Source organism: Linepithema humile, chromosome 6, assembly GCF_040581485.1.
Source record: "Linepithema humile isolate Giens D197 chromosome 6, Lhum_UNIL_v1.0, whole genome shotgun sequence".
Lineage (NCBI taxonomy): Eukaryota > Metazoa > Arthropoda > Insecta > Hymenoptera > Formicidae > Linepithema > Linepithema humile.
In genome coordinates this window covers 24,717,109-24,970,269 of record NC_090133.1, presented here as the reverse complement: position 1 = coordinate 24,970,269, position 253,161 = coordinate 24,717,109, and the positions used below count along the sequence as shown (strand labels likewise).

Here is a 253,161-nt window from a genome sequence, read left to right as displayed (position 1 = left end):
AATTTACACACATAACATTGTGTTATATAACATTGGAATTATCGTTTATAAAGTCAGAATAAAAATCAATGTGTGTAAATCAAACAATTGTGCCGAAATTTCAGAATATTATTCAATATGACGAATGATCGAATAATTTCTTATGTAATTTTTAGTGCGCAATCTAATATTTTTACTACCCGTAGTTGGCGATGGCTTTTTTATAAAAACAAATTCGCGTAAATTGACGGGAAGTTGTTGTCGTAAAAGTTTGCCGATAATAACGTTACAGTTTCTTCACCATTAACCCTTAAGTATAAACTAGATAGTTATATTGTATTTAAAAAAAAAAAAAGATTTATTTGCAATTGATTGTTATATTTTGCATGACATGGATATTCTACAATATATTTATATCATATAAATAAAGCTATTTTTTAATAATAATGCACAAGACAGCAACATTTAATTTAATAACTGAGTTAAATTTTTTAAATGGGAAAAAAATAAAATTTTCTCAATAAAAAGAGTGTATTGCTGAATTTAGCAAACAATATTGTAGAATTACATTCACAATAAATATAATTAAAGAAGCATATCCTTCGGCGTGTTTAAAATATAATTCTAGAATATCCGTGTATTTTGGGCAATGTCAGTTTTATCTTTTTGCCTCAGAATTTTAATTTGTAAACATAACTTTTTCCGAAAATTTTTTAATTATAAAGGGAATGATAAAAACTGTTAAAATATTTAATACTGCAAAGCCTTCTAATTAGTTAACTAATTAGTTTAACGCTTGAGAACCTTCCACAGCGGTGCGAAATAGCATTCTGTAAAAAATTCGACTAAGATATCAGATTATAAAAAAATTTAAATTATAAAGCTGTACTATTTACATTTTTAAGTGCTACATTTTTTTAAAAATAAACAAATTGCACAAAAAGAAGTTGTATATTAATGTGATGTAATGCAATGTAATATAATCAGCTTATATAGCAGAAAATGTTACGAAGAGCTAATTCGTGAGACAAGTGGTCTATCCCCGCGTACGATATGTACGTAAGTACCTTAAGAGTTAACGGCAATAATCACACTCCCCGATCGTGCACGAGGAAAGCTCTCTCTCAAAGTGCACTCGAAAAATGCAGCCCACGCAAATTTGAACAGCGCAGGGAACGGGCGTGCGTGTATGCGTGTGCACGATGTGACACGACGCCCGAACGCATGTTAGCATTTCGCATGAAGTTTGCATTCGAGGCACCGTTGTGTATCCGGAGCTTACGCGGAAGTTCCTGCATATAAACCATCGGCAGAGTAAATATCCAGGCTCGGCATCACGATACGATTTACAACGATCAACACGACACGCTTTCGCGCGCACGCATGCAACGAACACTGATTAACCTTATTATTTAGTGACGAAGTTAAGTGATATCGAATTACAAAGCCTGCCGTACGCGCGCAATAAAAAGACGGTGGAAAAATAAACGAACGGCCATCGGCGGAATATTTCACATAAACGTTTTACGTAGACGACTCGCTTATAAAATTGACGAAATTGAAATCAATTTTGTCTGTGCACAAACTTATACAGCGCAATATCGTATTAATATTACACGAATATTTTAATTCATCAAAAATTGAAAGATTCAGACGCGTTAGATTCGATATTGTAAATAGATGGGTAAAGCTTAATTTTTCATTAATTTCAAGATAATTTCAGTTATCAAAAATATTATTTCAGATTTATTTGTTAAAATATTTAATACAAATGCAGAATAAATTGTAGGAGTAATAGACAGATCTAGATTTTTAAGGAAAAATTGACTCCAACTTCGTCAAGTTAACAATTATTACTAATCAAACAACTTTATTCGATAATAATAGAACATCCTGTGTATTAACGACTAGCGCGAAATTCGCGTGTCATTAAACTTTATCTCGTATCACTAAAAATCTTATAACTTTCACGGAACCGCGTTTCATTTACGGCTGCACATGGTATAGCGACGGATCCTTCTTTCTCTGCATGCTATACAATCATAAGACTACCGAGAACGGACACTCGATGACTACTTAGAACATACGATTAACCTTACTCGTAAAACCAGTAAATATATATATATATGTATGTATATATATGTATATCTATACAGTACAAATCACATTCTGCGTTCCCTTCCGCTTACCTGACAGTCGCGATGACATACTAACGCACATTTTACGTAATTACTATATCAACATTAATGATGCGCGGAAACTATCGATTCGATTGCGTTTGGAGTTGGAGTTTGCGAAACTTTCTGATTATATCATGTATTTCGATGTTCCAAATTGGCAAGAGATAATGTATAAAACAAATAAGTAAGATAACGAGGCTGCACAAAACAACGATGTACAATACATCGGAATAAAAAGATCTCTTATCGTTTCCTACTGCCTCATTTTTTAATAATGACAGTTCAAAAAGGTAGTTTAGAGATCGATAAATCGATCTTTCAATGAGCAAATCGTCAATGTTAGCAGTAGCTGAAACACATTACGGGAACGTGTATCTTCTTTTTACAATTTTTAATTTATTCACTCTTAATTGCTATTATCTGCTTCACATTTGTGTCTTGTTCACTTGAATATTTATATCGTCTTTGACGTTCGGATCAGATGTTTTATATAATTCTTATTAATACTTTCTCAATTGACAGTAAATAACAAAAAATAAATAACAAATATTTATCAATCATCATCCATTCATATGATCAATTTCCGATGTAGTTACAAATGTAGGAAGAAACAGCTTTTTGATTGAGACCAGATTAAAAGTTCGCATTTACATGCATAGCAATGCAAAATAGAAAATTGCAATATAAAAATTGCATTATATGCATTTTACATATGTGCATCATATATGAGTAATTTTCGAAAATCAAATATAAAGTATGACAGACAAGTTTCAACTTTTCTAAGTCCTTTATGCACTTTAACAATTATAAATTTCATAAAATATCAATAAAAGATCAACAAAAATTATTGTAATTCTTTAAATATATTGTGAAAAAACGTGCATTGCGCGCTTTTGGCTTCGTTTAATAATTCAATACATTCTTTTTAAAAGAGAAAAATGGTTGTCTAAACCAAAATTTGTGCAAATTTAACATTCTTTACATTTTATAATTACTAAGCTTAAACTTTCAATCATTAACTTTTGCATTATGTCAAAATTGCATTTTTCTTTTGAGTCGCAGTTGCATTACGCAACCATCAACATTATTCTCGACGGTATTGCTTCTTTTTTTACAATCACGTGATTTTTACAAATATAATTGCGAGAAACGGCAAAGTCACTAATATAGACATGCGTATTACAACAATATTTGCCTTATTCAGAAACAATCTATATTTTTCTGAATGGCATTTTTCTAACGGAACGCAACGAATACACTCCATGTCTCTAGAATCATATACACATGAAAGAAAAATATTTGGAGTGAGCTCGACGCCGGAATACTTTTCAGCGGCGCGTCGCACGCGTCGAGGATGTGAAAAAGTCTTGCAGGAAATGACAAGATGAAAGGTTTGGAAGAAAAAAAAAAAAAAATCGGCGACAATTCTCGAAGAGGAAAATCTTCTGATCGGCGGTGCAGTGTGCAACAGTCAGCAGGCAGGACCGAGCGCGAGTAGACAACGAGAGTTTCAAAGCACAATCGATAGGTCCGTCCGCCGATCTTCTTGCCGGGAACAACTCTACCCGTTCTCTACTTCCTGCGAGACTGCTCGTCTAGCAGTCTAGCAGCAGTGACCCCGCTGGCTGACAGGAATCTTCCGAACGAACGATCAATAATCTAAAGCGACGGGGGAGAAAGAGAGAGGGGGGGGGGGAAGGGAAGAGAGAGAGAGAGAAAGAAAGAGGGAGAGAACATCGACAACGGCATTTCCGTGTGAAGCGAGCAAAAACACCGTCAAGTACAGAAAACAAAGGGCTTAGAGAACGTGGGAAAAAAATGGCGGGCTGCACGCTGTCAGCCGGAAGTATTACGCGAAGGAGCTCTCGTGCTGCGTTCGACATTCCGAGTTTCGTTTCGATGTCTGTGCTGTCGATACGGTGCTGTCGAGAACTCGATGGTAACGGAATTGCTGCAATGCTGCGCCGACTTGGGTCATAAATTAAAGTAACTTTCGGAAGAAAGAAGGTAGCTTGATCTATCGTTGAGATAAAACGGGTTTGTTAAATTAAACGTGTTTAAAAATAATGTCAAGATATCGCGAATATTTGTTCGGACAAGTATGGAAAAAGTAGAGTCTCTCCGCGCGCTCGTTTTTCGCTACTTATAAAATTGCATCTATCATATCTGCGGATGCTCGTGCTTGATAAATCATGTATAAACTTTAGAAATCAATCTTAAGACAGTTGGCTGCGTTTTCTTGAACGTCCAAAATATTTCTACAAACGATAACTGGGTCGTACGTGACTCTCACGATACAAAACTTCATTTCTATCGATGAAGAATACCGAAGCGCATATATATGCTCGCATGTGTGCTTCGTGAAAAAAGAATTTTTTTCTTTTGTAAAGAAAAAAATAAAATTCTATCAAAAAAACTGTCACGATGTCATAGCAATGGATCAGTACAATATTTAATATATAACGTTTGAATTAATTTCTTATAAGATGTCTATTTATTTGACAAACAATTATTGACACCCTGAGAGAACTGAAGCAGAATATGTTGGAATAATTTATTGCGCTCCAGTTATGATACTTCTGCAAATAAATCTATATATTCCCAAAGAACATGCAATAATAAACGAAATTTTATTCGTCCGCACATGCGAGAAATGATCATTATATAAACTTTTAAACATTAAAACGAGAACAAAGATAAAATGCCAAGTTAGTAGAGCGCTTAAGGCGGTATGATGGTTGGTATATAAGTGACGGTAATAAGTGACGTCAGAAGCGAGAAAACTACTGAAATATCCGCGACAAACTACGTTGTTATGAAAGAACATATAAGTGTAAAAAAAGGATTTTAAATAAAGATCCGCAAGAATAAACTTGCGTTATTATTAGGCTAAAATTTCCACGTTCATAAATGAGGAAAATCGCTGAGTGCTATGTTGGCCTGTCATATTTGATGATCAAAACGAAGCATTTTTTTAAGTCCATCCAATATTATCGATAGCCGAAGGATATATCAAATGATCAAATTAAGTATCTTGTATAAAACACGACAAATAAAAATTTTAAAATTCTAACTATTATATAAATATGAATTTAAGAAAATACATTGTAAAAATCTCGATGTTTTAAAAATCGCGATTCTGTGTAGTATTGAAAAGGAAAAAGAAATATAATGTAATTTTTGCTATTTCTTACGAACATCTCATCGAGATTAAGCGCTCCTAGCGCAAACGGTTCTCCGACACGACGTCGTCCACGGACGCAGCCGCATGTTTTGTAGGTGATATTTATGTAGGTACCGGCGCTGCGCCAAACTACATCGACGTATAAATACGTGAGGAAGGTGTTATCGGCCGTGTGGCGCGGGCCAGGGTTCTTGACACCACTGAAAGATAACCGCCAGCCCGGATAGCCCCATAGTGCATCCGTGGGGTCTGACTTCTCGCCGGCTCCGGATGAAACTTAGATCACTTCCCCGGCGCGCGTGTGCGCCAGCTCGCGCGCGCTAGAGAGGAGCGTACCCGAAGATAAACTCCCGGAGATAAACTCGAGGATCTTGGAAAACCGCGGCAAGACCGATGGCTATGCTGTCTCCGCAGTGCATCGAGCCTCGATTTCCAACTTCGGCCCCGATCCCAGGCGCCCATCTCTCCCCCCCCCCCCTTCCATGTGCTTGTCTCCTATTCAGACGGCAGCCGTATCTCCCGAAATGCATCGGGCCGAAGTATTTGCAGTATATCGCTCTCGCGCGCGCGCCCGCCCTTCGCCGTCGCCGTCAGTCTTGTTTGGCAACGACGGCCGCGCGGGAGAAATCGCCGCGTCGGGATTTTTAGACTACCACCCGCCAGATATCTCGCACACTTGCATAATGTCGCCTATCCTTTACAGTCGATCGCTCGCCCTTTTGTAGCGGCGTAACGTAACGCGCAATGTATACTCGCCCCTTCACGCCCTTTTCCCGATGCCGATTTCGGAGTCGACGTCCGTATTTCACGTCACACTCCGTCATGCCCGATCGACGGCAATTGTACGGATTATGCTGGTACCATCATGATATCGCGGGCATATCTGTATTGCTGTTGACTGCAGTCCCATTACCGCTAATTGCTATTCTCTATGATATCTCGATCGTATATGATACAAACCATTACTGCTCGTTCGCAGGCCGTAAGGTCGTTATGAGTAAATTCTTTGAAAGTAGATTTTTACAGCGTTTTATGTGCATTGCCGCTATTAGATCACTTCGGTTGTAAAGTCGGGCGGTTAAGTTAACCGTGGATGATGTAGCTTGTTTAATGGACAGTTAGCGTATAAAAGCCATGTTACGCTGATAGTTCGCTACATTTTGATATTTTTTTTTTGCGGTGTTTGGAAAATTAATTTTTCAATGCACTCTACAGTATTTTTTAATCGCGATCGGTATACGAAAAATTCCGTTAATTATTTTAAAAGCACCATATCAACGGAATTTTTAATACTCATTTTTTTACATATCAATATTAAACGCCAGTGGCAAATTTTAAATATGCTGATAATTTTATATGAGATAACAATAGCGATTGCTTTCACATTCTTATTGAGCCAGTTCGTTTTCAATGACTTTTCCGAAAAGCTTGTGACAAAAAAAAATTGGTTTCCAATTTAAATTTATTTCTCACGCGTAGTGTTCAACATCCAAAAATATTTATAAAAACAAGTACAAATGTTGGACAGTTAATGCACGATATGAAATATGTCAAATGTATTTCCACATTCTTAATTTTGCAACGACAAAACTTTTGCGGTTTTAAGAAGTCATCAGACCATTACGATCGTATGTTGGCAAACAACTATGATCGCCTATCACAGCGCCCATTGTAATATCCCACGTAACTTCGCTGCGGACCATTGCAGCACGTTCTATCGGCTATAAATCGGAAATGGTTTCGTCAAACCACGTAGTAAGCACGTTCGATCCCTACATATCGCCTTTCAGGATCCGCGTATCGCACACGAAAGTATTCATTCAGTCCGATGCGAACTAACCAAGATAAATTTGCACAACTTTTTACAGAGTGGGATTGTGTTGCACGTACTCGTATATCTCTGCAAATCGCGGAAATCTGATGTTTCAGATATTGCAAATACAGAATGATATTGGCAACCCAAAATACATAGTTTTCGTGAAAATCGATATTGTATGCTTTTATCTAGAAGAAATAAACCATTGATCAAAAATTTTTAATTTTTAAGAGCACATCAGTATCACAACAATGTATTGAATCTATTAGAAAGTAATTCCTATTAATTTAAATTGTATTGATTATACATAATAATGCACCGGTAAATTGTACAATAGCACAATGATGATAATTTTAAATAATTTCCATAGTGCGCACTCGCGTTGTTTCAATTAATGTTTTTTGAATTCAAAAAATAAAAAATATTGCTCAAATTTAAGATTTAGTATCATTAAAAATACAAATTAATATATTAAATAAGAAATGTTTGTTAATTTTTATTAGTTCCAGCTCTTGTACAACAAATTTTGGTCATTTTTATCTTATCTTTCACCTTTCTGAAGATAATGTTTTTTCACGATAGCGTGTCAAGTTACTTGACAAATTAATACTCGAAAAGAGCCGGCTATTGATTGATGCTTGATAAAGTATGATTAATTGTTCTCTTTTATACTTTGATGTCTTGGACCATCGGTATCTTTCTTCGCTACATCGCTATCAATCTCTCGCAATGTGTGAAAATGATTATCATAAATGTCATTTAGTGTATAACTAAAAAGGACATTGATGCGGTTAGTGGTCGTGTTACCTTGCATAATGATTCTGGCTTTAATTATTCGACGCATCCGCCTGGATACAGAGATATCAAAGTTAAATGAGACAGGATTTTGATATTCGTAGCCCATTATGAGATCAAAGTAGTTAATTGTACTGCGTACCAGTTTTGATAATCAATGAATTGTGACATATTAATTATCACTAATATTAACAAGCTATCTGCTAAATGGAAATTTTGTAACTTCATACGCGAGAAGCGTAACAAAGCCATTTTAAGGGTTTAAAATTTAATCGAGCGATTAATTTGAATACCTAAATACATATTATATTATTCCGAATATCTAATCAATAAACTTATTTTATAAAATCAAAATTCTCTACTTTCGTTAAAATATTTTTATAACTTGTTTTTAAATTTATATAATATTTGTAAAAGACAATTTATAAAAATAAAATACTGATTGTCTCCATTTTTGAGTATTAATTTGTCCCAATTTTTCTATAACGTTAATTAAGTTTAAAAAATAAATTAATAGTAATTGATAAAATAAAATTCTAAAATCTCTGATTATCGTATCTCGCATGAATTGCTTATCTTTAATTATAATAAAAACGATACAGATATAAAATAAATGTCAAACTTTACAAACGTTATTATTCATTGTATTGGTTCATTAATCATCGTGTCATCTCTCATTATTCGTTCCATCATCTATATTGCTTTTAATTCAAATTTGTGCTATCGATAACATGCTTACGCAACATTATTCATCTAAATAAACACAATCTGCAGCATGTGCGTGAATACTCTCACGATGAGATCTCAGGCAGAAGCAGATGCGTGTCCACGGATCTTAGCGATAGTTGCGTATCGAGCCGTAGCACGGAATCCGCACGATGTTTGGCTTTTGTCTCGATAGTAAACGTTAAACATCGATTACCGTAATTGGCAGGCCACGTTGGGTGTAGCCATTATACCGTCGGCAACCGCAGCCGCATAAGCGGTGCAAATTCATGGTTATGCGTACGCTAAATAATCCGTTTAACGATCGATGGTTGCCGGGCGATCGCCCGGGCCGCGTAAAAGCCCGATGACGGTAGTCGCTTTTTTACACCGCAAGTTTTGCAAATGTCGCGAAACGCAATAAAACATGCGCAATGCAAACGATTGTTTTGTGCTAACAACGATATTTTCACGTCAAAAGATGCAAATAGTCGTCAAATAAAAGTAGAATAATGATTTGTGATTATCACTATAGATAGTTAATAATTGAGCGATTGATTTATTTCTTTCGGAAACAGCTTCATATTATAATCTTTGCAATCAAAATTTAATGCACGTGCAACCAATTGCTAATATTGTACAAGGTAGATGTACATGATAAATTATTATTTATATAAATAAATAATAGAAACATTATTAAACGTTCATATATATTAATAACAGCATGTTTCATATCGTTTCATTTATTTAGCAGTTCATATCCATATATATATATTTTATACTTTCCAAAAGTTATAATTACAAATCAGAACAAATCAAACATGTTGAATCCGCTAGATTCTCTCCTTCATTTTAAACGATTGCAGAGTAAGTTAAAATTTTTTTTTATTTTTCGAACATCTTCTTTTTGTATTACTTAAAAAAAAAAAAAAAAAAAAAAAAAAGAACATTACACGCAACCCAAAATTGAGAAAAAATTGGAAATAGGAACTTCTCGGGATTTAATCGAAAAAATATGACTATTAATCCAGACACAGTTCTCGCATGTCCAACATTCGCGGTGCATTACGTGCGAATGGTCGAACAGTTCGAGAGCGCAGCTCGCAATCGTGTCGTCATGCGGGCAGGTGCGCTTCCGTCTCGGATTTCACTGGAATTTAACGTCGCGACACATGGCCACGGTATGTACGAGAAAAAGGGGCGCGGATGGGCGTAAGAGGACGCTCGCATGTAGAACGTGTCAAAGGCGAAAAAAGGACGAGCACGCGGGCGAAGGGGGTGGCGGGAAGAGAGAGGGAGAGAGGGAGAGAGAGAGTGAGAGTGAGAGAGAGGAAAGCGCGAACGGAAAAACGGCGCGGCGAGTAAAGGGAGATTTGCGCGAAGGAACGTGTTTTGCGATTGGGCGCTCCGCTGCCTGCCGCCGCTGGGATTATTGGAAATGTAATTTCGTATACGATACGCGACCGACAGAGGCGGGAATTACGTGTGCACGCGGACGTATTTAATGCCTAGCTATCGGTTCGAACGCGTCTCGATGACGCTCCGATGCTGGGCTTAAAGGTGATGGACCGTGTTAAATGGGTGTATTTTCCGCGCTTTCTGACAAAGCTGATTTACGGGATGCATATAACGGCAGCGGCGTGCGATCCCGCCGCGCTTCACGCTAGGGCTGTAAGCACGAGGCTATTATAGCGCCGTAGACTGCGACGTAATACTTTTCTCCCATAATCGACTTAGGAAGTATCCTGAAATCTCGCCTAAATAGATACCCATAGAGTAGCGTAGTTTAAAGCTCCCGCGAGTTTCCGAAACTGTGGCATTTTATCGTAATAAACGCAGAACGTTACGTACACTTCGAACGAGCGGAATCGTATCACGCGGTGGCGCGTTCAGACCGCGGAAATTATGCGCTCAAGTTAAAAGTTAATTCTGAAAATTAAAAGAAAACAAGCCGTAATTCAAACGTATGAATACTTAAGCGCAAATCTCTCTCCCCCTTAGAGCGGAATGCTGGATGCGCATGATTCCGAGTCCGGAACGAAATCCACGGACCAGATCCTTCAATTAAAGCTAGCCTAGGGATCACATCCGAAGCCATAGACACGATCCCGTGGGCCAGTTGCACGAATCAGATCCCTCTGTAGCCATTAATGTGGGGCCAACCACACTGGATTAACGGTCTTAGATTTACTACGCCGAACAGTTTGATAATTAAACCTAATGATCAATTAGCAATAAAATTTGTCATCAATTAAGAAATATACAATTTTGCTCGTCTCAATAACGATTCACGTAGCAAAATCACAAGTTCTAAGAAATAACGAGACGCAATTTAAAAAAATGCAGCATCAAATACATTAAAAAATTAGGCATTTTTTTCTGAAATAAATCGCCATAAATTTTTGCTGAACTGTAATTTTATCGGCGATTTAATTATCACGCTGTTTAACATGTGGAAGATTAAAAAAACTCCGAGTAAGCAAAGGGAGAAGTTGCAAGCTGCCCGAATGAGCTTCGATAATGGGGCAACGTCCAAGCCCTCGGATAAAGGGTCACCGGAAGGAAGGAGGGGTGTTCATTACACGTTAAATTTGTTTACGCAGGCGATGCGAAATTGCTGTGTTGTCAAACACGCTCGATCAATCAGCGCACGTCCGCAGTTATTGATGCCGGCGATTAAGAACCGAAATGCACGATTCAACCGCAATCATCCTCTCTTCGTGCCGCGCAACTTCGGAAATTATAAATTCCGTCTTAATTGCGAATTCTGCTTGTGCGAGTACTTTTCGCAGTAACGGCGCGCGGAAATCCCGACTTTAACCTGTTAATTTGGCCGCGTTATCAATTATCAGTCGTTGATTGCGGAACAAGCGCCAGTGGCTTAATACGAGCCTCCGAGATTTAATTCATATCGCGCCGGAAATATAGATCAATCGTGAATGCGCTTCGCGGATGAATGGCTCGCGAAACAAATTACACGCGTCGTACACGTAGCTCCGACAAAGAGAATTGAATTCCGATATCGCGCCGAGGAAATGGCCAGCACGGGAAAATCGCTTGAGATTCCCGGGAAGCCGGATGTACCCTCTCTCATACCGTACATGTCGCGCGACGTCCTACTTGAAGGTGGACGCGGCTAAGGAATTTCCCCATCGCGACAAAAGCGGTACAGCGGAAACGGTTGTCTGTTGTCCGATTTTTACCGTTCGGCTGCGCCGGCCACTTCACCCTACTTCAGCAACTTTTCCCGGAATATCTCGATATCTCGCCGTGTCATTTGGTAACGTTGCGATGCACATAGCCGGTGAGCACAAGTCAAACGAGATCGATGCGTTCAATTCGCGCGCGCAGCCCATTTTTAAGCATACCGCAACCGTGTCAATGCGCCTTCGTATTTCCTCCGCTTTTTCGGATAAATGATCATCGAGATTACATCGCAGTTCAGGCGCAATGAGGTTGAAAAGAGATAGAAAATAAAAGATATTTGTTTGTGTAAAAGCTACTCAATAATGTTCCATTCATGCAACCTATTTAATAGCGGCTTATGTTTGTAACACATTATCTACGAAAAAAAAACTTTTATTTTACAGAATTGTGTAAAAAGTGTTGAACTTTTTTTAATAAAAAGGTAATCTCTTCTCATGTTTGCGTAAATACAATATTACGACTTTATGCAGTATTTTCAACGTGTTTGTAATTAATCGCGTGCTGTAATATGAGTTGGATTAACAATTATTATTTTATTCATCACTGAAAGTTACGGTCGTACAAGTAGTCAAATTATTTCTGAAAATTCACTCGCCTGTATCATCGTCATTCACTTTATAGATCTATTTTATTGTTTACATTGCAATTTTCTTTTCCAATAACGGCAACGATAGAGACCGAAATTAGATTTTGTTTTTAACCGTTCGCTGCATTCATAAAACTCGATAAAACTAATCAAACTTTTTTGTAAACGATGGTACACACCGCGAAATACGTTTCACAAATGTTCAGTTGATTGCACTGTTTCAGTAATTCGAGTAAACTTCTTGCGCAACGGGGGAGAAAAAGAAACAAACAATTTCAACATTTTCTTAAACCATTAAGTTTTATATTACTGGTTAAAGATTATTCGTATCACGTTACGTGGAACAACTGTATCATTTAAAATCAAGAGAAATTTTTCTCTATATGCTTTTCAATGAGAAACAAAAGCAATATATTCTGTCAAATTCATAACTATTTTCGGACCATCAGATTTTGAAGAATCGATCTGTTAATCGTTGTTTTCGTTAGTACGTGTATTTATTTAACGAGCGATATACGCAGCCGTAATAGTTTCTATAATAACACTGCAAAATGATCATACGAAACGAGTTTCGAAACAAATACGAAAGGACTGCTATTGAAATTACATTTAAAAAATCGCACCGGCAGATGCGAGCGTAAACAGCCAAGTTCGACATATTGAAAAACAGCGCTCGAAGTTTATGAGAGTATAATAAATGAAGTCGGTGAAAAACCGCGGGAGCGAAATTGCGTATAAAGATATGCATATAAATTTCATACTGATAAATGGCCTGAAATGTTTAACGTCCGATGAAACGCGAACGTACGCTAGCTGCACATGATCGCAACAAATGTCTGCGTTGCCGCAAACGTGGCAATCATAAAAAAGTAATCGAGCGGGCGATAGATGCTGCCGTGTAAATAGGTAATTTGGAGTTAACGGAAATATTGCAAGAGCGACTAACGATACTTTACGGTTATCCGATGCTCACGTTACCGCGTTCGGCGTCTCGTAAAATAATGCACTCGCGCTGCGATGGATAAAACAAGAGTCGCTTAACATTATCCAGCGCGCGCGCGCGCGCGCGGTAACGATAAAATGATGCAACGTTGACCAAACCACGGCCTGCCTGCGGCCTTACATTTAAAATGCGAGCCGCAACTCGCCAGTTGTACCTGGTCTTTCTCCCCCTCCCCCCCCCTCTCTTTTTTTATTTTACGCATTTTTATGCTACACTCGTGCTACACCCGACGGTTCTTACTCATGGAAAAAAATAGTAACACCGCGCTGATTTACGTCACCAACACCGCGCGCCCAGAGTGCGGTCCAGAGCTCTTCGTCAATTTCGTATGAGCGAGACGAGTTAAAAGTTGCGCAGTTACCGCCGATAAATGCGATATACTGCAGCGGGAATTAAATCTAAACGGCAGAACTTTTATACAAGTTCCCCCGCTAATAGCTGCAATTTCTTTGAAAGAAATTGCACTTTCTGAGATTGCTTCTAAGTTTTAAATCAGAACGAAATTTTCCTTATCTTGTCTCTCGCGAGAGAAACCGCGGAAAAAGTAAATGCCTAAATACGTGAGCTCGTTTGCCACCATCTCCATTATTCTCCGCAGATTACTGTAGATTACCGCGTTTTGATTTATCACGCAGAGTATTGCGTGAAATTTTCACGACACTCCAATTGTTACGCAAAGAAAAATTTCTAGAAAAAAAAAATACTACGAATTTTGAGTAAGCAAAATTGTCACATAAAGTCTAAACGATCTGATAAGTGTATGAAGTTGAAATCTATTTCGTTGCGTTTTTCGTTCGTTCGAGCACGTCGGGGGTTCTTTAGATCGTTAAATCCACTGGCACAAGACAGTTCTGTCACGCTTCGAGATATAATGCATCCGTAACGCTGCATAAAACATCAGCTTGTTTACTCGGAATCCGCTGTGATCGTGCATGACTAAAAGTGCCGCTCGTCGCTCTTATTTTCGCGTGTCAGCCGCAACGCCGCTTCCCATTGTGCGTTTTAAGTCTTCATCATTATCCGTACTTGTCTCGCGGCGCGCGGTCCCAGAATTAATAACATCCCTCTCGTCTGTCTCTCGCGCCGTTTCGAAAACGGCGCCGTATCAGACTTCGCGTGGCTGGGTGTAGCCGTCACTTTTTTTCCATCGCGTTCCATTACAAGCATTTCGCGTGGATCCCCATCCTCGCTCGTTCGTTCGTTCGCGCGGGAGGATGAGCGATTTTGCGGATAGTAGATGAGGATCGGTGATGGTGGTGGTGGGCACGCGCTTATGCGGCGAACATCAGTCAGCATCACTTGTCATCGTTTGAGCGATGAAGAACGGCGCGGGAGACTGCTCGGAGTCTATAGAGTAGCGCGAGCTATGCGAGACGGGCGGTAAAGCGGAACCTCCTGCGAACGTCTTCGTTCCGGGGCCGATCGTCCCTGCCGCCGCTTGCTACTTTCCCTCTTTCTCCGTCTGCCTCGGCCTTTCTCTCTCCCTCTTCCTCTCTCGAAGCGTTGTAAATTCATTCGACGAACGGGCAAAAGGGAGGGAGGGAGAGCCGCGGGAGAATCCGGGAGACGGGACTCGAAGGGAGAGGGGGGGGGGGGGGGAGCGAGATATGCGAGGGAATTCGCTGAGTAATTTGCCGCATTAATAATAACCGGGCGGCTCCTCGCGGATATAGCACTTAATCCAGAAGCCGGCGCGCCGGAATAGATGACGAGGAAGCGCGGCGGCGGCAGCGACGGCGGCGGCGGGATAGAGTCGCCAGGCAGAACGAGACTCGGGTGTATAATCCATGACGAATGACGTTGCAAAATAAAATCCCGGTCGTAGCGTACGTCCTCCCCCCCCCCCCCCCCGTCGCTGCGTCACCCTCGGTGCCGCGTGCACCTACTTATTCGACGTTCCATTATGCTCTACGACCGAGGAAGAGTATATATTGTTGACCTGGATGCTACACAATGTGATTCCATAACGTACCGACATCCCCCTTTCTCGTCTTCCGCTATATTTCGGGTGACGAAAGGGGCGCGCGTAGGGTGATGAAGAGAGACGGAACACGGCGGGTGGAGGGGGAGAGAGGAAGCACAGTTGCAACTGCGCTATTATTCCGGGAATCACTTTATTCCGATTATTTCCAAGCTGCCGGCGATAGGTCGCGTTTTATGCGCCAACCGGCCACCAACCCCCGATTGGTCGGCCCTGTCGGACTCGCTGGCTTGATATTAACTGAGGGGGGAGTGAAAGGAGGGGAAGCGAAAAGGCTTATGTGGCCGAAAAAAGGAGGAAACGGACGGTAAAAAATTATCGGAAGAGGTAAAACTTTTTCAATACTTTACCTCCCCCGGCAACCTGTCACCTGAGGAAGGAGACGCGACGCTTTCCAAGAAGAGTGTCGCGTCAGGAATGAAGGGGAGAGGGCGAGGAGGCGAGGAATGCATGCTGAAAAGTATGCGAGAGCCAACTTCGTACATCGGAGAGGGGCTTTTCGTTAAAATTTCCGTCACGCGCTTCTTCCGCGTTTAATCGACTCCACGCGGGAAATGCAGCGGCAACGAGCGTGTCGTGCGCGCGGTTTGCGGTTGAAACGATGTGTTTAATTTGGCGCGTTTTTCGGCGCGTCCGTGTCACTTTCGCCGGATCGGCTGCATTATGGAAATGGTGAACCGACGAGACCGACGAGAGATTCCTGAAGAAATGGATGGTGGCACGGATGAATGAGTACGGCGACGTAAACGCGCGGGTTAATGCTGAGAAATGCACGGGGAATGACAGCGTGTGGCAGGACGCATTCGCGCGATTCACGTTCTTCCGCTGCAGAGAGCGTAAGGAAGACGGATGTTGATGACGACGTCGCGACCATGGTCAATTTTTCACATCGGCGTGTCGGAAGTCGCAGCGACCGAAGATAAAGGCGCTCGAAACACACACTTCAAAAAACAAAAAAAAAAAAAACAAAAAAAAAGAGAAAAACGAAACCTCACGACAAGATGCGCGTTTCATAAATAACTACGCTATTCGAGACGCGAAATGGATATCACGCGAGGAATATACGAGCGAATATATCGAATCGTATTTCCTCGCGTTAACGGGAACTCGCGCCATATCCGGCATAAATCTATTCCTTTTCGATCATTGCGCGGCCGATGCGCGGAGCAGGCGCGGAGTTAAAGTCTCTCGTGTAACGTGGCATTGGTAGTCGCTTAACGTATCATAAAGATAAAATAGCTTTCGATGGTGATAAACGAGCGTGTGAATATCTCGATACGCGTTCTGCAACTCGAGTCGATCTATTACTATTCATCCGCCACAACCGCCGGTTCCCGGTCTTGTTTTATGCGTTTCTACGCTCGCGACGGGCGAGACGGACGGACGGGCGGGCGCGCGAGTTCGAGCGGAGAGAAACTCTACCAGGCGTTTCTTCAAGTCGCAAGCTGATCCAGCGGTAAAGTTTCAAGTCGTGAAAGAAGTACACAAGTAATACCGCGTCTTCGGTGATGGCCGACGGTCTGCGAAAAAGGATCTCGGAGACGAGATCTCACAAAACGAGGATCTTACAATTCTGACGCGGTGTCACCCTCGTGCCGTTTTACGGCCCGTGAAAAACAATTCGTTCCCGTATAAAATGGCGATCGGTTGCCAAAGTGGAAGAATGTGAGTGGCTGCACGAACGTATTCGGTGGGAATTCGATGGTCGCTTCCTTGCGTTATGGCGTAAGGATAGAGTTATGGCCAATCACAGAACATACGTCCGAGCGAATGATATTCATGAGGTTTTCCAATATTCACTGTCAGATCGATCTGTGATATTATTAGAGTATTGCGAGAATACCTGATTTCATATTAAAGCCGAGATATTAATGTTTCTCGAAACGTTGAGAGGAAAGTAATAAAAAATCTCGGCCAATTTCAGTGAAATTAATTGACCGGTGTCAATTAATTTCAAATACAAACTATTCTTTTCATTTGTTCCCGATTATAATTGTGACGTGCAAAATCGTAATAATTATAGATAACTATCGCGCATGTCGCAATTGAATGCCAACTTATAATTAACAGGAAAAGTTTTGACATTGCGAATAATAATGTTATTAAAAACACATCTAATCGACTTTGAGAAAGGCATATGACAATTTTCCATTCAATTTCATTTTCAAAAAAGCAGGAGATGCACGGCGGAGTGTTAAAGCACAGGATATTGCTAAAAATTCAACACAAACCCATCGAGTATATTACGCCTGTTCATATCAGCGAAGAACTCTCGATGGTTTTGCACAACGGTTTTGAATGAACGATCTCAACCGGATTTGCAAGCCGCGCGAGCTTGTTTGATCGTATCGGATCACACGTCGACACACGCGAATATTTAAAGCCCGTTGCTTCAGGCGCACATAACCGTGATATGCGTCGCCACACGTCCTTCCGTCCGCTTCTCTTTTTTACTTTTCACATCCGCTCATCCGCTAGAAATCGCAGAATTCGTGCGCGAACACGCGGCGAGGCTCCTCGACAATTCAGGAGTCAGTCGGCCGAAAAGTCATACGCGCGCGTACGAGTTTTTCAAACGACACGCTTCCCTCTGACTCCCGCCGACTCTGCTTTTGATTCCTTTTCTCGAGGTCTGCCCTGTGCGCCCGGATATCGTTGGCTTCCATTAAGCGCGGCTTTGATCCATGGTTAATTAAAGCGCAGCTCATCGCTCGTAACGACGAAGCCTCCCAAGACCTGATTCCCTCTCTCTCTCTCTCTCTCTCTCTTTCGCTCTTTCGCTTTCCCTTTGCTCATCTCCCTCGCGACCTTTGCAATATACGCGGGAAGCAAAGCCACCTGAAGATACGAGTACCGTTGTGAATAAGTACACCTTAAGTAAATAATAAGCGAATGAACGAGTAAAGCGTCTTTCACCGATGCGATAACCCCTGGTTATAAGATCACCGCAGTGTATGTACCGAATTACTGTATTTCGCCGCGGCTCTTTCTCTCTCTCTCTCTCTTTCTTTCTCGGTAAATCTAGACGCGGGCGTCCGCGCGGGGTAAGGAGTCGGCGATTTATGCCGTACTCCGGCGGCGAAGCGTGGCGTCGGTCGGAGGCCATTGAGGAAAGCTCTCGAAGTGATCGAAGCTCGTTGTAGCGACGATATATCCTCGCCACCTCGATGCCGCCGCCCTATCCTCCGACCCCTGACGTCGCCGAAATACGATCGTTACGATCCCGGAATCGAGGGTGAAGAGCGACTTCGCCTCTGCCTTCTATGCGGCGGCACTGCGCGGATGTGGCCGCGGCGCCGTGCGGTTGTGTGTAATAGATTATGTGTGTGTATAGATGTGTGTGCGCGCGGGCGCCTGCACCGAGTCAGGAGTATCAGGATCGCCTGTCGCACCCGGGGAGGCTCTTCTTGCGGAATTACGTGATTTCGCGAATCTCGCTATCGCCAAATCGATTGCGGATATAAGATACTGGAGGTTGAAATGGAATCAATTTAGGATACGGCGCGGTACACCGGCTTCGCCGGCTATCACTTGTGTGCGGCAGTGCGGCTAACTGAAATTTCAAAGATCGAGAGGGGGGGAGGGGGGGGGGGTCTTAGCTCCTTCTCTACCGCGGGGAGTCTTCTAATTTTCCAGTCGCAACCGGAGATTGGCATGCTCGAGTCTACCGGCGGTTTGAGCTTTGCTGAGGTATTCGAGCGAATCTACACATGTACTCTCTTCATTTCGCTTTCGAATGATATTGATTGTGCTCAGTGGAAAGAGAGAATTAGAACTGAGAACTGAAATATCTTATTCAGCTGCGATCTTATAGATTTTCCTCGCAAACCTAAAATAATGATAATTATACAAAATTTCTGTTTTCTAGATTATAACGTGACAATATATAAATGTAAAATAGGTATATTACATATGACTTCTTGTCCGATATATCTTTGTCAATTTAATATTATGTTAAGTTTAATGTAGATCCTGCAGGCAACGTTAATTTGAACCAAAGTTGCAAACTTACTTGTCATCTTATTCGCATGGTAGACTCGAAACTGAGTTATTACTCTCAGCTTGAAGGGATACGTTAAAATTTAAAGGACTTTCGTACTTGCAAAAGTTTTGAATCGTTAAGTTTTAATACAGAAGTATGTTGGGATAAATTTATCAAGCAGCTGTTCAAATTATTACATGTATCCTCTAATCTTTTCAAATATTTGAATAAAATATTTCGCCACATTATATGTATACGACACGTAAGGTATACCATTATAATCGATGAGGAATGCGTCTTTTGTATGAGAATAATGCAAAAATAATATGCAATAGTATATTATAAAATTTCCTTATCTAATTAAAAGATTCATCAATTTCTATAATTTAACCATTTAATTTTCGTAACGTGTACATTTTTCTCAATGTGTATTGTTGATTTCGTTACTAATCTATTCATGTCGAATCGGTCACTTTACGTCTTAAAAATAAATCCGACAGATCGAGAAAGGACAAAGAACTGCGTTAAACTTATCGACCTCACGTCTCGTCGCTTGATGTTTTTTTCAATGTAAAGCGGTTATATAAGTCTCTCAGAGGCCAAATTGATTAACTCCATTTTTTGCAATTTTTCCAATTTTACAATCAAAGCACTTGATTGATGCTTAACTTTTCATATAAAAAATTGATGGAGTTTTGTTTGATAGTCAATTTGGCTTTTGAGCAATTCATATGTTGACGTCGATTACATTTAAACCCGCGCAATCAAATCAACATATCGGGAATTAACATGTTGCCAGATGCTATCCATGTTTGACCATCTATGGGGAAATCCTCACTTACGCCAATCTTGCCCCTTTCCTTGATTTCGATCATTCATGCCAGCTTAATGTCGACGGAATATCCACGGGCGAATTGCGTGTTGAATGCCACGTAATCGACGCCACGACATCAGACGTCCCGTTTAATTAGCAGGGAAATAGAATGATCACTCAGCGCCTATTTAATGCAGCCTGACTGTACGCAGTTGTATTAACGTGTTTCGGATCTCTAAGCCAGGGAATCGTATTATGCAGACCATAATCAGCATTAATTATGACGTCGCAACGAGATTTCTGCTGCTAACTGCATGAACTCTCCCGTGGAGATAAGCTTAGCGGGCATCTTTCTGTTTGATCAGCGTGTAACAGATGTCGGCCTGCAAATGGCAGGCACACCGTTGCGATTAATTTAGTCGTCGTGTACACGTGCACGACTGGCCGAACTGGATTATATTGTACGTATTTTATTTTAAGGCTACGCGAACACGATAGTAAAATAAGTAAAATAATAGAACATATTTTTAATTTAGTTTTGTGACATTACAAAATGATTTTAATTAACGTTAAGAAAAAAAAATGGAGCTAATTTGCACAAAATCTGTTTTAATATAATATTTCTCGATTTTAAATTTAACTAAACTAAACTTTTGCTCATCCAAAGTCATTAGCAATTACAACTGTTTTATTTTAATCGTATAAAATTAGCGGAACTTTATCAATTTCGTAAATGAACAAAATTTTAGAAACAGTTTAATTGCAAAATTTACGCTTGCAAATGTGATATTTAAATGTATTATTGAATGCATTGTTACAAGAAAGCCTCTCTGTATTTGTACTCGAAATATTTTAATAATACATTGTGTCCCTTTTATTATACACACATCTCTAATCGCTATAATGAAGCAAACAAATCAAGCCATAAAATACCACTAGATATGTAAATGATATTATGCAGGTGGCTCTAATTACAATTTGCGCAAATGCAGGAGAAAATGACAATAGAACACAATAATGGAATACAAAAGCGCTGGTCTTCAGTGCCATTAGATGGCAGTAACCGCAAGGTAACGTTAATGGTTACAAGTTAACGTCGTTCCCTCTATAAATGGGTGAGTTTCGCTAAAACGCCCGGACGACGAGCGATAAGCGCACCGAATGGTGCTAGACGGAAGAGTGTTAAGTTCGCTCGTAAATTTGAGTGTGGCCCGGGTTTTTTTTTTCTTTTTTTTTCGACGTCTCAACGAGAGCGCCGCCTTCAAGCGGTCTAACTAGAGGGAATTCGTTTCAATTACGGACGGGCCATCCGATATCTCCGGGAGATACTGGCTGGCCGACGAGCTCCCGTTCGTCGTACGTGCTCCGAAAATCGCGGGAATCGAATCGGCGTGGAAACGCCGAACGAGTATGAGCACACGGCGGAGATTTTTCGAAACGGGAGGTAAACTTCGGAATGCGATGTTCGTGCAGCGCGGCAGTTCGTGTTCGTTTCAGCCGCGGAACGCGAAGAGGGAGAGAGAGGGAGGGAGAAAGAAAGAGAGAGATCCCTCAGAATTCGTCGAAGGAAAAGTGGGCGCACACAATCGCGCGGGAAACGTGTGGACGGTCGACGAGTAACTGCGAGCATGTGCAAATTTACATAGGGGACCCGGAGGAAGACCTATTACGTTCCTTCCCGCGTACGCCAGGCATAGGTGCGGGAATGTGTGTATACGGTACGTGTGCGTGTGTGTGTGCATACGCGCGCGCGAGAACGCAAACGTAAGTGTGTGCGTACAACAAACGCATACATTCGGTACACCGAACAAATTACGAATAGAGAGCGAGATGGAACGCGAAAAAAATGGTAGAGGAGGCAACAGAATAGCGGCGAGGGGTGATGCGATGAGAGATGGAGATGTATCTCGAAATATACATACGGGAGAGTAATGAACGAACGAGAGGTAACGAGAATAGGTAACGTGTAATCGCCGGCGCTTATCGCAAAAAATACCGTTCATATTCATATATACTTAATTTCGATGTTACTCCTCGTGCGATAATCCGATTGCTATTAAATACCAAAACCGATATAAGCCGCATTGTATTTTACACAGCGTTATTAATATCTCCACGCTCACGAATAAATATTTGAGTAATATCTTCCGAAATTAATGATATAATCGACGTAAAAGATGCAAAAATGTCGAAAAAATGCCTTAATTTAATCATTAAAAAATACGATCTTTCCTATTCCAGAGACACTCTACGATATAGTTAAAGAGAAAGCCAAGAGACAGCTTATCAATATCCAAGAGAGTCATGCGAAAGTTAGGCTTGTAACATTACAAATTCAATTAGCAGTCGTCATTAAAATTTCCAGGATGCTAAACGTGATAAATAAGCGAGTAACAATGGCAAGTTTATCGGATGCACCTGCGATCTGCGATGTTTCATATATCAGAGTTGCGATAGGAAACTAGGATCCGGAATCCCCGCCTCGAAGATCGCCTGTTTTGCAATCAATATCAATTCATTCCATTACACGGCGCGTATGTCGAAGCTGTCTGTAACACGCGGCGGCTCGATGAATTACGAATGTAACACGCCGGCAAAGTGCCGTGTTAAATTTCCATAGGCAGGTACTTAGCTCGAGCGTGTCGGGTCGCCGTCCTGCAGCTGCCAGCTCGTTCGACTTCGCTATTTCGTTATCGAAACGTGGCTACGTGCCCCTTGGTGCGAGGCCACGCTGAAACGCGCGCGCTCCGATTTACGATCCCGAAAAGAACAGAAAACCTTTCCAACTGCGGATCCGAGAGCACCACCGGTGCTTTAAGCCGCGACGTGCGAGCGAGTTCGGGGAGATAATTTCGGGACGAATCAATTCGCCGATATCAGCGATAATGTCGGGACGAGGCAATTTTCATTGAGCGCCACTTACGCTCGTATCATTTAACGGCAAGAAAGAGGAAGATCGTGTGATAGTCTCATTTCGAGTTCGAGCTTTTGGCCGTGCGAGCGTCGGCACGTTTAGTTCTTAGATAATCGAGTAAAGAGTTTTTGAAACTATGGGGATAATGAGAGAAACTTAGCAGCAATTCTTAGAAAATAGAATCGCACTAAAATCGTGTAAATGTCATATCCATCTTTACGTCTGCGCTTGTATCCTTTATTGTGAACGAAAGTAAAAATTATTATTAGTAAAGTAAAAAGAAATAAGAATTACAAAACACTGAAATATCACGCTGCGAAAAATCAATTTAAGCACCATTAAATCCACTCCATTTTGCTATAATGGCGCGGTTGGGTTAAATTATTCGTAAACGTGACAATTAACACACGACAGGTGACGTAAGGATCAGTTTACGAGACACGTTAATGGCATCGTTACGAGGAGAACGACATGTAGGTCAGCCTCTATAGGGTGTCCTTAAGAAACATGTCGTCTTGATTCTCTTTTTCATCGAAAGAAGTAAATTATGTCTTCTAAAAATGACGAAATGATTAACTTAATTTATAAACAGAACAGTTTCGTTAAATATTTTTTGTACAGATTTTCAAGTATTTTTATATTCTGCAAAAATTCAGAATTGATAAATATAATTAACATAATTGATATAATTCGAGCACCGTGCACGTTTAAACGGAAAATTTCATAAGCAAAGGGATAAGCAGTGCGCATTTAATGACAATAGCTTTCACGTGTACTGTCCGTGGTAAGTATAGTCTATTGTACCAACAACCCAAGAGCCATTCTCGCATATCATTGCATTAAGCCCCTATTCAAATTCTATGTAAGATATCATACATTACCGAGAGACTCCCTCGCGTAGTTCTTAACATTAAATACACTGTCAAATACTCCCCTCGTCAGCAATATCTCGATACGATGTTTAAGCACAATTGTAATAAACGAGAACACAGTTACGAAATTTCCAAGTCTCTTGTTAATTAGCATCGTAAAAGAACAAATCTAATCAGTATTCCCGTTTTTCGATGTTTCTCATTTCCTTCTCCTTTTACGCAGCAACGCGTTTGATTGCACATTACGTTTGTCCAAAGCAAATTCCTCGAGTGAATCTCGAAATCGGATTGACTCACCTAGTTAAAATGAGAGGTAGCGTAGCGCACGAACACGGCTCTCCGTAGCTGCGAATGGGGTTTCTCATTAAATCGTACGAAGTACAGCGTTTCACAGCAGCGGGAAGGCTTCACGGGTCGACTTCTTCTCCTGTAGATATCGCGAGCAAACATTTGCTCTCCGTAGTATCAATCCGCGGTAAGAATGCGTTGGCGGGAAGATCGTTGCGCGAGAAGTATCTGCAGGATCGTTTCTGGTGCGGATCGACCGGCGTAAAGAGGGCATAAAGCACCCGGGCTCCATTACTTTGCCTTAGTAAATCGGTACCAACGCTGAAGATCGCGCGCGCGACCCAATTCCGGCCCGTTCCTGTTATACCTAATACCGTATTTTATCAAAGATAATGCGCGCCCCTACCGTTGAATAGACACCCGTATTGTCACCCGTGGCTGTGCGAAAATGTCCGCCAAAGCGCACGAAAGCGGCTTATAAATTGTTTCCCGGCTATTGCGAGGAGATCAGAAAAGTTTTGAAAAATGGATTTTCGATAAACGAAAGCAATTTGTCCTCTTAAACAAGCGTGTTATACGTATTAATATCGATTGTTGTTGGAAATGCATCTCTTTTTACTCTTGTTTCATGAAAATAGGAAAATTTTTTAATCCTCTTTGTTTCCTTAATATCTTACGATTTTATAATGTGACGCAAATAATCAACTAATAAAGCTTCAAAATATTAATAAAAACGGATATTATTTCATTCTTAATAATAAAGTTTATTAAAATTCTTTAAAATGGAAAAATATATCTTGTTTTTATAATTTCTCCAAAAAGTGAGAAGAAAAACGTTGCAAAACGAGATAGTTCAGAAAATATACATACGTATATGTACCTTGAAGCCGAGGCAACAGTAAGACCTACGAATAAAGCGGAGTATAAATGCTTTTATTTGTCAAAGAAAATACCGTGAAAAATGTGCATAAAAAAATATTAGAGTGTTTGTCTGTGTTCAAAGTCAAAGCAGTCGCTTCAATGAAAAAGAGGTCTGAAGCAAATACTACAATCTATAAAATATATCAACAAAAAAGCACTCACCATCTGCGAAAATAAATCCTTCCAAATGTAATGAAATTTATTTGTTTTTTTTTCTCGCAATATGATGTGAAATTGCATTATGCGTATATGAATTGGAAATTATGATTTTCTATACGCTTGTACGGTTCTACCTTATGAATACGTATCGATGAGAAAAGATGCTTTGTGGTATCAGTGAAAGATTATTCATGAGAAACATAGGATCTGCTTCTGGTCTTTATTTCTGCCACGGGCATTCGATTTCCTCTTTACTCGTACGTTATCATGTTGCCGGAGTTAATATAAGTCGATATAAAATACCATTACACGATTGAGTCGCGTATATAAAATCGATGGAATTCGTCTGTCGCTGCTAATTGGGCCTCGATGAAAAGATTACACGTGCTTCCCGTTTCATATTAAGATTACAAGTTTCTGCGTGTGGGTGAAAAGCGCCGATTGAATATCGAAGCTTCCAGGGAGAATTTAGACAACGACAGCGTCCGAAAGCGTATACAACATTGGCTCGATCACTTGAATGAAATGCGCTCCCAATCGATTCGTCGTAGCCTCACACAGCAACGAGCGCATATTGACGCTGCTCAGACGTATCAATACGACGACCCGCGGAAGTACCCGGCGGCGTAAACGTGTACATCTAATTTGGGAACGAAGCACTGCGCCGAGCACTATCGAAGCATTAATAACGAGCGGGGAAAGAGGGGGGGGGGGTGGATCGAGTTACAGTAGTCGCGTTGCTTCCAGGCGCGCAAAGCGAGGGAGAAGTTGCCTTAGTCAGCAACGAGCGTGATCACGTACGCAGTAATCGGACGAAGCCAACCAGCCAGCCAGCCAGCAAGCCCAGGTAGGTGGGTAGTACCGGTGAGTGGTGAAACAAAGTTTATTTTGAATCAACCACGGCAACCGAGTCGCACTATGCCGGCGAATAGCATCGCGAGCACCGCAGCAGTCGCGCGCGGTGCCGCGCAGGGTTCGCCGCTCCTACCGCAGTTCGGCTCTCAACATTCGACTCAACAGATACAGACAGAGACGACACGGGAGAAGGAGGGGTGGGTGGGACACAAACAGAGAAGCGGAGCGAAATGCGAGACGAGAACGGTGAAAACGTGGGAGAAGCGGGGGTGAAATAGTCTAGCCGACGATGGTGATTGTTACGGCGACGACGTTTCAGTTAGCTGAAACGTCGTTTCCTTTGTCGCGTCTGTGTGGGGAAGGAACTGTCCGCGATGAGGTGTACAGACGTTACACGCACACGAGAGAGAGAAAGAGAGAGAGAGAGAGAGAGAGAGAGAGAGAGAGAGAGAGAGAAAGAGAGAGAGAGGACGCCGCACACCGCATCACTGTACTCGGCAATATCCCGCACACGTGCGCGCCACGGCTACGTACGGGGATGCACAAACACCGTAAACGCGCTTCCCGTTGCGGTGCATGCTATCTCACGGAGGAGCTCGAGCTGTATCTGCTTGCCTGCGCGCGGTATTCCTCGTGCAAACTTCGTGCTTGCACGGGCGCCGTGTTCCTTGTAAGACTTCGCCCGTAGTCTGGGCTGTATAGAGGAAGAACGTAGAGATCTCGATTCGGGTTAATTGTGGGCTCCGTCTATAGACTCCAGTGCTCGGGCAATGAATTTTCGGAGTCGCGCGCGCGCGCGCGCACGCGCGCCGAGAGATCGGACGGGCGAATACTGCCAGACGGATATATTTATGCGCGTTCGTGGAAATTCTTCGATCTGATTGCGAGCGCAATTGCAGGGGGAATGAAAACGTCTGCATTAGCGAGATACTGTTTTCACAACGCTTCGGAGATAACGCTGCAGAGAGTTGTTAAAAGAACAGTTACGCTTTCTAAAAATAAACATATTTAAGTAATTAAAAGTGGAGAATATCGAAAAACGATAAAAGTTTAAAGGTCTTACAATTAAGGGAATTTGTAGAGAACCAAAATGCGAGCGTACATAATATTTTTCACATTTTCACCCAAACAAATAATTTAAATTTTTTCTGGAAAAAACAATGTTATGAAAATTTTGGAAATGTCTGCAAACCACCTGCAACGAATCAGATTTTATCGCAGTTTCGTGTTTACATAAATGAGCTTTACTTAAAACGCAAATGTTGGTTTCTGCAAGAGAATTATTCCGTTTTTGCCAAATTTTACAAACTTCTTTGAGCTAAAGTTTGTACCAATTTACGTAATGAAAAAATTTGCAAACTCTGCAAAATATTTATTTTTTCATGTTTTAAACATATAGCTCGAGAAAAAAAATTATCGCAAATTTGTATTAATAAAATGCTAATAATATGCCGGAGAGGAGAAACATTTGCATCTGCGAGATATTTTTCTCTTGTCAAAGAGAAAACCGATGAGATTTGTGTTCATGCAAGTTTATTATATCTGTTAAAAATAAGTATTTACATTAACAAAAGTATAATGCCCAAAAATAATAATAATTTATAGAATATCTTAAATCTAAAAAAATTAAAATCTGGCTTAACGAAATATTCCTATTTATCCTATTTCTAGTATACATATGTTACATCATGTTGAGATAAGTTTTGACGTCGCTTCGGGGATGTTCTAACTTTCTCGGGAATAATAGTAAACTTATCGGTAAATAATCAGTAATAACTCGAGCTTTTATCTTACTTACCCATTTACAAAAACGAGCTTCATACTTTAGGCGCAAAGATTAACTGCTCTCAAGAGAATCGTCCTGTCTCCGCCACATTTCATCCGATCCTCGCAAATGAAACTTTCGCGAAATTACCCAGTAGTGTAATTCACACGTTCGTTCACAAAATAATAATTCTGCACGCTTTTAGCTCCATAAATTAAAATAACTTATTAAAAAACAAAATAACTTCCTCGTCTCAAAAACAATGTTAATAAAATTATTATAAAAATGCATCCATTGTATATCTCTATTTTTAAATTAAAAACTCAACTATTCGTGATTATCGCTACAAATTAATCCTACGACTTTCAAATTTGTCTGAGATTATTGAGAATCAATCTTCGTTTCGAGCATCGCTCGGAATATTAGCACGCTCGAAACCGATTTCGGCGATTTGGCGCGATTTTACTACACCAGTCGGGGAATCGGCGAATCTGCTTGTATGAAAAATAAGGGTCGCGGTTCGCATGGTGCCTTCCGCCTAGTTCCACGCCGATACGCATTACTTCGCGAAGAGATTTGTGAGCGGTCGCGAGCGTGCCAAATGCTATCATATGCGCGTCGGGGGCGAAAGCGAAGGAAAGAGAAGAAGAGACGCATTCTGTTTGAGAGAGGAGGGGAGATGGGAGTTAATACAAACGATTTCTGTGTTCAGGATGAAGAAACAAGCTGTAACGTGCGGCCGGTTTATAGACGCGCGGGATCGTCCACGGAGTTTATCGTCCGTTTAATAAAGCGGAGGTGGATGGAGAATGAAAAACGCAACGTTCGTGCCGTTCTTTCCAACGCGTCGGTCTCCCCTCTATCTCCTTCGATAAATCGATTCTCGAAACGAGCCCTTCCACAGATTACACGCCCAACGACGTCGTATACCTGCAGAAAGCTTTGACACTCGTCCTGGAGCTCGACAGCGCGAGGACGTCGGAGATCGGTAAAATGTGTCGTCCAGCTTAAACGTTACATTTCAAAGTCTACGAGGGGTGATAAAGCAGCGAAATAGGTAAAAACGTATATATCACAAACGTACATACCGCGTTAAAAGAGAAAGGACGAAATACAGAGGAAAGAACAGCTAGATCGAATTTTATCTTCTCTTGTACGTCATTAAAAAAATAATTGGGCAATAAATTTGTTAGAGCGAATCGCGCACGATTAATCAATAATAATCGACGTAAGTACATACCTTGCTTATCTATGACCGCATTTGTCCACAACAGCGGCAGCAACAGCGGCAGCAATAGCAGCAGCGCAGCAACCACGTCGCTCTCTCGCACGTGATACGCGAAAAACGAGAACTTAGAAAAAAAAAGAAAAAAAAAAGGAAAAATAAAAAAGGTACGATCCGATACCGCGCGCGATCCGAACTCCTCCGCTTCGAAACTCGCGACATTGATCCGCCTACACAAGCGAGCCCGGGAGCGTTTGGACAATGGACAAATGGACTCGAATCGCACGTCTTTGGCGAGTGTATTGGAGAGATATTCGAGTGCACGTCGAGTGCGTTGTTACCGGGAGAGAGTACGAGAGAGAAAGAGAGAGAGAGAGAGAGAGAGAGATACGATTTCGCGAAACGAGAGTTCGGCGGCGATTTCCTCTCTCCCGGTATGCGAAAACTTTTCGCACCGCTTTTATCCTCTTCCTTTGTGCGATCACGCTGGTTCGGATCTCTTCTTGTCAGCGGTGTAGCGAAAGAGAACGTCTCTCACCCTCTTTCTCGCTCGCTGCTCTTTTCTTTCTTTCTCTTTCACACACATATACTCTCTTTCTCTCATTCTTTCTCTCTCGCGACAAAGATCGCAAATCCCTCGGAGGCGAGCTATACAAGCACCTACAGACGTATGTATACGTGCAATCGACGTCGGAAACCTATCCTTCTTTCTCGCTGTCGTTCTATATCCTTGGATGAACCCCTTTTGTTCATTATTCATCGCGAACGTCAAATTGAGCGCCATGGCAGTAATCGAACGCGACTAATTGGCTACGCTTCCCTTGTTTTCGATTCCCCGCGCCGCGTAAAACGCATCGCAGCGAGTTTCCCGACGGATTTAGCTGCGGCGATCCTTTATCCGATTATCTATTTCTCCACCGGTCAGGGTCCAATCCGGGATCCACGTTAACCCTTGACTGGCAATGCGCGTTTGCCGTCCTTTCTTTTCTGTCTATATATATATATATATATATATATATATATATATATATATATTGTATATATACATATATATATATATACACGACCGAAAAGATAAACAAGAAACAATCGCGTACGCGCGCGGGCGCGTTTTTTTTTGTACAAAGTAACAGGCTATATAAAAGACGCGGTTGTAAAATATATAACGGTAACAATTTGCGATCTCATGCGATCGCGCAAGATATCAAATGTTGAACGTCGCGTTTCTTTTTGATTCTAATTACAATGGCAGTGTTCAGGTCGAGAACAGTTTCACCAGTCGAAGGTTAACACAGCGCGCTACTGTCAACAGTCGTGACAAAAACGGGAAACATGCAGAATTCACGATCCCTAATCCCGTCCCAAAAAACGTAAATCAATGCACTATACAATAGAGAGAAAGAGAGAGAGAGAAAAAAAAGTAAAAGAAAAATACTTAGGTAATCATATCGGTTTAACAATATTTGTTTCTGCGCCCTCCATACGCGATCCTTAAATTCTCGTTCCATCGTCTCCTTCTCCAGCCCCTTCTCCTGTTGACTAGTGTGCTATTTATCATGCGACGCCCGTGAGCTCCCTTCTCGTGATCTCAGGCGTGCCGTGACTATCTCAGAAGCAGATGGAGCATGCCCAGGCAGAGTATTGTCACAAATGTCATCGTGTGCGTGCCGCTTCCGTTTTCTGAGGTTACTGCAACACATGTTAGAGAGAAAGGACGTTACTATTTCCCGTCATTCTGACAATTGGGCGAGTGTCGCTTCTGGAATGTTAACTATCATGCCGCGTAGTTTGTGACAACGAGTGAAAGTGTAACGGAATCATTTCCATATTATACCAAAATATACGATCCGCATGTAGAAATGCTTGGGATACTTGTATAATATATTGAAAAATAAATAAAAAATATCTGTTTGAAGTAATTTTTATATCGCATCAGTTTTCTTTTAATATTTCAGCTTTTCAAATATTTTGCATGTTAGAAGCTATTCTACTTTATTAAACTACATCTTGAACAAAAGTGTCACAAGCTGCGCAACGTACTGCGAATATGAAAGAAATATTTTCTGTAATATTATAGTACCTTTTTGCAAAAAAAAAAAAAAAAAAGTTGAGAAATAATGTTTAATACGGTAAAGTTATCGCCTTAAGATTTTACTGGAGTTTTCCCATAATAATCTAAAATTAAAACTATGCACCTGAAAATAGATTATGATTTTTATTATTCATCATGTAAAATAAAAAATCCAGTAAAAAAAAAGCGAAAGCTTTTCCAAGTTGAACATTTCGCTGTAAACTGTACGCTGCATTCAAATTTCTAGTATCTTTGCAGTGCAGAATTTATATGCGCTACGTGATCTCTATTTGCACAAAACGATGGCACGTATCGACGTATCGTCCTCGTTGAAACTTTATTTTTTTTTGGCAAAGAGATTTTTTACGTTAAATGATTTACATGAAAATCGACGGAGTATATTGCAAAAAAAAAAGAAAAATAAATAAAACGCATCAGTCGAATAACAGTACCTCAAGCGTCATTGGACATTGATTAGTACACATTTGGTACACATTTTGCGTGCATTTCGTATCATTAAAACGTCATTATTATGCTGCGTGATGTTCAAAATCGACACGCTTATAATCAATAACAGCGGTGATAACGACACAACATATCCCCGTCGAACTGAGCATGCAGGAAATCTGGCGAATAGATATCAAATCCATCGAGAAATGCGTCGACGATAATCAGTTGATTTTAGCTCGGTTTGTAAACTCTGCACATTATCGGCCGTGAATATAACACACCTCAAAACTAAGCATTTACAGGCACCGGGCGCGATTCTAATGTTGACATGTTGACATGTGTGTCACATGAATATTATTGTAGTCCAAAACGCGTAGTTTTGACCGAGATACATCCCACATAGCGATACCTACAGCAATACGTAATCCACTTACGTTTTGCAGAAAATTCAGAGAGAAGACTGCATCGTTTCTAGTTTTACGTTATAAGCGAAGATTAAATTATGAATAACAATTTAAAAAAAATTAAATTAAAAAAAAGAAAAAAAAAAGAAATCTAATTTGTAATATTTTTTAATATATCTCGTAATTGCGAGATAATTAATTAGAACCACAATTTTCTTCTCTAAACCTGCGAGAAATCCAAATAAATTTTTATTTTAACCTATTCCGAAGAAAACGTAAAAACGCGGAAGAGGAAATCACATTTCTGTTCCCTTGTTAAGTCACCAGACAGATAAAGAATACATTTAAATGAGATGATAGATTATTGGGGAGCGATTTCGCGTAAAACGACATTTTTCTCTCTGCCCAAGATTAAATCTCACTGGCAGGGCGAAGCGTGTCAACTGTTGAAATCCCTTTCGGAATGGAAACTGGCGCGCGAGGGGGAGCGCCATTAAGTGGAACGTCACTGGATTTTCCTCCGCGGGGCATTGTTCCTTCTGTCGGGTGGAAAAGTCAATTTCCTAAAAACAATTCTGTCGACCACGGCCCAGGGAGTAATACGTACGAATCAAGCAAGCAGCCGCCCGCGGAAAACCGGGTGTGAACGAAATGAAATTACTACGGGCGCAGAAGAGAACGAATTTCAGTAACGGCGGCAGCGTCGGAGTGTGCGGGAACGGTAAAAGGGACTAAAGTGGAATAAGCTCCGACAGGTTTGAAAATTGAGGAGGGCCGAAATCCTTTGGTCGCTTATCAATCGTTGGGGTTTACGATGTACGTTCCCCCCAGTCTGCTGCCATCAAATTTATCCCGAAACGTACGGGGAGTTTTGCGAACGATGGCGAAATCGCGAACACTCGGAATCCAGATAGCTGCTCGATAGCGATCGTTGATATTACTTTTGGAATATTCCACTTGCACATAAAAAACGACGAGTAATCTGATTATCTTTAACGTTTGATAACGCATACTGTGCCGTACATGCAATTTTTTTTTTATGCATATCAAAGTACTCTACGAAATATTGATGTACAGTATACATATATGCCATCGAAAACTTTTTCTCACTTAGAGATTTGACCGTGTTAAAGTTGTTCCCGTCCCGAAAATATACAAAAAATAATATAATTGAGTATTCGGTAAAAATAATTAATTTTATGCAAATATGCAACAAATTGATTGCTAAATAAAACAAATAAAAGTTAATTGTTCAAGGCATGTTAATACTTGTACGAAATGAATTCGCAAAGTGAATTATTTGCGAAGAACTTTTATAAAGTTCGTAAAGTTCGCGCAGTCAGATTTTTACGGTGCGTATAAATGGCAATGTATAAATATGCGTATAAATGTGCGTAAGACAGCTTATGAGGTAGCGTTTCATGGATTTTCGGTAAGAGCCTTTGAGAGGGATTGAAGCGTCCGCCTGAAAAGTGCGCTAGGCCGCGACGAAATCCGGAGAGTTCTTGATGTAAAAACTCTTCAGCAAAGTTCACGAGCTGGTGCTCGTAAGTTCGTGACACGAGTTTTCGGAAAGTTTCGGAGAAACGATTTACTTAGAGTACAACCGTAGTGCGTTTCTGTTGCACGTATACTTTGTCACTCGTATGTATAAAGATCTCAGCGCAATACAGCGTGAAAATTGTCAAAAGTTATTCTTGTAAGATACATTAACTAAAATTTCTATCCTGGTGCTCACAAGTTTGCAGACCAACCAAAAGTTCTCTAGAGAAATTGAGATGTTCTTGCATACAGTGAGATGTATCTTCAAATTATTCATGTATCGAAGCAATCAATGATATTTGTTTAAAATCATTATAAATAATTGCAAATTAGAGCAGAATTAAAATTGTAACATGTGTATCTACTTATATCGATAAAAATATAATATACAGAGAGAGAGAGAAACGTGTTGTAAAGAATAATATGTCAAAACTAGAATTTAACAGTACGCAGTAATTGAAAGAAATTCCGGTTTTAACGTGAACATCCCTCGTACATGATATGTAGAAAATATCTAGAAAATTAAAAATGATTATATTTTTGAGAAAAAGCAAGAGCCAACATTGGACACTTACAACGTGTTATATACGGCATAAAATTTTGAATATAAATATCACTTCAAGAACTTATTTAAGTGACGGATAAGCTCAAATCGAAAAGCCCTCATTTTCCATGTCTTGCGGTAATCCATTTATTTCCTGGCGCTCGAAACTAATCGGATATTCACAAGTAATCAGAAACTCAGTAAAGTTCGACATAAACCAATAAATTTCAGGCACCTGAAGATGAGTTCGTATACAACTTGAGAACAGAATCCCGATCTGACATAACTTGAAAATTCCCTGATCCCATCTAAAACAAGCATGTTGTTTTAATTTCGGCACTATATCCATTCTGCAAAGTTTACTTGTGGTATCGTTCATTGATTGAAACTTAATTATTTTGATTACAGATTTGTATAAATTTCCTAAATCGATTTAGAGAAAGAAGTTTCATTTATTAAACCACGAATCTTCGAAATAGAATTTAGCTTTGAAAATTTTTCTGCAAATTTTTTCGATATTTAAAGAAGCGGCGTTTGAATTAAAATGTTGCGAAAAAAATAATTTAAAGTAAAAAAGGCTTATCTCGAATCGGAACCATATGATTACCTACATGACACTTTCAATAATAACGGTACAGAATGTCAGTGATCAATCACCTGCTTTCGTGCAGATGTCGGCCGCAGAAGCGAGCGCGCGTGTCGTCACGCAGCGCGAGATATTTCCCTAACTGACTGACAGGGGGTGGCTGTGTCTACTGTGCGCGAAGCCGAGCAGCCGATAAGCGCTGCCTTCCACGAGGGTGTTAGTCAATCGGAGAGCACCGCGCGTTTTCTCCGCCCGGTAGTTTACACGGGAACAAGAAGGACCGAATAATCGGGTATGCAAAGCTTTGATAACAGGCACTCTTAAAAGCGCGTCAGGATATCTGCGCTACCTTGATCCGCGCTTCCGGACCCGTCCGCCACGAAATTACACATACGACATGTATAGAAGATGGTTCAAGGATCGGAATACTTGACCTGAATATCAGACATTAGAAAATAACGAGAGTGGCTTTAAAACTGCGCTGATCGAAGCTTAAAAGATTTCGACGTATTCAGCTTTGCAGAAGAAAAAATTTTGTATAAATTGCAGGTGATGTTTGCGAAGATAAACTTGATAATAAAATTAATTACGTGTCAAATAGCTACAGCGGTGTTAAGATATGAAACAGATAATCTAAATAAAAAAAAAAAAATTTCACGACGCTAATGAGACTTTAATTACATGACCAAATTAATTAAATATCCGACGTGAAATTAATTAGCAGCAAGAATTATCGCAGTGCGGAATTATTTCTGACTGCAGCCGCGCTGTTACGAGTCACCCTATGTACTTTCGCGTGTGTGCTCAAACGCAAAATATACACGTATACCGCAGCGGTAACCTTTGACTGCAGACGAGATGGCGTCCCCCAGGCCCAAAGACGTTCAAATCCCTTTCTTCTTGCCTCGCTCGTCGTCCTACATGTGAGATTAGCGTCCCGGGACTCGGGTAATTCGTGAAGCCGGTGGATGAGGAAGGGAAGAGAGGAGGGGGAGGGGGGCGGAGAGCAAAGGGAGGGCTCAGAAGGATGTCGAGAGAAAGCAAGGACGGCGAAGCGACAAGGAGACGGAAGAGCCGAAGTTCCCGTTTCGGGCAAGTTTCCCCAGCGAGGCACCGAATCTTTCGTGTCTCGTACCATCGGCGCGTATGTAGGACAGAGGCGGGGGCGAATGAACGTATATCAAAATCCAGCGAGAATTCCGCAGCAGTCCGCGTCGCGTCATTAAACTTCACGCGGTACATGACGTGAGTTTTTTTGCGCGGAAACAAACTCACACACCGGTGGGAAGACAATCGCTCGTAACGCACGCGGAAATGTTATATGACGTCATTTTGCGGCGCACGCTGCAATGTAAGTATAATACCGAAAAATTGCGTAATTTCTGAATGAATGAATATAAATTGAATCATATGAAAATTCACATGTAAATATTCTTTGTGATAGCTATAAAGAGTACATCGAAGCGTGGACAAAAAATATTTCGAACTGCCAATAACAGTCGTTAGCTTCCTGATATTAACTAAAATAGCTGGATCAAGCAGCGCGTTCACCGTGGGATGAAGCCATATCGAATTGGCGACAGAGTTTAGCGTCATTTCACCATTGTGTATTGTTAGATCAATGCTACATATGAATCGGATTTTCTACAAAAGGCACGACCATTGAGATGAAAAAACGATCGTAGCGGAAAATACCATTTTTGTGGTCGCTTTTATTTTCTGTAAACGCCACAGTCTTTTATAAAATGCTGCATGCGACCGACGCTTATTAAATGTTATCGGGCAAACGTCATTGAAAATAAAATGAACGTCCCGCTTTCGTGGGCATATAGACCACCGGCGGTCCTTTCAAAACAAACAAATATGAGGTAAACCGAACTCCAGTAGCTTAACAATACAGGGTCGACAGAATGCGAATAAAGTTTAACAAAAAAAAAACAACAAAAAAAAACCATCAAAGAGGCTGTAGCCGAAAAGTGATTACGCAACGTCGTCGAACTAAGCGTGTGTACGACTTTTGATAAATGCCGTTACGCGCTAAAAATTTTTGTACATTTCGTAATCCATTGCGCTCCGCTGCGATTTATTATATTCAACGATTGCTGGCAACCGGTCAAACCGTATACAGGATTGAACGCGCGCGTTAATTTCGTTTCGCGTACAAATGGCTTTCCTTTATTTTCACAAATTGCGAATGTATGTACACGTACTCCGACAGTCGGGAAAGGGATTACTCCGCATTGTGTGTCGAAATGTTTTATTGATATCGGCGATGGAATTTATCAGCGCGCGATGACTAATGGATCTGCGTCTCGTTTGGAATTGAACTCACGCGAAATGTTTGCGGAAACGACTAAGAATATCGCAACTTACAGATGTACATTATGTTGTTAACAATGGATGCACGTAATATCCGTGCACTTTAGCTTCGTATTACGTGTGATATTTCGGTTCACCGCAGCATAGTTGATTACCTATCTCGGAATAACTCTGGTTTACCACTGCATAGTTGATTGGCTATATCGAAATAACGCGAGTTTATCAGTTCAACGCATTAAAGCGGCACACATGTGCTACATATCAAGCGCGGCCGGCATTGTTCGATGTGATGATAAGAAGTTTTCTAGGACGCCGCTATGTCGGCAAATTCATGAACATTCTTCGCACCGGTCCACGACAACACCTGCCAACCATTTCTTCGAGTCATCCATCTACTTTGCGCCCGTTTCACATATTAAACTTCAGTTCACGTCGGCGGAAGAAAATCACTAAAAAGTCTACGGCAATATTCCTTTTCCATATTACATCAAGCGCAAATATTCTATATTTCTTCGCGTATGAAAGCTCGCATCCCCGCAACGTAGAAGTGAGATCTTTGAAATTTTTATACGGTGTTTCCAAGTTTCCTGTATTATGTTTTATATCTACAGTTTCTTTGATCATTTTAGTACTGAATTTTGCTTGATATTTTGAATGCTACCTGCATTTCCTATTGGCAGTTCTTTAAGCTGATCATTTATTTCAATTTTCCAACATTCTTCCTACAAATACAAGCAATTTGGTTTTTGTTTTGCCATATGAGATATAAAAATAAAAGTTACATCACATGCCATAAAATAAACTGTCAATAACAAAAAGATAAAAGATTAAAATTAAACAAAAGGAATGCTGCAGAACAACATAAAATATAAAATAAATAACTTCGTTTTCATACCAAAAATTGTACTTTTCAGCAACTGCAATTTAAAAAATATAATTAAAATGTTCGATTGTGCAATGTTGAAAAATGAAGATATCATTTATTAACCAATAAATCACACACAATATGATACGCAACGGTAAACAATAAAACTTGTGTACAACGCGTTTTCCTGAAAATAGGGAATACTGTATTATAAGCAAGATGTAAAACAGACAAAAAGGGCACAATGGCGTTTATGCGTTCGTTGTTTTCCCAGGACGAATTGCACAATACGCAAAACCCACTGGTTATTTTCCCGACCGTCGGGCAAACGGAAGTATCCAATCACCCGTATTTCGAACAGAAATCCATTGGAGAGCCAGATTCAAAACACCAGGATATAGATTATCGGTGGACGATACTTTTCGATTCCGCAGTGTACGAACACGATCATAAAATTGGGGTTGCCAACGGAGACACTAGTTGTGTAGAGGCATTGCATCAATGTAATCTATTGATACGTACGCAATCTCTCTTCTCTATTGGCTGCAATCTTCCAAGCTAGATTTTCGATTCGATTAACAAGATAGTGCGATAGTGAAATAATACTTGTCTAAATTATATAATATTACAATTAAATTAAATGGATTAAGTGCGAAAGATTATTAATCTAGTAACTATTTTCTAAGCGTCGAGAGAACATCTTTAATAATACCAAAATTTAGAATAATCTCATTGAAATAATTATTACTTAATCTTTCTTAAAGAATTATTAAATAATTAAAAAAATGCGGGACAAGCGACATCAAATTACATCAGCGCGTATAATCTGTTAAATTAACGACGGAAAAATGTCTAGAACAAAGAATAATTTTCATAGAAAATTTAATAATTTCTAAAATTATACAACAAATAGGAAATTATACATATATTGTTGTAGGAGTAAAGAATTCGATATGCTAATTACTGTTTGAATATCTTTCACACAAAGCAAGAATGCGATAAATTAGTTTTAAACAATTTTCAAGCAGGTTTATAACTTCACTAATCTGCGTTTCAAAGCGAAACTATCGTGAATTATTTCGCATCCACTCAGCATCCACCCGCAGAGAGAACATAGAAATCATTGGCGCACTACCGACTCCGTACGTACACGAGGCGACGAAAGTTGTGGAACGCCGGCGGGTGCATCGGGCAAAGGGTAAAAGGACGGGTCGGCCGGTCGGAAGGTAATGGGAGCGTAGGTTATACCCGTGGCCGCTCAATTAAATCTCGTCGACGTCGCGTGCAGGAAGCAGGCGCAGCGTGCACCGGAGGCTTCCTTACCGATTTCGAGTGGGTGGACCCCGCTCTCGAAATTTATTAGTCCGTGCGACCAACCGACTAATCTCGACTCGGAACGGTACGTGTGCGACTATTACCCGCAGAACGTCCACTATTTGAGATCGCAGACGAGAGCATTGAATAAACAGGTGCGCGCAGATCGAGATGCCGCGTCGCGATGTGCGAAAAGACGATATATAGTTACCATTGTTTACTCTCGAAATTCCTTTCGTTGAATGTTATAGAATATGATACAGATAATTACTGATATACCACAAAGGATATCGCACAAATTCGTTAGTGGGCTTGCGTACAATGGTATTGGATACTGAGAAACTTGATCTGATTCCATGGAAACATAATCTAACTTGGCCTAACCAGACTTGATCTAATTTGCACTGACCTTAGACATCTGTTCGGTTATATTCACGTTGAAAGCTAAACTCGAATTACCATTCAAATTGGCCGAAGAGATGTGATGTAATGTAAATGTTAAGTGTGGCCCATTAAAATTACGAATTAAATGCAAAATTTTCGAGTTTTGTTTGTTTTTAATCTAACGACGTTTAAGCGGCGTCATCTTGGCTAATCGTAAACAGTTTTAAATATCTAACGAGTTGTGAAAAGCTTGTAGACTTTAGAAAATCTCAGATTTACAGGACATTACTGGGCAAGTAGAAATGAGATTTTTATACTCACCTCTTTCTGGTACGGGCTCGCGTATTCCCGTGCCGAGCTGGAGCTCGCTCGTCGTCGAGTATATGCCAGGTATCTGTGCGGTGCAACGTAGATTCAACTGGCCGTTCGTGTAATGGAACGGCTGAAGGGTGAGGCTCATCTCGCTCCACTGCGCCCCGTCCTCGTCTTTCGCACGGAGCTGCCTCGCGGTCGCCTCCACCTGCGACAAATCAAGCGTGATCCCATCGTCAGATGAATCGTCGTACGAACGTCGCGAGAAAAAGGGCTCGCGGATACTGAGAGGTGGGGTAGAACGTTGGAGAGAACGCCGGGGAAATGTAAATCTGCTTTCAGCGAAATCCGTTCATCCGGAATCAGAGGGCGAACTCCCGTTGCCTTGCACCACCGCGCCCGCCCGCCGTCCTCCTCTCGTCGTCATCCCGCGCACTCAACGGCGTCCCGCGCCAAGTACAAAGACAAGGGTTTCCAGCTCGATAGAAAGTTAGAGGACTCGCTCGCGTTCCCGGCGCCGTGCCCGCCCCGATTAATGTCCCTCCTTCTTTTTTTCTCTTCCTGCGTGAAATCGGTTCCGTCGAGTCGCGACGGCAACGAGCACGCCTGTCGAGAGTATTGGTCGGAATGACCGAGTTCCGGCTTTCTTAATGGATCATTATCGTTCCGAGAGAGATCGTGATGGCGTCGAAAGTGAGTTATTCGAGTAAATCGTACGATGGCGCGATTTGTAAGTAAATCGTAAAAAGTTTACATAAACTTTCGTCGACGGAGACGCTTCGCTTCATAAATCAATAGAATTTCTGCATATTATCTTCGATAAGCAGTTTTATTCTCTCGAAAAGCGAGACGTAATCTTTACACGAAATATATTAATGGCGGAGAAAGAACTTTTTTCTCGGCTCGGTATAAAAAATTAATATCGTTAAAAATAAAAATATCTTCGACTTTTCAAAGTGATTCAGCAATAAAAGCTAAAACAGTTATCGAGTCATTCAAATATCAATAACTCGTACTAATCTTATACTTAATAGTTTAAGTGATAATAATCTCAGTAATAACATAATTTCAGATTCATAGCATTACGTACACCTGATGCGCGCTTCAAGAAGATACTTGTTACGAAGTTTAACAGCACTTGCATCGGACAAACGTTAAATTACAAGGAACATTTTCGTATTATGTAGGTTAACTAAAAGCAGGTTACTGAATTAGTACACCAATAGATTGCATATCAAATTGTCTTTCTCGAATATTCGAAATTTCTTGAACACAAATCAATTAGCATTAGACTTTGAGTTTGTTATTAGTTTCCTATAGGTGTCCTTACCTTATAAGAGAATACTTTTGTGAAGGGAATAAATAGATAAGAATACTTGTAAGCACAGACATCGGAAATAATTACGAGAGAAACGCAACAAAATCTTCCCGAGTTAATTTTCACGAATAGCAATCAACAGTAAAATTGGATCTTAGAGAATGATTTTTGATTGCGTCAGTCAATCAAATGAAGCCAAACGAAACTAATAAAAGGACTTCGCAGCGAGGGAAGCCACTGTGGTGTTGTACAAAATGTTACACGACAATATAGCTTCTATAATCCATGAACTCTTTGAACTTCAAATTTCAGGTTTGCGAAGCATGAAAGAAGAGTTTTCGGTTGTTCCATTATCATGTTATAAAATTCATTTTTCCACTAAATGTGTACAAGACGTTTATGTTTTTTATACTTTTCGCTGGAATTCGCGTAATAATGTAATAAATAATGAATAAATCGAATAAAAAATATTATTGGCTAAAAATTGATGGACATCTTCATTCATTGTGCCGTAATTGAGACGTGTCAAGCTTAATGTTAACTGTGGAACAAACAATGTCCGGCGGAAGCATGCGAGCAAAAGAGAGCACTTGCTGACTTGACGTTTTCTCAGCTGAGGAATTATGCAATTCGCGCGATCCAGCGTGATATACGGCGGCACGCGCAAAAAAGTTTCTTGCCCAATGATTAATGACCGAGTAGCATTGATGCTTATCCCCTGACGCGGTAAATGCGCCCAGCCGAATATAAATTCCGCCTTTTAAACAGCTACCCGCGAAATTCAATCTCGGTGGGAAGTGAGCGAAAGTGATTACAGCGGTTGAATACAGATTATGAGAAAGCGGTCGCTACGTCATATTTAAGCGCCCCGGATTTTCTTTGTAAGCGTCCAAAGGAAGGCTATATCTCTTTTCCCACCGGCACACTTTCGTGTTCCGTACGACGGAAAATTAAAAAAAGAAAAAAAATGCTTGAGTTTACCTAACGGATCGTGAAATTTTCTATTATGAGATTAAATGTGCTAGTCTTATCGAAGAAAAAAAACCACTCTAATATTACTTTGCACGGGTATAAAGAAAGCTTTGATGTAGATGCATTTCTGAAAAGATAATACTCAATGTATTTATGCAACAATAAATTCTGAAAAGGCAATTCGACTGATTTTGCACAACGTTGCACATATAAAATAGTAAACCGGGAGATGTAATTTGTTCCTCGATCGAAGTGCATGATTCGACAAACAAAAGGTTAAAGTTTGTAAGATCTCGTAAAACTTTCTTTTCGATCTTTTAATTGCCTGCTCTCGTCAGAAGTTTCGGATGAACTTCTAAGCCCACGTATCTCGATCTTTACTTCAAAATTCCTTAGCGAATTCGTAATTGATTTTTTATTGATGAAGATTTTATTGTCATTTTTTTTAGTTACGATAATTCTTACGTGCTTGTCTTCGTAAGTACTTTACGCAAAAATATCCAAAGTCGCAAAGTACCATCTGCATTTTGAAAAACGTTTAACGTGGATGTACGAAAGTTATATACACATCAAGAATGCAGAGGTAGAAACGCTAACGATGTTTGCTTCGCATGCCCAACCACATTCTCTAGAATTCCCGCATTCCCGCAAAGCCTACACAGGTTAAGATAGATGCAACTATCGCCACGTGTAATCTAAGTTAATTAATCACGCTGGAAATTTGAGATCGAGTTAAAGTGGATTTATCTGAAATAATTTCAATAAGTCTATGGAAGAATTTATATTATTATAATAATACAAGAGTGTTGAGCGGCACACACTATACATATCCTTCATTCCAAAACAGAATGGACAAATAAAACGCTTTCGAATATATTTAATTTAAGCTGTAGCGCTCTTTTATGATTCTAATAATAAAATATTTTTACATCATCGACAAACTGAACAAAAGGTGACGCATATAAAATTTTTCGAATTACAACTTTGTTCAAATAAAATTACTTCAAACGAATTAAATAATAAATTAGTTTGGAACCCTTTGTATCTCTTTGTACTGTGGCTTAATCATATGTTAAGATTCTTCATCTTTTTAATTTTTAATGTCAACTTTTAAATTAGATCGCACTTTTTAATTTCCAACTGGAGGAAAAATATCTTCGCATTCATTGAAAAATATTACCACACTGTTGATTTATGCTTTTTGCGGTGCAGCCAGCATTTTCTAATTTTATTATTCGTCATTTGAAAATGGAATTCTTTCTTTCCGTGCTATTCAAGGCGCAGATTACCAGAAATGCAGCAGGAAACCCGCAGGCCATTACAGAGCTATGTACCGTGTGAACGCGAGCGCGATATGAAATCTCGCAGTAATGCACATTTAATTGCACGTACAGTACTTGTTGAATCGATGCGCGCATATATCTGAAAACCAATATATTCGATTGATATCGCGAACGTGGAATCCGATTGGTATCGAGAAAATACGACCATCTCCATGGGGACCGAAGTAGCGCGAAAATAGATAAAAAAAACTGTCTTCGATACGAGACAAACGAGACTTGCAAAAAAATTATCTTTAATAGAATTACTTTATCCGCTGTGCGGATAGTAGGCTGTTTTCGTGCTTTTCTTTTCAATCATAAATGCATTGTAATACATTTCGTCGTGAAAAGCAACGCACAGCTTTATTATTCGACGAAGGCGATCAAAATACTGGATATACGCATCGAATCTACCGTGTGTACAATTTAATTAGAAAAAAATCGGGAAAAACATTTCGCAATCTGGGACGTCAAACAGCGCTCGAAAAGATTCAGCGGGAAATGTTAGGGAACGGACAGGTCGCGGAAATGACGACGAGGGGTTTGTTGTAAAACTATTTTGCAGTAGATCCCTCGTCGTCGGAGTTACCCTGCTCGCCATGGAAACGTCAAGGATGATGACGCAATTGTGTCGTCATGGGACGGCGATTCCTGACGAACGACGCGGTTTATGACCCTCCATAAACGACAAAACGCAAGAGTGTACGTATACTTATTGGCGCAACCACCGTCGGGGCGCTATGCACACGGCCGTATGTATTTACCGTCGCGGTGGATGGTTTACCCAGGGTATCGCGCACAACACCCCGCGCACACCCTACGTACACCGTGTCACCGTGCCGCGGGCTCGCGCCTCGAAATGCATTGCAGTTCGGGGTGTGCATTGCACCTAAGGGCGTAGCCATGCGAAACCTCCGCAATGACAGTTTGCCCCACGAATTTATGCAGACGGCCGTGCCGGCGCGGCAACGGGATACTTTCGACCTCGGTTATTCTACGCGAGCCTCGACTCTCACCCCGGCGCCTTTGAAGTGTCGCGCGGCTTTCGGTGTAACCGCTCACTCATGAAATATAATCCACGGCCGACTCATATAGGGTTGACTCATTTACGCCGGAACTTTAACGTCATCGCGAAATAGGGTATTGCACAGGAATCTCTCTCTCGCTCGCTAACGCCAGCTGCGCACTACTTCCCCTTTTCTTGTCCGCAACAATGGTCCGTGATCTTTTGTATCTCGTATTCGTTCTAATTAGTAGCATTTTCTGAATGGAATATCCTGAAATAATTTCCGCTCGAGGTATCAGTGTGCTCTTGTTAAATCTGAACTTGGAATGCATAAAACATTCGTCATTTTTGCATGCGGATCGGAAAATACTTAATTATGGTGTATTGTTTTCAACATTTCGCCAATAAATTAGAATCCAAGAGAGTCCAGAATTTACATAATAGAATATAATGAAAAATATAGAACAATATAATCTTTGTTCTTGCATGTTTATGCGTTCCAAAAAAAGCTAGTAATATTTTTCACGGACGTTTAGACATTATTTTAATTGCAACTTTTTTTACATTACTAAATTTTAATAAAATATCGAAAAGATTTAACAATTTCCATGCGAGAAAATGAACGACGAGTGTCTATTCGTCCTTGCGATCACGAATAAGCGCTGACATGCTGCAATGCTTTCTACAGAAATTTCAGTAAGTGATCCCCGATCTTGCCGGTATCTAGCAAATTTTCGTACCTTAGTGCTGCTATCTTCTTCCTCTCAAGTAAGTAAGAGGCAGAGAGATACCCACCCGATGGGCCGAGTTCCCTAGAAAGATCTTGGCGCAGCATGCATGCAAATCCTGACCGCGATGGTGGTGCGGATAGCTGCACACCGATCCAGGTACGCATATATGTATGCATTCCTGTACATGCACGTATCCATGGATACCAAGAGCAACCCAATTTCTTCCCGGTCGCCCCCGGCCGTTTTCTTTTGCGACCGTTCCTCAAGCGACTTCCACATTACACCGAGATTCTGCCGGTATTTAAGCCCCGTTTATCGCCGACGGAGGTACTCGGATTGCATGAGGTGGTATCGAGTGAACCAAACGACGAATGAAAGAGAGACGATCATTCGAGACGGCTCAAGAGAGACGACTCTCGTGCGGCGAAACGTGCGGCGGAAGAAAGAAGCCAAAAGCCAATGCTCGAAAGCCGAATCGATCTTATAAAGGATTCCCTTGGTATCCTTTTACAAGCTTGCTTGTCCACGGTGGAGGCAGACGTGTCTGGACTGTGGACCGTTCGTAACGAGCCGCACAAATCCGGTGTATGTTCGGCGAAGCGAGTCTCTTTTCTGCTTTCCCGGGACACACGATTGAATTAGATGCAGATACCGGAGACACTGCACACGGTATGATAGGACGGCGAATCGATTCGGCAACATAAAGATATCAGGAAAGAGATACTATCCCATCCAGCTATAGTTTTGTCCTTTTTCGCGCTCGTTATTGCTATCGAATGTGCGATGCGAGAGCTTAAGGAGGAGCCACCGAAAAAGGAGAGCAATCGTTTCCACGATCGGCAGGAACAAAAAAGAAATCGCAGTCTTCCGGCAGAACGGAGAAATCAAAAGGCACAACTCAAACGTCGACGATCGGCTTGGGAGAAATCTCTTTCCTCTCGTGCGGAGTTCATCCGAGCATACTTCGGGAATCAATCGACTGTCCACGGAAGCTGCGACATTAATTTTCTTGTGATTCAATAAATTTCCCGAATGTATCTCATTTTTTTACATTGTTTTCGTTGGATACAATCGATCCTCAATCTGCAGAAAGAAATCAAGTGCACGTTACATTTACTTTATTGCAGCTTGCAGAACGCGTTTAATGTTTCAATGTAACGGCTGCAGTAACTGACGACTTAATACGTTAACTTGACTGACGTCAAAGTGGTACGGCTAAAATGGTTTGCAATAATAATTAATGGAGCATGACTGACAATGTCATTCACCGGCGTATTTACTGGCGTAAGGGTATAACGGGAGTTAAAGCTCTAGTTGTATAGCCGACAACATGTGCGCCACTCAATATGTTAAAGTAGATTCGCAGGTTACACGTAGTATATGTTTAAGATATATATTTTCTTCGCGCATACTTTGCATTACATGCATTTCATGTTTGCCGCTACGGTTCAGTTTTCCGCGTTTGATCTCGTAAACGTTGCTTTTCATTCAGCCTTAAAGTTTGCGCAAAGATTTTTGCACTTTGCAGAGTTTCTACACACGCTGCGCACAGATATGTCAAGTGTTTTCGAAGACGCGCACTTTCTATCTACTGCAAACCCTTTGAAGAAAAAGAAAAGAAGGGAATTAAACATTCCCCCTCATTTTTTTTTAAATGGATTTCGACAAGTTTTTAAATTTTAGTGTCAGATATTTCGGCAATTAAATTAGGTGAAAATTGTGATATAGAGCAAAATTCGTTCGAAATTAAATGGAAAATTAAGTTACATCATTGAATTATCTACCATTTGCAACGCCGAAATTTAATTTAGTTAAAGTTTCCTTTCGCTCCATTATAACAATGAAAATGCTATTGCCTCAATATCGGAAAAGGTTATTTTTCATATTTTTATCTATGATTCGGAGCAAATTTACAATTTCCATAACATTTTGTGCACTAAACTTGATGTGTCTTGCTATAAAACTTTTCCCAGCGTTGCCCTCGTTCCATCGAAAACTTCTTGAAGTTGAAATACCCAAAAACAAATGCGTGTTTCACTGCATTCGGGGAAAAAATAAATCGAAATATTGCAGCCATACCCGGCTGCATTAACTACAACAATACGCGCGCTTTTAGCTGCACATATCAACCGACCAGAATGAATCCTCCGTTTTCCTCCAATTCGATGGCCCTTTTTTTAGTCATTCAGAGAGCTAGTGAGCCTCTCTGTTTTATTTCACTTCCGTGTTATTCGGCGCACATACGGTCGGCGAATGATCTATGAGACAGATCTGATCCACCGACTGCGCGGAGTGACGCGCCTACATGCGGTTGCACATGCGAATACGATAAATCACGGCGAATATGAGCTCGGAGCGCGCACACGGGGTGCCATTCGAAACAGGCCGAAACGTCCACGGCAAACGTTTGCAGTTTCTCTCGGACGTCGCGTCTCTCTTGTATACTCTGATCGATGATTCTGCAATGACAGTCGCTGCTTGCTGTTAACAGATGCGACGTCGTGCTTCAATTGCGAAATGAAGAATCGACCTGATGAGCGTGATTGACATATTCTTATTGATCCTGAGAAGTATAAGCAGTGCCGGATCTACACATAAGCTAGATAAGCTACAGCTTAGGGGCCTCACATTATAAGGGGGCCTCTTTAGTATAGAAAAAATTTAAAAAAATGTATTTTTTGTTAATAAGAGGGGGCCTCCTTAAGATCATAGCTTAGGGGCCACAAAATTGTACATCCGGCCCTGAGTATAAGGTCGACACAATCACGCTTTATCGTTTGTTAAGTGTATTAATAATATAAAAAAATATGTACATTGTAAGATGAGTACATTGTAGAATATAAATTGGATTTTAATCACAAAATTCTCTTACTTCCGCTTGTCTAAACTTACTTTACTTGCTAATGAACTTAGTTTTCAGGAAGCACTTACTCTTATAGCCAGGCGGCATTGTACCTTCTCGGGATCACGAGTTTTTAACTTTAATCCGGATTACCATCTAATAGTAATGGTACAATAGGATTTCACTTGACATTTCTTAACACAATGGAAAATACGGAGAACCGAATTCGAAAGATAAGTAATGGAAATTGCGACACGTCACGGAGATACTATGATTTCGAGTGTGATATCATGTTACATTCGTGGTAATATCCGCTCTTCGGACTCCGCTTGTTCATGCAATTTAGCAGAGTATACAGAATGTCCGAGACCTACCGGATGTCCTTTCAACAACAGATACTACAGATCAAACAAGGAGAGAACGATTGCCGCAGTTTCGAGAAATCAGTGATAAAATTACATAAAATTGAAAAATAGACTCTTGCTCAACGAATTAAAAAGAGTAAAAATAAATAATGAAACTCTTAATCAAACTTTTCCATAAATATTTAATTAAATATTTTATAAATATTTAATATACAAATATTTAATACTAAAAATTACGACAAATAGAATAATTTATATGATATTTTTACTAAGAAAAAGATTAAAAATGTTAAAATATAGTTACAACATATATTAAGATATGAAAATATAAAAAGAAATTAAAATATAAAAACGTGAACTGAGATATTCATCTCGCATAATTTCTAAGATTATTTCATTTTTAAGAAGAAAATTTAGGTGGATGCGTTTAGATGCTGAAGAGAAAAGTGCACGTCTAAGATATCTTGCGCATTACCCGTAAGAGGTACGTCGTGACGGTAGGCGCAATGCGCACAAACTACCTAAGTGTTTATCGCTCGATATGTGTACAGACGACGTGACATGCCGCCGAATCGCGGGAAGCTCGATCTCGTACGAGGCGAGAATACTAACGGCGTAACGAAAGCTGTGGGAATTATATATGCGAGCGTACAGGAAGCAACCGTAAAGAGCCGGGTGTGTACCGAGCGAAAGGATAGAAGGAAAGGAAGTATGTGCTTTCGGGTCGGCCGGTGGAGTGCCGGCACTCCTCGTTTCCGAGTTGCGAGCCACTCGAGTGCTCTCCGCGCTCTGCCTCCTTTTCGCGAAAATTGCGCTGCGTAAGAGCGTCGTACGAGTGCGGAAGACTAACGGATTTAAGTAGATATCGCATCTGTATCCTCGCGTCTCATTCAAACGAACGAATACCCTTGCGAAAAGCGGTTTATAACGCCTCGCTATCTAAAGATCTATCTGCGATGTATTATTTGGCGTCTATCTGGCGTCCGTATTTAAATCCCAGCAAAGTTACAGTATTATCAAAAATCTCGTTAAAAATTTTTCTTCTGTTCGATAACATTTTCCTTTTTCGATTCAACCGAGATTAAATCGATCATTAAACGAAAATTTCTATTCTTCCACTGTTTTTATAAATTTTGCTGTAAAAAACTCTCCAGAGCAGCATTTTCAACTTGCAATAGATGGCATTCTAAACGAATATATAAATATTTTCAACATAGATGAATTATTATATATTAAAGCACAGGGAGACAATATATGAATCACTGCAAAAGGAAAGCATTTTCCTTGCCAGTTAATCATAATCCTGTGTTTATAACGCGAACGCAATCCATGTACGTCCTATTTACTGACGGGAATACTACATCCGAATGGTCACCGGCGTTCGGAATATACGCAGCTATATACGCAGTGCTATCGGGCGTACTAATCCGTAACAAGGGAGCATTATGCGCGTCGCTGTTGATTACTTACGCGACGCCGAAGTTACTGACACCGTATCCCACAGGTCCAAGAGCATGGGCATATCGTGTCACAAAGGTCAACAACTCGGAGGATAAGGTCCTTCTGATACCTCAAAGGATTTAGCTCACGGTTAGCACTGATCTCGGTATACGATTTCGTGCTAGTAATAGATGTTTCCGTGCCAATGCAATCAACTACAGTTCGCATTACTAGATTTCGATTAAGATAAAGTGCGCCATTCCGCCCTTCATGGTCATTTCAGATTTATAATTATCATGCTCGCCTATTTTATCTAAACATTTTTGTTCGTTATGGACGAATATGTAAAGCTGTTTATGTTTTATGATCGATAAAAATGTCAAAAAATAAATAGCCTCTTTGAATATTCAATAAATACGAAAATATAAAAAAAGCTTTTGTATCATTATATATTATTTTCAACATTTTGAAAATAAATGAGCTTGAACAAATTGCGTGATTAATATTTCATTTTTTTTTGTATAAAACGCTTTAATCACCTTATCGTCACTTCGTTATTATATACAACTTTTTACATAAAAAAAAATACGAAAAAGCTTTTTGAATATCCTATACTCTTTCAGAGATATTTGCGTAGTTTTATATTTCGTACATTCGAACGCATTTGCTATTCTCTTTGAATATATCTAAAAAATTTTACCATTCAATGCCTTTGCTTTTGGTTGATTTCAAAATTATTATCAAAGAGAAGTCTTTGAAAATTCGATGCTGTAACTCAAACGATTTATGCTGTCGCGTCGCAAAATTTGCGTTTCAATATTGAAACAGCTCGTATCCATTATGAATCGCCGATCTCCTTTTTACAGCTCCAGAGCCGTAGCGTACTTTACAGTTGGTCGATAAAACACGATTTTTGCGAGCTATAATCAGCCTGACGGCGCTACGCAGTCCGCGTCGCGCATTAGATCGCGCGGCAGTAAAGAGAATACGCGAATACGTTGGCGCGCATAATTGCGTTAGCCGCGGCAGCGGGAGTTCCAAGCACCCCAACCTGTTTTGAATTCATGGGCGCCGTTCAGTCGTATCCCACTATGTATTCGAAGCCACCTCGTAAAGCTTTCTCCCTATTACGCATGTACTTGTCACGGGCAAAATCTCCCCCGCGTTCGTCGGATTCGCGCGAGTTACAGGAGATTTATACGAATCAAGATACTTCGGCGTGATTGCGAGTTCGGAATCTCGCAAGATCTATCTGAGGTGCGAAGAAGAAGTACGTTCGCAGGAAGAACGAGGGGGAATTCTTCCTCCGCGACGAGCGGAGGCGAAAACGAACTCCCCGCCTTGATCCCCTGTCAGGTTATACTCGAACGATTGGCTCGCAATTCGCATTTTCTGACGGACAGAGTTCGGGCCGGGGGCGCGTGTAAAAACCCTTAAGTGCACTCCGACAAATGGCCGCTTGATATGCACGGCCGCTCGAAAGCTGGATTCGCGAGAGGTAAATGTATACGAAAATTTCAGCCGGGAAATCAGTTTCTCAACGGCACGGAGATTACAGCGATATGCGGGATGTACGATACACTAATTTACGGTAGCGTTAATACTTAAACGAAGTAGTTCTAAACTGGAGTTTACAGCGTAACATCTTTGGTACACTTTGATCAAGCAGCTGTTTACTCGCACTGCAGTATTGTGCATGTAAAGCTAAGAAACGTTTCGGTGTCGCGTTGCTTTGTGCTCTTCATATTGGAAAACACACAAAAAAAGATAAAAGATGTTAATTATAAAAGAAAAGAATTTATCGAAGAAATTCATATTCTTTGAAGTTCCGAGTAATTCTTCATTTTTAAAAAGAAGAATTTCTTTTGATAAAAGAGTAAAAATAAAGATCTTGAAAAAGTTTACTTTTTAAATATTAATATTCTACTTAAATGCAAAAGAAATGTGTAGAAGTAATTTACACGTTTCTTTTGCGTCAATAAATATTCTCATAAATGTTTTTTATAATTATTCCAGATATTACTGACGTATAGAATTATTTTCAACGAAAAGTCAGTGTTCTAGAAATATGTGTTATAATTATATAAGGTGCTTATATAATTTTAATGAATAAAATAAACTATCGCAGAGTATAAATAATGTCCTAGATACCTTGCGTTATGTATATCAACCACAAAAGTCCGAGGACATGCTGAATATATATAATTAGATAGGTACTTTTAAGCTATAAGCAGCTGAAATTTAAAAACTTATGTCACATAAACATTAATATTTTGTTCTTCAATAAATTTCAAATAAGCTACTTTAAAATTAGAAATTCATTTAAAATTTAATTGCTACTTAATGTTGAAATTCGATAAATTGCCGGTCTTACATCATATTCTCCTTAAGTTCAGACTGACTCAAAATCTATCAAAGAATCTATGGTTGAAAGATGGAACATCTAAGTATATATTTTAACGACGACTTCTGTTTCAGATCTTTTGGAATAAAAAATTCCTTAACGAAAATTTGATGAAGAACTTATGACCGCTTGTCGCAGAATTTTTAATCTCAAATATCTTACAACTAAATTTCAAATTTAAACTTTGTTAAATGTAAACTTCAAATAATGAAAAAAATTGCATATAATACATTATCAATATCAAATAATATCACGTCAATTTCTCTAAAATGTCGTAAGTATATTTATGCTTGCATCAAGTTTCTTTGGATTAATACAGATACTGCAGAAGCTACTTTAAGTGATATAAATCGCATTTAAGAAGAACAGTGCATGTTGCACGCAATTTGTCTACTTGCACGAACCACATTCAAACATTTGTAAGAATAACCTTAGTCCGCTAGTAGCTTCTGTCGAGAGTTGTCGAGTAAATAGCCCGAATGGGACTCGTCTCAGTAAATATGTCTCCCGATACGTCACAGAGCTTTCGCGTTATACGGCATCATTTATAAGACGTAGAAGACGGTTATGGCACAGCGGCGGAGTAGCGATAAATAATACGTAGTCTGAAACGTCTCGTTGTGTGAGTTGCAGCTCAAGGAATAAAATCAGACTGACGTACATAACGAACACTTGTGCGCTCACAACAGTACGTATCGACGTTGTTTACACGATCAGAAGAACCTGCGAATTGCGCTGGATTGTCTGCGCAATTGAAAGAAAATCGTCTCACGCATAGCGATAAACAACATGTCGAAATAAGCACACCCTTTTATTCTTTGAGCATCGATAAATCACCAGCTACGAGACAACGTCGAACGCCCGCTTTTCCCCCCGCTACTTCCCACGAAGATATCTTACGAACTGTAATACGACGAGAGTATAAAGCGGCAATAAAAACGGAGACGTCACGTCAATGGACAAATGATCGCCGTTATTACCATTGGCCTGTCGTAAGCGCGCGAGGCGAATGCACATCCGCGGTTATATTAATGCATTTCGCCGCTCTATTTATGATCCACTTCCGCCCAGGAGTCGTTTACTTTCAATTCTCGGGTGTTCGATTAATTTTCGTATCGATGGTGCTCCCCGGTGCTCGCCGACGTCGCGCATTGCCGTGAAATTTATCGTTCACGGATTTCGCGAACTTCGCCTCGGGTTGCAGCGGCCATTGCAATCGCGAAAAATCGGTATATGTTGTGCCGGACAGAGAAGATATTTAAAAGCGCCTATAGTTCATGAGTTATTTGTACAGAGTCGTACGTGGATGCCCAGAGGCGCGATACATATTCCCTGCGAAATAACAGCGATTAAATTTTATGGGACCGGATCGAGCGTCTCTCTTTTCTGGTTGATCGGCGGAGACAGAAACCGAGGCTGATTGCGGAATGTGGATCTGGCAGTTCGATCGTTTTATACCATGAACCATTCCTGTTCTCTGAAATACGACTTGGGCGCAGACACTCATTCGCGCGCGCAGAGCGACAGCGAATCGATGCACGGCGGATCGCAATAAAATAAGGGAAACGAGAACATATGTAGTTTGATACGTCGATATTTCGTACGCCGATGAAGTACGAGTATTTAAATGCGACGTGTAGGGTTAAATTTGCTTTTGCATTCTACGAAAATGCTAAAAAACGTTTACTACGAATTTATTACGATTAAAAGTAAGAAAGGTGTTACCCCGATTTCGATAAAAAGTACACAGAGAAAGTCTGTTACTAATAATGCTTAGAAAAATAACAATTTTTTATGAAGAATATTGCAGTAATAAATTCTCCTTAATCTTTGCGACATCGTGAAAGATACTTTTTTTTACGCACACGTCAAAAGTCTCGTGAGACTTGATCTACGGTTATCCGCTCTGCTTTTCGCATCCATCGATCTGCGTATCGGCAGTCGTCGTCGTTTTGGGCGGACACATTCCCCGCCGCCGTCGTATTATAGCTCCGTCATAGATATATGGATACGCGTGCCGTGGTATGCGAGCGTATTCCAGTGCATCATCCCCAGGATATAGCCCAACTGTCGCCTGCGAATCATACACGCTGGCTGTCATCGCGTTCCATCCGCCGCGGCAACCCACTTTTCCAGCCGGAATTCTTTCCGCCACGAAAGGCGGAAAGCGTTCGTAAAGTATTAACCGATGACCTACGAGCTTGGCTCCGGTGCCGGCGGAAGGTGGATCCGGAGAAATACCAAGAAGATGGAGGTAATAGCTAAAGAGGACGATGGGAAAATCGAGGACACACATATAAAACTAACACACATCCATAAAACTAACGATTTAGAAAGATTATATAATAGCGCGGCGTTTATCATTTTGCATCAATAATCTCTCGATGCCTGTGCAATTATTTCTCTCAAAATTAGATGAGAGTTTATGCTGAATAATTTTCTTTTATCTGGCAAAGCTGAAAATGCGCGTATATAAAATAGTTATATTTGCGCATATAAAGTAGTTAATATTAGAAAACAAAAATTGATTTTTGAAAACCAACAGGAAACAGTTATATTCAATCAACGAACATACGTTATATAACACGTTCTCAATAATAGTATTGAATTGAAATTTGAGTTTCATGATACATGGTAGATGTAAAATTTGTTATCCGAATGCGCCATCTTGGAATTACGTAAGGTGCACGCTGTATTGGGAACAAGTCGAAAGGTCTGAACTTATATTAAAACAATAAAAACGAAGGACACGTCGCGTCATCAGGGACTCGGTGCCGAAGATATTCCTATACGTGACCACGTCGCGATTTAGCGTGTGACCTAGAATGACGCCGAACAGTCGCGCAGATGTTACGTAGCTCTCCGATATACGTTCATGACATTCCGATGTGTGGAGAAACAGCGAGATCGATCTGATCGGTATAGCGGTGTCCTGTCGCGAACGAAGGAAGAGTAGCGAACAAACAACGCGCGCGGCCTTCCTGTTTCTTTCTCCTCCCGTCGGCATCTTCCCGGACCGCGTATTCTTCTTGCATCCCTCCCCTCCCTCCCTCTCCCCCTCCCCCTTCCGCGCCGTGACCCTTCGTCGAAAAATTACGAGTACGTGTAACTCGGCTGTGACGTGTAACGCGTCGTTGGCCCGATACCGGAAAAGGCATTCCAGGCCATTGGTCACGACGGCGCTTAAGCGACGTTCTATCTTTCGTCGGTGTGTGTCGTCGGTGCTTTATGCTCCACGGCGATTGAACCCCCGAGGGGGCCCTTGTCTCTCTTCTCTCCGCCTTCTCCTTTTCCGCGCGCTATCTCGCACCGAGCTCGGGGGGGGGGAGGCTGCGCCGCTGCTCTCCTTTTCTTCTTCATTGCCTTTCGTCCTGCACCGCCGCGCGGCAGTCCTCGCAAGTTTCAGTTTCCGTCCTCGTCTCTCGTGCGCGACTTCAAAGCCGCCGGTCTCCCTCGCAATAAGATCGTCGGTTTACGGTAGACACTGCGAGACAAAAGCGCTCGCTCCTTACGGGGGTTCTTCTCTTTTAACTCACTCCCTATTCCACCGTTTCATTCGATTGCCATTTGATTGCGGCGTGAGAGAGATATCGGGGGACGGGCGAAAATAAGGCTTGATTCAAAGGCGAAGCGCAACGGGAGACAATGCACGAGAGAGGCTCCCCTTTCGAGACATGACGAATGAGTCGGACGGGATGCGCGCGTAGCGCACTGACACGACGGCGAGATACGGCGGTCCTCGTGAATGTCGAGTGGATGTCAGATTCCTCGGAGCCACTCCGGCGGGCCGGGCGTGTTACACCGGCATGGTCTTTCGCCGCAATTAGCCACGCGCCCGTGCATTAACGTTCAGATTTATGGAGGTAATTAATGCTCCCGTATGCGAGTTATTGCATCCTATTTGATACCTGATTGCCGGCGCCGCCGTTTAATTTCTATATGACGTTGCGCTTTTAAGAGACTTGGAAAAGTGTTCAACTATTCGCGCCCATTTATTTCCGTGCTATTGGAAACGCCGAGCATGGAGCGCAGTAGTAAAGTTAGTTATTGTGCCAATCATTACTCGGGCGCGAAGGCTATTTCAGTTTATTTGCCGCGGTCGGCTCGCGTGAGGTTCATTGAAACATTACAATTATCCCCCGTTTAATTGAAAACATATGCTTCGTACGTGTATCAATAACAAGTGGTTAATTGTAATAATTCTGCGGTAATAATAATGCATTGTAGAAACGAGGTTACATTAATGCGTGACTTCTCTATTAGTTTCTTCAGTTCTTTGTCATAATGCGGATAAAGGAGAATAATACATTTGGCAGAAGCATTAAACCGCGTGTCAGTGAACTTTTAAAAGCGTTTACGGAAGTTACACAAGGATACACAAAACTGAACTGCGGGCGCAAGTTGATCGAGTCGCGTAACTGTACTAACGTGATGATCGTGATGTAATTTGCATGCGCTACATGCAGTGGTATAATGACCAGTATGTAACAGGCGGAGACAATCTGTAGTTACCGCATCACGTCAACCTGATGTATTTCACAGATTCTAACTAACAATTGTCATCTGCGGTACAAAACGCGGTGGAAAAACATTTTTTTTTTTTTTTCAAATAATGTTTGAAGTACGACGAAAGAAAGAGCGCGTCTGCGCGCGCGACGAATCGACTTGGCCTCAAAGAATCGGTAACTGCAAGAAAGCGCTGCGAGAAAGTACGTAACTTTCGACACGTCTCGCGTACAAGACTCATTAGCGAAGAAATAATTTATCATTCGACGCGGAAAATTAAAGAAGTCCGTACTGTAGCGCGCTTTGAGAGTGCGGGGGCGCCAGCTGCGAGCTTTCTTTAGCAACGGATAAACCGGCGGGATTACGTTATGCCGAGGACGACGCAAGGGTCGGTATTAGTCCGCCGACTGCAACTCGCAGTAAATTCAGCATGTTTCTGCTGAGCTTGGAAAATCTGCGAAATGGCAACCCCCGCCGTCCCCGTCTTGGAAAATTACACGACGGTCGAAAATCTTCGCTGAATTCAACTTTGCGAAATATTATCCTTTCAGCGCTCGCATCGTTCAGACACGTTTACGCTCGCGTCGCGGCCTTGGCTCCATCGGGCGACAATCTATATTCATAACAATCAAAACGTATTCCCCCGTCGCGTAACGGCGAACGCTTCGCGTCGGGAAGTTGCAGGTGCGGCGGTTTAGTATTCTGATCCTCGTCTTTAACCCCGGATAAATCCGCGCTATTTCAGGCGAGCTCGGGTGTTCGATGTAATTCTGACGACTTTCGCGGACTTTCTTTGGACTTTTTAACGCGAAAGCAGCGGGCGAGATTTATGCGGCAGTTAAAAATCCGCCGCATAAATATATTACCGCCGGAGCAAATTTCCCGAGTGTACATTAATCTGAATTTTTGTCTGCGTCATCGTGACCTTCCTATAATACATAATCTACAGACGTACTTCATCATATAATACTCCGCTCGCGCGGAGAATGCTGATGAATGTAGCACCGATGAATGAACTTTGCGCATCGAGTGGACAATAATTCCGAGTGACAGTTCCTACGCGAACGTGCGATTGCGATTGAGCAGGTAATATTTCGCGCATCGCGTTTCGGCTACCAGTTCGCAATCTATTGATAAAAGTGATTTATTTCATTTTGTACAAAGGTAGCTTCGGCAACTGTAACCGCTTAAGCCTTCCCGGACGTTATGCTCGGAGACTCCGGTCGACGAACTGGTATTAGCCGCCTGTCCCTAACCCGTAGATAGATCCGGTGCATTTGGGTTAAACTCGGCAGTACCCAGCGACCAGCTAAGCTTCCCGATAAACTCGTCAGCCGTTTGAATCGACTGTACGGTATCAGCTTCAATTTACCGGCCGGCTGTAACGCAGAGTTCCTTTCAGCAAAGGTGGACAAGCGCCTCGTGTGCGCGCAGCTATCGGAGAAACGAAACCGAGCGGTTCGTTTCGATGTGTGCGCGCGTATATAAGCGCACGTCCGTGTGTCTATGCGCATTGATGTGCACGCGTCAAGTGTACCTGTGTTACGAAGGGACGCTTTATTAGACCGCGCAGGGCCTGCAGCTCGGTCGTCGGTTGACGAGGGACGAAGTGGATGCGGAAACACGGACCAGAGAGAAAGAGCGTGTGCACGAGCGGATGGAAACGAGAGATTGTGAAAGGGAGTGAAACGTGCGCGGAACACAGGCGACCGCCGGAAACAGGTTAGGGAATGGAGAACGATGAGAGCGAGCCGGGAATTGATGAAGCGGCGAAGAACAGAGCGCGCGCAGGGCTAGTGGTTTTAGAGAAGCCGTTAGACGGGACAAGCCGAGAGACGACGTCCAGGGTCGACGTCTCTTCGAAAGGACCTTCCTAGATGAAAACAATGGGCACCGTGTGCATCTATTGGCTCCCATTACGACGATGGCGATGTGACGCCGAGAGTTCGCGCTTATTTATCGATGATTCGTTAAGTGGCCCATTCCACCTCTTTTTGCGCCGTTCTCCACCCCTCAGCCTCGCTCTTATTATCCGCCTCTCAACCCCGATAACCTCGTCTCCATCTTCTCCCTCCCTCCCTCTCTCTCTCTCTCTCTCTCTCTCTCTCTCTCCACTTCTCTTCACCTCATCGTGATCGCTTAATGGAAGCCGACGAGGCCGAAGCCTCGAGGGCAGGCCGCACTGATGCTGGATATGGTTTTCCTCGGTGTTATTGGCCGATAATCCGCTGGTATCGACGGACGTAGAATTATACGCGCGTATACGTATACACAGTATGTAGCTCACAGTGATGTAGAGCCGTATATATGTCGGATACACTGGCTCGCTACAGCACAGCCGCAACGGCACTGGCAGCGCAGCGGCGCACGTCAAACGGCAGCGAGCGCAGGCCATTCTCCGGCGGCCGTGTGTCCCGCCAGGCCTCCACGTCCGCGCGAATTAAACTTAACCACAATTAGCAAGACCCCAGTGCTTCGTTCGGCTGCGCATATAACCGCGTGTAAATTGTAATAGCTACCCGACACTGCCAGAGCCCACCGGCGGGCGCGCGGTGCGGTGCGAGCGTTAATGCGCGTGTGATGGCCGCGTACACGCGCGCGTGTGTACGTCGCGGTTATGCGTATCTCCCTACGCGGGAGAACGCGCGTACGATGGGATCGCGAATGTTGAATACAAGATCGCGATTCCATCGATTTACATTCAGTTAAGCCTTGTCGTCGGGAGAGGAGCACGGCTGGGAAGTCGATAAGCCGAACAGCCTGAAATAATGTACAAAGGACGATAACTCGCTCGATAATTTGTGTGCGAATCCTCTTTAATCCACGTCAATCGAGACTTAACCTTTCTTTTTTTTTTCTTTCTATTTTCCACCTGTACATAAAAAGTCTAGATCACGGTTGAGCACGCCGCATCCCTTTGTTAATTGTATATACTTCTGAGAGATATATTTAGTCCTTCGCACATAAATGGAACTAAACATGTAACGTGAGTTTATAAGAAATAAATTATAAAAATTTTCTTATTTTTAAATTAATTATCATTTTTAAAAAATTGGTATGCCTCATAGATGTATTACAACAGTTTCGATCCACATTGATAATAGCACACATCGAAAGATGTATTATATATCGAATGTATATCTACATACAACCTGTTTAGAGAGTCAATATCTTAGATATACACGCTGGCTGTCGTTGCGCGATGTGTGCGAAACGTAGTTTCAATATGGATATACTATCAATATTAGTGTGTACACATGTAAAAGAGGCGAAGCTGCTTTATCTGAACATATAAACGACGTTTCTTGTGCGGAGGAACAAAAGATGTTAAACTGCGTAGCCCGCTTTCCATGCATGGAACCAGAAAATATTAGCTCTTTGAAACGCGATGTTTACGATATGTAAGTACCTTTTTAATCCCTTTCTGTTCCCAATCTGGTTGATGGTTTTGTTTGACTACCGCTTGGCTTATAGTCGCTAGCTACTAACAATTGCAAAGGAGTTAATCTCATTGTACTTGTGCGTACTGCGAAAGATAACAATTGTTTGCATTACTTTGATGACACACGATTCAAAGTGTATGCATCAAAGATTTTAATTAAGTGGACTCGCTGGACTATACATTCATTTATTTGGGTACATTAAATACCGAGCATATTATGCAATATTTTTCTTATTTATTATGAATTATTAAGCACATTTTCGGAATTGTAACTTAAAGCAATTTAGCTATCGAAAGTTTTCAAAGTAAATTTACTTCAATCTATTATACTATACGTAATATACGATAAAACAAATAAAAACTGATCGATTTTCCGCTGTATTTTTTCCTGTAACATTGTAGAAAATATTATACTACGAAAGTTTACCAAAAGTCTAGAAAATTGTGATTACCTAAAAATTATTATCATCACCAAATACATTTTTTTTATCTTATATCTTTCATGATGTATTTTTACATATCCTTTACTTTGCAATTATAAAAATATAAACAATTATCATAATAATATTTCGGGTTTTATCTTATTTTTAGTATCAGCATAATCAAATAAAGCTTTCCTTCATTGTACGAATGGCACATATCGCGAGGGAAATTACTCGGTAGAGATTTGATTATTTTATCGTCGAATTTACACAAATCCCTTTCGCTTTTTCTGATTTTTTTGTAATTTTCCACGTTTTTTAATAATCAAACTCGCAAAAGAAAATATATGTAAGTGTCAATTATGCTGGTCGTAATTAAAAGGATATATGAAATGCCAATTTGCATGAAAATAACATATGCAATCTAAACTTCTAGCCGATATCTCCGTTCCGTCAATATTTGCGATACATACTGATCACAATTCCAGTGTCCACTGGATATCTAATTTCCGTTATATATTCGTAGCCCGTGGCAATAACATTCGCGTGATATCTATGTTACGCAGCCGTTGCGCTGCAGAGGCATTTGAAAAACATTAATTGGTCGGTAGCAGGTCGTAAATCTCACACTAATGATTTCCAGAGCGCATTTCATTAAAGTATTCTATTCCATTGCATATAATATTACAGATATACGAGCACAACAAAATTTATAGCATTGTTTGCGCAAAAATATTAAATACTGAACTAGGATTAAATTAACGGCATATGACAGCAAATAATATACTCTGAAATTACTTTCTAAAATGTTATTTCATACAAAAAGTATCTATTTACAGTAAAATTGCTCTTCAAAATGTCATTTCATATCAAAATGTTTGTTTAGTTACCGTATGTGTGCGACTTGCTTCGACAAAAAAGAATAAACAATTAATATTTTGTCCAAACGATAAATAACAATCACAATTTGTTTCTTAATTAGATTGCATTGATTATTGCAATTATCGCAGATAAATTAACGCAGAATTATATTGTTTTATTTTTTATAAATAAATTTTTAAAATTTTAGTTATTTCTGAATAACCGATACTGTTTAATACTCCGCTCAGATCACGTTTATATAGCTTTCGAATATTAAAGGCTTCTATCGATTTAATACACAAATACTGGAGAATTATTTCAAAAAGCTATCTGCAGCTATTTTTATGATAATATTATTTAATTCTATGCACTCCGCATTTGCACCTGGCTTAAATAATTCAAGGGAAGCAAACGTGTGTTTATTTTTATTTATTGATAAAAATTTGAGAAAACATAAATAGAAATTTTTAAATATTTATTTACTTACTACTGAAGTATTTGCTATTGACAGTAAAAGCTTATGGTAAATATTATAAAAATATACAAATAAAAGAAGCACTTGCTATCTGCAAAAACAGCTTTCGTAAAAAAAACATAGTTAGCTCCATTCCGCGTGTTAATGACTTCATTTCGTGTGTTTCAAACATAATAGTGTTTATCTCTTTTCTATTTAGTTAGTTTGTTGTATAGTACAAAAATATCTGCAGTAACAGTCAATAGAATAAATTCTAAGCGCATTGCTTGTATGCACATCTCCATTAAAACTTTTTTCTAATCCGACACAATAATTATCCAAATGAAAACAATTAATGTATTCAAACTAGTTTATGTGCGCACATTGCATAATATTCTATTATAATTCCAAATTGATGAAAGAATAGATAAAAAATAGCTGCGCAGTAGCCTGAATAAAAATCGAAAATTATGCGTAGTCATTCTGCATTTGCTTCATTTGTATTCATATCGTTCGTTACTTTTTTAATCGTTCCAAATTTTTCAAGAGTTTCACGTGAATGAGTAATTTTTAGGTAACGAAATAAAAAGATACCAATCGGAATTTTAGATTTAGTTTTTTGCGTGTGAGCTTTCCAGTCTTCCACCCGAGAATAAGAAAAGGAACATCTTGTAAAAAGAGGAAAAAAAAAAATTATTCCGTAGCCGTCGCGCCGGGTCAAGGCCCGCCGCAATCGTTCGTCTCGTTCATAGTCGTAGGTCGCGAATGTAAGCTTTCATTATCTCTCAAGCCGGCGACTCTATCCCCCTCATGTAGTGATCGTCGCGAGTGTGCGCGTACCTGGTATATACTTGTGTGTATGTGTTAGCCATCACGGTCTCGCCATGTTATCCGAGGAGGACATCTCGAGTTTCAGAGGAGAACAAACGGCACGTCGTGTACACGTCTACTGACGACCCTATAGAGATCGCGAGGACGTTCTCGAGACTTAATGAATGGGCCGATGTGGGGGAAAGAGCAACGATGAGTGCGAGAGGGGGTGTGATAGCAGTACGAGAGCACAGGGAAGAAGTTAATGGCCTGGCCGGGAGACTGAGGTTGGATCGTCATTCAATTTCTCTTCTTTTGCTATCGTATGTTACGAGTTTATTCGTAAAAACCGACAATGCACCACCCGCGCGCGAAATGTTTCATCCCTTCGTTGAAAATTCATAAGTACGTAGTAGCGCGACAAGATTTAATTCAACTTGGCATTCGTAAAAATTTCATTTCAAATCGAATACAAATGTATACATAAATCACGCATAAAAATGAAGCGGAAGCTGTTATATATTGGCGCTGTCGATATTAATCCCCTTAAAACTGAATTCACAATAAGTCAACTCAACGTCGAGCGTGGAATAATAAGACTCGACGTCCGACCGCGCTGAGGGTTAAAAGTGCAGCTTCGACGAGCTTCGGATTGTTCTCATCGAGGACGACTTCGTTTATTCCCCGGCACAAAGCCGTGACGAGCCTCGCGTCGGATTAGCTCCGACGCCCTCGTCTCTTCCCGCGGCGTTGCACTGCAATTTGTTTCACGGCGGTGGGACGAAGGAACGGGCCGGGGTTTTAATCTGCATCGGATTATACCCTCAAAGCGCGATGCATTTCATTACGCCGAAGCCATGCGAGAAAGTGGGCCAGTGTTTGTAGACAGCGCTGGCCGTAGTGGAAATAAAGGACGAACTCCGTCGTGGCAAATCCTTTCTCGTTATCATTTTAGACACCTGTCTATTTACCGCACAACAGAGTAGGAAGGTACGGAAGGTCGGAATGCCACGCTTCGTGCTTACGTGTAATACCGCGCTGCCCGCGCTATGAAATTTCGAAGGAATGTTGCCCCGTGCTATTTTAATGACGCGCCGGATAAAATAGTTGCGCAAAGTATCGGCGTATCGGCCGTATCAGCATCATCGCTGAATAATTTTATTGTATTCCGCGTAAACACTAGTTACGTATTTATGCATTTATCGAGCGAGAGAAGACTATTTAGTTAGCGTATCGATTATAGAAAATGGATAATTCCGCAACGGAACTAATACTCTTCGAAAACTACTATGATAAAAATTTATCGTTCTGCGCGGCGGATACCTACAGATTTTTGACGCCTCGTACATCGAGCCACGGTAATTCCATTCGGACGCAGGTGTTATGTTGGAAAATGGTAACAAAGTGTCGACTTTGAACGAAGCTTTTGATGCATCGTGCAGCAATTGCAAGCGATACATGGAGTCATAGTTTATGATGCAGTAAATTCAATGGCGTCGCGTGCGAAACTTGCGCCGGCAATCCTTTGATCGATTTGCGCAAAATGCATGAAGTATATTTTTTCATTCCTACTCGTTACGTAGGTTTTTGATACTCGTTACGTTGGTTTTAATACGAGAAAAGATTTACGGATAAAAAGATTGTAAATATACAAATACATTGAAATTATAATGACATCCGTGCCGTGTTTGTACGTATTTTACGAAGATATTCAAGATATTCAAATTGTCTATAAGCTTACGGAAAAATCAAGCTGGTAAGAAGATATTGTTACTTTTTAATGTTCCGCCGTTGCCACAGCGCCAGACTTGCATTCAAATATATGCAAAAGTAATGCCGCGTTGGCCAACAACCAAGTCGAACGTACGAAATGTGCGGTGTTAAGGCGGGCGGAGACATGCTTAATGCGCGAACAATCATCTGCATATGTTTCCATACGAGCTCTTGGAAAGCATTCAACCATATTGCCATTCATAGAGAAAAGCTTTAATGATAAGCACTCGCAGACTATTATATATGCATGTATTCATTAATAAAACATTTGTTTATAATTGTCGATAAAGCTTAACATGTTACATTATTTAAATATTAAAATAACGAAGAAAAATACAAACTTATTTTCGTTGTTATTTCTGTTGTCAAATTTCTTCCAAAAAAAAAACGAGAAAAATATATTTTATAAAACACATTTAATCAAAATTTATCACTTATAGAATAATGTCAATTGTCCGGCAAGTAGCGTGTACAACTGCTTTATCCATTCCCGAGAACATCGCCTGTCATCTTCAGAGCAGTAATCTTGCTTTCAAAGATTCTACGGCGCGATTCTAAGACCGAAATAGAAACAGTATGCGCAGCGAAACGACTGAACATTCTTTTCGCCAACTTGGAGATAGCTACATAGTTCGCTGGAGCTTGAATATCATGCTTCGTGGTAAACTAAGCGGTCAGTATGACAGTATCGTTCGCGACTGAAAAGAGAGCGAGCTTCGCCGACAATTTAAAAGAATGTTTTCACTACTACACCATCGGAGGGTTATTTTATCATGTGTTCTTAAGTTCTCCATTGTTCCTGTTTTGCAATATCTGCCGGATACCTCACGCGATTACAAAAGCAACACGGTCGCGCTTCCGTCCCGCTAGAACAAGAGAAAGAAAATACTCGCCACCCCGAAGAAGTCGTAAGTGCACGGACAACGGTCGGCGACTTCAGGTAGCGACTTACGATCCAATAAAGTTTTTGCCCCTCTCCCCTAGCACAGCTGCGATCCCGATCTTCTTTCCCGCGGGATGTGTTTCTGATTGGCAAAAGTTATCATGGGTTATAAGTTGATTAAGGACACAACTAGAGGAGACGTTGCCGAAGACTCTGTTTGCACAAGTAACCTCGAACTCGGTTTCGCCGCGGTGAAATAAATTCAGCGCTACTTCCGATAAGAAGCGAACAAGTCACGACTTTTCCTAACTGAGGAGGGAACAAAAACGGTGATGTACAAAAATAATAGAAAAGGAACGTTTGCACTATACGTCGCGATATCCAAGCTACATATTTATCTCTCAATCCAATTGAAATTAAATAAATTGTAATTGAGATTATATAAAATTGATAAAATAATTTTTTTAAATATCCGCAATATTAACAGTGAAATTTTTAGATAATGAAATAGTTACTCCAAAACTCTTTAAAATAGTAAGTATTTTTTTAACTAACGATAAATTTCACCATATAATCATTCCGTCGTTAAAATAATCTCCAATCGAAATTTTTTATTATATTTTATCTTAAACGCCATCAATGTTTGCCATTTTATTTCAGTTGTAAACATGAAAAACACAAATAAACATACCAAATAAAAGCTGGATCTAAGCTGAAAGCTGAAGTAGAAACTATAAAATTGTAAAGAGAACGGATATTAATCCTCCTGCAAAAATACTCAACAACAAATTTGTTAAAAACATCATTACAAGCTCGAGCAAAAAATATAATACACGAACAGATATTTCAGAGAGATTGTAATTTGCCAAGCTTGCCTGTGCGGTTATATACGCGACGCATAAAACCATAATAAATCTCACTCATCGGATAATACATACTATTCCGATAGGTTGTTCTTCGTGGGCGTGAGAATCTCGTATAAGCAATACGAAAAATATGAGTGATAGCGGAAGAAGAGAAAGATATAATAGAGATAATATCTCGAACAAAAGTCACGCGAATGTCTTCAATCGGTTCTACTTTAGATTGGAATCGCTCGAGATATGATCGCTACAATTGATACAATCGTCAATATCTTCGCACAGAAAAATCGCAGCAAACTGATAAATAAGTTTCATTTGAAAGCTCTCGGAATTGAGCTCGGAATCATTTATCTGATATTTATTTTTTACAAAAGAAATAATTAGACACGTCTATGAATCAGTGACTTACAAAAGTACACTGTTTATAAAAAAAAAAAAAACCAAATAAAATAATTCTAAAAATCCGTGACATTTGACTTTACAAAATATTAACAATTAAAAACAGATTTTCTTAAATAAATTGTTCTCTCTCTTATAATATGATATTGTTATCACTTCATTAGCGCATCAACATAGCATATGCAAAGTTCCATTGGATGGGAAGTTTGTTTTAAAGTGCGTCAATTTTTTTGATAAACAGCGTATGTACGTTATTATATCGACATTAACATTACGGCACTGTTCATCACTAGCGTTCATATCTCGGCGTGTATGTCGGTAAGACGGTGCGCTCCTTGCACCTCTTTTCTCTTCCGGGACGATACCAGTTTATGCGCAAGACGAGAATGCCTAAACAGCCTAGTTCTCGTCGCTTCATACGTGCGCATCGCGGATGTAGGATAAGCGGGGTCGCGCGTGACCTAGCGCCGCTTACGACATCGGGCTATGGGAGCATTAAAGGATAACGACTGCATATTGATATCTGCGTAAGAGCGCCGCGCGTCAGTAGCATAAAATTTATTCATATTTGTAACAGCGATATTGCAGATTACAAATATCAGGCTGCAAATGTACGATGTAAATGCTAACTATAATAATATTGAATAACGTTACTGTACAAAATGTGAACGCGTTGCGCGGACAATTGTAATTGAAAGCTTATTTTTTGACGCGCTTAGAATTGCTAGAGTTAAGGGAGATTTATTATATACGATATATACGAATATATAAGAGAGTATGTTTCAATGTTCCATTTTGATGATAATAATATTCGCAATTTTAGATCAGAATTTAATCGTTTGTCTCTTTTACAGCGTGCTGTGTCATTTAAAATGCAATTTATCAATTTAACAATATTATTGAAGATATCCTGGCGCGATATACATGTTTGTATGATGTCCTATACGCAAAATATGGAAATTGATAAGCACAAAGCATATTAATTGCAGTCGCTTATCAATTTAAATTTATCTAAAATCCTAATTTGGAATGCGCTTATCGGCAGGAAGAGCCGTATCGTCATTTTATTACTTCCGTGACTGCGATATTTTGTTGATAATATGTCCTTTAATGTCCGCGTATTCGATGTCGCAAATATACATTCTGCGTTGCAAATATACATTATTTATATTAAATGTATCACGGTAATTATTAACGATTCTGATATGCGCATTTTAATGTACATTTAATTTTTGATTGTGTATAACGCTACAAAATTATGAAACAAGATTGTGGATAATTTTCAATATTAACAAACATTATTTTATGCTTCAATTTTTCAGTCCAAGTTATTTGTTAGGATAAGTTAATATAAATTATATGCGTGTCGAGAAATGAGCAAATCGTATTTTTATTCCGCGGTCTTAAAATTATTAATTAGTGAAGCTGCATGATAATTTACAATTAAAAAGATTCTAGAGGCGAATAAATCTTCTCAGAAAGAGATCAACCGCCTGGATGTAGTTTTTTCTGAAAGTAAACTACTTTTTCCGGCGCGAGTAAACTTGTACTGGCAACGCCCTCGTCGTAAGAAACCGTTGTTTCCGCGACAAGATATCTTCCACGCTCTCAGAAACGTTCCCTGCAAATTCGACGAGTTTCTCGACAAGACGTTAGCCGTAAGAAGCTAGCAGACCGACCCGCTTGTTCCTGACCTGGGCAATTCGTTACTACCCCTCGCCACCCCCTCCCGCCGACACCGCTCCTTCGTTACTCGCACTTACGTATATATGCGATACTAATTTTCCAGATCCCACGGAGAAAGAAAGCGCGCGCTTGATCACCGTCGAATTCGTATTTTCCCGGCTTCTTACTATCACGTCGTCGGATGGGAGATAATATCGTTACAACTTTGCGGGAAAATTTACGATTCGCTATCAACGATTATCTGGAGCAAAATTGCTTAAGGTTAATATATTAGACGAGCAAATGTTTAAATGGACGGGAAAATGGCATTAAAATTGAAGCAAGTTAAAGATAGAAATTCTAACAATTTGCAGAGAGTTTACTTTCAAATTATCGAATTTGCCCGATAGAATAATCCTTCTAAAAACTAACTCGATATATTTGATATTGGTTAATAGTATTCATAATGAACGTCAAGTCAATTTGATCAGTAATTTCATGAAAACGCTGGAAAAGAAACTAAAATGGTTTTCTATTATCCACAATATTTCAAGTTAAACATTACAAATTCAACAATCTTAATGCAACCAGTCAAGAGTAAAATGATACGGTGATAGAATAAAGGTGCTACTGCACTGTTGTGGAAATAGCATCGCTGACACCAGGACGAGACACGTCGCGCACTTGGCGCGGCGCTCCTGCTCGATCAAAGTCGGTGACGAATTCGGGATTCACGCGAACGATCGAGTATGAACCACTCTTGCATTTTGCATTTAGCCGTATCGGCTAATGAGATCCCGCGACGTCATCCCCGGGGATTATGGGTAATGCATCGCCAGAGGCTACGTGCTTCCGCCGGCATGTCTAGCTCGGCAAAAGTTACTCGACAACATTTTTGCTCGTATCACGGTTATTAGTATTTCGTTCGGTGCTGCTGGCGGCTTTTGCTCGGATTATCCGATTATTCAAATTTCCTTATCCCACGGACGCGCTTGATAAAACCTCTTACTTCGGAGACGACGCCACGCAGCGTCCGGGTAAGGTTTAATCATCCGTGTTCTAATTCCGCGCGCGAAATTAGATTCAATTCGGTATAAGAACTGAAATAGTCCAGAAAGCAAACAGTCGACACGCACATTACTACACACTTTCGCGAGAACAAAGGATTCGTTTAATCTCTTTAAGGTCTGTCAATTCGCTCCTCGCGGATCCCGCCAACGTTTTCCGACGCTATTATGACGGAATTAATTCAAACTGAATTTAGCACTAGAATGTGCCTGTAGTAGGACCGCGCAAATTTTGTGCTCGTCAGTTGAAAGCTGACCATAAATGGAGCGCGTTCCGAGCGCGTGATTCGGTGATAAAGGAAAAACAGTAACTCGCGGAAGCGATCTTCTTTCCGAACGGTTAGAGGAGTTTTCTGCTACAATAAACATTGGCGGCGATGATAATAGCGTAGCAATGTAGATACATATATTCGGTAAATTGAAAATCGATATCGAAATCCGTGCACTTTCAATGAGGCTTACAAGTTTCATGGGGTGGTAAGAGCAAATAGTCCGCGATTTAACAATTTTTATAAAACGACTCATTTCAAGCGAGAAAATGTGAGAAAAGCGGATTCCGATTGAGTAGTATGAGGCTAAAAGGGTGCAGCTGTTAAATGGACCGTTTGATAAAAAGAAGGTAGAGCATCTACGACACGAAGTTTTTATAACACGTACATTTCAACACTTTTACGTTTTGGCCACATTTGGCGCTAATCTGCTGTCAGATGAATGTATCGCCGACCGTAATATGCAAATGTAAAAGATAACGTAAAACTGACATCGACAGAAAAATTTTATCTTATAAATTACCACCGGCTGATAATGCATAAAATTATGTATGAAATATTCGCTTAAAAAGTTCTCACAATATTTTCAAGCTGTATCTATCTATTATAATATAGATTAAATTAATTAACAAATTAATAAAGTTTAGTTTTTTTTGTTTTAAGAGATTTTACGCGTGTTTCAATCTCGCTCGCGCAAATATAATAATACTTTACGAGAAAAGGGTCAGATATGTAGGAGTGAAGTGTCCCGCATACAACCGCAAATATTGCCAGAATTTAATTGCTAATACCTTCCCCTATACATATCTCTCATTCTCTTTCTCTCTCACTCTCTCTTTGATTCGATAATACGACAATCGTGTCGATAGGCATCACTTACCGGTATGTTGTTGAGCGTGAATGAGAGGTGAACTGGCGGCTTCGATGGTGGCAGGCTGCAATTTGCCCTCAACATGTCTCCCGGGTCGTAGCGATCGCGTTCTGATGCGATAACGGGTCTTCCGCCAGGCAGAGCTGAAACATAATAATTTCTCTCTTATAGTCATTGTCGACGAAACTGAAGCTCCCGGCGGTACGGGGCGGACGTAGTAATCGCGCCGTTTCCTCGCGCTCGCCGCCGAACTTATCCAATATTCAAGCGCCAATGAGGAGCCTGTTATGTCGCCAGCTTTATGCGCTTCTACGGAATACAATAGGGTACGTGTGTTGCGTAATCCCGGCGCCATCCTCAGAAGGCAGTTACGGACGCGTAACCGTGGAAAAATATTAAGCGCAATACGAGGATATTGATTTTGTCGCGGTAACGCGCGAATCGGGTAAACGCGGGGCGCGTTTCAATACAAAGACAATAGCTGCAAACTGAAACTGTGATTAAAAGCTTGTTTGTTCTGCTGCAAAATGAAGTGTCTGTGAACAGTAGCGGCTATTGCCGTCGCGGATAGCGGACCTGTGTGAAGTAATAAAGTAAACTTTGTATTGGAAATTCACTAATCGTCGCGATACTTCAAACGTGAAATAGAACATGTTGAAGTAATCCAATTTTCGAAGAATTCTAAACGTGAATCGAATCTATCTCCGATAGAATGGAGCTGACAAATCCGATAGTTAATAAAATCATTATTTGTGAATACCTATTAGAAATCATTTTTTTTTGGAACATAACATTATTTTTGAAACCTATACATGCTACATGCTAAATGTTATACTCAAATATTATAATGCATAAAAAATATTTTTATAATATTACTTGGTTTTAATTTGCTGCTAGTCTGATATTTATAGCAGTGATACATATTACTGTGCATATATATTACATGCATAATATTTCAAGTCGCGTTCGTTGCACAAATACTTCTAGAAAAATTGGATGCGCTGGAAACGGATCGTCAATTTACAAAGCACTCCAACTTTATCACTAAACTATCAGAGTCTGTCGAAGATATTAAATGTTCACTGTATGCTTCACTCAGAAAAATTAAAAAAAAAAAAAAAAACCTTCTATAAATTTTACGTGTTTGAACGAAAAATATCCTTGCTTACTCACGTCATTATACATACATACGTTGCATACAATAACAGCAAATTATGAGAGTCGTTGATCACATTAAAAATGTCGCGTCGTTCGTGTTTATTTAATTAAAATATGGCAATTCGAAGTGGATCGTTTGAAACTATGCGTGTAATGACTTCCGCGGTTAATTTCCAAGTATCAAAAGTTGGAAAATTATCGCAGCGCATTTTGTCGCATGCTAATTGGCAGGTCGTGGTTCATTGTATTTAGACTAGCTTGTGCCAAAATTAAAATAATTAGAGTTTGTTATCATATTCAATGTTACATTTAGTTCGACATTTATCGAGAAATTATTCGATATGTTTAAACAGCGAAAAGTTAAATTAAGTAGATTTTTGCATTATTTTAATCTCAATTCTGATATTCTTTAGGCACATACAGATAAATTAATTGTATTCATTAAAAGAAAATTAAAAAACGCGTAAAATCCACACGTACATCGTGTGTTATCTATTTAAAATACATTTAGCCTAGTAAAATTACCAATCCAATTTTTAATAATGATTTGTATCAATATTAATATTGTAATGCTACGATATAAATATATCAAATGTTCTGAGATTTTTGATTAATTCATTTCAACGATGTGTTGTAGTACCCTTCTCAACTTGAACTTTCCGATTATTCTCACGTTCTTAACTACAACGTTTCGTATGTGTACTTTATACAGCAAAGCACTTGAAGCCAACGTACTTCAGATGAAACCGGAAGCTATTGCTAGTAAGTCAAGCGAAGAGAATAACCGTGGAGTCTCCTAAGCTCCGCTCGAGGCGACGATAAACCGACGACTCGTGAAACGATAGAACGATTAATCGAATCCCAGTTACGTTGCCACATTCCATTTATGAATAGTATCAAACAAGATGCACAAATTGATAGAACTACGCGCCGTTTCCGAAGGAACACCATTTCTGGCTCAATGCGAGTACGAATTTATGAACTGATATTTAATATTAGAGATATTTTATAAAACAGAAAAAAAAAATTTTATACTAAAAATTTGAATTTGAGAAAAAAGTGATTTAAAACTGTTAAATATAATTAAAAATTTAATTCAATAAATCAAATATATTATTCAAAATAATATTAAACATTTTTGAATCACTTTTACGATATAAGTAAAATTACGCGATATCGCATCTTTCCGCGTACAGAATATTTTCAATTTTATTTTCTTCCAGCTAATGAAAGCTTTGTTAACGTTTATTGTTGTAAAATTTATAATTTATGATTTGTACCTTTTTCTCGAACTTTTTCTGAAAATGGAATGGACTTTTAATGAGAGTAGAGTAAAAAGTAACACGACGCGCAACCGTCCGATCGCAAAAGAATTACGCGATAAAACTTTTACTGTGACGTAAACGATATCTACCTGTTTGTATCGAGTTTCTTTTGTCCATGATTTCGATTACACAAGTACATATTTGGATATCAATTTATCAATTCGGTTCTATTGGTACAAATTTTAACGCGGTGCTGCTGTATAGGAAACTTGATATAAACGACCAAGGGAAATAACGTTCAGGAAAATTCAAGTGCAGATACGATTTCCCATGAGCATGTGGAAACTGCACCGGAGCGAGATTCGTTTACCCTACGAACATCCCGCGATATTATCGTAAAATATGAAATTCATATCCCGTCCGGGGTGCGGATAGCTTCGCCTTACTATGAAAGATTCTCCGCCTGGATTCGAGTGCTGCTAATAAAGAAGGCGATCCGTAGATATTATGTCTCTGCCAATCGTAACGAATCTCCAGCATGATCGATGGAAGACTACGTGGTAGAAATGGAACCTTCACAGATCATCCGTGCAAATACTTTTTGCAGACGTTTTGCGCAAAATTCGTTAATAATATACGTGAATTCAAAAAATACTGATCGGAATCGTGCAGGAAAACAATAAAACGCAATTAGAGCAAAGAATAAGAGAAAACAATAGTAGCAAGTTTTCTACGCTGGCTGTCTGTTGAAAAATAGATGTGATACATTTACAGCAACTCGGTGAAAAAGAGGAAACCTTTAAATATTTGACGGAGGAGCGCTGGGAATAGACGGAAGAGAAAAGTTAAAGCACCAGCGGAGAGAAAGAAAAGATAGAAACGCAATAAGACTGGCAATGGTTATGAAACGAGAACAAAAGGACTTACAACACGAATAGGACATCTATACGAAGAGTAAATCAATTGATAAACTCTCATAAAATTATTCCGACTCAGCTGTAAGAAAGCAATATAAACGCGTTCGCAATATGTGGACAAAGATTTGATGCGTGGAAATGGACAATAAAAACCATTTTGCTCACTATGTTTTCTTCGAAATATAAAAACAGGTTGATTTCGAAATAAAAGAACCTTTAAAAATACAAGGAATTATTTTTTTCACAAATGATTGCGAACAAACCACGCGCAATTAATTTAATTGTAAAGATTTTGGTTTTATTTTCACTGCGAAACATTTTTAAAGAATTTAATATCCACGCATTCACCTACAATTGATGGCTGGAATATTGGGCGATATAACTTGATCCTTGAATTTTGCAGATTGAAATGGCCAACAGTTGCCAGAAATTTCGACAGCCATCGCGCATCATTCAATCATCAATCTTGTTCTCCGCTTATCGGAAGTCAATTTTAAAGTTGGAATGATATACTACCACGTATACAAATTTTTGATGGCTATCTTCCATATGTCCCAAAAATTGCAAGAATTGTACCAATTAACTATAATGCGTTTCTACAGTTAAAAAAAAGAAAGTAATAATTCATACGTATTTATCATTTAATTCGGGCATAGATTTCACTTTAATAAACAACAAACGCATCTGTTAAAAAAAATCTCTTCTCTTAAAGAGATACATATAGATATAAAAGATTTATTTATATAGAATTAAATATGTTAAAAAAATTAATTTTTGATTAAAATTTGTATTTGAATTGTACTTGTATTTGACTTAATTTTACGAAAAACATTATTGTAGAATTTAATTAAACGCATATAAATAGAAATATTGTGCATGACGTGACTGAATGACATCACGTTATAACAATGCAAGCTACTAATAAATATTTTATTCAATGTTACGATGAAAAGAATTTAATACAGAAACTTTATGTATATCATAACCAAATATTTTCCAACAATAATATATTTTAATATCGCGTATTTTTACTCGTAATATACATATGTATATTTAAATCTGTAAATGACAAAAGAGAGAAATGTTAAAATATCCTGCAAGAACAAAACCTAATGAAAATTCAGGAGCGAATTGGTGGAAGATGATTCAGATCGTTACGCATTTGTCGGCGCATTGAGAGAAACGTGCTTAAGCAGAATTACAAGCGATTTTGATATAGTATGTTCACTCCCGAGCGTTGTATTAAGGTCTGAATCTATTTTACATTCATGAGAACATTAGAACGCGAATACGTAGAAATTTCGAAATTAACATATACGTACAATCTTCTTGATAGGCAACCTCACTTGTATAAAATGGAATTATACAAGATTTTCCAAAAATCGCGCAATTTTACGTTGAGTGGAATATTAAGTTTTATGGTATATTTTATGTGTTGCATTTCTCATCACCGAGAAGTTATTATCGCTACACATTATATCGGAAATTAAAATTTCTATATATTTTTGCTGGGAAAAATTATTAATTTTAAATTGATCGAAAACTCCCTGAACAAAAATTAACTCGCTATATTTGGAGCGGATCTAAGTACGCGGAGAATAGTAGAAATAAAATTATTTATCGATTTCTATGGTAGTAATTTTTTTATAATGTTCTATTTTTTACTAAATATTGTCTTTCTATTTTTATCAAAAATTTATCATATTTTCCTGCAACTTTTAAGTTTTTGGCGACCTTTGATATCTAGGTGTCCTACAATGCTGAAGAATTAATCGTTCAAATATAAGGTACCAAAATTTAGTTTCTAAAATTGATTATGTCTTCAAATATTTACCGCTTTGAAATACTCGCGAAAGCTACAAACATATAAATGTACCAACGGCCATCAGTCAACAAGCGACTAAATGTCAATAAACCATAACTTTTGCATGTGCAACGGTGTATTAGTTTACGAACTCTGAGTAATGTTAATTACGCAATTACACACTTAGCAACGCATACATATCAAAATTAATTTAAAGAAAGCCAAATATAAACGTAATATGCAGTTTTACTTAATCACTCAAATATTTAATTTATTTAAAAAGTTTTATGTGATAATTCTTTTTCGATAAATCTTATCGCATTAATAATTAATATCTATGCAATCATTGGCAATAAAAGAAATTAATTATCAAATTTACGTAGCAACTTAAAAGATTTCTTTGTAATAATCAATTTTTCGATATCAGCTGATTAACATTCTACACTATTTCTTTGTTTAAAATATAAGATTTCAATGCATAGATATATGCCGTAAGTTAATTTTCTTAAATATTTAGCGTATCGAAAACAATGTAGATTGTTTTGGTTGGAAATATTAGGGATCAAAGTAGAACAGCGATTATTTTAGACTCAAGACGTGAATAATTAGGAAGCTATTTAACATCGAAAATTAAAGATGCTTGGCGAATTAAGTTTCAAGAGTGCAAGTACTCTTGTTCCGCAATTAATTTTAGGTAAATTTTACTTTAATAGAAGTTTAACATGCAGCTTAATTGCCACGATATTAAACCTTAAAAATTCACGGGAGAAATGCTGTTTTCTCAGGCAATCCTTAAGAAAAAATTGCCTTGGGATTCGTTATGAAATCAAATAAATACTAAAAAAGCCATAATCCGAAAAAGATACGCGAGGTCTAGAACAACCTGCACATCGTATATCTAACTGTCACATAACGCGATTATAAAAAAAGACATTGAGTTACTTTACTGGACAGCGTTGTGCAATTTCAAAGGATCCAGCGTTTCATTCCTAACGAGGTTTCCTGAGAATTTTCTTTCTAATGGAATGCTTTCTAGAAATAGTATAGCTTGTCGGACATAAAATAATGAAGTGATGGAGGAGTACATTGTGTTACTCGCGATTCCGTGTATGTTCATGTGCAATGCACACGTAGTTAGGTAATTCAATAATTACGTTCACGAGTTATGCGACTTTGCTGTTACTACATATACAAATCTGTCAAGGGACAATGTACTTGCACTAATTCAAATTTACACAAGTTCCTCTGTATACAAATAATACGGTCGCCCTCGCTAAATGTGCGACGCAAATTATTTTTAATTTTGATTTATTGAGTGCAATTGACGTATTCGCGTTGTGGAATGCTGAATGATCGCCAGACTCAGCATTTCTGTTTTCCTATTTTGTGCGAGAGATGCAACAAAGATATGAAACGGGAGGGAGAACAGCATTTCTGATATTCAAGCATTTTTCCAGTACCTTATGTAGAATCGTGCCGTCGCACTTTAAGGCGTTATAGACCGTTCATTGAATCTCCTCGATACGGAGTTGCGAAATAAACTCTTTTCCTTTCGAAGCAAGAGATGATAATACGTATTCCAAGAATAGCTGTCGCGACACGTAGGTTTTGTAATTTCAAAATATGAATTCTATTGAAATAGTTTTCCCTTAAATTCTTAGCACGCTCGCGCGGCTGCAATAAGAAAAAAAAAATACGTCAATTTAATCGCCCAATGTCATCGCATATTGGAATAATAATAATGAAATTGTTTCTCATAAAACATAAAAACATAAAATATATTTTTGAAAAATTAAATAAATTTTAATTGTATATGCATGCATGATACACATATGTGTAAAATATAATAATACTTCCGCACACTAAAAATTTATAAATGTTATTTTGTTTTGTTTTACATTGTAAAAAAGGCTAAAATTATGACTGCAATGTTTATTACGCTATTAGATGTACAAAAGGATAAAATAAATGTGTTATGTACGTATAATAAAATTCACATCATATCGAAAAATAGGGAAAATTTTTCGCTAAACAAAACAGAATATACGCTAACGTAAAAATATGGCAAAATGTAATTTTGAGATTATTAAATACTGTAGCGCGCGATACAAGAAAATATTTCCAATTACTAGGTGCGCAACTAAGTTTCCGGGTTTCACACATGAATGGCGCTAACGATACATGTAGTCGATATACATGTCTAAAGTTGTGTTTTTTTATTAACTTGGACATCTGTCAACAATAACCAGTCATAATACCAACACATATTGCAACGCAAAAATATTTTTTCTAACAATAAAGATGTCGAGTTTTGTGCCAAATAAACAGCATTTGCGGGAAGCTTTGCTTTTCTGCTTCAACTTGAAAGAAAATGCAGCTGAAGCACGCCGTTTGCTTGAGAAAGCCTACGGCGAACATGCACAATCGAAAACTACTTGTGAAGATTGGTTTAAACGCTTTAGAAATGGCGATTTCGACACTGAGGACAAGGAGCGCTCCGGAAGACCAAAAACATTTGAGGACGCCGATCTGCAAGCGTTATTGGATGAAAATGATACGCAAACACAAGACAACAACAACTGATAAATTTGAACCATGCATTGCTCGAAAAACGGCCAGAATGGGACACGAGACACGAACGAGTGATATTGCAGCACGACAACGTTCCGTGCCATCGCACTTCCATCGTCCAGGACACCATCAAAACGCTGAAATGGGATCTGCTACCGCACCCGCTGTATTCACCAGACCTGGCCCCTTCCAATTATCACTTGTTCCGGTCGATGGCACATGGCTTAGCTGGGCTACACTTGGCCAATTTCGAAGAAGTGCAAAACTGATTGGATAAATGGTTTCGATGCAAAGACGCGTCGTTTTATCGTCGCGGTATTCATGTATTGCCAGAGAGATGGCAAAAATGTGTAGCTAGCGAGGGACGATACTTTGAATAAACCGTTTTTTGTATTTCTCTTGAAATTTTCCATTTTGCATTGATAAAAAAAAACCCGGAAACTTAATTGCGCACCTAGTAAATCTTTATGTATGCGATAAATAAAGTCCTGGTTTAAAGCATATTCTTTAATCAATAATTTAATAAAAATAAAAAGGTACATTTCAACAGAAAAATATCTAGCGTCCAACGGTTCTTCAAACCACAATGAAGGTAACCTGTCACCAGTCGCATCAGTTGTCCATACCATCGATTGTATTTTATGACATAAAGTATTCTTTTGCGGTTTTTGACGCGTGTTATTTTTTTAAAAAAGGCAAAAGTTGTTATCGAAGCGTGTCAATTTTCCAAATATTTAAAAAAGAGAAACAAAAATAATTTAAATAAATATCAAATTTTTCCGAATTTCACACATTTCCGAATTTCTTTTGGTAAAAATTTATTAAAGTTCTATAAAACGCGAAGGAAAGATTTACCAACATATATATTTTTATATTTGATTTTCGTTTTTATAATAATGTCTTGATATGCAACAGTGTGTAATGAGCGCCGCAGCGAACGGTGCACGCACAGTACAAAGAATCCAACTAAGATAATACGCTCTGTGCGTTGCGAACTTTATGCGTACAAGTATGCAAACAAGTATGCGTGCAAGCTCTTTAACTATGTTCTGAGAATTTTGATTTGCAAATAGTGCAAATAGTCCTGTAATGCACAACTCGCGCAAACTTAATGCCACATAGCACTGCAAAGTCTTTGATTTCCCGCAGTTTACAGGAAAGGCATTGTAGAAATCTCGAAAGAATCTACTAGACCCGACAATACATTTAGTAACTTGTAGCAAGAAAATTTAAAGAGCTCAACGGACAGATATATGGCGAAATTACTATCTCGCCGTCGGTCGTCTTTGAATAAATCGCGAGTTCTCCATCCAATAGCATAAATGCCAAAGTGGAAACCTCCAGGTGCTCGTAAATCTAATTGGTTATTCTGGACTAGATTCACCCGACCAATAATGTAAATTTAAAAATATATCGTAAAGATAAGAAAACGATTGATCGCCGCAATAAAATAAAAGTGGAAGAGAAGATTTGGAAACAAAGATTGCTTTTCCAAATGTCGTTATAAACAAAAATATCATATTCAAGAACTTCGAGATAGTATTTTGTTTTATATCGTAAATTTAATAAAAAAACATCAGGCATTATCTTATATTAATGAAAAATGTACTGTAGTAAAAGTGATGTTTAATTTATAAGAAATTATTTTAATAAATATTTAACATGTACAATTACATTTTTACTGAATAAATGATTAATAAATATATAATATTTGTAATATTTACATACATGTATGATAAACAATTTGATTAATATTCGTTGTGGAATCCATCAGTTATGCGTATTAAATGAGTGATTTGCAATTCACTTTATCGAATTTGTTTGTGACGCAATTATCTATGGAATGCAAAACGACACACTTTTAATTACACGAATTTAACTTTAAATTTTGCGCGATAAATTATATCCGTTGATGATGCCGGGATGATAAACTAATTTCCGTAATGAACGACGCGCAACTTCTAATTCTGCGCAACGTATATAAATCTCCCACATGGAGTTTTGCCAACTATAGTTTGGCCTCATAGTCTTCAATTCATATTTTTTTAAATATCCCAAATTTACATCATTGTATAAATAAATTTATCGAAATAGTTTAGACAAATACTTGAATACTTTAGATATATTATCATTCATAATTGTACAGAGAGTTATGAGCTCTTGCACAACATCTACGCATGCAAATCAAGATGAGATAGTCAAATATATATCCTGCCGAACGAACATGCGCGACAAGCTGATATCAATTCAACGATGAAGAGGGTGACACACGGATCAGATTCAATAGGCGGATCAAACGCGACAGAGTTAATAACGGTGACGAGAGAACTTTCACCGCCAGCTGTGCATTTTGTCGCGGGAATATGCATAGCTCTTTGAACGCTTTGACTTCTGACATTGCATTCTGCAAATGTGCATTGCAGTTATTCAATTTTTTAAATTTAAGATATTTCGCAAATAAAGCGCAACATGTTAAAAATTATTTTCACAATACTTTTTAAACATTAATTTGATAATTGCACTAGCTTAAACATAAAATGTTTTATTATGAGATAAAGTTTTCCTTTATAGTTAAAAAAGGTTTACAAAAATTGAATATTTCAGTTTGCATTGTCAGAGACAAAAATAAATAATTGGAGCGGTTATTTGTTAAAATGTTTGAATTAAAAATTATAATGTCATAAAAAACGATAGCTTTAGCTCGCGTGCACTGTACTTCTTTTTATGATGAAAAATATGCGCGTGAAACTAGGTCGCAGTCTCTTTTTTAATACAACTCAATAAATGAAACATTTTTATGAGTCAATTGCTCTTAGAAAAAATTCAATGGAAAGTTTAAAAAAATATGATAGCTTTTGTACCAGTTTTAATTATGCATTGGTCAATTTGACAAATTCGTATTCATATAAAAATTAAAACATTATATCAAAGCTTTTACATTTCTTCAGTGGAGATGAGAGATACGACTGCTGATCCAATTTTGCCCAGTTTCAAATATAAGCTTGAAATTCTCCAAAAATGTTAACAAAAAACCCACGAGACAATTATAACTCTAATTTCCCGTCACAAAATCATATCGTGACTGTGAGATTATATAGCAAAAATTAGTTACGTCGTTGGTGTGGTTAAAAAATTGTTTTCTTTTCGCACAGCCATTAAAGCTGAAAAATATATTGCGCGAGTATTAAAATCGTTATAATTAATTTCTCGTGTACTCGAATTATGTACCAAATTTAATATAATAAAAAAAAAACCCTCTGGATTTTCAGAGCGCATGGCTAATTCGCTCATGCGTAAAGTCATAGCCTTGGGTAACGAGAAAGTGGCAGTCTGCCTTGTGCAAGTGCGGAGTTTCGTGACACCGAGTAATACCATGGAGCATGTACTTACACACTACGGTGAGATTCTTCGAGACGGAGGCCGTGGAGAAGGTCGGCGCGTCTGCCGTAACTTCGCAGCTGAATGTACCCGAGAGGCCGAAGTCGACGTTGCGGAGCGTTACCTGGCTCTTGTTCGAGTTGGCGGGCTGAAACACACATTCGCATAGATGTACAGAGCGAATGGATGTACCTGCGCGTATCACGCGCGGCGGCCTAGGTTATTACATCGGCGGCAAAGTCGTAATGTCATTTGCATGCGTAATGTGATTTGACGTAACGTTATTTGCTGAAAGATGTTACGTGTCGGCGAGATTAGATATTCGCTGCCTCGCGACGATGTAGTTGCGTCGGTATAATGGATAAGTATTATTAATTACTAATTGTTAAAAATGAACTCGATGTAAAGGTGCAAAGTGGGTGATTGTTTTAGCAGTTCATATTTCTTACGACAATTAATCATTTGTAATTACATGGAAAGCATATTTTAGGATCACTGATGAAGATTATCTTCTTTTATTTTCTTACATTTTTTTATGATGCCAGAAAAAAATTTAAAGAAACGCAGCATTCCGCGTTTTATTAAATATTCCACGAATATTCTAGCTTTCGTCGCGTCGAAGGATGAGCTGGTCCACTTGAGGAAAGTCACCTTATCAGAAATTATCCGACACTCGACTAAAGTGGCCCGAGAAGCCAAGCTGGTAACGGAAGTAGAGACGAAGCAGCAACAAGCGCGCGCGAGAGGTCGGGCGGAGGAAGGTTTAATCGGAACAGGCAAAACGAAGCATGCATAATTAGCGGGGTTTAAATAATGAAAGAGGAAGAAGCACACAAGTGAGCGGGGACGCGCCGAAGACTGGGGCGAGAAAAAGGAAGGGTGAACTGCAAGCTCTTTGACGAGCGAAGAAGGAGCTTGAAAGGCAAGTGAACTCTTTCCTCGTTGATTTATGTGGGCACCCTTGCGCGCGCGCGCGCTCACAAGGAGTTCCTCTACAGACACGGGAACAAAAGCCCCGGCACGCCGCACGGGAGGAATAAATATGAGACCATAGCACTCTCGGTCTCGGTGCTATCTAGGGAACGATCTCCGGTGTGTAACGTGTTGTCGTTCTCCCCGACTGGCGATGACATTGATACCCTCGTGCGAGACACTCAATATTTTTGGGATATGAATCGATCATTCACAGACTACTAATATCCGGCGCAACAATCTCACGCGAGATATCAATTCTGTCAGACGAAGTATCAATCTGGTGCATGAAAAATTAATGAAGCTGTTGAGTATCGAACGGAATCGTATACTTGAGAACAATATAGAAAAGATCGGCAAATAATTATTTATTAAAAAATCGTTATTATATTCTTTTCCTGTCTGTAAATTAATATAGATCTATTTTGTTAAATTATAAATTAAAACAGTTATTTTCTGCTAGTGATAATTTACTGATCACAGTTCCTTTATAATAATTCTTTTTCATTAATTTCAACACACACACACACACACACACACACACACACACACACACACACACACACACACACACACACACACACACACACACACACACACAATATCATCTTTAGTATGAAATTATTATTTTTAACTTCTTCCACGTTAGAAAACTTGATTACGCGCCCGTTGCAATAAATTTACGTTCTTTTATAGATCGTTACTTGTCCAATACTTGTCGGAATTGTAGAACGGTCACGCGGTGTCAATATGCTGGAAGCGCGATATCTATACTTCTCGAACGAGCATCTGTAGGTACTTGGTTTGCTCGAGAATTGCAAGTAGATATTGGAAACGAAGGCCATCACGACTTCGGGCACGCCATTGTAGAATAATAGGTCGGTACTCACAGTGCCGTCCGTCGAACTTTTTGTTTGCTAACCCAACTGCACGTTGTCTCTAACATCACAATCATTTCACATAGTTACCACTCGGTTCCGCCCTTTTCAGTGTGAATGTAATTGCGAGAATCGCCAAACACGATTTGCAACGAAAGTATCCGGTTTCAACGGGCGCACGTGCAAAAAGTACGTTAAATATGCTGAGATGTACAGTATCGAGCTTGATATTTCATCGCGAACGAGCTTTTGACACACTGCATAATATTCTGCGTTACAGCATTGCGCCTGAGCGACGCTTTGTTGACTCGTGCAAACGTTTCGCGATTCTCCGCAAACGCTCAGTCGAATTGGTTAACACAATGTTTAGCACTTTCGGTATACTCAGAATTTCCACGTACGGAATCCCGATAACAACAGCAGCCTTTACGTGCGCGTAGAATGAAATTTATTATAAGAGAAGTTTTCATTTTCATATGTAACCGCACGGCGCACAACATGATAACACAATAATATAAGTTTACAATCGCACGAACAATCAAATATTGCGACAAACAACAAAGTAAATTTTATTTTTTTCCAAACCTCCGAGCTTGCTATGCGCGTGTTAACTATTCATTCTCAATAAAGGTCTATTAAAAATAAAACATATCTGGTATTGCGGTTGTATTGCAATATTAACAATTCGAGCAAACAAGATACATCTCAAAATCGTGCAAACCACATTTCCGATGGAGATCCGGCCAGGAATATACCTCTACGTATAGTAAATCAAATATCACTCTGGGAAAAAAAAAGCGACCAAGTAACAAAACAATTTTTCCCCGTTGTCTCTCCCGGGAGGAGGGACATTGTCCGGGTGTCGCTCGGTTGAACGTATTTTTCGAAATCGAAGCTTTTATACCCCTCACGGTGCGGTGCATTACTTCCCGTTCGTCACCGGGAGAACGGCCGCCGCGCGAGCCGTGTTCCGAAACGATAAACGTAAACGGGAACGCGCGGCGCGTTGTCACGGTTTGTCAGGTCGTTCATTCGGCTGTACCGAAACACAACGGGACCGTGGGGCTTGTTTTTGGCGCAGCGCGCGCGTGCAGGCGGTGGCGTCGCGACGCGACGCGACGCGGCCGTTCGATTGGCGGCCGCGACATCACCCCGAAAACTACCGTGCCCAACGCGCGTAACAGCCTACGGAAATGTTCGAGCGATGATAAAAGCGCCGGAGCGCTGACTGTTTTACGACGATTACAGCGGTCAAGGGTGCTGTTAACGAGGCACCGTCCGGCGCTGCGGTTACAGTGATACGATAAAACCTGATATTTCGTTGTTTCCTAAATCCTGTCGATTCGCGCGGCTCCGTCGAAAAAATAGCTGTGCTTTTACAACCATTGTTTTGCATCGGGGTGTCCCAATTGCTACAGCTGGTGCTGCATTGTGTGTTCCAACCGTTGAGATTTAAAAAAAAATTTTTTTTAAAGATGCGCACACCCGAAACATATTTTAAAGGAATAGTTTGGCTGTGCCAAAAAAAAATTGTGAAAAAATGAAACTAAAGATTTATCAATGCAAACGGCAACAGTAACGATAAATATATTGGAGATTCCACACACTTTTTCGCAAAATCTAAGCTACGTTTGTTTTGAAATTAATGTTATCCAAGAGAAGAAAATGCACTCGATCATTTATATTTCATTTTTTGATCATGCAACAACTAATTTAAAAAGTCTAATTTAATTTAATATTACAACTAAAGGTTTCTTCAATGTATAGAAAACTAAGCATGAATACTCCACTCAAGTATTAATACATTTATATACAAGGTGCCTGGGAGAGATTACGAAATCTCTTGTGAGCGAGTAGAGCGCAATAAGCTGAATAAGAAAGTTCTTTATTATTTTGCAATAATTATTAAGATAATAATTAAAAAGAAGTAGCAAATAAGCGCGCGTTTCGCGCGGCTAAATCGTAAGGTGTACACTCTAAGCGTGACAGCGGCGAGTGTCGCGCGGCAACGAAAAGTTTAATCACTCGGCGAGGACATAAGTAACACGTGAGCAGTGAGTGGGCAGAAGCTTTACTTTTCGTTGCCGTGCAACACTCACTGCTGGCATGCTTAAAACATACATTTCACAGTTTTGCCGCGCGCATCGCGCGCTTATTTGCCAATCCTTTTTAATTATTATCTCGAACATTATTGCAAAAAATGCAAAATGATAAAGGACTTTCTTGTTCAGTTTATTGCGCTCTACTCACTTACGACAGATTTCATAATACACAATCTATATATTAGGTACCGCGGAAAGTTCGTGTCGTTTTTTCCGATGAACGACATCTCTTAGAAAAACGACACGAACTTTCCGCGGTACCTAATATTTATATTAAGTGCCTACCCCGGTACCACTTGAGGGAATAGAGTGGCGCCGCCTCAAGATCAGACACTCTATATATTTATATTAAGTACTATTACGGATATTATCGTTATTTTGATTAAATTCTTTTATTTTACCATATTTCCTGTGTAAAATTATTACTTTGATCCACTTTTGATTTTCGGTAATTGTACACCAATATATTATTATCTGTACAGAAATAATTCGTCCTATATTTTATTAACGTTATTTAAATGCCAAATATTTCCCTTTTGGAATTCACGAGCGCATTGACTTTATCGAAATTTTCGCATTAATTTCGTTCATAACCTCAACTGAAAAATTTTTATCTTTAATAAAGAAATAATACAAAGCCGTTATCAATTACAATGCCGAAATTGCACGCAGAAGAGACATTCAATCCGGACAAAAGTAAAAAATTCCCGGACAACGCGATATTGGTACAAGACAAGCGGCAAGAAGTAAAAACGACTTACGTCGACGTAAATCCCGGAGATGTTGAAGATCTTGGTGGTCGGGTCTTCGGTGGGCGAGAATCGGTAGAATTCGTGCCTGCCCCGGTACCACTTGAGGGAATAGAGTGGCGCCGCCTCAAGATCATAATTACACCGCAGAATCGCCTCCTGACCACGTTGCACCACGTCCGGAACTACTTCCAGGCTGACTTCCCGCAGGCAACTCGCACCTTTCAGGAAAATGAGAACAGGAATGAAGCATTAAGTCTGGTGCGCATCATTAGTCCGCTTTTACTCGTCGCGCGAGAGGTTGCACAGCACGCGTCAGCGAGAAATTGCAATTCCGCCGAATGACAATTTCCCTCATCCCCCTCCCCGGGCCGCCGCCTCTCCCGCAACTGCATGCAACCGCAAACACACGCACGCGCGAGCTCTCACGTTTACGCGGGTGCGCACACATCTACGTACACATACGTATATTAAACCACCCCGTTTCGTGCCGCCCCATTTTCGCGTAACCTATATGAGGTGCTCCGCAAACTAACCCTCGCGCTCGAACAAGCGCGGTGTTTTTTTGCTGAAACTCCGTTATACGAGGATTATCGATGATTTCGACCTATTAAACTGGAAAGAGCCGAGCGCCGAGGGCATTCGTATTAAAACGGAGAGGGGGGGGGGGGGGGGAGGGAGAGAGCTGTGACTTCTTGGTGTGCAGGATGAAGTTCTTATTACGTAGTATTCCGGACTGTACGGAACTGGGTAGGGTGGACGAATCGTGAATGGGAACAAAACTCCGCGGGGTTGCTTCCCTTTTCAGAATCATCAGCAACATATTGCCATGCCGACAATATTTTAGGAAATATAACACTTTATTCTACTACATTTTCACACCGCACGCAATTTGTGTTTACAAATGGATGCGCCATTTAAATATTTCGTCACATGTATTTCCCTTACTCTTACGTGCTAACGGCTTGTTCATAAATAATGTGTGTCGTGTATTAAATACTAACTCTTACGAAAGCAAAATGTGACGCTTCCCAACATGTGATTACAGTTTCACGTGATTCGAAAAATTCAACATCTGCCTTTAAAGTAAAAATGTTAATTATTTTCAAATTTAAAAAAATTCAAACCATATATTACAGTTATGATATATTTTATAAAGTTTTGTACCTTTATTATCCTACGCAAATTTAATACCGCACACCCAGCTTATAAAAAACTCACGTTACGCTGAGCAAGCAAGTACGTAAATAAATAAATAACCTGTTTTATTTGAGCGACTTACATGCGGAATGAGTTTGCTCGAGTAGGAAGAACTGACCGTGTTTAATATAGCGCACATGTTACACAAAGTCCTCAGAAATGAGAAAGAAACAGACGGCGTCACGAAATCGTGCCATATACGAAAAGCCAGAATGTTCACAAATATAAGAAAAAAAGTATTAACAGTAAACAAAGCTGCGTCTAATGTAAAACGTGTTTTAGTAATCTGTCTTAAAAGAACGAAATGTGCTACACGAAAAACGCACGGATTAGTTAAAAAAATTTTCAAGGCACTGAAATTTCACAATACATTTAATATACACATTAACAACCAAGTAAGTTATTTTTAATTTTACAAATCATATTTAGCGCAAACTGCAAACAACTGCGATTTTATTATACAAATTATGCAAATTGCTGGAATATCGAAGCGAGTGTTCCCGTCAATCGGATACTTAAAAGAACTTGTAACAAAACTCAAATCGCCTCGTAAACAATTTAACGGTGTCGCGTCTCGAAACATTTCTCATTCTGCCTGAGGAGAGTGTCAGCTAAATCCTCTGATGGCAAAAAGATGCGAATTTCCACGTTTACTAGAAATAACTCGGGAAGTTGAGAAAGCTTTTTCCTGCTTAATTTTCGTTTGAAAGGCATCCTGAAAAATGTAGACCGACATGACGCCGGTTCTAAGTTTCCGGGGACTTCTTTTAAGGGACGCAATACTAGCGACTCTCGTTTCCCCTTGCGTTAATTCTTCGCTGTGCTGCCCGACGTACCTACATTTAACTCTCGAGATCCCAGCTAGTTTTTATGCCGCTCCTTACAACTAATTATTCGTAAAGAAAGCTAATTTAACGAAACACTTAACGTTTCAGCAATCTCCTTTGAAAGAAGGAAATGCGCCACGCAACACGAAATTGCCTCGCTCGTCGACGTCAATTGGAACGATGGATTTTTATACTTTCATAAAGGCGCTCGTTGCTGTAAGCGGTGGAAGCCAATATGATGGCAGCAGTATATTTTATGAAACCAGTGAATAAGGTCAAACCATTCTGTATCGTCTGCGTAAATATATACATATAACAGAACATTTATTATTATTAATTTTTATATTATACATAAGGAAAACAATAATGAAAAGGAAAGAAGTTTAACGAGCTTGTAATAAATAAATTGTATGAAAAAATACCTCAATTAAATATGAATGCATCGCGAAATTGTCGAGTAATTCCGTTTTCACGAAGCAATTAAATATACAGAGCTATTCTTTACGTATTTATTATGTTGTAAAACTAAAGAAAATTCCTCATAGTGTCATAGTTGCGATACCCGAATAGTAAATCTATAATTATTTCCTCCTCATAATTAACAAGTGGATTTTCTTTCTGATGAAAAGTGGTTGCGTTCGTTCTTTTCGCCCGCCGCTATCGTCTCGTCGCCTCCCCGCCACCCTCAACTTTGAAATTTATAACAAAGTTTTAACAACTCGTCTTCCCTATGTTGCGAGTAAAGGAAGTCAGGGATCCATCGCATCGAAAGCAGCGTAACGAAGAGAAATGTGAATTTGAATACTCTTAGCCTTTAACGTCAGAACTCCCGAGTAAATTGCGATAATTTGACCGACCGCGTAAAGATTAATCTTAATATTTCGGTGAGAATATCTAAATGATAATAAAATTAGATATCGTTCTAATTCTCAGTAACATAATTTCAAGATACTAGAGCAATTAATTATATACAAAAACATTGTTGTTATAACAAAATGTTTTCTCGACAGTTAATTTAACGTTTCTGAGAACCGGTTGAATCGCGCTAAACTTTAAGTTTATGCATATCTATCTATATTATGCACCTCTTGTTCTATCATCTATCATCTCAAGTGAATCACGTTCGGATTTCAGTTATTGCAGATTTATGTTCGTTGAAAGTGTCAGTAGAATACACGATACCAGACAAGGAACGTAAATCGTAAATCTCTCAACGCCTAATTATAATAAATCACCAGCGATGAATAACTCTGTCGGTATTTAATTGCGTACGTACGTAAAAATATATTTATATTGGCTATACGCTTGGCTGAATCGTTATTAATTCTGAAAAAAATATCGGTTATGATTAGTCAGTACTCTGACCAAAACCCATTTTACAAACGGTTTAAAAAATTGCCCTGATCGCAAACGTTGATCAAAATATTGGGTGAGTTTACAACACGCCGCCCATACTGATCTCATATTTAAAAAATAACATTGGTTTTTCCGGCCGCTGCAAACAGATTTGATTGCAATAAAATTACGTCGATTTAACTGAACGGAAAGATTATCCTGGAAATACCGTTCGAAAGTAAAACCCTGCCACGATATTCCGCGCGGAAGTATTAAACGGTGCAATCGACACGAATAAAACCAGTTTCGTTAAATATGATCGACGCGATTTACGAAAGTGGGCTACACCGTTCCGACAGCTTCCGCGCTGAGTTTCGTGATATCTATGCGGCCTGAGTGCACCAGCCGTTCGGTGTAATTCCAGTGCGATTCTAGCACTTCCGTCGCGGGCAAATCTACACCCGCGAAGCGAAACGCGCCCCAGGCAAATTAAGCCGCACTCGTAACTGCGAACGACTACAATCAGAATTGCAAAGTCCCGTGTACGCTCTTTTCCCCCGCGTCTCTTTTTCTTCGCCACGCCAGACGGCCGACCTGAGAGCATGAGGCGCTTTGTGCTTTGTTTCACGCGTGAGACGCACCTCGCCGTAAGCAACGCACACACAGCACAGAGATCAAGAGACATGCGAGATAGAGAGAGACATACGATCAGTAAATTGCATGCGATTCACCGATGCATCTGTCAAGCCAATTCTGATTTATTTTTATAACGCAACAACGTCAATCGCAAAAATATTAACAAAAACAAATTAGTAAAGGATCGGAAGCAAAATAACGGCACGCAATAGACGGATGAAACAAAAATATCAATTTTGTTTTCTTGTGAAATGTGTAAGCATTTTTTATCGCTATGTGAACGTGTAAAGTACGGTCGAATATCTGCAATCTCATAGAAATACAAACGGACATATTTCACTTCAGTCACAGTGCGTGCAAGTTGGTCGTTTCTTTACAGTCTTTCATAGAGTAATGTAGATAAACGAGGAATACTGCCAAGTTTAGAAAGAGAGAGACGACCGTTGCTCCCCTCACTTTCCTCTCCCACTTTTCACATGCTTCAGCGTTCAACAATGCTGAAGCATGCGGCATGTATTTTGTTGCCGGTTTTCCTGCATGCTGTCCTTGCAAATTGCAATGCATGCTTGCTCGCATTCTGCGTTTATAAGATACCGAGTTTCGCTATTACATGTGGCAAGCATGATTGCGATATGTTCTTAATTGTTCTAAACAATCGCCTGAAATTTGTCACGTAAACTAAGCCCTTCGTCCATGCGCTATGTTATTAAGAGATATTCCTAAATGATTAAATATCGATTAATCCTTACGTTGGGGGGATTAAAAGTAACATTAAAGTTACTTATTAGATGACACGTCGCGTAAACAACCTGCGCGAAAATAAAGTTTTAATTTAAGTCCGGTGTTCACTTGGTGTAAATGCTAACGAATGTTTCTTCCTCACGCGAAAGACTCGCTTGGGACAGATATACTGCAGAATGCGTCCCCGCTACCATCAAAAGTCCCTCGTCGAATATGCCACTGTATCTAGCCGGGCTTATTGCTATTGCATAGCATAGAGATCGAGGGAGGAGGAGAAGGAGGAGGAGTAAAACTTTCGACTTTAGGGAATAGTGGAACTGTTTGATGAGTTACGGCGAATCGAACGGAAATAACAAACAGGTTTAGCATTGAAAACGTCGGAATGTATTTTTGTTCGATATACGTTATGTACATCTTACAGTATGTACATAGATACGTATGTGCACATATGTGTGCTGCAAGCAAGTCGATGAATTTTTCGAAGCTATTACGTGAAGTTTGATAATTCGATTAAAGCGATGAGCGATATATATGGGAAATTCGTAATTTTTCGCCAGCGCCCACGTTCGCGAATGTGTTAGCGATAACGTTCATCGATCCTTCAGAAAAAAGATATGAGGTATTATATCTTAAAATTTAGAAATAAGAATCTCTAGATAATATTCTTATATTCAAAAATAAAAAAGAAATATGCTACATACAATTTCGTTAAAATTTTCATTTTTTAAGGAATATATAAATTATTGAAACGTTTTTATCATTTATCATTATATATAATATTGAAAGCAATATTGCCACCACATTTTCATAATTTCTCATTTTATATTTCTCTAATTAATAGACAGTTCCACTGTTACAAATGTCCGAATAAATCTCAGTCTATAAGAATCATATCAACGAAAAATTCAGCTAATATCGTTTCGACATTATGTGCGATAAAGCTTAGAACTCTCCGATAATGATATGGAATGCCTCCAGTTTTTCGGAATAATGCGAATCTGACTTTCGGCGACTGGTGGCCGTTTGTTAAAAACGCTGACAGGCGGCGGATCACAATGAAGCACGAAGAAATTCGAGAATAGGGAGCCGCACTCGCTAGAAAAGCGAAGATTGGTGGAGGCTGGAGCGGAACTGTCGACAATCTGAAAAGTTATTACTGCATGGGACAAATTGCACTTCAGCGCAAACAAAAATAAGAAGATATTGAATCAGATGAATGAAAATGGAACTTTATGTCTACATAATGATGAAAGATGCGCGCCAACTTAATTGTTACTTATAATGATATAAATAGGGATTACATTAAACTAGTCCCAGGCGAGAGCGACATTTTATTCATGAATGCGCGTCGCTTCGCTTCAATTATGAGAGTTTGTAATTATCTAAAGTAGTCTCACATCAGCCAATTACTCATATATGCGTGTACTAAGTACAATTTTGATTAGCTAAATGAACCCTTTTACACGACCCTGTCATTTTGCATGCGTGTAGTTACTCTTTATGTTTTTTCAAGCAATGCGCAAACGTAATTAAGAAATATATACTTATTATATTTAATATTAAAAAATAAAAATATTTTTAATATATAATAAAAATATGTAATATACAATTCACATTACGTTATGCAAAAAGAATCTTTAAAAAAATAATATTCTTTGAAATTTTAAATATGAATATATGCAATCTGAATTGATCAATATGCGTTATTAGGCGTAATGAATGTTGCATTTACAATATTTATTGCACTTAATTGTATTGAATTTTACACAAATTGATAGACACGCGGAATAAGCATATGATTTCACAGTTCAATACACGACAATCAAGAATATTTGTGAATTCAGATGGAAACGTTGATGCAAAATTCACGAAAAATCAGTCATTTATTTTGATATATTCTATCACTTCATCTGATTTATGCTCTCGATATCGCGCTTGAAATGAATGCTAATGATCACGCATGGGCAAATGTAATCGTACTTGCGTCCGATGAATAAATGTATGAGTATATAATATGAGAAGAAGACTATGCGATACGCAATCCCTTTTAAAATCTGGTTGACATCAGAGTTGAAAGCAGAACATGTTAAAAAATGGGGTCAAAAAGAAAGAGAGAGAAGAGGAGGCCTCACAGAGACAGATGGAGCGTGAACTGTATCGAGTACATGTGCACATATCGTGGCGCGAAAGCACACAACAGTGCAGCCAAATGAAAATGTAGCGGCGGCTGGCTGCGCCGCCAGTCGGATGTCAAATCCCGAGAAAATATCGTAATTGCGTGAAAGCAGGAAAACGTATAACTTCATCATTGAGCTCGAATAAAGCGCAACGCTTCGCGATCCGCCGTGCGCAACAACGGGAAAACGAGAAAAAATACGAGAAGCTACCGAATAGAATTATGGTTTTACCGCTCGGGAGACGAAACAAAAATCCTTGGGGACGACGAGCAAGACCGGAGGAATGACACGATGTAGCCGTAAAACGTAAGTACGCGATTTTCGTGTGCCCGCGCACGGCGAAGTCGCAGCCAGTCGTATAGCCAGATATTTTTACAGCTTGGCTCACAGCGAACATCGAGCGGAAATAAAATGCTTAATTATAAGTGTAAAAGCTGAGTTGATGGTTACGACTAACTGGCGAATCACGATACCGGTGGCTATCACAATGCGGCAGAGTTCTTAAAAGAATGCTTAAAGTATTACACGTTATGGTTTATTGCGTACCGACATTAAACAGTCTCTAAATCAACATTGAGAAACAATCGCTACTTGGTGCAGTTTTCTTTCCAGCGGACTAAAAATAATCCATGACTTTTTTATGTCACAGTTTACTTTTTTATTTTACGAAAATTAAAAAAGACGATATAAACGTAAGCAAAAAAGACTGACGTATGCAATACTATTTTTTCAGTCGAAATGTTGAACTGGTTTGCCGGTAGCAATATTTGCACGTAACAGACCACTCCACATGCGACAGACTGATAACGAGATAGTGTGCAAGTGGGAATTTGATATTCAATCAATGTGTACAGTTCGCCAATCTGTCAACTGTAGGTTTCATCGACGACAGAGCAACATACTGCAAAAATAAATAAACTAGTTGCTTTAAAAAAAAAAGGTTAATAAATTTCTGTTAAAATTTTCATGTAGCGAAATACGAAAATTCGAAATATATCATCAAATTTTTTATTCAAAAAACTCGTTTTCGATTAATAAATCAAATAGTTAGATTTGCAAATTAACTACATTCTCTCTATTCTCGTTCTTTCTAAAAATATCTATGTTACAGCTAGAAAATGTTACTGCTGTCTAGAAAAGAGCAAACAACGCTAACGTTGCGCGCATATCCCGAAGGTAATTAACCGCAGCTATCGGCGTAGCCAGAAAATAGTCATGTAAATCAGAGAGAGAGAGAGAGAGGTAACAATTTATCTTGCATTTCTCGTATAAACATATTCCCGAATAACATGCGCAGTCGGGATATTCAAATATTGGAATATGAACGCATCGATTCATGCAAAACGAAAGGGGCGCGCTGCAAAATCGCAGTTCCGCCACATGATTGAACGGGCGATCTCGATAAGACCGCGGACACTGAATTAAACACGCCGCCGGTAATTCAGCGTGAATTCGCCGAATACAAAAACGCAAACGGGCGGCGCAGAGAAGGCACACATTTCACTGTTCCTTTCGCTTGCACCGTAATTTGCCGCGGCGGCTGTTTAGCAAATGAGGTTTAATGAGTACCGCCGTTGCGTAGACGTACGAGAAAAATGCGTATGCCCCCCTTTCGTCTCGCTCATCTTTCAGCATGATATCGTGGCGCCGTGTACGGACCATTTTTCCGCTGTATAAACGCACACACGCGGGCTACTGTTCGCCGTAAAACAGGCCGAACGAGCGTCGACCCTTCGACCGACCGATCCAACGATACCACGAAGAATTCTCCCTCGTCTACGAGCTATTAATGCGAAGCATCACGATGCTGGCTATTAGCCGGTGATGTATCGACGCGGCTACTCAATAAAGAGTGCGGGTGAGCTGCTATGAAAAATCATGCGGACGTCGCCGAAGGAACGTTGCTTGCCGGAAATCGCTCGATCAGCGACGCTGCAACCAAGAAAAACGCTCGAAAAACAACTACGCGCCATAACTGTGTTCTAAATCCGATTGAAGTGCACACGACACGCCGGCTTTGTAGTTTCTTGTGTATTTCAGTTTACTTGAGCATACATAATGTACACAAGGAAGATAGAAACGCCCCTGGCTATACGTCGCTTCATTCCTGTACTCGCTGGCGCGCGAGTCTCATTACAGAGCGACAACCGAGTGCGAGACCATTGCTCGATGTGTGTCATCCGAACACATGAAACGAAATCTCGATTCGATTTCACTCGGTTCTGTGTAACCGGAAAGCGGTTGTCATTCCCTGCAAAGCCCAAAGAATCTGGTTGCAAAGAGCTCTCGGATTTGTTGGACATTATTATCTATGCTACGTATGCGAGATTTACGCTACTAAAGAGTACAATATGGGATTGGTGAAGCGTGCTGCATTCGCTGAACATTGAGCTCTACGAGTGCTGTATCAATGCTACGCGAATAAAACGATCACATTTCCACCGATTTATCTGGTAAATCTAATAACTCTGAAAGATTCTTTATGCATGATGATTACAAGTAAACGGAATTTTAGTTCAGCAAGCGGTGGTTATCTTATAAATCGATGTTAAATGCTCATTCATATTACATATACAGCCGACATTTTTCTTGTCGAAGGACAGCAAAATAGAAAGCGAGCAAAAATAAGATGGGAACATTTTCCGTATAAAGTAACTATTCATCATACGAGAAAGGGAATATTATTAGATTGGTAGAAGAAATTGAGTTATTGTACGGAAAGCGCGGAATGACGAGACTTTGATCGATGAGTAATATTGCGATTCACAAAAGACGAATTCCATGATCATAAATTATAACTCGCTTTTTGTTATTTCGGACACCATTCTCAGCGTCCATGAAAACGTAGCGTTTCTGTATCATCATCGAAAAAAAAAATAAAAAAAATTACAAAGTACAATTGCATCAGAACTAGTCTCTATAATGTATTACATCTGTTGAAACAAATCAATTAACGACAAAAATCTTTACTTCGATCCTTTTAATTACTAGAAATTTGCAAAGTACTAAATATGAAGATCAGTTAATATTCTAAGAGCTATATATGAGAATCTGTCAATGTGTGTAGTAGAACTTATCAGTACCTTAAACAAACATTTGGTTATTACGAGATATGTATTCCCTTTCATAATGCACCCCGAAGCAGTGCAGCAATATAACCGTTACAGGAGTTACATATAACAGAAGACCAGCCAACATTATAGATTGAAATTTGAGTTGTAGCAATAGCTATATAATAATTTATGCCTGGCATTGATAGAGATAGAGATATAGAGACATGGAAAGATTATTCATATTAAATTATGCATTGTTTCGTCGCTTTATGATTTAAGCATTCGCGATTCAGTAGAAATGGTGAATTCAGTGCTGCATCAATAACGATTGCTTATTAATTATAGGTAATTATAATTAATAATACTTATTCGATTTTATTAACCACAGAGAGAAATCTGATACTTTCGAGTTCATTAATAATTCGATTTTAATGAGCAATCACATTATAAAATATTATTAAATTATCAGCATCATTTTTAATACAATTATTGTCTAGGCACACATCCCACCGTTTAATCATTTTTAAATAATTTAAAAAGCAAGTATGAATTAAATAATCTAATATCATGTGTGAAATATATTTGAGAGAAAAATTGCTTCAATTTTTTTCAATTTAAATTTCACTCCCTTGCTTACAATTAATGAAGCAATATTACATTAATCATATAATATACAAAAATATTTGATATATCGTCGTGTCACACAATATATCGTAGAATAATAAAAACAAAACTTTCGAAGATCGATTGTCATCATAAAAGCATTTCGCGATCGGAAATGTAAAAAGCACGAACTTGGGAGTCGCAGAAATTCCGTATTACCTTTTAATGCCTTTATGATTCCGCGTTGCGATACGGCGCGGTGGAGGAAACGAATCCCCGCCGCTATACTCAAGTTCGCGATTACAATTCCGGGGCGAAACGGAGGGTGGAACGAACGAATGCCCTCCCTCTCCCTCCCCCGGTTTTCGCGACTTCGTTCTGCCGGTGCCCGCTTTTAAACTACTGCGAAACTATTGTGTTTTCTTATGACCGGCCGACTGGATGCAGTCGCCTCGGCGCGCTTTTGCTCGCCTTTCTTCTGCATCCGGGATATCTCCCGTATACACGGGACGTGAGCGTGTGTATGTATTGGCTGTGGATAGTGTACATCTAGCCGAAATGCAAGTCGGAATTCGCCCCGATACGAAGCCAGGCCCTTGGCATCATTGGGCGCGCGCGTTCTCCCGGTGCACCGTCGGCCCCGCATTTTTCACCGTTTTTCTGACTCCGACCTCCGCCGTTTGTCCTCTTAATTGAGTTTTTTTCCATCCGCATCGAGACGCCAGCCGCGCGCAACGGCTACGTGCAGAAATCGAGCGTCGGATACGACGTGGCGGAACGGCGGCCGCGCCACGAAGAAAAGAGCTGGTAGTAAATTATCGCGCTCCTAATCTCAAGTATATTCCGCTGTACCAGCTTATCCAGCCGCGTGATGTAACGTTCTTCAGCTTCGTCGGTTAACAAACGGTTCACCCTGTACAGGGTGTGCGTTGTTTGCGCGAATGTGTCCGTGTAATGCACGGAGCGCCATTGCGAGCATTCGGACATTTTTATCGGCGTACCATATATACTACAACTAGCACTCGGAATTTCTCGCTGCACTTCCGATTTCGAGAGATCCTGCATTGTTTCCTTTTTGCTTTATTTTCTCGCCGCCCCAAATGGCCGGCTGCGTCCGAATTTTCTCGCGAAATCTATGGCAATTTCCACATAGCTAAGTGAAGATTGACCCTCCGATATGCAGCGCAGATATATCGCTCATAAGTCGAAAAATTCCGTAAATTATAATATTTTTAATCGGTTAAAAATTCATAAATAAAACCGAAAAAATTGCAAAATTATATATAAAAATATTAATCAAGATAATATATATGAATATTTAATTTACATCGCTTTTCATCGCACGATTGAAAAATTTGTAATTAAAAATTATAACAATAATCCTTAACTTTTTCGAATGTACACATTGTAATATAGTTCTCTTAATACTGAATTGAAGGAATTCTCGTTTTCACATCACTTGTCACTAGATTGACATTCGCTGCAGCCACTTACGGAGATTCGTGGATTCGCGAAGTCCTTGAAGCAACGTTATCCTGATATCGGCAGAATGTTCGCAAAAATCCTCGTAAGCGGCAGATACATCACCGAGCTAGACAGCTGTTTTTCTTCAGACTGGCGCTGGAAAGAGCAGCTGTCCGGCAAAAACCTTGAAAGTTTCGCGATTAGACGCCCGAAGTGAGCGAGGAGCCGAAAGTCCGGATCGCCCGATATAATAAGTTTGATTAAGTATCGGCAATTGGAAGTACCTAGTCGTTCGTCGACAAAAGAGAATTCTACGGCCCTACTGCGACGACGACCGACTACTATCACGACGACAAGGACCGAGCTGGCGGCCGAGGTGATCCTTTATTAACGGTGACGTAGGGTTATCGACGTCTTTCTGAGAGGTTTCTTGCCGCGTCGATTCGCCGAGTTTCCGGATGTTGTCGAGGAGGCACGATAATACTCCAATTGTCTCTGACAAGGGCGATGATGGAATTTCCCCGGAAGAGGAGAAAGAACGGCCAGACGGTGCACTCGAGTTCGCGTATGTGTAGGTGCGCGCGCGTGCTACGGGGAAGGAATGAAAGAGGATGGAGGACACCACATAATACGAAGGCTTTGGGAAGTTTTGGCGCTCGCGGCCGATATTGTGTCAGGCCTTTTGTGAACGACAGAAAGACAAGTGAGCTCTTCATGGCCGAGAGTCAGTAATTTCGATGGCGGTTAGCGAGCAATTGTGCGAAACTATATCGCATTGTGGTATAGCGATCCTGATCGAATCGTTTGCGGTTTCATCGTGCCAAGAGGGCCTACGCTGTAATAGTAATAGAAAGTACAATGTAACGCTAAATGGAGTGTAATACGAAACGTGAAATCGGAGCTTCAATCACTCGTTATACCATAGTTATAACTGCCGATGGTTTTCGTGGTATACATATATACATATCTATCTATATAGGTATATACATTCGCAATAATGAAGAGTGTCATGCTACATGTCAAAGTTAAATTTCAAATCGTTTGAGAAGTATATTCTCATAATTATGGCGTGCTTCGTGGTGAAGAGAAATTAGCACTTTGTTAATTACAAAATTAATATTATCAATGAACTTTGTGAATATTATGACATTTATTACTGCGTCACTGTCATTCACTACAGTTTATCATACATATTTTCTCTGCATATTTACAGATTCATATATAGATAATAACAATAATTGTTTAATGCATAACATCGCTGAGATAATGGGAGAATCATAGATTCGAAATCGTCATCGAATCAATATAATACTGCGTTCGCGAGACTAGATACTTCAACTGATGATATTACACAAATATGCATGAAGCCAAGAAATGAAATTTTCAAGTGAGAATCTTGATTAAATAATTAAGAACAGCTACGATAATCTCTACCGTTAAAAATTACTCGACGTAATCACCCGACATCCCTTATACTGCGGTTGGCTTGGGCAGGATAATGGCAGTGGAAGAGGTTAGTGTGGCTACGTGCAGTATCTTGATCTCTTGCCAGCACAATGTACTTCGGGAACAGGAAATAGAAACCGCAGACATTTTGAGCACCTTCTCAAATGAGTTTATTATGTGCCATTTATTATGTGAGAGAATAGTGACATATATGCAGAGGATGCAATATACTGAATATTTTGCGACACGAACAAAGACGTCATCATTTATATTACCTCAACACCTCGGTCTCGTATTTAACGATAAATAAATATTATCTATAGATTAAAAAGAATTTATAGATAACGATAGTTTTAAAAATAAATAAGAAATTTTTAAACAATACTACACTTCTAAACACGGATACAATAATACACTATAAATCCTGTTCTTTTTAGAAGTTATTTAAATTATTTATATATGTTGCTAAAATTTTCTTTACTTTATAGTATTCAAACACGATCATTTACCTTTTTTTCGTGCGCTGAACTTTGTGCACAAAATATTATCTCAGTAAAATGTGAAACTAGATAGTCAGATTTAGCGTGAAATGTGCGGTGAAAATGCAGAACCGTGATTTTCTAGCGTGACAACCTTGCAATGCGCCAGATGTTAAAGAAAGCGATTAATTACCTGCCAGCTATCGTCGGCTCCAAAAGATGCTTCTACTCGAGATGAGTCGTGTGATTTCCGGAAATTCGAGGACAATAATACTCCGAATGTCTCTGACAAGCGGGACAATAGAATTTCTGCTGAAAGCGGAGACAACGGGAATGAAAATCGAAGAAGTCAGATCAATAGGGAACAAAGAAAAAGTGCCTCACTCTGTAGATATGATTACCTTGCATTTTACAATGTGTGAATGCCAAATAAGTAGTGAAATAAGTAGAAAAAGTTTTCATCTAATGCGCAATAATCCACTATTAAACTCTTGCCTTTTAATCTTCTCTTTTGTCTTCTGTTTGTTAAGATTGCCAATTGTCTATCCAGTACGATTAAGTATTTTTGTCGAATCCGTTTATTCGCAGTTAAAAATTGTAACAACTTATAAATTATTGTAATTATATTCTGCAAAGCTATATAATATAATAAAGGTACTCGTATACTCGAGATTGCCTCAACAATTTTTAGAACAGTGTCGACTGCATGGTTGGTGCAAAACTCTAAAAATAATTGCGTTACATATGTACGTTAATCGCAATTTATGTCTCTCGTAAAGGTGTCTGGCTTTGATAATAGGGCAGTGAAATATGGCGAAAAGCGTTAATCCACACAATATCATTTATAAGATATTTACGACGGGCGCCGAGAGCAGTAATTGTCGTATAAAATGTTTTCTCGGTAAAACGTATAGTAAATGTGTTAACTAATCGAATAAATGTATTAACTAGATATATCGATCGTTTATTTAATCGACACTCGGATAATCGGGGCGTTGTCGCTCGCACATCTGTGCGATGTCTGTAAATCGCAAACCGATCACGTCTTCCCGACATATAGAGTGTCTCTAACAGATCTCACCTGAAAGGATTATTGTCTATATACCTCATCTTCGGTTGTATATATCTTAAGCAATAATCGTGGAACATAAGATCGAATATAGCACCCGATCCTCGAGCATGAACACATTTCTGAACACGATATAATGTCGTTCATTAATTCAGCAGCGCGAGATATTAAGACCGGAGCTTTCAGCACCACGCGCAATGGATTCGATTTCGCGATAAATCAGACAGTAAACATAATCAAAGTAGACGAATAATGAATATGTAATATAAATCAAAACTGAAAATAAAATCGAGTTTATGTGCAATATACATGTGTATGTTATGTATGAGTTTGTGACTGTCATATAAATAATGTAAAATTATAAAAAAAATTTTATAAAAAAACGGAATGCGATATCAAAAACAAATCTCGTTATAATGGAAGCAATGAAGCAATAATAAAAATTTCATTATAGCTGTTATTACATACAGAATGTATGTTCTTAAAAATTTTTAAATACCCGTACAATAAGCCCTTTTAACGCATGACGTATAAATGTTGTGTTACACAAAATCGGCTTAATCCATAGAATAGTGATACGCGTATCCGTGTTGCGAAACGGACAATACGTCTCGTAAATCACGGAAACTTCGTGCCGCACTGATATGTCCATTGGATTATTCATTTTCCTGTTCGCATGTCGTCGCGGTACATCCGCAGTGGCCATTACCGTGGCACATCGATGCAATTCACAATGCAATCCCTATACATCCCCCCTCTTTGAGGCAGTGAACGTTGCATCTATTACGTCGCAGTTTAGATACTCTTGCGCGACACCGATAAACGCTGAATCGACGCAACGCAAAAATTAACTTCCACTCAGCGCGCGAGCAAATTCCGCTAACCGCTCATACCGAAAAAGAGAAAATAGACATTCGTATCCGGCGAAAGAGACGGTCGATCTCAGCTCACAATGCTGAATAGTTCTCGCAACTTCTGTGTGTAATACACTTGTATCTTGCAAATGGCGAGTTCGCCGACTCCATCAAATCTCCCATCCCAGTAGAAGCGGAGAATTGTTACCATGCATATCGCATCGGTTTCAAATGCGACGCCACCGTTTTCGCGGTTGCAAAAGTTTAAAAGCCTACGTGCGCTGAATTAAACCGAGGGAGGAAGCTAAAAAAAAAAGGGAAGAAAAAAATTAACAGCTGAATCGTGCAATTCACTTTTCGTCGTCCGTCCTACGACCGCCATCGCTATTGCTATCGCTCTCTTTCAACCGGCGCTATACAAACAGATAGGTCTACCGCATCAGCCTCGGTGAGTACTTACGGAATTCTATACGAGCTCGTCGATACGGGCATGTGTAGGTACGAATGAATGGTCGCTGCCACGAGTAGGAACGGTAGTAACATGAGTCACCGCCATTTTCTAGTTTCTTCCCGTCATTCTAATCGTCTGGTGAATCGAGAGTGTACGATCGAAACGCGAATTCATCGATTTGCGCACGCTCCGCTGCCTCCTTTCGTGTGTGCAATCTCGAAGAAAGGAGACATTCACCCGAAGACTCGCGCACTCGTCGCGGGCACCAAGAATTGTGAGACTTTATTCTTGTGCAACGAACGGAGCTCGCTGTTTCGGCACTGTGCAAGCACCTGGATAAGCTTTCTGCAGCACTTTACGGATGGAGCTCACGCGCGTGGAATTGGTGTTAAAAACCGCTGACTGCCGTTTAACATCTTTACATTTCGCGGGCTGCTTTGGAAATAAACTGTTTTATGTTTCTGAGGATCTTTAGAATGCGAGCGACGTTGTGACATTATCGTTCTGCGAGAACTTCATTGTTCAAATTTAGTTATAACGCATGATTTGTGTTATATATACTGTATGATTAAACACTTCTTCTTAGTTTGTTCTTTACAAATGTTAATTTTTCTAGAAAATAGAAAAACGTGTCTAAACATCTTTATTACTTTTATATTATTTTTGATCGTTTTATGTGAAAATATTCATACTCGTTTATATTGTTTTTGAGCATTGTTGATATAGATTGTTAGCAATTGCGACATTTTCAGTAATTCTTTGGGGATTTGTCAGATTATAAATAGATTTACTGCTACCACTCTCTGTTCTCTCCAGTAAATGCATATATTTGCCTCTACAAAGCTCGTTACACTAATGTAATTAACAAGTACAAATTCACAATGTTAATTGACATGAAATGTTACTAACAACATTAGAACAGATAATTTATTTTCTCGCTTGAAGTATTACAAAATCTAATTTTCAAGCATATAAACTTTAATTCTTATCATTTTTAACATTATTTCACAAAAAGTTATTTAAAAACCATATGATCTATGTATCTTCGATTGTTGACATTTGTGACACTAAATTTGAATATAAGTATGTAATAGTATAATAAACTAGATTTCTGCATAATCGTATTGTATTTGGTTAATTAATATTTCTATCGAGTGAAATATCATGACATAACACGCAAATCTATGATCATGTCTCGAAGAAAGAAAAGTGACTATCCGAATAAATGACGCGTTTTGTCACATATCGTCAGCGATCGCGATAACAACCGTCACGATAACAATTCTATATGTGAAATATATCAATTTATTAAACGAGGACGCTTGCCGTCGAGGGAGGCGACGCGACATTTCGGACAGAAAGCGGGCATTGTGCGTGACGCGCGCGCATACGTAATCGAAACTGTGAAATACTTCTGCATTAAACGACAAATCATACATATGTATGAGCATTTTAACAAGTATATTTTTAAAGCTTGCTGAATCAAAAATTTAAATGTCGCGTCAAGCAAGCGGCCGCGGTCGTTGATAGTCTCGTGTATTTCTATATAAATACATCGCTTGTTTCGGTCGACACTTCGTGCTTACAAATCGCAATCGAAAGTTTCTGTTATGCTAACATGTGCATTAATATTAATTAATTAAATAGCGTTTAATTAAAGTACGTCTAAGGAAAGTAAAAGAATTTTTTTATTTCAAAAACATTTCACAGCAAACGAGTTCTTTTAAAGTACATAAATTAAAAAAAAAAAACAGTAATCATGCTCTTTAAACGTTAATACTGTCAACAAAAAATACTATCTATCGATTTTTCGATAAAGATAACATAATCTGTACTATATTTTGTAAATGCAACATTTCACAGCAATGAAGATAAAATTGTATCTCATTTCACGGTCTTACGATGTTTATTATAGCTCCGAGCATCATAACTTTATATCTCAAAGTATGATTGTTAAAATGTACTTAAACTAAAGTGAAATACAAGAGAAGGAATTGTAAATATAGACAGAGTTGAAACAAATCGATCAATTCCGATAAAAAGACCAAATTCGTTCGATTACAAATACGAAATCTCGAACGTCGTGCATAGCTCAGTTCACGAATCGTGCTCGGAGAAATGCACTAGCAAACACGAAAGCGCTGCGCAAGCTGCGCTCGACAGCTGTCACAATAATCTGATTCTGTAAGCAAAATACAGCAATTAACGAACACACGTAAAACTGAAAGACCGAGTGTAGGCAGAAGCGAGACAGAGAGAAACCAACAGAGGAAGAATAGCATTGCGGCAGCGTAGGTATGTGGAAAATACACGAATACATTCCGTCTCTAAAGACAAATTTACACGATTCCTTTTTGATTACCATTTCGGACAAAGTAAAATTGATTGTTTAAATAAAAAATAGCGAATGCAAAATTCTGCTAGCAAATCACATTCAACGTAAATTAAAATTAAATATAGAAAAATCAATATTTGTTTTCCTATAGAGCAGTATATTTACAAAAGTAAAAGACTTCTAAAAAAAATATTGACATTAAAATTAGAAAACATGTTCATTTTTATTTCATTTATCTGGCATAAAATATCGTCGAGTTTTCTCGAAATTTACTTCTATATTGAATTCTACGTAATTCTAAGAATTCTCTAAGAATTCTAACATAATTCTAAGAATTATCTTGTCTATTAGATATCTACGGCATTTTCAGTACTTCCATATAAAAGTAGAATCGTATAAATAGCACAAATTCCAACAATAGCTTCGCTCAACAAAATGACGTTTTGTAGCATCGCGGTCTGGAAAATATACGCACAAAACGTCGTAGAACTATGCTTGGAATGTATTCCAACTATTTGCAATCCGCAAATTGTTTTTGACCAATATTTGCCGACAATGTTGGTAAATCTTTAAGTTGTTAAAATTAGAAACTTAAGATGAGAAATATCAAACGTAACGATATTTATTCCAAAGTTGCAATACAATAAGTATGACATTATCGATAATGTCACAATTTTTAAGTATTCTTGAATAATGAGTTGTTTCACGCTTAAAAAAATTTCTTAATAAAATGTTAAAACGTTAAATTCTATGCAATTCATTTTTCTTTGAATTTGAATAATTTATATAAAATGATCATCAAAAGCGTAGCGTGTAAATTCATCTTATGACTGAAATCGTGTACGCATAGACATCTCGCGTGTGTAAGCATGGCCATGCAAGCAAACGCCCAACCTGCAAGCATGAACCTCGATCGAGTACGGCGCAAAGTAAATTTACGAGGCACCGAAGATAGTAGACCGAACAGGACGAGGTAAAATAAGAGGAAAAGCGAGACGGGAAATCTTGCAGTCACGCCGAGACTTGAAGCATTGAATAGTACGATTAAAAGCGAACAATGGACCGTCTCGCAAAATGCTCGAAGATCTGTGCTACTTTTCAGTGATACTGACTATATACTTCCTGAAAATTATGTGTTTTCATTCAGTAACACATAAAAGTCGTATACAGTTGTTTAGCAGCGTATATACTAAAAGCCAAGTTGCGAAAAATAGCAACTGTTTTAATCAAGAAGGCAGCTTTGTGTAAATCTCAAAGATTTTATACATAAAGTAATACATAAAAGTCGTATACAGTTGTTTAGTACCGTATATACTAAAAGCCAAGTTGCGAAAAATAGCAATTATTTAAATATCAAGGCAACTCTGTGCGAATCTCAAAGATTTTATACATCTTTTGGCGATAAAAAAGTGCTAAATGTTGTAAAAAAAATTATTTATACTATTATAATGGATTGTATGCAAAGAGTAGAAACAAAAATGTTATTCAGCCTGGCAAGTTCATCTAAAAAGTCGAAGCAGCAAACTAAAGCCAGTCAAAGTGTGATGAAACATTTCCTGTGCGAATTTAATAACTTTGTTACTAATAACCTTCGCCATTCTGATGGCTTTTACCACATTGCGCGGTTATAAGTTACGAGCTAATTATCGGGAGCACGGTTTTGTTAGAGTGAAAAACAAGTGATTTATGGATGTGATAGGAAAAGCTTTTGCGCGCCATGGCAAGCCTTCCTTTCCTGAAGATGCACAGGCTCGGTAAAACAATAGGTGGAGCTTAGTGCGCGAAAAAAATAAAAATTATATATTATTATTTTCCAGAACCAACGCGCGCGATGCAATATGCAGTATAATATAAAAATATACAACAAAATCATTTTGAAAAGTTTGTATCAATACATTTTTTAATTCTTATGAAATTTTTCAAAAGCTTCGTACAATAAAGCTAGCAATAAGCTTAAGATGTAGTTACAAAATAAAAAAAAAATCATTACTCATATATTTTTCAGGCAAATTGAAAATAGCTTGCAAACACTAATTTTATCATAATAAATCTTTATATGTCTCGGCGTGATGAGCTTGTTAATTAACTTGTTGGCACAAAGCCCAAATGTTTCTCGATCAAATTAATGTCAAAAACTACAAGAGAGCTTGAGCGAGTGCTCGAAGAGTATCGCAAGAATTTTGACAAAGCCCGCGATCCTCCAAATGAAAGGAATGTCACATCCTCGCTGCTGCAGAATTCGCTTACTTTGCCTCGTTTTTACGACGTGAGTTTTCAATGCGCTATGTCGCAGTGACGTGTTTCCCACGCTAGTAAAATTACTGAGGATCATGGTAGGACAATATAACGAAGTCTCGACTCTGATAAATTCAGCGAAGCGGAAGCTCACCTCCGTCGCTACCGCTGGCCCGATTCGCCTTCAATGGCTGCACGAGCCGTGAGCAGTCACGAAAGTTTCAACGAGGCGGCCGCTTCAGAATCGCCGGCAAAACCGACCTTTCTTCCGGTATGGCGAAGCTCGGGCTCGCCTCTAATTACAACGCTGGTCCCGTCTCGATGTCGGCGTTCCTTCGGCACGACGGAAATTCGCCAAGTGAATCAACGATTGTTACGTTCTCCGCACTGCTTTCTCCTGCCTTCGTTGCCGGCGCATTTTCCGCGTTATCGATTCGCGTTCTCGGGTTTTTTTCGATCAGAAACGACTTCGCGTGATATGGATAACACATTAATCCGTGTAATAGAGAGCAAAAAGATCATAAATTACAATGTTTTTTTAGAATATGTTTTTTGTTATATTTCTAACGTCATGTTATATATGCAACCATTATAGATTTCCATTATTATCCCTAAAGATTTATTACTTCAATGCTATGCATATATTTCTGCTCGATTTCTAATTCACATACCATATACAACTTCAATCCGCAAATGAATTTTGCGCTGTAATTATGTACTTCTACTCCCGTTTGTAGTTGAGAATCTACAGAGCCGTTAAGCGGTAAAGTGCCTCAGCCAGAAGATGCACGATCGCATTCATTCACTAGACAGACAGTAAAAGCGCCTTTCGCATTCCATTAGAATCTTAGAAAATGGACAATGCGGTAAAGAGAACACAAAAAGCCATCGTTCGTTTCATTGGGAAAGAGAAGTCTGTGACGCAAATAAATTCGTGTGCAATCAACTTTTGAACTTCCGGCGTTACACGCCAGTCGGAATTTCGGAGAAAAGCTTCCCTTATTAGAACTGGCTACATTCTCCGGTGCAAATGGTGAAATTTCTCTCCTATAAACTTCATTATGACGTAGTATAGCTGTTGGACTTTGAGACACCTGGATAGAACGCTTCGAATTATTGCGAGAAACTTTTGATTATTTGCGCCGTATGTGTTCTTCCAAGTTACGAGTCCCAAGTTAGAAATTATAAATTCAACGGAATACCAAGCGATACTTCTCACTAATTCGAAGATATATAATTTTAGAAAAGAATAAAACTAATCATAGTTAATATTCGCGAAGATATTTCTACTTTCGAAAGAAGCGTATTGCGATTAAATATTTAATATATCTTCTTATGTATTCGACTTCCGCGGGAAATCGCGCAGGAAAGATTCGATTTCCATTAGCTTAATGCATTACTAATGCAGTGTTTAACGATTAACAGGTATAAATGTGTGAATAATTTTTTTGATTTCTTTGGTAAGAAGAGACAAACCTAAGCCCAGATGTCACCGACCTTTGTTCTGTCTGTATAAAAGCAAACACTAGGGGCGGTACCATTCCGAGGGTTTTTTATTGCGTGCTCAAAGTACGACCGTAGACACAGCTGGACGCGAATACTCAAGTACAACGGGGAAGAACATACAGGAACCACGATAAACTTAGTTAAGATCCCTCGTTAAAACTCAGTTTACACCGTCAATTTTACGAGATCACTTTGTGTGAGCTAAGAGTGGAGCGATAAGTGTTATAATAAGGCATTCAATCCGGCACGCCAGATTATGCTTTTTTTAAGGTAATTAAGATCGAAAGAAGCGCAATTTATAAACTAAATATGAGAAATATGTGCTTAGATGTAGAAATGTAAATTAATTTTTAATCAATACTTTATAATTAATAACAATAATAGTAGTAGTATGAAATATGACATTTTCGATTAATTTTTTTTATAATACATAATTTTTTTTTTTTAGAGAAAGAGAAAAGTGATTATTCATAAAAAAGCAATTTATTGCTCAAACCAAATAAAATATTCCATATATTCCGTTTTATTATAAATATACATTGATAATAAGTAATATGTTTTAAATACAGTTTTCATGTGCATAACGCAATATTCGTACGATCAAAAATTGTACTTGACGTCCTGAAACTAATTTGAAAGCAACATATTGCGTACTACTATTTGCATGTTATTAATAATACGAAACAATAACGAACCACATTCACATTCATCATGCACGTTTAATTTTGTGCTAACCAAAACGCAATCGCTATTATAGACACAATATAAGAACACTAATTCGGCTTCTTTCGATTGACGGGTTTCATATAAATGATTATAGCCACATGATGCTGCGGTAATTGGCGAATATTGAATTGTACTGGATTAACGGGGTGCTTAATGCTTTGTGGCAATCAATACGGCATCCTATACGTTCCTGCCGAGGGTATTAATTAAACTGACATTTTCGATAACTATGAGGAATGATCACTGTTACCAGACAGTATCGACAGTGCCGCGCAATTTAATGTAGCGTGTCACAAGCGAGAGTCGAATCATCGGCAATCCTCATCATCAATACTGGAGGCTGGTGCACAATTATGAAAACGGATGATACTATTGCCATGGTTTCAAGCATTTGCATTCGTTAAGCTCTCACGTACGTTGCATTAAATCGCTCGTATTGTACTAAATGAATTCCGCCGACGGAATGGTCGTGTCAATAAAAAAACAATTTACAACGAATGTATTTTATTATATTAAATATTAGTAAGCGTGCATATTAACAAGCTTCAAAAGAATTGATTTGCTTTGTCACGGAAAAGTATTTTTAGTTCTCACTATAAGAATTATCTTCATTTTTAGGCATTATCCGTATTACAAAACTAAAACGGACTATGGCATAAATATGGAACATGTAAACAAGAAATGTAATTTCAAACTATTCTACGATAAGTGGAGAGATGAACTCTGTTTCTATCATAAAGATCTACAACAAAGTTGAAGAAGGAAAAACTTATCTACATCTTATATCAATGTATTGTACATTAGTTACTGCGTTGCTATCAAAATTCATTTATTCGTGAAGAAATTTAGTAAATATTAATTCTGTATTTTAAGCATGTTTAGCATTATTATTACTCTTCGTTATTTAACTTGATTATTTTCTTTCTTGGTTATTTATGGTTTGAGTAGTTTTGTATTCCACGTTTAAAAAGAGCAAATAATTTTATGAATGTATTCAGTGAATAATGGGAAATATGATAGTAGCATTATAATTTGTGTGTTGATGCGCTTACTATAGACTCTATTAGTGTAATCATTAGGTACGCCGACCGTAAGAGCGAGAGGGAGCGCCGGCACAAAAATGCCGATGGGACGGTAACGAGATACTGCGCGTCCATAATTCCATGCTTCGCGCACCCTTACCTAATTAGCCGGTTTAACGAAGCAACCTCGATTTTCATTCCCGCTCAAACGCAATGCGCAGCGCGGCGGCATTTTATCGACCAAAAATCGATTTTTCGGCCAGGTCGACGATATATTTCGCATGCAGCAGTTTAAGTACCCGATAGGCCGGCGAACCACATCGAGACCAATTACACTCGACGCGATGATCGATACGCGCGTAATTGTTCCGGGGCTAATGCAATGTCAACACGCGGCACGAACAAATGCCCTTCGAACGGCCAACAAACGTCAACGCTTCCATCAGCGAGAGCGGTGGCGCGACCGCGCGTAGTTGCGTTTAACGTGTTGCCGCCCTCTCGAAAAGAGTAGTTCGGTGCATATACGCTGCATAAGATTCGCATTTGCATCGCATATGAGACCGCTTTTATCGCCCGCTCGAAAGCCGCCAACGTCGCGCCGTCAACATAGTCGCCTATTTTATTCAGCGATGTTTGTGTGCGCAAATGCACAGCAGATGCGTTGATATCGAAATGCAAGAATATCCTACATAACTTGACCTACGCGGCAAGATAAATTTTCGATGATGCGAGAGAAACGTATTTTGCAACTTTGAAATAATGTTCGACAATCGATAGACAAGTTATAGTTATTTTAGCGTTCCAGTTAATAATGGCTCGTTATGAGTGAACGATGTAATTGATGGCCAATGTATCAATAATAATTAACGGGATAATAGACAGCTACAACGAAACGTGCATAATGAGTTTGTTTTGTAATTTTGCGTTACTCGGCTATGATACAATAGCACATAAATATTTCATGATCGTGTTACAAAAATTTTCCTTTATGTTTCAAATATTTGAGCAATCAGCAGTTCTAATTAAAATTCAACATGCAAACATCTATTAAATTCAACTTTATATCGACTAAAATTCATTATTTCTTGAAACCTAATGTAATATTTAAAATATATTCGATATGTATTTTAAAAATTGAAAAGTGAGAATTTAGGACTTACATACAAATTTATATTAGAAAAACCTATGTAAAAATATTAAGTAAATATCAATTATATTTTTGGCATATTAAGTTACGATAAAATACAAGTCTCCGCATACTATTCTATATATCCGAATTAAAAGTTGCGAATGCCGGCTTCAAAGTTAAAGATGCAAATCACGGCGAAATTTGTCTGCATATGCGGAAATATATATACTCTGCCTCGAGAACTGAGGATAAAATGTCTGGAAGATGTAACCCGCGGTGGTGCGCGTACGTGTCTCTTTGCGAACGCGAGCGAGTCTCTCGACTGCGCCAAAAATGTACGTGCGATATGTATGTGGAAAAGTGACTTGCGTCGTATAGCAGCGATGTCTACGTGACCTGCAATTGGCCGGCAGAAAAATGGCACTGTCATACGGAGCAGCTGATCGTATTACCGGGGACATTCTTCACGACTATAATTTCAGGCTGAAGATACCTAACTTCTTAAAATACCACTCATCCGTTATTCTCCGGGACAGGCTGTTCGAAATTGAAATTTGCATGCCAGAAACGCCGGAGAAAAATGTGTACATATCCGTGATATATGTGTTCGCGTGTCACACAATGAAAATGAGTTCATTCTTAATTAATACACGAAACGAGATAGTTTTTGTTGTCAGTAATTAACGGCATTGTTAAATAAAACACGATATCGCTAAAATATTATATTCTTGGAAACAAATCTACTTGAGAACTTTTGCGAAAGACGGAAACACATCATAAATATAGACGATGCTATTATTAGATGCAACAAGAATCGTCAATCACTCGCCACGCTTATGAGAATTACTAATGAAAACGCAAGACGTTCGCGTAAAATAACGTCCGTCTTATTTTTGCAGATGTATTTTCTTCCACTCTATAAATCCTCCAAATAAAGTGTCGAGCAGAAAAGATGTGACAATCAATTTATTCAGACAACCTTTCCTTTTCATCCTTTAACTACGATGATTATGCCGGCGGGGGCTCTGTTTGCCATTGAGGCTCCGCCGCGCTCGCGGTAGCGATAATTAATTCATAATCTCGAGAAGTTGGCGGAGACAATCGAAGAGCGAGGGACGGCGGGAGACTGTCAACGTTAATTCTTCTTGGCGTGCAGATCGTTTCTGTCTTCGTCATCTGCAATGATAAAGTGCGAGTGCTGCGAGCGAGTCTTGCTGGTCGCTCGGTTTTACGTTTGATTTACGACGCTGGATACCGCCAGCATATTCATATCATCTTCTCAGTGCTAATATCCATAAGTTCTCTTTGACCCCGTGCGGTGACTCTTGGCAAGAATGCGGATGCAATGATATATAGAAGACGTAATAAGCGGCATAAATGATGGCCAATGTAGCGCATGACAATAGATACTTTTTGCTGTAAATCGAATAAGTTCTATTTCACGTTCCTTTCGATTCACTTTGACGACTCTGTGAGAAAATCGAAGAGATACGCAAAGGATTACGTAAAATTTTTGTTGTGCAATCATAAGAAAAAAAAAAGAAAAAAAAAAAGATTTAATATCGGCAATTATACTTTAAATAAGTATAAAATGTAATTATTTTTTTATGCCTCAAACATTTAATAACTTATACAAGCGCAAAAATAAGAGATCTCAATCTTCGAAGGGAAAATATTAAAGCTGTACTTATGTATCTACAAATTTACATTCGCGATTTCAGCGATTAATTAATCTAGCTTCATCGTTCGAGCTTCCTTCCGCGAGAACTTCCGTTTCGAAATGGGCAGCTCTTAACAAGCTCATGGAGCCTCGCTGCTTTTATTTTCCAACACTCGCTATAGTTCGCAGTCTCCGCCAATTTTCGCCGCACGTGGTATCACGTTTTCCTTCTCATTTCTGCCGTCGTGTCAAGCATATCCAAGCGAAGTGTGCTTTTCTTCAGCCACCGTTTTCTGGCTCTCTCGCATTTCTCCTCCTTCGTCGTCCCGCCGTATCCCCACCTCCGGCGCCCTTTGTCAGTCCGGCTCCTCTTTGTCTATCTCCATACGTTTTCGGGGTTTACTTATCCCACAATAGAACGGAACGTGTTATTTATACATTCTAAACCATATGGACCCATACGTGAAACGGGCGCAACGAGCGGAACGAAGAGGAAAGCAGATAGCGCGCCCGCGCCGCGCGTGCTTGACCCTTTGAAGATACAAACCTCGAGCATGTCAAACAAACACGGTAGATTGAGGGGACCGACCCGTAGAGCTGCCGGATCCACGTGAACTCTAGGCGACATCGCGATCTCTACCCTCTCTATTCTTAAGGATATGACAGCCGCTTAGGGTCTGACGTTAGGCGCCATGCCCCGCAGTCTTCGTTATCGCGACCGACGTTTATTATGACTGAATTATGACTCACAATGAAAGGAAGTGACAGTGTGTGCTGAATGAGATCACGTTCCGCGCCTCTTTCTCTGTATCTCTCCTCGCCTGCCTGGCGCGCGGCGATTATATAATGGAGACACAATAGATATACCCTAATTGACCAGCAAGCTCCTGCATAGTACGCTTATCAATCTTCTCTACTGCATTTAGTTTGGAAAATGATACGCCATTTATCTCGCGACAAACTCGCGACATACACGAAAATAGAATCAGATAGTACATTATACCGAAGATTTTATTGTGCGCCTTATTTGTAATAAATTTACTGCGTATTAAATTTTCATTAATATGCAATCGTGTAAGAAATTTTTAGAGAAAATAAATAGCAGAAATATGATTGAATTAGATTAAAAATTTTTAACCAATAAGTTTAATACTGAATGACGACGTTAGTAATAATGAAATATTTATACTTTATGCTTTCATATACATTTTTTAAAATTGAAACTGTCGGATAACTCAGAATAATTGTTATACTAAAGCAAACCCTTTGTACTTTATACTTTTCATTTTATTCGTCTTTTATATGAGAAGGCAACCCGTGGGAAAACCGCACCGTTCGAGAGGTAAGCAGTTAGCTTTTCCTCGCGTTTTCCGGCATGAAAGCAAGGATTTTTGATGCGAATAGTTGCCAACGGTATATCTCCTCTCCTTCTTTCGTATCGTAATCTTAGATCAGCTCAGAAATACGATCCCTCCCTTTATTTCGTCTCGTCTTTGCCGTTCTAAGATATTTCGTTATTTTCACACTTTCAGCTTAGCGTAAATGTTAGATTTCCAATCTGGCTTAACGATTTCATATTCTTATTACAACGATATGCACACATTTGTATTGGTACGCAAAAATTTATGAAAAAATAAAAAAAACCAACATTCTTTCAACATACGAAATTTATATAAAATTGATGATAAAATTGTAATCTACGAATTCCGCTTCACATAGATAGAAACCGAGTTCCGGCAAGTAAAGTTGGAGCACACGCATATTCTTTCTTTCAAGAAATGCTGACTTTTCGCAACTTTGTGTAGAGAAATCACGTAAGTATGAAAACGACAAACGTTGAAATTTAAATATTTGCGGACAATCTTCGAGACTCGCGTGCAGTTATTCCGGCAGATACGCGCAACCAGAGAAGGAAATTGTATAATTATACAATGTTTTAAAAGATCGCATTTCTGTTTTTATGTGTAAGAATGCATACGCATTTAGACGTGCATTACAAAGAGCTTATTGGATTTATTTCCCCTTTGTTCCAATATACTTGCATCCTGCGTTCGGCAGTTGAAACGATTTTTCCAATCGAATAAATTCCTGACGTAACTTCATTAATTTCCATTGATAACGGGATATTGAGATATTGTCAGACGTAATAGAGCTTCTACGAATCGAAAAAGTGAGTAGAATGTTCATATCTTTTAAGCATTGACAGAAAAAAATGTAGTATTATGGGAATGTAAAACTAACAACAAGATTTCAAAAAATTGATATAAATGAAAATATTCAATTACGAACAAAAAATGCCATGCAATTTGATATTATTTAAGACTCACTGGAAAATTATATTTAGTCAACTACATATGTATATTCATCGTTGATCCCATCAGAAAATAACACTAAAATTATAATTACGAAAAGCTAATAATTTGAATAATTCGTATGCAATGAATTAATTATGAATAAATTATATTTGAATATCAAGCTCTCCGCTTTTGGGAAATCTCATAAATAATTATATCATTTAGTAACAGTTTTATTAATTTTCGCTCCTTATTCATATAATTTGAAATACCGAGGCAACTCGCTTCCTTCTATAAGCAAGTTTCTGAATTATCTCAAAACCAGAGTAGCGCTCTGAGTATCATTCTTTCAGATGGAATACTGTCTCTTTCGCTAATTAGCGATTCTATAAATGGTACATTCACCGAGCTAAATATGATTCATGCAATCGCTCATTCAATAATATTCTTTTCATCGTTAGCACCATTACTATTTCAGATACCCGGCTGGTTTTCGATAAACAGACGTAATATATATATGGGACGAGAGGGGGATGTAATTCGGGAAGACAAATGTCTAAGTCCCCGCTGCTCGCCTAAGAATGCGACCAGACAATACGTTCACGACGAACGACTTCTTTATTTACGATAGCTCCCCATTACTATGTCGAATGCTGCGCCCGGAAGATAAATATGGGACTGGAACGAGAAAATTCGACGAAAACTATCGCGCGTATAGATCTTAGTGCAGTAAACCGAGAGTAGACAGGGCGCAGCGAGAATATCGGCATTCTTCACCGCAGTTGCGAAATGAAAGGCCACTCGAAGTCCCAATTGACATGCTACGACTATAAATAGAGAACTTCATTGTTTATTCCGCACCAACAAATCGAGCAAGAAAATTTCCCTCGGTGGGGAAGAATCCACGACGGACCGCGGCGGCGAAGATGGGATTGTATGTATATGTGTGTGTGTCTGCGCGAAACGGGGTGACCACCGGGGTGGGTGATTGTTACGAAAGGACGATTTCTCTTCCTGCACGACGTATCGTGCACCACCACGCCCCCTATACGGGATCTATTTCTATATTGGAAAAAAAGTACTCTTGGAATAGAGAATGGGAATGAAAGAGCAAGCGAGGGAGGAATGGAAACTGCAGGAAGTAGGTGGACAGAGGGTGGGCTACGACGACTATGCGCGTGAGAGAGGAAACGCCGCGCGGCGAAACGAACGAAGAGAAGAGAAGAGAACGGGTGCCGTGTTTACGAAAGGGCATGTAACGCGCCCTCCCCTTTTTTAACCGCCGGGACTTTTCGATTTTTCCAATACCGTCGTGCTCAACTTTCCGCCAAGGATTTTCGAGGATTTTGTTCGCGGCCGGAAACAGAAGGGGAGACGACCCGTTAAATCGAATTCGGCTAATGTACAGCGATTCTCCTTCAGAAAACATTCTGGTTCCACGTTGTGGAAGAATTAGCCGTATCTGCGATATACTTCCTCGCGGCGCGATTTACGGATGAGTGACTTTGAAGAACTTTCTTTCAGTTATCTACGTTTTCGGAAATTCTTCTCAACTTCCTTACTTACACTATCTATTCCGTATAAAAAAAAGCAGTTGTTAAAGTAACAAATATCAGAGTGATGTAACAAATATTTATAAAATAATGACTAAATTATAAATATATAACATTGATTTTACGAGAGATACAATAATAAACATGTTCGTTATCCGGTATAATGAAATAAATAAATGTGAATTAGTGTGTTCAATTAAGAGTTTGATTAACCGTCCATTTTCATTTATTAATCCGCACTAAAATAAGTTCGACAAGTTAAAATGAATAAAATGAGTTGAACAATGATAAAAGGCTATGGATTTTAAATCCGCCAATGAAACCAGCTTGGATTACGCGACATTTTCCTCAGTTTCGTTTAATACATCCTATATCTTCGGATGTTTTTCCAACGTCAATCAGAACTTTTCAAATACAGACTCAGCCGACAGTCGTTGAAAAGAAGCCGATTTCTTGTAAAAACAAGTTGAAAATACAGAATAAAGCGTTTTTTCGAAAGCTTCATTTTCGAGAAAAGCAGCTTTGGAAGTTGATCCAGTATATATTGACTCTGTCCAGCCTATCGAAATTCGATACGTACCATAACTACGGCTCGAACAAACAGTATATTTACAACATACTACAAAATTTAATATTCTTGTGTTATTGCTTAATTGCTCCAATTTACCGATTTTAAATTGTTCAAAGCTATATTAAAATAATTATTTGTATTGGAAATAATAAAAATTATTCAATTACAGAAAAAAATTATTTCAATAATAAAAGAAATAAAATATAGAATGTGTTAAAAACAGTCTCTCTACAATTATGTATAAATTTTGTAACACATGAGCAATAACTTTTAATTAAATATTTTTTACATTACATGCAAAAAATGGTGAATATAAATTTAATTTTTGATGGCATATTTCAAACTAAATCAAGTCAATATCTATCGATCAATCAATATATCAAAAGTTGTTATATCCGGCAAAAAAATTCTTCAAGAACAAAATTTTTACATTATCTCATTTTTTTCACAAGTTAGATGAAATGCAGAGTAAAAGAGTAAGTTAGATAAATATTTCAATGTAATAAAATAAGATATGGCTGAAACATCGCGTAAAAAGTCGCATCTACATCGAGCAAGACTTCCCGAAACTTTCGTGGGTCACATTTCTCCGTGGAAAGAAGCCGGATAACCGGAATATTTTCGACGGCGATAAACAGCCATTCGTCTACCCCCGCCAGATCGCCTTCGTTTCTTTCACGAATCGTTCCTCGAGAGAACACCCCGCACTCCCACCGATCCCGGCCGTCCGTGCTCCATAAGAGACGGGTGTACGAGTAATACGGAACGATCTGACGAATGTCCCGGGGCAAAAACCCCCCGCCGATCCGGGGGTACATCGCAGTCCTTCCTGGAAGAATATTAAGCGCGCTGCGGCGCTTCGTCGACACTGGCGTTTTTTCAAATTTTCCTCGATCGATCAGAGCAAGTCGCCTTCGCCGCAACGCCGGAATCTACGCCGTCGTCTATCACCGGCGAGAACGAGGGTGAGAGGGATATTAGATAGGCAGATAAATCCTTAATACGGCCTACAGTAAATGGCTCATGAGACAACCAAAATAGCGAGAAATGCCAGCGACATAGTTGCAAGCCGTATAAGTTGCAAACTTCAATAGTTATGTACAACGCTATTCGTTTATGACACGAGCGCGCAACTAATCAATAGTGATAAATTTTTTTCTTCGTGTATACTCTCATTTTCGTTGATTGCCTCTACACTATTCACCATAGTATTTTCATAATGTTTCTATCTGCAATATTTATTTTCAATCAGCTTCCAAACTCAATTGTTAAAAAGTTCGTAATTGCAGTTTTCAATCTCACAATTGTCAAAAAACTAAACAATTAAAAAACTGTTAAACAATGAACACGTCAAATATATTCTTTTATTTTTTTCAAACATGTAAAATTATAGAAAAATTCCTAATAGTGAAAACTACATCAAAATTATGTATAATAGGAAATAAGAATAATGTATGTTGTTAATGTATGTAGTTAAACACAATCGTTGTTTCTCTTCTTCTTTTTTTTAGTTTCTTGTAACCATCATAAATATTAATGTTCATATAATATTCATATACATATTCCACCTAATTTTATTAGTCTACGGGTGGGCGCGCTCTTATCCGCACTGTGACCTAAATGGGCAAGTAGAGTAAATTTCTATCTCAAAATAAAAGACTAGAAGTGAAAAATTTGTAAAATATTTTTATAATGTTGTCTTTTAACTAAATTATTTTGAATAATAAAAAAATATAGTTGCTGACAAAAAAATAAAATTTTTTTCTCTTAAAAATATAAAAATAATAAAAAAAACTTATCTGTTAAATCATTTTAAAAAAGCAAATCAAAAAACTTTTGGAGAATATGCATAGTAAATTGAAAAATTACGCTTTCACGCAGACTTAAAACCGTGATACAGAAGAGAAAGAATGACAATTTCTTTATATCTAAAATCCTCCCTTTTGTTACAGAAAATTCGAGGAGAAGCTAAACAAGCGAGAAGGAACGAGAATTTTCAACCAAATATATTTTCACGTGGATTCAGCGATTGGCGGAAGGAAAACTCTTTCTCTGATCGCGATAATGTCCTAAAGCTGACGATGTCGCTCGACGTATTACACCTCAGCGCGGAATATACACAGAAATGTGACGGCAGTGATTGATGGCGATCGCCAAAGTGATTGAGAGGTCTGATGTACTTTTTTTTTTATGTGCGATATGATTCACGGCGACGCGATATCGACGACGTGAGCATTGAATGCTTCCCGAGGATAATAGAAACGGTGTAAAAAATTTAAAGTGTACTCGCGGACATTTTGCAATTCGGCAATCTTGACCTTTTCTCGTGCACATTAAAGTACTATATGCTGTGCAACGTAGAAAATTATCTCAGGTCACGTAATGAAAAATTTTCATTCCATTCAAAATGCACCGAGAAGCTGCTGCTTTTACCTCGTGCGCTCATTACTATCGATTTTAATATATCGAAATGGAAATGATGATTAAGTAGCATTAGCTTTATTCTTCTTAATCCGTTAGGAATCTATAAAATGTTTTTATTAATTGTCAGTTCTTTATAAAATTTCAACGCGGTATCAAAAGATAAAATTATTCTAAAAAATGACATTCTCTATGCATTTTTTTGCAGAACAAAAAATCTATTTTGAGAGATACTTTGAAAAACCAACGTAATTAAAATCTTATGTGCAAATAAAAATGATACATAGAGAGTATTCTCTAAATATTAGACAATAAAAACTTAAGCGTCAATCTTTTCAGCAATTTGTGTTACTTAATGATCAACAAACGATTAAAAGATTTTCCGTACTTTACATTGCTCCTTAAAAAGTTGAACAACTTTTCGTATGCGAACAATGCGCGCGCAAACTTCCACTGTAAACATTCTTTTCGAGCAGCTATTCCGCTCGATGTCTTCGAGAGATTACAGTTCAAGTCAGACATTTGCTCTTCATCGAGCCGGGAAATTGTTTCGCCACGAAAAAGTACGATCAACTTTGAGTATTGCGTACCGAATCCACGATACTTTACGAATTTAACAATTAAATGTAACAGCTGATATTAATTAGTTATTATGTTCTAAGTTAATGTAAAAAACGTCGTAAAAATGTACGCAAAGTAAATTACGGCAGACAGTGACGTGGTATGATAGTCACGTATCCCCTTACTTTAAGCTTCTACCTGGGGACAAAAATCTAACACAGCTTCGCGATCATAACGGATGAGGGAAAGAGAAAGAGACAGAGAGAAGAAGAGAGAAAGCGAGCGGGATGGACCGTGAGTTTTATGAATATATCATGAGGTCGGGATATCTCCCGGATCGTCCACACAGCTCGTCCAGAATCTACATATGGCCTTCTGGCATAGCGCGGAGGCATTGAGGGATGACTGTCGCGGCCCGTGCCGGAAAAGCCGTCAGTGCATGCTTGTGGAGGAAATTGAAAAGTTCCAACCGAAATTGTAGGGACCGAGGCATACGAGACAGAGGAAAAAATCACGCCACGCGAATCGATTTCTCGCGCGACCGTAAATAGATTTGCCCCAACATACGCCGGGGCTAATCAAAGGATAGAAGTGGTATTTCAGCGTTTTACGCGCAGCTACAGAATATAATAACATCTTTGCGGGAATGTGCTGGAACATCGCAATTGCTGCCCCCGGCGCGAGGAGAAGGCGAGTTCCGGATGCGAGCGCAAACGGCACGAGTTTACCTTCGAATATGTTTCGCGGCTGCGATGTTTGTAGAGCTCGAATCTGTGCCATTCGATGTCCCGAGGGGACGTCAGGTGCCGTTCGATCAAATATTCCGTTGTCCGAAAGTTATACTTATCGATCAGCAATTTTCCAGGGTTTTCTACATATCGTGCCAAACTGCGCTAACCATTGCAGCGAATCACGGCGCAATTGCTAACGGACGAGAGTTCGACTACTATTAAAATGACAATGTGTTCACAAGCTTAGTTTGTGAATTTTTAAATTTTTTGACTAACAAGCGTGAAACTCCGTGGGATTTGTTCTGTCAGGAATTTCTACATGTATGTACGACAAGCAATAGTAATGTTTAAAAATGAAGATATTTCACATGTATCATATCGTGTCGCAGATTCCGTCGCTCCCATTTTTGTTATTCTCTCATTAAATTTATAATTTGCAAACATATATAAATTACATAGAACTATAGATATATAAATAATTATAATATATTTTTTATGAAAGTAAAAAATATATATCAAATAAGAAATTAAATATATACCTATTAAACATACATAAAATTTGTCTATAATTTGACAATTTATTCATACATCATCTAATATAACAATCTCAGCTATTTGATATTAATCATCAGTTTTTGGAATATATTTGCGTGCTTTTACATTTTATATAGCTCTGTTTGCAATTATAACGTTTTACATTTGAACACTTCACATCATATCACGCTTCTGTGTAATAACAATTTATAGAGCAATGCATCCATTGAAAATGTACTCGAAAAGTGGCCCGATTAGAGATGGTCCGTTTAATCGCGCTTCTCCACGCGTAATATTGTACACATCAACGTGCTTAAATTGGCATGCAAAATTAAATCTTTGTCCAAATGGCTTTAAAGGACCGATGTGATTTGCGATTAATATTGATAAAATCCCCGTTATTTGCAATTCCGCCGCATTAGTGTTTTCCACGTCAAAGGTGCGAGATTAAAATTTCACATTATCGTGCGATCGCGCACTAATTAACCGACGTATATCTCGCGCTACCAAGCAATAACGACAATAATTGCCTCGACTGTAAAGCCGATTACTGCGATACACGCTAACGCTGCGCGTTCTTTTTATTGTGATATCAAAAAAGTCTGTGACCACCCAAGGATATTAGAACGCACTTCCCTATTAACGATGTGCGCTGCCAACACTGTTAAGTAAAAGTATTAAGTGTCTTTTTTACGGTATTATTCTGTAAGAAACATTTTCTTTTCTGCATAGGCCAATAGAAAAGAAAATTTACACAATGGGTGTTGCAAGAAAAATTCATATTCGCAATTAAATATAAGAATTTTATGAAAGGCAATATTTCAGCGTTCTGTTCTTCAATTTTGTAAATAATATATTATATGTTACATAAAATGAGCAAAATCCAATCGACAGATTTATAAGATGCGAGGAACGTTTTTTATCGATAAATTTAGAAACACTTAAAGCGTCGTTACATATAGGTCATCAAAAGCGTCAGTGGACCGTTTGTAAATAGCCCGATTAAAGCGCTTGCACGCCTTATCCATGTTACCGATATCATTATCATATGACGCCTCAGAAGCTGTAACATGCGTGAAATTATTAAGTTAAAGTCAAAACTTACAACAGCTAATAATGCAGCAAATAATCAAATAAAAATTCTATTTCGTGTTAATATTTGTAGAAATTAAATTTTGTTTTAACATTTGAAAATAGCAGTATATATTTGATTAATTATAATAATTGATAAACGTGTAAATTTGTTGTTAAATAATGATTTTTTTACTTGAGTTATTATTAAGAATTGGAATTCTTTTCATATTCTATATGCCAAACATATGTTCACTAATCGAAATTCTATTTGTCAATCACTATCAATTTGCCACGATTATATCTCCTTAATACATCCTTCCTACAGATAAGAGCAAGACATGAAGGAGCTATGAACACGACGTGCGGTGGTTCACACCCTTGAGTGATTTTGTTGAAGAGCGCGATTCAAATAGGAAGGTCTGTCACGGTTATCGAAACTTAAAATAAACTGAAATAACGAGACAACAAAATCACGCACGAATTAATTGTTTGTTCTATAATAAAACAAAAATAGATCGATACGCGAAAATAAATACATTCTAAATTAAAGCAAACAAGATACGATTAAAACAGATATGAAAATACATATCAGTTCTCAAAACATATTGCAAAGTATTAAAAATGAAACAATGTTTTGAAAAAAAAACTATCTCGAAATTTGGAAATGTTATTTTCCCGAAATCTCAGAGAGAATAGAAAATATAATATTTTTCCGAATTTCGCGGACAAGCTAAAAATAATACACCGTCCTACATATTGACATAAATCTTAATCGACTGTCTTTCCACTTTTGCTGTCCCAATAAGTTACGATTGAAGCTTCGAAAAAGAGATAACATATAAAAGCAATTCATGTCAATGATCGAAAATTATAAACAAGTTTCGCAAAATTTTACTTATCTTTTTGCACGTACGTTGTTTTCTGCCACGTCGTCACTTTATCGCGTTTTCCTGCGCTATTGAAAAATAATGTACCTCAAATGCAGACATCTTATAAAAGTAGCAGCAATTCAACGTGGTCGCGTCCAAGTCGCGCGTATCGCAAAAAGTTTACTACTCTCGTAAACTCATGTACGTGGATAAATAAAGATTATACATAAAGCTCGAAACGGTCACAAGTGTGGATGAGTTCCTGCATTTTCAACCGCCAACTATTAGCATATTGCATTTGGCGAAAGCATTTAATTGCTCCGTTCTATCCGGTGACGAATAAATTGCATGAAGCGTAAATATAGAGTAACTCGGCGAACGTTTAATCAATCTATATGGGGTTGTGCGGAAAAGACCGTAAATATATAAATATATTATTTGTTAGATACATCAGCAAACGTTATTAAATGCAACGTCAGTTCTCATTAATACGATGATAGCGTATTAAATATCAGATTACAACAATTTAATATGTTATGATAAATCTACGCATGTTGAAACTGTAAAATTCGTTCTTTGCAAGATATTTGTGTCAAAAATATATATCAAATTTAATAAAATTATATCAAATGTTAAATTTTCTCTTAAATTACTAGAGAAAGTTATAAATTTATGTATAATATCTAATGTAATTGATAAATTCTATTCCACAACCTAACAAACAAAATAACTTTAAATTTATAATGTAACTGGAAACTTTTTGATTATAATGGACTTGTTTTAGACTCAAGTGCAAGATAATATCGGTACATCAACTTGGTTAGCGGGCGACGAAGAAAGACGCGACAACACGAAAGAAGAACTCGGTCTCGGCACTTGGCACACGCTGGAAATTGACTTTTCAACGGTATCAGTGTCATACGCTCTGTAAGAATAAATGGAATACTCGACCCGCAGTTGCGCACTTTCAATATATTTCAAGCGAAGTAGAAGCAAAACACAAAAACACACTTTTGCGAAAAACAAGGCGCAGAAGCTCACTGATATTTTCCGGAAAATTGAACAACGATAGCGTACCACGACAACGTTAGCAAAAGGCTCTGCAATCAGTAACGAGAGAAAAGTCGTTGACAAGCGATAGGAATTTGCTACATGATGGAAATCGATTTTCGTGCGCGCGCGAGATCTGTCATTTTCACACACGACACGAAAGAATGAAAAACCAGCCTGAAGAAAGAGCCTGAATTATTTTATGAAAAAGACGTCGTTCATTATTAACAAAGCTATAACAGAATGTCGACAGGAAACTAACAAAACACTAAGTGGAAGATTACTTAACGCGCGCGTTCCACTTTTTTTTTGTTATTGCTGTACGCTTTACAGAGAATAAGCGCATTGAAGTAGAAATAGCGATATGACAGTGGATGAACACAATTATCTGATCACCTCTTTTATCGTTCATTGCAACGCGGAACGTCATAAGCAATCTTATATATACTATATCTATATAGTAAACGCTATTCTCTTATATATTTTCACGACAGTAAGACATACGAAATTGCTTAAGAGAAGCACACACATCGACAGCTTTTATTTAAACAATAAAACTCGATATAGATTTCCCCTGTTCGCGCTCGTGCAACGCTTAAAATGAAAAGTCACTCGCAGCAAATTTATTAGTCAAGCCTCATGTGAATCGCGACCGTTCGAAAAATAAGGAGGAAAACTCACAGATATTTCCCGAAAAATTCAGCAGCGGCCATTCGAGACCGCAGAGCAAAGGTGAGGGCGAATAATTAGCTTTACTCGAAAAGGAAATAAAATGTAACGCAGAGATCGACATCGAAATTGCCTGCAGGCGCCGCCGAGATCCGCGAACTCCCAGGTGTTCCTCCCCGCCTGTCCTGAATGGTATCGAATATGTATGACGCCACAGGCGGGTGGAAAACTGGCCTAATCTTATCACCAACGTTCTCCGCTCGCCTGACTTCGAGCCTGGGGCGTCAGAAATAGAGTTCCCTCTAAGACCGGCTTCTTTCGCGCGCTTAACGAAAACTTTGTCCCATGAGCAAAGTCTTCCAAAATTCCGTTTCCAAGCTTGTATGTCAATCATAAATTTAATATGTCATAAGCTGAACAGATTAACTGACTTCGCAAAACGCTATTGTTCGCTAAACGCTACAAGCTGAGAATAATCGAGGCTTCTATAATGAGTAGTTTCTGCGCGTTAGATTTTTAACAGAATAATCTTTCGGATTTTATTTTTAAAAATTCTTAAATTTATTCCAAATAAATTGTATTTGAATAGAATGTTTTTTAATTCCAGATTGTTAAGATATTTAACATGACAACTTAGAAAGTTAATGCAGATAATAAAATTTTTGCTCTGATTTTCGAAAATCCCATTGAGACCAATGGAACAATGTATTCTGACATGCAGCAAACTCCCTCGATTCGCAAACTATCGTAAAAACGTACGCGTAAGACGGAAATCCCGAGTGATTTACGTTTCTCATCGAGCAGCGTACAGTGAAGCTTTCTTATTAAGTTCGTTCTGTTCCAGCTTAGTAAGATCCATAATACGCGCGCATACAGAAAGATGCTAAAGCGGCTTTGCTCTTCGATCAATCGGATATTACTCGCTACACCGACACTATATTACGCAGTTTCATGATTTCGTGACGACAAAAACGAGGACGAAATGATAGTGAGATTTATTATCCGGAAATATTCTCGTCAAGTGCGAAAAGATATCGCGGGAGAAAAATGATTTTCCTTTTGTTCGGAATTAGCAGCAAGATAAAATGGTAAAGACAGAAAGTATCTCGCACAATGTAAATTAAACATGTCAATTGTTCCAATACAATGATTCTCAATGTGTTCAAAAAGAGAAGTATATTAAAAAATAGACTATATTAGCAGAACAGCCTTGATTTCAAGTTGTAAAAAATATTCGATCATCAATTTCATTATTGTCATTAAATATCATTTAATTGGGTATTTTAACCTCGTATTTTTCATAACACGCGATGATCAATTAATAATCAATCTTACCGGTTAATTCTGAGAAAGATCATATTTTATTTCCTGATTGCGCACGGAGAAAATAAATCAGACTTTGTTAGGATAATCGATTCAATTATATCTCATTCGACGTAAAGTAACCTTCGACGTTTCCCTCGGGATTCTTACTAGGACAGAGGTGTGGGTGCGAATGACGTCGGTAAGATTCTTTCACCCTTAACGAAAGTCCATCTCCTTGGGGATTGTCGCAATTCCGTAACCATACGGGTCGGACATCCCCTTCGTGCGTAAAGTAATGCTCACAATGGCAAATATCAAGCAACAAGAGACGACCCGTAAATACTACAGCTAATACTTGCAACTAAAATCATCTCGATTAGATTATTCCAATTCATCCAATTCGCCTTAATTAAATTATACGCATCTGATATTTCTTTAATAACTCTTTTACTTACTGCCGTTCGCGAGGTTGAATCACCGATGTGCACGTAGCCTAAATGCGCGCGCGTGAGAAAGAACCAAACGGAGAAAAGAGTATTGCCCCGGCCGAACGGAGATTCCCCGATCAGACGGATACAGTGGATTTTCCTCGCCCCGTGAAAATCGCCCCGAGGAAATTCGGGAAACCCTTTTCTCGTCCGACAAATTGCGCCGCGCCGCCGCTTGGAAAACCGAATGGCCGCGTATGGGAGCAGCTTTCGCCCCCGTCGATCCGGCCACGTGTGCCAACATTCGATTCCTCGGGAATACGCGGCCCTGGTTTTAATTAATCAAGCGAGAGAGACGGGCTCTCTTCCGGACAACTACCGCACCATCGCCACCGCGACCACACCACCTTTTTGTTCGTGTAATCGTTACCAGGTTTCCGGGCCCCTATATACGTACATCTACACCGGGACCGCATGATGTACCGTCGGGGATTGGAGGGGGAAGGGGGGGGGGGGGGGAAAATAAGAAATGGAAATCGAATCCGGGGTTAAAGAGAAAAAAAAAACCGCTTCCTTTCTCGCTTGAAAGTCTCGGCTCATTGATCACCTTCCGATGTCGGCGCTCTTCCACGTGCAGGTAAATATCAAACCAGCTAGGAATTAATTGCCCACACGATTTTACCTGGATATCCGCCGTGAGCTGAAATTTAATTGGATTATCTATAAAGGTTAACCGGCGTATCGATTCGCCATAGATCGGCCAAGCGCGTGCTCTGAAATTGCCGATGCAAAATTATGGCTCACGGATTACGCGAGTAAACGGAGCGTGGAATGTGTTTATATTTGATTTCGGCATAATTAGATGAAATCATAGACAATCGTAATGTCAGTAGCCAAAAAGAGGCGCATCTCTGAGCAATTCTACGCTTGTTAGGTTTAACAATGGAAAGAGCCTTTTTGCAAGAAAAACCATTTGCAAACTCATTTGAAAACTTATAATGTTTAATTAATGTTAAATTAATTTAATAATGCTCGTAGTAATCTATAATATGCTTTTCATTAAGAGATATTATTTAAACAAGTAAAATGTGATAAATATAAAACAATCCCGCAAAATTTCATAAAATAAATTGATATTAAGAACTTTGTGAAAAAATGTAATACTAAACATTTTAAAACATCTTATGTTCGGAAAAGCGAATTGAATTTTACGTGTGCATCCATTAATATTCGGTTCGCATTAGCGAGATATTTAAAATAATAAAAAAATTTTATCTTGACCTGCTTCTCACTTCTATTTTATGTGTTTGCCGATAAAGCTGCATAAAACTTCTCATGGTGACCGAGAGATTAAAAAATCCGCAACCATATATCACTGGTATTAACGTTAAGTCAAATGCACGATTTATTGCTTCTATGCCCAATATATATATGTATTTTCCGTTAACTTTTTGGTCGTGAGCTATATATTATTTATGCATATATAAGAAATATTCTTTCAGATTATATTCATCCGTACAAATTCTCTTTACAAAATAGCTCCATCTATTGCTTCTAACAAAATTTTATATTTATTGTTAATTAATTTACTTTAAAAGTATTATTCTACACGAGTATGAGTATAGTATTCTACATGTGTGTTTCATTATGTCAATGGTAACATTTGTAGGATCGAATCACCGTTGTGAAAGCTGATATAAATTAAAATTTTTCACACGTATGGCGTACGGAAGGAAACGAAGAAAAGAGGATAGCGCATATTGCGTACGTTCAACTCGTTTGCAATTTGAATCGTTTATCATGCTCGAACGAACTACGAGGAAAACCCGTCGCAAAGGCGAATCTCGTATTCAAGATCGCCGTAAAGTCCTCCACGAATCGACTGTGCGCATTAATGTAGGGAGCTAATTTATTCCGAACACGCGAGTCGCAACGCGTGTCTAAGGTTAACATGTGTTTGCACTGAGCTGACACACCAGCGAGAAATTCTTCGGCGTACTACCTATTCGTGAGCGTTTCTGTCGGGAAGCTCGTGCGTGGCAGCTATTTAAATGGATTCTAAAATCGGAACTTACACGCGTCGGATAATGAAAGAAAAATGCATAAACGGTGATAAAGAGTGACATGTACAAGCACGTGCACACGCTATACTGAAACGTTTCGACATGATATCCGGAAACGATTTGTGTCGACGCACAGATCCGAAACGCGCGCCAATAATAATAACCTAATTACGCGCTCCGTCGTTTCGATATTGTGAAACCTCGTGACGGGACATAAATTCGCGTCCAAAATACAGTGAGATGGAAATCGCGCGTATCCGGATTCCCGCAAATAATTTTACCACGTTAGCGAGCAGTTCAAAAACAGCGCCGACACGACCGCCCACGCGTGCAAATTCTACATGCGTGACGTAAATTCATGCCGATATCAATAGATATCAATATCAGAAAAAAATCAATATATCCTTAAATATTAATATAACTAAAAATATGAATAGAATTTATACGACTATTTTTATATTTAATTCGCAAGATATTGTCGACATTTCTAAAACAACTGGAAAATATCAATACTAAAAGATCGAAATAATGAAGTTGAAGCTTCAAGACTGTCACAATATAGTGTTCCTAAATGCTATCTACGAAATGGGAGAACGCGTAGAACATCGAAAGGTGAGGACATTCAACCTCCATGACCCTTGTGGTGCATCCGTTACAAAGGAATAAAATATCAGATAACGAAATCTGAGACGACCAAACGGATCGGTGGGAAAGCAGGAGGCAAGAGGAGGCTTCATATACAATTGTGTGGTTACCATGTTTGCCACCGAGCCACGTGCATGTACCATCAATAGAGCAACGGATATCCACGGTTAGCAGCCGTGAAAATGATTTTTATCTAAATAAATACGCTATGAATTTTTTTTCTCTTTTTAATGTGGCGACCGTTATAAGTATGAATTTTATGCAATTTTAGATTGAAACGATACGGATTGCGCTACAAAGCGCGATTAAATCCGATTTTGATAAGCAGATATTCCACTCGAAAAGTACTTCAATCCTAACCAGACTCAGAATTAAAATCGAAATATTTAATGTAAAATAGGGGGATGCTGGGAACTCGTCCTTTATATACATATATGCGTATTCATATAAATTTGCAGTATTAAATCACTGATGTATTTTAGATAATTACGATATCAAACAATAAATGATATTATTAAAAATAAGGATTAGTCGCCACGTTCAAGTATTCAGCAAAATTTCTCTACCTTTTACGCGATGCTTAAGTATTTCTCGTCGCAAAATGCAATATTCTTCGCATAACGTTAACATCTCTAAATCCCACCCATTATCTCAAGCAACACGTATGTTAGATAAGGCCTCTCCTTTCCAGATGATCGCTCGATCAATGTTCTGACCATAGCATAAACGGAAGTCAATGCTCAGAGACCATAAGGTAATGCATGATGGATAGTTTCGTATAGGGATGTTATCGGGATCGCCGTCAAGAGATACACATTCAAACAAGCCGACATGCGTGTAAACGGGAACGCTGACCGTTTGATTGCTATCGTGTAAGTTGATCTACATATATTATATAGAGATATTTAAAACCAAATATACATCGTTGCGATTTTTCGCTGTGTATTTTATCAACTACAGCAAAGTTTATATCCAAATAAAGCAATTTCTCAATTTCGTAGGTGGATATTGATACGAAATATATAATATTTGATATAGAACATTGATATTAGTACCGACAGCTAATTAGCATCCCTGTAAATATCCGCAATGCATACAAGTGTACAACGTACGTACGCGATATTCGTACACAAACAGCTAGAGCTAGCTTACGTACGGTGTACGTAATATACGTGTATCGTTGACTAAACTAACTCGCGCCAAGACGCGTTACGCCAGTAATAAAGATCCAAAGGAATAATTAATGATCCGAAGTAGCGCGGCGGCGATACCGAAGCTGTAGCGGCGCCTCCGACGAGAAAAGTCGAGCAAGAGCTAATCGGCAGCGGCAGCGGCAGCGGCAGCGGCGGCGGCGGCGGTGGCGGTGGTATCTATCGGGCGTTGCCAGGCGTTCCCAGGCCCAACTATGAAAGTGTAATTAGCACGGGTACGCCAGAGCGGCGCCGCGACGGGAAAGGCCCGGTTAATGAGTGATCGAAATTTCGAACGTGCTCGTAGCGCGCCGAGAGGTGCACTATAACGTCTTGTACACCTGAAATAATCCCTCCCGAAACCGTGTATTAGTGTATTAGTCTTCCTTCGCTCGTCTCTCGTCGATCGAGCCCTAAAGGGATTTCTCCCTCCCTCCGCCGCAGGGCGATAAGTCGGTAATCGCCGTACTTGCGCGTTTCAGCGCCGGCTGTAGCGCAACGCGGATGCAATTAGCGCTTGATTTGTCGCTCTCTATTTCTATCTCATTTCACGACAGTCCGCGTCAAGCGGTCCAAAAAGCTTAGGTGGAAAGACGGGCGGATGGCCCGTGGATCCCTAAGGTATCCGCGTGGCCATCTTAGAGACCGCGGTAGAGACCTTCCGGCAAAAACGTGTCGCTTTGGCGTCGGGAGCGTAATTGCGCGCGACCTGCACACCGAGTATTTTGCTATGACGTGCGCGGAATACATAGCGGCAATGAAACTGCGAGGATAATTGGCTCCTTGTCCCCGTGTAACGCGCTATTGTCGCGCGTTTCGATGTCGGCGACTTAATACGTTACAAGCTGGTTTTTCGTCGAACCGCGTTTTGCTGCTAATATAACCGAATTAACACGCTTTGGTTTTAATCTTAATTAAAAATTCCTGTCACTTTTTAGAGCTGTTGCGCCAAGGAAAATAAATTTCAGAACTGCAGAGAATAAAAAAGTGTCATTAATAATTCTCTCTCTCTCTCTCTCTTATGACTTCTAGAAAAACTATAAAAGACTATAAAACCATTAATAAGCTTAAGTGACTTAGCATGTCGTAAGTTTTCAATTATAATAAAGTCTTGTGTCAAGTTTTGAAATATTCATATATAATAATCTTTATAAAAATATATAAATAAAAGTTATAGATTAAAACAGCAATATATTTTTGTGCAATATATAAAAAGAATATACAATCTTTTTCTAGATTTTCTTACGCTTCTATACGCATCATATATGCTTCTATACGAGTCAGACTACATCGATTTCGCTTTTAATTTTTCGTCCGTCTTAATGGTCGGTGAAATTTACGGCAGCTGCGAAGTTGTTGGCTTAGCGGTTATGTTAACGAGAGCGCAAATTGATTTGTACACGGATGTAGTCATAAAAAAAAAAAAAAAAAAAACCGCCTGTGTGGTCGCGCAGTTTAGATGTTTTCTCAGTGCAGCCGTGTCAATTATTTCAACCCCGAATTTCTCGCACAAGAAGAAATAAGGAAGAGTACGATCGCCCCGAGAATATTCAGACTATCTAAAAACGCTCGTGCTCTCACAAATCCTGTTGACGTATTTATGTCGACGACTAAAGACGACGCCCGATGTATACGAGCACTTTACTACGGCTACCGAAGGGACAGCCGATATTTTTAGGTACCATTGACGAGGTCGGGAACTGATTTGTAGTAATCTTAAGTGTAGACAAATGTGCGCCGAAGGGTCGTATGTCTATTGCTTCTTGGCGCCTGTATAATCACTGGACACATAACTCAGCGGCGCTGTACGAAGATCTATCCGGTATAATTAACAGAATCGTTTATTTTAACACCTATTAGTGAGACTCCAAGTCGTAGCACTACTGTAAACGACATTAACAGCAAAACATCTCATACTAGTTGCACAATATAAAGTTTAAATATGCTTGTCTGCCAATTTCTGTTCCTGCAATAACCATAGCAAAATGTTCGCACATCGGAAGTAATGTCTAAAGAAATAACGGAAATAGTATGCACAGTTTAAAAAATTATTTGGCAACTCTAGATGCGCCAGATGTAACTTCCTAGAAATTTGTCTACGTTTATAGTGACATAACGTCACAGATTGCAAAGTTTACGAAGTCTTACAATGTAAAAAATGTACGTTGTGCGGATGACGAAAGTAGAGTTTTTGGCAGCGTACCCAATAACTTTTTAAATCGCTTCAACGCGCTCAAAGCGCCGCGCGCAGCGCTGCTTTTTATTGCGAGTTTACGGTCGGATGCGATCCTTCTAACTTAGTATACTTGTGAACACGCTAATCATTTTTTACGATGTTATTGCATACGCAAACTTCGTAGTTGAATTTATAAACCGAGCAGTTATTCATATTTTAATATACATTGTTACATCTATATCAATAGAAATGTGTATTATAACAAGTATAGAAATGAAATTAAGCGTGCAATTATTTAAAAAAATATTATGTTTCATGTATGAATAACAATTTCGATTTCATTTTAGAAGCCATTAAATTTTTGCAGATATATGTATATCTATAATTTTAAATTTAATAAACATAAAGATTAAAAAAATTGAGGCTATCTTCTTTTATAATATTTTAAATGCAAATCCAAATGTTATTCTCAAAGAGTATTCCGAAATTTTTATCAATTTAAAAGGGCTGAAAAAGCTTTGCAAAAAATTTGAATTTCTCTTTTCCATCAAACATGCATGCCCATTTTAATCGGTTTAGTGATTTCGTCGCTATAAAATGGCGCGTATGCGTGCAAAGTATGCCACATTTTTTCACGAAAAAATTTAAAAGAATTTTTTGATATTTTAAATAGTTTCGAAGTCCATTACTCTTTTCGCAATACGATGCGCATAACGAATAACTTACAATCGTGCCTGAACAAGATATATGTACAACTGCACTGACATTTAACATATGCAGCTCTTATGCCAGCATAGCTCACAGGCTTAACCCTTCGTTCAAAAAAGCCTTAGACGTGGTTCTGAAGAAGACCCTTAAGGGTATGTGTCATATGTCACCAGCTTAGAGACAAAAGGTTCCACGCAAGAAGAAGATATTTTTGGAATATGCCACTTTTTCAGATAATATAGCAACTCGTATATTTTTATTAATCGCATTGTAAAATTACGATACAAAATAGAAAAAAAGTACAATACAAAAATTCACAGGCTGTATCGATTTTCAAAAACTGTGAATTGCAAATGTAAATTTTAATCCTTCATTACGTAATTATTATTAATTTTGATGTAATGCTAAGTGACTTTTAATGTTGAACTTTGCAATCTTTGTATTTTTAAAATATATTACATCTCTTATATATTGTTTTAATGCAATGATGTTATCTCTATTTTCTACACGTTACTAACACAATGAACATAATTTCGTGGCAAAGAGCAAAGAGACAATGTCACGGGAGACAGGCATAATTCTCTGTAAAGTAAGAGGTAAAATTGTATAAAAATAAACCGCGAGCGGAACGAAATTTGCCACAACAAACGGCTGTTTGTTAAATTTATATCGCGACCAGACTAAGCGCGCTATACAAATTACATCCCGCAGTTTAGCTCACTTCAACAAAGATTACCCTCACATACGCGCCCGTATCCTGAGATTTCTATCTCGTTCAGCGTTAACAAGAAACCTTAACGAGAGGCCACTTGTAACTGAGCAGCCCCAGAGAGATCTAAAAAGATTCTGCGCCTCTACCCCGGCGCGAATGACAACGACGTACTTATGTAAACCGTATGTTTTTACGGCCGGGCCGTTAAATCATTCCCCCGATTGGACTCGCCGCGCTCGTGCTAGTCCGGAAGACCATACTAATAAACGGGCTAGAGCGTGCCCAAAGAAAAGAGCGTCATCTGGAGCGTCTATCAAAAATCTACTTCGCTATTTCGTGCGAAAGAGAGATGCCGACAAATTGTATACATCTATATCAATGTTCAGGCAAACAACGCGTTTTCAATCATTCATACTTTATATATCCCAATTTCTTTAAAAGAGTATATTTCTTTAATAAATAATATCAATAAATCTACATACTTATGACGCTCTTTCGTCTATTTACATTGTACAAAAATGCGCTCAATAATTATTTAGCTAAAATTGTGAAGTGTCATGGTGCTTTAATTTTTGGATCTAAATACTTTGATTATTAATAATTAGTTAAATTAAAGCAAGATTAAATAATTAATTTTTGCTATTAGATATAATCCCTTTATCAAAAAAAAACCGATTCCAAGTTATATCCTGTACACCAACGTCAATGTGTATAATATAACTCGTTTGTCAAGAGCACACGGAAATGATCTATGATCTCGAACGACCATCCTGTCATAGGGCAAAAAGAATTACCGTCCTTTCATTTCTCTCAGCAAATCAGCATTCGCTTTCATTTCGTCGATATCGAACGTACGTGTAATCCGTAGCACGTTTTCAGATAAAATCTGTTACTCTAGAGCTTCTTTCTTAATCTTTGACTGAGTGTACTGTATATACTGAAGAATGAAGAAAAAGAGAAAAATAATGTTGGCAAGATACGTTTATCTTAACAAGTCTCATTCGTTGTGCGGATATAGTTTCTCGTATATTATCCAAGACCATCCTGTCATAGTGATTTGTTCGATAAAATATCGTGCTCTTTTCTAGTTATCGATCAAGTTTCATCTACGAACCGAACGCTTCACGGAAACATACTCGAGAAGAATATAAATATTACAACAATATGGTGAAGAGATTATTCATGCGATAACAATTGTCCTATACTTTGGACAAAGCGCGATTGTCTTTTCTTAATTAAATGAACTTTTGCACAATAAGAACTCGACTGGTAATATGCATTATACTATTGTTGCCTTAGCATTAAACCGTATCGTATCCCGGCAGAGAGTATCCTGACGGCGGCTCTTTCCAGATTACAGGGGAAACGAAATGGCGAAACAGTACGGTATGGTAAACGATTCCTTTCTCCAAATACCTTCGAGGAAACAGCCTCTCGTGTAACAGTCGAACACGAATTTCGACGCCGCCGGACGGAAGCAGGATGCATCGATCGCGGTGTAAGAAGTGCATTTATCGCTTTTCTTTGATGGCGCACGCGAAGAGGGTGTTTACTTTAATTACTTTCTTACAGGTCATTGGCTGCGAGGTAAACTAGCCGAGGTGGCAAGAAGTACGCATTCGAGAGTGAGAACGAAGTGCGAGGAAGCGGAAAAAGCTCGTAATGAAGTCTTAGCGAAAAGGGGAAACTTGAATAGCGGGGCTGATCTTTATACGACATTGCGAAATAAGCCGCGAGTAAGTCCTTGGAGTTTAAAATCGAAATCTGATTGCGACATCAATTTTCTGGAAACGCGTAATGACGTGTAACAGCCCTCTTTTCACGTCAGTCTCTGGAAATCTATACAACCCATCCGGTTCATTATCTTTTCAGTCATCATTTCTCTTTTTTTTGCATCTAAATATTTTATTTTAAAATCAATTATACGTCAACTGAAACAGCAGGCTATTTTTGAAATAATGCATTTAAAAGAAGGTATAAAACTAACAATCATTAATAAATTTGAACAGATAAGAACTGTGCATAATTATCTGACAAGCTAGGTTGAGAATTTTTATAATAACGACACATTTAATTAATTATGTATCCGCAAAATAAAAATAATTCTTATTTATGATTCGTATTTTGTATTTTTATAAAAATTTGCACGTGTCATGTAATTATATCTCGTATGATTCACGAAGTATAACAATTTCTACGATTAACATAAATCTTTCCTTATATTTATGACCACGATAAAATTTTTCAATCACTGTACTATACATATACAGACGTAAAATGTTTACAATCATACGATTTTTAGAGTTCGCAAAATGAGATCACCCATTCTGCTCTTTTGGTTTCCCCGAGTTGTAATAAAACCCACATTCGCATAGAATGTTTCAACATATATGTCGTTGAACATGTAACGCGTTCAGCGCCGCTATCTGTGCGAAATATCGAATGTCTTTTGCAATATTTCCTCGCAGCGGAAACAAAAAACGCGATGCGTTTGCATGCGAATGTGATGTCATCGGTGTTATAACGAGCGAGCATCGATCAGGGCACGCGGTTAATGCGTTTTGTAAAACACAACAATTGACTTTGCGGAGAGATACCTTGGTTATGGCTGATGGATGGTGCTTTCTCGTCGATGTTAAATGGCGCCGGTGCCAGAGATCGCGGGATAAAACACGCCTGTGCGACGCCCGGCGCGAATTTTTCATGAGACAATAAAAGAGAACGCTCTGATACCGGCCACACCGGATGTGCAAAGTATTTACGTATGCTCTTTGCAAATTCAAACTATTATGGCGTTGATGAAAGCCCACGATTTGTTGCATAAAATACACGTGCTCTCTCGAGCAATTAATTGTAATAAAAGCCGCGCAGGCGCACTTTCAGAAATTATAACATGCTCGACATGAAAGATATGCAAATTTATTTTTAAATAGAAACCGAACTGCTTCAGTCCGTTGAAACTGATGTCAACAGACATCGATTTCGTTATGTTGTGCAAGGCGAGATATTTGCATTTCGCTGCATGCAAGAGTAATATCGCATTGAGTCCAGTCGCATCGAATTGTCGAGATATTCTGTATGACTGATAATGTCGAGTTATTCGATTGATTTCGAATCGTCGTTTCCTTCATGCATACGAGCATGACCACAATATCGAGCTGGTTCCGCGCAAACCTTCTCCGTATACATCCGGACAAACAGATTGTACTTGAGATATAGAATTTATGCGTTTCGATATATCTTTGAATAAACAATTTTACTAAGTGGCTGTGTATCCTTTATACTTCTTAAACATTCAAACAATTAACGCATTATTTATATCCTGTGTATAAGCACATTTACATACCTCTCAGATACGAAATCGTATAAGAAATGTTCGATAATTGATATCAGTATTTTATCAATACTAAAAGAATATTTTAAGCCTCTTCTTTTTTAAATAGTATTATTAATATAAGCTTTACTTAAATTTCACACAAATTTGTTAATTGTATCTTTCAAAAATACCACAATTGCAATGAATATAAATCGAATAATATATTGTTCTCAGCGATTATATATAAAAAAAGTTTTACATTCTAAGAAATCTCTAAGAAGAATTCTATGTCACGCGGCGATCTACAAAAAATTCTGGCGACGTTCTCTGTCAAATATACTTTAGGGGAACAATAATCCTATCGGCTCACCGTTCATATTCACGCACGAGCGCCCCGGCAACGAAAAGGCTGCTGTCAAAGTCGAGCAAAAGGGTTACGCTTCTAATTTCCAGTTGGTTGCGCGAGTTGACTCATTTTTGCATAATGTAGCCTAATAAGGGCTAATGAATGAAACGATGTAACCCCCAATGTCGCGCAAATTGGATTTACACTACTCGCTATTTCCCAGCTTTCGCCTTTCCACCCCTCCTGTGCCGTTGTCATATCCGTAATCTCAACTCACGTTCTCCGTTCGTTCCTTTCTCTCTTTCTCATGCCTCCCGCCCTCTCGCGCGTATTTGCATACTTTATCATCCGCCCTCGTCAGGCGGACAAACGCTGCGTGGCTCCACTCACGAGGATATCCACAAGTCTGGATATCCACCCAGAGTGGCACAGTTCACGGATGAGCAAAGTCGCGACGTCTCTACCCTTTCATTTTTTTTAAATTATTTTTTCCCGTCATCCTCGCCGACTATATTTTTTTCTCTTTTTCTCAATTTATCTATTTTCCTGCATCCTAGCGTTCTTTCAAAGTTATACTCTTTATGCATTTACTCATTACGTAAATTAATATTCTTTAATTAACATCTTTTCCTTTTATAATTCAAGTATAAGCTAAATCATTTCCACATATTTGTTGGTAATCTTTACAAATTTTGAATAATTGAGAAAAATCTAAATTGTATAAAAATTGTGAAATTTTGACGATTGAATGTGAATTTTATGCTAAATATATAATTACGGTATTATAAATTCTAAAAATTTGTAAGCCATTTATGTTAGACCGTAAATATTTGAAATAAATTTATTGCAAGCACTTTAAATTTCCAGTTTCCTGTTTTTTCTCTCTCTCTCTCTCTCTCTCTCTCTCTCTCTCCTTCTATTTAACGTATAAATTCTAATCTACATATATTTCTTTACCGCCCGGTCTTAAAAGGTTTGCTTTAGCATGGCTATAAATGCTTTCTCCTTCTTTCTTCTCTTAGATGAAGTCGAACGAATATTGCTGCTACTTTAAGCGGGAAACTGTCTGACTTGCGAAGCGTGTCCGGATCGATGCCAAAAGCTGTGGCAAAGTGTAAAAAGTTCGCGTTGAATCGCGGGTGTTAAGGCAGCAAGGAAAATCAATTACTCGTCTGTGAAGAGGGTGAGACGGCTGAGACCGGGGGGGGCACGTAACGTTTCCTTCAAAAATTTCACAAGGGACGTATGAATTATTCCCAAGACGATCGAGCGTCCGACACAATCCCTCCTACAATCGATTTCATGCAGCTGCCGCAGCCGTTTCTTTTAATACGCCCTTTCGCTCGACCTCGCGATAGACACGTAAGACCGAAAGGATGAATTCGCATCTGTTATCGCGTGTCACCCGCTAATATTTTACAGCGGCAGCTCAAAAGAGAAACGCAAAACTCAAGCCATACATCATCTGTCTCAATTCTTTCGTTTTCTGATACTTTGCGCTACATCCTAAAGACATAAAGTTTTGACAAGTAAATATAAGTGTATATATGTGCGTCAAATATGTTCACATATTTTTCGTATAAAGAACGGATTTGAATATTCAGAAATGCGAAAAAATGTTACATATTTTACAATATTTTGTACATATGTACTTACGCATTAGTATTTATGTAGATCCATACGCGCGGGAAAAAACATTTTTCACCTTTCATTCAACGTCTAGTGCTAATTATTGCGGATTATTGAAGACACGGTCTACGATATGAAAATATTTAATCCAAAATATACGCAATTAGCTATATTCGCTGGCCGCTAGATACATTAATAGCTGCTGTGTCCGGCGAAACAGTGGCGGCTCTCATGCTACTTTAAATCTGTCGCATTTTTTTGACAGGATCTGAATTATTCTGCGGTCGGATGCTGCGCGCCAGACCGCGGGAGCACGGCGAGCTTTGATGCCGTCGCATCTGTTGGATCTCGGCCGTGAAACGCTCTTGGCCAAACGGATCGTAGACCATGTCCCCAATAATACGTTGCGTAATTGATACCAGCTGGATGCACAGTAGGAAGCGTTTCTCCAACGTGTGTGGATTTATTGAAGAACTACGCCGGCAGAAGAATCTTAAACGGCTAGATTTGAGTATGCAAGTACAGAAAATCGTTAATTAACTTATTATAAAATTATAATTAAATATTTCAATCATCAAATTCAATGTTTTCAATCTTGTCACGTGTAAATTGCATTGTTTCGTATTATTTAACTGTAAAGATTCATTGTGTAATTCAGTTTTGTAATATAAATTTTTACAGATATAATGTAACGCATCAGTTTTTTTCACTCACATAAAACATACAACAAATATATATGTCGTAAATAAAAAGCGCGCGCGAATCAACATTTCCCGTTTACAATATACCTCCGCGTCCTGTATAACTATGTTGGACACAAGAAACATCTGGAAAACAAATTTATATTCCAGATCGAGGACGTGTAAAGCATCGCGCACGAGTCTCATTATATGTTCTGGAATAACAAACAGTAGCCAAAATGGCATTCACTGCCTACACGTACATGTGAATGTAGAATACTGTTTAATTGTTAGTTTGTTAACCGGATTTAATTGCCTCCGTGCTTCACTCGGAAGCGCTATTACCGCGCATAAAGAAGGAAGCGCGCCCATTACGTAAAATAATTGCTCAAATAGATGCAGGTGTTGCGTTAAAATTAATTGGTAGTTAATCGCGTCGAGGAGAGCCTGAGTTAATTTTATTACCTTGATGTCGCGTGAACCGTCAAAGAATCGATACTCTCAAAATGCTTCCGCGACTCGCATGAAATATCTTCTTGTAGTCTTAATTACTTCGAGAATGCGCTAAAGTCCATTTAATTATTGCGCATCTCACTGGCAACGCGCACGTGGAATACATATCTGCGAGCTATTAAAGAGCGGTCGATGAGAGAGTCGCTTTGCGGATATCGCGTCCGCTAAAAGTAAGCGAAGTGCTTTGGCCTCACGTATCGCAATTGCATACAACGCGCCCGTCTGTTCTACCATAAACATAAACTAAAATAAGTTGAATAAAGCTGAGAGAAAAATTAAATTATCTCGGTATTCGTATTTAAGCGTCAAAGAAATATCTGAGAACTGATTCACTGGTTAAGACATCTGCTTCATCTTGCATTCCCTTTTTTTATTATTCTTTATTACCGATAAAAGAACGACTAGAACGCAACAGCAAGTAAAAATACGAAGCAATTAAAAAGTTAATTAAAAAGTTATATTTTATTGCCACAATACGCTTTAAGAGAATTAACTAGAAATAAGATGCATATTAATGTTGCATCAAAGATAATAATGAAATTCTCCACGCAATCCATACAGATCAGTGAATTTTATTTCACGCAAAGATAGCGGAGTAAAAGCGGATTTGATTCCAATTTGGACTGGTAGTTCGTTCTCCCTTGCACAACCGTGTCCAATTGCCCTTCACCAACGAAATTTCCAGCCGCGAGTTCGCGTTCTCAACTGGGAGCGATCGAAATACCAGTCTCGAAGCAGCATGTAGTGGCTGCGTACATTATACAGTTTGTTTCTAACTACCCAAATTTTCTGCATTCAACCACCACTGACACTCCGCGAACTCGACGTCTCAAAGATCTCCCGGTAGAGCAATTAAGTCGACGAATGCAACCAGAAGTGAGCAATTAGATAGCATTGAATTTCGGCGCTAGGGCTCAAATGGATAGCGATCATCCTATAAGAGATTACGTGGGCAAACATTCAACGTGATCCTTTATAGTAAATAGACCTACAGACAGCATTAGTGTTAAAGAAAACATGGCGTATACGTGCGAAGCGCCGTCTAGATCCGTAAAGAGCTGGTAATTACACGTGGGAATATGCGGACTTTACCATCACGACGCCGTAGGGATAGATAATTACTTGAAATCCACCCTTCGTGTGCGAGAGAAGCCAAAATACCCTAAAGATACATTTATTCATTCTCTCGTGTTATCATAGATTAAACAGCATTCGCCTTTAATATTAATTCCAATCTGATTGCAAAAGATTGCTACAACTATAATTTTTCCGAATGTTGCACTTCAAGTCTATGCTTTATAATATAAAATAAAAATAGATGAGCATTTTTATATTTACATATAAGTAATTAATGCGTAATTCCTACATAATTTCTGTAATCTAGCAATCAAAAAGTTAAATAATATATATAGTAAATAAAAATATTGTTGCACGATTTTTATCAATGCAGAAAAAATTGGTATAAAACTAGTGTATCATTTCATGAAAATTTATAAATTATTGAAAATTCTAATTTTATTTTTTATAAAAAGCTTAAATTTTGGAATTAATAATTTTAGTATTTAAACAGCAGAACATCTTTAACAACTCATGTAAAACTATCAATTCATAATAACTGACGAAAAAATAATAAAGGAATTATCGCTAAATAAATTGAGACGCGGCGTGAACTTGGCAATCTCAATCTCTTTGTCCTGATTGCTTTTTTCTTACTTTGATGATCAGAATTATTTTCTTATTTATCAGAAACTATAAAATTAAAGATAAAAAAATTGCAAGAGAACTTATAAGATGTAAAAAATTTCGAAATATTTCACAGAAATAGAGCAACGCTTTTCATCTAACCAATTTTTTGAAAAGCTATTTTCAAGTAGAAATTTTTTAATAACTTCTCGACAGTTTTTCATTAATCAGAACTTGTAACAGTTTATAAATTTTCAATATTATAGCAATACACAAGCTTTATACGTGTCCATAAAATGTGTATAAAGAATATATATGTAATAACGTTTGCAAATATCGTGGTTTATTCCCGTAATTGTCAAGTCATGTGTAGTTATTTCTACCTCGGTGAATATTCGCTTGGATTCCATTTCTCTATATTGCAGACACCCCCAGGGACTAGCCGTTTCTGCCGTTCTTCTCGCTACCAAGTATCGACGAAGGAGTTTGTAACGCACGAATGCGATCCGGAACTTATTAACAGAATTTTATAAGATAACGGTAACTGTTGCTAATTTATCGATACTTGTAAGTCACGTTTCATTAAACATTTCCAGAATATAACTCATTGATTATTGACAAGAGTGCAATTTTCTTATAAAAACTCGACATATAAATTCGAGCATTTTTCATAATATACTTTGCAAGAAAACTTATAAGATGTAAAAAATTTCGAAATATTTCACAGAAGTAACGTTTTTCACCTAACCAATTTTTTGAAAAGCTATTTTCAAGTAGAAATTTTTTAATAACTTCTCGACAGTTTTTCATTAATTTTAACGGACGAGCCGTTTAAAAAATAATTAAAAATGCGAATTTCAATTTCATTAAATTTGTTAAAATTATCATGCTTGTTGCGCCACAGTAACAAATTCACGAGCAAATATTAATCAAATTGATTTCACGACTGTTAAACCGTAATATTTGAATAAATATTTGTGCGTTTACACTAATTGATGGATGCCGATATGTGAAATGTAGAGAATTGTCAAACATGCAAAGAGTGCAAATTCATTATAGACAAATATATAGAATATTCAATATCGGTTGAAGCGTTCTTCAATCCAAACTAAAAAAAAATTATAATTGTTCAAATGCTGATAGTTTAAAAAAAAACTACAAATAGGTCAAATATTTTATAAAATGAAAGTTTATCAATGCATCAGCCTTGTTTTTTAATTACAAGCTCATTTAAGTCTAACACAAATTTTGTTATATGTTTAATTGCCAAGAAAATCAATGTCGAAAATTGAGAAGTTAAGACTAATAATTGCTTTCCATAAAGTTTTCGTTAAACCACAGCTAACTCCACAAGAATCCATAATTGAAACGTGACATAGTAAGCTTAACAACACCTGATACGCAGTACTTATGCCGAAAACATTTATGCATGATGACATGGATATACAAGTCAAAATCATCGGCTTTCTCAAACTTTATGAATTCATTAGGTTATTAGCGCGGACTATGATGCAATCAAATCAGCATCGACAATTATAAAGAACAAATTAAAAAGTGAAAAATAATTTTATGATCAAAAATAATTTTTAATATGTCACACACAAACGCAAATACGTTTTCTTCACATATTTTGTGATGTTTCTGTATTGATTTGTTATGCAATTATTATATAATCCTATTATTTAATTATATAATTAAATTATGCTCTCGCTCATATATAATATCGGGCTTTGAACCACGCTAACTTTAGTCAAACAAACACAATTCGCTGTTGCAAGCAAAAGAGGACCGGTAATCAGACATAGCTGTTCGAATCTACATGCCTTGGGAAGGTGTTAACTGCAGGTGCAGGTATTAGCTTCCACGCCTTGGGACTTTGTCACAGCGTGAAGAAGGGCGTGGCGTCTAATTGAAAGGGGATTAATTAAGGCGCGTACACGGTAAGAAAACCTCGCGCTACTCGAACGGTTTCCTCCATCTCGTGGGATTTCTTGCCGAATTATGCACGAAGTCTCTTCCTCGCCCGGCCTTTCTGTTCGCCACGTAGAGTGCCGTGGGAAATGCTTCTCGCTCATAGGGGCGTTTCGTAGTAAGAGCATCAGCAGGTACTAGAGAGGAAGGGAGAATGTGAGAGAACGGAGGATGGGTGGGAGAGCGAGGCGAGACAGTTGGAATTTTGATAACGTTAGGGTCGAGGTTGCGTGCTTTGCCGCAGCAACCACGACGTTTCTCTCTCCCAGTTATTCCGCAGCAAAAAAGAAATCCGCGCTCGCCTCGCCGCATACTCCGCGCCAGAATCCCTTCGGCATTGCCTTGAAATTCAACGACGCTCAACAACGTTGACTCGTTTCCTAACGAGAGAACTACATGCGCGCACTGCGACCGGTATTCCCCAAAAGTATCCCGGACAAACAAAGAGTCTTACAAGGGAAATGAGAGTCCCGCTATAGTTTAAAATTAGTTTACATAACCACACGTACAACATATTGTTTGCTACTGTGTTAATTTTTTTTGTTCTAAATTAAATGCGGTAATTATCTTCAGTAATAATTTGATAGATTTTTTGTCAATTTTTTTCGTAACGTTTGAATATTTAATGCAAAACATATTTTGATACCGTGACTAGATCCTAAATTAATAATCTCCTCGTTTACAAGTGCTTCTAAGAGCTATATGAGAGATATATTTGTTATTTCAGCTTAGAACAACACGCGTCGCGTGACAAAGTTAGTTTCTTCTCTTTCAGTTCAGATTTTCTTATGTTTCATATGCACGAGTCTCTTACATTCTCCGTTCCTTCTAGAATTATGCAATTGTAGAAAATTGAAGGCATCGCGGCATAACATTTGAACATGAACAATGTCACGAATTCTCCCAACGTTAGAAAAAACTGAGCAGATACATGTTATTTCGCGGCGTTACTCTTATCACTGCGAGTTTTGAATAATTTTGTGGTGCGCAACGTCCGTTTTATTGTATTCTTAGGACGGTCCGCGATAGGGCAATAAAGCACTCGGGTGAAGTCTCGCGGAATATTTTTATAGGTCACGCACACATACGCAAATGGAAGCCGTAACGTACGACGCGGTACACGCGTTGCATCGCAGCAATATCCGCGCACGCGGTCGAACATCGCGCTGCTTCAGACAGATAGAAATGTATGTTCTGCAAGTACTTGCTAGAAATCGATGGATATCGTAATGCAGAAATATCACGATTCATGCAAGCAAGGTTAAATTAGTGGCTGCAAACATTAAACAAGTTTTCTCTCCAATATGATAAAACCACAAAACTGCTCTTCAGAATTAAATATATCTGATACCTAATATTGCAGCTTTTATCAAACATATTACTAAATGTATTTATTTCGTTTGCTTGCTTTTTGAAAAATGAGTTCGCAAATACATAAAATGACAAATTTATCACATAACTCTGGCTATGATTGTATGTTTTTGTCAGAATTTCGTACGCGCCGTAGATGCAGGAAGGAACTGCGCTCGTATTCGTTGTGCCGACGTCTGCATTCTTTTCTTATTTCCTTCGCAACGAATGCTACGATAATAATCACATAAATCCACCTCGCAAAGACGCGTCGTATCAGCGTGCACACTCGTACACGTCGCACCGTTTATTATCGCATTCGCGCCAGTTGGACGGTTCGTGTGTATTATTAAACCATCTTCACCCTCGGCGTATGCCATCTCTTTACATTTACGTACGTCGCTAAAATTACACGCGGAATCTTTCTTTTTCGTACGTCTCGCGCTCGTCTCTTTACAATCCTCTTGGTTCCACTTGCGCGCACTCAACGTGCGTTTCGCCCGACACGCTCACAGAAAACCTTAAATACCTCGGCCACATGAACATTTTGTTTAAACGCGAGACTATATTATAATTATAATTCTCTAATATAACTTCTCATTTGCAATTTAAGTATCTTGAAAATTAAATCAAAATTTGACGTTTTAAAATAGCACATGTAAATAACACGTATTAAATGTTTTAAAATAATATACAAAGATTGGAAAAATCTACTTTCTTTCATACAAAAACGCTGTCAATTAAAAAAAAAGTAGTTCAAAGTAAAAACTACAATTAATTGAAGAGCATTTTACTATTTGTTAGTATGTCTACTATTTTTGCCTGCCGATATTCAAAGATAGATATCAAAGCTACATCTCACAGTTGTTACTCACTGTTCTATCGGAGATAAAAAAGATTTTTGAAAAAAAATCTTGCGGTTTAAATGCACAAAAACAGTCAAAAGCAAATAAAAAGTTTATTCTCGATAGCTTTCGATATAACATTTAACGTGTACAATTTGTAAAAGTGATTTTATTCTTTAAACTTAGATATATGGAAACAAAACAAAAACGAAACATTTTAGTAGTTTTTGTAATTGTGCAGAAATAATATTTTTCTACAAATATTATATTGTGACCTTCTACTTGGACAGGAAATTTATTAAGATAGTTTAAAGTTTTCAATCTTTAAGTACAAACTTCCGCTGCATTATCTACTAAAAATATTTGCACCAATCATCTCTCATTTCTCATAAAACAGATAACAACTTGTTCGTAAAGAGTGATGAAAAATATAATTTCTTGAACTGCTACTCATAGAAAGGGGCTGTGTGTTATTCTTATCATTAATTTGTTACTCTCTTGGGATCCATAATGTGAAAATCGTTACCATTCTAAACTACGTACACGCGCGCGCGGTTTGCCAAGCCAATGCAACCAAGAAAATTTATGCGCGCAAACATCTCTGAAATCATGGGTAATTTAACGTGAAACGAGAAGAACCGCGAAGTCATTTAAAAGTTTGAGAAGTTGTCTTAGGCGGAAAAAACTTTTTGCTCATGCGCGAAAAGTTGGCGACGCGACCGATTATGATGAAATTTGTGTGTCTTGAACTTACAATACCACGACTAAAAATATATTAGTTGTAAATAAAATGGAATTGCATAAATATTTAAAAAATCATCACGTGAAGGTATTAGGCGTTTATCGTGCCTCCATTTGCCATTTATTTTATGCCGGTATAAATTATAAATAGCACTGTGTTAGTTTAATAGGCGTGTGCGTGACACGCTCTTAGTAACGATAGCGCAACTACTTCGAGCTGAATCCATTATGCCGTATACGAATATTACAAAGCTTACTGAATTGTAAATGAGGTTTCTGTACTTGGTGGGGTTAGCAACGGTAACTTCGGCTACTAGCCAACACCATTACGTCTGCGAGTGCGATCCGAGTTCGTAAGTTGTGTTAATCTTTACTCATCTTGGCATTAAAGTCATAATGTAACCACAAGTGTTACGCGATACTTATTGTTTGTTGTTGCTTGCTCTTATTAAGTGTTTCCTATGTTTAAGTATGTAATATAAACTCCGTCATCAATTACAATCAAGCTCAATTACATAAAAAAAAAAAAAATATATTAAAGTAAGAGCAGTATAAAATTTAAAGTTTCTGAAGAAATATTCAATGATATTAAAAATATATTCAGATTAAAAAAACTGTAAAATTGATCATATGCCAATTGTAATCATCATCAGCAATTATGCTGCACAGATATTCTCAAAAATATGACAAAGTATAAATATTAAACACCAAATAGCATACTCTTATAAATATCTAATAAAAAGTATATAATACACGTCTATTGCAAGAAAAATATTGTTCAAGTTAAGACCTTCCAACTGTCCATTCTACAGTTTTCGATAGGCTCTCATCGAAACCGTTTGTTCACGATAACGAGAATTCTTGTCAACCGGCCGTTAGAGAGATAAATTGCCATGTACCTATATAAAACCTCGATTCTTCCCACCGAGTGTCTCTTTTCGCTTCGAAGCTTCGACAGATCCAAGACGTTTACCTGGCACGAGTCTCCAAAGACTCATTGCGCTACAGTTCCGTGTTTCTTTTCCGCCAACCTCCTTTCTCCCCCCCCCCCCCCCCCGCTACCTTCTTTCCTACACGTCGAGGCCTCTCCCTCAGGAATAAAGAGGAAAATTGACAAACCCTTTGTTTCCGTGTGCACGTCGTCTTTGTCTGTATTTGTCTGCAATAGTTCTTTCTTACAGACTAGTGAAACTGTGCAAAGACGAATCTAGGACTCGAGGTACATTGTAAAATAACTAATTTTCAAGACTCGCAATAAACTCAAATGTGATTTAGAAAATTTCGCGGATAATTCTTTTTTACAGATCACAAAAATAATTTTGCCTTAACCTTTTCTGAATAATAAACGAGGAATGTAATATTGTAATTACTTTTACAATTAGCAAATTTTAATATATGCTTTAAGATCTATTTTCTTTTTGCATTTATAATTATTTTGTGCATCCAGAAGCAAAAAGTACACGCAACAAAAGTCCAATGACATTTGTATAAATTATAGCATAAAAATCCACGGTTGGACAATCTTAATTTAAGCTATTTTTTGCAATAAACATGTATTATATATTTTTGATTAAGCATCTATGAGAATTATTTTATATTTAACCGTAATTAAAAATCACGACTTACAACTCTTCTTACTGCCTAAAATCTAGCTTGTATTTGGCGCATCTTTTTAGAAATAACCGCATTGTCGACGTTATCGTCGTAGCGGTACAAAACGCGCGCACGAGACGTACAACGAGACTGCGCCACGATAAAAATACGAGCGCGAGAGAAAAGCACAAGGTTCATTCAAAGCCCTCTTGGTTTTTTCTTATTTCTCGGTAGTCGGCGCGTAAGAAAGACCGCGAATCATAAGACGCATTCACTATATCTCGCGAGAACCTTCCTCGGCTAATGTAAGGTGAAATTACAGCCCTCCCAAAGTTCCGGTCGACGGTCGCATCGTCCACTCAAAAGCCAGCGACACCTTTTCCGGTGTCCCTTCTTTTCGAGATGTGTAGGTGCGTGCGAGCATTCCTTTCAACTGGATCGCCAGGTGGAACGAACGCTCGCCCGGTTACAAAAAGCCGCCGCCCTTAATCTTGAGTGGAAGGCAGTCCTCGACTCTACGAGTTTCAAAGAGGAGTTTTCTAGTTATTGGAGAATATTCTCCAGAGTTTAACGAGATAACTTATACTTTTACGATCAAAGATTGACATTGTACGGATATCGCGGAAGTCTCTCGGAAGCACCGGACTGCGCTGCAGTTTCCGGAAAGGATAGAACGAGGATCGGTTTTCGGGGAAGCGGCGATTTCCGTGTAAACTGTACCCCGATATCGGCGAACGTGTTTCAATTAAAACGCTTGACCTATGCCGTTTTGAACTCGTGTGAGCTTTGTATATCTTTGATGAAAAGATAATCTCGCGTGTTAAGGCAGCTTTAATTTACAAATTTTCATTGTCGGTCAAAATGAATTATTCCACGAAAAGATGTCATGTAAACAATGTGGCCGCAAAAATAATAATCCATAATAAATGAAAAATAAACAAATGATCAGTTTCCATATGAGAATAAATCGTATAAAATTATTTTAGTGTACAAGATACTGTTAAACCGTTTTGCGTACATGTATCTATTTCAGTGAAGAGATTTTTCATGTTTTCTGTTACGAGAACGTGGTGTATACAATCGAGAAAAATCGATAACCGCAATCATGAAGAACGGATTCGTTGGAGATAGTAATCGTTTTATTACCAAGCCGTCTCCCGAAAAATGAAACGCCACGCCGCAATGTACTTAACCGGTAAGCCGACTCGAGTTTTGATGATAAAGTAACCTTGGGATTCTTTTTGTGTAAGCGAGGTATTTAAAACAAAGTTTATACGCGTCCTTATTCGAGCACAGGGGATTATAAAGTTCATTACGGTACTCGGTTAGAAAAAAAGAATTAATAGCATTCCGAAAGTTTCGGGCTGATGGAAAAATGTGCAGCTTATAATATAGTCGCAAAAAGCATCGGTGACGTTCTTTTCCTTTTATAGTATTAATTTGCGTGGCAACAATGTATAGAAGTAGAGACAAAAAAATGTTTCAAGAATTTTATCAATATTTTTCAATCATCTAACCAACATAATTAGAAATGTAAACATTTTTTAAATAATTAATACAATTATGTATGAAATACACAATAATTTTTAACTCTTAATCACTTTTAAAGTTACTGTCGTAACTACATATCATTTTTTTAAATCGTTACACTTTGGTACACAAAGTCAAGAAATTGCAAACGTCAGTTATAAATACAAATCTCTGCATGTTTCTTTTCATCACTAAGTATGATTTTATTGTTACAGCTTGCATCAACTTAAAACATTTTTATATGTACGAATAACAAAGCTTTTATCTTTTAGAAAGCATTTATGAAGCGTAGCATTTTCAGCATAAATATTCTTTTGACAGATATGTTTAAACCTTGTACAATGAAGCGCACATAAAGAAGATAGAAATAAAAATAATAGAAAAGAGAGTATATCACAGTTATATCACAATCGGTTTGATTGAACTTTTAAAAATGCAATAAAACATACGATCAACAAAAGGGCTTTGATATTACAATTCGCAGTATACGTTTATTTACATTGAATGTAAATTTTACATTCAATGTTTTAAATATATCTATTCCAAAGAGAAATTTACGTGGAATTAACGTAACGCGCTAATTTACGCAAGTACGGCGTTCGCCAAATACAAATGGTACATGACAAACCAAGCTAATGTGGATAATCACCGGACACGGCAGTTACTGCCACAGAAGCCAATGATTAAGATTAATATTAGCGAGTCTGACAGCAACGATGTTATCATCGTGTGACACGCAGGATGGAGCACTATTTGTATTATTAGGACTTTATATTGCTATAACGGCTTTCCGACAGCGAAAAAACATTAATTGGAGAAAACTCACATTTTTTTAACTATTTGGTTAACAGCCACGCGCTTATTCTGTATTTTTTCCAGAATAAACTCAATTAAAAATATAGAAAGTTTAACGAATAATAAAATCTTCTATACATTGATTACAATTGACATACCACAAACCAAATTAATGTAGGTACTAGATATCATAGTTAGAATGATTAAGATTAATATCCCCAAGTCCCTTCTAACTTTCCAGTAAGAACACTATTATGAAGTTCCTCAAGAGATAATAGCGAATCCATAATATTGCAATTATTCAATGACATAGTAAGTACATTGCAATTATAAATATACATGTATATTAATATTTGTTGACCATAAATGTAGCAACATAGAATAATATCATAATAATGTGTAAGAATATAAAAGCACAGTATAATATAGTAATTCTGTGAAAAAACAAAAATATCCTATTATTTCTTTGTTTTGAATTATTTTCAAAATAAAAAATAAACTTGCACAAAAAAGCTTTTTCTAATTATCTTACAAAAAGAATTAGTCTTGAAAACTTAAAAAACCACACACAAATCAAGATACAAATTTATGGTCAAAATTATGCAAAGAATACTAATAATTTTGTGTAATTATGCAAATATATTGAATAAATTTACTCACAGACCGTCGTACTCTAGCTAAGTATTCAGTCTTCAGTTTTACCTGGAGAAATATACATATATTTTAGTCATTAAATATCATACATTTTACATATGTTGATTACTATTTATTACTTATCTTGTGTGATTAAAATAATTATAATAAATTAAAAATTTTTACTAAATTTTCAATAGATGTTTAATAAACTTCAATAAACATCTTAATATTTTTTCAATCTTAAAAATTCTATTATTCTTTTAATTTATGAAGATTTAAAATATTTATTTATTAAATATTTGTATTTAATAAATTATTGCAATGGTATATGTGTATTATCACAATTATGTATTTAAATAATAAACAAGTAAATTGTACCAGCTAGAGCGTTTATTCCATCCATGCAGAATCTTATGTTAGCTTCTCCGCATCAACTCCATCAAAAAATCGACGAACTGAAAATTCGTATTTTACGCGCACTACACTACACTACACTACACTACACACTACACTACACTACACACTGCACTAACAAAAATCTATCTGCACACTTTACTTTCGAAGCAACACGAAAATCATAAATTTAAGTCGCGAATTTGCCGCGGAACACGAAACGTAACGCGAGATAATATAAAACACATTTTATATCGCAACGCGGCGATGTATATAATTATAACCGATATCATAACTTTACACATTCGACGATTAATTCGATGTTGCACACGAATTTGAAGCGAGTGAAATAGACAACGATTGCCTTGGCGGTTACATTGGAATCGTTTCTCTCTCTCTCTCTCTCTCATATCAGAAATATGAGTATATATCAATAAATATCTACAACACAATAACAACTACCATTTTATCCAATTCCAACTGATAAGAAGTACATCGATCATCTTAAACAAATATAGGGCTTATCGTATTTATGGCGTCAAAATCTTTATTTGAGTTATAACTCATTTAAGAATCCAACCGCCAGACAGTCGAATCACCGTTACGCAAACACTTGCAGCGGAAATAATACGTTTAAACAATCGCCTGTCACTCTAATCGACACTCCCGATAAAAATTCGCAATCGTTATGCATTTTATTGCAAGATTATTACAGATAAAATATGCAATTAAACAACTTACGTCTTGCCCCGAGCAAATTTTCAACCGGAAAAGACGTACAAATGACGGTCGATAAGATAGAATGTCCAGTAGCCGATAGATGACTCTTCTTATTCTATTACTTCCTATTTAACATGGCGACGGAACGGATACATACGTGAACAGTTTAATTGCATATTTTATCTATTGTAATCTTGCAGCGAAAATGCATAATAATTGCGATTTTTTGTCGGAAGTGCAGATTAAAGTAACGAGCGATGAAGTGTATTATTTACCGCGGATATTCACGATCAACGTTTCGTCGATCGTTTGGCGACTAGATTCAAATAGGTTATAATGACAGTAAGTATAAATTCTAATATAGCATGAAAATAAATTATTCGTTCAAGATAATTAAAACAATGTACTTTTCATTAGCTTGTCGGATTTGAAATAATATGTAGTTGTTATTGTGTTGCAGATATCCGTACAAAGAGAAACCTTTCTTGTCGTCTTGTCGCCAATTGTCGTTTGTCTCACTTGCTCTGAATCCGTACAATGTCGTATCAATCGTCGAATGTGCAAGGTTATAATATCGTTTACAATTATTTGTGTAGTCGCGCGTTACGAAATAAAGCGTGTTTTTTATATATATATTATATGTTATGTTTACGTTTCGTGTACCGCGTTTCGTGTACCGCGTTTCGTGTACCGCGTTTTATGTATCGCGTTTTGTGTATACGCGAAGTAAGTCGCTGTGATTTTCGCGTCGTTCCGAAAGTAAAGTATGCAGATAAGTCTTCATCTAGTGTAGTGTCAGTAAATGCAAAATTGTAGTTTATCGATCCTTCGATGGAGTGGATTTTTCGATGAGATGGAATCTGCAGCGGATGAAATAAACTTACAAAACCCTAGCTGGTAAATACAACAATTTGTTTATTTAAACATATACATCATTGTGATAATACATATATTCATAACTGAAATTATTTATTAAATATTCATTAAATTATTTATCAAAACATCTATTTAATATTTATTAATAGTTTTAAATAATCATTTTCACACAATTTATTGTAAATAATTACGCTTTAATCAAAATATGATAATTCATGACTAAATTATGTATTAATTTCTCCAGGTACAGCTCAAGGCGTGCTTAGCTAAGGTACAACGACTGGTGAGTGGTTTCATTCATTATACTTGCGTAATTGGACAAAATACTAACTACTACTACAGAAGGGAATTAATTAAGATTGATATTAGCCAGTGTAATAACAATGATATCATGACGTACACGCAGCAAGAATGTCTTTTAGATTATTAGGACCGTATATATATATATATTCGGGCGGTAATAGATAACTTAGCGTAGCAAGAATAAAAAGTTTCATTATACATTAAAATCGTTTTATCTTACATCCGCACAATGCTATTTGAAATTTCATATTATACTCTACGGAAATATTTCAATATAACTCTGCTACTGTGTAATTAAAAAATTAAATTACATCCTCGACTCTTTGAAACATTCGCGATTGCAACCAAAGTTGCATCTAACTTGCCTTTTCCAATGCTAAACTTTGAATCGTCGCCGCGAATAACATTCTTGGTCGCTCGTAGCCCATTCCGCCAACGCAGTCTCTCAATTGCAACTACTCATGACAGCGGTTTCGCTTCCAATACACGCGTCGACTGACTTCAAACAACGTCGGTACTAAAGACAGCTCCTGAGGCGCGCTCGATGCGCGAGTGAGCCTAAGTAACTCCGCAAAGTTCTCGAAGGTAAGAACCGAAACTCGCTCATACGCTCCAAATCGCCCTAGCAGCACGCTGTTCATTTAGGCGGTAATTCCGATCGTAAAATAAAAACTCACTAACCCGTTTCTGGCCTGAAATTAATTAAGCCACCTGCCTTACTGAGAACGTCAACCGCCTAATGCCATAACTGTGCTTCAGTAGATCAGCCTGCTGCGTATGCGCGCATCTATGCGAAGCACTTGCTCGTGATATTCCTGGCTTAACGTCGCCCTCATCAAAATTGTAATTAAACTCTATACACGTAGTTCTCGATTCGGGCGGCTAATGCGTTCACGACAGCTAGGCGTGTAAATAAATTCGCGCGGAACGAGTACAAGCGTAATTCTCTCACATTAAATGTTGGCGATCCTTTGTTGAGCGCGCGCGGCTCCAGTTTACGAATTCTCTCCGTTTTCACGGGTAGTTTTTTAACTCACTAATTGCGCAAGCCGAGAATTACTCCCACTCCCATCGTAAATTTAAACAAATTGCTTTATTTAACATGTATGCTGTAAATATGACATAACGTCTGTATTATATGCACCACAAATAGGATAAAATAAAATAATAATTATCAAAAAAAGTCTCATGGACTACGATTCATATGGAGTAGTCTCTAGGCCAGAAAACGTTAGAATCTCTTTTCTTATTTTTGCTATATGTACATTTATATGTAAAAGTTTCAATTTTTTATATAAAAATTATTATTTCATCTTGGCAATAGTAACAGAGGCATATTGATTATTTTCGTTCCAATCGTCCTGCTAATATTACAGATAAAATTATAAAATATGCAATTATTTCAATATTCATAAAAGAAATTATCTCTCTTCGCATACAAAATGCAGACGCCATTTATCGAAATTAGATCAATAATAGAAAGTAATATATTTTACTTTCCTCTCTTTTTTACATTCATGATTTTAAATTAAAATTTAATGAAATATATATATATATATCTGTTATACTACTTTGAAATCATGAGGTTTATTTATAATTATGATTAAATTAATAGAATATCGCGCGTATATAGAAATTGCTTCTCAATTTTTATATTAATTAATTACTAGTGAAGAAGAATGAATTTATTAAATTGATGTATTAATCTGAAACCAAAAAAATTAGATTCTTTTGTTATTCTAAAAGCAGCAAATTCGTTGATTCCCTACTTCCTCTAAACATTCATTCTTCTGTTTCCCATTTCGACCCCGCCGTTCTCGCCTTCCTCCCGGCAAACACAGCAATCGTCGAAAAAGCGTCGGGAGAAATCAAATGAGTTTGCACGAGAGTGACAATGGAGTTTCGCGACTGTAATCAAGCTACTACGAGTGGCGCGGGAAAAGGGACTGCCGTGGAGGGTGCAGGGATCGTCCTTCTCCGCGCATTTGAATTTCCACGCAAAGGGAAACGAGCTGCCACCGATAGCGTCTAGAAATCGTCCGCGGCGCGACGATAGAGACGTCGAATTAAGCACGATGCAGACCCTTAATTAAACGCTTGAAATTGAGCTATCGATTAAATAGCTCTCTACGGCGGGAACTTGTACTTTTCTTTAGCGCGTGCCAACAAAAACGTCTGAATTATTCGAATAGTAGTGGCGGCGCATATTTGCCAATTTATATTTTCCTGGATGTGAACGAAAAATGGCATAAAGTGTAGAAATAATTTAATTTCCCATTTTTATCTTTCTACTAGCAATATTAATTCCTCTTTGTCTCTCAAGTAAAAATTTTCTTTTCTCTTCAAGTAAATAAATGTAAAATGTGTAAAAAATGTAGGGATTAGCATTTTGTTTCTTTGCCATTATGAATGCAAAATATACTTGTTTGAGAGAAGAATAATCCTAAAAAAGTAAGATAACTGTGTATGCATAGTTGCGCATTCCAGTAATAAACGTTCCAACTTTTCTTTAGAAAGACATGACACCGTGGTAATTAAAACAATTTCATATGTAAAATGCACTACAGACGCAAGTACGACACAGTGCAGAAGCAGAAAATAAAGCAACGCATTAACATCTTTTACTCTTAAATAACTATATAAGCGTGCAGAATTGTGCGTTCTAGACTAATGGAAAACTTAAAAAAAAGCTATCTGTCCAAACTTGACGCTACCAATTTGCGCCATCGTTATTTCATGCCAGTTATGTGCAATGATTGTTACATGGAAGTATGAGCAATATATCGTAATTGCAACAAAATTTCTATATTGTTTATCGAAAAACTACAAAAAAACCGATTTAACGTGCCACAAAAATCTCTTCCTAAATTTTGTCAATAATGTGCGAAAAAAACGATCAAAATATATCTTAAGAAAATAACATTATTAGTCGTAGCGTTGTTAAACATAATTCCAATTATTTAAACAATTAACATTATAAAAGATCAAATACGATTTTATCAAACTGCGAGAATAAAAAATCGAGTATCTATAAACTTAAACATAACATGATAGAAATAAATATCGTAACTTGATATTCGCCTATTTACTGGTTGAATGTCAACAAGAACGCAAGCTGTCGTCAAAACAAGAAACGCGTATTATTCTCGGAATACGGGCGAGACGTCCGTCGTTGTTATCCCATCGCAGATATTATCTCACCACTCTTTTGTCCACGGTGTGGTACGACGCGGTGTGGTGGTGCGGCGTCGTGCGGCACGAGCGCCGAAACGCAACGAGAAATAACCAGCGGGAGAGTTGCTTTAGGAAGGACTTTTCCGCGCTTTACACACACATTAATCGTCACCCTGTTTTCCGCTTACCCAGCTGAGTCTCCTCGCTTGAAAGCGCGAAGCACCCGCGGTGTCTTGGCGAATTGCCGCCCCGAGTGAGAGACAGATATTTATCATGCACTCATTGTTACAATAGATATTAAGATGATATAAATTTCGTTATATTTTTTCGACGAATTTTTGGGCTAATCTTCTCATTAAAGAAAGTACACAACATTACGTTTACCGGTCATCAATTCTAAGAAAATTTATAGCAATAGTCTAGAATTTGTAGCAATTTTTAATATGTATTTTATATTCGTTATTCTGATAAAATTAGAATAAAATGTGCTGTTCGTTTCATAGAAACGACTTCAAAATGAAGAAAGCTCTCTTATTTTTATGAAAATAAGTCAGTCGTAAAACCGGTTACGCACAATTGATAAATACGCATATATATGTTCAATCGCTTTCAAAGAGTATCTGTTATCGCGCTGTTAGAAAAATATTTGCGATATTTACGAAAGCCGAGAGAACGATATCGGAATTTATCGTAAGTTGTTTTCATGATTCTGCGAAAAAACAATTTTGATCAGAATCCTATCCAACATTTATTTTGAAAAGATTAACATCTATTTAAAGAGATAAAACAAACATTTCGGGATAATGTATTCGTCGCATGACGACCACGCGCAATATACGCATACACGCGAGACCCACGTTTCCAGTTCTCTCAACATCCGAGCGATTCTCATTCCGATACATGCGATCGTTTACCTGTTATCATAAAGAGAGCCACGGCCGCTTCTAGCCACAGGTGGTGAGTCTTCATCTCGATAGTGTCCAAGCTTAGTTCTCGGAACGTCGGTTCTTCGGCGGTCACCGCCGGATGCAGTTCAAAAGCGCACTGACACCACTCGCGCAATAATCTCTGCGGTTAGGTCACGTAAGAAAAACTATGCGGAACTGCACGCCACCACATCTGCCTCTGTTACGAAACACTTTTTTTCCTCGACGATTGCAGTCACTAGAACGAACAGTTGTTCCACATCCGCGAACTAAACCGGTGGCGGTACAAACCAATGTCTTAACACTCACCGCGCGCTACCGGAGCGATAGTGCACCGGACTCGCTGTCCTAACTTGACAAACTTTACACTTGCGGTCCCTTCGCCCCTTCGCCCCTTCGCGACGGAGAGAACGGTCAAATCACCGTCGTCGTTGAACTTATCTCCGCGCGCCGCGTGCTTCGAACTTTCCTATCGCTCTACGGTTTGCTTCCCCGTTTTTTTTCTTTTTCTTTTCTTTCCGGCAATCGCAGCGCGGAATGTGTCGCGATCGACGGCGGCTCGTCGGCGAACGTTATCGATCACCGCGTGCCAACGAGCGCGGCACGAGCACGAACGAGGATTTTAAGCACTGTTGACAGGGTAATTGCACGTATATCTGCACTGGATTGCGACGGACGAGACTGAGCGTCGCCGCGCGAAGCCGTTCTGTCGCGAGTCGCGCTTGCGTCGACCGCCCTTTCTTCCCCACCAGAGCGCATCCCCACGATCTCGCTACCCCCTCCGCTTAGCCTCCACGCTCCTTCGTTCCTTCCGCCGTCCCGCGTGGGTTATCCTGCTCCCACCGTAGCCGCGATCCCGTTTTCTCGTCTTCTCCTAACGCTCGCCTCCCGAACGCGTTCCGCGCCGTCACGGGCGGCTCGCACCCCACGGAGCACGCACACGGTTCTGAATCCGCGCGTGATCTTATTCCACACCTCCATCACGCGGGAGGACGGCAGCCGGCGATTCCGAAGCCCTTCAGATTCAATTTGTCGGTCGGCCGAAAGTTTTTGTTGAATGCGGTTTGTTACGTGTCATCACTCGGCTGGCATTAGGGCCATTGTCGGCGTGCGCCACACGCTGGTGCAGAATCCTTGATACTGCATAACCGCCGCTCCCCTGCCGATACGGCACACATTCGTTAGACATTCCGATTCTCGGATCTATCTTGGCTAATCTTATCCGAGAGAAAATGGTGTAATATGGTCAGATGTACATATATATAATTAGTTATGAAAAGATCTAATAATATATGTAATTTTATATGATCATATAAAATTCAGATCTTTTTATAACTAATTGTATATATTTACATCTGACCAATTATACCATTTTTTTCTCGGGTAGTTTCATGCGTAAAATACAAATTAAAGTTAGATATCACGCGGTTTGTCGTTTTGTCTTATTAAAAATTAATTTTAAAATTCAGAAACGATTTCTGTCAACAGTACATATAATACATATACGGTTTTTTTTTTTTTTTTATTCGTGTAGTTTATATATATTTACACAAAAAACGTAATGCTGTGGATATTGTGTAATATATTTTCTTTTCAAAAATATTCTAGTTTTTTTGTTATTGTCCTACAGTCGTGCGTAAAAAAAGTATAGTCCACCCATATTCGCGTTGTTCAACATCGAACTTCGATGCGATACGCCGAAAATATACACGTACGTATGTTGTTCCCTGTACTCCAGAGTTGATCTTCGCGGTGCTTGCAGAGCGGATTGCGTTGCCCGCAGGCGCCACGAACTGCGTAACGACGTATTCTGATCGCTCGCTCAGGGCCACATTTCGAAAACACTAGAGTTCTATTTATGCACGAACCCAACCAAATCGACATAATATATGCCATACTAGATGCCAAAGGTTGTAGGTCAAGTGACATAATTTCATTCAAGAATCAAAGATGCGTTGATGTCCGTATTGATGTAAACAAAAGAATTTATTTATCATGTCTCCGAAAATTTTCTAGATAAAAGTTCTAGAATATCTCTTTATGATAATGCAATTACAAGAAGCTATGATTTGTTTCGGCGTAGATAATATGTAAGATAGCGTTGAAAGTTATGGTAAAATAAATAAGATGCCACTGCACATGAATCATACACTATTGAATCGCCGTATTGCTCCGCTTTGTGCTACTCCGGCAATTGTAGTTAGAAATGAGCAGATATTTCAGCACACAATAATACGGATCGGGTCATTACGCGCTTCATCTTTCAAGTATATTTCATTCTTCGATCAATTGAACGTATTATGCCGAACAGCAACGGTTAAAGCTGCGCGTTAATTTGACGAAATTGCACTCCAGTTACATTAATTGCTTATTGTCATTGTTTCAGACGCGATTAAGCTTTCGGATGTTTGCAAGATTTCTGTATCTTCTAAGACTATGAAAGTTTGTTGAGAAATTTCATTTCTTCGAAGCAATTTCAATTTCGCGTAGCTCTACCGTTGCATAATAATATTCGCCATAGAAACTTTACTAAAATTAAAAATAAAGTCAGCATTAAATCGAGTTGGTGTAAAGATAACGATATTAGCGTAATGTAAACTGAGCCATTCTTGACATCTGTAAGATAAATGTCGACAATTTCATTAAAATAAGTATATCATTAATTTGCAACTCTGTTGCATCTTGATCTGTTGTGCTTTTGAACTTGATTTACGCCACTTTCGGGATTAACAGCTCAATTACTTCCGCGAAACTTAGCCGCAATTCACGCTGCGGTATCTCGTATATCTCATTAATCGAGCGATTACGCGTTTAATGAAGTGCAAACGTCTAAAATGTACTTCGAAATTAATTGGCGCGTGATTATTCTTAGATGCAGTCAAACTTTCGTCGGATATCTTGTGCGCGATGGGATTCTCAAGTTCGCTATGTAAGGCTTTAGATTAGAGCGGATAGTTCTGTTCGGATTTACGTGTGCAAGAATTTCCCGAGTAACTGTACAGATACGAAAGTTTCGGGTTGTTTAGAGACTCGCATCGATTGCGCCAAGATTTGGTGGTAACAATATAAAAGTTAGGAAAGGTAATATTTTCTCTCACTTGCGTTAGGAGTGAAAATCAGTCAATGAAAGCATGTTGAAAAATGATCTGCGTTTCCATACAAATTTAGATTCTGAACGGTGAAGTAAGAATATTATTCGTCTTCACTAGTGCGGATATCAAACGGCACTTGGCGCCGCGCATTCATGAATCTCCGATGCGCGATTTGCTGCTTAAACATGAAATCGCCGCAGGAGCGTCATGGACCGGTCAGCACGCTCTTTATGGCGGTACATCTACGCCCGCAATTTATCTTTCCCCTCTGCGCGCTCTACTGCGCTGCCTTTTCCTTTGTCGCTTTTCTTTTCTCGCCTCCTCGTCTCCGGTTTTGCTCCCTCGTCCCGTGAATCTTGACCCCGGAAGCGCCGCGAAAGAAGGGCGCGTAAGCGGGGAGGCGGAAGAGTGCAAAAGAGGAGAAGGGAGAAGACGGTTGAAATATCACGAAGACATCATTCGTTACCGCTGCGTCGTTTATCCGTATCGCCACCCTCCTTACGACCGTATAAAACAGCTTTCCATCCTCATTCATGATGACGGCACACAGCAACGACATAGCACGACCGAGCCGACCGGCCGAAAGCCGCATCGCGAGTCGAGATTCGCAAGATCGCACTTTAATAGGATAGCGCGAGCGAGGAGAAAAAGGAGGAACGAAAAGGCAAGGGAGAAAACAGGACGCTTTTTTCGGCCCGAGCCCCGGCCCGGCGGCATTACTCTCACGAGGACAGGAAGCACCGAGGCGCTAGGCGGAGGGTTGAGACCCCTGAATTATCGCGTGGAGTTATTTCTTCTTTCTATATATCGTTCTTTACCTCGGGCGCGCACACGTACGAAACACAGGGCTGGCACTGCGCGCGGGCGGACACGGCGCTAGCCCGAGCTTGAAAAACCCGGGAAAATTATTACAAGCTACAAACACGCAGTATACAAGCAATGTTTATATATACGTCGTTAGAGCACTTGCTTTTTTTTTTTTTTTTTTTTTTTTACATTTTACACTTTTAACTAAACACGCGAGACTCTCGATCATTCGTGTATTTTTAACAAATTCAAGAAGAATAAATTGTATCGTAATTAAAAATATACTCATATATGCATATATGTATGTAATTATCAGAGTGAGAATGCAATTTTCCGCTTTCTTTACAAAAGACGAGCATCGCGATTTGATCTATTTAAAACCGTCCCTGGTCGCGAGTGTCTCGGTGCTATATGTCGCTGTTGTTGGTTCCCGGGGCCGAAATGTATGCGTTACCTACGAACCGGAGGATGAAAGTTATGCGTTTCGCCGCACGGTCCACCGAGAGATATCGGGAATAGAGTCGGTTGGAAAGAGGGAGATATGTAAAAAACCGCAACGCACATCGCACCCGCCAGAAATATTGGATGACGCGCCACGTACACTTCGGCGACCATCGAAGCCTGGTCCGCTTTTGTTTTTTTGTTTTTTTTCCCTCGTTCTCTTTTTTTTCTCCCTTTCTCGCACGATGTATTTTACGAATGCTTGGATTTCAGCCGTTTTGTCCGCCCTCGACGCCGAATGGCGCGGCGCGAAAGAGATTGTATCACAGTCGCGAAAATCTTTCGCCAAACTTTCTCGAGTGCCACAGGGATGCCTGCGAGAAACTTTCCTGTTTATGGAGAATTGATAAACGCGGCGTGCGGCAACGGAAAAAAATGCTGTTTGCGGAGTTCACTCGAGAGTTTTCCGGTTGGATTAAAAATATGCGGTTTAAACGGTACGTGGTTCTGCGAGAATAAATATTGAACGCACGTCCGTCATGCGTCTTTATTCGCAACCGATCTCGCTCACATAGGAAAAGAGGATAACATACGTATTATTTCTGCACTTTGTTTTAGAAAAAACGTTAACAGCGTATACATACGCGAACAGTGATATGAAATTCTTGGAAACGGACAGGTCTGTCGACGGTTTCCTGATTTCTTTTTTCCCCAGTTAATTACTAAGTGTAACGCGTATTAGATAGAAATATTCATTATAAAAATCTTTAAATAAGAATTTTTCTTGTTTATAGTACGTGATAAAGTACAAATAAATCTTTCTTAAAACAGATTTTATAATTTATGTAACTATATCACGCAATTGGCAGCAAGTAATACAAATGATATAAATGATATTAATGATTTTAGAATCAATAAATTATCAAGATTTATTTGAGAGGCAGTGAAAGATATGTAAAAAAATTTATTATCCTGATAAAATTGACTATTTTCTTCTCTTGAAATGTGCGCGCGGTAATAAAATATCTTTAGTTCGATTTAAAAGTGATTTATCGAGCGTAGGGAATTTCTTATCGCGCGATACGTCATACCTGTAAAAAGTGCAACGAACGATTCCTCAACACTATGTGCTCGAGAACTGCAGTTCTTATGCAAAAAGGAGAGATATTGAATGCGTCAGCGCGCGTGCAAATTTCTAACGTTACGGTAGCGGAAGTCGTGACGACAACAGTTTTGAAAGTGGCGTTTCAGCCCTATGTACGCAGCTTTATAGACATACTGCGCGCACGATGCTGGAATAACAAATGCTCGAGAGACCGTTTCCTCGCTATGGTCTTCTGCGCGCCGCAGCGGCGATTTATCGTCCCGCGTCTCATTCCGAAAATTGTTTCGTCACGCTTTTACAGTCCGTCGTTTTCCTTATCTCGCTCCCTCTTTCTCTCACCGTTATCGTTACACGACGACGAACGGGAAACTTTATTTTCCGCTTTAGCGGCGTAAATTTCGTGTCACTCGCATCATCGTTCGCCTCGTACCTTGAATCTTTAAGGTCATAAGTTAAGCTATTCGATAAAACGGCTCGAACATACCGATTTACAATTGCCAAAGGTCAGTCGTCATCGTAGGGCGATTTGAAAAGAGTCAACTCGGACGAAAACTAGTTTCTATCTCGTTTTTTGTCGCGGAACCGACAAATGCCCGCGGTATATCGGTTCGATCGAAAATACGCCCGAGTCCCGCCCGACCGACAATGAAGCATTTCTCGCTCGAAGCGACAGCGCGATACAGAAATCGAAACACACTCAAGCCTGCCTGCCTCCCTTCTCTTTCTTCTCTCCGTTTTTTTGCTTTTCTCCACGACCCAGCTTCCTCCCTACGCGGCTTTCGCGTACCTTTTGCCGTGCCGGACCGCGCGGATGGCAGTGATTAATCGTGCAAGGGCGGCCGGTATTTGCAGCATACAACGAGCGACGTGTTGCTGCCTCCACATATCTATGTATATCCGGAAAAAAGGCTTCACACGTCCCGCAATCCCCATTTGCGACCTCGCTCTAACCTCGCCGTTTCTTATCCGTCTTTTCGGTTACCCGTTGGCCATTTAGCATTCTCTCTCTTCGTCGCTGACCCGTACTTTCACCCTTCTCTGCCGCACGAGCGTAATAATAGGAAAGCCCGATGTCCGCTTCCTCGACACCGCCAACGGCAAAGTGAGTATAACCAGGGTGGGAAACTCGCGCGTGTCGCTCTCGGGTGGAAAAATATATAGCCCACGGGGAAGCTGCCCGTCATGCTGAGATACTGCTATAGAAACGCGTTCGCAAAACGCTCGCTTCCAGAATCGATCGGCCGTCGACGCGGTGAAAAGAAAAAAAAAAGAAACGCGGGCCGCGAGAGGAAGATAATTAGCGTACGCGCGAAAACACCCGGAACACTTACTGGAAACACTTAACTCCTACGGGGCCCTCCACTTTGCTTAATTGCGTCCTTAAATCAACAGCCCATTACGCTATTGCCGTTTGCTACGTCTGCCGCGGAGATCAATGCTCTCGGTGCATAAGAACAACTTCTTGGCGCTTATAACGCAAAGCGCGTCTCACTGTTTTGCGTTCACGTTGATGTTTTCATGTTATCGAATCGATTGCCGATTGGTATTTTGTGTTAATATGCAGACGATCCCTTATGCAGGGAAGATACTGTATGGAGAGGCAATATTCTCTATACGCATACGGAATTAATAGTTACGAAATTCCTCAATTCTGGAATTTAGTGGTTAATCGAAAAATTTGGTTAATCAAAAATCTTTCTCATTTTTAAAAAATCGGGTTTTTACTCGCCAAGCTTCAAAAAACTACAAATATGTATCGATTGATTTATTTATTAAATAAAAATGAGTGAAATATGATAAAATAAGTAAAAAATATGGAATTTCTAATCAATAAATTATAAATTTGAAGAAAGCAAAAATAATTAGTAAAGAAATCAGACATTTAGATTAAAATTCTTCTGGCATATATGTACTATATAAATTACTGCTTTGAAATAGTAAATTTTTTTATAAATGTTAATATAGTAAATAATTTCTATATAAATATAATTTTCTGAATTCTTTTTTTATACCGAACCAACTGGTAATGCACTATTGAAGTAATAAAGCTTTATGGAAATATACTGGGGAATATGTAAGGACGGTTCATCTCTCAAGATATCCCGGAGATTGCGTAATTGCGGTTATATACGGAAAACTCACAATAAGAGTCTACTATATATACTGGACTACGTTGATCTCATGGATAAGAGGTCGGTTTGTTCCCCAACTTAGTGGCTCGGACTCAAATCCCAGGTGTCGTCTCTGAATTTTTCCAAGTTATCTTCATACCCGACTTTCCCGGTGTTTCTGAATTCAGTTTGGATTGTAGGTTCTAGATAAATAACCGTGGCGGTCGGGAATGCAAAAGAGCAGATTATTTGTCGGTCAGCGTGTATTCTACGCGTACAATGTGTACATTGGCTGGGTAAACATATCTATAACATCTGTTCGCGGAGAACGCGCCGCTTGCGTCATCGCATCTACATATAACATAAAAATTACGTTTTTCCCATTCTCATTTCCCTCCTCTATCTCGTAAATTGCGATCGACGATAAAAATCAGGAAACGCACTACGGATTCGTCGTACTTTTGCCCCGACTCCCATCACCCGAAACCGAAACGAGATTCTATCCCCGAGATATCGAAAGGAAACGCACGCCGATAAGGAACTACGGGCATTTGCGATCGCTACTCACGCGTGCAGATGTGTTTCTCGCTGCCCCACTTTTTTATCCCTTACGTACTTTCTCGAGCCGGTTTCGCGAAAATGAATGGACACTTTATCCAGGGCTGAATCTGAAACACGGCCGAAACGGCGTTCGAAAAGCTTGGCTAGCGCGCTCCGGGATAATTTCTCCAGTTATCGCGATGCTCCGACAGAGCTTCTACAAAAACGGTTACTCACCAATGGAGATAAACGGGACGTGCGTTAAAACAGGGATTTCTGCTGTTCGGATAAAATAAAGTAGCATAAAACGAGTTGGAATATAATGCACAAGAAATAGACGTAATAATAACAGAATAATAGCGAGAGCAAGCTGGAGAAAATATTGTTGAACACAGAGCGCTTCTTGTTATTTTACAGTTTTATGAAACAAATGTACTTGATAATTAATAACATAATATAACAGAAATGAGTTTTGCTGCGAATAATAAGAAATTCTGCAAGATTAATAAGAGTTAGTAAGTTTTAATTTATAATACATCTAAAAAATTGTGTTTAATTCAAATATGTATACAATTTATTATTTTATTTTATTGGAAGTTTATCATTTTATTTTCACAATTGTCTATTATTGTTATATGGATAATGTTCCGAATTCATTACACTTTCTTTCAGCTATAGATTCTTTCAGTAATGTGCTATTAACTTTGAACAAGATCTCAAATTAACTTAAATAATTAATTACACACTTAAAAATGTTAATGGAAAGTTCGTGAACGATAAAAAATATCTAAAGATATTTAATTTTTTTATTTTATATTCTCTTATTCTTGCATTTATTCAATACTCGGATCTACGCTGCTCATTCTAGGTCTATCTTTCAAAAAAAACTATTCTTTCCTCACCGATCTTTCCTCAATGCTTAAAGACGCGCTAGGTATCATGAAAGAATTACGATACAAATATAGTAATATAACTTATTGCAATAGTTTCTATTAGTTTTGGTAGAAAAGTAACATACTATCAATATATACTTATATTTCTTTTTTTCATTTTTGTAGAATAACTATTTTTATTATATTTAAATGATATATCGTAACAAACTTTACGCGTGCAAATTACTGTTGCAATATTAAATTTCAATAAGTTCCGTAAACGCCGGGAATAGACTTATATAATTCATTGAATAAAGTAGTTAATGGAAAGTTCTTTATTGAAGAGAAGCGTCTTTAAACCGGGCAGTTAATTCTTTCATTGCAAATTCTCATTATCCTTGCATCGGCTCGATGGTCCGATTCCGCACCAATCAATCAGGATATTCCTCTTAAAAGAGGCCATGCTTTTTTTTCATCCGCCACCGCCGCTCGCGAACAAGCGTTCGAGGAATCGACGGCACGAAAGAGTTTCGCGATGTAGTCGTGACGTAGCGATTGACTTTCCATTACTCTCGGTGGTGAAAAAAAAAAAAAAGGTATAGCTAACGTAGCGCGCGCCGAATGTTTCGAACGCAGCAGGTGCCGCAAAAAGCGTACCTTACTCGTTATCATTCCCTCCGTTGTGGCGGAAAATATTTTCAACCATCGAAATTGTTCGAAGCCAGATTAAATTTTGCAGGGACACATTTTTGTGGGCGAAGCGACAAATTCTCGTTTTTTATGCCGTCGCTTCTTCCAGATACGAAATTGTCGAGCCACATTGTTAAATAAAACGTAACCAACTTACGCATGATATAAATGGATAAAAATCAGACCGCGCGCGTTACGCTATATGTTTTACAATTCTCGGATCGCTTGCGCGAACCAAGCGAAAGACTCATTGTCAGATATTACTTCGGATCAGTCGCAATCATTCCTCGTTGCTTGATCAAAAGAAATTATTTTATTGTGCAATTTTATATAATCTTTATTATCTAAAAATTGAAATTAGAAAATATTTATTTACTGTGATGTTATTTTTCCTAGCCGTTATCGTTATTTTTCGTCGCGACATTCACCCGTGTTTTTCGACGTTCTTCAATCGACGGCAACGGTCACGTTGGATAATTATGATGTACCGAGTCATCACGTGCAATTAACCCATCCTGTTTCCTTTTTACCTTCGTGCCTCGGTACTGATGCATTTATTTTCACGGGTAGTTCGCGCGTGAACTGGTCTGTTCCGACCATTTTTTTTACGAGCTATAAAGCGGCTAGACGCAACGAAACGCGAGTCGTTCCGAGCCACCGCCGTTACATCAATTTCAAGCTCTTCGCCCTCATTTCCGTCGCCGTGCCGCCCACCATCGAAATGCGGCCGCGAAAGTGTAATTTTTTCAATTTGGCGAGGTACTACGGAAGCGTGGCCTCCGCGTGTCGAAGGGACCGCCCGAAGGGCCGCGTGTGTTAGTATCGTGAATTGCACACTTTGCACAGCCGACAAAACGGCCCGGCCAATTTGCTGCCGCTCTATAAACGGAGAGCGGCCAACGTATAACGCCGGGCGTAAATCCTTTTGCTCCGTTTCTCAGGTCACTTTCCTCGTTTTACCCGCTTTCTTTATATTCACCTGCCGAACGACGTATAAAAATGATAAAAGCCGGTTTCCGCGCGGTTCTGGCGGATATATAAATAACTCGTAAAACAAAATATATTAAAATTGAAAAATCTTATTGTTAGTACAATTCTTGCATGAGAAGCTAGTTATTAATCATACAAAGGAATAGTGAAGTAACAACTTTTATGTATTATGAGAAATAAATTTCTGTTAATACACAGGTATAAACATGGTAACAAGAGATTTCATGATAAAACTGACTAAACTTTTGACTTCACGTACTGTAAATGCAACATGAATATATATGCAACACAGAATCTTGTTAACTAATTAGAAAAATGATTAAAAATCTTACATCATTTTTATTAATCGTGAAAGAAAGTGAAGTTGCACTGACAGGAGTAACTTTACAAGAAAGTAAAGAAAGCTTTCAAAACCAGTGGCGGAAAAACTAATCAGCAAGCAACAGGATATCTCATGAATATCGAAGTTAGAGTTAACCAATTACTTCCTTCGATATTATAGTGTACTACAAGCTTTATTCACCACGGCGCGCCAAGTTATTTTTACCAGTGCGATATAATTTCATCTTACGGTGATTGATAAGAAAACGATTTGCCAATTATATAATTAATCAATACAAGAGAAAAACGTATACCTATTTTTTTCTGTACAAATTTTTAACGATTTGCATTCTATTATTTTTTCCCGTTAATATGAAAATAACTTTGCAATTTAATAACATTATAGTGCAAAGAAACTTTCTCCCCAGAATTTTTATTAATATCATACTGCTGATTGTTGTCACGTGTTTCTTAAACTTTGCATTTTAGAAACACTTAAATTTTTGATTATCCACGAGCAAAAACCTTTTCAACTATTTTTTTATATAGCTCTCTCCAATACGTTCGGAGAGATGCCGATAATGTACTATCGTAATCATTCCCAGGGTGCCTCAACTTTGGGATTTCGATTTTACGTCGAAGTTAAGTCGACATTTATTCGGATCGCTCCTTCCACCCGAATGTTAGCCCGGTGGTTTTCCTTACAACGGAAAACCGTGAAGTCCCACGAGCGTACGCTAGAAGCCGCAAGAGTCTGAAAGTCTAGGGGGACTGTTCCGCAAACTTCATTTCGTCACACACGTACGGGAAAAGTGTGCGAGATCGTTGAATCCGAATCACAATATTCCCAGCGGACTCGTGGCGACTCTAATACACGTATATTCATAAAATAGAACACTTTCGATAGACGAAATAAAGTTCCGATCGATTTTTTGTCATTTGCCACTCGTGAATGCGCGTCATTTTGTAATCATTAAGATCTCTATCGCGGATTTTTCAGAGAAGATGAAATAAAATGCTTTTGACAATGTATCTAAAATTTTGTTATATATTCATCACGCGAGGCTTATATAGTTTCAAAACGGTTTTATGCATTGACAAAATTATGTATTAAATTTTCTATTTTCAAATACTTATTATCATTTTTTTACTTATATATTTTTACATCAAACGGTTCATCAAAATAAAATACATCTTGCGAGTTATTATTAATAGGTTTAATTAAAATGTAACGATGCAACCTGCATCGTTACTACGGCTACGGACTGAACATCGTCCGTAGCCCGTAAGGGCGCATCAAGCGCCGACAAACGTTTGCATAAACATCGGCGGACACTCGCCGGACGGTCTCCCACAACCGACTGTTCCGAATTCCGCCAGACGGGGGCCGCCGGCAATACCGCTGATGCTTGCCGATCCAAATGTAACGTCAGTCGGCTGTCAGCCGGGTATAAAAGAGGCCTGGCTGTACACCTTATCAGATCCTGTTCGTTGCTAGACAGCGAACATCTGATCCTCTCTACGAGTGTACTCGATACGATTCATATCATAATCATTTTACGGTTGTTTATTAACTGTTAAGGGAAAAGCATAGTTTTCGGGCAATTTTACAAGTGTGCTAAAGCGATCTATAGTTTATTTCATCAAAATATCTTTATTTAAAAATGGCACGCAAGAATTCTCAGCGTGTAATTCCTCGTCTCTGACGCCACAATTGCCAACATAGCCAAGGCGAGCCCAGAAGCCTTAATACGAGCGTTTTCATATTCCGTCGAGCGTACTCGGCTCCTAGTCGCTGATCTCCGAATATACAAGTGTTCTCATAACCCGCCGAGCGTACTCGGCTCCTAGTCGCCGATCTTTGTTCATACGAGGCGTTCTCGTATCCCGCCGAGAGTGTTTGGCTTCTCGCATAACACACTCTCTCCGAAAATACTTATTCCGCCAGACATTTATACGAGCGTCCTCGTATAAAAGCCTCGTATCCGCTCGTCCATCAGGCAAACCGCGTCCAAGATAATTCGAACTCGCGTACCCGTGCGATTAAGCGCTGGACGCGCCACCAACCGCGGCCGTTCTGCGAACGGACTACGTCGCGTTTACGAACAGACTCACCAGCATACGCGCATTCATTTCGTCATCCATATACAGGCGCCGCGGTTTCGGGGGGGGGGGGGGAGGGACGACCGCCCACCCAGAGATAATTCAGGGGGGCCTACGCCCCCCTGAAATTTTTCTGTTTTCTTCAGGTATTTCATGACCAAAAATATTGAGCATTATATATTTACATCAAAGGTGGAAAAATGGGTTATTTTTCTTTTCTTTTTTTATTTCTTTTTTTTTTACTATTTACTCGTTCAATTGAAGTACACTATATAACGAAGAAAATTAAGCGCATTAATTAGAACAAAAAATCTGTGTATATTTTTTGCACATTTATACTGAGTGGTCTATTACGGGCCACTTTTTCCAACGTTGGTTAACGTTAATCGACGATTTAAATTTGTTAATAAAATTGCTAACATAAATGAAATATGGTCATAAAAAAAAAAAAAATTTTAAATTTTTGTCACTTTTAACGAAGATATTTTATTCTTCATGTTAGCAATTCTATTAACAAATTGAAATCGTCGATTAACGTTAACCGACGTTGAAAAAAGTGGCCCTATATGGTGTTTGAATGGAGTTACGAATGTTATGAATATATTATGTATCCCCTTTATAAATTTTGCCCTCTCAGATGAAAAATACTTACGCGGCGCCTGTCCATACATAACGTTTATATTATATATCTCGTCTGCGCATTTTCATCAATCGTACATCACATTTATAAATCCGGCTTATTTTGTCATTTTCACACTACATTTATACGACTCATTATATACACGCTCAAACACCATCGATTCGCACACACACAATCATACTATACATATATCTATTCTTATCACTCATTAAATAGAATAAATTAATCTTTCGTTACAACCGCGAGTTTTTTTTTGACGTGTCCCCAACCGACCGAACTCCTGATCCCGACAAGTTATTCCGCGCACGAAAAAGCGTACCGTTTGAAAAATATTAACGATTTTGTTGCTTCTTCACACAATTTTTTAATTTAAAAACGAAGATAAAAAGATAAAAAAAAAGATACTTATTAAATAACACGCAGGTAAATTCGCAGCAGCAATCTACAGCTAAGGAAAGGTTGTGATATATTACTTTAATGATGCTCTCAAAAGTTATGAAAAGACGCTTGAGTTTTAGTTTGAAATCAGTTCCAAGTTATTCGCGCTCCAACTAAATCGAAGCATTTCTGTTAAACGCATTTTCTTCACTTTTTCAACTTTCACTTCAGCAAAAAGTATTGACAGAAATGTCGAAGTTTGGACCTTACTTAGTTTAATTGACTATAGAAAGTATATATAAAAAAAAATAAAAAGTCAGAGTCTTTGCAGTGCTATGTCTTACGCATTTATCATTTTTGCAACCGTTAAAACTAGTTAAAACGATTCTATTTCTCTTACATGTTATTATGTAACAAATGTGTATAAACCGGCAATTTAAAAGAGAGAGAGAGATACCCTATGCAAAGGGAAAATTTTACGATCTATTACATAGTTTATATTCGTCTTATTGTACTATTTCTCAAATCATGATCGCAATAAGTATTACAATTTCCCACCAAAATTTTCCGATTCATACATTTCATGTGCAGAAAATGCGGAAAACTGGCAAAAGTAGTTTAAGTGTCGCATGGCCGCGACGGGTGGTGAACAGAGTTGACTGTGCAATTTTCAGTTTCTTTCTGCTGTCATTGCTTGCTGTGAAAATCGAACAGATCGTAACTCCACGCGATCATGTTTTTCGAATTTTCCTTTGTCATAATGTGACAAAGGAAAAAGCGATCGCATAGAGTTACAATCTGTTCGATCTTCACAGCAGGCAACAGCGATGAGAGAAATAAAAAATTGCGTAGTTAATTTCGCTCGCTATTCGTCGCGCTAAGCTACTTTCTGTTTTACACATGAGAAATAATATAAATCGGCTTTTATTTGTAAAAAATAAAGTTTTCTAATATCTGTTGCGATCGCGATTTAAGAAGTAATACAATAAAAAGGACGATACGGATCAACTTTCTCTATCACCTGCCCTCTTTGAGAGCACCACGCACCACGCTTACACGCGCGGTGTTACGCCGTGATATTATACGCACGAGGACACTGGGACAGGCAGGTCGCAGGAGAAAATCGCTTAGTATCGTTGCGTTCTTATATTTTAAATCGAGTTTTAAACGATCACGATAAATATTATAAGATCCTACCTTCCGAATAATTATCGAAGCGCATTTCGTACAATTAATTAACTTCCGCGATTAATAACGCGTAATAACGACGCGAATCACGGCGATGGCTATCTATTGAAGTATTTCACGTGATTTGTTCATGTAAAGTAGGAATTGAAGTGATTTGGGACACGAATTATAAATTACATCGACAGTTATCAACCACATAACGTAAATACAGCATAAATTTGTACATCAGTAGTTCGTTACAGCTCGTGTTTTGCGAGATTTATTCTATTGAAGTTTATTGCGTGAGCAGTCGGCAAAACTTTGATCGTATTTTCGGATATTTTATTCTGCGAATATTTATTTTTTATTTTAATTTGTATTGTTATTCTATTATAACACATAAAATAGTAAAATATTTTTAAACGTTTTAAAACCAAATTCCAATTACGCTCAATTAATTATAATCTTAAGCGATGCTAACAAATTTAGAAAATAAAGATATAAAAGACATGATAATAATCCATTTGTTCGAAATTAAAATCTGAAACACAAGGGAAAAAATATATGTATATTAACTTATAACATATTGAATATTTCGTAGCGCGAAATGTTTCGACGTTTGCTCGCGGCGCTCGGTGTTTATATCCGTTTGTTTTGGAATACGCACTGTGTTTGCACGTTATTACACGACCTTGGTACCACTCGTACAACATTTAAGCAGAGCAAGCGGCGGTTGGTTGTTCCATTTTGTTATTAAGCTTCACTTCGCGCGTATGACAAATATTAAAAAATTATTTCTCACGAATAATCGTCGATTCATACCATTTCTCATATGCAGAAAGCGCGGAAAGCTGATAAAAGTAATTTAGGTGTAACATAGCCGCGGTGGGTGACACACAAAATTGACTGCGCAATTTTCGGTTTCTCTCGCTACCGTGGCTTGTCCCGAACGAGTGTCGACCGTATCGTAACTCCGTGCGATTGTGTTTTTCGAATTTTTCTTTGTCATGATATGACAAAGTACGAGTCGGAAGTGCCGTGTACAGTTGCGCGATCGCAATTAACCGTGTTTTCGCGAGTGAATGTTGTACCATGAAGAAGAATTCATCGATGGACCACTGAGGGGAGGAGGAGGCTCAGAGGGGATCAGGCGACGGCGGAGCAACCGTGAGGTAATTAATTTTGATTATATATTTATTATTTGTAATTGCTAGGATACTTTTTATTCTACGATAGTCACGTAGCACTTTATATGACTATATAATATAATACACATTAAATGTTATAAATTATTTATAATTTATTTCAAAAATTTCTAATCTTACATTTTTGTATTTTATAGATCAACATAGACTACAACTCCGCTGCTGCGCATCGTGTATCGGTAAGTCAAAATCAAATTATCTTTGTTCTAACTTTGAAATAGCACATCTATGCGAATTTTATGTTATATATATATATTTTTACAAAATACATATTTTTAGCAAAAATAATTTTAGCAAAAACATATTAAGAATTTACAAAAGTATTAAAAATAAATAGAGCCATTATTTTATAAAATGGATGAATTAGAATAGATTGCTGATTTAATTCTGAAATACGTATGTTTGTAATATGTATTTGTAAATAAATTGCTTGGAATATTTTTTTTTATATTAGTCTGCTACGCTGCTACTTCTACATTAACCATACGTAAGAATGTCCACCACTGTCGTGTTAATAGCGCGCTAACCTTCAGTTACGTCGCTTTGAAGCATTTGCAGGTCATAGAAATTGAAATATGTATCCATTAAATTTTCCTGCCATAAAGGGCGACCGCCGTAATTGAATCCTAAACATTCAATTACTTCGTCCTTCGCAGAGTCACTTCTCTTATGGAGTGGAGATACTAATATTATTAAAATCTAGTTACATACTTAAAAAATAGTTAATTATCATTTTTTACATATAATATCCATATATTTATCTGAAAAAATATATACGGGAATGTAATATTTTCGGATGCGCATATTAATATATATCTAAAATATATATATGCATTAGACTACTCAGAATTTCTCTATATAATTTATGATCGAAATACGTTCACGCTAGATCTTAAGTGGGCGATATTCGGCTTCTCTATCTTAACCAACTCGTATCAGGGGAATTAAACTCTCGGTCACATGGAAACCGCGACGCTGTCCCGGCTGATTACGCAGGGGATTATCTAATTTTGTAGACGCACAAATATAATCAAAAGTTTGAATTATGTACTTTATATACATTAAGTTGATATATGTTTTTCATAATTTTCGTATGTTTTACTTCATATTTTGCAAATGTACGATTAATATGTGCTTTTCATTTATTTTTCTTTGTGTTTAATACACTGAAACTAATTTTATAATTTTTTTATATTGTTTTCTTTAATTATAAAAACTTATAATTGGTTATATAAAATATCATATTGTTCAATGAGTAGAAAAATATCAATTTACAATTGTTTTAAAGCTTTAATTTTATTCATTGAGCTATAAATACGCATGGGTTGATTTTTATTCTTTTTTCAATACTGGCTTGTGGCTGCTCAGATACAAAATTATTTTAATTCGTCGATTACCCCAGACTTTACTTCCGCATGGAATCGATGAGAATCGTTCGATCACGTAATCGCGTGCTACTTAGACGTTTTTCCCGGAAACGTAGAATTGCATATTCCCACGAAACGGGAGAACCTCCAAGAGGCTTTCGAAGTTTCGGGGACCACTCGGTAAACTTCGTTTCAACTCACCGAAGGTAAAGAACGACGCGAGACCGGTGCATCCGAGTCACGCTGTTCCCGAAGGATTTTGCGCAGGTCTCGTTTAGGTACACACACGCTCCGCGCGATGCAAGCGTTCTCGACGTGCAAAATGAGATTTTCCTTGATTTCTTCTATACTCGAATCCGCAATGAAACGTTATGCGCGTTGTAGAGACTTCTGTGCGATGACATCGTTACGTTCGCTTTGTTCGCGGCGCGTTGTGCTCATTTAGATCTGATGAGATTCATTTTCGTTCATTAGCTTTCTCATATATCCGACAAAATTATGTTGACGAAAATTTCCATATTACAGGCATGCAAATGTCTGCGATAATAATCTGTAGGATAAACTTTCTCATATATTTGTTAATACTATCTTTTGCCCTCTCCCCCAACATTCGCGCTTTTGGTTCACAGCTTTTTTTATTTTCTTTTAGTTCTCCAAGAATTATACGTTACATGACAGTTTGTTATTAATTAATTCATGCATACAGTATGAGATATTATAATTAACATTTATTATAACATTGCATTATTATATACTATATTATGACAATGTTTACAACATACAATTAATTTCTACTGCAGAACAAACTTGAAATAAATTCTACACAAAGTGTTCTTGTCGCTGTGTTCATTTTTAAACGCCGGCACTCGTAAATAGTCTCCACTAATTACGGGATGTGAAGCGAAGAATAGCGAAGTGCCATTCGGAATATATGAACACGTTTAAAATTAACAGCGCCGGTCGTCGTCTAGCTAGTGCACGGGTTTACATCGTTTAAAGGCGCAAATGCCGTTTTGGGGAGACGACATTTGACGCCTGCGGGCTTCTCTTGACGCGAGGGTCACTTGAGTGGGAGCCAGGCTCGAGTTTCAAAAGTGAACCGACGTGATCCGTTTTGTCCCTCGCTTTGTCAGCGTTTTCTGTACTTCGAAACAGTGCGAAGTCCTTCGTCAACAATTTGCAACGTTGTTCTGTTAACATAGCGCTATCGATTTTCTCACATGGCTCAGGTGACGCTATTTTTCGCGGATACTCGCAGTCCTTTTTTGAAAATAAATCTTTTAACATAGCTCCTCTTGTACCGGTGAAAATATTCCGCGTTCCTAATGGCAAGTCCATTGCAAATCGATTGCTCTCGTAAAACGGTATCTGCGCAACAAAGATCGGGAATGTTCAACGTAGCCATAGTTTAGAACTTCCAATGAAACGTTGGTTTGCGGGTAAATACTTGATCTTCTTCTGTTTCACTGCACACTTTTTCAGTGTTGACTTTAATGTTATCGTACATTCGTTACTCGGGTTATAATCAAGTAAATGTGAATTTTGATCGTCAGAGTTACGCGAAAATATTCTATAAAATTAAAGCTCACATTTCTACAATAGTTTTCAAATGATTTTTTAACACTTAAAATATGGCTGTAAATTAAATTTGGATTTCTTATATGTATAATAAAATAATTCATTGTAGCTTATAACGTTATTCTATATACAGTTATTATTTAGTATTGCCTTATTTACAAATCTTGTTACTTATTAATATGTAAAGTAAACATATAAAGAGATAAATTAAATAATGATAGTTCACATCTCTTTTGCAACGCGCCACACGCGTGATTTGCGAATTACTAACTGGTACAAACAATCAGCATCAATAATACCATATGATTGACCAAAAGCATCGCGCCATGAACTAATTAAACATCATTTCGACAAAAGTCTAATGATAAACTGCGCTAAATACACCCGACGTAATTGACAATCTACGTAATTACGCCACGCAATATATTAGCGCGGAATATCGTGTATTGAAGTGCTTCTCGCGCGCTATGGCCGTAGCTATTTATTCGGTGGAATAATGTGACATAATGGAAATTCTAAATGAGAACCGATTTACGTGTCGCGTTACAAACAATGCTATTTTCGCGCTGGCCAGGGGTTTGTATTTAAGTCCGATGCAAATAATAATCGCCGCTATGGGAATAAAGAGATGCATACGGCTGTTTTATTGCCGGTTTCGCAAAATGTACATGCAATCTACTTGTCGACCGACTTCTTCTTCGTTACGCCGATTGCGCGCACCTGTGTACATTTTTGCGGATCCGGCAATGTCAACAAAACCGCCGTTCTCGCAACTCGATCTCCGCCAGTCGAGTGGCTCCTAATTTCCCCGAGGTTTCTTCAGGCCGTTGAATAGAAGCGCGATAGAAGAAAAAAGCAGAAAAATTTTAAGAGGTTATCGTAATTGCGTTTGGTTAAGCAATATTTCTACCCGACCTGCTGTACTACGCGCGGATCCGTTATAGTCGTTCTAATGCAATACACCGTAACGTCGTGCCGCAATATTTTTCTGCAGGTAGCCATTCGTGCGATTTCTTTATAGAAGACAGAAATTCAATGGCGCCGTTAAGCCCGGCGGTGCTGGGAGGAATCAAATAAAGCCCCAGCGAGAGAGAATGAAAAAGAGCGGTCTGTGTCCGACAGCGTATGCTTAACAGATATTTCAATGGTAAAGTAATATTCTTCTTGGCAACTTTTCCGTCTGCCGCAGGATAACACGCGCCTTTAATTACAAAATGGCACGCGCGAATCACGGGATTTTTCAGAACTTTACTTCTGGACTTTTGTCGGAGCAATGCCGCATCATAAACGCGTATAAATGTCCGCGCAGCGATGCGTGTCGTTATTGCATGAATATGTAAATGCGAACCTTTTACCCCCGGAGACTTTTCTGTTCTTACCGGCGTTGTATAGACGACACTCTTTGACGACAACCGACTTTGAGCATTCGTTGGCTAACTTTGACTCTATAAAGGCAGAGCCGTGATGTTCGCATGCAGTCAAAGCGCGAAACGGAGTTTGCCGAGACACGAAGTTTAATTATTCAAAGATCCCTTGCCATTATCGTCTCGAGTGTCATGTGTACGAAATATACTTGCATATTTATTAACATTAGCGTATGTAGTATATAAATTGTAAATTATATTTTTAGTAAAACAAAAATTATTTTATGATTGAACACAAGTGTAAAAATCTTTTTTTTTTAGTGTCATGATATGGTATATATTGATTCCATTCGTCTTATACTAAAATAATTTTTAATTTATGATAATATAATAATTTATATTCAAGTATATTTTTAAGTTAAAAAATAGTTCTTTTTCTTTCGTATAATTTAAATATTTAATTTTACGAATAATTAATTATATCGTTTTTTATTCATAAAACAAAATGTAAAAATTAAATTAATTTGAGGCATTTGATTTATTAACTTAAAACTTTAATTTGACTTGAACTTTATAAATATAGAACTACACGTTGTTAAGTTTCCGAACTTAATGTCATATCTGTATTTTCAAGGGTGTAGTATATATAAATGGAATAGTGGAAGTCATAAATTCTCGATATATCAGAACGTTCTTGCTATATCAAAGATATCTGACACGATTAAATCGGTAATTTATAAGTGCGTACTTCGTCCGTGATAAAGTCGTTAATTAATAGAAGCTATTTTTGCAAAATCGATAATCCCATCTCCCATTTCCAAAGATACGTCCGTGCCATTAAAATTGAATGAAAACGCAAAATTCTGCTAATAGTAGGTTTTGTACGCCAGATAGGTACTTCAGTGTAATAAAATATGCTAAGAGATCAATAATATTGGCACAAAGCGCTATTTAATTAATTGGTCGGATGTGATTGACCGAGATAATCTCGTTGTGCGGACTATGATAATTCAAAGTGTTCGATGCACGGAAATTTCCCGCGAAGTGACAAATTAGCTAAGGTTCACCTTCCGTGTTTAATTGGTTTCCGTTCCTAACGACGACTTCCAACCGCGACATATTTCCCGTTAATCAGATGCCCAGCTCGAAACTTTTTCCATCCGTTTTGCCTGTAAGCGACCTCGCTCCACGTCGTTTACTTCAACTTTCTCAAAGCGGTGTTTTTTCGACAGCCGCCGAAATATTTAACGAACTTCCAAACAGCATGGGGCGGCTCGAACCAGATGTAGGATTAGTGTGGCGACTCGTTATAAACCTGTGGGAAGTGGAAGTTGCAAATAAATGGTCAGACTTCGATCTTGCGCATATATTCCACGTAAATCGCGCACCACAAATTGAAGAAATTAGATTTTCGTCCAACATGAATTGTGAGAAAGGAAACTCCGCACGCGGATAATCATGTTTTGTATCGATTCTCTCCGTATAATATATTCCATTTCCTTGAAGATAATTTAAAAGCTTACCCCGGAATCGCCAACATTTTTTTTTTCGCTTCATCGTGCAACTCGTTATGAACTAGAATTGTATATGTAGATACGGCGGAATATCGGACAGGGATTCTTCCGAACAAATTAGCATCCAGGAAATATTTCTTGTTTCTCCTCTTTAGAAGTAAAAGAATAAATAACTTCGCGCATGTATGTTTCAGAGGTTCTTTCATTTTCGTTCAATGTGACGTCTAAGTGAGCTTTCCTCCGTGTGAATATAAATGGAAATAGGATATTTTGTAATAACGGAAGTTGTAACGAGGATAAATGTAGTTCGTTGCTTATAAAAGCGGCCTCGCACAACACCGTTTCGTACTGCAATGTGTTAGTTTAGCTTGTTAATTATTATGATTTCTTTTCTTTTTTTTAACGGATTTAAAATGTTAAAAAACTCCCAAGATTAAAAAGTTCAAGTTTTTTATTTATTACGTTAAATAAATATAATAACGGAATAATCAATAATAACAAAATACTGCTGCAATAATTCATCAAAAGCATAATACGCAAGGTAATATCAAAAGTCGTTCTTTTTTACGTAACTGATTGATCATTTTCGTTTTCTAATAAATCTTTGGTTGAGATACATCGACCACTTACGACCGCCGTTTACGTTTTTATTTCTTGCCTTTCTTCATTTCTGGCTAAGAACGATGATCGATAGACGTCAGTCCAATGCGATCCTTAATAACATAGAATACTTTGAATCGAACGAACGTTTAACCAACACGTAACACGTTAGATAACAGGTTGCCTGGCACTATACTTTTGTAGAAAAGGGCACACAGTAATTACCGTGTCTTTTTGTGCTTTTTAGAATGAGATTTTTTTTGTTGTCTATTATCGCAAATAACACATTGTCATCTCATTTTTCGATGGACTTTTGCAACACGAAACGCTGTTGGCGAGATTATATAATGCTTTTAGCTATTATTATAGTATCGTTTTTCTTCTCTACAAAGAAAAGACCCGCTAATGAAAATATTCTATCATGTGTTGTCACGCGTAATATTCTATTATACATTTATACAACATGTTAACGGATCATAACTCGTTTATAACATGCAAAAATAAGAAAGTACAGCAAGAAAAATGCGAGAGCGTACTTGATATTTTATTCGATTCGCCTTGCGTTTTCATTCGGTTACACAGTTCAGATTTCAAGCATACGCTCATTCTCATGAGTCGCCAAGTGATATTCCTCGCGCTGAGAGCATTAAAGTCTTTGCAGTATAACAGAAAGTTTGCAGAGTAGATAAAGGGGAAAGAAACGCTAAAATATTACTCATATCGCAGAAAAAGCCACTTTTCCCGCGAAACTTGGTTTCCTCCCCCCTCATCGATGCGTCCATCTGCTCGATCTGGACGTTATCGCTATACCGCGGTAACGCCGCACATACCCGGTTTCATTCCCCGGCAATATTGCGAAATCAACATGCTGAAATCGAAATTCGTCAATCTCGTCGATCTGAACTTTTTTTTATTATGTTTGACATATGTAACCTTTGCTTAAAACGATATAATAAAAATTTCCAACGGCATGTTGGAACCAATTTAAAGTCTACTATTTTTTAGCGAAAATATTGATACACTAAATTTTTTAATTAAAGCAATTAAAAATTTTTCCACATTTTGAACAAAATAGAACATATTTCACGGAATTACTAGTTGTTTAGTTTCAAAAATACATTATTTAATTTGGAGCTTTGTAAAGAGTTTTCTTATTTGATGATAAGAATTAAAACAGCTATAATTTTTGCTATTTTTATATTGCTTTTTAATGCTGTAATATAAATTACTGTTATTTGCTTGTTGTCGCATCTTACTTGTCAGGAAATTGCGATTAGCTATAAAATACGAGCTTGTTATGTAAGCGATAAGAGATCGCGTAGTTCTCAATCGTGAGTCGATTTTCGAGCATTTACCTCGTGCCAAGATGTTATTTCGAACGTTCTTTTTCAAAGAAGCTGTAGCATATCCTATTCTCGGCATGAATGTGGTACGCGTATACAACCCCTGGCAGAGAGTAGACAGCCCCTCGCGCACGCGGAAGTAGCTACGTAACCGCGCGAGAAATAAAACAAAGACGAGAGTGTCACTTCCGTGCCATCTTCGCTGTCTGCAATCGCAAGTGGTTGAAGCGGAGTTTGTTCTGCCGTACTACGTATTGTTTTGTTTCGTGTATGCGGCTTCCTATCGTGGATCCTACACTGCGATATAAAAAAGCTCAGTTTTTTCGTGGCAGTCCGTATAAAGTACTTCGTATTCACAAGTCATTATAGATGTGCTTTTTTCCGTAATAAAGACAGACCACTGCGTCGCGTACCGCTGAAGAAAGGATAAGAGTAAAGCTGATAGTCCCTTTTATTCCTTTTATCGTGTCATCCAGTCGGGTTTTATCAGGAAAGGGCGCTTCTACGTACTTTTGTGATATCTCGAGACTCAGTCTCGTTTTTATGACATAACAATTCTTTTATTATTTCTATAGCATCTTTGGACAATGGCGGAAATAGAACTTTTACGAATCTGGTTCAAAGATCCTGAATTGTTCTCAACAACTGACACAATAATATGAATTATATTTTGTCAATCAAACAAGATAAATATGTACATATGAAAAATGTTTTCTGCTGAATATCGCTTTTATTCGTATATGACATATTCATTATGTATGATACACGTTAGTCGAACATAGACGTTTCACGAGACAGGACACATTTATCATATTTATTTGACAAATTAGATGCATGACATTCTAAGATGCATTTCACACACATGTAATTCTCTCAATTCAAATTATATATAATCGCAACATTATGTTTATGCTGTTATTATATTTTACTCGAAAATATTACATATTATGAAAAATAATCATAAAATTTATTTTTATGCATTTCGTTTCAATTAAGATCGTTTAATAAAGTAAACTTTAATGTATCCAGAAGAACATTAAAAAATTAAAAAATTGTAAAACTTTGGATATGTTTCATGAAAAACAATAGCATGATTATGAATGATCGCACAAAGTTTCACAACGAGCAAATGTTGCCGCATTTATCCTATTTGCAATCAGTGGCGGATGCTCGGCGATCAGGTTCCATACTTCAGTAGTGCTCTTATTTCTCGTGATTCTGAAATCAAGAATTCAGTGTTGTAAAGTAAGTTTGTCCCGGAAACAATCCTTAAAGTTTTGTTCTTTTGCTGAGTATTAAAAATTATTCTCGCTGAAGAAAGTAGGCATTTATCGAAACTGCTGTTCTTCATTATTCATAAATTCAGTCGGAAAGAACGAGCTTTTACCTTTCGAAAGGTACAAGAACATTCTGTTGCCTCTCGATTTGTGGATGATGCTTCTTGATTTGAATATTTATAGCACTGTTCGTAATGATCGTACCTCTCGCCGGCATTCCTTTCCTCATTGTCATCATCATCGTCGTTGCTAACGCATTTTTCCTTCCGCACAAAACTCGGTGATTATTCTCAACGATTCCGCTCTCTCGTTCTTCTTTGTAGCATAGTCTTCAAAGAGGGACAGAAAACAGAAAAAAATAAATGAGTCCGCGACCGAGAACTCAACGCGTCCTTCCCGACAGATAGAGAACGGTCGCCCCTTCGTTAGAGGCAAAAAGCTAATGCGAGGTTACGCGAGATTGGAGTCCGATCAGCCATTTAAACGACAATCGATCCTGGTTTTATCTGCTGTTGACTCGATGTTAAGCGAATCGCCCGTTCCAAGTCCCCTCCAACGACAAATAGCCATCGCTGACATGCAACGCGCATCGGGTCGGGTCCACGAGATACAATACACATGTCGCCGCCGAACGTGAGCACATCCGTTCGCCGCGTCTGTATACACGCTTCTATATATACACGCGGTTCTCTATATTTCTACATACACTGCATGATGCAGTGTGCAGAGTCGCGGAATTGCCACTTGAAGTGATAATTTTTTGTCCTGCTGCGACAGCAACACCCGAGACCATTATACAGCCGACACGCCGGCTCCGCAACCTGTTTGTTATGTTAGACGAGGCAATTTGTTGCTTCCGAATTAGAGACCGCTCTTTCGGATAGAGCGGTCCGAGAGGTTTTCGCTTGTGTCACAGCGAGAAGCTCTTCGTGTCGAATCTGTGATCGACGGCTAGGTCACCGTTGAATCCATTGGTTACATCTACATCGACTGTGTACCGTGCTTTGTCCATTCCGCGCTGCTCTTCGATCACTTGCTTTCCTTTTGCAATCTGTATTTTTCACATCGTTAGAATTCTAACAAAGTTGATACTAATATTATTAAAGGACTGAAGAGATGCAGCGTAAATACAAACTATACTAAAGAAGAAACTAGCTACAAATTAGTAAAAAAGTTTCGCGAAAAATACGTACGGAAATTTATTGCTATCCTGTCTGAGTTTAAGAGAGATTTATAATCAGTCACGGATTAAAGTCTCTTAAAAATTTTTCTTCGAAAATTTTTTCTTTCATAATTTGTGGAATGCTATGCTTTAGAAATATAAACATTGTTTCGTTATAATCGACATGTATGAAAGGCCACAAGTAATTCTATCAAAATTAAGACGCCGTCTTACATTGAAATGTACGCGTACTTACAGCTTCAAATATAGGGAGCCGAGTAATGCGTAATTTCATTGCTCGTTAACGCGTAATGCCTTGCGTATGAAATCGTCGATATGAATTGGAGTATGCGAAGGTAGCGGCATTACCGTCTATGAGACACAAAAGCTTTCGAATAATTCGCGGGTAAGTAGGAACTTCATCAAGGCTTGCGCGACGCGCGTTCAAAAGCGATAATTACACGAATTGAAACGTACGGAATATCTAGTAGTGTCTAGGACTGGTATTAGTAAATTCCGCGGACGACGGAGTAGAAGCGGCACGGTAACTATAATAAGAGAGGATGAAGCCTCGTCGCGTGTATACTCCATTACAGGAGTAACGTGCCGGAATATTCATCGGCTGAGGATATGCTAAATACTGAATTCGCTATCGCAAACGTTTCTAACTGATCACAAGTACAACGACCAGTGTGTGCGGGCTTCAAGATAGAATAGCAACTGATTACTGGATAGAATAATATCATGATTGAACGGAATATGTTTATTCGGCAAGATCTCGAAAAGTACGTTGCTTCCATTGATTACACGTTAAATCAAATACATTTCTTCGTTATCGGAGAAATTGATAATAACGTAACATTGTTCATATGCCAAACGATCGCGTTCGTTTTGCCGAGAATCATATATATCAGTTTAAGAATATGTTTGTCTTTCCGAACATACAAATTTAGAAAGCAAAATTGTGTAAAAAAGTTTAATTCGCTGAGAGAGTTTTAATAGATTAAATTAAAAGAACCGGATAAAACTAATATCAAGTTGCTAAATATAAAAGTTTTCAGATTTATATATTGCCGTTCTTTCCAATATTTATGCTACTAAAACTATTTAAAAAAAGTAAAAATTTAAATTTTATGGGGGCAAGCTTTTTTTATATTTCTTATACAAATGCACAAGTAAAGTTTATCCCTGAAAATAATACTGCAATTCACGTAAAAGGTCTCTTCAAGAGAAGAGTGTTGAAAGATAAGACTAATAACTTTGTTTTTATGTAGTTCGTAAATCGAAACTTTCCAATATATTATATTGCGCTTCATATCACAATTGAATTTTTTTCGATCATTTTCTGGTTTTATCGTACATCTTAAAGATCTCGTATTTTTATAACCTCTGGAAATATCTCGTCTTATAAAACTCACGCAAAATTTCAGAGCACTTCTCGGAGCGTATAGCCGAATAGTAAGCATAATCCTCTGCGGAAAGAGCGGAAACCTAAAGAGGATTTCGGTGTTTTATAGGGTATTAACATATGATATGTTCTATTTAGAGAAATATAATATTTCCACTTAAAATATTTTTTGACAAGAAACTAGTAATTTTATGAAATCAGTGTGTTTCACTTGATACTGGGTAATTAAAATAAAAATAATCGTCTGCAGTTATTTTTAAACTATTGCTACAGTAGATGGCGGAAAACAAATGAAGGAGTATATCGCAGCTGTTTGACGTAAAATTATATTAATAATACAATAATAGGTGTAGTTGCGCGTATGTTAAAATGTAAAGCATAGGCAATCTTAATAAACAAGATACAACAACATATGGGGTTTGCGTGTCGTGTGATTAAACTAGCAGGGCATCTCATTTATTCCAAGTGGCTCTTCATAAACCAAAAAAGCGTGGCGATGCTCAAGAATTCCCTTTTCTCGGGACATCAATTACCGTCGTCCTAGTAACGAATCGGGAGGGCGCTCATTCGACCATTCTCACGGTAGCCCGGGGCAGAAAAGGGGGAGGCGAGAGAATTCTCTCGAGAGGAATGATGTCAGCCGACATTCATAAACTACAGAATCACGCGCGAATGTATTTGTTTGCTAAATATTTAGCTTATTTTCACATTCCGTTACCTCCCTCTCCGGAAAAATGCAACGTTAGGACATTACTTATAAAAGGACGGAACAGGAAAGAGACACAGATAAAGAAGACAAAAAAAAAAGAAAAGAAAAGAAAAGTAAAAACGAGGAGGAAATGGAGAAAAGATAAGGACAATGTTTATTATATGCTTCAGGAAGGACTTCTTTTATGACTAAAATTGGAGTCGCAACGGAGTTGTAACTGTGTCGACTTTAATGCATTCACATATAAATGACAGCGAAAAGAAGAAGATCGCAAAGATAAAGCAAACCCGAGAACATAGAGAATATCGTATGGTCTTTCTTATTGCGAGGCAGCAAGATCCCTTGAAAAGAAGTGTGTTTAATACCTAGATACTTAAACTATTTTATTTATTTTCCGCTGAGGTGGAAATGTTTGAAGTTGTTGCCGGATATTGCGGTTGAAATCTTATATATATTAAGTTCTTTTTATTAAAAGTCATGTACGTCGTTGATAGCTGCATTCGTACATAAAAGTGGCAAGGAGCTCATTATGTTGTAAGCTGACCAAGTGACCTAGATTGAGAATAATACTTATTTAAGCAGTGTGTAACATTCATACTTCATTAACTTAATTTATTTATTACGTTGGAAGTTATCTATTTTTTACATCGTAAAAGTTTGCAAAAATGAATCATTCGCATTATTATTATTATTCGCATATTTCTGCGTCGTGATAAAGATTAATATAAAATGTAATTTCTTGCATTCCGGTTTAATTTCTTCATTTTACATAAACATATATATACCGCTGGCGAGATATGCGATTTTAATCCCGCACGGCAATAAGGTACGTCAGTCGAGCAATGGAGTCTATTTATGTGCATTAAATTATGAAGCAGCGCGAGTACATATATAGAAACGCGCCAGTCTGCATACATGTATGATCAACAATCGCGAACTGAATTGCATATCCATAGAAATATCCCCATTCGCGCTCGTGCACAAATGGGGAAGGAGTGGTGGAAGATTGAGCCGAGTTTCCGGAATAATATTTACCTTACAATCGGTGCTTCGTTATGAGTCCCTGGCACTTTTGCGAAGCGCTCGCGGATGTTCGATTGTCGTTCGTTCGCGCGGGAATTCACGCATCGTGTACAGCACGTTTCGTATTGTCTTCCTACTGCGTGCACGTACAAACTGTTTCGCGTTTAGACCGCGACAGGCCAAACGTGAAACGAAATTTCACGGCTCGTTTGCGAGCGATCGCTTTATCTCTCCCTGACACCCCGGTGCGTATATCGAAATTGTTATTGTATTAGCCGCGGGACAGTAACGCGCAATTACATATGTCCGCGTGCAAAGTGCATCTTGATGGTATGAATGGCATGTAAGCCGGTGCGTTCTTTTTATGCGGCAAATAAAAATTGCAGCTATGCTCCGCGTTTATTCTACGTCAGATTATTCACCGCGTAACGTGTACGGAATGCATCAAGCGTCATTATGCATTACGCATTACGTTGTATGAAAATGTTTGAGGTATTATGCTGGTAAAAGCTTTCTTCTTATAAATTCAATGTAATAATTAAAACTAGGGAATTATCACAGTTTACATTTAAGCATTTTTTTATTCTTTTTTTTTTAAACAAAAAGTTTTATATTTATATTTAATTAAGTTTAAAATCATATACAAATGATTATCTGGTCGTATTTTAAATATAAAAGAGGCAAACTTTTGGAAAATAATTAGACGTAAAGTTAATTTGTGTGTTGGTATGAACAAAGTTAATAATATTATAGTATCATTTTCAGCATGGATTATGCTTCTAGATTACAGAAAAAAAATGTATAATGACATAAATTATATCCCAATTGCTAACGCTTTATTAATACGTTAATTTACGAGCTAACGGCGTCGCGTAATCGCGATCTGAAGTTTCGCTTTAATCGCTTGTACCGCAGTTTGCCGTGCGAAAAGGATACTTTAAACTCCCGAAGTTCATCGTTTTGAAATTACCCGGAAGCGTCCATTGAGGCGCTGGACGCGTGAGAATTTGCCATCCCGATGGAGCGAGAGCAAATCCGAACGACGTCGCTTTGCCCGTTGAGTTAGTGGATTATCACCATGCTCGGCAAGACATTGGGAGGCGAACGAGCATTCTAATGGCATCGTGGATACGCCACTGTTCCAACAACCTTCCGGCCTTCCAGAATCGCAGTGAATTACGAGTACCAGGAATTCTTAAAGCTTCTCACGTAATGAGAGTCTCCAGGATATAGGGAACGGAGCGCTTCCCAGCTTCGAAATTCATTAACGGACCTTGCCCCTTACCTTCTATCCTCTCCTTTCTCTACTCCTGTCTTGTTCCCTTCCATCCTCCTTCGCGGCCCCTTTTTTGCTCGCGTCTCATTTTCCGCAGTCGCAGTGTGCGAACCGTTGCACTTGCGCCACCCGGTTAATGGTATTTTTATAGGTTTACTTGTTTCTCACTCAGCGAACGGACACGCTGATCGACCGCGCTAATTATTTCCGGAGATAATCGAAAGAGTGGACACGCTCTCTCTACGTTTTCCAGCCGGGAGCTGCTTGAATTGTATATTACGCCACGGCGGAGTGAAATACACGCCGCCGCAGGCTTTGTAAGTTACTCCCTGATAATTGAATTGCACATTATTGGAGCAGACTGCTCTAATTATATTCTACTTGACACAAATTATCATAATAATTTAAGAGTAAAGATATCTTTCAAAAAAATATAACTTGCCGGGAGTCCATTTGTAATTTTATTTTGCATTATTTATTAAGTGTCGTGAACACTTTCTTTTGACATTATATATTGATATTTCGCAGCAAAAATACGATTTATTTTATAAAATGACATTTTCTCGATAAGACTTTACTTTTTAATTAATAAAAAAATTTGTAAATTACTGCTATTACTAAAATAATAAGCAAGTTTTTTTTATATTAATTATTGATCTCAGAAAGTCTAAACAAGATACGTCCTAACATTATAAAGTTTTGTCGGTAGCTTCTAACTAAGTTCGAGACGCGCTTTCCTTGATAGACAATTTGAGTGATTTAAGACGTCGCCTAAAGTTCCGTGCAAGTTTTTGTTGAGATGTTCGCGTCATAGAGAAGCGAAAGTCATCGTCAGAAACAGAAGAGGCGCGTCGGTTTCATAGCAGCTCGCGCGATTCATTCCTAAAATTCCTTCGAGTTAACGATTTTCGAACTATGGTGGACGCAGAAGTCATTGCCTAACGATGTCAATGTTTCTGCGATCTGCTAGAGAGCAGTTAGAACTTTCCGATCGAAATGGTTCTTCACAGTAGTTTCAATTGAAGTGAATCGGAACTTCCACTTGGAAAATAGACCCTGATTTAACTGCGATTGGTACATTGTCGATTTCTTAAAAGTTTGATGACGTCTGTTGATGAATTTACGATTCACTATTGTTCCACAAATTATACATACATCTATGCTTGAATGAGACAAGTCACTAAAATTCTTGCGTTATTTTTATTTGTTAAAATTTTTTTCTTACTAAAGAAAAATATTGTCAATCATCCGATGGATTGTGTTCGTTGAAATTTATAGCGTGTTTATTATTGCCGTGCTTTCTTTGTCTCTGTGAATTGCGTCTCTAGTCAATGGAACCATTTGAATACATTCACTCAGTCGGCGGTATCGGCTTGCTGGTGCCAATGCTGGAAACTCCTCGCGTGAAATATGTATATTGTGGCTCGTATTCTTGTATGGAAATGAGAATCTCGAAGTTGAGCGCGCCGGCAGAGAGCAGCGCGGCGTATGGCAGGTAGAAATACAATTTTTCGGTGCGACCGGGATTAAGGCGCGCGCGGGGTTCGATTCACGGGCTCGAATGGTGCCTTATAAAATTTCAATAAAAATTCTCATCAACCGACATCTCTCACTGTTCGGTGTTACGCCTACGGCTAAGCGCCAAACCGATTGCTTTTCGGTAAATCCGTTTTCGGCGATGACAAATAATCTTAAATAAAATATACTGTGCTTTATCGAATAAAATTTAGTGAAGTATCTAGTTATTATTAATATTGAGTATCAACATATCTGTAAATAAAGAACTTTTCAATTGCAGTGGAAAAGAAAATGTCTTCAATTATCTAAAAAGATTTTTGCTCATTTTTTTCTCTCTCTTTCTCTTGCTTGCCACATGCTTGCAAATAAATCCCACAAAACAATGTGTTCGCGATTATGCGAAACTGTATTGTTTAAATTGTAAAGAGGGATAATTATCTAGTTAAATATATTTCGAGACAAATACATACGTCAACATTAATTCTCTGTAGTAAGCATTATTGACAATACTTGGTTTCCGCCAGGAGTTCATTCCAGTCCATGCAGAAAATTTAATTTTACAGAGCAAGCAACCCATACAATGCAATATGCCGTTTACCTCGCGTGACATACGCTGTTTCAACGAGCTACGCAATTACATTACGTGTAGCTATGAAGATTGTTGTGAGCGCTGTTTAATATAATACGCTACGAAGTAATACAATTATACGTTAACCGTGTTATCTTGCAAACAAAGAAAAGTGCATGATATATTTAAGTGTATTTACTGTCTGCACTTTTGCCTTTACTTGTCTTCTTTGAAAATAAAGTTAAAGCGAAAATTAGTTCGCGTATCTTCATATTCATCGAAAGTTACAAATATGGAAACACGTGGTGAATATATTACTCCTCGAGACATAAATATTAATATGTAGCACTGACTAGAAAATAAGAGAAGGATGAATATGAAAAGAGGAAGAAAGTGTAAATGTCACTGCAATTGAAATAGACATAAATTTTTAACGAAGATATGCCATACTTTTTAACTTTGCCGAGACAAAACAAACCTGTGCTATTCAATTAAAATATGTTATTTATTGTGAAGGAAGAAAACAATGTGGGAGTAAGTTTGGCGTTATCCCTTCGTGGAAGAAATAGTCAACATATAAATTTAGTTGCTCAGGATCCATATTCCATTCTCAAACTTTGGTCCCCAGGTGACACTATGTTTGATGTAGCCGTCGTCGAAATCCGAAGTTCCCGCTTAAATCCGTGATACCGTAGACACCGCGTCGACCCTCCTTAGTACAGGATGATAACCGAGACTCGTCTGGCACCCGACCCACGTATAGACACATTAGTTCGGGGGGATAGCGTTACACACTTGGGGACAGCTTCCCTTCGGTCGCCGTGTTCTCACTTTAGCGAGGAAATTCGCACGTAACGGACTTGACTGCGGATTTCTAACGAGCCGCGACTGTTTACGGGGCGCGGAGGCGTAACGAAATAATCGTCGTTACGGGGGTAGTACGCGTTCGAACACGGTGAACGTGTGGTTATCCTTCGTGAGCGACCGATAATTCCGAGCTGTGTAGGTAGGTGAGAGCGTATGCGTACGGCTGTGTGTGTGAATACGTGTGCAACGGATGCATTCGAGAGGATTTCAGTAGATTTCTACGATTATGTCGCCCGCGTTTTGAAGACCGTTCGCGCGTTCGTGTATTGGTTCGGGATAAATCGGGTTTAACGCTGTTAATTTCGTGTATGAAAGTGTCGTAGAGATGTCGACGGCATTGTTCGATAATGTTGACGTGCATTAGAACTTAATGCGGCCACATTGATGTTCAATTGCTTCAGTCATTTGTTAAAAATGATACGGAAAAATAAAATTTTAATACATAGAGTTTAAATATCGAAATATTGAGATGTGAATTTTTCTAAATTGAATTCTTCATTATCTCTTATATAGATTGTTAGATAGAATGAGCATGAGCAACAGTAATTAAGTAGTTTTTACTGTCGACATCGGGCTAAAAATAATAATTTCTTAAATTTTTATATAGCATAAGTAATATAGTTTTTACTTTAAGGAATATTAATCGGAATTAATTATATATACTCTCCTAATTATCGAGGTTTTTTCCGTTATTTAAGAGCTGGTGCTTGCTTGAGACCCAACGAGTGGCTAACGAATGGGTTCAAAGGTTTCGCGAAAATTCCAGTTCCGTAATTAATTTAAGAGCAAACGATGAAATTACTTTCTGTGGTGCGGTAGCCCCTGTAACGTTTTAAAACTCAATATCTTCGTTGAACTTTGATGAGGCATCTTAAGAAATGTCTGTCAAGCTCGTAACCGCCAGTTCGTTAGGTTAAGTTAGGTTATTGAAAGAAGTAATATTCACAGAAAGCTATTTTTTTCGAATTTTCAATAATTCTGTATCAAAGTTCGTAAATTTATTGGAATCAACATTTTACATTTTAATTATAAAAATTTCTTATTATTAAAAACTGCAATCAGTGGCATAATTATGAATTTTTTTTTTGTAAAGAAATATGTGGAAAGTTTAGTGGGATAATTGCTTTATTATAATGTTCTATATATAAGTATAATTTTTTATATAATTTAAAAAATTAGTAATTATTATACAGAATTATTAAATTAAAATATTATTATGACATTTTATTCGCTCGAATTCTGTTTCTCACTTGCTTTTTACTATATTTAAAAAGTGTTGATGAATACATAAAAATTTTAAAATATTAATTGTTATATACATATCTATAAATGTATGCATATATAAATTTTGAAAGAAATAATTTTGTTTGCAATTTTTGTTAGCGAGTTCTTCATAATTGGCAAATACAATCGCAGCAGTTTTATTCCGGCAGTGCCTGTTACGCAATTCTTGCTAATTAAAAAACAAATAATAAAGCTAATTAGTTAAAAATAATAAAGTTGCAATGAATAAATGTGTCACAAAGTGCATTTTGTACAGTTTTGATGAATCTCGAAATAATTTTCAAGATGACACAGACATTCACTTTGTCCATATATGCAGGTAGTCATTGCTTCGTTTAATTCGTGAGTTTGCATATCATAAAGCAGCAATTGTTTCGTATTAAATTGGCAAATATACAGAGTATAGAAATGTAGAACATCTAAATATCTTCCTCAGAAATACAGATAGGAGAAAATATCCATAACAAAATTTCATCGTGTTCGAACGCACGAACATGTGGCACGAACGTGATGAAAATTTGTGAATAAAATATCAATCTCTTTTATAATCGCTGCGTAAATAATTCTTTTTCTGAACACTTTCCAGCGCATGTGAAGAATTATTTGAGTTTAATAATAGTGCGCATATAATTTTCCGCATAAACATAACGCTTACAATCTGTCGCGTATCCAGTAATAAAGAAATGCAGAATATAGCCATATATCTGCGATGTCTTGCGTTTTCCGGCCCTGCTGATATCTCGCATGTGCGAACTTGTCGTTTTTTCCTGCTCTTGCAGTTTTATTCCTCATCTCTCTCCAACTTTCCGCTCCCATTCTTGCTCCGTCTCTCGTGTATCTTCTCTCCTTTGCACAACACGTTCCATTCCTCAGTCACTGTTTTGCGTGAGCTTCTCACTGCTTCTACACATCCGCTTATTCACACATACACGATGCGCATGCCAAATTACATAGGAGTACATGCGTACACTGTCATAACGGCAACCTCGAAAATCATTTCCATTTGCAGCCATAGTTTCCTCTCTCGTCCTCTTCTCGACATATACATTTATACATGTATACGCATAGTTTGTGTGTAAGTGTATATAAAAAAAAATTGTGTTAGCAATTTTTGTTAGCGAATTTGGCAAATACAATCGCGGCAGTTTTATTTCGGCTGTTTTGCAATTCTCAAAATAACATATACTGTATATTATCATAACGGTAATCGCGAAGCCGCACTTCTAGCCATTTCCATTTTTGTAGCTGTTGTGTCATGTGTCCCTTCCTTTCTATATGTATATACACGTTCGCATGCCTATATACTTATGCCCATTCTATGCACGTGTACGATATATAAACGTACACTACTAAAAGTAGTCTCAAAAGCTACCTCCACTTTCAAGCAAGATTCTTCCCTTTTCCCCGATGCTCTCTTGCTCTTTTGCGCGAACGAAAGAGGAACAAAACGGAAAAGGAGAGTTTCCGACTGCGCTATTTTAGAGTCAACGCGGCAACCGGCTTCAACAAGCCGACTATATGTGTGGAAGATTACCTTATTTGTTACGTCTTTCTAACAAACCACAAACATCCACTGAGGGTGGAAATGGCGGAAGAGCGGAAAGGATACTCGAGGGAGCCGCTCTGCCGACCGAGTTGAAGGGAACAATGGTGGCAGCATAAGAATTTCGTGAATTGACGTGAATTCAAGTTTGATAAAATTCTGTATCGTTGACAAGTTGCTATCAAGCAAAATAATATTTATGAACTTTTTACAATATAAATTAATATATTAAAAAAAGGGAAAAAACACACTTTATAGACTCGGTCGGTGTAATCTTGCAATTATTTTCTTTAACATAAGCATTCTATAAAGTGCAATTTTTGCTCTTCTTTTAGAATAAATGTTATTTGAAAATATAATTTTTCCTAATATTTTTCTTCCACTTGTTTATTATGTAACAGAAAATTTCTGTAAAATATACAGACGACCATTGCAAATTCTTGCTATACGTCGACAATTTATTTTATTTATATATTTGGTTTATCTATCTGAATATTATTAATATTAAAATTATTAGCTAATATTGTGACAAAACTCGGTAATAGCTCCGGAGGTAGCATTTGAAGCGGTGTTTCATCCCTCTCGCTGTCCTTTTTCCGAGAATAACACGTGAGGGAAAAGAGCTCTCGGGATTGAAATCGGGGGTGGTTATAAGGAAAGGGATAAAGGCTCGCGCGGTCCACACCAATCCTGCTAGACGTGTCAAAGTGAATCTCTCGCAGCTTGTACGGGGATTTCCGGAACGATCGATCTGTCTCCGGAGATATATCCAGGAAATGAAATTTCTGGAGCGTAGTGCTAGGACGACTTCGCAAGGGCCGGTGCATGGGGATGTGCTTATCGCGAACGGTCAGCTTCTAAGCCTATCACGATATCCCTTTTCGTCAGCGCGCGGACATTGACGAAAGAGATTGCACGGAAGCGACAAAGATCGGGATGATTACTGCATTACATGTGGATCGTTAAAAATCCGATTAATATTAAATAATTGGATGATTTACTTTTCTGAAACGTTAAATCTATTAATTTTTACGGCAACGCAATTCTTTTAAATAATGTTACAAAGAGAGTGAATTCTGTAATAGAAATTTTCGATACTTATTGAGAGATAAAGAATTTCGCCTATCACATTTTACAAAGGTAGTTATTAATGTATATTCTAGGAATAATACGATACTGGGCGGTTCCCAACACGCGTCAACGTTGTTATCAAAGTTATCTGGTTCATTTGATTATTTACAGACCTACAATCAATCTGCCACGCCTCTGTGTGCTCTGTTATCAGTTTGTTATCAGATCTCCTGAAACGATGTAAATGTCCGAAAAAATAGCGTTTGTCGTTGATATTTTATATCTTTTTATATTCTATTTCATTCATCCATATTTTAAATTTTATATTAAATTTGCGTGTCAATGCAATATGTATCTATTGTTGCATATTGACTTCACATGAAATCATATTATATTTCTTATATATAGAATTCGTTGTCTATTTTATAGATTTATGTCGACACCAGGATATTTGATACATATATCTGACGTAAATTCACTATTATATTACAGTACAGGAGCTCGCGTGCAAAGACTAATCGTTAATTTTGCGCAGATGTATCATCTTGACAACCACAATAAAATATCATTCCGCGGTAACGATGCACGTGTATAATTTCCTCAATACTATATATCATAATGTATTCAATAATAATACGGTTTTGCATTTAGCAAGTATCATTTTCCATTACCACGTGTCGCGAAAACGTGTGCTTATTATTAATAAACACGCGCACATCAAAAAGTTTGATGGACACATCTAGGACAAGAACCCTTAATTAATTTCTGTAACTATGATAATCATTAATTATCATTTTTATCCAATATACACATTTAGAAAATATTATTTAGTGTTAAACAGGATTGAAGATTAATGATGACATTTTCACACGTTTCTTCACTTTCTCGTTTTATCTTTATTCACTTTTGCAAAATCTTAACTGCAATACAATCAAGGTAAAACGCACATGTGACGCGACTAGAGGATTGTAGTAATTATGTGAGGCGACTCTAAAGTATTTAAAAGCCGCCGTCGTGATGCACAATCACAGATTGAAATCAGAATCGCGTGTAAGTCACGTACTCAGGGGGCACGTTAGTGCGTACCGTTAATTAAACAGGACGCGTGACGTGAACCTTTTAACGTCGGGGTCAAGAATACATATTTCCCTGTCATTAGAGTCCGACGTTCTACGCAACGCGTTGACGGGGGAGCAACTTCATCGTCCTTCGGCGGAGAGGGCATGTTTGAAAAAGACCGCGTGGTAATCTTGCGCGACGTTTAATCACGTTAATGGGCAAAAAGCGTTATCGCTGGCATGCAAAGCAGCTCGCTGTCTGAAGCCCGGCTTCCGGTTTATCAGGCACTGTCTGCCTGTCACGCGACCAAATGTACAGCGGATACGGGGCGACGCGTGTCGCGTGACTACTACAGCGTGCACTTACCTCATTATGAGGCCCGATGCGATCCCGCACGCATTATATTAATGAAACTTGAATTAAGCTGATTGCGTTCCTTCCACCGATCCGTTCTGCTCCGTCAATGAGCACCGCGAATTGTATTATCGGCGACGCGCCGCCGCCGTGTTAATTATACCGGTTTTATCTCGGTGGATCGCAGAGTCGCGCACGCCCATCGACATTTTCCACTGATTTCACTGCTGGTGTGCGAACTGATCTTACTCATCGCGTAACAATTATATACCGCGGTATATAATAAACTGTAGTTCTCGTGGCTTGTGTTATATACGTATTATGATGTGTAATTATAAAGTAAATTATATTAGATAGACAAATTTTTTTTTTTTTTACACGTAAGTGCAAAAAGAATTATTTGTAACAATATATTTGCTTCTCTGAGTTTGCAAAATTTGATATAATTAATTATGCCTCTAAATGTACCAATTCAATTAAATTTAATATTTAAAAAATATTATTAAAAAGTTTATTTTTTAAAATTCCACACATAAAAAAATGGTTAAAAATTATTCCATTAGTTTTTGTGAAATAAGAATTGTGCTAGAATAATAAAGGTGTTGTATGGGTTTGCTTTGAAATCACAATGAGATTCGGTAAATTCGCTGAATGACCCAGTAATCACTGCACTCATCATTATAAGTACAGTAAGATAGATTTTCATTCTGTACATTAATTTGATCCGAGTTTGCACTGAGGAACTTGGATATCTATTCAATGAAATATCAGTCTATTGGAAAACATATTGTTTAAACTTATAATTATACACTTGTTATAATAACAATACAGTTATCAAGAAAAAAGAATGAAATGAAAAAAATAACCAGTTGAATTAAATATTAGAATCGAAGCATGTATTCAATTGTTTGCTACACGTATATAAAAAAATTCATTATTTAAACAATCTAACAATGCCAGTTACTTCACTTTTAATCAATAAGGCTCTGGATATAAAGATTATAAATGTTTTCGGAATTGTCATAGAATTATGAAAGATTCTCTTCTCTTCCAGCAATTATTCATACGCTGTGGTTCTCGCGTATAAAGGGAAATGGCAGCTCTTTGTCATGCGTTAGCACAAATTTGAGGATGGTCGCAAGTGTTTTACTATACCTGTGGGAGCCGTTAGGTCCTCGCGGTTAGGTCTCGAGAAAGCTCGACTTCTCGAAGTGCTTGCGAGAAAATCTTCGAAGCAAATCACCCACATCACGGGAGGCAAGTTTCAACCTCATCCTCCCGTCTCCCGGTATAACGCCCTAATGTCCATTATTAAGTTAACCGATCCGCGTTATTGTTCGCCCCTCGACTCGCCTAATACCCACTTATCCAGCTCGAAGGGGCGGCGAGTCTTCGAGGTGCCTGCGCTTTCAGGAACTCTGCGGCGGAGACTAGGAGAGCTTACCGGACCGAGAGAATAGAAACTGGGACACACAGGTGATCCCTGGTGGTTTCCCTTGATTTTCGAAGCGAACACGCGCGCGGCTCACACGAGAGGCGTACAAATTACGAAATTACCGCTGTATCAGCCGAACTACTACTGCGAGATACTTGGCAGCGAATTACTGTGCTGCCACTATCCGCAGCGGTGATAAAATTTAAACTGGATTTTACACACTGATACAGTTTCGATCCGAACGTCATATAGTTGAAAAGCGGATGTGACAAGAAAGTGAGAAACTCATTTGTGAAGCAGTCTAATGGGAGCAAACATAAGTTTATTCTTATATTAATTTTTTATATATTGAAAGATTGACAAAACTTGTATAATTTCTTTTTTGCCAAAACTTCACAAAGAGGATTAATATTGAAGATTTAGAAGTTCTAGGTATAAATTTAGTTAAAAGTTAAGATTGAAGTAAAAATATGTTACGTTAAAAAATGCTGCAGTCGATGTGAAAAAGGCGTATGAATCCGATATGAAATGAAGTAGAAATGCAATATAAATTATAATATGTTGCGTTAAAAGAGGATTGAGGTGAAAAAAGAAAGCAAGAGACGGGTCTGTAAAGGATAAGGGTGGTATGTAATGTCTGAGATATTTCAAATTTTATGTAAAAGCATATCGCTGCGTCTGTGCGCATCGCAAACGTCCATTTCTTCGGATAACCCGCTTAGTGATTTACGCAACTATAAATTCTAACGACCGCCCTACATTCCGGCGATTGTAGACCATCGGGAAGGCCCTGGGATGAAGGGCGTTGGGAACTGCTTTTATTAGCCCGTACGATACCCCAATTACTTCACGATCCCTCTCTGATCGATAAAGAGCTTTACGTATTGCGGGCCAACATTAGAATGACATCGAACACATTTGTCTGCGGCTCGTAACTCGAAATGTACATTGGCCGCGCGGTATAAGTACTTGTATGAGCAGTTCATAACGAAGCAAATATACAAAGACGCGACATTGATAGAATAAAATCATTTATTATCTATTTATCTAAGTAGCTTCTGGAAGAATCAATTGTACGATCAATGTTATCATAAAATTACATCTACAAAGTAATTTTATTAACTTGATAAAAGCAAACTATTGTACTTGAAATCAAGCTATACAATATAGATATATTCCACGTAGGAACTATACGTCTGCGCGTGGACTGCGAATACTTTTTATTGCGCGCCTACTTCGCGGTCACGTATAAAGTGACAATTTAGATACTCCGCGCGTAGACTATTGTTGTTAGGTGCTCGGCACCGGGTGTGTACAAAGGAAACGTGATGCCGCGCCGCGACGGCGAAGGTAGCGCGGTCGGCCTTCCGAAGTGCGCGAGCTATACCGCTCGAAGGACTCCCACGGGCCGTGTAGAATTTGCGCAGGAATACTCCAGGAAGTACAAACGGCGGTCGGGATCCGCGTGCGGTAGGCGATCGATCGACACTGATACGATTTGCGAGTCCGTGTTGCTCACACTCGCGACGCTCTCTTTAACGTCGCGCGCGACAAATTGGGAAGAGAAGGTTTACCGCCGCCGCCACCGCCGCCGCCGCCGCCGTCGTCGTCGTCGTCGCCGCGGCGACAACATAATGGAATTACTTGCTGCATTTCCAATCGCGTTGCTGCGGCACAGCTCGTGCCTGTTTCCGGTTTCACTTCGGTGCTTTGCGTCGTGTAGGCGCAAGGGATATAACCGCCGCTGTAGACGGGTTTCCCGCGCGCTCATCGAGAATTGCTTTATCGACTACTTACGTCGGGATCGCTCCCAGGAAAAGCGTTTCGTGAACCCGCTGCCGTAGAAGCCCGCTGCAATAAATATAACCATAAAATCCCGTGCCGTAAAATCCAGTTCAACGGTACATATATACAGATATATGCGCTGTACTTATCGTACGTGTCATGTATGCGTGCATACCCGACGACTACACTTTTACACACAAGCTCAGCTATCCGCACGTACAACGAGAAGATACCGCGAGAACAGTGCGAAGAGCCTAATGTTCTTACACGTGCACCGAATAGCTTTTAAAGTATCGCGTACGCCATTTCGATTCTACATTATAGTGACTTGCGGTAGTGAACAAACAACCGAATCAGCCGCGAATGCGTTATAACTACGTCTGTTGTATTGAGTACAGTAGTTGCTATTTGTATTTGTCATACAGCGCTAGTTAATTAAATGTCGTAATGGATTGTATGGACATTGGTGACGAAGACATTGCCGTATGAAATGTCCTCAGACAAAATTATTGTCTGCAGTTGAAGCCTAACAGTATATTATTGTAGATTTGTTAGTAACTAAATATTTCATTTTAACACAAGATACCGTTGACCACAGTACGTCATTTATTATTAATTTTATGCATTTAAAAATTTTTTAACTATTACTGAAAAAAAAAAAAATTATGCATATTACCATTATATTACAAGGAACGTGAATATTAAAAAATATTATTTAAATAAATTGATATTGTTGAATAATCTTATGATAAATACAAATAAAATAAATTTATATTTGTTTCCTTTTAAATAGAGGGTGGAATTGTGTTTATTTACAAAAACAGCAATAGATAAAATATTGTAGGTTATCGAAATGCGGTAACGGGATTTATGCAAAACTAGCGTTTTATTTTGGTCGTTATGAATGAATAGTCGTTGAATGTTTGTTGTCTGGACAGATTGATGGAACGTTGTATGGCCCATCAGTGGCATGTGATACAATAAAACATGACTAACACGGCTCGATATAAAAGTTTGATACATGGACTTCTATATCCGATCAAATGACTATCACACTATCATGTGTGCAATTATTCACAAATAAAGTTGGGAGCTTAGATCACATATACGGTTTCCTAGAAACTGTGTGAACTACGATACTTTGATACTTGTTAAACATGATTAAACTTGTTAAACAGCTCGGTGTAAAAGGAAATATTTAGTAATTATTAGAACTAATAAAAATGATTCTGAGCACACAAACGCATTTCATACAGCTCGACAATATATCTTATTAAACAAAGTAGCGGGTATCAGAATGCATACGCACACGTAGTGTTGAGTTTCCATGCCGTTGGATATCACAAAAATTCCGTCGCGCGATCGTTTCGGAGGACTGAAAATCTCGTAAAACCGGAGTCCATAGAAACGAACGTAAAACGCTTCGTTGTGCGTGGAAACGCTTATCGTTGGAAATTTCTTTCTTCTTTGGCTTTTCTATTGTTTCACACACAACGGCTCATTGCCCAGCCATTTCGTTAGGTAACTTCAAACGCGTTTGTGAATCGGGCGAGAAAAGACATTGTCGTTTGATTGTACAGAGTGTCATTTGTTATCGCGCATTTATCGCTATTCGCGATTATGCGCCGACTATTAAATGCTCGTTTACGAATACGGAATTGCGTGGGTGCTCTTGTCAAAGTGCCACGCTCATTATTATTATATTTCTATTATTCGATAATGTCTCGTCGAGAGCGAAAGAGGGGAAGGGGAGGAGCAGGCGGAGAGATCGTCTCTTCAAAAGAACTCTGTTTTAATCAAGCTAATTGCATAGTATCGTCATAATGCAGATTATTCAAACTGTTCTGTAAGCTGTGGCATTTACATTATTTTAATGATACCATTTTAATGAACTGTACTGATTTATATGATTATTTCATTTGAGAGATGAATGAGATTGCATAATTGTCTCACAGTACATTATACTTTACAGAGAAAGAGACAAATAGGGATAAAGGTTCTTATGACAAAAATGCTTCTAACTTTATTGCGATTTTAACGCAAAACGATTAATTCTTTTTAAAATTCTCATAAAAATATATTGGAAAAGTAAACTTAAAATTTTATTTTTACTACAACTTAGTTTTGAAATCGTAAATTTAATAAAATATCAGTTGACAATTGTTACAACAATTTTATTAAATTTATCACGTTATACAGCATTGAAAAATAATCTGCTATTGTGTGAAAGAACTCAGCCATCAACTAATCTGAATTTAAATTTATGGATGGTTACAGATGGATGGATTGGTTACAGATCTGGTTACAGATTGGTTTATTAACGTGCACGTTTGGCTCTATAAATAAAAGCATATTAAGCACATAAAATTTAATCACAGCGATTAACAATTACCGCGTTTGAAAAGTTCGCGAACGTTCGACTAAATCATTCGCGAGGTGCGCAACTGAATATACTCGCTTACTTTTCACTTCTTACACTCATTCGAGTTCAGGAGAGGTCGCATCATTAGCTAAGAAGTTTCCATCTATATCATACTTTGCGGAGATCGTCCAGCGCAACTTTTTGAAGAGCCTTTTCGTAGTTGTCGAGGCGATCGAGACCTATGAGTGTTCTCGAAACTTGGTAAGGTCAAGAAGGTAATTTTTTGCCATTCTCGTCAACAATCGATCTTTCGTGCCGGCTGTTACGCGGCCTGCCGTTACGTCCTCGATCCCGAGCTATGAGAAAGCGCTCATAATCGATTCAAGTCATTTGCTCATCGCTTTATGAACCGAGACTTTGCACGGACGATAATGCACAATTGGTTCTGCTCGTTGTTCTTTCCGAAAATATCCCTGAGTCGTCGCTCGCGTCCTATCATGTGAATGATTATGCGCGCGTCGTCAACTCTATTTCGATAACACAGAAATTAAGTAAGCCATCTCCAATCATATTTCCAGCCACACGCCCGAATGACGCTAAACTTTAAATCGATATCCCGAATTCGTCTACGAGCAATAGAAGCGTCACAATTCGCGCGCATGGTGCGCGCCGCAGTAGCAGAGTTTCCTCCTCTCTTCCCGCGCGTCGTTACCTACCTATCTACCTCGCTACCGCGAGGCGTACCGGAGGGTGCAAATGGTACATCCATTACTCCCCGCAGTCTAATGGCTGGAATTTATTAGGCGATAAGTTACTTCGGCCACCTACCTTACTTGCCGAGTTCCGAGACTCTATCCGAGCGGAAGCCGAGAGGGACACATTTTGAGACTGCTCCTCCCCTCCCTTTCTGCCGCCACAAGCTCTCTCTCTCTCTGCCGCTGTGTTCTCCAGTTCTCCTCCTCCTCCGTGACGTTCTTCTCTTTCTCGGTGGACGCGGCTTACCGCGACGGCGACCACCGTGATTCTCGACACCTCGGGCTCACCCCTTTAACTTAGGCCTATAACCAAGATTCATTGCGTCGGAGGTAAAACCGAGGGCTCGTTAACAGAATCTGACGTCTTGGAGAAATGAAGGTTTTACGCACGACGAATTATGATGACAGGATAGAACAGTTTCGGATTTTATTTTTAGCGCGTTGTCAAGAAACAGATTCGAAAAATATTTATGATGACGGAAATAAATTTCACATTTCCAAGAAAATAGAAGTCAGAAAATAGTTTCCTTCACAATAATTACTCATAGTAAATGATCAGGATAAGATCAGGATTACTCATATGATATATGCATATATGTATTATAAATTTAGAAAAAATTGATACAATTTTGGAGATAGCAACAAATAATAAACAAGCGCATTTATGCTTAAATGTTGAATATAACATTATTTTGCAGATTAAATCATAAATATACTTTTCTCTTTTTTTGTATTTTGACATAGCAAATTCTCAATAATATTGTATTTTTAAAATGAACTGACTTGTGTAAATAAAAAACAATGTGACGAATATATGAATAATAAATTTAAAAGTTCCATTTTGGAGAGCATTTTATGTTTTTTTTTCGATGACCTAAAAAATATGCATTTTTAGAGATAGCAGATTTTGGAAGTAGGAAACGGAATTCTGCATAAAATTTTAAACGGCAACTGCTGGTTTGCGCATATTACATGCATCAGATGTTAACAATTGGAGACAGCTATGCAAAGTAAATATTCAACTACATAAAGATTAATGCGTTGCAATACACAAGCAATACTAAAAATCTAAGTGTGGCGCGGCGCTTACTTCGTTACACACGGAACATTGCAATCTATCGAACAAGCGGCGTTTGCATAACGCAAGATCGGATCGTGTGAGAACAACGTATGCATAAAATGATAAGATAGATTTCGTAGCAGAAATTCCACGTTCGCCAAAATGGCTTACTCCAGTCGACGGAGAAGTATTACGCCGTGGATCCGGAAGGAGCTGTCGGTCGACGCGTAATTTCGCTTCATGCGCTGCAATCTGCAGCTTCGATTTGTCATTCCGCGCAACTCGCGGCCCATTTGTCAGGCGGCGATCCACGCGGCGACGAGTAGTTGCGCGCAACCGTTTTATGTAGCGCGATAACAATACGCAAACGGTGCAAACGCGCTTGTAGGTGTGCACGGGCGTGCATTAGGGCGTCTGCCGAACGATTTCATCGGTGTAATTTCTGGACAACCATGCAAAATCGATAAGCTTTCAATTTCGGAACTTTTCGACAGATTTACAGTCTGACCTCGAGATTGCACGTTTTGCGACCAATAACCGATTCCTCGATTCCACGGGCAATCGCGAAATAATTTAATTCAATGAAGCGACCCTCGGGTATTACCTCGTGGAAATATGTAAATGCACGTTTTCGAAGTAAATAGATATGTAATGGATGAATTATGTAGTCGCTTTGGCTAAATGTATTCCAAATAAATGATGATTCTTAAAACAATTATCGTTTTTAGACTCTAATGAGTCGTAAAAATGGTTCAAAAAATAGACCCGAGTAAAAGTATACTCGATGTACTATGAGGCCCCGATAAGGTTTTCTTCGGGTCTATCCTAGTAGAGTTGGCCCGAATAGGGTCTGAACAGGACCGAATGAACTTTTTCTTTATTATCAGTTAACGAGATTATTTTGGTCGGGATTTGATAAGGACCCCTCTCAGGAATGTCTTTAATGTCCCGAGTGGAAATATTAATAAGGCTCCGATAAGGAACTGATCAGGCAAGACCTCACTTAGTGATCGGGTCCTGATGAGTACACCCGATCGGGACCTGAAATGTTTGATAACGCAAAGCTCCTATCGGGAACCGATCGAGCTGCTCTATTACAACCTTATTTTTATTTAATAATAATTTAAAAATTAAATTAAATCATTATTTAAAAATTTAAAAATACAACTTTATATAATTGTAGTAAGATATGTTTTCTTTATGTTTCTTTTTTTAATATTGTTTTTGGTAATATTTTTGTGATATTTCAGATATTATTTCGCATTATAATGTATTATCATTTAAAAAAAAATTCAAGATTCAAGTTATTTAATAATATAAAGTATTGAGATGGTATGTGCCAAAAACATCTCAACACGATGATAGAGTAAAATCCAATAATCTGTATTTTGTTTAGCCTTGTTATGTATTACATAATATATATCAATATGCTATGTTAAATAAAAATATATAAACTTTATCGAAATTATTTGTATTACAAATTTTCTGACGTAATATTTAATAATTATAATAATTATATTATAATATTTAATAATTTAATAATTAATAAGTCTATACCTCATAATCACCTCATAAGAATCACTCGATTAAATAAAAATAAAATTGTAATAGTGTAGCCCCATCGGTTCCCGATAGGGACATTGCGTTTACAAACATCTAAGGTCTCTATTGGGTGTACTAATCAGGACCCAATCACTAAGTGAAGCATTGCCTGATTAGTTCCTTATCGGGGCCTTATTAATATTTTTACTCGGGTCCTCGGGTTCCAATAAAGAACTGATCAGGCAAAACCACACTTATTGTAAGATCTCTATCGGGTGTACTAATCAGGATCCGATCACTAAGTGAGATTTGCCTGATCAGTTCCTTATCGGGGCCTTATTAATATTTCCACTCTGGACATTAAAGGCATTCCTAAGAGGGTCCTTATCAAATTCCGACCAAAATAATCTCGTTAACTGGTAATAAGGAAAAATTTCATTCGGTCCTGTTCAGGCTCTGTTCGGGCCAACCCTACTAGGATAGACCCGAAGAAAATCTTATCGGGGCCTCATAGTACATCGGGTATACTTCTACTGGGGTATCTAGTCATGATTGTGCAATATCATGTGTTAAATCGTTAGCTTTCATGCTGCGTGCAACGCTTATCGTAAACATAAAGTATCGTTTTAGCGCTATGCGGTGGTTAAAACATGATCCAGTCTCGGCTTAATGACGCGGCTGAATGTTAATTATACGATACCGTGAATCCCTATGCTGACCACACTGAAAACATAACATTGCCTATTGAATGATACGACAATAATACCGGGCGAAGGCATGATCTCTGCTTGAGCTATCTTTTCTCGATTTAAATGATTCTGTATCGTTGCACGAGTTGTGTGTACAAATCACTTATTCACGAATACATCTGTGCGTCATTGTTTATAACAGTGTATATAACAAGCGGTGTTTTATTATATAATTACAGAATAGACTTGGCAGATCTAAAATCCATCAGCTTATCGTAATTATATCGTGACTTATTAATTGTAATATAGATGAATGCAGTGTATTATATGTGCAATGTGCACACGTATATGCAACCCACTTAGGCGCTTCATAATTTGTAATTATTATAATTAGATCAGGAATATCCACTAAATACTTCAAATATTTTGCATTTTGAATCTTGAAATAAATTATCAAAGTCAATACGATTAGATTGCTTTGTATTGTTCGCATTGTATAGATTACGTGTATAGGGTCGTATAATCAGGAATTGTATATATTAGCGTAAATTTTAGCTACTAAACTACCCTACCCTAATTATATAAATACCTTTGTTAAATCGTACGAACCCTCTATACACGTTTATTGTTAGTGCACTGCTTGCACATTAGCAATAGAACAACAGTAAGTTAAACTAATAGTAAATCAAATTTTATCGTAATTTCAACAATATATTCGTCGCATATAGAAGTTCTGTTAGATAGATATTCTGTTCATTTATTTGATATTAGCTTTAATTTTGTTCGTAAATGATCTAATTCGGTCTTCAAAACGTAGTAATATATATAAACAAACATTAATTTTTATAAATAAAACTTAGTGTAGAAACTCCATAAAAATAACAATTTGTGTAACATATTATGATTATATTATGATTATTATATTATTGTTAATGCAATTTTTACGATGCAGCAAAAAATGCTCTGGTTTTACATAAAAACAAATATTTTACAATATTTAACATTGTCAAGTACCGGATTTTGCATGTTTATATATTTTAAAGCAATTTATTTATTCATTGACACACTTTTATAAAATTGTTTAAATGTAATATGATTGCAATATGATGCAATTATTTGATATTTTATTTTTGCAACACTTGTATAACAGCTAAAATTGAATAAGCTGCTTTAACTATGGAATTCATAAAACATAAAAATGTTTAAAAAGCAATTAAAAAATTTTATTTATTAATAACTATAACATATTATACATATATTGGCCATTTACTTGTTTTATTAAGCATTTAGTAATGCAATATATATTTGTGTCACGAATATCGTGTAGTAATAGTAAAGTATCCTGCTGCGGTAATTTTGCCATTTTACAATCCCGAACAATGCAATGATTTTACAATCTCACAGATTAAATGACAGCCTTTAAAAGAATCGTATGTGTGCACTACTCCAACTTCCATGTTGCTGTAAATTTTCGAAACAAGCGAAATTTTACGCTGGCAATAAAGCTGCACGCGTTACAGAGAAACTTTGTCATGTGAGTTCTGAGTTAACGATCGCGGGCAGGTTGTTGTAAATCCGATGACTAGAAAAATTTCAATGCATTGTGCGCGCATGAATAATTTTCCTTTCGGTATTTTGTCGATGATATATTAGTTATTTTTAATAAGGGGTTACATTTTTTTATTAGTGCGTATGCAGGGCAAAAGCACGCGTCATCTATTCGTTTGTTTCTTTAAAGAGCATCATCTTCTGACGTAAGCGACGACCTGACAAATTTTTTAAATAAATCCGTGCATAATAGCGACGGCGAAATGCCTGCCATGGAAATCATCGCGCGGTTGAGCCAGCCGGCTGAACTTCTAACGTTTAAACTTTCGTAATGAAGTCCCGGCCTTTAGATCGCGCGCGCGCGCGCGTGCAACGACGGCACTTGCGAGAATTTATCACTATTCACCGGTAATACTTTCGCGCGACAACATTTGTCAGCATTACGTTGGCTGATCCAGAGCCGACGGATCGATCGAATGGATCGACTCTCTTGCGATTACGCTTCGGCTAGCTCCCGTTCTCGTCCACAATCCACGATGAAGAGGTCGTAAAGTCGGCGCTAGGCGCCGGGAAGTTGGGCGCGCAATAGACAGTTCGCTCAATTATTAAAATAAAGTCCCCGTTCCACTTTCCAATGCTGGCGGTGGTGAAGGGTAGGAGAAAAGGGGACGACGATGCGGGGGGAAGGAAGGAGGGGGGGGGGAGATACGTCGCGAGAATGAAGCCGGGAATTCGCGTCGATCTAATTCATACACGCCTAGCGTGCAATCGGGACGCTTGGAATCGTTGGAACGCTTCGGCGTCTGGATATGTTTGCCGTCTCTCACAAACGGCGCTGCATGATCGACGCGTTTGAACGCGGTTTTAATTACGCGAAGAGTAAATGAAAGCAAATGGAAAATGTTGCAATAAAAATATAGTAAAAGGCGAAGTTGCGGAAATAAATGGACGGAAAACGCTATGAGCGCTTTTCGAAACAAAATTATTTTAAACTGTATTGAAAGAAAACGTCACGGTTGCAAGATTTTATTTTTAATTATTAAAATTTTAATTTTAATTAGACGAAAATGTGAAATTTTTATAATTTAATAATAATAATAATTGCTTGCGTGTGTGTGCTAGATTAAAATTGTTTAAACACATTTGCTTTGATGAAGAACAACAGTGTTCACAACAGATATCATTCTTGTTTCTTTATTTTATTACAACGTGACATTTCGTGCATTTCTCACTCATTCCTTACAGCAATTATCTTTATGCTAATACATCTTTTTAGTAGTAGGTTTTTAGTAGTAGAAGTGACCGATTAGTGAAGAACATTGCGTTTTCTAGCATTAAAATGATGAGGTCATACCGCACTTTGTTTGTAAGTGCTATTCTGATGAATTATAGCAGCATGATGCATTACCTGCAGAAAGATTGTAATTCTTCACCTCGCCCCATTCGTCATCTTGCCCTCTCTTCGCGTGCATTATGCACAGCACGTCTCAAGATTGTGTGGGTCTAGTTATACAGGCGGGTATGTCAAGTACGGTTCAAACGTCATATGATCGTGTATTTTCGTAACTTGTGTGACTCGGCATGTACAGCAGTACGACCTAAATTCGGTGCTAACATAACGCGAAGATGTGCCGCGATATTTATGATTAATCACGCCAAGGCGATTAAATAATTTGTGCCTTTACATTAAACGTATGATGTTTAATTAGACGATCAAATAGATACAATATTTGGAAAAAAAATTGTCATACAGGATGTTATAGAATTTATCGTCAACTTTTCACCGATAAAATTTAACAGGAAAAATTCAATAGGTAATAACTCGTGCTTTATGCTTTTGTAAATTTTGTTTCGCGTGCGCAATGTATTATTATCAAACATATGCATAATAATTAAAATAAACAATCAGAATCAAACATATAAATACGTAAATGAGATTGTGTATATGCTAAAATAACGGAATTGATACAATTTTCCTGATTTTTATACTTTTCTTCTCATAAATATTTGTTAAAGTATTATAGTTATTGTTATAAAATCAATATTTATATTTTATATACTTATTTACTTATATGATAAATTATATAATACGTACGCTAAAATAGTATATCACATTTAAAAAAATAATAGATTCTTGCGAATCTTCCAATCTCGCAGAGTCATGATTCGGTACATCTAGTATATTTCTCTATTTTCCAACATTTTCTTTTGACAAACATATTCCTCGATAAGAGATTCACGAGTTTTACAGATCCTCAATTTTTCGAAAATTCGGAACCAATGCTCGAACTGCACTAGACTAAAACGCCAACTTGGCGCACCAAAGTTTCCGTGTTTGCCGACGGCACGCATTCTCATCTCGAGTAGAAAGCATCCAAGCCAATGATTACATTCCTCGAAGCGTCGACCCGATGTTCCGGCGACGGCACCGAAATAATAATATCGCTCGATTGCCCCGCCGGGTGAATTAGACCGGTCGTGCGGACCGACGGAGAACCACTGAGTTTCCGTGTAGCTGCTTGAATGCACAAATGATTGGTGGGATCGCAGTAGCAAGTAGGCGCCTGGCGTCTTTACCCCCGGTTGGTCGGTTCGTTGCTCTTACAATGGCCCGGTGAGCCCTCTGAGCCTTCTGAGCCAGGAGAGTGAGCTTTCCTCTCGCGGGGAGTGGTACGGCTACCTGCTATGTGCATCCACTGCTACGGGGTGCACCGTTATTCCTCTCGGCGATTTTTCCAAGACACCAGATTCGCGCGGCTGCTCCAAGGCCATGTGTTTTCTTAATCTGCTTTAGCTAATTTGATACGACACGCGCGCGAAATGAGAGCATTAAGTGAATTTGTTTATGTCGTGAATAATATGCTAAATATGTATATTTTGCATTTACTTATTAAATTAGATTTATATATAGTATATTACTCAAAGTTCATTTATTTATACAAATTAATTACGTTTCATCGAGTTATTAGTTTATCAAGATTAAAGCGAAAGGATGGCTGAATTGGAGTCAGATACGCTTTCCTTCATTCTATTTGTATTTTATCTATATCATGTACTTTGGGTTGGTGTACAAATGTAAGAGTTGTCACGTAGCATTCAAAAGTTCTACCGTTTCCAATATTAGAGTGTCGTCTCTTCGCAGTTGCAGTCCGTTGTATTTAGTGTATCTGCATGGCTCAGCGAATTTATGTCAACTTTCTTCCCCTGAAGAGCATCTTGTTCGTGATCTGAGTCCGGTAGACTCCAATTAAAATTGTAATTACTGTTCAACAGAATGACGCAATCTTCTTCAAAATTTCAAAATATTCAAGATCTCAATATTTAACTTTCATAAATATATATTATCATCCAGATAGATTATGCATATTTAATTTCTATCTCAATTCACATTTTATGTAAATCTATCATTAAACGTATTTAAGATACTTGTTTAAATTGAACGTCTTATTTTGCTTCATATGTTATAAATTTTGTATTAAGAACATTATACTAATTTTTATCATAAAATTAATTTTTTTGATTATTCATAATTCTTTGTCGTTCTTAGCTTTATATACATATTTTTTTACAGTATTGATTTGCTTGCTAATTATAATTTATATCTCATTTAATAAATGATACTTGTGTTTTATAATGTAAATTAACCATTACATGCATTAACAGTATCCGATTATAAATTGTCTAGCATTCAATAAATTTCATTATTTGAAGTTGGTCTTGTATTATAGATTAATATTCCAAATAATTTTGAAGTAATATGTGAGCATTTTATTACTATAGCACTAAATCATAATAGCAGTAAATCATAATTTAACTTTAAAAAATGAATGTTATTTAACGACAAATAAGTTTATTCAACTAATGTGTATATTGATATGTAATTTTATGATTCATATACAAGTCATATTTATCTATAATAAATAAATATTTATTTGTATAATTCTCTAAATTTTAGATGCTTGAAGCTAAATGTAACGTAAAGCCAGCGCATAAATATATAATATTTTTATGCTGAATACTTGTAACTTACGTTGTAGCGTCTTTTTGAGTACAGTGAAAGTTTTTCCAAGCTATTTTCGAGTTGATGTAAAACGCAACGCAAATGAAGGCTCTCTGAAAATTGTGTTTTACATAACAATTTGCATTCTTCTTAGTTGTGCCGACCGATATTCATGAGTGCCGAGTTTTAGTGCACAGTGCACTTAAATTCTTAAACCGTATTGTCGAAGACGAAATACATAAGTAAAGTACGTAAATGCCACGATCTACAACTCTCCGCGTCTTTCGTCTCACTTTCGGCACATTTCTTCCCTATTTTCTCGAAGAATTACGTTCCGTACACAGAGTCCTTTACCCGTCTTAGACAGAATAACGAAGTCGCTTTCTTAGATAGGGGCGAGACGTCTCGCTCTCGAGAAAAGGGTAACGTGCCGTGGTATCCGAAGGCGAGAACGAAGGAAGGAAGAGAATACCGAGAAGTACTAAGAGAAAGAACGTAACAGCAATAGGGTAGATGGGGACACGGCGCACTGTTACTTTGGAGAAACGAACCCCAATGAAAAGGCTTTTCTGTATGTAGTGTCTTCGAGGGCTTCGTGACCGATCGCTGAATAGTATGACCTAAGTTTCACGGCACGATGTATCACTGCACACGAAAAAGCATTACTTTCAGAAGTCATTTCATCGTCAGTTCTATCAGCTGTGGCAAGCAGGATTGTGAATGAAGACGTTCATTGCTTCTTTCGTTCAAAGTACGAAAATGATACTCCTTTGAAATCGACGAAATGTGCGCTTTGTTAGTGCTTGGTCGAAGTAGCAAACGTCATTCGATAGGGAAACATATAGAATATAACAACCACTCTCATTATTGGTGATAGTAATTGGTTTGATTATTTGATCGATCAATCTTTCAGATTTTGCGATACTTGATATTCAATTTGCATAAGGATCTACATGAAAAATTGATCTAATATACACGAGAAGCAGCATTTTTGTTGAATAAATTATTTATATATTTTTATATTAAAGTTAAATTCCCCTTGCGAGTGTGCTTGAAAAATCACTAATTTATCATTTAGTTATTAAATAAAGTTAGAAGTATATTTGACTGTTGATTGTTATTTTATCGATTTCTGTGGACAATCACTTTATAAAATTTGAAACCAAGCACTTTGATTATATTGAAACTAAATAGATATATCAGAGGCATCGTTGCATAGTTGAGATGTATGTATTGTTGACGGAGTTGTGCACAACTTATGTAAAGCCGTAGGTAGTTCGCGAATATGCGAGTCGAGAGAGAAGCTGCCTCTTGCCATCGTCACAAGGAGACAGCCGATTTCAAGGGGATGCAAAGCGCGCCAAGGAAGTCTCGATCACGTCGTCGACGAGTCATCGTCTAGCGCGACGCGTTGTTTCCATTGATCGACTCTATTTGCAGCGCGGGACTTTAGTCTCTTCACCCGCGGGGATTTGGCACTTTGACGAGCTCGATCACGGGGGGACGGATGCCCGTCATCCTTCTTCTTCTTCTTCATCCTTCTTCTGCCGCCTGTATTTCTCTTCCTGTAATATCTGCACATTTGTCTCTTTTCGGTTTAAAATAACGTTTACCGTTTGCTCGACTTGCCCGTTGAATTAATTCGAATTCCTGCAGCTAGTGGATCGTTTGTAGCCGAACAACCGCGATTGAAGAGTTTTTGCGTTGTCCGTTTCTTTTATCTTATTGTTATTAGCTTGCAAAAATCAATATGGGCTTTTTTTTTAACGAAAAGCTTCGTTGATTATGCTTTTAAGGTAGAACAGCCAAATTGTCGCAGCTGCGGAAGCTAATTTCGCGTGTGCGTGTATGTAGGAAATTTCTTCCCTTGTTTACGGGTTTGGATGCTTAGTGATGAACGGCGAAGTGCAGCGAGATGTAACGAAACGCATCGCGGCAAGACTTTATGGCGCGGCAACTCGCTATTATTTGAATGAACGCTTCGTGCGAGAGAAATGGCGTTCCAGAACGTATTGTTAGTCGCTCACTGCAAGTTGGAATTGACTTTACAAATCTCGATAATGCGACAAAACATCATATTCCACCAGAAAGTATAATGTTTAACATTCATACAGTAATATTTAGAAAAAAACTGGAGCCTTTTACTTTGCGCTGTACATCGTAATCGGCGATCTTTTCTGTTATAACTTATTATTTCTGTTTTTTCGCTTGTTTACTTAGTTGACTATTCTTTTCATCTAAAGCGCACGATAAATAACGGTATTTTCCTTGGCGCGTTCAATGAGTTACAATACCGTTCGCTTTGTCCAATTCTTCTTCGTTTCTCATTTCCGCGTGCAATTAAAATCATGAGGCCAAAGTAACTTGGAGTCTTTGAAGAGTTACACGGTTTAATCTCCGCTCCCTCTGACGGCCATCTTTTTTAATCTTTAATGAATGTCATCTACCCTCTTCACGCCCTTAGGAGACACAGCTGCATAATTCTGTATCCAGCATTGCGTTTACTGTCATATTCGCCGACGTGCACCTCAACCGTGTCATGAAATGCTATTTTCGTTTGCAGTAGCACATAATTTTTCTTACATTTTAAAAATACAAACCTTTATAACCTTTGAGTGCGGCACATTTTTATCATCAAGTATAAATAACAATAAATGCGTGGATTTATGTAAAATTATATATTTTAATTCTAGGTTTTTATTAAATGAAAATATATTTTTAAATATATAATTTTTTTCATATATTAGATCTATTTAATCCGCTGCTAAAGAATTCGCAGATCAAAGTGCGGTTTTAATCCGGGATATTTCGCATAATATTCATTATACCGTATGATATAAATTGCAATAATGCAACGCGACCATTATACAAATAGTTTAACATATTAACGAAAAGCTTGAGACGTAATAATAACAGCAATAAACATTGTTTGTATTAACTGCGATTTACATAATGGATATATACAATGTTCATTATTGCATTCCAGAATATTATAAATTTATTAATCTATCAACACGAGCTTCGTTGCACTATACGAGTGCAGCGTAAAAACCAATTTATGTTTTATCATTGCTTAAACGAATATTTACATATAATTATTGAAATATTTAATAGTACATTCTGACATATAATTGAAATACGCACATTCGAATACATTACTGCCTTCTTGATTTTAATTACCGTCATTATGATAATTAACGTTAAATTATATTCACGAGCGGGAAATCGATAAAGCTCGGATTTGTCTCGTCGGAGAAGAAAGGATAATTCTCCGGCAGGAATCTGCTACACCGAAAGAGATAGAGAGACATGCGGAAAGAGTAGGACACGAGAGACACGTGAAATAGAGCGAGAGGAGCGGTAGGAGCGCGATGAATAAAAAGGGGAGAGGCAGCGCGATTTGATAAGACTTTACATTAATACAGCCCTCTTTTGGAACATCCCACGAGACGAGCGGACTACGACCTTTCTATATTTAACCTCGTCTCATCGAGCAAAAAAGAAACCGACTTATACCTCGGAGGTACCGTCTCGTTGGTCGAGATTACATGGATAATTGGGGTCTCCATCTACCTACTCTTTTGCTGCAACCCATTCTACTTCGTCCTCAAACTAACTCTTTTGCGTTGCTATCTTGGCCGGTTCGCGAACGGCGAACGCCTCGTCGCGATCCTTTGACCCCTGTCGCAAGTCGCGTAGCTAATTCGTCCATCGAGCCGCAGCGACCGAGGAATAGAAGCGGTTAGAGGATTGAAAGCTGTTACGCGCATTAGCAGGAAATTAATGAGCGATGGTAGACAGAAGGCAATTTGACTTATCGTTAGCATAATTTATTATCGTCTATGTGTCCTTAAAGATAGGAAGAAGGAATAAGGAATAGAGATAAATCAAGCTATTAGTCTAAGATCGATTGCAGTTCGTAGCAACCTTGTAAGTACCTTGCCCGTAAGTAACAGTACCGCAAGTTTAAGACTCATTAGCGTTCGGGAGGTCAATCACTCTTACATACCATTAGTCACTTCGCCGCTGGTAAAGCAATTATTCTTCAACGATATCTACGCTAATGCCGACAGAGTAATTGGGGGAAGATAAAAGGGCGAAACCGTCGCACAGGCGGCTGCGTCGAAAAGCGCTCGGATCTCGCCGCCGACTTATTCTTGGAAACTTTCTCGCACCGCGCCGTCGTTCATCAAGCACGGCGGAAGTTGACGAGATCGACTGAATGTATACGCAATAACGGAAGGAAGGGTCGCGCGAGCGGAAGCGGAGAACGCGTTTCAAGAATAGAAGGTCGATGAAGTACGACGGCCGCGCTTGAGGGTCGAATGTTGGGCCGATGTCGTGGGTTATCACGCACCGCCACCCTCGAGCGTTCGCTCGCGTTTACGACTGATCGTAAATGCGACGTAGAACGTTCGCCAAACCGCCTTTCCTCTCCCTCCTTCTCTTCCCTTTCGATGAAAGGAAAACTCCGCGGGGGCAAGCGGGACCTTTTACATCGCTAATATCGCGCGATTGTGGGACTCCTTACTTCTAGTGCGAAAGGAGAAAGAAATGTCTTTCGCGGCGGTCTCCCGGCGCCCGCGAACGCTGACGAACTATTGTGGAACGGGCTGCCATGTTGACGAGAGGCGAGAGCGAGTCACAATGCCCGGCAACGGGCGTTCGACTGGATGGAATTTCACTTCGACGAAATTTAATTTCTTCGCGAGCTCGTGTCCGAGGAAACGCGATAGAGCGTCTCTCAAGGATTGGATATCCAGCATTGCCGAGGAAGCGGGGAGGGTACGTTCGCCAGAAGCCATGAGAATCGGATCGAGGGGAGGAGGGTGGTGCCGCGATAGAGGGAGTAAGATGGGAACGTCGGTACGAACGGACGTGGCCTTTTTCCGTTGAAAGAGCGAAAAATGAGGATTCCGTGCGCGGAGGCGGAGTTATTGAATATCAAAGTTTCGAAATTCCGCGGTGCCAGCAAAGTTCACTCGAAAACATAACTTATAAGTAACTTCGGCTGGAGTGGTGGGGCTCGATAAGGAGGGGTATGAGGACAGGGAGACGATGGCGGGTCACCCGACCGAGGGTGAAAAAGCAGAAGGGCGGAAGTCGAGAGTCGGGGCTGGAAATGGTAGAGGAGGAGTCGTTCGTGTAGCGGGGTGGCGGACGTAGGGTGGAGGGCGGCAGGAACGAGGCCGAGATCATTCGTCTCTCTGAGCCGGAAGTTAGGCTGAGCTCCGACTCGAGGACGAAGTTTGGTCAGAGTCCAAGTCGCTAAAAGGAAGAAAATTTCAGAAAATACGGAGCAGACGCGCGTACGTCGCGAGCCATTGGAGAAATTTAGCGCGGCCGGTATAGCGTTGCGGCTGGTCTCGCAAACTCGCGAAACTCTTTTAAACGAACTAACGCCGGCAATGTCCCCGGAATGTCCTCCGCAGGGAGGAACAGAAGCCCTCGAGCGTGAACGCGGTGTCTAAGACGGAGGACGGGGATGGAAGGATGTCGTAGAGAATGAGCTTGCGTCGCGCTACGGCAATACTGGGCGCCACGAAGAAAATGCTTTCCCGGCGGCAGGAAGAAGTCCTGTAAGGATGCGTAGACTACGTTCCTTTTCCAGACACAGTTTTAATGGCGCTGGAGAGTCAGACTTTGTGATATAAGAGAGTCACATATATAAGTATCTCGCTTAATCCCGACGACCGTATAATTTCTTGAGTGGATTATGAAAAAAACATTGCTGAAGGATATATTTAAAGCTTTCTCATATACGTTCCGTTACTTATTAATGGACTATTTATTCTTAAATATACAAAAATACAGAAATAGAATTTAGAAATAGAAATAGAATAGAATATCAAATAGAAATAGAAGTTTTTTCAAATTTTTAAAATTATTTTTAATATTTTATACATTTTTTATTTAATACTAATATCACATGAATTACTTATGTAATATTTTAAATAAATTCAGCATAATATCAACACAACGAGCAAACTTGCAATATATCATAGCTTCTGAATTTTTTAAATATACATGTATATTTTTTTCTTTTTTCTATAAACTTGTGAATCAGCGTCTTATAAATCAATTATTTAGTCTAATGATACTTTCTAAAGAAAGTGCAATAAAGTTGACATTATTTTTGTTACATTTTTTTTTTGTCAAATAATAAAAAAAAGAGTTTTTTACACGGTTTTATATGAAACTCCATCACTTTCATTTCTATTGTGAGGTAGAAGCAGTTTTCCGGACTTACAATCGCAATTTGCACCGTTATGTAGTACTTTTGCACATAAAGGAAATTTGAAAATGTAGAATGCTAATGATATATAAAAAATAAATTTAACTTTGAAAGTAAAAATGGTATGTGTGTGTGTGTGTGTGTCAGAAAAATTTTGCTACTTTATCCACTTTACATTTTACAATTGTCCATTTTATATTTTTTATTAGGAAACAAATAGCACAGCGTTGGAAGTCGCTTTAAAGAGAAATGCTGTACGGCATATCAGTTTATGAAATTCGAGTTTACGAAATTGCGCGCTTCGAATTCGCATTGCCGAGATATCGTTCACGCGGATTGACGTTTACACCGAGATACATGCGGATACACGGGCCACATCGGACCCTTGTATTTACCTTTCATCGCGTTCGCGCGCCAATATTCATTTCAAGCGTAACTGTACTAGCCTATCGTTATTTCGGAAGGGTCCAGGTTGCGGGCGTAGCGTCGACAAACGGACAGAAATACGGGGTGGCGGCGGCGGATGGCGGCTGTAGGCGGCGGCGGCGGTGGCGACAACGGTGAATCCGCGCGCCCCGATGCTCTCGGCGGTAGTCATAAATTGAATACTAATTGACACGTACGAGGCGCACCCGTTGTATTTCACGCGTTCAACTTTCATCGTGCTGGCCACTGTGTTTAAATGGCGGCACATATGCGCGAAGATATAAATTTGCGGATAAATACGCACGACAGCCGGTTAATGCGAGCCGAGTTCCACCCTGATTCTCCATACACCCTTTCCCTCCTTCTCCCGTCGACTACGCGCTCGCGCTCGCACCCCCGCCATCTGAATCAATACCTACTTGTTTACTGGACTGTTGCCAGCGGGATTTCACCGAATCGGCGATCGTACTATCCTAATTAATTCAATCTTTTGTTGCGGCCCTTGGTACCTCGCAACGCAGATGATTGCTGAAGACAGGAGAATAGAATGACCTTGCCACGTGATTCCTGTCTGGATCGACTAATTATTAAGGAGCTTCTACTTCTTCTCTTTCTCTCTCTCTCTCTCTCTCTCTCTCTCTCTCTCTCTCTCTCTCTCTTTCTCTCAATCTGGTTCGCCGTCTTCGGATTTGACTTGCCCCGTTGCAGCTGTCCGGAGTTTGGAAGCGATAGTCTCATTGACTTCGCAAGGATCAGAGACAGGCTCTCAGTTCGATCGAGAGTGGATGATAATAATTCAATTAATTCTGAAGACGTAGAATTTTCTGGAAAACGTTGGCCGTTCAAGGCGTCGAAAGGATATTGATATGGCGGTGACGTTGATATTGTGATTGCAAAACGTAATACACTGTGTAGTGAATTATCGCCAGCTAAGTCTTGCTTTATCCTTCGGTATTATCGATAAGATTTATACGTTCAAATGGAGTATTGTTCCATGGTAATTGGTAGATCTTCCATAGAATTAGATATATTAAATTATGAGGGTCATTAAATGCGGCGGTCAGATTTATTGCTGATGAAGAGAGGGATGAGCACATATTATACCCCATTACTACAGATAAGGGCGGGTCGAAAGCAGACGCCGATAATTCACGATAATATTTATAGAATCTTCTATGGACAAAATCTTGTGTAGCAAATTACCATGATGTAATGATCGCTTTATACATTTTTCATGTTGCTGGCTGAATGTTTGAATTATAGATGAATACTTGAATCGTAGATGTGAAATAAGTGTGATTTATTACTTATATCATCTCAACGCGCGCGCGCGCGCGCGCGTATCGATTTTCAATCATGCCTACGATATCTACATTAATTGTTCTTTTTCGATAATCGATACTTTTATAATTCACGATATTAGAAAAATAATGCAGATAAAACCTTTGGTGTTTACGGTCGGAAAAGTTACGAAATGTGTAGTATACTTGAGATTCAAAGCGTCTGGTCGCCTAGTTTAGCGTGTAAAGGTGAAAAGAGTTAGTGGACGGGTGTGTATATCGGTTTCTGTTAACGAATGCCGGGGTAATCGAAGTGAACGCACAAAATGACGAGTGCATACGACGGCCCTAGATTTATCACGCCGCTCTCACTTTGAAACAAATTATTCGCATCTTTTTCCATTTTGTACATCTGTCCGCTTTTAGCGTGTTATCGCGCGATCAGTTTGCGCATCGGTTAACTAAATAGCTCCCCTGATTTAAAATCGCATCTTTTGTTCGTCACATCGAGGAAATTATAAATTGCGGAATACGCGCCGCCGGTCGGAAAAGGTCCGCTTCAAGCTCGCCAGCGAGGCATGTAATATGCTGCTACATCATTTTTATCTCGAAAACAAAACAAATTGACATGTCGAGATATTTCCGCGATTTAACTTCTGAAACACTGGCTTCTGACTCGTGACGAGGCAGATTCTGATCTTTACGCAATGTTGAGCTTCCGCGTACCTTTAGAAATGTAGCAGCTTATATGTATATCTACTATTTCTATAGAGGATACATTCCTATGTATATACACATCGCTTTGTAATTTTATGCATCTTTGTGTAGTACATTTCTTTATATAAATATATACAACGCGTTTGACAATAAGTGATAGCTTTTGTCGTGCGTATCTCTCGATACGATTCATGGAAGTTTGTTATTAAAACGAGTTTTATAAAACTGTGTTATTCTATGGCCTTTCACGGTTAAATGACTTTTTTTAAATTTATCCGTGTTCGTGAATGCATTCCCGACTTGAAAACGGTGAACATAGCGGCATAGTAAGTCGGCACAGGTACATGTTGTATGAAGCTGCGTGTATTTTATTTCATTTGGTGCCCACAATAGAAAAATGCTTAACACGAAACTTGCTGACTGTGCCGCGAAAATTTATTTACACTAAAAAAGCAAAATGTATACGCTGCTGCGACATGTACTGTTGTAACGCCGAATATTTTTTTTTATGCGTAACAAAGAGGTTAATCCGTACAATATTCCTACGTAAATTACGCAAATGCAATGCGTGTATAGGAAGTAATTGAATTATTGAGGCAAATTAGAAAATTACATCTGGCAAAATTGGTTAGCCCATTGTGGAAGCGTTACGCATATACATATTCAGTTTTCTCATTTTCGGATTTAAATATTATATGCATGAGCGTTAAATGCTGTTAAGCACAATAAATTGAAGCGGAGATAAAGGTAATTAATTTATTAATACTTAATTTATTCAATTTACTGCGTTTAGTTCTATTATTGTATTTTATTGCCCATGCTTATTTTCTACAACACTTGCGGTATCATTATTCAGTGTGTTTCAAGAACAATTTTCTGTGTTAATTCCTTCATTAATTTAAAATTAAAAGGAAAAAGTCCACTTAGCTACTATAGAAAGCAAGATTTTCCATAACATTTACTTGTAGTGCGCAAACTTTGCCAGGTTTCCGTAGTTACATTAGGTTTCTCCGGGGTAGACAGGAAACGATGGAGCGCGAAATCGAGGAGGCATTGAACTATTAGTTGCCGATTCATGTGTAAGCGGTGGTTTCAAACTCATTCCAAAATTTACCGTAATTCTTTTTACCTGGAATAAAATAAAATAGTTGTAATTAAACAGATGTCTAAAGCACGCTTAAACATATTTTAATATGCAAAACAGCGAATGCAAAACAGAATAAAAAAAAGAAAATATTTTGCATATATACATATATATTTATGGTTTGTATAACATAGAGAAATGGATATTTTTGGTCATTTTAGTTTTCTTATATCAAAATTTTCTTCAAAATTTCTAATATTTTTAAGATAAAAATATTTAAAGAAGTACAAATTTTTATGTGTGTTTTATAATAATTTAATAGATAGTTTTATTACGCAAATACTTATATAAAATAATGTCTATTTCGAAATTTTATTTTTTTAAATTATGGATTTTATTGACAAATTAAAATCGCATTGGAAACATCTAATCGCCGGTGATTATGTGATTGTAGAGCAGCAATCGCTATGACCGGTAATATATTCGTCTGCATTGAATATTAGACGAGGTCTCGTGGACGACCATAAACATGTAATAGATATTCATGCTTCGATTAGGTTGCCGCATCTGTTTTATCACAGCGCGGTAGAAGTGCATATATCAAAAAGGTACGTATCAAAAAGTACGTACACCCACACGTAATGCACACGTAGCATTTATTTGAATATTCATGTAACAGAAATATGGAAATTGACTCTCGTAAAGTAGATAACATTCTCTAAATTTCGTTTCGATCTCTAACAGCTTGAATTGTATTTGCGATTTTTAAATATGACAATTTTATTATGTTTTTAGTAAGAATAATTACATAATTAAACTTGTATCTCCGGATATTGCATTTTTTTGACATTAGATAAACAGATAGAATTTATAAATGACTAGTAACAAACTTTGTTAGATTAAAGATAGCGGTGAAATATTGCTCATATTATTTTGCACGTGTGATTTTTCACATTTTTACTAGCTAAACATCGATGAACGAAAATATCTGTTGCCTTGAAAAGAAAGTTACGCAATTAATCGTCGGTCTCTCATCTCGAGAGAGCTATGGAGGAAGGTGAAAGCGACGAAAATGAAGGAAACGAAGAACGTACTCGAACACACAACATGGGCTTCTGGTATATTGGTTTAATCGCCCTTCCACTTAGCTTTCCCTTCTTCTCTCTAACCCTCGAAACAAAGTCCCTAAAGATGAAGTAAGAAGTTCACTGGACACCCGCTATACTTTCGTTCTTGAACTCGATAGGAACTTTGTTCGCAACCAGCTTTCTTTTTCTCGGTGTCACTACAAGACAATCTATTTATTGAAATTAAAAAATACAACTTAACTTTCTGGCCACAAAAAACGCTCTCAGTATAACGGTATAATGTTGAGCTTAATTTCATCTTTGCAATGTAAAAATTAAAGCAAATCAAAATATACGCAGATGTCAAAATTGACATAGTATAAATTTGCTATATTTTACTATTTTTAAAATATATATATATTTTAAGGTGTTTATAACTTATAATATATATAATTTTTATTCATCTCGTTAGATTCTCCACTTTTTTACTTTAGTAATTAATACCGTTCTTTGTTTTAATTAATTTTAAAAGATCAAAGAACTTACAGAATATACACAGCAGAAAAAGTTAAATATATATTATAACACATAATTATAATTGAAGAATTATTTCTTTATAGGCGAAATTGTGCTCTTATAACAATATTTTTTTATTATTTAATACATATTTCTAATAATGATATATTTTTAATAATTTGTTGCTTTTGTTTTAAAAGTAAAATATTTTTCAAGATTTTATAAAATTTTTAATTATGGCCTTTACATTAAAAATATATATTTTATCTGAAAGCAGTTACTTAAGAATATCAGAAGTCGTAATTTATATGTGTGATAATGAGAAAAAAGCTCACTCTTTTCGCGCAATGTTTCTCTTCAAATTCTCAGAAGTTAAGATCCCTTAAGAAGACAAATCCATCGTCCTAGTATATTCCTTTGCTTCTATCTTACAAGAGTTCGTGACTTACAACAGAGTTATATCACGCTGGCTGCGCCAAAAAGTCAAAATGCTCCGCAATCGTTCTTCAATTAGCACTCTAAAGCTTTTTGAGCTACGAACTTTTTTTCACGGGGGATAGAATCCGCGGAGAAAGGTATTAAATATTATTAAAAGTGTGAGCCGCGCGAAAAATATTTTACACATTATGGAATCGAAACGTAAATTCAATCATATATAAGCAAAATATTTTTTAAATACAGATTTTGATGTATTGAGACATTGTAATTCTTTTCCGCAAAGATTTAATCTTTTTGATTAAAGAAAAGAAACAAATGTCCATGAAATATACATATGCGAGAGAATACATAAATCTTGTAGAGTAAAAAATTAAGCTTTGCAAAAGTCTGCAGCTTGTAAATCGAATCCATATAATCGTTATAATGCATCTATCCGTTTTCGTGTGGTGCCGCTCAGAAAACGAGAAATATGGTGACATATTCCTGGTAAGAATCCATTCGGGAAACATGGGAGACCTTTCTCATTCAGTATATGGTAGTAATTTCTTATCTGCACCTACTATGTCGCGCACTGACGATATCTACGTGGAGGAAAGTCGCCGCAGACATTGTGATTGCGATTTATACAGATTCTATCGATTCAATTCTGAAGTTATTCAAAATTATTCACAACGCTGAGGATTTATAAACTGCTATTGACAACGATCTATAGACTGGAATATATTTGGTTAGTCAACCATTGATTGTGGGAACATAATGACATTTACAGTTGAAAATAATCTTTGAATCTTGGTCGTATTCGATGATAATTCTGAAGAGTTGAAGATTCCTTTGATTTAGATATTAAAATGCAATACTTATTTTTAGAAATATATTTAAATCGCATAATGTAAGTCTCTATACATGAATTTTTTATTTGTATTCGTAATTTTTATTTGTATCGCAGTCTCTTTTGATAGAAAGTTCTCTAATTATAAAGCAATAAAGTATCGTATTTTTTCCTTCGTTAAACGCTCGTTGCACCTGTGAACCAATGCAGAAAAAGGAAAGGACGAGGAAAAAAATGTAGAAATGGCACGAGATACTCGAGATACACGAGATACTTCAGCCAAGGTGCTGATGTCGCTGAGCTGAGATTTATCGGTTTCCTGAATCATGGCGACGTGGCTGTCGAAGGCAGTCTAATTGATTTTTCCGGCCTCACCCTAGTGCCATTCTAGGGAATTTTATAGCTCAATGTGAAACTTATCGTTCAGCATGCTTTCGTACCGTAATCCTTCTGGGAAAACTCACCTCGTCAATAGAAATTCAGCCAGTAAACTATCTTCTTGCAAACTTATATAAATAAATGTACGCACGAATGAGACGTGATGATTGCTTCATTAATACAAAATCAATTAATACAAAAATCATAAATATATGATGTTATCTTAATCTTTAATCTTTGAGTTTATAAAACTGTTCATGCTGTATAACATTTATTCAATATTTATTTTTTTGTACTTCATAATTTTAAAATAGGTAAAAAATAGAAATCTATAAAAGATCGAATCGTAAAGTTATGTATTAATCTCGCATATATCGTTATTAAATATTTTTCTTAATAATTAGCGAATTTGTGAATAAATCGTTACAGTTGTTAAAAGTTATGTTTAAGTAAATGCACTTGATGATAATTTGTTTTTAATGAGCGCAATATATTTACACTCATATATTAGAGGTTAAAATGCGCTGGCTTCGTTATCTTCGCTCGTTACTTTCGGATGAATATCTGTGTGCTCATCCATTATTAACATCGTTGTAATTATGAGGTGGTGATTGAACATATAATACATTCAGGGATAAGTATAGACACTCGTCTTTTAGTTGAGCTAATGTGTCTCCTCGAATCCCCAGAATCAACGTATATAAGCTCGGCGACGTACAGCCAACAGGCTGGCTAGTGTGTGTACGCGAGCTTTTGACGCGCGCTGGTGTAAGCACCAGTCCTGATGGGTAATCGATTTTCATTAATGGACGTCGCTTGCGTAACACAGAATTTCAGCGGGCGCAGTCTCGACCCTGGTATCCACATGAGGGAGAAAGATGAGGAAACTCTGTCGTAACGCGTGTCCTCGTTGAAGGTAATAATGTATCGTAACGTGTAGATAATTCGAAAATATGCTACTTTCACTATCTCGTGTATAATTTGACGATTTGGCGATGTATGTGTTCAAGGCAAGACGTTGAGTTTTAAAAAGTAGCTTAGTTATATTAAATATATGCTTCATTATAATATGATTGGAAATATAAAATAATTTCTAAGTTCATGAAAAATTTAAAAAATTGTATAAATGCTATTTAACTATTATTTGCTTTATAATTTTTAATGTGACTTAAAAGCACATTGTGTAAAATTATACTTTATTGTGACTTAAAAAGCATGTTTCTTTCTTATTCTCATAAAAGTTTGTTTAACTTCTTTACTTTTTTTGCAACATTTTATAATTTACATTGCCACGGCACATTGTCAAAGCAAGATTATGTTGAGAAAAATTTTCAATTTATTTATTTTACTTTATTATCATTAATTTGTTACTATGATAAGAATTATATCAAATTGGATATATTTTATTTCCATGATGATAATTGCGTAATATTTTGCAATTAATTCTTAGTTGCTTGCATTCTGGATATTAATTAAAACAGAAATTCTATTTGACGTTTTGCATGATACAAATAACTGTAGAGCGTGCAGCTATATGTTTGACGAGACGTAAATTATACCGGTAGAAAACAATTATTTACGAGCTTGACGCTCCACGATTCCGTTTGAATTTAGCATCGGAAAATATTATTAGCTTGGTTACGCCGTAAGTTCAAAGAGCTCCGTGCTTCGTAAAATCTCTGTTTAATGAAATCTGTTTTTATACATTTTCAAAATAAAAAATGTAGCGCGGAAAAGGCGAAAATATAACGCGAGTCAATTATTCGCATTGTGACTGCATTACGGTTAAACGACAAATAAAATTTCAGTAATTTTAATATCTCGGATGTAATGATAAAGTTATCATATGTAATTAATTAGTCGTACGGTGTTAAAAGAGACTACAATCACGCAGCTAGTAATGCATGTGTTTTGGAAAACTTTATTTCCATTTTTAATTAGATATGTTAAAATGAACAAATATCCATTTACATTAAGACAGCATTGCAATACAACTCAATCTAACGTCATTTTTTATTTTATTTTAAAATAATAATATATTTATGTATAAAAAAATTAGATTTAAAATGTGGATTTGTACAAATGACGTTGTACGTAGAATTTAGCGTACAATCGTGAAAGGGAAGCATATAGTTCGCGCGAAGAGCGACGTGACATCCCTTTATAATTCTATCCGGACATTCGGGTCAGTTGGTCGGTCATACGATATCCAAGCTTTTACGATCCATCGAAAAAAGGAGCGTACGCGCATCGACTCGGTGGCGGTCGCAAACGACAGCGGATATTGAGCCACGAAATTCCGACTTCGCTCCAACTCATTAAATGAATGACATCGTAGCTGCGTTTTCTGTTTCTCTGACGAAGATGTTGGTTGTACATGGCTATTCATATCGTAGGTGTGCGATTCTCTTTCTATTACAGCGACATACATTTCTGTCCGCTGTATTGTGGAAATCGTAAAATTGGTATCAACCTACTCGACACTCTTATGTCGTGTGTTTTGCCGAAATTATCAGTTTTATTTGTCCAAACATGCGGGACGCGTATTTAATGAATTTGAAATACGTTAGAAATTTTCAATGTCTTTGTTATTAGAAACAGTTATGAAAATAAACATATTTACATGGTATCGTAAATTGCGATATGAGCCGTAGTGTAAAGACCAAAACAGCATACGATAAATCCGAAATTCATTGCTATGCAATTGCACGCGGCAGTTTTTTTTCTCCCATTGCACCCTATATTGTTCAGTTCAGTTGAAAAATCGTTTGCTCGAAAAAGAAACCAGATTTATTCAGCCCGCCCGAAATATGGCGTATGAATAGACAAGGAGAGAGAGAAAAATATTTCCGTGATTTTTTGCTGACGCAAATGAATCTGCAACTTGGCAGGCGACGTCCGATGTGCGGTTTCCGGCATTCGAGCGTTCCGCGCTCATTGACCGTCAGCACGCGAATCGATCCACATGTATGAAAAGTTTAGCTAAATCACAGAGTGAATAATCTCGCGCTCTAAATTATAGATTTAAATAATCAATTGACGGTAGAGTGACGCCACGATTATGCATAGTCAGCTTCAACGGTCGCTTGATTATTTACAGGACGGTGCGCATACATGAATAACTTATGAGCTGCGTTAGCGATACATACACACATTCACGCCTCGTCATTTTCCTGCGAGTTACATTATTCCGTGGTGCTTTTCATTGTTACTGGCAAAATGCCGAGCATAAGTAACGGTCGAGCATCAGTGTGCCACGTAGGTCGCGTTTCCTATGGCACTTTTGTTCGTCCGTTCGCCTGCTTCTCTTATTATTATTAGGAACAGTGAGGAGCAGCCGTCTTCCTGCTGCCACTGTATAAGCACTGTGCAGTTTTATGCTTTTCACGGGACGCCAACTGCGAAATTCCGCCAGACAAATTGATATATTTTTCGCGGCGCACTTCATTCTTCGAGATACACAGCTTAATGTACGCGATATTAGGAACGCGCAACCATTTAAAAGATACTCCCGGACATTAACTGGAATAATTATGCTCGCGGAATTCCTGAGTCGGCCTGGTTACGGCACGTTGCCTCTGCTAATTATCCATGTAACGAACAAATTAAAGTCGTACCCGAAGCGATCCCAAACGTGCGGAGCAGCGCAATGTCTAGATCTGAAAAATAACTGGATGGAGTTGTAATTGCCGGGCGATGTGGATAAGGAAATTAACCTGAACACTGTGGTGAATAAGAAAAAGTAATGTCCCGAGCGAGTTGGTCCAGAAAAAAAATTATATCATTCTATTTACCTTCTCGGTGGATGGTGAATTGCTTTTGTATCGTTCGAAATAACAGATATCGAATTTTATAATTACACATTTTCATTTTGCACCAAACTTTCCTTTTGAAGAATTATGCTATTAGAAAATAATTATCATGTTGAAAATCGTCAGCTGAGTCTCAGAGATATATTCCAAATATGATTTTGAAATATGTGATTGAATGTAATGGCGTGTATTAAGCACATCAATATACAGAGTAATCGTGAAAATTAGGTTATTTGTATTGATCAAAACGTAAATTTGCAGCAGTCTCTGAACTGTTTCAGTACTGACATAATACTCAGCCTTTCTCCTCCTTTTTTTGTCACTGCTTTAAACTTATTCGTCAGTCAGATTTGAAAGGAAGAAATGAGAAAAGAAGAATTTATAGTAGAGAGAGAAAGAGAGAGAGACATGTGGGACATAACAGAACCTGTCACTCGTTAGAAGCTCTGCGTATCACTCAGAAAACGAGTACCCGCGGAGAGAAGTTTCTCGCCGGTAAAAAGCGCGCATCGACTTCCTGCGTCGAGGCGAATCGGCTGAATCGCGGGTTCCTTTTTAGCGTGGCAGACAGTCGGTCGGTCGCGTGCGGAAGCGAATTGCCCCGTTGTGTTTTGCACGGCACCGCGTTTTGGAACCACTTTAAATTTTGGCAGACTCGACTGTTTCTCGTGCAACTTCCAAGATCGTGAAACTTAGGAATAAAAGACATTGCGTATTTTCGACGGAGGGGGAAATTCTTTTGTGCGACGCAATGCATTTTTCCGTCGCGCGCGACCATTATGCGCTATCGCTCTTCTTCTATATATTGCGATATAAGATAATCCAACGGGTCTTATTTAAATATTACATTTATCTTTTAGATTAGCAGATTTTAAACAGCGCTATCTCAATTGCAATTTATTATATAATAAGATAGTCTCTTGCAGGTAATTGCGAAACATGATAGTACGTGAATTTAATTATGAATACGAACCAAAGTGCAGATTTAAGCTTCAATTGTCTTTTCAAGAAGTCTCGTGATCAAATCAGATGTGGCGTGGCTTTTGCCATAAGAAACTTTTTCAGCATTCTAATTGATATCGTATTCACTTGTATTATTAATCTACTCCAAAGTATTTAGTCGGAAAAAATTTTATTTTATCGCAATAGAATTAATAAAAGTTTTGCAATCAACTAGAAAAAGATTGACGTGAAGTAAGAGAGTGTCTAATAATATAAATTTTTGGAAGAAAAAAATTTACGTTATTCAACCTAGAAGTGTAAGAAAGAGCTTAGAAAATAGTGCAATGTTTCGGAAGCAATCATTCGCTTCTGTTTTTGGATTCTGTTGATACGATCCGCTTTCTTACATCGCCTTTGGCTCCAGCATCTTCGATAAAAATGGACACGGGCCAACAATTGCATTCGCATTTCTGCATCTCTTTCTGCCAAAATGTCATTCATTAGTGATTTTTAAATAATCAAATTTGCATTCTCATATTTTTTACTAAAATCATCTTTTTTAATTTTTTTATAATATAATTATAAAGAAAGGTAATAAAGTATAGATTGATTGCGTAGCAATTGTGTAAAGTTAACATTGCAGTTGTATTTTACCGAGTGTTTTGTCTAGCTTTGTCTAGCTTTGAGTGTTTTGTCTTTAACATTTTTATGTCAAGAGTTATAAAAACACTGATCCGTTGCATACGATTGTTTATTAAATATGCATTTGCATTTTGCATGCAAAAGTTTAAGTGATAATTCAAAGTTTAAGTGATAATTCAAAGTTTAAGTGAGATAATTCAAAATTTAAGTGATAATTTTTGTGTACAACGTTATAACACAAATAATCATTAATAATGTAGAGAAGTGCGTAATTATTACGTATACCATCATGTGACTGTTTGAACAAATTATTTATTATTACGGGGATTCGCAAATTCAATCGGACCGATTGAGCGTTATTGTTGATCTATCGGAATTATTATTGTTGCGACGAAAAGAAGGTCGATTGTCATTTCGAAACATAAATTATCTGCGTCAATTTATTCAATCTAGTTGACGAACAAAATATCCTACATTATTTAATACGAGCTATACGGGACGAAACTTAAGACTCGTCTTGTACTAGCAATTCCCTAACCATAATGTGTCGGTGGTAATATGGTACACATATAAATTGAACCGTACTTGAATCCTTCGGCTGCAAGTGTTACGATCCGCGCCGTTCTATTTGCCCATGAACGCGCGTCGTAAGTTCCGGTGTCTTAAGTGGACCAAGTCGGCCCATTATCTCAGTTCACGTTGAGGGGGGGGGGGGTCTTTTATGACCCAATATAGAAACTCCCGCAGGACATAACCGAAACCACAGTGGACTAGCTAATTGTTGGCGCGCGGCTCAAATTTCGCGGGAAGATCCGCGGATTTTCATGTATTCTCTTTAATTGTCTGGCTCCGAGCGACACTTGATTCCATTATTTTATAAGACAATCGTTACATACAATTTGCACATTTATTATAGTATTTAGATATAAATAAATATACCCATCGTACAAAATTTGCAATAAAATTATTAGGAAAGGCAGTATGAGTTTAATGCAACTTTCATTTATTTAAAAAAATTTTTCTGAATATATCAAATTTATAATGAAAAAATAGATTTAAAAATTTTTAGATTTTTGTGAAAATGTTTGCACTAAATCTATGAATTCAATTAATGTTTTTGCTATTATATCTTTTTCCAAGATAAAAGTTTCAGCTGGTAACACGTGATACAAATGCGTGTTAGATAAAGCATGTTGTTATCAGTTAAAATATAGAAATAAATTAATGATTATAGGTCACCGATAGTAGGAATCTGATGACTAGTGCGTCTAATAATATTATGCGCTAAATTGCTATATTTAATTTTATGGATGAAATGTTTCCGTTAATTTATCTGGAAGACGAAAACTTACTTTTATTGTACACGTATATACAGAATATAACCTATTGGCTGTATGTAAGCATTAATACAATTACGCAGAAATATTTGATAATTATTAGTTTTTTGATACACAGTGTGATACACGCTTTACATCTTTATGTGTCATCACAAGCGCATCATATATATATTATAAATGCTCCAAGATGCAAGTGATTATATGCTAAGGTCTGCATTACAAAAGCTATATTTTAGATAGCTAACGAATATATAACGGACATTTTTTACTCAGAATTTTTGGTATATTTATATAAACGATTATTTAACATAATTATTTATTAATAATTAAATTTTTTATATGTAAAATTAAAAATATGTAGTTTATGGTAAAAATAATTTTGCTAATTCATTCGAGTTGCGTCAAATAGTTAAATAGTTAACATCTGTTTAAAATACATACGTATCACTCAGCTATCCAGATTGATGTTAAAGCTCGATGTAATAAGCATTTATTTATCAGTGGTTTACCACGTGCAGTCAATTTTGATAGAGACTTCAATGGTATTCGTTTGTGCGATACAAACAGCAGATGCCTATTGTCTATTTCCATTATAGCGTGGAATGCGTTTTGTCGCGAGATGTACGGCTTCGAAATGACGAGAATAAATTGGAGCTATATAAAATTTGTACGGTCTCGCGTATACTAAACCACCCAAAAGCGTGATCCTCGCGTTGACTGTAAACAAATCAATCGTTGACGGCTGCAATTTATTGCACTGCTCTCCTCGAAATGTTTCTGCTCGCACCTGCATACAGCTATAATTATATGCGCACCTGCGGCTCATGTCACAGAAGTATACATTATCGATGTTAATACATTATCGGGCCTAGTTTATATCCCATTTCAACCAAATCTAATTACTACAAATAATGCAACATTCCTCCCGCTCCTTGTCGCATTCTCGTCGATGCGCTTTGCAAAAACTGGAATATAAATTTCTCACGCATATTTGGGGAGCAATTTCATCATTCAGCAAACTCTATTCGACGAACGATTGACGTTTTCATTTGGTAACGCGCAAATGGAATGACATCGCCGTTTTCGCGTGCGTTCCGTAAATGATAAAAAGGTGTAACGTTGCGCATTAATCAAAATGTTAAATGACGTTGGAATCGCTGGACGCGTTTAAAATGGACGCCACGCGATAAATCAGATCGCGTCTTTTCTGCGCCGACAAGCTATTGTGCGTTTATTCATTTCCTGCGTGTCCGTCCCGGATATTTTGGTCGAGAGTAACTCGACGCGGTCTCCGGAACACACGCAATGCGCAATTTTTTTTTTCAAAGCGACATTTTAGTAAAAAAATGTAATGCGTGATATTTAACGAGTTGAACTTTGAATTTAACGATAATTTTATGCAAATAAACACGATCGCATAAATTATGCAACCATATTAATTATAAATTTCAAGGCACTGGCATGTTTATGGCCTTGTAGTGATTGATCTCTTTTTCTGCACTATGTCTCATAATAAGTAGCTCAATTAAAACATGTATTTTACACTTGCATTAGATTTATAGAAATTTTAAAAACTTTGTATTATATACAATATATATATATATATTTTTTTTAAATATGCCCAATATCTCGCATAAAATTAAAAAATAATTCTGTAAAAAACAAAAAATATTCTGTTACAATTGTGCAAATAGAAATCTTAAATTCTAATATATCTAAGTTATCTTAAAGGATTATATGTGTGCGTGAACCACTACCACTCTTATAAACTACGATCTAGCTTCACGATTAAGCTTATGCCTAGTCCATTTCATACACGTTCGTAAGACAAGGACGTATCTTCGCAATGACCGTAATTTATCGACTGCGGCGGCATAGAACGCGATCTACCTACTTCAATTCTGCGCAGTTCTGTTCAAAGCCCGTAGACGTAGATCAACGATGATACTCGCGAGAGGCTGAAAACTAATCAGGATCGAAGGTAACGGATGAGGAAACCTTGCTACGGCAGATTGTCTCAAATGACGTATGGTACCGTCGGGGACACCACTCAAGACATTTTCCAATACCTATCTGGATGCGCCGTGATGTTGTAACGCCGTCACCGTCATCGTCTGAGACACCCCCATCGCGGCGTACGTTCTTTTCGTTCAATTTAGTGCCGTCAATATGTCACTTCCCGCCCTGGATTTATTTTCAACCGGGATCAGCAAGTCACGATCTTAACGCGAAAGGCATCTCCGAAATCACCGTGCTGGCGCTCCGTTAGCTAATTCTCATCTCCTAATTTATTTATCGCGACGACATCGTTCTGAATAATCGGGTTAATGGACTTTTACACGCAGAGGCGCAATGCGCTGGTTAATTACTGTAATTAACAATCGGAGAAATATCTCGAGTTGCACTCTTGCGTAATTGAGTGTGTATTCGCAGATCATTTACGTGCGTATCACATTCCATCAATTAAGTTTGATTTCTACGCCAAACTCCATTTTCGATGTTCGGAACTTTAGTCTCACGTGCTAGCACGTAAAATCATTTCTCCTTGGCTTACCCTTTATTCCGCGCTGCTACCTGAGCCGATGCCGCCCTTTCGTTGTGGTGTTCCTTAAACTTTCCTCCGCTTCGGTTCCTCGGCGTTCACTTCACATCGATTTCCTCGTTCACGCCTCGATGCGTTTCGTTCGTCCCGGGATGCCACCCTGCTCTTCCATCTCGCTCACAGCTGAAGAACCACACGGTCGCGGGTTGAAAATGTTACAGCTCGCGCGTCCCTCCCGATGGAAAACTTGAAAAATGGTCCTGCTTACTGCGGAACTTTTCAAGTAGGTTACACGGTTTGCCTACGTCAAGGCGATCGCACAACGCTGCGAGCAACGTCTACCTTCGCGCTTTCTAATAGCTAAATAAACTGATAATTATTTATGACAGTTTCTCCACGTGGTTAAACGGCTGCGATGAATAGTTTCCGTAACTCGTCCTGTCGACCTCACGCGACTCCTTTAGAACTTTACCTCGAAGTTTGCTCCTCAAGAGCTGATGCTTTGGTGTAATTAACTCGACAACTAATTGCGTAGTTCGCGGTAAACATATATTACATTATGAAATATACATTTACATACATCTCGCAAATTCTAAGTCGAAATACCGTGCGTCTGTAATAATATTTTATGTTTATTAATATTGTTATTTGTCTTTTTCCTATTATTTAGCTTTGCCATTTCCGTGAGTTTTATTATATTCCGTAGTTGGGAACTGATCGTAAAAATTTTATCATGTGTTTGAATCGCAGCCTCCATTTAAAATTGGGAACAGAAATGTCTTCGGCATCCCGGATTCCAATCTTCACACGTCATAACTCGTGATAAACGTTTGTTCCTCTCCTCTGCTTTGAGTGCTAACACAATCGTTTTTCGGCGACAGCGTTTCCGCTGTACGGTCGCCGTTGCCTACACCAGGACTTCGAAACCCTACGAACTCGCACATTTCATCCTGTCGCTTGCCAACAACGCACAAATAAGTGCTACACCCACAGAAAAACCTCCTTGTGCGTATTCATCCTTTAAGGAGTCGTGCCGATAGTTGTAATAGCGAGGGAATCTCGTAATAATAAGACTTCATTCAGATCTAAATTACGAAATAGCTTGAAACTCATTTTATGTTATTACGAGTACACATTGAATGTAGAGAGACAGCGAAATTAATAGACTAGGCATATCTTGTGCTTGACAAAAGCTGTAAGCTCATTTTCCTAATTCTATATTACACAATATTCACCAAATTATATTTGTATGCCATGATTAAAATTCATATCAAGTAAATTGTCATGTTAAATATGTAATTATAGTAATTTATATTGCTATTTTTTTATTATTATTTATCAATATTTATTACTATCATAAATAGAAAAAAAAGATTACAACACTATTTCTTAAAATGCTCTGAAAGAAAATTATTGCAATATAATAATATGAAAAATATTCATTAATAAAACAAAATATATTACTCTGTCACAATTTATCGAAATACGTTTGTCTAATTATTTGAAACAATTTGGGAATTTATTTGCGCCATCGTATCTTGTATAAAATGCAATATGCTAACGCAACTGGTGTGGTGTTTCAAGCGAGCGGGATTTCGTACTAGGAATAAACGGCACCGTCTTAAATTGGCGGTACATTATATGCTTTCATGTAAAATTCGCAACATAGCGTTCTAGGGAAGGAAGCGTTCCATTTCCTAGTGCAAAGAGCTCAAAATATTCTACCGCAAGCTCTTGTTTATAGTTTATATATTCATGATAATATATGCATGCACGCGACGCTGTTGCTAGACCATTACTTTCTACTAACGTTCGCCATAATAGGACTTGTAAATTACAACTGTTTTAAATTATTTATCGACATATGTGTTGTCTTGTGCAGTTTTTCATACTTTTCGGATTAAGTTTTACAGTAATTTTTTAATTGACCTGAATATTTAATTTATATATTTAACTGTATGAATGACTGAAACATGCCATCTTAAGAAAGAAATGGATCAATATCAAATAGATCAATGTTTGCAATCATCATGCAAATATATTACAACTATGATTATCATTATTATATTAAATGTCTTGCATTTATAATGTTGTACATATATTTATTGTTCACAATATCAAAAAGAAAAAAAAACTGCACAGTTGTAATCGCATCAATAGTTGGCGTTAAAATCCTGAATTTAAAAAATATAGCCTCAATCTAGATTGAGGTGCTTGGAAATGTTAGACGTTAATTTATAAGTCAAGCTATAGTTGAACATGTCTCGAAAAATAATCCATTACTATTCGCGATATTTTTCATTTTTATATATATTGTCTCGTATTCATATTTCGTTTCACTTACTAGCGTGAGGCCACCCTTGCGGAAACACTATTCCTATTATGCACAGCAATGATATGACCTTATAAATAATAAGAACGCTAAAATTACGGGAATAAAGCAGCGCCGCCGTAACCGCTGCTGGATAACGCGTCACACAGATTTCCGCGAGATTGCTCGAACGTGGATTGCGTCTCATAGAATCGGGACAACTTTGCACGGCAGCGTAGCGCCATTATCCCTACGACGAAGTATTGTTACAAAGTACGGTTATCACATTTAACGTCGCGAGGCTGCAACGCGTTGCTCGTAGCGCGTTACCTGTGTGACGTCGCCGTGCAAGAGAGTAGTATCTTGTTACGTCTATGTAGGCAACTCATAGATGAGAGTGTGTTCGTACTTCCTTCGCTCGTCCTCCGCGTAATCTCCATGCAAACGTCTAACAATGTCATCGCAGCTATGCCAGATCGCACGCATATTTTACGCATTCGTGCGTTGCCGCACACGTTGTGACACTCGCAATGCAATGAAATGAAAATGCGCATGCCGTAATAGAAGATTTCAGAATTTCTTAGGGGAATAAAAAGAATAAGTCAAATAAGAAAAATCATATAATCAAATAAAAACTTTGTATACTCAAATCATATATGTTTTATAAAAGTCACGCGCAATATTGAATTGCATATTCTAGAGTACGTAATTCTAAAGTATCATTTATCACTTTACGACATAAAATTAAAGCAAAAGTTGCGAATTCATTCGAATTATATACATAAATTACCGTGATGTTACCAGCATCGCCATCGAACACATAAATAGCCAATGAACTTTTCTTTTCTTCGTTTTCACCGCGATAAATTTTTTTTAAGAAAATCTAGATTACTCTTTATTTTCGGTAATTACCGCAGAATTCGGCAAAGTCGTCGCTTTGTCCGCAGTTGCTAAATGTGTAGAGCCAGTAATTGCTTCCACAGTTTTACTCATCGTGGTATATACCTTTCTAGTCCTTTGTGTTTTGTTTCTTTTTCTTTCTTACCGTTCTTTAGCTAGCACGGTACTCTGGCATGTTTGCTCTATATTCCCTTTCCAATTTTGTTTCTCGCAGCCTCGTTCCTTTCCTTGTTCTATATTGCGTCTGGTTCGCGTGACTCGCGATATAGAAGCTAACCGGTGGCAATAAATCTAGAAAAACGTTACAATAGATTTTCTCTAGTTCGCACTCATGTCATTATTCTCACACGTCGCGGTCAATATGCTCGCATTACGGAGAACTTTGGCGCCGTTCTCAAGTCGGAGGATAATCCTCGAAACTTTTATCGGATTCTTGTCGAGAAGCCATCCGTATCAACGCACAGAAAATGCTTCACTCGGAGCAGAATGTTACTCTTATCTTCTCAGCATAAGATGTCGTTCATAATTTTTACTGTGTTTCATTTTTGAAGTGATAAATATGACATTTCTTCAGGTTTTTATTACGTAAAAATGTACCGCTTAAATAAATTCATCTTAATAATTAATAACACTTGAATGTTAAATCAATTTGAAATATTTTGCTATACAGTATTCTTGCATTGCATGTATTAACCGCAGCAATGACTACTGTATAATGTTGTAAAACATTTTCTAATTATCTTTTCGATTCTTCTTTAAAAAAATTTAACAGAATTTTAGTATACTAATTTAATGTCACTATTATTTAGTCGAAGCCTCGTTTTAAGACATTCCATCTTAATACATTCTACTTTCTTATCTCCCATTTAAACAAAGAACAAGCTATGCAAAACTCATAGACTTCAAGACAATATTCAGCGTACGATCCCTTTTGCTGAAAGGATTTCAAGTAATCCCAGTTGCTTGAATGCGTCCTTCCTGCTCGCGCGTAATTGAAAGGATATTAATAAGTACAGTCTAGCCGCGCGAGTTGGAGAGGCGAAACGTAAATGAGCCTGGAAAAGATATATGTCACGGATCTGAGAGTATTACGGAGAAGCGCTTGTCTTTCTGATCATCGTGCTGGCTATATTAGAGCGTAGGGTGCTGAGGATTCGCCATTGAAACCGTGCTACACTCCGGGGAGCTCTGTCCTTCTCTCTTCTTCTTCCATTACTCATTCACTATTTCTGTTCTTCTTCCTTCGCAGACGTATTCGCCATCTCTCTGTCGGGGAATAATGGGCATGAAAGCTGTTGGAATAATTAATGCCGGCAATTGGATGGAAGATCAAGTGATAAATTGTTTACGAGAAATAAGAATCCGTGAATAATTAGTGTATATTATAACTGAAAGAGTATTACGTTATGTGTTTTGGCATCAGAAGATTTTGGATATTGTGATGACATTGAGGTGAATGTCGAAACATTTTTTATTGATAAATGTTTATCATTAGCGTAAATATATTGCAATGCAACAATTGTAAGGATTAGTAATATGCAATATAATTTTGCAAACTGTACGAACAGTAAAGAATAAGAAATACGAAACAATATGACGGCTCTAATTAGTTTTAGAAAATATTAATGCTTAATAATTAAGTTAAGAAAATGATCGATGTTGTGCGTTACTGTGACTATTCTTCTGCTTAGAGGGAAACTTTACTGAGTGTTAAGAGCAAAAAAGTAATATCTTTTGGTAGTGTTTCACGAACGCACCACTGGTGCGATTCGACTGAATAAATATTCAGTTCCGCGATACCGCGAAACACCGCAGGCGGGCAGGGAACACCTGGGTTCTCCATTGTTGCATAGGTAGAAAATTTTCCGTAATCGTAAATGAACTTTGGCCGTTTTGTCCTATAAATCGCGTCGCGGCTATCCTCGAGTTGAACTTGTCCACAACAGAGTTGGCGAAGGCGCGCGTACTTTTACAAAACGGTTGATACAACTCGCGCGATTACTCTATTCCGCAGTCCGTCCCGCGAAATCTCGAAAGCGGCATTCGAAGAGGGAAGGGAAAACAAATTGTATAGAAAGATGAAACAGTCTTAATGGACTCTTAGAAAGGCAACGGAATTACGGGGAGCGAAGGAATGGCGGGTTAAGTAAAATGCTGCCGGAGCGTCGAACGATGGAGCCGGTGAGTGCGCCTTGCATCCCGCGGAACCCTCTTCTCTCTCTCTCTTTTTCTCTCTCTCTTTCTCTCTCTCTCTCTCTCTCTCTCTCTCTCGCGACTGTTGTGCAAAATATTATTCAAAGCGGTGGTGAAAGAACGACGAAGCGTGCAAGGGGTAACAACGAATCAGGAGAAAGGAATGGGGCGAGACGTAGGTTGCGAGAATATATCTTTCTTCTCTCCTTCTTCCTCGCAACAGCCGTTTCCACTCCTGTCGCGACTCTCTCGCCGCGCTAGGCAAGCCGGAGTTGTCTATTCCGCCGCGCTAACTTCATTTAAGTTTTGATCCTTTTACAGGATACTCCACGCTAACTTTCCATATCGAGCATTGAAGGAGACACTTTAAAATCTCGAACGGAAAAGATTATTGAGCCCTTCTCCTGGCAGGGCGTGGTCGCTTCATCACCTTTCGCGATCGTGTGTTTTCTGGACAAAAGCTGTACGAGAAAAAGAGAGAGAGAGAGAGAGAGAGAGAGAGAGAGAGAGAGAGAAAGATAGAAAATAAATCCGAACGAAAGGATGTAAGAGATTATGCGAACGATGAAAGGACGGGTGGCAGCGTTCAGCTCGGAACCGACGAATGGGGGAGAAACTCGACTTTTATTACATTGAGTCGCTGGAAATGAGGCGCAGTTCACCGGATTATACACTGCGCTAAAATGCAGATACAAATTCCCCACTGAGAGCCATGACCTCATTCTTCTCTCCTATTCTTCTATGTCTGTCCGCCGGCAGTGCCCACCGTCCCCCCTACTCCCCTCCCCCCACCCCACGGTTATTTCTTTGCCTTTCTTCTCTTTTCCTTTCCCGTCCAATTCGACCTCCGCCTTCGTCTTCTTTCGTTTCCTTTTGTCACCAGCTAGTCTAATGCTAACTTGTACCTCACCATTAACCTCGCCGTAAGCTGTGTGCCCCGCCACTCCTTGTCGTTGCACCCCATGCTAAACAGTAGCTCATGCCCTTTCATCTTACCAGATAGCCGCGCGCTTCTTCTTCATTATTGTTACGCGTTATCCGGGATGCTAAACGCCACTTCATTTTATCCTCTGCGGCGAGACCGCGCGCCAAAGTAGACTGACGGCTGACAGCATTAAAATGCTTTTACTGCGCTTTGTATTCTCCTGGTAAGATCGTAATTATTGTTTAAAATAATATAAAGGTGGGTCTATAGGGATAATAATTCCGATCTTTCCCATTTATTTGAACTTAAATTTGTGCTATTACAATAATGTGTATCTATTTATTTATTAAATAAATGTTTAAAACATAAAATGTGTATGTGAAGTAAAGATCAGTGTGTTTAATAAAAAGTAGACTCAATTTTTTGTCATAATTTTCAATATTAGTATTAGTGTCGTTCTCATCTGAGCCATTGCGTTTTTTGCATTGCAAATAATTATTTTGTGCTTATTGCAAGGTGATCACGTTGTAGAATATTTCACATAAGATATATCTATTTAGCTTTATACCAAAGTTAATTAAAATACATTCAGTGTGCTGAGGATTCCGTTATAGAGGGCGAAAGCCTAAGATGGGACAGTGTATCTTCTACGATACATCGAGCAGGCTTTAGAACTTCGTTGCAGTTTGCACGGAGTTGCGGGATGCGCGTTATCGGATACATCACATATCGAATCCTCTAACGTTACTGATATCGATTAAGCCACTGTTCTAAAGATCCTGGGAAGCTTCTAGGACATGCTCGAGGCACTGGTGGTGGAAGAAGAGAGAACGAGAAAGAGAGAGAGAAAGAGAGAGAGAGAGAGAGAGAACCGAGACGAATTTTCGTCCATAAAAGAAAGAAATCTCTTAACGTTCTTTGTCCGATGTATACATACACACAATCCGCAAGGATGTGTATGTATACGCCTTCGGGGATCCTTTTGTGCCCGTGCCACATTATAGGAACTGGTGCATTAGACAGAGTAATACGGCTGGAGGAATTCCAATTGCAGCGCGGCCACGTCGTTCGGTTTAACGATTTCGTCGGACTTCAGAGAATACGGAGTGCTATACACAGAGGAGGAATGGGCTTGTATATAGACCGCTTCGTTGACATGTTTAAAGACCGTTATACATCTCACGACCAGAGAGAATTGCAATGTTGTCTTAGGCCGCGTACAAATGTATCAATATTTATTCCGTCGATTTGCGCGTCGCAAAATACGGGTGGTATGACGGAGAGTTGTAATGGCAAATGTATGGACGCGTGGCCATTATTGTTACATCAGCATTACATATCGCTATAAGTATTATATATATCGCTCGTTTCATGTATTCTTACGATAACTTTATTTCTATGGATTTAAGTTCAAACATTACTACGTTAGAGTTATATTTAAAAATTTAATAACAATGCTTAAAAAAAGGATAAAACACTTATTATATTAAAAGTTATAAGTTATATATAATTACTAAAGTAAATTTAGATACGGTGTTATCTTTTATTTATATTTTTGCGTATCATAAGGAGTTCTGTATATCAATCAGCTATCAGAATTGTACACTGAAACCGTACACTGAAACCGTACCCTTCAACATACACTAAAATAAATGTTTTATCATCAATATATTGATGATAAAACATTTTGATTGTCTGTCGATTAGATTTATTTACGGTACTTTATGAATACGCAGACTTTAACCTTAAAAACGAATCACGCTCTGAAAGATCTTCTGTGATCGATAATGATATTCTTCGTAACATTTTGGAAGAATACCCATATTTATGAAGAAATTGTTAATATTAATGGAAATTATATTTGTTAATCAAATATTAATAAATAGTGTAAAAAATTATTATTTTTGCTTACTTAAAAAGCGGACAGAACTTTTTGGTAGATCTAATAATTTTTTTAGATATAATGAGTTTATTAATCAAAATTACACTTTTATATCACTCATATCATTATCTTTCTTTATTAAAAACTCTTTATTTTTTTTATTTATACACAAATTTATTCACAAATAAATAAAGAGACTTTAATTATTCCGATAATCGGAATTTTCGGTTTATCGATATTCTTATGAAAAGTACAAACCAAAAATATATTGATACATTAATGCATTATAAACATAATTTGTTGCTTGTAATATCTTATCATAATTTCTTATCGTACGACGCTTTACTCATTGCAAAACGGTTTAGTAAAGCTATCTCTGCGAGCACACATCGAAGAATTGACGAGTAGTTGCATGCAAGCGCTTGGGTGGATAACTTTAATTTGTCACAGCACTTTTGCATTTTTGCGTACGAATAGAAATATTACAAATTTACAAAAGCACACTTTATAAATAAACCATTAAACAGGCTAATTAGAAAATGTTTTATTAAATTTATATATTAGTGCGCATAAGTGGTAAATTTTTCATTACAATATAAATTAATACATTAATTTTTTAATATTTTCTTAAAATTATTAGTAATAAAATAAAATTAATTCGTTTCAATATATATTTTGTTTATCGCGTTTAAGATATCAAGAGAACAAGTTTCTATTGTATGAAGCAAATATTATATATTTTGCGACATAAATCAAGAAACAAAAGTCTTGCGAACGTAAGAAAGTTTAAGAAAGTAAAAAGTTCAACGAACAATGATCATCAGTATATTGTTATTATTTTTTTCTATCTTATTGATGTTCAATTATTACGTGCATCATGGAAGATCTGGTCGACTTATTAATCTTATACCGGGACCAAAAGCTACTCCGATTTTTGGTAATGCATTTTTATTCCGAGGTTCACACGGTAAGTAAAAATATCTATTATGTTTCCATTATTTTAATTATTTGCATAAACATTCATGTAAATAAAAATTAAACTTTCTATTTTAAAGTATATTTATAACTGTCAACATTGCAAATTAATTCCAAATATTCGGTCAAGTTCATTGAAATTTTTTTTGCAATATTTATTTTTTAAATTATTATAATTTGTTAATTTTTGTATGTTTATTTGTAATATTTATGTACACTTTTTAGAGGAAATTTGGAAGCGTGTGCGTTCTCTCTCTGACGACTTTTATCCTATACTGAAAGTGTGGATGTTTTTTATACCTTCAGTGTTAATTCGTCATCCAGATCATTTAGAAGTAATAAAAAATAAAAGAAATTTATTTTTATAATTATTATTAATAACTAATGGATTTTAAGATTTTCGTGTTTACTTATTTTTGCAAAAAAATTTTTGCTTGTAAAAAATGACTTTTGAACATATAGAAATATTTAAGGTAGTAAAAAAAACCGACTGATTGATTTTTATACATATAAGAACTAATGTATTATATAATAAACTTATTAACATAATTTAATTTTTTTATGATTTTAGAAAATATTAAGTAATATGAAATATATTACTAAGAGTGGTTTGTATGACATTTTACATCCTTGGTTCGGAACCGGTCTTCTCACCAGTCAAGGTAACATAACAACATTAAACTGAAGAGTGAGAGATTTAATATAAATAATGTTATTTGTATTTTATGAGAAAACGTTTTAATTACAAGTAATACCATAAGACGATTTTGCAATGTTGTAATGCAGGTTTTTGTTTTAGGTGCCAAGTGGCAGACACGACGAAAGATACTAACTCCCGCATTTCATTTTAATATATTGCAACAGTTTGTTGATATTTTAATTGAGGAGAGTGGTCGTATGGTACAATCATTGAAGGATGTTGAAGGAGTAGTTGTAAAAGATTTGGTACCATTTATGAGTGAGCACACACTGAACGCAATATGCGGTAATTCTTTATATTCTGTGTGTATATATCATAATAATTATATAATAATTTTATTCTGAATGATTAAAAGTAAAAGAAATTTATTCTTGCGTGAGATATAGATATCAAAATGGAAATAAATATTAATATTTGTAATGATTATTATTAATATTATTTTTTTACACAAGATATAACTTTAGTAAATGTACTTATAGAAACTGCTATGGGTACCTGTCTGCAAGGTCTCGGTGAGTCACAGCATCGGTATCGAAAAGCGATTTACGAGATAGGCGAACTTTTAGTCCACAGGTAATTTATTGATATAGAAAATGATAATATATATTTATATAATGGATAAACATATTTTAATTATTGGGTGGTCATACGTTACAAAATAAATTATTATGTTTAATACAAATTGGCGTTTAAATTGACAATTAATAATATATTAATTAATAAGTATAAGATTATATATACAGGGTGTACAAAAAAGATTGGGACCCTAGAATATCTCGAAAAATATATGTTTTATAAAAAATGTTTTAGATAAAAGTTGTAGGGTTTAAAAAGATCTATTTACTGATCTTATCAGTTTGACTTTGAGTGGCATCGCCAAGGCAAGGGTAAGGTAACTTTGAGTTTTTAAATGGAACCCTCCTATTTCTTATTGTTTATTTTTATAGCTCTTCTTGCCTTTTCAAAGATCTTTTCAAACACTATAAATTTATCCACTTTGGATCAGCCGTTTAAAAGTTATCGAGTTATAATGATTATTACTATTACTATTACTACTTAAACATCAGTAGAATGTGTCTGCTAGGTCAATTGTCACATCCTCAAGGATCAATTTTAATTTTGACGTCCTTATAACCACTACGATCTTGTCTTCATTGTCTGGATCATCCTCTGATCTTGCCTTCGTTGGCTGAACATCTTATCATAAAATTATAGTGTTTTAAAAACAGTCTGTATCTGAAACATTCTTTTAAGAAACTTATATTTTTCAAGTTATTCTGGGGTCTCGACCTTTTTTGCACACCCTGTATATATTCAATACACAAGGATCGTATAAATTTTGTTATATTTGTGCTTATATTAAATTCAATAAAATTAATAAAAATATTTTTTTAAAAAGTAGTAATTTTTAAATTTTATCTTCATAAACATAAAAATAATAAGATGTAAATTTTAGTTAACATTAATGAAATAGGTATCAAAATTGAAATTGATACTGCAATACAAAAAAATATATAATAGATTGACTTATTTTATATATATAATTTGGCTTATATATGCAGAGTGTCCCATTTTAAAAACCCCACGTGAATAACTTTTTAGAGAGACATTTTCAAGAAAAATGATTTAGACCAAAGTTGTTGGGTTTGGAGGGGAACATCCAATGATGACATTGGTTTAACCTAGGGTATACATGCCAAGGTCATATGGAGGTCAACTTTGTTTTTTTGAATAGAACACCCAATTTTTTTATTCCCAAAATCTAATAGCTGATGTCAAGAGCTTTTCAAAACACTGTAATGAAGTTGTTTTTCATTAATACTTTTCATCATACTTTTCGAGTTATGAGGCTTGTAAATTACAGTATTTTGACATAAAATATAAAATATCTTATAAAACATTCAGTTTTTGAGAATGTTATCTTAATACTTTTATGCACAAAATAATGAGACAAATGAATTGGTATAAAGAAAACACATTGGTTTTTAAAAAAAGTATGCAGTTGCATGTTGCAAATTATATATTTTTTCTTGAAAGCGGCTATGTATTTTCTTTATACCAATTACTTTGTCTCATTATTTTGTGCATAAAAGTATTAAGGTAATATTCCTGAAAATTGAATGTTTTATAAGATATTTTGTATTTTATGTCAAAATGCTGTAACTTTCAAGCCTTATTGTAACTCGAAAAGTACTTAATGAAAAATAACTTCATTATAGTGTTTTGAAAAGCTCTTGACACCAGCTATTAGATTTTGGAATCAAAAATAGGGTGTTCTATTTAAAAAAACAAAGTTGATCTCCATATGACCTTGGCATGTACATCTTAGGTTAAACCAATATCATCTCATCGGATGTCCCCCTCCAAACCCAACAACTTTGGTCTAAATCATTTTTCTTGAAAATGTCTTTCTGAAAAGTTATTCACGTGGGGTTTTTAAAATGGGACATCCTGTATAATAGACTTATATATATAGTTTGACTTATATATATAATTTGACTTATATAAATGTATAATTTGACTAATATGTATAGGGTGTCCCTAAAATTTTGACGAAACGTTTGTGTGCTGGTAGAGCTGATTAAACTGAGTCGACAAGTCCTATACTATTTTGCAATATTTGCAACAGTTAACGAGTTATTAATTACTAAAGATTGCCGAATAAGCGCGTATTCGTCCAGCCTATTGCCAAATGCAAGCGCGCGGCGAGATACAATAAAAAATGGGAGATAATCATATCTCAGAGCGGGCTTTGCCGCTTGTAGTAAACAACTCTCCGCGCGCCGAGCGACCATGATCGCTGGGTGGTTGTATCTCGCCGCGCGCTTGCATTCGGCGGTAGGCTGGACAGATATATGCTTATATATGCTTATTCGGCGATATTTAGTAGATAATTAATAACTCGTTAACTGTTGCAAAAATTGCAAAATGGTGCAGGACTTTTCGATTCAGTTTAGTTCTATCTATCTATATGTACACGAGCGCTACGACAAAATTTTAGGGACACTGTATAAAAGTCAAATTTATTATACACTTTTTTGGTATACTTACTTTTAGATTTTAAATGTTATTTTTATTTACTTATTAAATATACTTATGTAATTCCATTTAGAACCGTGACACCTTGGATTTATCTTTCTGCAACATTTGAGTTATCGCCAACAGCATATCGGCAAAGAAAGGTTTTGAAAATATTGCATGGATTCACTGAAAAAGTGTGTAAAAATTATATTATTTAAGATTCTTTAAATTTTTTATTATATAAAATTGCAGTAGATGCAGTAATTTTTATTTACTATGTAAATTATTATAAAAATGTTGACAGCGTGTTAGTAATAATACAAATAATAAAAATAATTAATATTTTGCTCACCCGTAGATTATTGCAGAAAGGAAACTTTATCATGAACATACCAATAATCGATATTTAAAAAACTTTGAAAATTACAATATAGGAAAAATAGATGATACCGAAGTATATGGAAGTACGTGTATAATCACTATATTTTGAAATTAATTAATTATTAGTTTCTATTGTTTAATCATAGCGACAACAATATGTACTAACATATTTATTTTTTTTGTGTGACTTAGCTCGAAAAAAACGACTTGCTATGTTGGATCTTTTAATAGCAGCGTCTAAAGAAAACAATATAACGGATTTAGACATCAGAGAAGAAGTTGATACATTTATGTTTGAGGTACGTGTAATTTTTTAATTTTTAATATTAATAATATTAAAAATATTAATATGTTATTTAAACATAACAATGTTTTTAATATGATTGTAGGGTCATGATACTACTGCGATGGCCGCATGTTTTACTTTATTATTGTTAGCAGAGCACAAAGATGTTCAGGTACCTTTCGATACACACGGACAGTATAAATTTTGTTAGAAGAAAAAACTAATTAAATTAATTTAATAAGTCATATACCTATTAGAATATTTATTAAAGTACAAAAAGTATTAAACTTTTGTTATACTTTTGCTCATATTAAATTCAATGAAATTAATATAAATGTAGTAATTTTTAAATTTTGTTTACATAAACATAAAAATAATAAGATGTAAATTTTTAATTAACATTAATGGAAAATAGGAACGCATTAGAACTGAAATTGATACCGCGATACAAGAGCATGGAAAGAAGTATACGATGACATTGTTGCAAAATCTGCCATATTTAGACAGATGTTTAAAGGAATCACTACGATTGTATCCCAGTGTGCATCTCATATCACGTGTTGCTCCAGAAGACATAAAATTAGGTGCGTATCAATTATATGTTGTATATGTTCTTAAATATGTAACAATACAGAATATACTATTAAATAAATAAATACATGTAATGCATTAACGAGAGAATATTACATATTTTATTTAAAAAATATAATATTTCAAAAATTTATTAAATATAATGCGTTTTATATACAATATTCAAAAAATTAACTGTACGCATATCTTTTTATAAGTTTTTTTACTTAAACTCTACATAAAATATAATGTATTTTACATATGTGAATCTTTGTTTTGCAAGATTTAACGAAGTTTTGAACGTTATTTATATTATACATATATATACTTATTATATATCATTTTTAGATTCATATATAATACCTGCTGGAACATTCATACATATTAATATCTATGATGTTCATAGAGATCCCAATTTTTGGCCTAATCCAGATGTATTTGATCCAGATAGATTTTTGCCAGAGAAAATACGAAATCGTCATTTTTATTCCTACGTACCTTTTAGCGCAGGACCAAGAAATTGCATAGGTAAATATTACAATTTTAATTTTTTTTGACATAAACAATCTGATACATTATAAATAACAGGTCAACGGTTTGCCATGTTGGAAATGAAAGCTATAATAGCCCCTTTAGTGCATAACTTTTACTTGGAATCTGTTGATAAATTAAAAGATGTTCGATTAAAAAGCGATCTCGTGCTTCGTCCTGCACATCCACTCCGTGTAAAATTCATCCCAATTGAACGCATTAAACCATGTGAAGCAACAACAAATTCTAGCAATGTAATAGACTAAGTAATGTTATGAATAAAACATAGAATGTATGTGTGAAAACATTACATTTAACTTAGATGTAGAGTACATATCTACGAATATAAATTGTTGTCATAAAGAAGAAAATTATAAATTATCTTGTACGTATCATACATTATAGGTATACTAAATGTATCGAATGTTTATAAATAAAATTTCTATTATAAGAACATTTTAGATAACAGATATCTAAAGTATATATGATATCTAAATATACAAGTGCTCCTTTCAACTAATAAAATAACAAATCAAATGCAACAAACAAAAAATTTTATACAAGTCTGATAACATTTTATTTGGAATATATTATTAAAAGATACGTATTACATAAAAGTATCCGCGTAGCGATAAGTCGGGAGGGTCCCAACTGCCTACATTCTCATTTGCCGACAGCTTCATTTGCCTACAACATTTTGCTAACAGCTTCGATTGCCGACATTCCCAATTGCCTACAGTGCGATTGCTTACAAGCATTATTGTGCACATGCAAAAATTAAAAATACAAACGTACGTTTGCACATATGACATTATTGCGCACATACACATTGCACACATGACATTATTGCACATATACACATTGCACACATGGTATTATTGCACACACAAAATAAGGAAATCAACAGATACACAGTACTTAAAGGTTTATAATTAGACGATTTCACGTGGGTTTGCAACTTTTCGCGCGGAGCGAGGTTCAGCTCACATCACCCGGTGCTTCAGATGCGAAACGACGTTTATAATTATACGATTCCACGTGGGTTTGCAACTTTTCGCGCAAAGCGAGGTCCAGTTCACATCACCTTGTGCTTCAGATACAAAACGAGGCTTATAATTATACGATTCCACGTGGGTTTGCAATTTTTCGCGCAAAACGAGGTCCAGTTCACATCACCCTGTGCTTGAGATGCGAAACGAGGTTTATAATTATACAATTCCACGTGGGTTTGCAACTTTTCGCGCAAAGCGAGGTCCAGTTCACATCACCCTGTGCTTCAAATGCGATACGAGGTTTATATCATAAAGTCATGTGTGCAATTTGTATGTGCGCAATAATAATGTCTTGTGTACAAACATACGTTTGTATTTTTAATATTTACATATGCACAATAATGCTTGTAGGCAATCGAAGCTGTCGGCAAAATGTTGTAGGCAAACAAAGCTGTTGGCAAATGGGAATGTAGGCCGTTGAACCCTTCTCGATACGTCCCTTCGCGCCGAGTTGTTCTCGACCGTCAGATAAGAACTACGTGGCGCATGTTTGCCGTGCCGAAGAGATTAAAAAATTACTAAATCATTTACTTTTTTTAAATATTATACAACATATTGACATTTAGGATCAATTAAGGAACTCAAAGAAGAAATAAAAGAAAAATTTAAGAAATTATAATTTATTCAACAAAAAATAGTTATCACTTTACTGCCATTATGCATCTTTTTCATATTACTGTGCCTTTTTCATACTACTTACAAGTAAAGGTAACATAATTCACATTTCTAATATGTAGAATATTTTGAATCGGAAATATATAAAAACTGCATCCTTTTTTTTTATTTATATAAATTCCGTATTCTGCATCCTGAATTCTGTATTTAAGTACACATAATTATAAAAAATTAAAAATTAATCTTAATGCAGGACTAATTACTGTCATTTTTAGATTATAATATACTTTCTTAAATCTTAAAAAAAGTAATTTTTAATCACATTTAGTAAAATTTTAAAAAGATAAACAAGTAGTTTATTACATCATTCAAAGAATTATTAACTCAGTTGTCATATGTATTATAAATATTTATGATTATGGATAATAAATAAATATTTTATATTTTATCTAGTACAATATTTTACTTGCCTTTTCACAATTATAGCTTAAAAACAGTTTTTAATTTAATAAGACGTATCTTATTATAAATTCAATAAATGTATGATTAATCCGTGTTGAATGGTGTCTGTGTCTGTTTGAACTCAATTTATAAAAGACTAGCGTGACTGTTCAGCATTTGGTGACGTGCGTGTTAAAGCAATAACGAAATGAGTGTAATAATAGTAAAAAATAATTTTTTTATGTATTCTAAAGAGATGAAAAAAATGTTATTTTAATAATTATTAATGTTCAATTATGTCATAGACTAAACTAGCTTTAAAGATTAAAAAATCATTACAATAATAAAAATTTAGTTTGAAATGATTATGCATGTAAAGATGCCATGAATTCGAATTGACCTCAGTTTGTACAGTTGCTGAAATTGCTACTTTCATTAAATGACATGATTAATGTAAATTATCAATTGTTTTAGATGGTCGATTGAACTATTTTCTAAATATCATAACTTATTTTGGCGGTATTTAAATTATTTACAGCGATAATATGGTAATGCAATATATGTCTGCTATAAAAAATTAAATCTAT

The 253,161-nt window shown here is 37.9% G+C and overlaps 2 protein-coding genes and 1 long non-coding RNA gene across 5 annotated transcripts; 2 read left to right on the top strand and 1 right to left on the bottom strand.

Moving 5' to 3' along the window:
* Window positions 1-27,757: 27,757 nt before the first annotated feature.
* On the bottom strand, window positions 27,758-159,930 carry LOC105677094 (platelet endothelial cell adhesion molecule-like). The gene is made up of 6 exons (XM_012375470.2): window positions 159,012-159,930; window positions 86,514-86,722; window positions 81,813-81,948; window positions 70,717-70,850; window positions 40,032-40,230; window positions 27,758-30,920 (listed from the first exon to the last, which is right to left on the bottom strand). The coding sequence occupies exons 1-6, from the start codon at window positions 159,064-159,066 to the stop codon at window positions 30,835-30,837; spliced, it is 819 nt and encodes a 272-aa protein (XP_012230893.1). The 5' UTR covers window positions 159,067-159,930; the 3' UTR covers window positions 27,758-30,834.
* On the top strand, window positions 153,480-244,037 carry LOC105677095 (uncharacterized). Of its 2 annotated transcripts, XR_001101504.2 has the most exons (4): window positions 153,480-154,086; window positions 154,205-154,641; window positions 154,865-154,903; window positions 240,252-244,037. It is a non-coding gene; the product is annotated as an uncharacterized lncRNA (long non-coding RNA). The 2 variants fall into 2 exon arrangements; XR_010890824.1 differs by having other exon boundaries at window positions 154,205-154,903.
* A 356-nt stretch (window positions 244,038-244,393) lies between these two features.
* LOC105677041 (cytochrome P450 4C1-like) lies at window positions 244,394-250,936 on the top strand. Of its 2 annotated transcripts, XM_012375353.2 has the most exons (12): window positions 244,394-244,969; window positions 245,203-245,312; window positions 245,549-245,639; window positions 245,777-245,962; window positions 246,157-246,250; window positions 248,790-248,892; window positions 249,057-249,162; window positions 249,272-249,378; window positions 249,469-249,537; window positions 249,781-249,949; window positions 250,284-250,463; window positions 250,524-250,936. In XM_012375353.2, exons 1-12 carry the CDS (start codon window positions 244,816-244,818, stop codon window positions 250,730-250,732), a joined length of 1,578 nt encoding a protein of 525 aa, XP_012230776.1. In that variant the 5' UTR covers window positions 244,394-244,815; the 3' UTR covers window positions 250,733-250,936. The 2 variants fall into 2 exon arrangements, with proteins under 2 accessions (XP_012230776.1, XP_067213631.1); XM_067357530.1 differs by lacking the exon at window positions 245,203-245,312 and having other exon boundaries at window positions 244,395-244,969.
* The last annotated feature ends 2,225 nt before the right edge of the window (window positions 250,937-253,161 follow it).

What these genes read in the sequence shown, in the direction of transcription:
- LOC105677041 (XM_012375353.2), top strand. Translation starts at nt 244,816, where the DNA reads ATGATCATCAGTATATTGTTATTATTTTTTTCTATCTTATTGATGTTC. An exon ending in TGCATGGATTCACTGAAAAA is followed by an intron (nt 248,893 to 249,056) that starts GTGTGTAAAAAT and finishes GCTCACCCGTAG; the next exon opens with ATTATTGCAGAAAGGAAACT. An exon ending in TGATACCGAAGTATATGGAA is followed by an intron (nt 249,163 to 249,271) that starts GTACGTGTATAA and finishes TGTGTGACTTAG; the next exon opens with CTCGAAAAAAACGACTTGCT.
- LOC105677094 (XM_012375470.2), bottom strand. Translation starts at nt 159,066, where the DNA reads ATGAAGACTCACCACCTGTGGCTAGAAGCGGCCGTGGCTCTCTTTATG. An exon ending in GGCTCTCTTTATGATAACAG is followed by an intron (nt 86,723 to 159,011) that starts GTAAACGATCGC and finishes TTTTCCTGAAAG; the next exon opens with GTGCGAGTTGCCTGCGGGAA. An exon ending in TCACGCTCAACAACATACCG is followed by an intron (nt 40,231 to 70,716) that starts GTAAGTGATGCC and finishes GATTTGTCGCAG; the next exon opens with GTGGAGGCGACCGCGAGGCA.